We start from the raw sequence: 288358 nt of genomic DNA, 5'->3' as shown, positions 1-288358 counted from the left end.
TGCCTGTGTGGACCAACCTCCCTCGTCCTTCTCCGATTTTACCAGCATGATCCTCGATGCTGCCCAGCAAACCATTCCCGGGCCAGCGGCCATCCCGGCCGTTGCGCACTCAGATGGTGGTCCGAGGAAACTCGGCGCGCGGTCAAAGCCAGACGCAAAGCTTTGCGGGCTCTGAGGAAGCTCAGCCCAACCACCCTCTTAGGCCAGACGCCCTGGACTGTTACAAGGAGAAGCATCGACAGTGCAAGAAGCAGTGGGAAGACTTTGTCGACAGCATCAACCCCTCCCAATCAATCGCCGAACTGTGGAGACGGGTAAATGCTATAAGTGGTAAGTCGAGGGCGACGCCTATCCACCTCGACCAAGGCAACCAAACAATCTCTGAACCCGCACAAGTTGCCAACACCCTCGGGGAATACTTCGCCTCCCTGGTAGCCACAGCCCAGTACCCGGCAGACTTCCGAAGCACTATTTCCACGTACTGTCCTGCAGGTCATTCTTTCAATCGCGCCCCATGGAAATACAAAGTTTTTTTAGAATTTTATCTTACAACTAAGCCATTTTGAAAAGTCGCATACGGAACCAAGTGTCTTCCTGGAACTTCGGTGAAATCGATAGCGATTTTCACCCATGGTTTGTTAGGTAGATTTAGTTATGAGACTGGACCTGTATTTGTTATAGACACCAAAATACAGCCAGTGCAACTTTCGACGAATTGCTCTATCATGTGGTCCATGCCGCTTCACCAGTCTTTGGTTCTCAGGTGTGGTTCATGAGCTAGGCACAATACTCGATGTTGTATACTTATTCTTTGGTCTTCCATAACAACACCACCATTGATAGTTATGCTACTCACTGATGGCTTATATCTTGATAATGTTTTCGGCCAACGTATTGGATAATACGGCAGCCATTGGATGAGTTCTTGTAGGTCCATACCATTATTAGTTGATGTGATAATCTCTCTGTAGATAATGCTATTGGACAAGTATCGACTGCTATTATTTTGACAATTAATTGGAACCATCTTTTGAACTAAAATCCCTAGACCTACTGGACTTCAGTCAGCGATGACATACGTGTCGTCATCAGGATTATAGAAACCAAGAACTTCTTCTCTCAACAATATGATTTCGATTCAAACGCACGCTGATGCTTTGATTCCCAGTGAAATCTGGTTTTCTTTCCGAGTTAACAAGCTAAGAGGGTGAGTGATCATAGCCATGTCAGGAATATAGCGACGAATAAAATTCACTAGTCCAAGAAAGCTTCTAACTTCCTCTGTTGATTTAAGAGGCTGCACATTTCTTATTGCATCTAACTTTTTTCGCGAGACAGATATTTCTTCATCTGTGATATGATATCCTAGAAAATCTAGATTCGTCACTCCTGTTTCTACTGTGTTTGGATTAATCAGTATGTTTATACGTCGAAGTTGTTCGTATATTAACTTTGTTCTGTAGTGTAGTTCTGTTTCGTCTTTGGCTGGAATACGCATATCATCAATGAAAATGATGAGCGAAAATAGTTTCCATTACTTTTTGGAACAACTCAGGAGCAGCTGAGAGGCCAAACATCAATCTCTTATATCTCATTAATCCGATGGGAGAGATAAAGTTTGTAATACAGCGACATTTTTCACTCAGAACGACTTGGTTAAACGATGGCACACTGTACAATTCATCCTTAATTAAATAGCCTCGAAACAAATGTGTGTACTCTATCTAACCCCCATACTTAACTCAATTTTGGCTTCCCGTACGGATGTTCGAGGTTGGGTGAATTAAACTTACTATTGGGTAGTTTATTTCTTCCGTGCATAGTCTGGCAATTGATCAGTGCAAGATGACGTAGGTTGACAGTTCACAGAGCTTGTTTACAGGGACTTAGTCTCTGGAGCAGCTTTCGGAAAAACTGCTTTGCGATTGATTAAGAATATTGATGTCTTTCGTGATTGATTTATGGTAGAAATTGAAGCATATCACTAGAATATTCGGATCAAAATGATTTTGAGCGAAAATTACGGATTTTATTTCCGGCTCATCGGTTTCAATTCTAACACCCTGTAAACAAGCTCTGTGAACTGTCAAATAAGTGAGGTTAAGTCAAGATCTTGCATTGGTCTATGATGTTATGGAAGAAAGCTGTCTGTATTACATGATTTAACTGTCAGTTTAATCAGGGAGTTAGAAAGTGCTAGTTCTACTGCAGCTCTAGTGACAAACTTCCCGATTATCTAATCCATCGCGTATTTAGTTGAGAAATTATATAAATATAATTATTTTTATTTGTTCAAATGAAAAAGTAGTAAAACCAGATTGAAAAAATTTCACCAAATTTTTCCACTTGCGTAGAACTGATCACGCTCTATTCTTGTTGCGCCTGGGAATCTTGAATTCAAATGCGGCGCATTATGGCGAACATGCATCACGTATCAGCCGAAGTGAGTGGATGATCCTCTGCAATAGTTTCATTTTCCACTGAAAGTTTTGTAAAACTGCGTAAATATACTATACAAATTGGCTTTCGTTTTGAAATAGTTTTTGTGCATTAGCTAAAACGGGAGAAAACATGGCCTACTTACGAAATGTTTGAACTTTAAAAGCTGATATATGTTAAAACCTGCCTAACGCCACAATTTTCCCTAGCTACTGAACCATTTCCGGTAAAAGTAGCAAATATTAGCATTTTTTTATTAGTTTTGTTATTATTTATCTGGCATAAACGGGAGTTATAGGATTGAAGTTATTGCCGATCTCATTAGAACTCTATTATTGTTCGACAATTACTTGCGAGAACGATCGAATACCATTTCTATTACACTCGCGTTTGGACTATAGTTACGTCCTCCAGCCCATTTCGTCTATTTGAATCATTTGCTTGTGATCTTGTTCATCTAGTATTTTTTTTATCATCCAGTGCATCATTTGAAATGTTTGATTCGTATACGGTGAAACGGTTATTTGAATCTAAATATTTGAATAGCCTGAGACAAGTTTACAAAAAATTGTGAAGTGAAGTGAAAATCTACTTACATTAAAAAAAAAAGCAGAAAAGGAAGACAATTTCGACCGATATTCAATGTTCTCTACAACTAAAGCATGAATTAAAATCAGTGATGTACTCTTTATATAGAAAAATCCCTTTGATCTGAAAAATTATTGAATTAAATGTCAGTTAAAATGTTATGATTTTATTTGTAAACGAATTTTGTAACATATTGGTTCAGCTGAAAATTTATACTTCTTTTTACGCAAAGCTGGATTGTAAAAAATGATTTCGAAGAATTTCAGCTGAATCTTACCTAGCGGTAAGCAAAAATCGAAAAATCAGACTGATTAACCTGAACTTACCTCTGTTGTTGGTCACAGGTATATTTAGCTCATTGAAACTTTTAAAAAGACTTTCAATCAATTGACTTCGGCAACAGGTATGATCGCTATGGGTATATAGAACACGCATCATACCTGTAAATAATATTTAAAGCTTGTGATCGTCGAACGAAAAATCACAAATCATCGAAAATAACAAATCAAATCAGACGATATAGCAAGAGCAAATTGTAACCAGCAAAAAGTGACCAATAATCATGGGTAAACTGACACGTAACCTTCCACGCATTTCACCCATTCCGGAGAATAAGATCTGCTGCGAGTACCACTTCGAGAAGGCGCAATTTTTCTGCACCCATTGCCGCACATCCATTTGCGACTTTTGCGCAATGGATCAACATCTTGAGCATACGTTCCAGTCTTTGGAACAGGTGCAGATCAAACCAAACAACAAGAAAACGGCAATGTGTGATAAATCAGTGGAAGCTCGCGTACAGGATATTGAGAAGGAGTTAGCCAATTTGGATTTAGAAGCATTGACTAAGAATAAAAAGTAAAATGTGATAATTTTAATATAATAAAATCATTAAAAGTAAAATACAGTTGTTTCTCTATGAGAATATGTCGCAATCAATGTGGCTATCCCCCTAGGCCATGGTCAGTGGCATTTCCACCGTACAAGGATAAATAATGCAGCGTGTCCCTAACAACGGTTTCGCCGAAACAGGCAAACAAATCACGCCTCTGTAAGTGTTTTGTTGCCGTACGGTTGAAGAACCGTTTCTGCTTATTTTTCCGCACTAAAATTAGGAGTAAACTTCGTTATCGTTTTCAAGAGGTATGATCGTCGTGATCTTGATTAGCTTGATTTGGTTTGTCGTTGGTAGCGATGCGAAATACGTAGAAGGACACCTGAAAACGACATCGGTAAGTAATCTAGTTGCCTCCGCTGTGCAGACAGTCGTTTCTCCTTGGTAACGATGGAAAGAGCAATGGCCTACTTCTGTATTTCCGTAGGATTGGGCTTTCCTGGCAAGGTTTTGCTTCCTTTCGAATCACGGACGGTACCAGTACGAGATTGAGTATGAAAAGCGATATGGGGAGTTGAAACTGCTACTCTACTATGATGATAAAACGCAGTGGCCAGCAGTATACAAAACGGACAAGGCATTGGTAAGTAATTCGATCAATTTGTTAAGTAAATATCATACGCTGCACTGTGCATATTTCAATTGCAGACATGTTCCGAGAAACTTTCTGTACTGAGCGTTATTGATAATCAGATTGTTCCACTGACTCCGCGGAACCACGTGTATTCCGGCTGTACTCTGTTGACGCAGAACACCAAAGATAATAACGGAGTACCGAAAAGGAGCTCCCCCGATATTTTTGGAGGGCGGACTCCATCGAACGAGGAAGATACATTCACATATGATCAGTTCTTGAAACCGAGCACACCGGAAACAAGCGTGGACTTAAGCGAAGGGTTCGAATGGAACGTGACGGAGATGGATTTTTCCACCATTGAGAACAGCACGTTCGAACCGATGGTCGTGGCTCACAGTGTTGGGTACAACGATTTGGAGAACAGTACGGACTATCGTGTGTACGTGGAACAGCTTTTTGATAATACAGAGGAAAGTGCGAGAAATGTGACCCGGATCAGACGCGCTACCAAGTATGATTCGAAACTAATAGTGAGTTGCACAAATCACGGGACATTCACCAGTTCACGACAGAGGTATGGAACGTTGATATTCCTTACTGCGCGGATAATTGATTTTGATTATTTCAGGTGGTGGTACATTGCAATTTCGAATTGTGGAAGTAACAGAGGATTAGACGTATTCTACAGATTTAAAATGACAAATGGCGTTCCAGGAGACTTTTGGCATGAGCATTTTTCCGCTGACGAAATGTGTAAGTAGTATTGGGAATACATATCGAGATATTTCATTTTTTCCTACTGGACTTCAGCAGCAATAAGTCCAACGGCAGAAAGAAGCCTAATAGATATGATAGATAGGATATACACTTTATTTATATTGCTGAAGCTCGGTAAAAGAGCATTGGGCAATCACTTCAGCAAAAAATCCGTCTGCTGATTATCTCAAGTGTAATTAATTACTATGCAGCTCGATAACAGTTTTACTGTTCACTCGATATTTTCCAACCGATCGCTCAGCACATAACTTCTTCTTCTTCTTATTTGTATTACATCCCCTATTGGGACGTTGTCGCCTTGCTTCCTAGTGTTCACTCAGCACTTCCACAGTTATTAACCACGAAGATTCTAAGCCAAGTTACCATTTCTGCATTCGTATATCATGAGGCTAACACGATGATACTTTTATGCCCAAGGAAATCGAGACTATTTCCAAACCGATCATTAATAAACAAAAAAAAAACAAACCGAAAATTGCCTATACTGCCGCGATTCGCATAAGTGTCCCATGTCGATTTTTGACGATTTTGATTTTCTTCCAGAAATAAGCTTGAAATGCCCTCATCTTTAAGAATAATTAATAAAATAATTGGCTCTGTTCTAGAAATTTGAAAATCAAAATCCACTTGTGTTGTCCCATCTTGCAATTTATTCGCAAATTTTTCAGAAAAATTGCAGGTTTTATTAATTTATTAGATTTTTTTTGTACTTCTCCATGTAAAACGAGTTTGAAAAATTCAACGGCACATTTATCGGGTTGAAGAACTGCCATGGGACGCTTATGCGAATAGGGGCAGTATACCGGGAATTGAAACCAGCCACCCTCAGCATGGTCTTGCTTTATAGCCGCGCAGCTTACCGCTAGGCTAATGAGGGCCCTATAACTAAATGGCCTTTTTAAATTTTTCCATTTCAGAACTCATTTATCTTCTTCTTCTTCTTCTTCTTCTACATTCTAACTAGAACTTGGCCTGCTTTTCAACTTAGTATTCTATTAGCATTTCCTCAGTTATTAATTGAAAGTTCTTCTATGCCCGACATTGCATGATTTCGGATAAATTTTACACATCTATGAGAGCCTTGGAAAATGATCACAAAAAATGACAATTGTTGCAAGGCGTAATTGAATTGTTGACGTATATATATAAGCAAAATTTTTTGACGAATTATGCACGCTGCGTCCACGCAAGGTACCCAGCAACAAATGGAGTAATGCGCACGTAAATGTGTGCACGACTACATTTGATGCTAGGTACCCTCCATGAAAGCGGCGTGCACGTAGCTTGAAAAAACGTTACGTGGGCATCGGTCCTAAATATCAAAATTGACATTTACTGGAACGAAAGAGAAAGAGATTCGTCCGTGCAGTGCCCTACACAGGTTGCCGTTATGGAATGATAATCCTGGTTGCTGAGATTGAGAAATTGTTTTCAGAACAATCCTCACGGAATCCTTTTGAATTCGGATTTCGTGAGGATTGTTTACTCGTTTTAAAGCGTTTTCAAGGGCTCATTACGGAAGCAACGCACAACTGCCATTTCAATTATTCAGCATGCGTTAAATAATATAAATGACAGTTGTGCGTTGCTTACTCAATAGGAACTATGGAATTGAGTGGTGTGCCCTTGAAAACGCCAGTATTATTAAATTCGGATTCCATGAGAATTGTCCTTATCTTTAAAGTGTGTAGGTTCTTCTTATGAATATACTAGTTGACCCAGAATAGGTCGTCCTGCATAGTAGCCGCTACAACTTGATTGATCGCCTTTCAATTACCGCAATCCAGGGCAACTTTGATGAAAAATTGTGAAATTGGAGCAAGAAACAGAATAGTGAAATTGGAGCAAGATCGTGGGAGTCCGAGGTTGCTCAATCAAATGTTTCAAAACATCGGATCTTGGTGAAGGCGAGCTTCAACTCTGCGCAGTTACCAACGCAATACCATCTTGCTGTTGTGTATGCCGTCTGGAGATTCATTTCTTGTTCATCTGTCTGGTGTTAGATGTCGTGAGGAAGTATTTTGGAAGCATGTATTTTGCCGCGATTTCTCGAATTTCATGGGAATCAAAGGGAAGGACTTATCGTGGCCGATCGTCAAATGGCAGTTTTCTTCCCTGCTCTTTGAGCATACAGATACCACGCGACGACCCGCCTGCCTCAGCATGCACAGTCCATACTCAGTCTTCTGCATAACTTGAGGTGACAATAATGGGTAGTATCCGCTACGAAACCCATACCTTAGCATACGTGTAGACAACTCATTCCACTGCCGAAGCACATCATACGCTACCCCATCGGAAGTAGGGACACTCCCCATGAACCACAGCAAAAACAGCAAATAAACAGCAAATAAAGTCGCAAATAAAGCAGCAAATAAAGTCGCATTTGCGTCCATCAAAAATCTGAATCGCATTGTATATCAAACTTTGTCAGATTATTGTCAAAGGATGTTGTATTGAATGCATCGTATACGATAATTTTTACCGTAGTGAAAATCAATCGTAATTGTGAGTATGAGTAGTATGAGTATGATTCACCGCCCACGGTTGCTACTCCGTTATTGCTGGGCCAGCTGTGATTACACAAAGAACCAACAGATTAAATTTAGGAGTAACATCATCTTCAATGTGTTAGTACTGATGACCTAAAAATAAGCAATACCATCGCCGGCCGTGTCCGAATGCAGGTCAATTAAGGAATGAGTAGGTGAGTGTTAACATGATTCTCGCTGTGATAGAAGCCGACGAGTCATCTGCACTTCCACAAGAAATTACTGGGATATTGGATATATGGGGTAGGGATTGTGGCAGGGTTCGTTTTGGTAAACGGTATGCCGTGTATAGCGTGTAGTTTGATCAATTTAAAACAAAAACACAATCGAACGAACACTAAATATTTTAATTACCGACCGCACTAACAGAACATAATTTTCGATGACCGACCGATGGTTCTGCTTATTAAAGAAATAACCAGTGGACGCGAATTGAATCTTCACTTACTAATTATTGTCGGCGTAGCACCAAATTAAAATTTGGAAGTATGAACCGAACTTTCTTCCAAAGTTTTATCTGTCAAACTCTGAAAATCAATCGTAATTGTGTGGATAAAAACTCGTAACGACTTATACTCCTTGCAATATCTTATATGAGTGCGAATGAATATCTATGTGAATCGTAATACAATCGAAACCACTTCAGTCCAAACGGCTTGTTGAAGTTTCAAGCAGTTGTAAAGATATAAATTGTGTAGTTTATGTTGGACAAAAATCCAAATCAGTTCAAGATGTGCAGTATGGTGCAGTGGTAGAGTATCCGCCTGCAAATCCAAAGATCGCATGTTCGAGACTTGGTGCTGGTAAGATTTTTTTTTATTTTTCATATTTTTATGTATAATCGTAATACTGTTTTCATGATGTCGGAAAAAATCGTATAATAAAACTCGTATGTACCTATATCGCCTCCACTTTGGTACGTATATAGCCATTCTGTGTGTCATATACGAATGAGTTGGTTCTTATATAATAACCTATATCAAGAGATATAGGTACTAAAATGTTGACTGGGATGTGTACCACTATGGGTTTTTTTTACAAGGAGTAATGCTTTGTGCAGTGACCCAGCACGCGTGTCAAGCTACCACATGGCAGTGTGCCAGAGTGTAGGAATCCTCCAGCCTTGACTGGTCCTACCCAATAAAACCCCCTGGGACTGCCTTCCTTTCAGTATTAATTCTGGGGGATGGGAGTAAGCCGCATGTCCGAAACTGTGCAGGTAACACCTGAAGCATTCGTGGCCTGTTCAGAAGTAGATCTAGCTGAGATCGGCTAATTTATGTTGACACACTTGGGACTAGACGAGAGTAGTAGACGCGATCCCCTTAATCGAACTGTGTGAGAAGTGATGGGAGTAGATTTTCTGTATAGCATGATCCGCTGATGATGACCGAACATATTAGTAGGTCGAAACGTTCGGTAATTTGCTTAGTTTGATTAATGTTCACCGAAAAAAAGTCGATGAAAATAATTTCACATGATTAGAAGCGGTGATGATCTCTGTTAAACATTAATCGAACTATTCCTCTGCCATTCAGGTAGCGTTGCTGCTTTAATATTCCTTCGGATACACACCGGTGTCCTTGAGAATGTAGCAATCCTCGTCTTCCTTCATCACTAGTTTGGATTAACATGCCACCTTATTTCGCGAGGTGCGAAAGGCACATCAGCCTTTTAGTACTCTCTAGCTTTCAGAAGTTGCAGCTTGCGCTCAATGCCGACACCCAAATTGAATCTCCGTACCGCCACGCTTGATGGAACCAATCCTAGAGCTGTTTGCCATCATCCTAGACAGTGCCGCTATCGCCGTCGATGCGCGCTTGAAGGTGTAGTGGACATGGCTTTTTAAGCTGGGCTTATCGTCGAGCATCACCTCCAATAATCAGCTAAAAAAGCCATGTCCACACACAATTATTGTTTTTGGTGGGGATATCGCAGCTACTGACTCTAATTGACGCCTCCAGTTATTTCCGAAAATGTGAACACTAGCAGCGCATTTCAAAACGATTTGGTTGTAGTAACTCATACATGACTGAATTTGAGTATATGAGTAATAGAAACTTGTTTACAACATGTATTCTGCTCGAAAAATATGACTATGTTGCATTTTCACCGATCGCACCACAGAGGTCAAAATATATGGCTTCCAGTTTTTAAATGGTGCTCCACCAGATACCTAGCTTCGCCATACCTTACATCACTGGCGGAGCTAAGCTGGGGCACGATGGGGCACGTGACCCACCAAATCGAATATTTTCCCCGAAATTTGAATATATACACCAAAATATCTATGACAAAAACTGATTTTCCTAGAATTTCTCAGATAAATAGAATAAATTGAAAATTCTATTGGAAATTCTTTCGTAAATTCCTGCAAGAGTTCCATCGGAAATAGTTTTAGCTATTTCTTTAGAAATTTTCTTGCCATATCTTTCCAAAATCTTTAAGGTCTTGATTTGGAAATTTGTTTGAGAATTCATTCTGGAAATTCTTTAGGAATTCCTTCGATAATTTCTTTTGAAAATCCTTCCGAAATTCTTTCCATTCCGGGAATTCCCTCCAGGAATAATTTTGGAAATTACGCAATCAACTCCAAAATTCATCCGGATATTTCTTCGGAACTTCTTCTTGCTTTTAGTAAAATTATACAAAATTCCTTTCAAAATTGCTGCAGGAGTTATTCCGGAAATTTCGTTGGAAGGTTTTCTCCTGAAATTTATTAAAGATTGAAATAGAAAATTCGTTGAATTTTCGGAAGTGTGGTCAACGGAAATGTCAATGGAACTTCCAGATGAAATTGTTGACGGAAGTCTTAAAGTAATTTCTGAATAATTCCTAAAAGAATGTCTGGATGAATTTTGTTGGGAGCGGCACAACAGTGGACAACGATTAACAGTGGACCGGGAAGTGAATCGGAACGGACAAAAGAAAAGATTCAACCAGTCTCTTAGACTTCACACGAACGAATACAATTCTTATTTATTTACATTCGACAACATAAACATAACTTTCAATAATACAATAATCACAGTGCATCCATGATGATTCCAACAAATTTCAGATTTCCAAAAGAATTTCTAAATGAATATTCGAAAACCTTAAGGAATTTCATGTCCGAACACTGATTACACTGATACGTGCAACGCTGGAAGGCTCGAAATCAAGTATTCGGATTGCAGACGAAGTGTCAATTTCGTTTGTGACCTTAGACGGATTCATGCAGGGTGATGCACTTTCGAATTTATTGTTTAACATTGCACTCGAAGACGCTATTAGGAGATCTAGCGTACAGAGGCACGGCACTATCATCACACGGTCGCATATGCTACTGGGCTTTGCAAATGACATCGACCTTATTGGAATTGACCGCAGAGCAGTAGTGGAGGCTTTTGTCCCACTGAAGAGGGAGACAGCGAAGATAGGCTTAACCATTAACTCTATCAAGACAAAGTACATGGTGGCAGGTAGTTTAATGAAAAATAACTTAAATAAAGATTAAAACAAAATGGTAGCAGGTAGATGTAGGAGAATACCTTGTGGTGTTGGTGCAGAGGTGGTGCTTGATGGGGATGTGTTTGAAGCTGTTGAATATTTTGTTTACCTCGGAACGCTTGAGGTGTGACAATGACGTTTCCCGCGAAGTGAAATGACGTATTGTTGCTGGGAATAGGGCCTTTTACGGATTACGTAACCAGCTTAGGTCCGCAGCATGCAGACGGAAACGAAATTTGCTCTATTCAAAACTCGGATTTTACCAGTGGCCCTTTATGGGCATGAAGCATGGGCATTAAAAGAGGCGGACCGGAGAACTTTCAGGGCTTTCGAGCGAAAAGGCTGCGTACAATACTGGGAGGGAAACTAGAAAATGGTATGTGGCGCAGACGTATGAATCATGAGCTGTATCAAGTCTACAAAGGTAAGGAATTCCTAATTAAATTGCCGATTTTTTTATTAATTCTATTCCCAAGAGGAATTTTGAAGGAATTCTAAGAACTTCTTCCTAGAATTTTGGAAGTTATTTCTTTTCTGTTTGAGAAAATCCTGGAATAATTGCTGATGAAAATCATTAAAAAATGAAGGAGTTTCTTATTCTATTTTGCATTAATTGACAAAGGAACGGGCTTGGTGGTCATATGGCTACCGCTTCTGCCTTATACGCAGGAGGTCGTGGGTTCAATCCCAGGCCCGTTCCATTCCTCCTACTTTGTATCTTTTCATATATTTCTCATGTTCTAGCAATCGCTAGAACTGGAAATGGGCTTTCATACCGTTTCCATCTTCTATCCCTATACCTACAACTTGATTAGTTCTAGCAGGTAACTGTTAGAATTCGAAATGAGCAAAAAAAAAGCTCGTTTCGGCATCCAATTAGAATATACACCACCCTTTCATTACTATCACATTGGCAACCCGTTAACCAAGACGAACCTCTGCCATAAAACCTAACCCCCAGATTCCAATAAAATTCCGCAGGAACTCGTGGCGAGTGCAGAGGTGTTCTCGGCTTGCAGTGGGCAAGTTACCGCATAATCAATTCCTTTCCATCCCCGATAGACCGTGAGGACGTGGCCGGCACCGTTTTCGACCATTTAAAGATACCAGACCTCTCAGACTGTAGACATTGGGGATGGAGAGCATGCTTCCATCAATTGGTTCCCTGTGCAACTACGAAATGCACGGTCATCATGCTCATGCTCATGCTCATGCTTTTGCAGCAATTGACAAAGGAATTTATAAAGAGAAAAAAATGGAGGGTTTTCCTGAAACACTTTCATTGTGTATTCTCAAAGGAATTTCTGAAGATGTTTCCGTAGGAATTCCAAACGAACTACCAATGCAATTTAAAAATGTCTAAAAGAATTTCGGAAAAAATCTAAAAATAATTTGCAAAGGAATTCTTGAAGAAATCTCTAGAATTTTCAAAGAAGTTTCGCAAGGTATTTCCGAAAATAATTTGGACTTTTCAAGGATTTACTGAAAAAAAAATTCAGAAGGATTTCTGCTAAAACAATTTCCGAAGGTATTCCTAAATAATTCGCGTAGTTATTCCTGATGGAATTCCCGAAGGATTTTCCATAGGTATTCCCGAAGAATTTTCCAAAAGAATTTCCAAAGGAATTTCTAAAACAAATTCGTAAAGGAAATTCTAAACGGAATTTTAGCAAAAATATCTTTGGACATTCCTCGAGAGCTCTTTCGGAATGTATTGGGATTTATCCTGAAAATCCTCCGGAAATTGCATCGGAAAAAAATCAAGAAATTTCTTTGCTTATTCCACATAATATTTCTCCGAAAATTCAAAGAAGGAATAATGAAAAAAAATTCGAAAGATCCTTCTTTTAGGATTTTTTCAGTACCTACAACACCTACGGAAATTGTTTTAGGATTACCTTTGGAAATTCCTTTAGGAATTTCTTCGGAATATATTTTAAGAATTCTTCCAGTACTTTCTCAAGAAACTCCTTTGAAAATTTTAGGACAAAATTCTTGAAATTCCCTCGAAAGTTTCCTCATGAATTTCTTCAGAACGTCTTCCAGGATTTCCTTCAAGAATTCTTTTAGGAAGGGTGGCTGCACCGGTTTTAGCCAAGCCTCGTAGTTAGGCCAATTTTAAGCTTAAGGTCCTCCTCACGGAATCCAAGTTTCAAAGTGCTCGCGTTTTCAGGGCACACCACCCGACTCTGGAGGCGGCGCTCAACTGTCATTTAGCTCGATTTAGCATTGCTGCATCGCAGCATGCGTGAAAAAATAAAAATGACAGTTGTGCGTTGCTTCCGTATCGAGTGGTGTGCTCCGAAAACGCGAGCACTTTGAAACTTGATTCCGTGAGTAGTGACTTTAACTCCAAAATTGATTGTTCTAGGGTTATTTTTAGCTCCAACAAAAGATATACCCTTTAGTCTTCTACTCTATTGAAACTGAGCGGTTGTTTTTGGATAAAGGCTGTTTTCAGGGTTGGCCATACCAGTACACTTATCCTATTCGGTTATTCCTTCGGATTTATTTAGCAATTCTTACTGAAATTCCTTTAGACCTTCGGAGTTTCCATTTGAAGTTCCTTTGTAATTTCCTATGCGCATTTTTCAGGAATCTCACCAGAAATCCCTTTAGAATTTCTTTTAAGAATCCTTCGTGAATTTCACTTGGAAAGTATTTTGAGAATTTCTTCGAGAATTATTTCGAAATTCCTCAATTCCTCAATTCTTCAGGAAATTCTTTGAAATTTCCATTCGAAACTCCTCAAAAGTCCTTTCTTCTTCTTCTTCTTCTTCTTATTGGCATTACATCCCCACACTGGAACAGAGCCGCCTTGCAGCTTAATGCTCATTAAGCACTTCCACAATTATTAACTGCGAGGTTTCTAAGCCAAGTTACCATATTTGCATTGGTATATCATGAGGCTAACACGATGATACTTTTATGTCAGGGAAGTCGAGACAATTTCCAATCCGAAAATTGCCTAGACTGGCACAGGGAATCGAACCCAGCCACCCTCAGCTCGGTCTTGCTTTGTAGCTGCGCGTCTTACCGCACGGCTAAGGAGGGCCCTCAAAAATTCCTTTAGGATTTCCTATTTAATTCTTCCATAATTTTCCGAACTTTTTTTTCAACAAAATTTTCGGAATAATTCCTGCATGAATTTTGGAAGGAATTTCACTGGAATTTCTGGAGCAATTTCCAAAGACCAAAGGGAAGTTTTACGAAAGAATCCCAAATGAGCTACATATGGAATTTTATAAGGCTCCCGAAATAATTTTGGGAATGAAAAATGGAAGTTATTTCACAAAAGCACGTATTTTCAAAAACGTCGCTTCTCCTTTGAGCATAAAATTTGAATATCGTAGAAAAAGCCTTGCAGAATGCATATGGTTTGTTGGTTTTTCAAAGAACTTTGCTTTCTCTGCTCTGCAAGGCTTAATTTTGACTTCTTCCTTTGAGACTAAAGTTTAAATATTGCAGAATAGGCCTTGCAGAGTGCATATACTTTGTTGGATTTTATTCGACACGTACATTTGTTGTAAGAAACGGAATTTAATTCACAAGAAAATACGTACTTTTGTGAAATAAATCCCGTTTTTCACAACAAATGTACGTGCCAAATAAAATCCAACAATCAATATGCATTCTAAAAGGCTTTATCTATTGAATGCAAACTATATTTTCATAGTGAGGAGCAGAAATTCAGCTTTTGTGAATTAAAATCTGTTTATCTCAAACAGTGGACGTGTTACATAAAATCTGAATATGTATCTGAATTCAGCATAAAAAAAATCTATTGAGTACATTGAAAATGGTTGAAGGCAGCGAAAAAAAGCTCAATTTTGTTGGATAGTGTATCTGAAAAATCTTCCAAAAAATTTCCCGAATAGTTTCTGCAGGAATTTCGGGAGAAATTTCATACGGATTTACTAAAAGAATTTCCGAAGGATTTCCTGGAGGAAGTTTCTGCGGTATTTCCGAATTTTCAAAGGGATTTAAAAGAAATCTCCAAAGGAATTGCTAGGTTTTTCTTCGAAGTAATTTGCAGAGAATTTTCTAGAAAATCCTTAGACTAAACTCTGAAAAATTACTTGGAAGAGTGTCCAAAGATATTCTTGGACAAATTTAATTTCAGAAATGCCTTCAGGAATCCGTTGTCATTTCCGTTCTGATAGCAATTTGTTCATAAACTCTCAAAGACTTGTGGAAATTCGGAAGAAATTTCCGAGGGAATGGAAGTTCCGATGGTATCCAAAGGAAAACCTGACATATTTTTGAGAAAAATATATTAGCTCTTTTAGTGGAGTGTATTCAACCGTCTAAGACGAATTAAGTACTGTCCATTTAATTCCACCAGTTAATTTTCGTTATCTTTGCAGATACGTATTTCGACCACAACTGTGTGGTCGTCTTCAGTGTCTTGTACTTGACTCGACTTGAAGAAAACAATCGCAACTTACACTATTTATACTACGCTAGGTACCTAATCTAATCTTATTTGCCTACTTTATTTACCTATACAGTAAATTGCTTAGGTATATTATATTTTATTGCTTAGGTAGAAACTTGAAGAGCCAAGAGCTGCTATTTCCCTGATCCTTATTGAACAGCGCTGTTTGTACCTGTCGGTAGATTTCCAAACTCTCAGCTACATCGAGTTTCCATGGGGATATTTTTTGAATTGGATGTTTTTGAAAAAACATTCCAAAGAATTTCTAGAGACCTTTTCAATAAATTAGACGATTGCATTGCATTTTATAGACGATAAAATGCAATAAAAATTTCGTAATATTTGAAATTGCCTGACATTTTTTAAATTGATTTATCGCTTGACTGATTACGCCCCAATTGTAGTTCTTACTACTGACGCCAAATTATAAATGAACCAATTACGCCAAAAATGCTGGTGCCCCACCATTACCAGAGCTCTGGCGCCGCCAGTGCCTAACATCATGGAAGTCAGTTTTAAATTGTTTTTGACGTAGGACTTACGTCTTTCTTCACTATACTGGGTATCATCATTTTTGGAAATCGAGAGCGTTACGCTGGAAGGAAGATTTTGAACGGTACTAGCGCCTTTATCTTTCGATGGATTTTAAGATTTATATATCAATCGACTCGGACACTCTCCACCATTTTGCCTATTTCTTTGAAACTTAAGATTATTAACGATAAGATATTGAAAATTTAAATTCTTGTCGAAACCAGTAAAAATTTCAGATGTAACCAATCACGTGCATTCCTAACACGGTCATCAGAATGCGGTATGTCACGATCCTTCGAGTTTACCGGAAGATTTTCTTTGTGTATAAAAGAAGCAGTGCCTGCCGTATGCGAGTCATTGCAATTTGTGACAGCAGCGCGTACTGACGTGTTTTTGCTCGCGCATTTTTTCGTTTCGTTCGTTCGTTCGCTGTTAACCTACACAGCGACAGCATGCAGTTACCAGCGGTAAAACTGCCGGTGCGTCTGCGAATATGCATTCTATATGCATGCAATATGTCATTCTGTGCTTGATGCAGTGGTGTCGGTTGCGATGGATGCAATCGCCCATCGCATCGCTCGGAGTTCACGGCTAGAGGCCGATGATGGCTGAGGCAGCGAGGACAGCGGTGGTGGATGGAGAAGAAGAAAATTAGAGAGATTTGGTCTGGTCATCCACGAAAAGAGATTGGTTTCATAACCCACATGATCCCGGGATGGGTACGAGTCATGTCATATGACTGATCATATATTAAGTTGTGCTTGGTACTAATCGACACGTACATTAAAACATGGTTATACTATTACAGTTCTGATTCCCCAGCAAAAAAAATCAACTACACTGATGAAAGTTAAAAATTGATTAAAATAATTACTTTCATTTATTTGCAGAAGACATTAGCAAAAAAAGATGCACAATCAGCAATAGTGTTAATATCCATTTTAGATTAGAATATTATAGAAAATATTTTAAAAAAGTCCGCAAAAAATAATTTCCAGAAGAATATTTGAATAAACTTTATCTAATTCTTTGTTTTTCATTTTCTGAGAAATTGTATTATTAAATTTGACGTAGACTCGGAGTTTGGAATCAAAACATTAAATAATTTTTCGTTGATGTATTAGCAGTGCCTCCTCTGCTCCTTGACTTGTTTCTTATTGTTGTGATTTTTTTCAGCAGTAAGCACGCATGTTAGCAAAAAGAAGCAACGAAATTGGTGCTGTATTTCTTTGCTTGGAAAACGGGATAGTTCCCCCAAAATAGCACATTTTGCCCAAGTTTGAAAATTTTATAAATAGAATTTTTAAACTTCAAATACTATCATCAATAAGAAATCTATAAATGCCCTACATTTGCTTGAGTAAATAAGGGATTAAAAGTTAGAATCAAAGCAATTCTAAATATGTATTTAATTATTAGTTTTATTTCCAGAAGTTTTGAATAAACAAATTGCTTATAATTCTAGTCAGCATGGAAGTTGTCGTTTCCAATTTCAATACTATAATTAAACTCCATAGATCCAAAAGTTAGAAGTTAAATGTAAATACGTTACGTTTATACAAGTCCTACGTCTACTCGCGGTTATGTTGAAAACATTACCCATTGCTCGGTTTTTTTCTGTCGGTCATCTTACTCGGATTAGTTTTGATGTCTTGGATATGTTTGCCAAACATGTCCAAGATATCTAACTAATCCGAGTAACAGTTTGAGCGCAAATTATGAGTTCCACGGTTGGATTCACAAAAGCTGCTGACTAAACAGAGATTGCTATTCTCAATTCCCGAGCAGCATACGTGTAGTATAGTTACTTATACGACTGAATTCGGTTACATTTGAGTTGCAGCAAACAAATCGATCCGACTCCCTTCACTTCCCGATCCAATTGAAATGATTGGGGCAGTGATCGTCGAGGCCAATATATATATATATATATGCCTATCAGTTATGGACGATTCGAGGATCACACGGTTGACGCTTGGTTTGGAACCAGCCCGTACCACTGAAAGTGAGTGAAGAATCGTGTCGATTCTTTAACTGTTTGCCAAGTTTGGAAAATATCGAAGACGCTCGATGTGTGATGATACCGGATGATGCTTTTCTTGAGAAGCATTGTTCCTCCGTATAATACATACCTTTAACTGCGAATTTCAAATTTTCATCCTTTTTCGATTGCTAGCATCACGTTCCAAAGTGGCACGTTTAAAAATGCTTTAGCTATTTGACTATAATTATATGGTGAATTTCTAGTTACTCAGCAGTGATCTATCAATTCGAGCCCTTGTCTAATCTATTTTTCGAACTAGGGCAATAAGTTGTTGTTATGATTGTACGACCATTCCCCGAATGCAATTTCCTGAATGTAATTTCCCGAATGGAACAATTCCCCGGAAAAAGTACTTCCTGCAAACAAATCTTCGCAATCGACTGTATGCGTCCAAAAAGTGAAGCGTTCAAAGATACGTTCAAGAGTGTCTTAATGGACATTATCAGCCCAATATTCATTAATAGTATTGGATGTTCTTGATCCTCCAATATCTTCAAATGATTTCCGAGGAAGCTTTTTGGTTCTAAAATAGTTAAACAATGGATGTATTTTTAGTAGAATCGGCAAAAACGGCAAATGAATTGAAAGCATTCTGGTAAATATTTTAGCTATCTTTGAAATCAAACTTATGTCCTGTATATACCTTCTTAAGAAGTATAAGGCAATGGTGGATGTTAATCCTTTTAAACAAAAAAATAATGCGCTGGCCTGGAATGGGCCAATGGTGAATTTGATTCCTTCTGCATTTGAAAGAATGCATTTGCTCGCAATAATGTAATGGTAAATGTGTCTCTTCTGTAAGTGTTTGTTATGTTATGTGATGAGTGTTGCCGAGAAATACATGGAATTTTTGCGTTATGCGTGAATTGTTTGTGAATGGCAGGTAAAACTCGTCTCTATGTGTAGGTTTTCCATGTACAGTAGCGACTGCAGTATAGCAGGGCGTGATTAGCCTTCACCACCCTAGAAGACCGCAGCCAACCAATCACCATAGTCCTCCAACCCAACACCCTGTAACCGTTCGCAAATCGTCTGAGGGAATTATTAAACCTTGGTGGCTTTAGCGCCACTCTCGCGTACGAGAGACCACCAGTCTGTTGACTTGCCCGACTATTTTTGAGACAATTCCTCAGGGGAAATCCTCGAACGGTTGCTGGCTGAATTTACCAAAATCACCCGCTGAAACCTGGAAAACCACCCTAAAATCCTTTGCCCTGGTTATCCTCTTAATCACTTAAGCTCGCTCAACAATAAACGCTAAACAATAGAGGAATTGAAGTCTGAGGTGCAATCTACCAACGGAATAACGGAAACGTAAAAGAGAACAGCAGGTTCCCACGGAACTGCCGAAACAAAATCAATTGACTCTCAGAGCTTCAAATTCAACAAATTTATTATTCTACCACTTCATTCGGGTTGGACGGAATTTCTGTACTAGCTAGGGGGAAACTATTTCATGGCCATGATTACATAAGTTTCCACGTACCTGCGCAGGATTTTTGGTAGCGATGACGGGTTCCGGCGGGTGCCGAAGACGGAGGCTTTTCCGGCGGGGTGCCGAAAACGACGGTTCTTCCGGCGGTGTGCCGAAGACGAAGGTTCTTCCTTCTTCCTTCTTCCTTCGACCCACAGCAAAAGGACGGAACCCCAATTCGACTCCGCTGGTCGTCACACAATTCCAGCCCGTACAAAAAAGCGCCTACGCGCTGGAAGTCCAACGCGAATGGCGAACGTTAGTCGTGTGCAAAATTATAGTCATAAATTTAAATTACCTTTTTTTTGTCTCTATATCTACTCCGGCAAATGGAGAGAATCGCGAAAGTGTCAGACGCACTGACCGAAATAAGCAGCTATCTGGAAGACACCAAAAGATTTTGCTTCAAGCACTTCACTTTACACCACTGTTCTCAATTATTACCTTCTGCAAACTTTGAAGGAACACGTTTCACTTTTGTAGAAATACTTTAAATTGTTCGGAACTTGGAAACCGCGATACTTCTCTTCCTCTAGTGCGAGCGAAAATGAACGAGCTTAAGGATTTCTACCTTCAAGAAACCTTGAAGGACAATTGCTGGTTATGTACATAGATTCAAATGGCGATATCAATTTGGCGCCTTCCCAGGATCGAGCAAATGGTTGAAAAAGAGCTATCTAGTTTCAGGAGCCATTACTGCACTCACTGAAACAGTATACCACTTTGCTTAGCCGAGACGCAAACCCTCACCCGAGACAGTCAAATAGTCGGGCAAATACTGATAATATTATGGTCTCGCTTTGGACGGTGAATCGTCAAGCCGACCTAACGAATTCCCGTATGAAGGGGAGCTTGGCAGAAGGAAGGTCGTGTGATATGTGCCATCACAAATATTGCCCTCCGCTCGCTTTCAAATCGACTTCTATAAAAACATTTCATGCCTGCCGTATCCTAACGGAACTATCAATTCTATACTTTCGCCTCTAATTCTATCATGAACATGTACGTCCAAGTTTGGAAGATAATATTAGCATTTCCATATCATTGTAAATCGTTTAACTTCACGTAGAAGTAACACACACGAAATCATTAATTTAGTGTTACTTCACTTTATATTTTCAGATATTCCACCAATTCTTCTGGTCGAATCGATTTCCTACACCCTCCTTCTGCTGGCGGTGTTTCTATGTGCCATCGAGCTGAAGTCTCGCCACCTCTACCATTGCACCTACCGCCTGTTTGCCTTGAGTGTGCTTCTGCAGTGGTTCGGAGTGTTGCTGCTGAGTGTCACATGGGCCAAATATGCCGTATCCGGAATAGGACCGTTTACCAGCTTCGGCGGATTCTTCACCAGTGCCAGTGAAATCACGTTCCTATTGCTGCTACTCCTGATGGCCAAAGGGTATACGATTACGCGGGCCCGACTCAAGACCTGTGCCACCGTCAAAATTACGGTCTTCACCAATCTGTACGTGATTGTCTACATTTCTTTGTACATTTATCAGTCGGAGGTAAAGTTCGCATATTTGGTATCGCATGTAGGAAAAATGACTAAAAGTGTTAAATATGTTTTTACAGGCGTTTGATCCAGGAGAAGTCTTAAACCTGTACGAGTCACCAGCAGGATTCGGACTGGCCGGCCTACGGTGTGTGAGCTGGGGCTTTTTCATATACTCATGTGCTGCTACGATACGAAAATTCACCGAGAAAGCACCGTTTTACTACCCATTTACTTTGTTGGGATCAATGTGGATCATGAGTGGACCTATACTAACAGTTGTCGGGGTGAATGTTCTTGATCCCTGGGTTCGAGAGAGTGTCATGTTCGGAGCATTGTCATTAGTGGCGTACTGTGGCCACGCAGCATTCCTCTGGTTAACATGGCCTTCACGAGCTAACAAGAGCTTTCCTTACCACGTTCGAACCAATCATGTCGGAATCTCTGCGGCAGATGATGAAGTGAACTACCCGCGACATACATACGCACCGGCACCTCCGGATTCCGGCATTATTATTCCGTTGTCAAGGTAAAAGCTTATGCTTATGTTGTTTTCACATAAATAAATATATTCGTCTTATTGCAGTAATACGGCTACCCTGAATGGGATCTACGATCAATATCTGCGCGAAAGAGACATCTATCACAGTACTTCGACGCCTATCAGTTATGTGTCTTTTCCGGCGTCAACAAAATCGTTGAACAACAATCATCATCCCCTCCCAAACTCACACAATCATGCCCCACTCGCAAGAGCCACTCCCTTTGAGGACAATCAACGCAACATCTACAGTCCGCCTGGAAGTGCGCCGCAAAGTTTGGCCATCAGCAACGGAACGCATGGTAACGGCAATAATAATAATAATAACAACGACGCCGACGATACTAACAACAACAACTATGGCAACGAAGCGCTGGTCGATTCTGGGCATCCCTCGCTAGATATCTCAATCTCAACGAGTCCTCCCAAGCACGATGGTTCTGGGTCTATTCACAATATCGATAATAACGATGAGGGAGAGCGAAGACCCTCTTCGGAAATGGCCAGTGTGACACCGTCAGCCCCGCCAGCAGCCTTGGATTCGATGGACATCAACAGTCCCAGGACTGAACCGAAACCATTCAATCCGTTCATGGTGGGTGCTGCTGCGGCAGCCATGGCTGAGGAACGACGGCGGAACAAGATCATACTGCCGAGCTTGGATGGTCATCACCCGGATGGGGCGGTTCCGAAGCACCTGTTCGCTGCCAAACGCGAGGAGAGGACTAGTTAAGCTGAGATGAAACAAAAAAGAGACGATACAGTGATGTAGTATTACGTTTTGATTGTTTTTCTTGTGACACGTTTAACTCAGTTTGTTTCAGGTAACTTGCACGTTAATAATATTAAAATTAAATATCACGTCTATATCAATAATTTTTATGGTATAATTTATTCGAAAGAAATTCAACTACCCGCTTTTACAACTGTTGTGTGATATTTTGTTCCTAAATCGAACACAAAAATATGTTTATGTCTATTTTGGCGAGTATTTGTTTCAGAACATCATCATATTTCATGAGTACAGATCGGTATCATATTTACACGTAAATCTGAATTAATTTTTTATTAGCGATTTGTTCAATTTATCAGATCGCCGACCATGCGCCTCCACTGTTTCTAGATGTCAGTGGAACAGACATCTTTTTTTTCTGCAAAAATGAACGGAACGAAACGATTTAGCATGGATAACTCGAGCATGATGCTTTCCTGAATATCCTTGAATTTTTGCACGATAAATAAGAGTTGTTTGGACCTTTCAAATATTGATTCTAATTGATTTTTTATGAACATTCGCTTTCTGTCATGGTTCGCCATTAGTTTCATTTATTGATTCATTTAAAAAACTTATCGTAATCCGTTCTAATAATGATTCGTCTATAGCTTGGACTTATGCAGGTACTTGTCAAAACAACCAAAAGTAGGCAAGTCGCCTGATGGCATAATATTGGTTAGAGCTCCAATATATTCTGATGTACAATGAGAAATACGCTCAACCGCAGCATAATAAACCAAGGTTTGAGCCATATCTTCTTCTTCTTGGCAATACATCCCCCACTGGGACAATTGCCACCACGCTGCTTAGTGTTTGTTAGAATGAGTTTTTAGTGAATCTGGCAACAGTGAAATCGTGCGCCACTGAAACTGCTTCAGAAGTGTTTAGTTGTAAGTGAAATAGTGAGAAGATGTGAGGGAGATTTCTGGGCAGCTTGAATTGTAAACTAGAATGTAAGTTTGTTCGTATAACCATTCAGAATTGTAAACTAATTAGCAATAAATTATAGCTTTGAAGCTGTTCATCATGAAGACTGCTGTCAAGATGGTTTTATTCAAGCCAGAAACTCGCCCCAACATTCTTCAAAGATTCTAAAGCTCATCTTGAAACGATTCGCCATGGACGATATGAAAAGCAAGCTGCAACTGCTTGAAGAGCATCACAAGTCATGGCGAATAAAACAGCAAGAGGAAACGGCGAGAATCAAACAGGATTTCGAACGACGATTGGCGAAATTAAATGAGGATTATTTGGCATCGGTAAAGAAAATTGATTGTGATTTTAGTGCCAAAAAGTAAGCATTAATAAAGTGGTACAACGAAAAAGGTGGCTGCACACGGACGGAAAGCAAACAGTTTCTTGCAATCGGTAAAGTGATACCGCAGGATGTCATTAATAGCACAGCCGATTTAGAAGAAAACCTTTTCCAACATCACCATCCTGAACTTCAAACAACAGAAGAAATTCCAGCTTCTCGATGTATTACTGATGATGTCAAGCTTCTAGAGACCGTATTCCATCAGAACGCAAACGTTTCTACTGCAGCCGTAAAGTTTGCTGATGTATCTATTGTTTGCACCGGGATAAGTATGGTGCGAATGAATGAATCGACGCTATGGCAAAAAGTGTGTCGTAAACCAACTGTATACGAGACGGCGCGCGTTGGTAAAGAGTGCTCTGTGCACGGCAAGTGGTACGAAAATGATGCAGTGGGTGAATTAAAACTATGTCTGTTAAATTATGAGATTCAATATTTTGTGGAATCGAAAATCTTCGATCCGGGAGGTGTATGGTTTATTACTCCTGGAGCAAACATGATATTAACACATATTAGTTAGATGATGTAAATTTATTAGTCGTACAATTAATCAGCTCGTTACCAGTTTCACGGGAGGGAGAATGTTAGAATGAGTTTTTAGTGAATCTGGCAACAGTGAAATCGTGCGCCACTGAAACTGCTTCAGAAGTGTTTAGTTGTAAGTGAAAAGAAGTGAGGAAATTTTTTTGGGCAGCTTGAATTGTACACTAGAATGTAAGTTTGTTTGTATAACCATTCAGAATTTTAAACTAATTAGCAATAAATTATAGCTTTGAAGCTGTTCATCATGAAGACTGCTGTCAAGATGGTTTTATTCAAGCCAGAAACTCGCTCCAACAGTGTTTATTCTGCACTTCCACAGTTATTGATCGCGAGGTTTCTAAGCCAAGCAAGGATGTTAACGATCATTCAGTAATTTGCGTTCGATCATTTAGTAGTTTAACACATTCCAGAAGCTGAATTTCAAAATATGTTGTATGGTGGACTTCTAGTGCGAAGGTTTTTCTACAACTCTGCCTAATGGTTCGTTGTTTGAATTCCACTAGTAACAGAGTTATAGCTATAGTTTCAGTAACTTAGACTAAATGATAACAAAATTCCAATCATTTAGTTTGAGTTACTGCAACTAGCGCTCTAACTCCGTTATTAGTTGAATTCTAATAACGAACCATTAGGCAAAGTTGTAGAAAAACCTTCGCACTAGTCCACCATACAACATGATTTGAAATTCAGCTTCTGGAATGTGTTATTGACAAACTACTAAATGATCGAACGCAAATTACTGAATGATCGTTAACATCCTTGAAGCCAAGTTACCATTTTTGCATTCGTATATCATGAGGCTAGCACGATGATACTTTTATGCCCAGGGAAGTCGAGCAATTTCCAGACTGAAAATTGCCTAGACTGGCACCGGGAATCGAACCCAGCCACCCTCAGCATGGTCTTGCTTCATAGCCGCGCATCTTACCGCTAGGCTAAGAAGGAGCTCCAATGCAATTTTACTTACGTTGAACAAAGGCAGCATGAAAAGAAAAGCAGAAAATAAAAACACCTGCTCTTTTTTGGTTTATTTAATATGGTCAGGCGCTTTATAACTTCACGGAGCCGATATTTCATTCATGTTGTTACATAGTAAAACATAAAAAAACATTATTTTTTTCTTTTGCAAGAGGTTTTTCTTGGGAGATGATGATCCGTCGATCCAGATTTAGCGAATTGTGCCCGACGCTGGCACGCCACTAACTTCCGAGTTTGTTCCTCCATCGCAGCTAGGTGTATTCTGAATAGTACTTTTTGTGTTATTAATTGGCGTAGCACATCCATCCGAAAAGTGGAAACGCGTCCATCCGCATAAATTTGGTAGAGTTTTGACAATTTTTCCTCAGTTACAAAAGTGGATGGCTTCAAACCAAAATTAGTCTTTAAGTTGAGCACCAAAGGGTGTCAGGCCATTTGGCCGAATGCCGTCTGGCCGAATGCCGTTTGGCCGAACGCCATTTGGCCGAATGCTGTTTGGTCGAATGGGTCTTTTGGCCGAATGCCGTTTGGCCGAATAGCTAAAAAAATTAACCTCAAATTATGAGTAGCGAAGAGTGAGAAATGAAACGTGAGTAATAAGAAGTAAGATGGGAAAAGGGAGATGTGAAAAGTGTGAAGAGAAAAGTGAACGGAGAACTAAGAACAGAGAACTTCTTCCTTCTTCTTCCTCCTCTTTTCATCTCCTTCCTTTTCCTTCTTCCTTCTTCTTCCTTCTCCTTTTTCCTACTTCCTTCTTTATTTTTCCTTCTTCCTCCTTCTTCCTTCTCCTTCTTCATTCTTCCTTCTTTCTTTTTCCTTCTTCCTTGTCTCTTTTCCCTTCTTCCTTTTACATTCCCCTTTCTTTCTTCTTTCTTTTTTCTTCTTCTTTCTTATTCCTTCTTCCTTCCCCCTTCTTCCTTCTTCCTTCTTCTTCTATCTTCTTCCTTCATCCTTCTTCCTTCTTCCTTCTTACTTCTTCCTTCTTCATACTTCCTTCTTCTTTCTTCCTGCTTCCTTCTTCCTGCTTTCTTCTTCCTTCTTCCTGCTTCCTTATTGTTTCTTTCTTATTCTTTCTTCCTTCATTTTTGTTCATTCTTCTTTCTTCTTTCTTCCTTCTTCCTTCTTCCTTCTTCCTTCTTCCTTCTTCCTTCTTCGTTCTTCCTTCTACCTTCTTCCTTCTTCCTTCTTCCTTTTTCTTTCTTCCTTCTTGTTTCCTTTTTCTACTTCCTTCTTTCTTCTTCTTCCTTCCTTCTTCATTCTTCTTCTATCTTCTTCCTTCTTCTTTCTTTCTTCTACCTTCTTCTTCTATCTTCTTTTATCTCTTCCTTCTTCTTTCGTCCTTCTTCCTTCTTCCTTCTTCATTCTTCCCCTTCTTCATTCTTCCCCTTCTTCCTTCTTCCCTCTTCCTTCTTCCTTCTACCGTCTTCCTTCTTCCTTCTTCCTTCTTCCTTCTTCCTTCCTCCTTCTTCCTTCTTCCTTCTTCTTTCTTCCTTCTTCCTTCTTCCTTATACCTTCTTCCTTCTTCTTTCTTTATTCTTTCCTTCTTCTTCCTTCTTCTTCTATCTTCTTCCTTTTATTTTTCCTTCTTCCTTCTTCCTTCTACCTTCTTCCCCTTCTTCCTTCCTCCTTCCTTCCTCTTCCCTTCCCTCTTCCTTCTTCCTTCAACCTTCTTTCTTTCTTTTCCTTCTTGCTTCTTGCTTCTTCCTTCTTCCTTCTTCCTGCTTCCTTTCTCCTTCTTCCTTCTTCTTCTATCTTCTTCCTTCTTCCTTTTTCCTTCTTTCTTCTTCCTTGTTCCTTCCCCCTTCTTCCTGCTTACTTCTTCCTTCTTCTTCTATCTTCTTCCTTCATCCTTCCTCCTTCTTTCTTCCTACTTCTTCCTTCTTCCTTCTCCATTCTTCTTTCTTCCTTCTTCCTTCTTCCTTCTTCTTGTATCCTTTTTCTACTTCCTTTTTCCTTCTCCTCTTTCCTTCTTCCTTCTTCTTCTATTTTCTTCCTTTTCCTTCTTCCTTCTTATTTCTTCTTCCTTTCTTCTTCCTTCTTAGTTCTTTCTTCTACCTTTTCTTCTATCTTCTTTTATCTTCTTCCTTCTTCTTTCTTCCTAATTTATTCTTCTTTCTTCCTTCTTTCGTCTTCTTTTCTTCCTTCTTCTGTCTTCCTTCTTCCTTCTTTATTCTTCTTCTTCTTTCTTCCTTCTTACTTCTTCCTTCTCCTTTCTCCCTTCTTTCTTCTTCTTTCTTTATTCTTTCTTTTTCTTCCTTCTTCCTTCTTTTTCCTTTCTTCTCCTTCTTCCTTCTTCTTTCTTCCTTCTTCCTTCTTCCTTCTTACTTCGTCCTTCTTCCTTCTTCTTTCTTCCTTTTTCCTTCTTCCTTCTTCCCTCTCCTTCTTCCTTCTTCCTTCTACCTTCTTCCTTTTTCCTTCTTGCTGCTTCCTTCTTCATTTTTCCTTCTTCCTTTCTCCTTCTTCCTTCTTCCTTCTTCTTCTATATTCTTCCTTCTTACTTCTTCCTTCTTCCATCTTCCATCTTCCTTCTTCCTTCTTCCTTCTTCCTTCTTCTTCTTTCTTCCTTCTTTCTGCTTCCTTTTACTTCTTCCTTCTTCCCTCTTCCTACTTCATTCTTATTTCTTCTTTCTTCCTTCTTCCTTATTTCCTCTTTCTCCTTCCTTCTTATTTCTTTCTTCTTTCTCTTTCCTTCTTCTTCGATTATTCTTCATTCAGATAATTTCAACTATTCGGCCAAACGGCATTCGGCCATATGGCGTTCGGCCAAATGACCCTTTTGGCCAAATGGCATTCGGCCAAACGACATTCGGCCAAACGGCATTCGGCCAAATGACCCCAAACCGCACCAAAGAAATCTTACATTTTCGGCGGAAAAGGCGTATAAAAAATTACACAGGTTTATTTGGATTTAATAAGTTTTATTTCGTATTCAAAATACCTCGTAAATTTATTAGGTGCATCACTTTGCTATCAATTTGCTGGCTTCATCAATTGAGAGAAGCGGAACCTAATCGAAGCCAGAACGTAATGCTTAGGGTTCACAATAAATGATTAAATACGGAATAATTAAATCATTCATCCCTGATTGAGATAAAGTTTATGATTAACGATTGATTTATTTTCTGACAATAATTATATTCTTCTTCTATGGCTTTATATTTCAACTGGAACTTGACCAGCTTTCCTTAGGTACCTACCTACTATTCTAGGTATTTCATATTTTATATACGAGTATTTTATTATTAATTTTGAAAATGTGTTGAATAATATGCTTCTCCAGATATGAAATGTAACAATATGAATATCTTGGATGTACAGTTTTGAACAAAAAGTTAAATAATGTTTAGTTAAAGAATAGGTACTAATTTTGATTTGATTATTATTCATCATAAATATAATAGCCCTGTTTGTCTGTCCGGTGACTAGCCAACCAGACGCAGCACGCGGGGAAATTCTCACAAAAAAATAAATAAAATATTTGACACTTCAATAATTTTTTCCTATCAGATGCAGAAAACAAAACCAGTGACAACCTTAGACAACCAGACACAGCATTTGATGAAAAAATCACAGACAACAGACGTTGAAAATTTTGATTTTTTTTAATGCATGAATTAATGAACCGTTTATATTGAAAAAAAAAACACTTGCCACGGGCGCTACTGCGTCCACATTATGATCCGAGTATCCCAAAATTAAATATGTTTTCAGGGGATGTTGGAATGCGATTTTAGGCGAGCAATAAGAAACTTTCGATGCAGAATCAAGACCCATATTAGAGAAGGCAGTGCAAAACTGTACTCGCGGATGCACACCATGTTGGCTTTGGGGAGTTGATAGTATCTAACAGCGCTCAACTGCGACACATGAGGGCGCCGGTAGTGCGAAGTCGTACTCGCGGATGCACAACATGTTGGCTTTGGGGGAGTTGATAGTATCTAACAGCGCTCAACTGCGACACATGAGGGCGCCGGTAGTGCGAAGCCGTACTCGCGGATGCACAACATGTTGGCTTTGGGGAGTTGATAGTATCTAACAGCGCTCAACTGCGACACATGAGGGCGCCGGTAGTGCGAAGTCGTACTCGCGGATGCACAACATGTTGGCTTTGGGGAGTTGATAGTATCTAACAGCGCTCAACTGCGACACATGAGGGCGCCGGTAGTGCGAAGTCGTACTCGCGGATGCACAACATGTTGGCTTTGGGGAGTTGATAGTATCTAACAGCGCTCAACTGCGACACATGAGGGCGCCGGTAGTGCGAAGTCGTACTCGCGGATGCACAACATGTTGGCTTTGGGGAGTTGATAGTATCTAACAGCGCTCAACTGCGACACATGAGGGCGCCGGTAGTGCGAAGTCGTACTCGCGGATGCACAACATGTTGGCTTTGGGGAGTTGATAGTATCTAACAGCGCTCAACTGCGACACATGAGGGCGCCGGTAGTGCGAAGCCGTACTCGCGGATGCACAACATGTTGGCTTTGGGGGAGTTGATAGTATCTAACAGCGCTCAACTGCGACACATGAGGGCGCCGGTAGTGCGAAGTCGTACTCGCGGATGCACAACATGTTGGCTTTGGGGGAGTTGATAGTATCTAACAGCGCTCAACTGCGACACATGAGGGCGCCGGTAGTGCGAAGTCGTGCTCGCGGATGCACAACATGTTGGCTTGGGGGAGTTGATAGTATCTAACAGCGCTCAACTGCGACACATGAGGGCGCCGGTAGTGCGAAGTCGTACTCGCGGATGCACAACATGTTGGCTTTGGGGAGTTGATAGTATCTAACAGCGCTCATCTGCGACACATGAGGGCGCCGGTAGTGCGAAGTCGTCCTCGCGGATGCACAACATGTTGGCTTTGGGGAGTTGATAGTATCTAACAGCGCTCAACTGCGACACATGAGGGCGCCGGTAGTGCGAAGTCGTACTCGCGGATGCACAACATGTTGGCTTTGGGGAGTTGATAGTATCTAACAGCGCTCAACTGCGACACATGAGGGCGCCGGTAGTGCGAAGTCGTACTCGCGGATGCACAACATGTTGGCTTTGGGGAGTTGATAGTATCTAACAGCGCTCAACTGCGACACATGAGGGCGCCGGTAGGGCGAAGTCGTACTCGCGGACGCGCCACATGTTGGATTTGGGGAGTTGATAGTATCTAACAGCGCTCAACTGCGACACATGAGGGCGCCGGTAGTGCGAAGTCGTACTCGCGGATGCACAACATGTTGGCTTTGGGGAGTTGATAGTATCTAACAGCGCTCAACTGCGACACATGAGGGCGCCGGTAGTGCGAAGTCTTACTCGCGGATGCGGGGCAGCAGGGACAGCAGGAACAGCATGATGTCCAAGGGCTTGACGACCCCTCCCCAGCTGTCTGCGAGTCAGGGAGAACTGCCTAGGGCGTGGTGGGATTTAGCAGTGGGCTCTGCTAATATTTCTCCCTAAAAACCACAAGTGCCTGTATGCGGTCTCTATTAAAGCGATTGTGTGCCGCTTCAAAAGCACAAGCCCAGGGAGGAGTGCCATCTGGCATGTGGAGTGTCCCTACTTCGGTAGGGTAGTGCGTGAGCTGCTTCGGCAGGGAGTGAGTGATCTGTTTGTGCTGAGGCAGGAGTGTCATAGCGAGTCGCCGCCGCTATGGCAGCCTCGAAGCGCAGCAGAAGTCTGAGTATGGACTGCACATGCTAAGGTAAGTGTGTCGTGGCGTTGCGACCGCTATCGACACCTCGAGGCATGGCAGTGGAGTGTTAGAATACGTTGTGGAGTGTACCTACTTCGGTAGGGTAGCGTGTGAGCTGCTTCGGCAGGGAGTGAGTGATCTGGTTGTGCTGAGGCAGGAGTGTCATAGCGCGTCACCGCTATTGTCACCTCGAAGCGCAGCAGAAGTCTGAGTATGGACTGCACATGCTGAGGTAGGAGTCGAGGGACCTATCGACACCTCGAGGCATGGCAGTGGAGTGTTAGAGTGAGCACCCGAAAAAGGGTCACATGGAGCGAATGGTCTTTGGAGAAGCTGCTTCGGCGGCAGGGTAGCAGTGGGTTGTACCCACACACCTACAGTTGTGCACATGTGGTGCATGGGGAGTGTCCCTGCTTCGGCAGGGTAGCGTGTGGTCTGCTTCGGCAGTGGTGTGATTGATCTGCTCGTGCTGAGGCAGGAGTGTCGTAGCGCAATATCTGTAGGCCCAGGCAGTTACCGCTATTGACACCTCGAGGCATGGCAGCGGAGCGTCCGGGAGAGCATCCAAGTAAGACTCAAATGGAGTGAATGGTGTGCGAGCACCAAGTCAGTCTCGCGTGGGACGAGTGCCTGTGTGAGCGATAATGAGCGAGTACGCTTAGTACCGCCGTCCCCCAGAAGTAGTACTGCGAGGTAGTTCCTGGGGAAACGATGGTGGAGCCAAGGGAGTTTAGTCGGTATTACCGGTATGGTCGAGTTCGACACTCCAGTACACTTCCATGTGGTAGTTTGGCAACTACAATGCACGTGTACTGGGTTAGTGTGTAAATGCATTCTCCTTGTAAAAAAAAAAAAAAAAAAAACTCGCGGATGCACAACATGTTGGCTTTGGGGGAGTTGATAGTATCTAACAGCGCTCAACTGCGACACATGAGGGCGCCGGTAGTGCGAAGTCGTACTCGCGGATGCACAACATGTTGGCTTTGGGGGAGTTGATAGTATCTAACAGCGCTCAACTGCGACACATGAGGGCGCCGGTAGTGCGAAGTCGTACTCGCGGATGCACAACATGTTGGCTTTGGGGGAGTTGATAGTATCTAACAGCGCTCAACTGCGACACATGAGGGCGCCGGTAGTGCGAAGTCGTACTCGCGGATGCACAACATGTTGGCTTTGGGGGAGTTGATAGTATCTAACAGCGCTCAACTGCGACACATGAGGGCGCCGGTAGTGCGAAGCCGTACTCGCGGATGCACAACATGTTGGCTTTGGGGGAGTTGATAGTAACTAACAGCGCTCAACTGCGACACATGAGGGCGCCGGTAGTGCGAAGTCGTACTCGCGGATGCACAACATGTTGGCTTTGGGGGAGTTGATAGTATCTAACAGCGCTCAACTGCGACACATGAGGGCGCCGGTAGTGCGAAGTCGTACTCGCGGATGCACAACATGTTGGCTTTGGGGGAGTTGATAGTATCTAACGGCGCTCAACTGCGACACATGAGGGCGCCGGTAGTGCGAAGTCGTACTCGCGGATGCACAACATGTTGGCTTTGGGGAGTTGATAGTATCTAACAGCGCTCAACTGCGACACATGAGGGCGCCGGTAGTGCGAAGTCGTACTCGCGGATGCACAACATGTTGGCTTTGGGGGAGTTGATAGTATCTAACAGCGCTCAACTGCGACACATGAGGGCGCCGGTAGTGCGAAGTCGTACTCGCGGATGCACAACATGTTGGCTTTGGGGAGTTGATAGTATCTAACAGCGCTCAACTGCGACACATGAGGGCGCCGGTAGTGCGCAGCCCTCCTCGCGGATGCACAACATGTTGGCTTTGGGGGAGTTGATAGTATCTAACAGCGCTCAACTGCGACACATGAGGGCGCCGGTAGTGCGAAGTCGTACTCGCGGATGCACAACATGTTGGCTTTGGGGAGGTGATAGTATCTAACAGCGCTCAACTGCGACACATGGGGGCGCCGGTAGTGCGCAGTCGAACTCGCGGATGCACAACATGTTGGCTTTGGGGAGTTGATAGTATCTAACAGCGCTCAACTGCGACACATGAGGGCGCCGGTAGTGCGAAGTCGTACTCGCGGATGCACAACATGTTGGCTTTGGGGAGTTGATAGTATCTAACAGCGCTCAACTGCGACACATGAGGGCGCCGGTAGTGCGAAGTCGTACTCGCGGATGCACAACATGTTGGCTTTGAGGGAGTTGATAGTATCTAACAGCGCTCAACTGCGACACATGAGGGCGCCGGTAGTGCGAAGTCGTACTCGCGGATGCACAACATGTTGGCTTTGAGGGAGTTGATAGTATCTAACAGCGCTCAACTGCGACACATGAGGGCGCCGGTAGTGCGAAGCCGTACTCGCGGATGCACAACATGTTGGCTTTGGGGGAGTTGATAGTAACTAACAGCGCTCAACTGCGACACATGAGGGCGCCGGTAGTGCGAAGTCGTACTCGCGGATGCACAACATGTTGGCTTTGGGGGAGTTGATAGTATCTAACAGCGCTCAACTGCGACACATGAGGGCGCCGGTAGTGCGAAGCCGTACTCGCGGATGCACAACATGTTGGCTTTGGGGGAGTTGATAGTATCTAACAGCGCTCAACTGCGACACATGAGGGCGCCGGTAGTGCGAAGTCGTACTGGCGGATGCACAACATGTTGGCTTTGGGGGAGTTGATAGTATCTAACAGCGCTCAACTGCGACACATGAGGGCGCCGGTAGTGCGAAGTCGTACTCGCGGATGCACAACATGTTGGCTTTGGGGGAGTTGATAGTATCTAACAGCGCTCAACTGCGACACATGAGGGCGCCGGTAGTGCGAAGCCGTACTCGCGGATGCACAACATGTTGGCTTTGGGGGGGTGATAGTAACTAACAGCGCTCAACTGCGACACATGAGGGCGCCGGTAGTGCGAAGTCGTACTCGCGGATGCACAACATGTTGGCTTTGGGGAGTTGATAGTATCTAACAGCGCTCAACTGCGACACATGAGGGCGCCGGTAGTGCGAAGTCGTACTCGCGGATGCACAACATGTTGGCTTTGGGGGAGTTGATAGTATCTAACAGCGCTCAACTGCGACACATGAGGGCGCCGGTAGTGCGAAGTCGTACTCGCGGATGCACAACATGTTGGCTTTGGGGGAGTTGATAGTATCTAACAGCGCTCAACTGCGACACATGAGGGCGCCGGTAGTGCGAAGTCTTACTCGCGGATGCACAACATGTTGGCTTTGGGGGAGTTGATAGTATCTAACAGCGCTCAACTGCGACACGTGAGGGCGCCGGTAGTGCGAAGTCGTACTCGCGGATGCACAACATGTTGGCTTTGGGGGAGTTGATAGTAACTAACAGCGCTCAACTGCGACACGTGAGGGCGCCGGTAGTGCGAAGTCGTACTCGCGGATGCACAACATGTTGGCTTTGGGGAGTTGATAGTATCTAACAGCGCTCAACTGCGACACATGAGGGCGCCGGTAGTGCGAAGTCGTACTCGCGGATGGACAACATGTTGGGTTTGGGGGGGTTGATAGTATCCAACAGCGCTCAACTGCGACACATGAGGGCGCCGGTAGTGCGAAGCCGTACTCGCGGATGCACAACATGTTGGCTTTGGGGAGTTGATAGTAACTAACAGCGCTCAACTGCGACACATGAGGGCGCCGGTAGTGCGAAGTCGTACCGTAAAACCGATTGGTTTACTATTTTTGTACACACAGTTGATAGTAACTATCATACTGAGACCTATGTAGGCGAATCTGAGTTTCAATTAGCTAAAATAGACCAAAACAAATTTTGCTTTAGTAGAAAGCTTCTTAGTTGTCGACTAAGCGTGACTAATCAGGACGGCAGGGCTGTATGATCCGAGTATCCCAAAATTAAATATGTTTTCAGGGGATGTTGGAATGCGATTTTAGGTGAGCAATAAGAAACTTTCGATGCAGAATCAAGACCCATATTAGAGAAGGCAGTGCAAAACTGTACTCGCGGATGCACACCATGTTGGCTTTGGGGAGTTGATAGTATCTAACAGCGCTCAACTGCGACACATGAGGGCGCCGGTAGTGCGAAGTCGTACTCGCGGATGCACAACATGTTAGCTTTGGGGGAGTTGATAGTATCTAACAGCGCTCAACTGCGACACATGAGGGCGCCGGTAGTGCGAAGTCGTACTCGCGGATGCACAACATGTTGGCTTTGGGGGTGTTGATAGTATCTAACAGCGCTCAACTGCGACACATGAGGGCCCGGGTAGGCCGAGGTCTACCCCCCGGCCGCACACCATGTTGGCTTTGGGGGAGTTGATAGTATCTAACAGCGCTCAACTGCGACACATGAGGGCGCCGGTAGTGCGAAGCCGTACTCGCGGATGCACAACATGTTTTTGGGGAGTTGATAGTAACTAACAGCGCTCAACTGCGACACATGAGGGCGCCGGTAGTGCGAAGTCGAACTCGCGGATGCACAACATGTTGGCTTTGGGGGGTTGATAATATCCAACAGCGCTCAACCGCGACACATGAGGACGCCGGGGGTGCGGATTCTTACTCGCGGATGCACAACATGTTGGCTTTGGGGAGTTGATAGTATCTAACAGCGCTCAACTGCGACACATGAGGGCGCCGGTAGTGCGAAGTCGTACTCGCGGATGCACAACATGTTGGCTTTGGGGGAGTTGATAGTATCTAACAGCGCTCAACTGCGACACATGAGGGCGCCGGTAGTGCGAAGCCGTACTCGCGGATGCACAACATGTTGGCTTTGGGGAGTTGATAGTAACGAACAGCGCTCAACTGCGACACATGAGGGCGCCGGTAGTGCGAAGTCGTACTCGCGGATGCACAACATGTTGGCTTTGGGGAGTTGATAGTATCTAACAGCGCTCAACTGCGACACATGAGGGCGCCGGTAGTGCGAAGTCGTACTCGCGGATGCACAACATGTTGGCTTTGGGGGAGCTGATAGTAACTGACAGCGCTCAACTGCGACACATGAGGGCGCCGGTAGTGCGAAGTCATACTCGCGGATGCACAACATGTTGGCTTTGGGGGAGTTGATAGTATCTAACAGCGCTCAACTGCGACACATGAGGGCGCCGGTAGTGCGAAGTCGTACTCGCGGATGCACAACATGTTGGCTTTGGGGAGTTGATAGTATCTAACAGCGCTCAACTGCGACACATGAGGGCGCCGGTAGTGCGAAGTCGTACTCGCGGATGCACAACATGTTGGCTTTGGGGGAGTTGATAGTATCTAACAGCGCTCAACTGCGACACATGAGGGCGCCGGTAGTGCGAAGCCGTACTCGCGGATGCACAACATGTTGGCTTTGGGGGAGTTGATAGTAACTAACAGCGCTCAACTGCGACACATGAGGGCGCCGGTAGTGCGAAGTCGTACCGTAAAACCGATTGGTTTACTATTTTTGTACACACAGTTGATAGTAACTATCATACTGAGACCTATGTAGGCGAATCTGAGTTTCAATTAGCTAAAATAGACCAAAACAAATTTTTGCTTTAGTAGAAAGCTTCTTAGTTGTCGACTAAGCGTGACTAATCAGGACGGCAGGGCTGTATGATCCGAGTATCCCAAAATTAAATATGTTTTCAGGGGATGTTGGAATGCGATTTTAGGCGAGCAATAAGAAACTATCGATGCAGAATCACGACCCGTATTCGAGCAGGCAGTGCAAAGCTGTACTCGCGGATGCACACCAGGTTGGCTTTGGGGAGTTGATAGTATCTAACAGCGCTCAACTGCGACACATGAGGGCGCCGGTAGTGCGGGGACGTCCTCGCGGATGCACAACATGTTGGCTTTGGGGAGTTGATAGTATCTAACAGCGCTCAACTGCGACACATGAGGGCGCCGGTAGTGCGAAGTCGTACTCGCGGATGCACAACATGTTGGCTTTGGGGGAGTTGATAGTATCTAACAGCGCTCAACTGCGACACATGAGGGCGCCGGTAGTGCGAAGTCGTACTCGCGAATGCACAACAGGTTGGCTTTGGGGAGTTGATAGTATCTAACAGCGCTCAACTGCGACACATGAGGGCGCCGGTAGTGCGAAGTCGTACTCGCGGATGCACAACATGTTGGCTTTGGGGGAGTTGATAGTATCTAACAGCGCTCAACTGCGACACATGAGGGCGCCGGTAGTGCGAAGCCGTACTCGCGGATGCACAACATGTTGACTTTGGGGAGTTGATAGTAACTAACAGCGCTCAACTGCGACACATGAGGGCGCCGGTAGTGCGAAGTCGTACCGTAAAACCGATTGGTTTTACTATTTTGTACACACAGTTGATAGTAACTATCATACTGAGACCTATGTAGGCGAATCTGAGTTTCAATTAGCTAAAATAGACCAAAACAAATTTTTGCTTTAGTAGAAAGCTTCTTAGTTGTCGACTAAGCGTGACTAATCAGGACGGCAGGGCTGGTCACACAAATAAACTAGTTCCTTATATCTTATAAAATGAAAAGAAGACGAAGAATAATTTGTTCAAAAGGTATTTCAAACAATCTGTCTTGCTGTTTTGCTAAATGTTAATAAAATATAGAGAATGACGGCTTTGGCAGGTTTTGTTCTATTATTGGCAGGGGGTTTTTTTTTATGACTGATTTTGTTCAAATTTGGCCTAAACATACTTTGCATATCAAAGAATATTGTGACCAAATTTCATAAAATTCGGTCGACAAAAACCCCCCTGCCAATAATAGAACAAAACCTGCCAAAGCCGTCTGTTCTCTACTACAATAAATATCCAGCGCTTTTTTTGAATATAGAAATTATATCGTTAAATTAGGGACAATTTTAGAATCATGGCCAGAATTTATCACATTATGAACATATGAACATTGATATTTATTTACACTGTAACATTTGTCGTACCTCCAAGGATGTTATCGATCATTTAGTAGTTTGTCAATAACTCATTCCAAAAGCTGAATTTCGAAATGTGTTGTATGGTGGACTTCTAGTGCGAAGGTTTTTCTACAAATCTGCCTAATGGTTCGTTGTTTGAATACCACTAGTAACGGAGTTATAGCTATAGTTTCAGTAACTTAGACTAAATGATTACAAAATTCCAATCATTTAGTTTAAGCTACTGCAACTAGCGCTATAACTCCGTTATTAGTTGAATTCTAACAACGAACCATTGATCAGAGTTGTAGAAAAAACTTCGCACTAGAAGTACACCATACAACACATTTCGAAATTCAGCTTTTGGAATGAGTTATTGACAAACTACTAAATGATCGAACGCGAATTACTAAATGATCGATAACATCCTTGCCTCCATACAGGAAATTAGTTGACCACAATCCATTATAAGCCAGATTCAATCCCAGATTAAAATAAAATTATTTTGATAATAATTTAGTTAAAGCACCAGTCTAGCGTACTGTAGGGTCATGGGTTCGAGTCCCATCGAAGGGAAAGTGGTTACCTCCAATACATTCTCCAAATCAATATCTTCCACATAACATACATATTCACATATGAGTTTTCATAACATTGTAAATTAACGTCCAAGTCGGGTGGTTTAATCCCCGGAAATAGGCAATTAACTTTGATTGAACTTAATAATTATGATTAATTAATTAATTAAATAAGCGTTTTTGATATTTTGTTATTTGTTTGGCTCCATTTTACTTATTTTTTTCTTTTTCTTTTCTCCAGTTGTTTGAATAATATAAACATTGAAAATTAAGCTTTTTTTTACGACGGAAAGCATCTTATAATAACCAATCCAAATTTAAATTCTCAATTCGGTAAAATAGGAGCGGAACCATTTGGCAGCATCGCCTATTCCCGTCCGCAACGTTAATAACTCGACCGCGTTCCAACCGAATGGCTTGATTTTTGTACATCACTAGATGTCGACAGAAACTAACCATGTACTAAAAACAAGTAACTCGGTTGTAATGCGATCGTGTAATGAGCGTTGTGGACGGGAATAGGGTACTGCCCACATGGTTCTCTACCCTATTATTGTCTTATTTCCACACACACAATTTATTTTATAATGTTCGGTGATTCCAGCCGTACTTCCTGCAGCTGAACAGTAAGATAAATCCTTGGAAGATCGTCTAGGAAATTTGGTAACTGTTCCGTATATATAATAAAAATTTAAAATATCTTATAGGCTTTAATTTTCATTTAATTGTAGAGAACGTTCCAAAATAGGGTGAAATTCCATAAATAGTAAAATAATAATACCGGACTCAACGTGGACGCACTGGAATTTTTGCTGAGATGTATCAATTAAACTGCAAGAGCAGCAGCCAATAACAGCTACCGCAGATACGAATCCGACGAGAATCTTCACAGTCCCCAAAATAACAACAGTTGGGCATTGCGGCCACAGTTTCATGGAAGTTGAGGAGGATGTCTTACTGGATTATTGGACGCCCTGTTCAAACTGGAGCTATTGAAGAACTAAACTGGTGATCACATTCATTCATTTATTTAGTTAACATCTAAACAGATAACACTGAATCAACAATTTGACGCCACAATGCACGGTTCGAGGCCGCATCTCTCCATCCTCGGATACGCCCCACGCTCGCCAAGTCGTTTTGCACCTGGTCTGCCCATCTCGCTCGCTGCGCTCCACGCCGTCTCGTACCTGCCGGATCGGAAGCGAACACCATCTTTGAAGGGTTGCTGTCCGGCATTCTTGCAACATGTCCTGCCCATCGTACCCTTCCGGCTTTAGCTACCTTCTGGATACTGGGTTCGCCGTAGAGTTGGGCGAGCTCATGGTTCATTCTTCGCCGCCACACACCGTCTTCTTGCACACCGCCAAAGATGGTCCTAAGCACTCGTCTCTCGAATACTCCGAGTGCTTGCAAGTCCTCCTCGAGCATTGTCCATGTTTCATGTCCGTAGAGGACAACCGGTCTTATTAGCGTCTTGTACATGACACATTTGGTGCGGTGGCGAATCTTTTTCGACCGCAGTTTCTTCTGGAGCCCGTAGTAGGCCCGACTTCCACAGATGATGCGTCTTCGTATTTCACGACTAACGTTGTTGTCAGCCGTTAGCAAGGATCCGAGGTAGACGAATTCCTCGACCACCTCGAAGGTTTTTATTTTTTTTCCCTCTGTCATGCCGTGTGGGTCTGACTTGTGTGCCCACCCTTCTCATCCCATGTGGGTCTAACTTGTATGCCCACCCAAACCCTTGATTCACGCTCATACACTCCATGCTTGCTCACACGCTAACGCTCCTATGAGTCTGACTTGTGTGCTCACCTCTATCATGCCGTGCGGGTCTAACTTTTGTGCCCACCTTTATCATACCATGTGAGACTGCTCACCTCTTTCATTCAGTTCGCGCTGACACATACTTCTCTAGTCATTCGACCTAACACTCCCTCTGGCATCCCTTGTGGGACATTTCACTTAGGTTCCCACTTCTGACATACCATGTGAGTCTGACTCACCTCGCTCATGCCATATGAGACTAGCTCAACTCAACTCAACTCATTCCTTTCGTACCATGTGAGACTGACTTGGATGCTCACCCACACTCCTCTGCCACGCCGCGGGGTATCAGTAGTCGTAGGAACCAACATTCCTGCGCTACTCCCAGCGCGGCGTGTGCAGTCCATACATACCCCTATTCATTCACCCTCCTGCCATGCTTCGAGGTGACGATCTCGATTGTCACCCGCTGCGCCATTACCACTGCATGGGCAGACCATTCACACACTTCTCCGCGTTCGGCACTTTCGCTCTAACTAACCAATCACAAGTTAGTCATGCTTGTCGATTGTTGCTCGGCGCGCCAGATTCTCTGCAAGCTGCAGGCAATCTGAGTGGTTGCAGTCGAGACTGCGTTCCACTTCTCCACCGCTTGACACATCCTTTGGATAAGATTATCCGGAGTTGTGTCCCGGCCGCAAACGTCTAGCATTGCTCTTCTTTCGACGTCGAAACGAGGACATACGAACAGTATGTGCCCTGCAGTTTCGTCAACACCTGGGCAGTCAGGGCAGACGGGGACCTCCGCGTGTCCAAACCTGTGGTGGTACTGTCGGAAACAGCCATGGCCTGACAGGAATTGTGTCAGATGGAAGTGAACCTCCCCATAAGCCGGTGGGTCCACCTGCCTTTCGAGGAGTTATCCCAGTTATTATATTCGCGCTGTCATCTGGCAACCGAAGTCACCCTGGTACGCTCACGGGCTCCTCTGGTGCCACGTAGGTCAAAACACTCCTCGCCTTCCCGGATGACCAGCCCAACTGGCATCATACTCGCTATCACGCAGGATGCGTCGTGCGATACCGTGCGGTAGGCCGATATCACCCTGAGACACATCAAGCGGTAGGTGCTCTCCAGTTTCCGCAGATAACTGGTTACCTCCAGTGCTTTCGCCCAGGACGGGCCGCCGTACCTAAGAATAGATGCGGCAACGCCTGCCAGTAGGATGTAGGGAATAGAACAATAACTTTCAATTAGTTGCAATGTACTGTCCAAGACAATATTAGCTGAACCCAATCGTGTCATACATGTAGCACCTAGTAATTAAGTATTTCATATTTCAAAATGTGTGAGACAAATTATTAGAGTGTAAGCAAAACACATTGAATGTCCGTGAACGCGAGATGTTAAGATCCATTATGCGATTCGAGCGAAGAGCGAAGAGAGTAACCCTCTGGAGGACTTCAGTGAGTTTGAAGGTAGCCAGGGGTGACATTGTGCATCTCGAATCGAATCACTCGATTCGTAAGTTTTTGATTCGTTTCGAAAAAATTGCGGCATTATGTATTTCGTTCGACTTCATTCAGTCGCACTACAAGATTTCGAATGGTGCTGTACTAGTTCAATCGAGTATGTTCTGTCAAACGAAATGTAAACAGAGAGAATAAGAGATAGCTGTCTCCGTGTTTAGTATGCCGCCCGCTGGAGAGACAACCTTCAGCGCATGGCGAATGTGAGTAAACAGAGAGAACAAGAGTAATTTCATCTGCGTGTAGCATGTTGCCTGTTGGAAAGGCATCCTTCAGGGCATGAATTGGCAGTTAATTTATAAATAAGCAAGTTGTACTCAATGACTATAAAAAGCAATATTATTTATGTAGCAGTTGCAACCGATTTAAACATTATGCCGATACGACATGTTTCGTAAATTGAGATATTGTTATACGGCACAAATTATTAGTTTTATGTTAATTCGAGTTTATGCCACAGATCCAATTTTGAGCTAAATAATTTAAAGCTAAAGAAGTATTCGATAATAAATTAATTTGATGCTTCCTGTGTTAAATTTGAATGCACTTGGGTCATCTCATGCTGCGCGTTTTTTTATTTAACTCATCTATTTTTACGTATATTTTGGAATATATACGTATGTACGCAGATTTGCCTCATAGATTTTTCACGCGATTTATCGAAATCGTCAAGAAATACGTGAAAACCCGATTTTAGTTGAAGTCGTTTTTACGCGGATTTCGGGATAATTAGAGATTGCATATTGTCTGGAAACTATGAAAGTACACTGACAAAAATCCAATCATATCCATTATGTGTGGCACACATAAATTTTGACTATAGCATTTCCCACATAATGGCTATGTGAATTCGCATAGCATATATGTGGAAACTCACATAACCGTTATTAACTAATAACCTTTATGTGGATTCTCCTATAGCGGGTGGTTATTAACGCACACATACAATTTATTTGTAAATTTCTTCAGAGTTTGGTCAATAAAAATGTGTGAATTTTTATTGGTGTAGGTATTCTTATGACATTCTTTTCCTCAAGAGACAATAATAAAACATTTATTCTCCTCCCGTAGAGAAATAATAACAAATATAATTAAAAACTTCCAGCAAGAAATAACTCTCGAACAACATTCGAAAGCTATAAGGGTGACGAGTGTTTTTCATTCGACTTGAGTCGTTTTTCAGTGTGCTATCGAGTTTCCATAATGCCAAAACATCTCGTTATTCTTGTACCTCCTCGAGCATACTCGAACGATGAGTCGTTTTCGAGATCGAAGCGAAACCCGTAATGCCAAACATGTTCGACTCGATAGAATTACGTTCGAATCGAGATGCACAATGCCACCCCAGTTTTGTGACGAACGTTGTTGAGAACGGGTGTGATGGTGAAGTGACGAAAAAATTGAAAAAGAAAAAAAAAAAGTTGAAATTGATTTATTGTTTGTTTGTCAGTTTGATTTAATTACATTGTTAAAGAATCCCGACCTCGATTCCGACAATGGCATGGTCGGTAGTTGTTTTACGCTCCCTATTCAATTCGTATTTTGTAAGTAGTGCAAGTGATTGAGTGTGGCGGCCATTTCAATTCATTGGAATTGGACTGCTTAAGTAAGTTTTGATTTGTTTTTTTTTGTGTTTTGCGCTTTGAATGTGACCATAATGATGTTCAGAGTCGAGTGGTGACAGATAAGCGGTTGCGAGCGGTACAGGGGTGACACAGATTTTTGTCTAATAATGAACACATTACAGGGTTGTTTGAGAAAAATATTGTAATTAAATATTGTTTTTTTCTTTGCATAAATAATTATAAACCTGGACATATAAACCAGACATATATAACCTGGATATGAATGACAAAGTTGATTAGCTTGGAATTGAATTCAGTATTGATAATTGACACCTATAACAAAGTTGTTCGTAAAGTCGAAACAGTTGTATTGAAGATCTAATTGGTTTTGAAATCAGCCACTTGACGACGCAAGTGTATTGAATTACCATTTGGAAAAGATATCTCAGAATTTATGCGATTTTGAAAGTTGACGTTAATGACATAGTTGCTCGTAAGGTCGAAAACGTTGTATTGAAGATCTTTAGTTTTGATCTTTTATGCGATTTTGACGGTTGCCATCTATGACAAAGTTGTTCGTAAGGTCGAATTCGTTGTACTGAAGATCTTTTTGGTTTTGAAATCAGCCACTTGGCGGCGCTAGTGTATTTGGAAATACGATTTTGATAAGATATCTTGGATTTTTATGGGATTTTAAAGGTTGACACCTATGACAAAGTTGTTCGTAAGCTCGAATCCGTTGTACTGAAGACCTTTTTGGTTTTGAAATCAGCCACTTGGTGGCGCTATTGTCTAGAGAAATACTGTTTGGGTGAGATATCTCGGAATTTATGCGATTTTGACGGTTGACATCTATGACAAAGTTGTTCGTAAGGTCGAATTCGTTGTACTGAAGATCTTTTTGATTTTGACCTAAGCCACTTGGCGGCGCTAGTGTATTTGGAAATACAATTTGGATAAGATATCTTGGATTTTTATGGGATTTTAAAGGTTGACATCTATGTTGTTGTTCGTAAGGTCGAATCCGTTGTACTGTAGATCCTTTTGGTTTTGAAATCAGCCACTTGGTGGCGCTATTGTCTAGAGAAATACTATTTAGGTAGGATATCTCGGAATTTATGCGATTTTGACGGTTTGCATCTATGACAAAGTTGTTCGTAAGATCAAAAACGTTGTATTGAAAATCTTCTTGGTTTTTAAATCAGCCACTTGGTGGCGCTAGAGTAATTGGAATTACAATTTTGACAAGATATCTCGGATTTTTATGGGATTTTGATGGTTGACTTCTATAACAAAGTTGTTCGTAAGGTTGAAAGCGTTGTGCTGAAGATCTTTTTTTTGTTTTGAAATCAGCCACTTGGCAGCGCTAGAAGACTTTTGAGGTAAGCTCTCGGAATGAATCACATACAGTGGTTGGTTTCCTACCCACTGCTGCCAGCTTCAGGCGCTAACGTATATGTGGTAATAGCTAGAATAAGTTAACTACCTGAAATTGATTGGTTTTGCTAGCCACTTGATGACGGTAGTATGTGAGGAAATACTGTTTAGCTGAGATATTTCGGAATTTATGAGATTTTGGAAGCAGACTTCTATTACAAAATGTTTCATGAGGTCGAAAATGTTATATTGAAGATTAGTACGGATTCGAATTCAACCACTTGGTGGTGTCAGTGTGTATGGAAACACCACTTGGGTAGATATCTGGAATTTGTTTGAGATTTTGAAAGTTAACGTCAATAAAAAAAAGTAGATTGGAAGGTCCGGGTGGATCAATTGAGAGGAAATCTTTCCTCTGAGTGGGTTAGAGCCAATATTGTGGAAAATTTAAGAATAAAGCCAATCTTCGAGTGGGTTGGTGCGTCTCCGATGTCTTCTACATGAGAGCAAACGTTCGATCCGGGTGGATCAATTGAGAGCAAATCTTTCCTCTGAGTGGGTTAGAGCCAATATTGTGGAAAAGTTAAGAATAAATCCAATCTTCGAGTGGGTTGGTACGTCTCCGATGTCTTCTACATGCGAGTAGACGTTCGATCCGGGTGGATCAATTGAGAGGAAATCTTTCCTCTGAGTGGGTTAGAGCCAATATTGTGGAAAAGTTAAGAATAAATCCAATCTTCGTGTGGGTTGGTACGTTTCCAATGTCTTCTACATGCTAGTAGTCGTTCGATCCGGGTTTATCAGTTGAGGGAAAGTGTATCCTTGGAGTGGATTAAAGCCAATATGGTGAAAAAAATTAATAATAAATCCAATCTTCGTATGGGTTGGCACGTCTCCGAAAGGTTTTTACATGCTAGTAGACAAAAGATGCAGTGATGATTGTTGATACTTTTCTGATTCTGATGCAAGATTGATTTTCTAGAGCCTGGTAAGCTCTATCCATGATTGCATGACAAAGATCAGCAGATTTTTTGTGTATAGAGTAAGAACATCAAAAAAAGATGCAGTGATGATTGTTGATACTTTTCTGATTCTGATGCAAGATTGATTTTATAGAGCCTAGGAAGCTCTTTCCATGATTGCATGACAAAGGTCAGTGGATGTTTTGTGTATAGAGTTAGAACATGTAAACAAAAGATGCAGTGATGATCGTTGATACTTTTTTGATTTTGATGCAAGATTGCTCTTCTAGAGCCTGGTAAGCTCTATCCATGACAAAGATCAGCAGATTTTTTGTGTATAGAGTTAGAACATGTAAACAAAAGATGCAGTGATGATTGTTGATACTTTTCTGATTCTGATGCAAGATTGATTTTCTAGAGCCTGGGAAGCTCTATCCATGATTGCATGACAAAGGTCAGTTGATGTTTTGTATATAGAGTTAGAAAATGTAAACAAAAGATGCAGTGATGATTATTGATACTTTTCTGATTCTGATGCAAGATTGATTTTCTAGAGCCTGGGAAGCTCTATCCATGATTGCATGACAAAGGTCAGTTGATGTTTTGTATATAGAGTTAGAACATTAAAAAATGCAGTGATGATTGTTGATACTTTTCTGATTCTGATGCAAGATTGATTTTCTAGAGCCTAGGAAGCTCTTTCCATGATTGCATGACAAAGGTCAGTGGATGTTTTGTGTATAGAGTTAGAACATGTAAACAAAAGAATTTGTGTATAGAGTTAGAACATGTAAACAAAAGATGCAGTGATGATTGTTGATACTTTTCTGATTCTGATGCAAGATTGATTTTCTAGAGCCTGGGAAGCTCTATCCATGATTGCATGACAAAGGTCAGTTGATGCTTTGTATATAGAGTTAGAACATGTAAACAAAAGATGCAGTGATGATCGTTGATACTTTTTTGATTTTGATGCAAGATTTCTCTTCTAGAGCCTGGTAAGCTCTATCCATGATTGCATGACAATAATCAGCAGATTTTTTGTGTATAGAGTAAGAACATTTAAAAAAAAGATGCGGTGATGATTTTACAAACTTTTCTGATTCTGATGCAAGATTGATTTTCTAGAGCCTGGGAAGCTCTATCCATGATTGCATGATAAAGATCAGTGGATGTTTTGCGTATAGAGTTAGAACATGTAAACAAAAGATGCATTGATGATTGTTGATACTTTTCTGATTCTGATGCAAGATTGATTTTCTAGAGCCTGGTAAACTCTATCCATGATTGCATGACAAAATTCAGCAGATTTTTTGTGTATAGAGTTAGAACATGTAAACAAAAGATGCAGTGATGATTGTTGATATTTTTTTGATTTCGATGCAAGATTGATATTCTAGAGCCTGGTATGGCAAAGATTAGCAGTTGACTTGTGTAAAAAAGTTGGGACATGTATAGCGCATCAATGTGGCACAAAAAATAGATTTGGGCTGAATTTTATTATTTTTATTTCATTCCCTCAAATCAATAATGGTAAGTCTCGTTTCGAATAAGTATTGTTCAATATGATATTAACCATTTTTCTCTTTTCAGAACGTTATGTTATACCAGTCATATTGATCAGATAGATTTCAATATTATTATATTCCAATTTCTTGAGAGGTAGAATACCCTATTTTTCACTGTGTTAAAATTTTTTTCATTTGCTTTAATTCGAAATGTAGGAGTAGAGGAGGAGAAGGATGTAGGGAATAGAACAATAACTTTCAATTAGTTGCAATGTACTGTCCAAGACAATATTAGCTGAACCCAATCGTGTCATACATGTAGCACCTAGTAATTAAGTATTTCATATTTCAAAATGTGTGAGACAAATTATTAGAGTGTAAGCAAAACACATTGAATGTCCGTGAACGCGAGATGTTGAGATCCATTATGATCCATTATGCGATTCGAGCGAAGAGCGAAGAGAGTAACCCTCTGGAGGACTTCAGTGAGTTTGAAGGTAGCCAGTTTTGTGACGAACGTTGTTGAGAACGGGTGTGATGGTGAAGTGACGAAAAAAATTGAAAAAAAGAGAAAAAAAAAATAAACAAAAAAAAAGTTGAAATTGATTTATTGTTTGTTTGTCAGTTTGATTTAATTACATTGTTAAAGAATCCCGACCTCGATTCCGACACCTACGTCTACTGGCGCACACCTTGGAGCTGTTGGACATCATCCTCGATAATGCCGCCTCAGCAGTCGAAGCCCTTTCACGCATATTCGACATGGCTACCGAAGGTAAGCTTCTCGTCTATGATGACCCCAAGAATCTTCAGACTCCGCTTTGAAGTTATCGCGACGTCTCCCACATGAACAACTGTATGTTGTACCAACTTGCGGTTATTGACGATAACCACCTCCGTCTTCTGTTGAGCAAGCTCAAGGCCTCTCGCCCTCATCCAGTCCGCCACAGTGCTGATCGCGTGTTCTGCGGTTAGCTCTACTTCGGGATTGACTCCCCGTAGACCTCTAGGGTTATATCGTCAGCAAAGCCGATGATCTTCACACCAGGAGGGAACTTTAGCTTCAGAACCCCGTCATACATCAGGTTCCATAGTACCGGTCCCAGGATTGACCCTTGCGGGACTCCTGCGGTAATAGGAACATTTTCTGACCGGCATCGGTCTCGTATAGCAGCACACGGTTCTGGAAGTAGCTTTCCAAGATCCGGTACAGTCCACCGGCAGGCTAAGCCAGTGTAACGAGAGCGCGATGGCATCCCAGCTTGCGCTGTTGAATGCATTCTTCACGTCCAGTGTCACCAACGCACAGTATCGAATTCCTCGCCTTTTCCGTTGGATCGCTACCTCTGCAGTCTTGAGGACTGAATTGATAGCGTCCACCGTGGACTTACCCTTCCGAAAACCAAACTGGTTACTCGACAGGCCATCCGTACCCTCTGCGTACGGGGTGAGCCTGTTGAGGATGATCCTCTCGAGCAGTTTACCCGTCGTGTCGATCAGGCAAATTGGTCTGTACGCCGATGGGTCACCCGAGGCTTCGGCCTTCGGCAGCAGTACCAACTTCTGCCTTTTCCATCTCTCAGGAAACAACACTCATTCAGGCATCTCTGCATAGCTAGCCTGAACATGTTCGGGTTCGCTATGATCGCTGCCTTGAGTGCACTGTTTGGAACTCCATCGGGGCCTGGAGCTTTGTTCATCGCAAGGGTATTAGTCACTCCGAGTAACTTTTCGTTCGTCACCGGAGCTACCATTTCCGTCACACTCCCAGCGCCTTGCAGCGCAGGAGGCCAGGGACTTGTGGCTCGGGACGGGAAGAGTACTTCGATTATCCTCGCCAATTGGTCCGGTGACCGTTCGGGGGGTGAAGAACCCCCTTTGGTTTTAGCCATAACGATCCTATAGGCGTCACCCCACGGATTCGCATTGGCACCCTCGCACAGGTTGTCGAAGCACGCTCTCTTGCTGCTCTTGATGGCCTTGTTAAGGGCCAGTCTCGCAGCTTGAAACACTTCCCGGCGGACCGCTCTTTCCTCCTCGGTGCGGGCTCGTTGCGTTCTACGTCTAGCCTTGAGGCAGGCTGATCGTAGGGCTGCAATTTCGGCACTCCACCAATATACCGGGCGTCTGCCATTTCTTGGCAGGGCTTTCCTCGGCATAGTAGCGTCGCACGCGCGTGATAGGACAGCTACCAGCACATCCCCACTTAGACTGTCGGTGTTGGCCTCAAGTCCCAGGGCCGCGGTGAAAACTTCGCTGTCGAAGTGATTGGTCTTCCACCCACGGACCTGACAGGGATCACCCGCCCTCGGACGCTGCACACCATAGTTGATCTTGAAGCGAATTGCTAGGTGATCACTATGGGTGTAGCCCTCGTCTACCCTCCAGTCCAGGTCCGAGACCAGACTAGGGCTGACAAACGTTACACCACCTCGAAGGTATCCCCGTCTATCGTAACACTGCTTCCCAGGCGGGCCCTGTCGCGATCGGTTCCGCCCACAAGCATGTACTTTGTCTTTGACGCATTCACCACCAGTCCAACTTTTGTTGCTTCACGTTCAGGCGGGTGTACACTGTACAGTTCTCTACAGTTCTCAGCTCCAATACCATCCTTACCAGCTGCTTTATTGGTCTTTAGCTGTTGGATGGCATCCTCAACTTCCCTCTAGGTGGGGGCTGGTTTTCTTCCATCGTCCGCTGAACTGACGTAGTCATCTCCTCCGCTGCCTTGACTTGCACTGCCTGTACTCTCAGCGCCATTTAAATGTTCCTCGTAGTGCTGTTTCGACCTTTCGATCACCTCACGTTCGTCCGTCAAGATGCTCCCATCCTTATCTCTGCACATTTCGGCCCACGGCACAAAGCCTTTGCGGGATGCGTTGAGTTTCTGATAGAACTTGCGTGTTGCTTGAGAACGGCACAGCTGTTCCATCTCCTCGCATTCCGCTTCTTTCAGGCGGCGTTCCTTCTCCTGAAAAAGGCGGATCTGATGTCTCCTCTTCCGCTTCCGCTGATTTGGTGTAGTAGAAGCTAATAGAGTAAAGCACCTTGTGGTTTCTATCATTGCACTTCGATCTTTATCTGAGCACTTTACTTTTTCGTCTTTGTCTACCGGACCAACAAACTATGATTGATAATGTAATTCTTGGTTTCACTATCGCTGAATGAATCCAATGGATCATCTTCGGCATATGCTCCCCATTGCTTACCATAAATGTTCGTTCACTAATCCATAGTGCATTGTGTCTTCTTATTGATGACATGTTTTACATGCTTGCCCCAAGGTACAAGGAGAAAGCGAATAAACTTCCAGTTGCTAGGGAAGTCATTCATCATCCTATTGAGGACTTTGGTGATTCAGACAACCAGCATTTTGGACAACAAACAACAAAAAAACGGATAGAAGACATTTTGCGGACTCGCTGTAAATTGCGTTGCTCTATCAAGAAATGGAAAAATTAACGGAATCCTGGAAGGTGCCTCTGGTCGCTTATTACGCGTTTTGCGTTTGCTTGTTTTTTGCTATTGCACTAACAAAATATTGTGTTGACCCAACGAAAAAATCCACAAAAATCAAAGAAAAATCAGGTAATACTTAGAAAGTTTGGGGAGATTGAACCAAGAAATTAATGAAATCTACCCGCGTAAGAAGCGACCCCAGTGTTATAGAAAACCGGACAACCTCACATCGTCAAATAACGACGAACAGCGCGTCAGGCTATTAGTTACTACCCTTGAATGGTAATTTTCTTTCCTGTTACAAATAACAACCATCAATATTTTCATATTAATTGCAACAATGAAGCAATATTTAATACTTTATTTCATTCAATCAATCCTCAATTCAACTGTTGTTGTTCATTTTTTTTTTGTGATTTTTAGATACCTGTGTTGTTGGTTCTCTCATATTGTGTTGACTGTCAATCTATCTGTTTGTTGGTTTGTTTACTGCTTTCTACAAGATTTCTATCTGTTGTTGATTTGCTCCGGGTTGTTCCGCCTCGGACGACGGATTACTCTTATTATCTCTTATCTTTGTGTTGTGTTTCATCCATAGAGTTATAGGGTTTCGTGTTTTGTTTTCAATACAATTAAATATGAATTTGGGGATTTTTGCTCTTTTTTTTTGTTTTGGATTTTTCTCATTCACTTTCTTGCTAATGCATTGTGTGTGTGTGTTTTTATGTCAATTTCAATTGATTTTTTTTTTCATTCTCTTTATTCTCTTTTTCAATGTTATACAGCTATGATCCTAAACCTAGAAACATTCTCCTTACACATGTAGGGTGTTCTGTTTTTTTTATTACTGTTGCACATTTTTGACGATTTGTTTCTGTTTTCTTCGTGTATGTAGTTATTATCCATTTTGGTCACATTCACGCTGCTCATTCACATTTGCACGTCTGCATCTTCAGTAGAAGTATAAATTTGATCGAATCACACTTCATTCTGCACACGTCCTCTCACTCATGCAAGTTTTTCAAACTTAATTCATTTCTTGTATGCTTTGTTTTTTTTTTCTTTTAAAACATTGATTCTTATGTTTTACTTTTGATAAAGGATTTTTGCTTCATAAAATAATAATAGATGATACGAAAAAAAAACTAATTCTCAATTAAAATGGTTTTGCTTTAAATTAAAACTTGGTCTCGTGTGTGTATGTGTTTGTATTTGATTACCTTAACATTTTTGAATAGCTATTTACAAAAACAAAAGAAAACATAAAGGACACTTAATAAAGGATAATTAGTAAGAAAATAAGCAAATGTTTCAATAAATAAAAATCTGCACGTTTAATTAAAAAGAGAATAATAGTCTAATTACACTATGTACAGGTTTCCGTTTGATTTTTTATCCCAAAACGGCGACGTCGAGTCGTCGTTTGGCTTTTACATTTTTCTTTTACTTTCAATTAAAAGTAGTTTTCAAACATCTGCTTGCTTTTGCATCATCTGTGAAATTAGAATTAGAACGGACTGATAATTTCATGCTTCCTTTGTGTCTGTTTCGTTTTAAAGTACGGCTTTGATGCTTCTTCACTAAACACGCTAATCCCTCACTGCTTAAAAACAACTCACCGACCTCACTGTCGGTTCAATCAATCCAAATCATCTTTTGCTTAGTTTGGGGTTTTTTCTCTCTCAATCATGCATGCCACACCCGCCCCCTCAAATGGGACAGTGCGTGTGGTAAAAATTTGGAATTCCTTGTCACGACTATTTACAGCGCAAAACGAACTTGCAAACTCTCGCGTATCATCCCGTGCCCAGGTGAATGCAAATCTAAACTGTCTTCCTTTGCCTTACGTGTAGTGTTTGTTCACCCCTGCCTGGTAGGTTTTCCTCTGATAAATTCTTCGATTGGTACGTGTCGCGTTATTACTTGTCTGAGTTTTCTGATTGAGTTCAATCACGTTAGGTTCTAGTTATATGGTTGGAACATGTTCCAATGTGTATGTGTGTCAGTGTTTTCATTACTCGCTAAAAACGCAATGTCTTCCTGTTTGGCTTCTTTTTTGTTTTTCTACACACACACGCCTTACATATGTGCATTTCGCACAGCATTTCGGGAGTAACACCTTCGGGAGGGAATTGCTGATTGTTGATCCTGGCCAGCCAGCCGGCCAGCTCGTTTCTCCTCTGCAGCCCGCGCGCCACCAAGTGGAAGGAGGTAAAATAGAGATCCTCGTTTTTTTGTTTAGGTTTGCTTAGTAAAATATCAATGCTCTTCTTAGTAATTTGCACACGATTACTCCTCCCCCGGAGGGCGGGGCGCGCGAACCGAATTTCCGATTTATAAAACTCTAATCCGTACCGCTAGAAATAGTTACTACTCTTACTGTGTTAAACTTTGTACAGTTGTGTAAACTGATCTGCCTCTTTTACTGCTTGTGTTTTAGTAGTTCCCATTCGTCGATCACTTAGTAGTAGTAGTTGTTGCTGTTGTTGTTATGATGGTGGTGGGTGTGGCTTACGCTTCCAGTAGCACCTTGTGGATGGTGGCGGTTGAGGAGGTCGAGGACGAGGAGGTTGATTGGTGGCGGGCGGGGGAAGGTGAGGGAGATTTTTTCGATAGGTTGAGTGGGGCATCGGTGGTGCCGGAGGAAGCGGATCCGCCGGCAATGTCGACTTGAAGCTCGATTAGACGCGGGGAGGGAGAGGGTGCCGTCACCACGGACTGAGGGGAACCAATTGATCCGGTGGTTGTGCTGCTGGCTTGCTGGGCCACCGGTGGGGAGATCGACGTCGAATGTGGTGACTGGAAGTACCGAATGCTAGTGCTGCTGCTGGCGGTACTGGAAGTGGAGGAAGTGTCGGCACTTCCGGTGGAATTGAGCGATGGGGAAGGAGTTTGCTGGCGGGTGGTGGTGATGACGCTTGTCGGGCCATTCTGCCACCTGCTGCCAGCGCTGTTGGCTGAGAATGGACAGCCACTGCCGGAGGAGGATGAACTACTGCTACTACTGCTGCTGGAGGTTAGCGGCGAGACGGATGAGGATCGGGGACTGCACACCAGGAGGTTATTCCGGTAGGGACTTTGCGCTTCAGGGTGTTGCTGAGCTTGCTGCGACTCCCGCATGATGTAGTTGTGGATGATGTCGGAGCGTTTCATCTGTTCCGGAGTCATCGAGGGTTGCTCCATGAGGGATTTAGCCAGCACCGAATGGGTGCTGGATAGGGAAGACGACTGATGATGGCTTGCGGGAGGAGTCGCCGAATGGTGATGGTGATGATGGTGAAGGCTTTGGTGTGGCGACTGGTTCAGCGGTCGAGTTAAATGCATATGAAGTTGCGATTGAGGCTGCTGCGACGAAGATTGACCAGCTCCCATACTACTGCTGTGTGACGAAACCACCGACGATGAGGACGTGCTGGACGACGGTTTCGGCGAATGTGATGATGATGATGATAGAGTAATGGTTGAGGTCGATGAGCTGGGAGCAGGTTCAGCTTCACTTTCCCGCTGGCGCATTGCTCGGAACTTCTTATGCGGTTTGTATGCTTCGTCCATTAGGCTGTTGGTGTCGTACAGGGGAGGCGCCTGAAGAACTCGTTTGAGAACGGGCATGTTTTCCACCATGTGACGCTTGTCGTCCGATTGGTCCTCGAGGGAAGAACGTGGACTTGAGCAAGATGACGATCCACTGCTGACTGGTTTGTGGTCGTGTTTTTCGTTTCCTGATTCGATTCCGGAATCGGTGGGAGAGTCTAATTTCCGGTATCGGACGTGATGTGTTCCAACCGATCGGATAACCGGCGTAATGGTCAAACCGTTTTGCGCTAAATGGGCCGTGCCACCAATGATGTCGTCCTCTGCTGAAGAACCGCTGCTCGCTCGATGGCGGATAGGGCACTGACCTGACAGGGTAGCGGCCAACAGAGGCGCCGAAGCGCTCAACGACGAAGGGATGTGCGAGTAGTCCGAGGTTGTTTCGGCCGACTCTGTACTGGAAACTGAACTCATCGGACTCTTGGTCACATCTTCAACGTTATTGCCATCGCAGCTCCATGTGTTTGAGCTGGGACTTTTTGCGAGATCTTCTTCATTGCTCCACATATGCTGTCGTAACAGCTCTTTGTGTTCCGTCCGGAACACCACCAACTTCTCCGTATGTAACGTGCTGAGTGTACGCAAATCCGGTAGTGTCCGCAACAGTTCCTGCATGAATTCTGGCTTATCGGGCCGGTTTTGCGATACAATTGATTGCAGACAAGCCTTCAGCTTGGAGTACATGCGTTCAATTAACTCCACGTTCCGCAGTCCCGGTCGGTCGGGCGTGATCAAAACAATGGCACAGAACAGACCGATTTCCGCGTCCGTCAGATTCATCGAGTTCATGCGTTCGGCAAAGTTGAACGTCGAATCGACCAGGAAACGTGCGTTGGCACCGTTCTGAATCGTATCGCGGCGCATCACCTGCCCGTTCAGACAGATGATCGAATTAATCTGCGAATCGAACATGCAAATCAAACGCACAAACAGCGCATCGAACAGGCCGGCCTTCAGTAGCGTGAACTTGTCGTCTTGGGTCAGCATCTGGAAGCCGGGGATCATACCGGCGAAGTCAATCACGCCACGGATCACATGCGCGAAGCGTTGGCTAAACTCTTGTTCTGATTGTAGCTCCGGAGCCGGGTTCAGCGGACAAGCCTGTAAGCAAAACAAAACGTAGAAATATGTTATTATATCGTTTGACCACGAACAAAAAAACACGGAATCGCTCAGTAAATCGCCATACGACTCTTGGAAGAAAAACGATCGCGCACGCGAACAATCGCCTACGCAACAGCACACGCGGAAGCATTTACAACGCTTCCTCAACTGTACAAGCCCTCGACAGAAAGCCGCGACAGTTAATCTAGTACTACGCGAGCTTCTTTGTGCGTCGAACATTACATCACAAAGCAGCACTCCATCCATCCATCACCCCCGGGACGGAAATTGGCGAATGACGTCGGTGTCTGAGAACACGTTCTCTGTAGCCAGAGAAGAACACTCACGAACCCTTTGAACTTGCGAGCAAGGGGAAATGAGTGCTCGAGCGTTGCTCTTGCAGCTCTCGCCGCCCGCCCATCGGGCGGTGCGCTGCTGGCGGATGGGAATGGTTGGCGATTGGGGGAAAATGCTTCCTCGTCCTGACCTTGAAAAATTATTGATATGGGTAGGTACATGGCGCTGCTGTGTTCTCCGCTCCTTCCAACAGCATGTGTGTTTGTTTGTGTTTGTGTATGTGCGCGAGCACGGGGTGGAGGTATTTCATTTGCAAAACTATTTTCGGTCAAGCCAAGGCCATCAGCGACGTAGTCGTTGCCGTCGTTGTAGTCGTCGTCCTCGTCGCTGCCGGACCAGAAGTTGATGAAAAAAATCAGAATTAACCCCCTTCCTGGCATTCGGTTAGTACCAGAAGAGTGTTGGTCCTCCCAATGTGGTGACCAGATTTGCCTAATTAATTCGCTTGTTTTGTAGATTTTGTTTATTTACAAAAATTTGCATTAGGTGATTCTTGTGAAATAATTTTCAATCTGATCATAACATTTAAAAATGAATCATTTTCAATCTGGTTTGATTGCTCCACTGATAAGGTTAGGAAGCAATAAGTGGTTGATTTTTATTTTTAATTATTGAACCACATGAAGCCTTCAGTATGATACTCATGCGGTAGTGAGAAAAGGTCAAAGAACAAAAAAAAAGTTGTCACGCAAAACGTGCCCCGTGTTGTCTGGTCACTGTGTCCTCGGCTCTGACGTTCTCGAATATCGTTCGCTCGCAGTCGCCGAGCTTGAGCTTGACCTTTATCTGGAGGGTACGGAACCGTTGCTGCTGCTGCTGCCAGCAGGCGTTGTTGTGGCGAACCAGCCGAACGGGTCGTGAGGAAGCGAGACTTTTTCGTTTCTGTCAAGGCAATCTTTGTTGATGTTTCTGTGTGTGACAACGTTCATTAATTGTCAAACATAGAACGCGCGGGCAGGGTTCGGTCGGCGGGTTGCTGCGACTGAGCACCCGTTAGGCACCACCGCGTATCGACGAGTTTTCTTTTTTCGAGATTTTCATAATGCTAATCGCTCGATTCACCCCACTGGCACCGGTGATGGCGGCGATGGTGTGAGTGACCCGCCTCGTTCTGGTGCCGAGTCAGTTTGTGGTGGTGGCGATACCGATGGTAGTGTGGTAGATCGATATGACGTCGTCCTCGCACGTAGGCAGCGCGCTTGGTATCAGCAAGCGAGCAAAATATTCTTTTCTTCTTACTGCTGTTGCTGCGGTGTGGATGTTTGCTTTGCTCGCTCGCGCTCTAACATATCACGCCAAGGTCGACGAACTGAGTTCAAGGTTTCGGCAGCCAGCAGCAGCGGCGGCAGAAGCAGCTTGCCGTGCGCGTACTGGCGGTAGGGGCTTCTTATTATTTGCTCGAATTTGCTTGTTTTTTGGAGCTTGGCAAAATATGTATCTCCATTGGTGCGCGCTTCTTCCCCCCGAGAGGCGACTTCTTATAATTTATTTGGCCTTACCGTCTGCAATCAAGCGAAGCGAGAGACGGAGAAGCCAATAAACTGGAGACGAGCGAAATCATTACCTCTGCCATGCGGCGGATGATGAGTTTCGTGTGCATGGCTCGTTCTCGGAAGGACAATGAACCGGGCCGATTCTCATCCAGAGTTGATTGGAAACTGAACTTTCTGGGAGTTTATCGGTGGGCGAAATTGAATGGGCAGGAACAGGTTTTCAAAACATAACAAAGGAAACTATTCTTAGTTTTTGATATTTGTTCAGCATGTTTAGATGAATATTTTAAATTTGATTAGAATGGTCCAATAATTATAATTCTACTTCTTTTCGCACTTGTATTTGAACATATTTGAATTACGTCATCAGGCACAAACATCAAGTACTGAAGACGATTTTTCTGAGGATGTCTATTTATGCGTACCCGGAAGTAAATTCATTCTTTATGGACGATGCTAATTAATGAAAACACTTTGGGTTTTTGAAACTGATTACCATGTGTGATGAAAATAATAATCAGCAATGTTAAAAAAATGAAGAGGCGCACCCATGGGTTAATCACCTTCGGCATTGATGAACCCGAATGAGTTATTAAAAACAGCAAATTTATCATTTTTTTTTAACCTTACACTTCTATCGTTAGTGGTGATGATCGCAGACTTCCTTTTGATAAATGCCAGTTGCATGTAAAAAGCGTTCATAAATGATCCAGTGAATATAAACAACATTTTCGAGTGTCAAATAAAGGAATCTTGTAGACCAGTTGAGCTTAGTATGTTCCATACAATTGTCGGCGTTTTCTTACAAACATGGCGAATAGAAAGTATCTTCCACAACAAGAAAAGCACATTATTCAGGCTTGAAAAAAGAAAAACATGAGCATCAAGCAAATGAACTGCAGCCAGAAAAAATGGTACATAAACCATTTTTGTCAATTTTGAGTTTTTGAGTCAACTCCACGCTCCGGTAAATCGAGGCCTAATTCGATTTGAATGTTTCTCGAGAAACAATTCGACAAGTGTTGGTTAAAATCCTAACATTGCCGTCAAAAAAAGGATGCGAGTACCTTGTCTGAAACCGGAACAAAGGGTAGCTCGAATGGAATTTTCCAAATCTAACATGAACTGGGACTGGACTTGGTAATTTATTTAAAATCTGAAGGATTTGTGGTGATTCTAATTTGCGTGCATTATCGTGATACATAAACATTTTTATTTTCATGTGGGTTATTTTCAGCGATCGAAAATGTTTAATCTCGACGGGCCAGACAGATTTAATGCATATTGGCCTGACGAAAGGGTGAAATTCTTTTTTCAACGCGGCACTTTGGATGGAAGTTGTCTGGTGCTTTCTATTCCCGTGGAAAGATGGATTTGGCGTACACTTCCAGTAGTAGAGGCTTAAGTATTAGATTGCTAATGGCGCTTCATATCTTGTGGTCAGCATGTTTTGTTTAAGACGGAACTTTATGTGTCAGATATGAACGTTTCTCATCACAGTAGCCCAATTTTCATACTTGAGAACAAGCAAACCAAAACAATAAAAGTTGACATTCACGGTACCGTCCAACCCCTTTTGCAAAATCCGGGTTACTATGGTTGAATCATGTTAATCAAAAATGCTGTGTTGGACAACAGCTCCTTGAGAGTTTAAGGTCACTCCTGACGGAATCCAAGATTAAAAGTGCTCGCGTTTTCAGGGGCACACCACTCGGTCAGAGGCGGCGCACAACTGTCATTTTGCAGCATGCGTGAAATAATAAAATGACAGTTGTGCGTTACTTCGGTATCAGAGTGGTGTGCCCCGAAAACGCGAGCACTTTTAATCTTGGATTCCGTCAGAGTGACCTTAATATTTATGGTTCTACTTTTCCAGTAAAATGAACAGCAAGGGACTATATCAGAACCCTCCAAGTAAACCTTCTGCTAACCACAACGGTGGTTGATTCTAATTTGGTTGATCGGGAAGTCTATCTTAAATCTTTTTGACAAGCCAAAAAAACATTTATCGATACTGTTGACCACCCTGATATCAAATTTTAACATTTTCTTTATAATATTTTGTTATGTTTAATGAAATAAATGAATTTTAATTCAATTTGAAAGATATGTTTATAAATTTTTGGCATAATTCTTGCCTAAGTCTTGCATAATTCTAAGAAGTGTCTTATGACGCAGTGTATTTTGAAAAAAGAGGGCGGGCTCATTAATCTTTTTATCGGGCTTCATTATAATTCAGGGCTTGGGTCAATTGCAGTTTAAGAGAATTTACTTTTGGAAATAGATTTTCTTCATTATGCGTAAGTACCATTTTCTTTTTAATTCGGTCTCCTTACAGTACAGTCAGTCTACCACAGTCTACAATCCACTGCGATTGCAAAATAAAAACCGCTTTCCAATAGGTTTCGAAGAAACATTCGAATGAGAGAGGATATCGAGTTGTAGAGGGTTTACATCAATTTAAAAATGGAACATCGAGTTGCATAATATCGAATAAAAGTGGGTTCACTATACTGCAAATGAAACTCTTCTGAATGTGTTGGCTATTTCTCTTCAATTCTCATCCTTTATAAGGACATGGAATCAGCATGTACATAATTACTTATTAATATGCTTTTTTACTTTATAAATTTCCACATTGCTTAGGTATTAGTTTTCTAAGATTTTTTAAACGACTGTATGGCACTATTCTGATTTTTACAATCCCGAACGCCGTGATACAAAAGCCATTACTCCAAATTAGAGATATTGAAGATAATAGACAACCAACTGTCAATGGTTCTCAACCAGTACGGGTAAGTGGATCATACGATTCCCGAAAAGTTTTCTCCTAACCTGGGATTGGACCATGTGTAAGATGATGTTAGAGGTTTGGAAAAATTGTAACCCGGCAAACGGGACGAGCATCGCACCAGGAAAAAAAAAGTCAAAAATTGTGGTTGTGGAAGAAACTATTAAAGACCACCAAGAAGAGGAGAAAATTAGGATGCAACAAGGAATACCACAAAAGCAGATCCCCGAGATCGATGACGAATACATCCCAAGGACGTTTGGATTTCCCAACGGTTCGCAGCTGGTCAATGACATCAAGGTAGTTATGAAGTAAAAGACAAAGAAGCTAGAGATAAGCCAGCATATGGTTCTATTCGCTTCATTAGGATCTACCGATCGCACCCCGCCGAGAAAGAGCTCTCCCAACCTCAATAAATAATTTTATTTCAATTGTATTTGGCTCCGTAAAGTTTTAAGCAAACGTCTGAGCACTAATAAACAAATGATTATCAAAAAACATCTATTTAAATAATTTGATAGTTTTGATCTTAAAACAAGGCACAAATTGCTTTCATGAGTGCTTTTTATGCAAAAAGGATCAAAGAGTCCTCGTTATTTTGATTCGGTTGGCGGAGATATTTATTTATTTATTTTTTTTTAACTTTGTTAATGTGTTTTTTTTTGTTGGCGGAGATAGAAAACGGCGGTTTGCTGGCTGTATCATGACGAGAACGACCCTTTTCAATACAGTTGTAGCAGTTGCCAATGTTGAGAGATTGAATAACATTGTGTAGATGGGTTTCGGACGTCAAAAACATTTCAAAGAAGAAGTAGCATTTTCTATTCCTTGTAAAGGCAAATTTGTTTATAGCCTTTTTCCAGGAGACACAGTACTTTATATGCAGACACAATGGGGGAAAGCGTGTGGAGGAAAATCATCCACTCCACAACATTCTTATATGAAAACGCATGCACCAAAAGAATGAGCCATCAACTCATTCTCACTATTCCGTTCCAACGTGTTCTATGAAAGTAGGAGTTTTTTTTTTAAATCTTTTTCAGGGAGGCTTGCAACCCTGAATATGGTGTCGTTCAAAAGAAATAATTAGTCGCTTACCAAGGCGATTTCCAATAGATTTCCTTCCCAACTAACATACTATTCTTTTCTAGTGCGCTCATGGAGATGCAGAGGATTCCTCGGTCTCCTGTAGCAATGAGTGTCAAACTAATTTTCCTCCCCTTATCCTAATTGATTGTGATGACGTCACCGGCATCGTTTTGAATTAAGGAAACTCCGAAGCATGTACAGTCAGAATAGCTTTCTACTCCCGATAAAACTATTCAATTGGTGAGCAGTGCATTATTTGTTGTTTCTCAGCCAATCACGACTAGCAACTACGATGTGTACAGTCAATCAAGCTAAGATAAGGTAAGCACTGCAGTCATCTACCCAGTCGACTTATACCGGGGAAACACGGACTACGGAAGAAGAAATTATCAACCCTAACTCATTGTTTCGGGAATCGTTTGCTACGAAAGAAATATTATCTAGTCTGAACCCTTTTTCGAGGGAAATGCGAACATTAAAGAAGTTGTCTTCAACTTTTTCACACTATTTCGGAAAAATGCGTGCATTGAAAGAAGCATTCATTTACTCTGTCGTCTTATTTTACAAACAAAAACCGGGAACCGTAAAAAAGGAGTCATAAATTCTTGATTTTTATGGAATAGAAGCCATCCATTATGTCAACTTATATCAGGAAAACGCGTGAAAGAAGGAGTCATCTACTTTTTCACACTTCTCCGGGGAAACGATTGCTTTGCAAGAGGGAGTCATTTATTGTTTAGTCGAACCGTTTAAAATAAAGTTTTCTACTATTTTGCTTTATATCGGGAAAGCGTTCTTCAGAAAAAAGGAACCATCTACTTATTAAGTCTTATTCCAGGAAAATGCGTGCTTCGATGAAAGTTTTTATCAACTCTCTGGCCTTATTCAGGGTAAAAGCAAGAATCTCAGTACACAGTTCTTTTTGCACGTTTTTGTCGGTCCTTTTATGATCGAGTGACTTCAAAAACTCATCTATCAAATCTATGCAAGATGTTTCAAAAAAAAAAAATTTAAAAAATAAGAAAAATTAGGTGATATTTTATATACAAAAAAAACAATGTGAAAAGAGCGCCAAACGGAGAAAATGTAAAGCATATAAAAACAGGAATCTGTATACAATGCAGCTGAAAATATGTTCTCGAAAAAACAAGTAGGAATATTCTTTTGGTATCTTCAGTAAATGAAAGCTAAGAAATTACTTTTTCTTCAATGATTTAACACCGAGTATTTGAAGGCAAGAATTATTTACGGCACACGGGGGAGTTGTGGGAGGGGGGCATTTAAACATCGGCCAGAAAACTCTTTTATGAGACAGTTTTGATCAGTTTATCGGAACTTGATAATTAAGTTAGTGAATGGCTCCGCCTATTAATGTATTTCTATTTCCATGTTATGATCCCGAGCAGGAGTGACGACCTTCATAACAGAAATTGGTATGAACTAGCCTTGCATATGAGGTAAAATGCCCAAAAATAATACCAAAAATAAATATGCAAAATACTTTAGGCATTCTTGAGGTGAGCCAGGGTTGAAAGCCTACCAAATAAAGGCAATTCAATTCAATTACTTTAGGCATAACATGCTTAGGTATTTCAATACCAAACGAATAATAATTTTAAATACGTGTGGTATTGTTATAACAGAGCATGTTATGTCTGAAGTATTAATTTTTGGTATTTTAGGCTAAACTAGCAAGGCTAGTTCATAACAGAGTATGGTAACAATAACAAAATGAGGTATTATTGACTTAACTTCTCCTTCTCATTATTGGAGCAGACGCCAGCGAATGAGCTACCACTAGGTCTGTGTGAAAGGCATTGAAAAGCGCGACACAATTTTTTCACTCTGTTCTTACCGAGACAGGCAAAGCATTTTTCACGAATGTCACCTTCTAAAGACTTTTGGGGCTTTTCAAAACGCGTGTTTTGCTATAAGAATATCCTCTGTATCTTTTTCCATTGTCGAGTTATATCAATTTATTTGAAAAAATATGATTTTAGTGAAATTGGTAAAACATGAGATAAAAAAAATAACATATCTCCAATTTTTTGACATAATAAAGAATATTAATTTCTCTTTCAAATGCCGTGTGAACATATTTTTTTAGTCTGCCCTAATCGGAGATATCGACTTATGAAAAAAATGTAATTTTGACTGAAAAACAATTATAACTTTTGATCGGAAAAAGGTTTTGAGCATATTTACCCATCAGAAGTTGCATTTTTTTGAGCTCTAAAAGTCACCTGAAGACGACTTCTTCGAGAAATCTAAAACAAAAAAAGTAGATCAAAAATACTGTTTTTTTGTGGTACACCCTAATCCAATTAGGTAAAATTGCTCTAAATCAGCCTACTTAAAAGCTACAGAAAAAATTTTTTTTAGCAAAATTGATTGGAATAAGCTGCGCTACAACTTTATAGAACATAACATGTTAATATTCTGAGAAATAAAAAAAAATCTAATTTTATTTATATGATGGGCCACCCTATTTTTGGTAGAACCATGATGATGGCCTTACTATTTCGAACAATTTTGTAGAACAACAGTTTTTTCAAAAAAAATATAGTTTTGTCGTAAATGCTTTTTCCGCGTAAATCTGTATCCTGGACCATAGTGCATTGGCACATTTACAGTCGTGCCGCAAACCTAATCCGTTCCAGAAAAAAACATCTCCATCGGCATATTCGACAGATCCTCGAACCTGTTTCTTCAATTGTTTATAATTCTATTCCCAGATAAAATTTCTGATCATTTCAATGGTCATTCCTTATAATGTTGGGTAGAGAATTGAATCCTCGAAAAAAAAAAGACGCGATGAAATAGACCCAACTCTGATATCCAGTCGTTAAATAAGGCTCGCGGGCCGCTCTTTGGTGATTACTTGGAAAAGCAATGTCGAGGACAAACAACAGCCGCAGTATATCATGTTGGGCAGAGAATTGAATCCTCGAAAAAAAGACGCGATGAAATAGACCCAACTCTGATATCCAGTTGTTAAATATGGCTCGCGGGCCGCACTTTGGTGATCACTTGGATAAGCAATGTCGAGGGAAAACAATAGCCACAGTATATCCATCGCCATTTTGTTTGAAGTAGACCGAGAAAAAACAGCTTCATTCTTGCCGTGCTTTTTCTGGCTTCTTTTAATCTAATTCAAACTCGTCTTATTCAGGACTATCTAAAACTTACTTGATAAAAAAGTTTATTTAAATATAATTTCTAATCGGCTTTGCTTTACTCAAATTTGGACACGGAAAAATCCAAGCGGCTAAGTATTACGAAGTTCTGCCAACATCGATTCAGCATGAAATAATTAAACAAAAAAAATACTTCTATCATGTGAATGATTTTTTAGGACGAGGCTCATGGCGAGAAATTGTGGCAAAATTTGGTGTTTCCTCGCTTACGATAAATGAAAATTAGTTTCGAAATTCTGATACTTCCACATGTTCTCAAAATGGATAGCAGCTATGGACACTTAGTCATGTTGATTTTTTTTGTTGTTGTTATTAATAAACACTGAACAGCTAGTGAATTTTGTTTTACTTCCTAAAAGATTGGTAAAATTTTTCATTATTTGTAACGTGATCACTCGATGAAAAGGTTGTGCCAATGGACAGATTATTTAATACATTGGTTATGTTATGCGTGACAAATTATTTTTGCTTGATCGCTGTCGACAGGTCAAGACAAAATGTGAGCTGGATTCATGATTGATTTTGTCATTACAACAAAACAACTCTCAGTAAAAACTCAAATTCTCAAATCTCATCCACGATTCAAATCAAGCGCGAGGGAAACCACACCCGACTCATAGGCCAGAGAATCGTCCATGATTCGACTCGCGATTTGCATCACTGGGTGATTTTTGCGTGTTCTTCTTCGTTAAATTCATCGGAATAGCTTTCTTTGCTTGAAACAATGGATAACAAATCCATACGTAAACATAAAATACGCTTCGATTGGGTGTTGACACTTTTTGGAGCGAAATCATTTTTCAGCGAATGAGCGAAACGATGCGATTCTGCGTGAAAAACTCATGCGCGATGCTCTCCATGCAGAATCGCAATCGAGTCAGCTCGTGCATGAAGCTTCGGTGAGTTAGATTTGAGCATGATTCTACCAACACTGTTCTCAGAAGCTCCACCCATATGATGATTAATACCATTGTAAGCTGCTCCATCTTTGCTTTGACTAATGAAGCGAACGTAGTTTGTCGCAAATAGCCAATGTTTTGAATTTTAAACTCTGTCTTTTTGGTAAATGTTTGCGTTGTAGCCATCGTTTTTGGCAATACATTTTCATTAACCGACATGAAAAAACGATACTAATCCAGAAGATTCAAAAAATGTCCACCAATCTTTCGAAGATTTGAGAAGCTTCTTTTTCTTATTTTTCCCAACAAAATTTTAATAATAATGTTTTTATCCATGACAATATAATTGATTTTTATCCAAATTAGATAATTAAGAATTATTATCTCTACGTGGTTATGTCTCAAACGTTACCCATTGCTCTTTTTTTTGCTAAAATAACATGGCAAACAATCATTATTTCGTCTTGATCGTCATACCCACATTTTCATTTCCGAACAATTTTTAAATTGAACGTTGTGTAGATTATGTTTTTAAATGAAAAGGTTTTTTAATGGAATCGAAATTTTCATTGAAGTTGAATTTTTAGTTCGTAGCATTTTTCCTGTGGCACAAAGACGATGAGCCTTCAGATGGACACTGCGATATGAAGAAAATGTTATCTATCTTTTATAACGAACCTCTTTTCCTTTCTCTTAGAACAAATTTGCACAAAAATCGCCTCAAACACGTCAAACTGAGCAAACCGTCGATCAATTTTTTATTCATATAGGGGAAATTAAGGTTCAGCAGCTTTGTTCTATTATCGTCAGAGGAGTTTTTGTCGACCAAATGTTATGAAATTTGGGCACAATATTCTTTGATATGCAAAGAATGTTTAGGCCAAATTTGAGCATTATCCTCTAGTAACCAGTAACCATCAACTGATTTTCTCGTATTCGACAGAGGGCAAAATCGATTGGTCATTGCATTGAAAAGCTATGAAAAAATGTCTTATAAGATTCGTTTGAAAAGGCGATTGTAAAAGTTCTAAGTTGTGCATGACACTAAGGCGATATCAAACAATTGTGTCGAAAACGCCATCCTTACCGCTAGGGGATTTTTTTTAATTTGTGTAAAGGGGTTCCAATTGACCTTGGCAGCCAATACGCAAAAGGTAAGTTTGATTCTTGTTCCGGTTCAAGATCTTATCGGGTGACAATAATTATCGATACAAATATTTTATCGGTAGCTGTTTAACCTTGACTCGGAAGACAGATCGAATTCTGATTCTACGATCTGGAATCATTATCGTTCAAAGATATGATGTCATTTAATATGAACTTCAACAGTCAATTCACCTGGCCAGCTCATAAATTTGTTTAAATGAATATTAAACACCTTCCCATGTATCGTCGTAAGTAGCCGAAAACAAAATCATCCGAACGAGCAACTAATTGCGCGACGACATTCAATCAATCGACGACCGATCATGAACCCCCGAGTCTCACGACAACGCGCGCGCCCCAAGTTGACATTCAAAACCTGCCGTCCACGGCGACGTCACTCGATATATAAACCCAAACAATTACGATAGTCTGGCAGTCGACTGGCATTCACATATAGTTCCCCCCGGCGGCTAAAATGGGCGCGCATCTCGGTAGTGGTGCATGGTGTTTGTCGCTATTTAGCGGGGCTTTTGCGTAGCCAGCCTGCCAGCCGAGAGAACGGCGACGTGCTTTTAAATTAGCACCAGCGTAGCGGTGCGGTGATGGCGGCCAGACGTAGTCATTCAACATGCAACTCAAGGTCCTATAACCGTATATTCTAGCTCGCTAAGTTTATTTCCGCATTATCTGCCCCGTTGGCTGTGTACGGGAATGTGCTCCCGCTTGCGTTGTATTTGTGCCCTGTCCGTCCGTCAGTCAGTCGTTTGATTATGGTTATAAAACGGCACAAAACACTTGCGATCGACGCAAATCACAGCAAGCGGTGCACGTGGGGCCTTTTTATCGGAAACGTGTGTGTTTGCTAAGCAACCGAACGCACAAGGTAGGCCATGACGCCGACGTTCGAACGTTCGTTTGTTTATCGCTTCGGTACCCTTGCAGTTGCGAGTTTCGGCGATGCATTGCAGCGCTTCCGCACACTCGATGAAAACGCTGAGAACAGCATTCTGGGTCCAGCTAGAAGTTTTTTTTTTCCGATTCGCGTCTCTGTTGCTATACCCTACTCGTCTTCAAGGTCAATATCAACGACTACTACTGGATCGGCGCTGACGTTGTGTATTTATTACTACCACCGCTGTAGTCTTGTCGAAGCGTGAACTAATCCACTCGACTCAGCACGAGATACATATCAACTGTAGAGTGGTAGTGGCGTGTAGACGCGTTCTGATACAAGGAAACGGCGACGTCAGGCTGACCTTGAAGATAATTTTTCGCAAATGGCGGAAACGGTGCCCTTGATGGCACCCCGGAAATCAAATTCCAACATTCGAATTTTTTAGATCAGCACGGGGCGAATGAATCGATGACGATTTACTTGGCATTAGTATGGGTTCGCTAGGCGAGTAGAGGATTTTGTTTCAACTTACCAGAGTGGGCATCGAGTAGGAAGGGCAATCGCGAGCACGTTGCCGCATGGAAGTAACCTTTTCACGCGTGAATTCGCACGTGTCCATGTGCGCTCGCAGTACGGCAGCCAACAGACGTGGCTGGTCGTCCAACTCGGTGGCCAGTGCCCGCTGGTTCCCTCGGTTCTGCGTGCTTTGCTGCATAGCCGCCAGGATGCGGGCCTTCTCGCGCTTCGGAACCCGACCAAATCTGACCGCTGTGAAAGGAAAGAAAGATAAAAGAAAAACGTTTAAACTCCCATCATACCGTTCGAAAATTATGTCTAAGTAATGAAAACGGACCCAGACAGGAAGTGTCATCCTTGGTCACAATGACCTATTTCTGAGAAGCTGAAAAAGTATCAAATGTCGACCGTCCATAAAAACACGTTGACCTCATCTATGTCTGCCGGCAGCACCTGATCGCGGTGCCAGTGCCCTGACCGTCAACCACATGACTCATTCAAACTCATAAAACCGTCACTTTTAACAGCCCGCTGCTGCTCTGCACACAAAAAAGTTTCAGACGAGGAAGCCCCCAGCAGACACCAAGGCTCGTGGACTGAATAAAGTGGTGAAAGGGTTCACCCTGCTCACATTTTTTTGCCTTTGAGACTTTGGTTCGTCGGTTTTCGATCGGAAGCGTCCTCCAGAATAAATGCATCCGCGTACCAAAGCAAGCTGCGTGAACGTGAAGGATGTCGGCCGTACGACCTTTCATTGAGATCGAGCCGAGCGAATGAGAATATCGTGATCTGCTGATCAACACAAAAACGCACAACGAGGCCGCTTCCATGGCGGTCTTAATAACCTACTTAAGTCAGTCAGTTCCGTGTCAATCGCATCGAGCGAAAGCCCACCGAATGACCTACTAAACGGGGCGAGGTGCCGCGCAGCGACATTATAGGTTGAACGACCCCCATCGAATACGGACCTACAATAGCGTGAAGAGTCGCCCCGAAAAAATCGAAAGCGCACTCTGGTTTAATGACCTTCTCGGTGTTACTTTTCACTTTTTTTGCGTTGGACCCAGACGACGCGGACTTGGCTGGTGGAATTTTCGGCCACCTCGTTAGCTGCTGCACCAGGTGCAAACCTGCAGACGAATGGGTGGCGAGGGGGGTTCGAAATTCACTTTCTTTTATCGGAGACGGCGGCGCGAGCCCGCGTCTTTAATCGTGCGAAAGAGGGTGCAAGTGAAAAGTGAAAAGATACCAGCCCAAAATAAGCCAACCAACAACCAACCAGTCGGTATGGAAGACGGCGCAAGATGGGAGGCCGAAGAGACAGAGCGTGGAGGAAGGCCAAGATAAATAAAGGAAAAGTGTGTTACTTTCACACGGTGACGAAGGCGACGGACGCCGCGGTCGTGGCCGCTCAGCTGATGCGCAAGATGTCTCTCAACGCGCGGGGAGGCTCGTGAGAAAACGATCGATAGAAAGAAGAGGCACGATACGAATTCGGAACTCGAGGCACTGCACTGCGTAGCACGTTGACCGGAAGAGAAGGGGGTCATCGTCGTCGCGCGTTGGCTGCCCGGTCGGATTGATGCGAGTGAAATGGGGCTAGGTGATCGATAGAGAAATTACAAACAGCGTCGTGCCGCATACCTCGCAGCAAAGAGAAGACAGGAGAAAGGAGGAAAAGCGAAAACACAAACAGATTTGGCCTTTATTTTGACTGCGAGTTAGAAGGTCTTAATTGGGCCGTTGTTGCGCCAACAACAGCCGGGTGCGGTTCGGGTTTCAGCCGCTCGACTGTCTGACCGATCGATCAAGGTAGGCGCGCGGTACGGACGCAATGAACCGAAGGTGAGAGTGCCATGCTGCATGTTTCCTTGTTTCACTTTCATCTGCCTGTTGCACGTTTTTGGAATAGTAGGCTACACACGTGAAGCGCGTCAAAGTGAGCTGCGCACGCAAGTGGCACAAACGGAAGAAAGTAGGCAACGCAATCACGTGGATTTATGATTAGGACTTTTCGTTTTGCGGGGGTTAATGTTTGTGAAATTTGAACAAGTTGTGCCTGTGAGTTGCAGTTGGTAACTAGTGGGATTGCAATTTGTATTTTTTTACAATCTATTTGCCTTTCATAGCAAAGGATGTGTTTATAACTTTTTGAAACAAAGAATTTAATCCCACAACTTTGTCACAGGCTCAATAGGCTTCAGTACCTCATTCTTGGGCGAAATTCAATTAGGATTTTTCTTATAGAAAGATTGATCTTTACCAATGCATCAACATATCATGTATGCACATGCAAAGTGACAAAATAGAACCTGCGACAGATTTTTTTCCGGGGATAATAATAACAAAGATACAAAATGTTTTGAAATCAACAAAAAAGAAATAAAATATTTCTGGTAAAATTCTTCATATCATTGTTTTGCATTGTATCGTTTGCAAACTTTGGTTCTAGTTATCGTAGTTTCTGTAAATATCCGGAAATCTAACCTTGATTACGAACATTTCATCGTATTTCAGGAAATATTAGAGCACGGAAGGCAAAAGATTCTTACCATATTGTGTTCGTGTTATGATAAAGACTTGTTGTGAGGTGCGTTTCACGGATTAGGACATCTCTGTGTATGGCCTGTAGCCGTTGATGGTGGGGGTGCTTACTTGATTCAACCCAAATCATAAAGTGATAAACATTTGAACATGTGAATGTTCAAGCAATGTTCTGGTGACTCAGCCTGAAGTATCGTTGGCTTAGAATTTGATTCTCTTCAAAACTAATTTTCAAAAAATTAAATTATCAAGGAGAATCATTAAATCCTTTTTTCTGGATTAAAAATAAGACCAAATACCAACATTCCATGTCATTACTAATGGGTTTGAATAGTTGATCAACAATAAATTAATCATTCCATCACCCATCAGCTGCTGGAAAGCGCAATTCCAAAGTGAAAAGCAGCGATTTTTTTTGTCGGTCGCTTTCTCTGCGAGTGAGTGATGATGGCTCTCGATTTTGCTCTCTTTCGCTCGACTCGGTAAAAGCAGAGTGCGCTCCCCGTGCCGTGGGAGGTCGGTTTTCGGTGGGTGGCGCGGATGGTGTGGGCGTTTGGTAGAATCAAGGTCAAAGATCACAATTATTCGCACACTAACGAGAGGTCAAGTGCTGGGTCGATGGATTGGGGTTTGTATGGTTAAGGACGCCATTTGCCGCCCTCTCGCGCGCGTATGTAAGGTAAGGCAATTGGGGAAGAAACTGCTCGCATGTTCAGGTGATAACGATGATGGAGGGATGAAAGTAGTGGATGGAAAATTTCAACCTACGTGCATTGTGGTAGGAGACAACTCCCTTCAGGATACCCTTCAATATTGGTAGTTCTTCGCTCATGTTTTGTTCGTTCGTTTTAATTTGTAAGATTAGTTTGCTTCTAAATTGGAACTTTTTCTTTGGTACTGTTGTCACTGCTATTTCTTTGCTTTTCTTCTGTTATAAATATATCAAACTTGATAGGTACACCGTTTTCTATGAGAATTCTTCCTTAAAACGAACTAATGCACAAGCATAACAAGATTATGCCGTGTTTTTTGCGATCTTGTGCTTTTCATATTGTTTCACTTGGAAATTGATTTTCACCGCAGTCGTCATACACGTCAAATTGCGTTTCCAATTCCTAGCCATCCACTCTGCTGGAAACAGGCGGCAAACAGCGACGAAGGAGCGAGATTTATGCGGCACACTCTCTAGTCACAGTAACCCATGCCAGTCAGCCAACCAAGGCAACCAGCCAGCACACTTTCACTAGTCGCCGTGTGCGCTGCAGAAGCCTACTTGTTTTCACTGCTCTGCTTTTCCCTCTTGCGCCGCTCTCTCTTCGAGCACTGCTTGTATCTTTCTTTTTTTTTTTCACTACGTGGGTCGGCTTTTCCTAGCTTGTTTTCATTTGTAACTTCACTAATCACAGCATTTGCGCCTAAAGAGACACGCTTTTGCTTCCGCGTAGCTATTTATCGCACACACAGATTGCTTCTGGAGATTCGACAGCCTTATCTATTCGAGCAAATAGTTGGATATCCATACGCCACTGATTGAGATCAGATTAACACTCTTCCTCTAACGCCTAGAAACTCCCAACGCCGTGCACCTTTTTGGCTCCAAAATTTGTACCCTTGAAATTACGCTTCCTGATGTTTTTGACGGTGGAGAGATCGATCGATCGAGATCACGACACGCGATCACGTTTTCACAGCTTCGATAAACTTGCCAGGCGCGCACTACTATCCACCGGAGGAGTGACTGCTCAAATGCGACCACCGACATCAACGAACTAACTGTAAAGCTCTGCCTTACCTTACTGAACACCCAAAGAGCCCCCTTCGTCGGTCGATGCGCGATACTCGGCACTCGAACTCCCCGCTCACACTGCTGCTGCGAGGAAACATGGGCCACCCGCTCTCGAGTTCGATATACAACATGCGGAAAAGCCACAAGCAACAGCCATTATTGAAAAGCTCGCGCTCTGCCACCGACATGGCGGGAACTCACGTTATCCAAGGAAGACAATGTTGAAAAAGCCATTCAAAGAATCCGCTGACCCTGGAACCGAAGTCGCTCTGCCGCACCGTGTGGAGTCGATCAGGAAGAGTTTCTTTACGATTGGCACTTGGAGTTCTGGTCACTCACTCGCGCTGTGCTCTCAATCGGCGACGGCGCGCACACATTTTTGCGCATCTGGAGTCTACGCGGTTCGGTGAGAGTGTCGTTATAGTTGGCCTTGAACTTATCCGAATTGAATGTTACCAGCGGCAACCACCGCACCGCACCAGTGACTACACGTGTATATACCCACATGTATGCTTAGTGGCAGAGTGGTTTATTTTTACACTCGTACTCGCACCGGGGGCTCCTGGCCGTTCCCGATGGGGAAGTTTTTTCTTCGTCATGAGCAATATTCTTCTATTAGCAAACATGCCAAAAATTGCTGAACGAAAATTGACATTTTCGCTTGACATCGTTTGACCCCGCACAGGAAATTACGTCGTTGGCATTAATGCGATAAGCGTCATTCCTGCGCCCACGCGCTCTCATCATTATTTGCTTCGTGCTGTGGAATTCGAGCGAAATCGAATTACATTTCCTTCTAAATGGTCGTCATCCTGTTGGGATGGGTTGGGTTGGGTTCGGTGGGTGCAGTTAGTAGCGGCGATTGTTTGCGACAGCGAGCACGAAGACGAAGCGACGCAGACGGGAAGGGGAGTGTAAGTGGGATGGAGGTGAATAGAAAAAAAACGCTGTCCTTGACTCGTGATAACCTTGATTCACCCCCTATATTTATTTCATGTTTGCGCTTGCTTTGCTTTGCTCCGCTCTGTTATATACAAAAAGGCAAAGCAAAGCAAGCGAGAGACCAGCCCGCCGCCCGACGGTCGGTGTGGTTGCTTCGATGCGATGGTGGAAAAGTTCGCTCTCGCCGGGTCTCTCCCGAAAGCTTCTCGTGAGTGACTGGCAGCATACAAACGGCTGGGAAAATGAGCTGTCAGCATAGTCGAAGCTCGTTGTGAAGCTTCGAGCGGTGAGCTTTTCGCCTTATTCGCTTCGTCTGAAGCTTATTCAACGTTGTCGAGCAGCATCGCATGCAAAGGTCGCCCGTTCGGGCTCGAATGGTTGAACTTTTTTTTCTGTTCGAGAGCCACCCCCAACCCAACAAGCTGCCGGCGGGCGGTCGTTCAACGGCCTCACGCAGTTCGCTGCTAGAAGTAGAACGTTCCACTCCGCTGAACCTCTGGGTCGGTGCTCGACCCGGCAGTAAAGCGCACCAGCGAGGCACGGCGCAAAGTTCGATGACTCGATAGGGTGATGAAATAATGAGGTTACCATCGTTAGTGGGCTCGGTTATGGGTATGTTGGTGCGGATAAGATGGGGCTCTAATGATTTCCATTTCCATTTCGTGCGGAGAGGTTATTGACGTGAAACTACGGACATTAGTGCGGCGAGGCATTCGCACCAAAGGGGAAGCAATTAATTTCATTCGTTGCTCTGAAGTTCGTGCTTGAGAATGGTAGTTTTCAATATCATAACTTATATTATAAAGAATCGAAATGTTATCATGTTTTATATAAACCGTTAAAATAGAAGAATCCGCATCGCCTCGTAGCCCAGTGTACAATTATCTCATAAAAAATATCATGAAGACCTATATATATCGAAATAACTTAGTTTTCCAATTTTTATGAACGTAAAATATGCAAGGGACGTCAAAATAGAAGAAAACTCATAACCGAAACACACGCTTAATTTTGTGACCAAATAATCTCGGAAATCTTCTCAACAATCAACTAGTGCTAGCTACCAGTTGATTTCTCATATCGTGAATTACAAATGCGGCATGTAAACCGAAATAATTTTATTTCTTGAATTTGTTATCCAGATTTTATTAAATGTTTAAAAATAGTGTTTAGTCATTACATAAGAATCATAATTTATATGAATGTCTTCTTCTCAGAATTATTTCAAATGGATTTATAAATATTTCTTTGATTTTTTGCACATTGGGGAGTCCAACGGGGACTTCAAAAATTGACATCAGACGTATTACTGAGATGGGAGGCTTACGATTGTGTAACAGTACATATATTAGTTATCCAAAAAAGCGTGACAGAGGGAGAAGGGTCGAAAAATCTAAAAAAAGTAGTGGATGTCATATTTGAATCTTCTCCCTACATTAATAAAGATTTAAAAAAAAAATTTGAATCTTTGGGATTTTGTTGGGTCTCCAGTAGCCTTGCGAGAAAAGGCGTAGGATTGCCGATTCAGAGATGGCGAGTTCGATTTTCTGTCAGGTCTAGGATGTTTTTGGGTGGGAAACATTCTTGACTCCATAATAGAATACTAAGTCGTAAAGCAGGCCAAGTTCCAGTTGGAATGTAGAGCCATTGAAGAAGAAGATGAAGAAGGAGGATTCTTTTTATACAGACCCCATTTGATTTTGGCAACATAAATGTTTCGAATGTGTCGAACGGTATTCTCATAACTTATTGTGACACTAGAAACACTATGACGATTTTTAACGCAAATTTTTTAACGATTTTTTAAACTTTTTTTGTCGGTTTCGGGGTCTAACCAGTTTTTTTTAAGCATATTTTAAATCTAAGCGTTTTTCCTTAAAAAAAATTTCAAGCGATTTTTTCACGATTTTTTTTTAAGTCGTTTCACGGGTCTAACTAATTTTTTAGGCGGATTATTAGATTTACGCGGTTTATAAGCAGTTTCCAAAATGAATAAAACAAGATGTGTTGCCAAAATCGAATGGTTTGTTGCCAAAATCGATTGTTGTCAAAATAGAATGGCTTTGTTGGCAATATCGAAAGTTGACGAAATTGAAAGGACTCTGTAATACTTTTTATTGATAATACAGCAATATTGATATTAGAAAACCTCTTCAAAAGTCAGGGGACTGTAATCTAAAGTTATTTGGGAATATCGCCAACGAAACGTTACGTTTGATGACATTTTGGCGAAAGATTACGGCAGATTCGATGTTGACAACAAAGTTATTCGATTTTGCCAACATTCAATTTTGACAACAGAATCATTCGATTTTGGCAACATAATTATTTTCCCGGATTATAGATCGGATGTATGTTTTAATTATATTTATTTAATGGTTCCTCAGTCTTACAATTTTTACAACGAGTTTATTATTTACCCGACGTTTCGACACGAGGATTGTGTCTTTTCAAGGGGAACTAAAATATTTTCCCCTTGCCCCGAGTCGAAACGTCGGGTAAATAATAAACTCGTTGTATAAACGTAAGACTAAAATCGAAAATCGAATTTTTGTTTTTGATGCCAAATGACTTAAAAATGCATGAAACGTCGAAATCTGATGTCATTTAAAAAAAATTGAAAAAAAACGATTTTTTCTCTTAGAAATTTTTTGGCACTTTTTTGGGTCCTTTAGCATCAAAATAGAAAAAAAATTTCTCCTTGTCTTGTCTTGTCTTGTGAGAAAAAAATAAAGTTTTGATTAATTTTGAGCACCCCTAAATCATATCTGATTTAGCTCAAATTTTGCATAGGGGGATATTTTTGGCTACGAAAACGTTTGCGTATCGTCCGGTGTTAAAATTCGATGAAAAAATGTTCATCATCTGAAAAAAAAGTCCCAAAAATGTTCTAAGAGAAAAAATCGATTTTCTTCAAAAAAATAATTTTTTTTAAAGTGACATCAGATCTCGACGTTTCATGCATTTTTAAGTCATTTGGCATCAAAAACAAAAATTCGATTTTTGACTTTTCCTTTGGTTCCCCCTTGGGGAAATTTGCATGGGTAAAATTTTTAAAACTTTGATGAATTTTAGGCACCCCTAAATCATTTCCGATTGAGCTCAAATATTGCATGGGGTCATATTTTGGGGTAATGAAACTTGTGACCAATGTCGTTTTTTGAAAATTCGAAAATGTCATTTTCATTGGCACCCTAGTATTCAGTCTGTGCGACTTATGGTTGAAGACAGTGATCCTGGCTTTTAAATGACTTTTAAACTATGCATTCTAAGTCACGATGCTGCAATATCTCAGTTGTTGGATGCAATTCCAATAGAAAGCTCACTCTCGCAGCTGCTTGTTGCCTGATTCGAAAAACGGATTCAAATCGGTCAATTTCTCCCCGCTAATTCAATCTGTTCACGTTTTTTAAAGTCAATAACCTCCCTTACTCGATTGCCCTATCAATACTTGCATCAATACCATGTGAAAGAAAGTTTATCATTGTGAGTCCCATTCAATCAAACGAGCATAAAACTGAATCGCAATCTGCCAACCATCGATCCCGCGCGCCGCATGCATGTACCAAAGCATTCAACTCGTTTTTGACTCATTCGATGAGCATTGTCCGGTTACGACACCGCAGCTCCTCGCCACCTTGTGCACCATTTTTCCCATTGTGTGTGTGTTGTTTGTCCGATTGCGTCGCGTATGAATTCACAAAACCGAATGGCATCGAATCGAAAGTGAGAGTGCTAAACGCTGCGGTTCCGGTTCGGACCCCATCGCATCGCATCGCATCGACCAGCAAAAGTGGGCCATAAATTTCGCCTTCCCATCATCGGGCAAATACCTACCGCACAGTTACGCCCCGGCCCGGAGGCAAACGGGTAGCTCTTTTTCCCAATACTGTTTTGGAAAGTCTCCAAACTTGCAGCTCCGGTCCGTGTGTGAAGTGCACGACGGACGATCACGGCACTACTTGGTGGGGAGCAAAGTGAAATTGTGTCTATGACCTCAGTAGGCTGGGTGCTCGCTCGTTCGGCTGTAGCGCTCGCAGCCTGCTTTGCCACTTTCCATTTCACTATGAAATACAAATATCCCCTCTCGGCCGTCATCTCCGACAACCATCCAGCTCACGGCACGGCCCGACGGAATGCCACGTTAGCGGCGGGCTGTGATTTTTACATAAACGTCATCCACAAGAGTTCACTCACCCCGGGCCGGCTGAATCGTGCCCGTCTGGTGATTGGCTGATTGAAACTGGAAGGCACTATCGTTTCGAAACGAAACCGAAATTTCTTACTTTCACCATCGGCAGCAGCAGCAGCGCACCACACCGCACGATGCAATGCGACGCAACGATATAGCCAACAACGACGTGATCGGTCGGATTTAGGCGGTTTCTCCAGTTGGCTTTGAGTGATGCCGCCGCGCCGCGTTCCGGAATCATCCGAAACTGGAGCAATGAAAAGTGCGAGGAGCAACAATGGAGAAAAATTGTTGCGATTGCGCGCGTGTTTTCACTATCATCCGTTGTGGGAAAGCTACCTAATGAGTTATAGTTTGAGTGTTTCACTCGATTGACTTCGAATGACGGAAAGTCATGCCGAACTTTCAAATTTTGGTTTGGTCACGAGATGATTGGCGCTACTGATGATCAACATGGCCTAAAACAAAGTGATTCATTAGAAAATTCTAGTAATAAAGAGGGGAGTGTACATCATCAGATCATCAGTTTTATGTTTGTGATTTTAAATTGCACTAAGCACTAAATTTTGCAACAACAAAACAACCAGAACTGGAGTTTTATTATTTCAGTTCTAGGATAAGATGAAAGCGGGAATGTACGTGGAATGTATTTCGCTCTCTCAAGCAAGCACCACAGTAGCCAATGCCACTAGCAAAATATTAAAAAAAGGATTGTGACTGAGATGGGAATCGAACCCACAATCTGCAGCTCAATGCGATACAACTAACTGCATGACTCTAACTGCATGGCAAAGGAACTCACAATGCTTAGAGAAGTTTTGCCTTTTTTAGCCCAATAAAACGTTTTATTTCAGATGAAAACAAATTTTATGTATTTTATAAGGATTGTTTGCTTTCATTCTTTCGAACGCTCGCACATTCAACATCTTGAATTTAAAATAAACTTGAAAGTGCTACAATCTTTAAATATGTATCACAGGTCAATTTTTCGCAAAGTTCATCGTCCTAGAAAAAGTATCACATTATCAGAGCTCCTGCCGTGCCAAAAGGTCATTGCAACTGGTGAGATCCGGAACCGAAAATTATGGTGCCAAATGGAAATCCAATGGGATTTCCACCAAATCACCAACCCTCAACCTCCTCAACTATCATCATCACCATCATCGTTAATTCCATTACCACCTTCTGGTTCGATCCGAAACGATGATTGCACGGCTCTGATGATGAATCCATTTGAATTTTCCTCCTTCGGGTCGAGATAACACGGTGCTCCCCACATGCGGGTATCGCCCGCAAGTACAATAGAGCGCGCTCGTGCACACACACGCACGCACACACATACTGACTCGTTGACCTACAATTGGCAAGCTAGGTGAATAACCTTTGCTAGAGCGAACGGGTCCACCGGCAGGCAAAGTAGGCGCGCAACACCAGTAGCGAGCGCCCGAGAGCACACGCGCTCTCTGTCTCTCCGCAAGTGTCTCTACAGCTAGTCAGCTCGTTTGTGGCACTGACTGATCATAGAGGCAGAGGCAGGTAGGCGCGCACGGGAGGCACCCGAAAGAAATGAAAAGTGAAAACGACCGTCATCGATGGATGGTTGCGTTGCAAACGAGTCTGGGGGCCGAACGAGCCGTTGGGTGGAATCTGCGTCAGAGTCTGAGGAAGCGGGGAGTACCCTGGCAGAGTTCATTCACCTCACTTGGCAAGGGCCCTGGGCTCACGCTCTCTCTCGCTCATGGTGAGGTTTTATGCTTCTGCCCTTATGATTAACGACCTGGAAACTTTTTCCCACCGTTTTTCATGAAGCCAAATAACCATCTTATGAAGCCCAAAAGTTAAAAGCCATGAAGCGAATTGTACAATCACAAAAAACAAGTGAAATTGAATCCGATAACCAATCTAGTCAGCCAAGCCAAAAAGCTCTGACCATAAAGACAGACGTCACTTATCCAAGTAGCCATTGTTCTTTTCTGGATGCACTTTTTTTTTGTTTGTGGGTTACAAAAGAGCGATGAGCTACTTTTCGGTGCAACACAAAGGAACGTCACTCGAAACTGTCGTCCTCGATATTCGCCACCCGATATGCGAGTGTGCATGGATGGCGTCGTCTTCTTGCTGGTTATTGTTTTCGTTGTTTTTTTTTTGTGTGTGGCCATTCGGTTTCTTAACCTATAAAAAAATGGTACAAAGAAACGCAAACAGCACACCCATCGCAACAACTCGGACAACGATATGGGGAGCAGAAATGAGTACAACGACCGAAAGGGGGAGCCGCGCCATCCCAACCACAGCGACCAGTGCGAGCACATGTGTGTGCCCGTTTTTGAATTTTGAGGTCGTTTTCTGCCCAAAAATTAACCAATCGAACGTGCTGAAGCGTAAAGGCAACTAAATTTAGGTGTAGCCCTAATTTCATAAGAGCTCGACCCAGTACCGACGCCTGGAGATCTCACGCGCCCATTGCCAATCGCCGCTCACTGCGATGGAGATCGATCAGCATCTCGACAAGACGCTTGCTGCGTTGAGAAACGTTCACTCCGAAGGTAAAGCGAACCCATTAAAGCAGGCATCAACGGCCCCAAAAGAGGGGCTGTTGCAAATGTATAATCTTTTTTCATGAATTGTAAAACAAGTGAACGACCGTGCATGACCGAATTAAGAGTCAACGACATCGCAGCTCGCCTTCATTTTTTTTCCATACGCTCTTTCCGTACGAACGTATTCTTGCCAGCGCACTCATACCAGTCCAAAGCGAGAACAGTGACGTCTCGTTCTCACATTTGCAATTCAGAGCGCGCCTTCGCGATGCTTGCCGTCTCGCTCGGTCTTCGACCCGGAGAGTAGCTTTATGTAAGTTCAGCCGCCCGCTTGGAGGGTGTGAGTGCGGTTTTGTGCATGATACTTTCGAAAGTTTGTAGAAGACCATGCGCCCGCTTCGGTACAAATCGAACAAGCGTCCAAAGCGTGCATTAGGTTGGACGTTTAGGACATTTGATCAATCATCGTCAAAATCAGCAACTTCGCCACAGCGAAAACAAAATCGAACTGGTTGGAATTTAAACGCTGCTAACCGTGTCGACGACGGCTACGACAATTTGCGTTTTCATCACCGCTGCTGACTGAATGGCGAACAATGGCGCCCGATCGAGATCCATGCACACACATATATCATCGCATATCGTCGTTTTGAATGGGGCCTGTTCGGATTTGAACAGCAAAATGTGGTATACTAAACGTGAGCTTAGAAAACGAAAGTTTTCGTGACTGCACTGTTAGAGTACTTAATGGAATGATATAACGCTTAACGATGGTATGTAAAGTTTTGCATTTCAAGATGGATATCACCAAAACAATCTGGCTTTGATAGATAAACTAATAAATTACAGATACGAAAAAGATTTTTTCATAAGAAGATTGTAAAGCATTTGTTTTGTTTTTTGATAGGCACACCCAACCAACGGAGATTCTAATACAGTTTTGTATAAAAACCATGCAAAATTTTTTAGATATACAAATTTGGAGGACTTTATTCTCGCAGTTTTAGTATAAAAAGCTCACATTTCTCCTTGCAGAATTGTGTATGCCAAGATTTTATTTAAAAAATGTCTCATGCTCTTCTGGTTACTGTCACCATTTGATAAACCACCATCGATAGCGATAAGGATGTAAATTTCACTATGCATCGAAATTGGTGAAATTTTTAAACTCCGAGTGAACAATGTCATTGCACTCGGATGGTGCGAGAAATTTCAACATATGTATCGTAATGAAATAATAGTTACATGAATACCGCTGCTGATTATTTCCGGTTGGCAAAAAAATAACCATCGAATTTGCATACATCGCCTGTGTGCCAGTTTTCCTATACATATTCATCAGTTGAGCCACGCTCACAGTGGGATAGTGGGCATAGCAATCAAAAGGTGATTGACATTTCTCTCTCTCTTTTCTTTACTACTTCGCTGCGCACCATCCAAGCCGCGCGGTTACGAAACAAGAGAAAGTGAAATTTTAGTTTTCACACGCACCGCTTTTGAGCGAGTCGCGCTCTTCTTCGACTTTTTGCCATTCGCACCAACACCGCGGGCTTCTTTCATAATGGCAGCGGCGGCGCCACGCAGTGACATAGCCAGTGTCTGTATGTGTGTGCGTGCGACCGCCGAGCGAATGGCCACTTATTGGAAGTGTTGCGCCTCCTTAGCTCTCAACCCGCGGATTCGCATGATGCCAACTTGGACCGAAGCATGTTTGCTTCTAAAATCGAGCTCGAGGACGTAGCCGAGGCCTCAAGAAGGCCTCCAACGCCAATGAAAAGTCGGTAATAATGAAGAGGTAGTAATCGCGCGCGGAGTCGAGATAAAGAAGCGACACACATTTCGGGGACAATCGAAAAGTTTTTGTGTATATGCGTTGTCTGCCGCTTGCCCAATGCTGGTGCTGTGGCAGCAGACGGCATGCACGAGCCCGTCATACTAAGGCGACGGCGTCGTGTCGGTGCGAAAATTACCTTGAAATCGAATGAACACAGCAAATATCTATAGGCACCACGTTCCAAGGTAGATTTGGACAATAAATACATTTGAAGCCGTACGCTAGACATTGTTGCAGTGCACCGAGTGTGTCGTCCGATGAAGGAAAACATGTTGCAGCATTGAGCACAATTTGCTTAGATTGGCGATTGTGCAATTAGGTCATCTTTTAAAGGGAAAAAAGCAGTAGGAAATATTACAAATGTGGAATTTGCGCCTAATGATAAATGTATATAAGGATAAATTTTTGTACAGATCGCAATCAATTTTGTTTCCATGAACACCCACATCCTGATTTGAACATTATTTAATAGAAATTTTGAAATATTTTTGTCGTTTCTAATCAATGATTAAAATGTGATTTTTTTATATCAGCAAATTGTATTAGTCATATTGAACAATTGCAGAAATTATTTGCTTGTTTGCAATGTTGCATCTCAATTTATTTAATGAACTTAATCAGATGTCAAGTTATTTTCCTTGAATTAAATAATAAACAAACAAATTGCGTAATATTCCTAAACGAACGGAAGTGTTAACATTCATGAGACGTTTGCACGAAAGCTGCTCGCTGCCAAAAACCTTCGATAAAGATGCAATAAATTAAATGCTAAGAAGAACACAGCAACCGCCACCGCGAACGCAGTGTGTCAGGGCCTCGCTCGAAAAAGGAAAAAAAAAACAGAAAAAACGCCCTCTCTCGTCATTCCATAACCCCCGAAAAAACAGCGCACAAAACACCACCGAACCAAATCGCTGCGAACGAACCACCGAATGAGCGCACGCCACAAAGCGAGCGAATATTTTTCTGACCTAAATAGAGTTCAAAATGATTATGGCCTAGTTAGACGGTCAATGAACTTCGCTTTAGCCTCGACGTCGTCGTCGTCGTCGCTTGGCTCTGCTGTTGGTGATGGTGTGTCTCGCTGTATCACTTTCTATTGCGCATGCTCGCGGCTCGGGTCGGCAGCAGCGCGAAAAAGACGGCCGCATACGGCCGCCAGGGGGGTTGGAGCGGGACCGGGCATTGCTCAACACACAAAGCAAACGGCCGCCGCACAGTGCAATGTCGATGGATGAACGCTGGTTTTGGGGGGCAGGGGTTGGTGCGCTGCCGTGTCGTCGCGATTGAGCCATGGCATACTCTGATGAAGACGAGGAGCAGGGCTGCTGCTACTGTCGCGGACGATTGGCTCAAGGGGTAGACCCTGGGAGCGATAAAATAGCGGAATTTGCGTTCGACGGAGACAGAGGAGTGGGCCATGAAACTGTTGCGACAATATGCAAGGTTTTCGTGGCGGTTTGATAAATCCTTGGCTTAATGGGATTAATTTTCGCTTAACAGGAGCATTAGGATTTCAAGGACTTGCAAACGGTAACGCAAGACAGATTTTATCCAAACAAGTTTCTCAAAACATAACTAACATAAAGAATTGATCATCTCATACTTACCGTCGCGACTCATTCCTACGGCGATGCATTTTTTCAGCCTACAATACTGGCAGCGATTGCGGTTTATTCGGAGTATACTACACTGCTGGTTTTTAGTACAAGGGCGATACTGAATTTTCTGCTGGATCGACCGCCTGAAGAATCCCTGTGAATGAGCGAGAGAGAAGAACGAATTAATTCGAAGGTTGACAACCATCGCATCGGACCAAGCAGCCTACTATGAGTCGGTTGCCATGGTACGGAGCGAGAACTGACGAAACAAAATAAAAATAAAGAGAAGGTTGCTGAATGGGCAGACGTAGATATGGAGGTGAACGTACATGATCTTCGCATAAGTTCTCCTCGAACTGCTTGCAGAGATCATTGATCAGATAGTCAGAACAACAGTCGCTGCTACTGCCGTTGGTGCTGCAGCCATTGCTGCAGCAGCTGTCGTCGCTGGTGGGCTCCGGAGATGCTGACAGCGACGAGTGGTCGGAACTCTGCGAGGACTCACGACTCCGGCACGTTCCGGATTGCTGTTTGTGGGGCTGCTCGTTTAATATGGCACACTGACTGACGCCTTCCTCCTGCTGATGTTGCTGCTGTTGCTGAGGTTGATTCTGTTTTGCTTGTGGGGATGAATCCCGCTCGCAAGAACTAATCCACTCTTTGGCAATCGTGGTCTTCTTCCACGGACAGAAATCAATCTTCGGTGTCGTTTTTAGTTTTACCGTGGAAGGATCTTCTACCGTTTGACTGGAATTACTCGCTAACACACTGATTTTCGTTTCCTCCTTAGGAGCTACTACTACTACTACTTGGTTACTTTTACTATTATTACTACTGCTACTAGAACCACTGCCACCAGCACTTCCGCTGTAGGGGTTGACCAAATTTGAACTATTCAGAGGAGCGGATTCAAGAATTTTAACTAATGCACTATGAGCCTTCTTAAGGCTGTTGCTGCTGCTGCTGTTACTACTGCTACTGTTGCTCCTGACGGTGCTATCATTAGTATTCTTTAAACTACACTGACTGCTTGGAACTTTCAGACTTTTTTCAGTCTTGAGCGCCGCCGACGAGGATTTCTCGTTGCTGGCGGGCTCCTGCTGCACTGCACATCCCATTTTCCCGTATTCAGACTTGGACTCTTGAACTACAGCCGAATCGACTTCAAGTCTTTCAATTGTGAATCGCGCGTAATCTCGTTCTCCACTACCCAATTTATTGCACTTGCGATAACTTCTACGGCGCTCTATTTCCGCGCCATACTTTCCCGCCTGATTGATTCACACTTTTCGCACTTTTGGAGATCCTTGGAAGGATTCTAACTCTTTGAGGTATAACTCTGGGACGCGCTAACGATGCACCTTTCGACGACGACGGCGTTTCGGTGACGGCGACGACAACGAACTACGACGAGGGCACACGCTCTCTCGCTTCGATACGGACGATGCGATGCTCACATTCCAGAGTTTAATTTGCGAATGAAACTTGATGAAAACAACTCACACTCAAACCGCTGCCCTGCTCGCGCTGGCTCGCTAGCTCTGTGTGTAAGATGCGCGCTGGCTGGCCCCCGAGTAGTTTGTTTTCGAGTGTAGCAGTTCGTTGCGGTGTGTGCGTTCGTTTGGCATTGGCGAGTTGCTTTCTCGCTCTGCCCCACGGTAGGCGATGCCCTACCACCGTTATTTCTGTGCCTCTTGTTCGTTCGTAGCGCCGCCGTTTGGCCCCATCAGTGTCGCCCGGATCTGGCTCACCAATCAGCCAACCTACCAGCTGGGTGTGCAACCAGGCTACCAGCTCCAGCCCCGGGGCCCCTATCGACCCCGGCCACCGCACAACAGTCAGAGTCAAAGTGTCGCTGGCGGATTGGGGGGGTTCAGATGATGATGATCGAATGGGGGGTGGTCGAATGAGATTCACAAAGAATCACCAAGCGCCCCCATTTGAACTGTACGGATTGGATGTCAAACTACTCAATTTATTATTAATCAATGCATTACGAAAAATAACGAGCCATAAGGGATGCACGTTGGAACCCAGTTTTGAAACTGCATCATGGTTTCAGCCGCATAAATCTTCAAAAAATGGGCGACAGACAACATCAAAAACGAAACTTTTCATTCATGAAAAAATGAATTTTTAAATGGTCATGGCTAAGATGGTTATTAAGGCATCATTAGGCAATATAATGGAGCAGAATGAGGTGAAAATTAAAAAAGGTACTAAAAAACCGACACAAATTTTACAAAAAACCGATGTTTGAGCCATATTTGCAAAACTGATAAATCAATTTCAGTATTTAACGAGGCAAAAAAATGTTGATTTCCTGATTTAGTGATATATTGCCATGAAAAATCACATTTCTCTTGATCTATATTATGATATGTTAACATGGCTTTGAAGTCACTGGAGCAATAAATCTCTTTTTGAAAGTTGTCTTTTTTGACAGTGTTTCAAATGAGTACTGCAAAAAAGTGGCATCGATTGCTGTATGGGGCAGGTCTCCGTGATTTTGTATGGACAGATGACAGATGAACCTTCAGAAAAAATATTTAAGCTCTTTCAGTAGTTTGTCGATTCGACTTGTCGTAGTGGAATTAAATGGAAATTACGAAACTCGTCTTAGACAGTTGAAGATGAATCTTGTTTCAGCTATGTTAGTGCCGCCACAGCAACTGCAGTTATCCACAGTTTTACATAAACATTTAGTTAAGGAACATATCGAAAATACTTCAGATATTGTTTTTAATATTTGTGCTTCAAATTGTGAAAGTTATGAATTGAATTTCCTAAAAAAAATCACAGAAATGGTAAATGGAGACGCTTGGTACATGAAGAGCTAAAAAAAAGGTTCGTCGCTTGGCGACTGCTATTCTGCCGCCGTTGGTATGGAAGCGTAAATGGAAAATTGAATGCAGTGATAGAGTCGCGAGGGCTAGTTGTCGCCGTAACGGCGATTAATGTGCTTAGGTTTGGGGGAACTTCAAAAATCATATTCAACATTTTGGTGTTTCGTTTTCGAAAAAAGAACGCGAACCTAAAAATCATGTAAGGTTGATCTTCCGGAATGAAAGCCTGTAGGCTTGTCTTTTATTTTCTGTAATTTTTGCAGTCAAGGGCCAGCTTGCTCGTAAAAAGAAGCGAATCAATTGGTGCTTTATTCTTTCGTTCGATATTTGATAAATATTCGCTCGTATTTTTGATCGTGTGATTCAAAATTTGCCATCAAAATCCTTGCAACAAGATTCAAAAATCCTAAATAATTCAAAGAAAAATCACTTGGCATTTTGGGACCTCTTCCCCAAATAAAAAAAAGAACTTTTTAGCTTAGGGCTGTTTATGTCTTATGAAGGTTAAAAAAAATCCATAATTTACCTCCCTGCATTGGTTCATTAGCAAGAAAGTTTGAAAAAAAAAGCATTCGTTGTATGCGCCCCCCCTGAACGACACACCCTTCCGGAGAACACCCCTCCCGAATAAGAAAACCATTCCCAGAAGGTCGAATCCTTCATTCGACCATTGTGATCCGATCCCCCATTGACGACTGAAGGTTTTCTTCTACTGAACAGTGCCATGCCGTGCACGATTGGCTCTACCAGGCAGTCCGGCTAGTTTGCTTTTTAACAAAGCGCTGGCGCTGAGCAGAGCAAAGCAGAGCAGCAGAGTGTGGAGCAGCAGAAGCAAGACGCACAGTTCAACGACCTGTCATTGCCGTCGATGGTTGGCTGGTTGGTTGGTGAGCCTTTCCACTCTAAACACCACCCACCACCCACTTTGGCTCACCCAAGATTCTCCGCTCGCAGACTTGCCCTGATCATCGCACCTCGAACTCCAACTCGACGGTGACGGTAGTAACTTCAGGAGCCAGAGCGTACCGTATTGTTGCAAAATCCGGACCCAAAACATTTTGAAATACTTGCATTTCATGAGGATTTAATAATTAATTTCACTTCATTTGACTTCTTAAAATTTTATAATCAAATTACTTTAAATCGATGCTATCTGCAAATTGACCCTCCACGGTAGCTAAGGTTTTAATTTTTTGGTTACCCGCCACTCAGCTCTCCCAATCAACCCACCCACCCATGCCAGCGGCTCTCTGTTGCTGTTGCTGCTGCAGCTGCTCGGCATCGTACCTACCAAGATGCGAGAGCAGTGTGCCCACCAATACCACCGAACCAGGCGGTGGCGGCCATCACTTCAAAACGGAACGGGGTTGCACGTTTCGAAAAGGCAACAATCAGAAAGGCCTCTGTTCCGCGCGCGCTCTTTCGCTCGCCAGTGCGCCAAAGGTGCACTGCAGCTGTATGGGTTGCCCTCGGAATGTGGCGCTGTGTTGGTAGGTTTTTTCGTGACCCAATTTCTGGTCATCTACCCCGGTCGCTCGACGGCGAACCAGACCTGCTTTGCTCCACAACAGCAGCGGCAGGGGGAGGGCAGTGAGGGGGGCGCGCGGCAGCAAGGATTGGCCGGGGCCGGGTCGACTGCTGCTTGTTGTTCAGTGTGATTCAGCCGCGGTTATTGCTTTATTAGCGAACGTGGTCGTTAACGTCGGTGGGGCTGAAGGCAGCAGAGTGGCTAGAGCGTGTGAGCACTAAGCCGAACTAGGCGGCCATCAGCATCGTTCCGTCTAGCTCTGGCGGTGAGGTTGCTTAGTCGCGTCGCGGCGTGGCTCGAACTAAGTGCGCGCGCTAGTGGAAAGTGAGAGGAATTCACAATGCGAGCAGCTCCGACCGACCGACCGACCGACGGACAAATCTCGAAGGAGATCAAGCTGTGTGTGGCAATACGAGATGGAGACGAATGACGAAAAATCGCAATCGCATAGCATAGTGTGCTTGGGTTGGCTAGAATTCGGTCAATTCACGATTAGAAAATTTTAACTTTCTCGGCGTTTTTTTAATCAAATTTCATTCATAAAAAAATAATTTAAAAAAATGTAAAATGTTAAATTTTAATCGAAAATAATGTTGTAGTCCTCTGGAGACGTGGGACATTTGGTCTAACGACGTTTGGTCGAAAAGACACTACGCCGAATAGACATTAGGTCAAATGGACATTTGGTCCAATGGACTTTTAATCGAAAGCAGATTTTAGATTAAGAATCTTTGTACATTTGGTCAAGAAAGGACATTTGATCGAATGGTCATTTAGTCGAATAAGCTTGGTACATTTTCCGTCGAATAGATATTTAAAAGAAAGAAACTTAAGTTAGTAATAATTGAGTGTTTCAAAAAGTCATATACACCTGATTCTGTTTTACACGGATTTTTTTACACGACCGTGTAAAAAAATCCCGTAACAATTTTTGCAAAGTTGCTCCATTTTGCATGATTCGTCGAGAAATCATAATTTTTTGTACACGGATTTTCAAATTTTGCACTGAAAACTTTTTTACACGGAACGCATCCCCGTGTAAAAAAGAATCGGGAGTAATTAACGCTCCAATATTGATCAACGTATGATGTTTTAATAAAAAATAATAATAGGAAAACAACAATTATTCTCGACAGGATTTTGACTTTGGTAACCCCATCTAACTAACTATCGCCAATATACCAATCGATATCACCTGGTTAAAAATGTTTTTTTTTATCGAATTACACGTGATCGAAAAGCCATTACATAAAATAGATATTAGGTCGTATGTCCGAAATTACGTTTCCGTTATTTTATGAATATTAGGTGAAAGAAAGAGTATCCATGAAAAGAATAAAAAACCTATGCTGCACTTAACTTTTGATTATTCAACCAAATGTCCCTTCGACTAAACGCCCTTTTGTCGAAATGTCATTTGATCAAACGTTATTCGACTAAATGTCAATCAAATTCGGCGTATCTCTTTGTTAATTTGTAATTTTCTCTAAAAAAAATCATAGAAATCTTATTTTTACTAAGAGACAAACCAACAAATTTCTTCCAATTAATAGAGCCACGTTTCGTTTGGATACGAAAGATTTAATCAAAAATGCATTGACTAATTTCCGTTTCACTTAATTACTTATTACCGACCTATTAAGCTAAAAATCACTTCCAATACTCGGCCAAATTTTCATTCGACTGAATGTCCTTTTGACTCTCGGCGAAATGTCATTCGATGAACTGTCCCTACGGATGACCACCAATGTATTTCAGGAGAATCGACCAAAACCAGGTTCATCACCTAAAAAGTGCCCTTTGAGGTGGTTGAAGTCCCTTGAAAATTTCTTTCACAAATCTGGTGTAATACTAGGCATATCAGCACCGTAGGATTATCCCATGGAAAAGTCATTTGAGCATTATATTCCTGGTAACAGATGGAACAGGATTATAGAATAGGTTTAAAGTCGTACAGCCAAGCGACTGGCTAACGAATGGAGGCGCATGGTGCGGCAACATTGAATCTATTTTCACCAACCAATAAGAACAATAAAAACGACCATACAGTTGAGATTGTTATACGTATATATAAAGTTGTAATTTGGTATTACAATATTTTTAAATTTCTAAAGTTTGACATGTACTAGTTCTTTAATTAAACTTGGATTTGCACCGACGTTTAAAGTGAAACTTCTGCGCTTGGTGTACACCACGCAAGCGAGACCGCTTGGGTGATTCAGAACAATGCGTGTCCCGCATCTACTGCTTTATCTCGAGTAACACAGTTAATACTAATTTGGTTGAAGTAACTCACTTATGACCAGATTTAGTCGTACATAGCTGACAGATAAAAAATTTCTCCAAGTTGTTGTCAAAATATCCAAAAGACTATCGCTGAACTGCATCGTTCTGAGTAGATATCATTTTTGAAACTCATATCGACGTGTCAAACAGGCAAAGTGAGTCAAGTTTCTTTTTCATTGTAAATTGCTTTCGATGACCAGAGGAAAGTTGGCTGAATTCTGACAATTTTGGGGATTTTTCCTCACATCTAGCTGGAGTAATAATCTTCTTAGAGCAACACAGCAAGCATAATATACAGATCCCGACAAGGATACCAAAGGATTGGCTGGATGTCAACTCGCTCTGGTTTTCCGGCCTTCACATTACCATAACAAGTGAAGAACTGACATTCAAAGTCTAAACGCACTTTAATGAAAAGGTAACAACATATTTCGAATAGTTAAATAAAACTATTAAGAGATGAGAGATGAGTGATGCCTGGAATCCTATACGTGATTTCCGATATTTTTCATATCAGTAAAAATCAATTCATAGGATCTTGGCTCCTGGTAGTCCGTGTATTATATTGTGGAACAGTTGGTTAAAAACATCCCATTGTACTATTTCGAACAAATTTTTTGAGCCTCAGCTCTTTAGGGATTTCTTAGTGCTTTAGTTGAAGCATATTGAGCTCTTCTTGCTTTTAGGATATTCATCTATCATTTTTGAGAATTTCTATGTTTTCTATTAAAATTTCTACCTCTCACTATTCTAGTGTTTCATCAATTTGCTTAAAATTGTCTTCGACCATGAGTGCGGTTTGTTCTGAATGCTTCGCTGTTGCTATCTGTATTTATTCTTTTTCCCGTTTCATCTATCGATGCCCTTTTTCCGATATTTCAACAGCTTCGTGTTTTTCTATCTCGTCCTTCTGTTTTGTAGCTCCAGATTCAACTACTCTAGTAGAGGTATATTTTTTTCGATCGTTTTGCCGTTTGATTTTTGTTTGCGAACGTCCCAAATTATGGAAGATTCATTTAAAACTGACACAACTGTTTACACATTTGATTGGCGTAGTTCAAGAACACAGTTACAGATTTCATTCGATGTCCACCAACTTAGAACCCTTAATAAATGTATTCAGTGCACTCGAGGTTTTATACTCGAATTTGCGTGGTGCAGAAAGTTCGTTATCAGAGGAACTTGTACCACTCCACACTTTTTCTGGAATACTTTCATCTACAATTCATAAATATCTAAAAGCCTTGTGATTTTTCAGCATTATTTAAACACCTTCTATATAAAAGTGCCAAGGAAAAGAACATTCTCAAATTTCGAAAACATTGCCCACAAGTTTCATATATTTTTAAATTACCTCAAAACATCGGACATAATTTTAAGAAGTATCCAATCAATTAATGTTCGAAAGCCGAATTAGTTTTTCGATGTCAATTGACTAATGCAAGCAACGTCAAGAATTGATTTTATATTTGATTTTTTTTCTCATACTACTCCATGTTTTACCAAAACCAGTGAAAGTGCATGTTCAGCGCCTGTCACGTCCTTATAATCAATCATGTATGAGGAAGGTAATGTTTGCTATTTAGATACAACGTTCACCTCTGCGCCTCCACAAAAACCACATGAAGGAACATCTATTGAAGGGTAGGCATCGCTGGGTCTGATTTCAAAAATTGTGAAACAATTCGGTTCCACTTATGTTTGGCTATACCTCAAGTTCTTTCCTTTTTCTCCTACCCTAGTTTACTGGCCAAAATCGCATATTTGACCCATATGAATAGGAAATCCTGCAAAAATGGAGCTGATATGTGATCATAGGCAGTATAACGTTGACACTCACAGCCACTGCAAACTCAATATGCTCCATTTTTACTTTACTTGAAGAACATTCATGTCAATCGAGGTTCGAGCAGTTTGAAAATGGGTAAGACATAAGCAGTCCTGAAAGCTTAACGTCCACCCATACATAGATGTCGCTCTACACATTAAGGCACGGTGAATCAGGGCCGAAAGCACGGCGGATCAGCCAATAGAGTTTCACCATGTCAAACGTACCACATTCGATTTTGTATTTCCAATCACAATTGTCATAAAGGTCGGCCGATGATTCTGAGTATTCATCAATCCCCGTGCTGCAAAACATTAGTCACCTAACTCATGTAGACCAATGACGACCAATGGACCAGAACCATCAATCAAACTGCTAATCGCCGATTTTTCAGTTTAACTCACGCTGGCTACTGGGCAACATCAACTCAGTTGCCAGTGAGACTAGCCCTGGTTGAAGAAAGAAATTTCCCTTTAGCTTTAGTTTGTTTCACCTGGTTGAAAGGAACCGTCCAAACCTCGCCTTCCGAGTAACTTTAAATTAAACAGAAAAATAAAATACTCTAAGAGCTCTAAGAGCTCTAGTCACATACCTGAGAAGGTGTTTCTTCACTATTCATTCCTACTTCAGCTGAGCTCAATTTAGGCTCGTACCTGTTTCTGAAGAATATTCATTCAACGATTGTCAGATGTTCCCACCTATTGAGTAAGCAAGTTACAATTGCTCCCAATGTTTCCGCAATTGGAAATTCGAATACAAAGCTAAAAGCATGATCGTAGCTATTGTTTTTAGAATGGTTTAGATGAATCACTTCACATCATAGTGCTGAGCTTAAACAAAGCTTTAAAAAATCATTAAAAAACTGAATAAAAATAAACTTCACAAAATCCCCTTCTATATTTAACTACGGGTGATTTTTTTCATCATATTTTAATAATGTATTTTTTTAAAATACTGCTGTTGTCCATTTTTTTAAATGTTTTCACGGAAATCAGTAAAACTATTTTTGCACAAAACCTATCAATTTGGTCAACACAATCCAACACTCAGAAAAAAACATTTGAAACATGAGAAATTAATGAAAGTAAAATGTGATCTGTAAATTAAAATTAACTTTCTTAGTCTTGTTTATTAAAAATAATGAGTTCTGTTTTGCCCGACGTTTCGGCCTTTTATTTCGACTTTTTCAAGGGTGAAACTGTCTACCGTTTTATGTTCTCAAGTTTGCCGACTTCTTGTCGGACTTCTTGTAATCAATTTAAAGATTGAGTATGGACGATTAAGGACTTTGGAAACACTGCTATTTTACAAGACATGCACCACACAGATAGGCTATGAATAAATTTATGTTATTGTAAAGTATTTATGTTATTGTAGCACGAATCCTTTTACATTCGATTTCTTAAAACATGGTACGGTGGAAAGGGTATTCAAACCCAAACCCAAAAGGCTGTAACAGTTTTCAGAGTAACCTTACTTTTGTGTTTATAATTCGTGATTGTTCTAAAAAAAAGCTACAATGGGGTAGGTTTGTGTGGGCCGAGTTGTAAATTTAGGAAATGCCAATCGACACAAACTTTGACTGATTCTGCAATAAAAGCTGCATTAAAGGAAGACGAAAGCAATGTCAAAAGTTCACTAAAATCTTTAAAAATAATAAAAATTAATTAGATTGAGTTTTTTTTAACGTACATATTACAAAATTATGCCACTTTAAAATATTTTCCACTAATACATTTGATGTGTTTCACCTATCTAAATCTACCTACCTAAATCTGGCCAAAGTACCCCAGCCTTGTAGTTGATTTGCCAACTTTTCCCGCCGCAGATGTTTGTTCACAACCTTTTTTCTGATTTTTTCATCGATGAAAAAACCCACAACTGTGTGAAAGACAAAAGGTCGAAGGAACAAATGGTCGAAAAGGACAAAAGGTCGAAAAGACAAAACGTTGAACGGTACTAAGGTCGAAAAAGTCAAAATGGACAAAAGGTCGAAATAAACAAGAAACTAAAACGGAGAGAATCAACCTAGCATTATACAAATTTTATTCATTTCATAAATCAACAATCTTTGTTTAGTATTTCTAACAGAAGTATCGTTATATTCATAATATTATTTCATAGTAAGTACTCCTTCTTTGAAAATTTGCTCATTCTTCAACTTTGATTGATGTGATGAGTGTTTTACTTCTGATTGAAGTTAAATGCATTTCACAAACTTCTTTGGAATACACCCAACTTGTTATCAACTTGTTCTTGATTGACCTTTTGTCCTTTCGACGTTTTGTCTTTTCGAACCAAAAATGCTTAAAAAGCTTCCGGATTGTAATTGGAAAGCCTAACTCGTTAGTCTCTTGAATTTGAAGTAAGGAAGAATTAAATAAGGGGGTCAAACGCAAAGAGGTGTAAGTGACAAAAATATGGTTTTGAGGAAAGTGAGTGTGAAGCTTATTCAACTTATTTCTCATTAGTTTCTATAAAAAACAAAGAAAAACAACTAGCATTGAAAGCTGATAGAGCGCTTATTCAACCAAAAATATTCATTTTCAGCTAAAAAACTAGCATATTCAGCTTAAATTGTTGTTGGAAACGTTCAAACTATATGAACATATTGCCACAAAACTCTAAAAACAAAGAATATTTCGCTATAGTCAACAACCTTTTTGCTTCTAACCCCCCATGTATTAACCATATGTTGTATTCAGCAGATTTTTTAATGTATAGGGGCATTGACGAACATTTTCTTCCAAGAATTTTTGCAGTGGCAGGGGCGGGAGGATTTTAACCCAATCATAGGTTTTGATTGATTTGCGGTGGTGACAATAATAAAGTGATGAACTTATGTTTTTAAATTCACAATAAGGCCGATACAAGTAATGAAAAACTGTTTTGACTCCCCCCCTCGAATTTTCTGCCCAGAAATAATATTTTTAGGGGGCAACAAAATAAAATTTGGATATCTTTGAGGATTTTCAAAACATTCTTTAACGAGGAGTTTTTTTGATTTTTTTAATTTTAATATTTATTTTTTATTATCCCCCCCCCCTTGACCTTTCGGAGACCAGTAGGATAAAATGTTAATTAAATATTTTTAACGACCTAAAAGAGAAAAAATCGGATCTAAGATCTAAACCTAAGTTTCAATTAGGTACTCAATATATGGAAAAGCAATTCCCCCGAATCCTTGAAATTCAGATTTCGTCAAAATATTCGAAGCAAAAATTCTTCAAAATTAAAGTACGCCACACGCGTCTATCGGCATTTTTTCATAGTAATGCAAAAATTGTAGCAAACGAATAATATTTTATAAACATACAGCGCTACCATGAACTGAGAAAATGTATTCCGAGTTAAGCAAATTTTGTTGTTTTGTTCACTTTATAGTAGTGATTTTTTGAAATATTTTTGAGTCATCATTTTGTTAAGCAAAGAGCATTGTCATCAAAAATATTATGTAGGAGTTATTTAATTATTTCAAAATATAATATAAAAGAGAATGGAGCTCACATCCCACATGTTTTGATGTCTGTTTTATCTAAGTGTAGTCCACCTTAACCAAATGCCTGGGACTTGGCGTGTCCTTACTATCAGCGGGGATATAGGCGTGAAAACTGTTGATAAGATTAAGTAGAAGAAGTTGTGAAGAACTCACGCCCCCTTTAAAGTTGTGAAGTTGGAATTCGGATTAACTTTTATGAGATGCTTTCCATGGCATATGACAAAAATGTGTAAAATTTCATTGATTAAAACGTAAGAATAGGCATTTGATATTCAATTAAATGTTAAAAGCAAAAAATGAAATTCACCTAGATCAAACGTTGAGAATACATTACCAACGATTGAACAAAGAACATTGATATGGTATACATATGCAAAAATGGAGCTTAACTCAGAACTTGTGCTGTTCAAAAAGTTTGAAATAATCGATCTAAAAATTATTCTTGCTTTTGTTCAGGACATCGTAAGTGACGAGCTGATCATAATAGTAGTGTTGACAAACACAAAAAAATTTAAAAAAAAAGTGATTTTATATAAATTGAACAGTGATCGTAATGTTTGCTTAATTTAAAAAATTATATGAAACATTAGCGTATTTTACCTTTTTTCCAATTTTTGCCTTTCTCGTACAACAAAGTTGTACCGAAAGGCTATCATTTCACTCCAAAATCGAACAAAATCGAACGAGTCTCGGAGACCCATGGTCCGGCATAATAAAGTGCCCACTTGCCGTTTTCATACAAAATGGTCAACTTTGGAGCTCTAGATCTTGGGTTCCCGTGAACCGATTTGGCTGAAAATTTTACCAGAGCTCAGATATAACTTGAATTTTAACATATCTATGTTTCGAGCATATTGACTCACAGGGTTAAAAATTATTGCGGTAATACCAACGTGAATTAATTGGCAAAAAATTGTTTTTCAAATACCTCGAAAACTACATCTCTAAGTGTACAGGTATATATAGCAAACTTTTTTGTATTGGCAAAATACGCGTTTTTGCTGAATATGTCATCAGTCTACAACCTATAGAATTCAAGATATTTAAAAAATAAATTTTTGCCAAAAAATTCACTTTGGTAATACCGCAATAATTTTTTAACCTGTGAATCAATATGGTCGAAACTTAGATATGTTAAAATTCAAGTTATATCTGAGCTCTGGTAAAATTTTCAGCCAAATCGGTTCACGGGAACCCGAGATCTAGAGCTCCAAAGTTGACCATTTTGTATGAAAAACGGCAAGTGGGCACTTTATTATGCCGGCCAGTGTATACCAATCGACTCAGCTCGTCGAGCTGAACAAATGTCTGTCTGTCCGTGTGTATGTGTGTACACACACGAAAACAGAAAAACATTAGCCACTTTTTCATATAGTAATTCTTAACCGATTTTCTCGCAACAAGTTGCATTCGACAGTGGACAAACCCTTGTTGATCACTATTGAATTTGATAATGATCGACCATTGCGTTTAAAAGTTCTTAAGAAAATGGAATCAACCTTCATAAGCGCCATATAAGGTTGGTGTCTTGGCTAAATGCGAGAAAGGCAGTATCACCACTCGGTGAATTAAGTTGTTTTTTTTTGTAAATCGGTCAACCCCTTCGTGAGTTATAATTCCAAAACAAACTCATTTTTGTGTATAGAGATTTGTAGGTAATAAATTATTATTTGAGTAGACCTTCGTTCATGTTGAGAATTATGTTCGTTTTCTATGTCAAAATTGAATTCAAGCTTGAACTAACCGTTTGAAAAGTATAAATAACCCTGCCAATAGATCGGGATTAAAGGACTCTCCTGATCTATTAGCAGGGTTATTTATACTTTTCAAACGGTCATTTCAAGCTTGAATTTAATTTTGACATAGAAACAGAACATAATTCTCAACATAAACCAAGTTCTGCTCAAATATATAATAATTTATTACCTACAAATCTCTATACACAAAAATGAAATTGTTTATCCTTTGAGGCATTATAACTCATGAAGGGGTTGACCGATTTGCAAAATAGTGAGAAATATGTAAAATTCGGTAGTGTTTTATACTATTTTTTTAATTAATCAAAAATTACGATTATTGTTAAATTTTTACAAAACTAAATATGTTAATTTAAAAAAAAATAGTATGGGAAAATGTATAGAAAAACCCAAATTAGAACAATCAAATATTTTAACCATTTCGTTACCAACATCACCACTGTGTCTGTTTGCTGAATAACGATGAACCCTCGCAGTAAACTGGTCGAGTGCAGCAAGACAAGAGGGGGGCAAAACGAGACCTAATCATACCCCGTTATGCATGATGGCAACGCACTTACTAGCTAAAGTGCGAATCGACCGACATCGACACCGACGACGACAACGACTGGTAGCTACACACTGATGCTGATGATGATGGTGGTGTGGAACCACAAGCCGTTTGTGTGCAGGCGCTGCGCTGCTGCGATGGGATGTTGTGCATTGGAGCACTGGCGGAGCATTCGTTCGTCGCTCGGTGCTGCCTAGGATATACGTACTAAATTAGGCTGTGACGAATTGTCAACGAATTTATGAAAATGATGACGAGGAGACTCATGGCCCGAACATGTGTTCGGTGTTGAGTCATAGCGAAATAAATACCAAATTATAGGCAAATACTAGTAGTAACGTTAGCTGTCTTTCTGCATGGATTCAGTTCACTTGTGTCAAGTATGTACAGGACACAAAACGAAAAACAAGTTGAAACGACATCTCGAGAAAATGAGGAAATTTATTATCTTAACAGCAATTGTTACTTGGTTCGGATTGACAACACAAACCATATTATGACCATTTGGTGCCCGGTGAAGACAAGTCAAACAAATAGGCAAAGAGATCTCTCGTTCGTGATGACGAGCAATTTTTTGCTCTGCCTAATGACCATCGTTTTAGGAATTGGCTTAATTTAGAGTCCGTTCATTGTCCTCTGCCGGACGATTGCTGTTCGAGATGGGAATCGTAGATTAGTAGATGCAGATGAAAGGCATTAAATTAGACCACGGATGATTTCTTAAACATTAGTATATTTGAACTGATCGGGTAAGTGGCGAAATCGACATTTTTGAACAAAGTTCAAAACCAACGAAAGATTTACATAAAGAGATCGTCGCTTTAATTCGAAAATATATATTGAAAAAGAACATATTATGACAAATAATTCAAATGTGCTGTTTCCTTCTGATAACGATTTGTGACACATAAAATCCAAAATTAGGTATGTCATATACTGGAATGTTCACCTTATGAATAATATAAAGTAATGATAAGAAGCATACTTCTGCATCACATAGTTGCTCATGCGCAACAAAACAATTTTGTTGAATGGTTGAATCTCCGCGCAGTTTTTTGTCATTGAGCTCTTCAGAAAACGATGACGCAATCAATGTCCCGAAATTTCCAGGGCCTCCTATGGTGAGTCAATCACAAGTCCCACCATCTCTTCGTGCTGTTCGCTACACTCACAATATTGTGTTATGACTTACAGGAAAGCGGAAGTGGAATCGTCATTGATGTTGTAGCAAAATACTGAGGAAATTTTGTTGTTGTTGTTTTTAACAAATTTATAAAATTAATATAAATAGAAAACATATTTTGATATCGACATCAAGTTAAAATCATTTTGCTTTAAAATTTTGATCTCCGTGATTGATTACTTGTTTTGATTTCAGTTTGCTGTTTATTTCTAAATTATATGCTACTTATTTCTACTACTATTTATTTTTATGACTACTTATTTCGTTAACAAAAACCTACATCAGAATAAGTTTTCAATTTGCATCTCATCAGCAGAAGCAGTGTTCAGTTCAGAAGCATGTCAAAGTAAGGTTTTCCTGCTGTATATTTTGTTATTTTGACTACCAAATGAGTTATCAAAATTAGGCAATTTCACAACAACAAATTTAGTTATCAATTTGTTCTCAAGCTTTGCTCGGGTTAATACTTCATTCATTTCATTTCGGCTTAATACTTAATACTTAATACACTCATTTGAAATAAAACATGAAAAAAATACTGATCTAAAATAGTAATTATCATTCCTTGTTTATCATGCATGAAACTAAACTATTTTACTACTAATCCCGTTTTTAACACCGATGTTCTTTTTATACCCAGAATTTGAAAAACTTCAATCCCGAAATATACTTCCATACATTAAATAGATTTTAGTAAAAATTAGTGGTAAATTGTGGTTCTAATGTGGAGTGACTGACTGAATTCCTATTATTAATTGCATTGCATTGGCAGATGGCAGAAGCGCGGTATATTGGTGGAGTGCCGAGATTGCAGCCCTTCCATCAACTTGCCTCAAGGCTAGATGAAGGATGCAACGTGCCCGCACCGAGGAGGTAAGAGCGGACCACTGTGAAGTGTTTCAAGCTGCTAGCCCTTAACAAAAGCATTAAGAGTAATAAGAGAGCGGTGTCGACAACTTATGAGAAGTGCTCAGTGCGTCAGTACAGTCGTTGTAATGTCGAGCACTGTGACCGTTCAGAAAATAACTATTTTTACAAAAAAATCACCGCGAAAAAAAGCCCAAATTATGACCATACGAGACCCACAACGAAACATAAATTAGGGTGAAAACGATACACCAATTTTTATCTTAAAAAAGGCCACATCCAATGGCCGATAAATCGGGCAAAATAAAACGTTAACCGTATAATGGTTTTTAAGACTGAGATAGCCGCGATTCTTTCATGAAAGCTAGTCGTCTCCAATACCATCACTAAACACTTTTCTTTGTCTTAATCACTCAAATAAACACAAAAAACTGCCATCTTTCTGAAACTCAAACATTATATTTTTTATATCTGTAAACAATGCTATAAAAGGAGCATAGCTTTATTTTTTTGAAAAATAAAGTTTGTGACTCTGAAATGTGACTGTTATACCAATAAATATCAAGATGCGATTTTTTATTTATAAATTACTAGAACAAAGTCTATTATGTTATTCGTTTGTCTGCAACTGAAGGCAATATTAAGCTTTATCAAAAATTTCTATCATATTTGTGAGAACAAGAAATAAAATCGGAGTTTCAGAGCTGGTTCAGGATCAAAATTCTTTTCCCCTGAACTGGTACCTAACGCGTTCAGAACATTCAAAGTTCTTTGTTGGCATTACATTATCAACTCCGATGTTCCAGGCCCAGTTGTTTTTTTTTTTTTTTTTTTTTAAACTAATTTTATTTGCTAATTATCTAATACATGCATTCATCTCTTAGACTAGGTGTTCCGTGTTTTCTTAACACTATCATCCTTATTTGCTATGTTACGCTTTTAGTTATTATTAATACATTTCAATTGCCTCTGGCAGTTAGAATTTTTTCCTCTGGTTGAATTGAACCAATTGAACCATAGGAATTACAATGTTTTCAACTTAAACTAAACTTAACCTATTTTATACTAAGGGTACAAGGAGTTAATCGCTGCAATAGAAGATTGCAACGATTTTTGTCTAAAATTGGAAATTATTTTGTTGGACATTTGTTGCAATGTCTCAATATTAGAAATTCTATGAAGTTCATTGGTACTATACCACGGAGGCAACTTCAGAATCATTTTCAAAATTTTATTTTGAATCCTCTGGAGTGCCTTCTTTCTGGTATTGCAGCAACTAGCCCATATTGGCACAGCATACAACATGGCAGGTCTAAAAATTTGTTTGTAAATCAAAAGTTTGTTCTTAAGACAAAGTTTTGATTTTCTGTTTATAAGTGGATATAGGCACTTAATATATTTGTTACATTTGGCTTGAAGGCCTTTTTTGATCTAGCAGAAGTCCTAAATATTTAGCTTCGCTAGACCAATTAATTGGAACCCCATTCATAGTGACAATATGTCTGCTAGAAGGTTTCAAATAAGAAGCTCTCGGCTTATGTGGGAAAATTATAAAGCTGAGTTTTGGAAGCATTCAGGGAAATTTTCCATTTTGCAAGTAAGTGGAGAAAACATCCAAACTTTTTGCAATCTACTACAAATGACACGAAGGCTTCGCCCTTTGGCTGAAAGGCCCGTGTCATCTGCAAACAAAGATTTTTGACACCCTGGTGGTAAATCAGGTAAGTCAGAAGTAAAATGTTATACAATATGGGCCCCAGTATGCTGCCTTGGGGACACCAGCCCTTACAGGTAATCTATCAGATTTAGAATTCTGATAAATGATCTGATAAATAATTTTGGATCAGTTTAATGATGTACAGAGGAAAATTAAAATTCATCAATTTTACAATCAAACCTTCATGCCAAACACTGTCAAATGCTTTCTCTATATCAAGAAGAGCAACTCCAGTCGAATATCCTTCAGATTTGTTGAGCCGAATTAAGTTCGTAACTCTTAATAACTGATGAGTGGTTGAATGCCCATGGCGAAAACCAAATTGCTCATCAGCAAAAATAGAATTGTCATTAATATGAACCATCATTCTATTTAAAATAATCTTTTCAAACAGTTTGCTTATTGAAGAAAGCAAACTGATTGGGCGATAACTAGAAGCCTCAGCTGGATTTTTGTCCGGCTTCAAAATTGGAACAACTTTGGCGTTTTTCCATTTATCTGGAAAGTATGCCAATTGAAAACATTTGTTAAATAAATTAACCAAAAAGGATAAAGAGCTCTCAGGAAGTTTTTTTGATAAGTATGTAGAAAATACCATCACCCCCCGGGGCTTTCATATTTTAAATTTTTTAAGTAATAGATCTCACTTCATCCAAATTAGTTCCCAACGAAGGGTCAAAAACATTCTCTTGATTGAGAATGTCTTCGAAGCTCCGTGTAACCTGATCCTCAATTGGACTAGTGAGACCTAGACTAAAATTATGGGCACTCTCGAACTGCTGAGCAAGTTTTTGAGCCTTTTCGCCATTTGTTAATAATTGGGAAATTTTATTTCCCTCTTTAAGCGCTGGAATTGGCTTTTGAGGTTTTTAAGAATTTTTGTTAATTTCCAAAAGGGTTTCGAACTGGGATCCAACTTCGAGGCAATATTCTCAAAGTTGGTATTTCTCAGAATAGCGAAACGTTTTTAATTTCATTTGCAAATCTCGCCAAATAACTTTCAACGCGGGATCGCGAGTTCTTTGGTATTGCCTTCTTCTCACATTTTTAAGACGGATCAGTAGCTGAAGATCGTCGTCAATAATAATGGAGTTGAATTTAACTTCACATTTCGGAATTGCAATGCCTCTGGCTTCGACAATTAAATTTGTCAAAGATACGAGAGCATTATCAATATCACTTTTGGTATCGAGAGGAATATCAACATCAAAATTCCTATCGATATACGTTTTATATAAATCCCAATCAGCTCTATGATAATTAAAAGTAGAGCTGATTGGATTATAAATGGCTTCTTGTGAGATTTCAAATGTCACAGGAAGGTGATCTGAGTCAAAGTCAGCATGAGTTACCAATTGGCCACACAGCTGACTTGAATCCGTTAAAACTAAATCAATTGTAGAAGGATTTCGACTGGAAGAAAAACAAGTTGGTCCATTGGGATATTGAATAGTATAATATCCCGCAGAACAATCTTCAAATAAAATTTTACCATTGGAATTGCTTTGAGCATTATTCCATGAACGGTGTTTGGCATTGAAGTCACCAATTACGAAGAATTTTGATTTGTTGCGAGTCAGAATTTGAAGATCAGCTTTCAACAAATTCTTTTGCTGCCCATTGCATTGAAAAGGCAAGTAGGCTGCAATGAAGGAAAATTGTCCAAAATTTGTTTCAACAGAAACTCCCAAGGTTTCAAAAACTTTGGTTTCAAACGAAGAAAATAATTTATGTTTGATACGTCTATTAATGACAATGGCGACCCCACCACAGGCGCTGTCAAGACGATCATTTCTGTAGATAAAATAGTTTGGATCTCTTTTAATGGAGAGTCCTGGTTTTAAATACGTTTCAGTTATAATGGCAATATGCACATTTTGAACTGAAAGGAAGTTGAATAATTCATCTTCCTTACCCTTTAGAGAGCGGGCATTCCAATTTAGAACTTTCACACAATTATTTGGATCCATTGAAACGGAGTCCGATAACAATTTTTTGTGTGTACTTTATACCAACCTGAACAGCTTCAGGAATGGTATTTGCTTTGAACATTGCATCAATCATGTGATGCAATTGTTCAGTTAAAAATCAAAATCGGAAGCAGTCATGCTACCTGAATCGGCAACATGACCGTTATTTTCCGTTGGGACATGGGTATAAACCTCATTTTGAGAAGAGAAATTTTGTCTACCAGCAGCGATGTTTGCATACGTAGGTACATTCGAAAAATTGGAATTTACTGAAGTGCTTGCTACCCGTTGACGAGCGGCAAAATTTGTTTGTGAATTGTGGTGGGTATGAATTGCTCGACCGGTAACCGGCTTCGAAATTTGAGCGTTTGAAAAATTTCTACCCGTCGAATCTGGGATCCGATTGGAATTTCCCGTCATCAATTTTGCACGGGAATTCAAAACTTGAAGCGTGAAGTGCATTCCCAGAAATTGGATTTATGATTGCCCCCACAGTTTGCACATTTAAATTTATTGGAATCTTCTCTCACAGGACATACGTCCTTGGCGTGAGAGGTTCCACCACAAATCATGCATTTAGCATCCATGTGACAATGTTTGGTTCCATGAACCCACTTTTGGCACTCACGGCACTGAGTGGGGTTTTGGAAGTTTCCCCAGGCCTGCGGAAATGTTCCCATGTAACACGGACATGAGACATAATACAGGCCTTTTCCAAACTTTTCATATTATTTAGTTCACTTTTGTTAAAATGAACTAAATAAAATTCTTGAGAAATGCCCCTCTGGGAAGTTCCAGAATGGGATTTCTTTTCATCTTAATTACTTGGACTGGTGAAAATCCAAGTAATTGAGAAATTTCAATTTTAATCTCATCCAGTGATTTGATCACCGGGGAGCCCTTTCAAGACGACTTTGAACAATCGCTCCAGTTTTGTCGTCGTATGTGAAGAATTTATGGCGCTTCTCAGTTAAATAGTGAAGAAGACGTTTGCGATCGTCAAAGGATCCCGGCAAAACGCGGCAGTCACCCTTCCTAGCAATCTGAAATGAAACCTTGATCCCCTGAAGGTTACTCAAAATCTCATTCCGGAAGCCAGAAAACTCGGCAACAGATACCACAATTGGCGGAATCCTTTGCTTTTTCGCATGAATCGAATCACCTGGGCTAGAGGTAGATTCGATTTGCTCAATTTCATCATTAATCAAATCGAACTGATTGCTCAGTTCGATTGAAGAAGAATTATTTCCGATATTAGAGTTAGAAGGAATATCTGAATTCTCCAGCTTCCTTCTATTTTTCCGCGCTTGGGCAGGACGGTCTTGAAACCTTGTTTCTTTGAAGGAAGTGGAGAATTCAGAGACTCCCCTTCCTCTTGTTTTATTAATGCTCATGGCTGAGCGTGGAGACGTGACCTTCTAAGAGGTTTTTCCCAGAACGGTGTCCCTGCAGGATTACCACCGCTTGTCGGAATTTTACTTCCGCAAACGGGTCCAACGCAAAACGAAGGCACGGGTCCTTGCAAAGATCGTAACGGGATCAGTGGGTACAAATAGCGCTAAGAAGCACCGTTGAAATTAAAATAGCTTCAGGTAGTATTAAAAACTTCCTTCCGCAAAGAGAGAAAGAACCGCACAGCACGATGCGGTCTGAGGCCCAGTTGTTATTTTTGGTTCAATCAAAGCTGATTGCCTATTCCACCCGACTTGGACATTAATTTACAATTTTCTGAAAACTCATATGTGAATATGAATGATGGAACAGATGCCCTATTTGATATATTACAAAAAGTGCAAAAATCCAAGATTTCCAACAATGGGTTTTCTCTGGCGCTAATCAATTTAAAAATGATCACAACAACAAATTTTAAAAATATTTATTTTCTTTAACATTGTATAATTCCTCCAAGAGACGCAAGAACCTTATTGAAATCCATGTTTCCATTAAAAAACCTAATTGTTCCAAGATTCTAGGTTTCATCCATACATAGATTGGTTTGAAGGTCATAAGAACAGATAACTCTGCAGCTAGTTTTGCGCCTTAAAACGCTGGATTGAAAATCAAGAACGACGTGACTTTTTAATGAAAAAGGGCAAAGGGACAGCCACTGAAAGGTTTCAACATGACCAATTAAAAGGTATAGCCTTTCAGGTTCAAAAAGTGCGGCTGTCGAGCCAACTACGAATGAAAATACGTCTTTTAGCTCAATATTGCGAATGTTTACATTTGGCAGATACAAAATTTCATAACTTCAATAACATTTTCGCATTATTCAACGAAGTGCGAAATCCCTTGAGCATTAATTTTGCTAAAACTAATTGAGAATAGTTATTATCAACTCATATTTGAACGTGGTTTACTCTCAATTATTTGTTTGTTGACTAAATAAAAAAAACCAATTCTGTGGGGCGCCTTAAAAGACGCAAAAACTACAGGCAGTGGGACTTCTGCTCTGAATGCTGCAAACGTTCTCAATACTCGCTTTTACTTGTTTCTTCCGTCATAAAACGATTACTAACACTAAGACGATTCCACAACCCACCTAATATTTACAAACGAATTTCGCTTTCAACTGTTTTTTTTAATGTTTTAACATTTTAAGTAGTGTTTTGTAATAAAAAAATAAAAAAAGTAAATCAAGTATGAACCATAAAACATGTAATGCACAAAAGATGTAAAATTTTATTAAATTAACACACTTTTCAACCACCTCAATAAATTTGTATGCAAATTATTTAATTTAAATGGGTTCAACCAAAGCGCCATAGTGAGGCCATTGAATCCAAGTCAAAATAAGAAGCAAACAACAGGTGCGATTTTGTTAACTTTAATATGGATCAGCGTAGGAAGATCATTTTAAAATGCTTATTATGAATACTAGAAGAAGACTAGACAAAAGGTAATTGAAATCTAATTTATGTACGATGCCAATAAAAAAATCAGGATAGATGCAATGACGATTTTTTTTTTCTTAAACCAAGAGGATATTAGCATTTTCTTTTTAATTAAAGACCAGAATTGTCCATAAACAAATTAGCAGAAAATAATAACAAAATTTTCCACAATAAGGGTTGCTGACGTTTAATCATCTTTCTCTTTCAAGCGCACGGCGAAGAATAGAGTTTGTTTTCATCGGGAAACGTTTCCGATGAAAACAAATCTATCTTTCCTTTGCGCTTGAAAGAGAAAGATGATTAAACGCCAGCAACCTCTATTAACAGATAAAAGTGAGGTTAAACGAAGGATCATCAATCGATAAATTGATGATTGACGCGTTCTATGCACTATTTCTTGTGTTTAGAGTGGAAGAAAATGTTTGATAACGAAAAACCTGCTTCGATTCTTACAATTGAAGTAGAGAATAAGTTATAAATTATAAGAGAATAAATTTTGATTCCAGCTTTGAAATTTTTCGAAACCTAACATTACTTTTATTTGGCAATTGAAAAAAAGAAATTTTTCAATAATAACAAAAATTTATTAAAATAGAAAGATTTTTGAAAAATAATGAACGCTTTGAAAGACAAGTTCATCAATGCGAACAATGCCCAGTTTTATTACTTTTACATATTTTTCCACTTTTGCGGTGAAAGAATATAATTCTCTAGACAATTTTGCTATTATATTGTTAATTGAAAGTTTTTCGTTCAACATTGCTATATTTTCTTGATATTTGGATTTTTTTTTGTATTTATAGATTTTTGTTTTGACTCCATACTGATTACTTTATAACCAGGGCCGAATTTAGCCGGAAGGGGGCCCCGGGGCCGACAGCTTGTGGGGGCCCCAAAATGTACAAAAAAAAGTTGGTACGGCCCTGCTTATAACCAATTTCTTATTTTCTTCACAAATATTCCTAATTTTCCGGAGGGCGTTTTGATTTAAATTTTTGTGTTAAATAGGAAAACTCCCTTCTTTAATTAGAGATTTCCAAAATCCAAACAAAGTAGAAGGAATGTTCAATTTATAAAAAAGTATTTTTATATTAAAAATATTCATTTTCACACTAAAAAACTACATAAGAAATCTACATCACGAAGCATAAAACCACAAAAGAGTACAAATTTATAGCTTTTTCATATTTTGTAGATTAAATTTCAACATTTTTTTATTCATTTTTACTTAAACACTCTTATTTTTAAATGGATTTTTTTTATTTGTACAAGATTTACAATTTTTTATTTATAAGTTTTGAATTGTTTATAATTTTCTTGTTTATTTGGAAAAAAAAAGATTTTTAAATTAAAATTTTAAAAATATTTTTTTCTGGCGGAAAATACCCAGCTTTGCCCGGGTGTTGCAAATGTCACAATGATATTATTTGCAGCACCGCTCTCTAGATCAATAACCGTGCGTTTGTTTTGTTTTTCTCAACAGCTGACCCAAAATTGTATTTTAATGATTTTTTATATGTCCCCGTTAAATTCACCTACTTTTTGTATATACAAACCTTGCGAATCCCAAAACGCATCGATTCGGGAAAAAATCTTGCAAATCGATCAACCCGTTCGAGAGTTAAATCGTCAGGAAGTAAATTTCAACTTATTTTTATTATATAGAAGATATGCAAATTTTTAATTACTTTCAATTTCTTCAATGGCAGTTTTCAATACAAAATTTCTTATTTCATGATTTAGGGGAGGGGTCGTTTGGCCAGAACACATTCGGCCGAATGCCACTAGGCCGAACAAACCATTAGGTCGAAACCAATCTGGCCGAAAGTCATTTGGCCGAACGGGTCTACAGCCGAATAGGTTATTTGGCCGAAAAAGTAATTTTTCCGAGACTCAAATAAAAACTTCTCCTAAAAAAAATGAAATTTTCCATAAAAAATAGGAAATTGAGACGCACCAGCCTTGGGCTGAAAGTCTCCTTAATAAAGATATTAAAAAAAATAGAAAATTGCGAATACCGAAATCAGGGTGTGAGCAATAAATAAATATAAAATTTACACACATAATGCAAAATTTCCATAAACAATTAAGATTATAAATAACAAATATTTTTTTTTCAACAAGAAATTAAAAACTTTCAATAAAAATATCAATAAAGAGAAATAAAAAAAGCCATAAAGAAATATATAAAATCAATAAAACTGAGCAGAGGTGAGCCAGCATAGGGATGCAAGCCTCTTTAAAAAAGAAATAAAAAAAACTGAGCATTTTACCCTTCTTTAAAAGTGTTTAAAGTTCATGGAGAATTTTACCAACTTTATTGCTTTTTGTGTTTTTAAGGAGATTTTCTTTTTTTTTCTTGCTCTTTGTTGATTATTTGTGGAAAATCTTCAATTTTTTATGGAAAAAACTATAATTTTGGTAAAAATTTGGTAATTGTTTATTGCTAATATTATTATTTTTATTGATATTTTGTATTTTTTTATTTCTTTATGGAATATTCTTCTTTTAGAATTGCAATTTTTACTTTTAAAAGTGCTAATTTATATTTGTTTTGTAAAAAACTCTCAATTGTTTATGTAGTTTGTGTTGAACTTAACCCTGAATTATAAAAACACATTAGTAAAGTTAAAAAAAAATGTTTATTTAAAATTTGCTTTTTGTGTATTATTATAAATATAACATTTATTATTTAATACTCAAATCCTGATTTCTTTATTGCCAATATCCTAATTTTTAATTCTTCATGGAAGTTTTATTTTGCTGCCATTTTGCCGAATACATTATTTGACCGAGCAAGTCATTCGGCCGAATATGTCATTTGGTCAAATAGGTCATGACATATTCGGCAGCGAAAGTGAGAAATGAGAAATTAGAATTGATGAGTGAGAGAAGAGGTGTCTTCCTTCTTACTTCACTCTTCCTACTTTTCACAGTGAGAAGTGGTAAATGAGAAATGAAATCACTTCTCCTTGCTCTTTTCTCATTTTCGTTTCTCACTGTGAAAAATGAGTAGTGCGAAGTGAGAAGTGAGATGTGATTAGTGAAAAGTAAGAAGAGAGAAAGGAGGAGTCAGAAATGAGACGTCTCACTTCTCACGTCCCACTATTCTTTTCTTACTTTTCACATCTCACTGTGAAAAATAAGAAGTGTGAAGTGAGAAGTTAGACGTCTCACTAATCATTTCTCACTTCTCACTTTTCATTTCGCTCTCTTCATTTGTCACAGTAAGAAGTGAAAAATGAGACGTCTCACTTCTCACTCCTAATTTCCAACTTCTCGCTTCTCACTGTGAAAAGTGGGAAAAGCAAAGTAAGAAAGGAAACGCCTTTCTTCTTACTCATAATTTCTAACTTCTCATTTCTCACTTTTCGTAGTGAGAAGTGACAAATGATGATTGAGAAGTGACGTCAAATTACCTATTAAGCCAAATGACGTATTCAGCTGTATCACCGTTTCGGCCAAATGAATTCCGGCATTATGGACTGTTCGGCCCAATGGTATATTCGGCCAAACGGCCTTTCCTCGCGCTTGCTTCGGCAAAACATACTTTTGCATATAAACAATAAAGACGGATCCATAAAAAAATGAAAAACGATCCATAAATCTGAACCACATCTGAATGTTCCTTAAAATGCTACCATAAATCCATAAAATAATTCAGGAGATTCCATAAATAATAATTTTTTGATCCATAACTAAGCTAAAATTTAGCAATTAATAGGGAAATATGTTCCATTAACATGGTCAAGAAAAACAATACAATTCTTATTATTTTCCCCTAAACATGACAAATGATCCATAGATCTTTGGAAAATGATCCACAAAAAACTATATTTTGATCCATAAAACTTCAAATTTGTGCATTTTTTATCGCGATGATGATCCATAATTTCAGTAATATGATCCATAATTTTAGTCATATGATCCATAATTCTGGCCATTTGATCCATAACTTTGTTCAAATGATCCATAGTTTTGGTGATATGATCCATAAACTTTGATAAATGATCCATAGATTTTATAAAATGTGTGGATCAATTAATATAGTTTCATTGGCCTTCTTTCCAAGCATTATGGATCACATTATCAAAATTATGGATCATATGACCAAAATTATGGATCATATTACTAAAATTATGGATCATCAACACGATAAAAAATGCGCAAATTTGAAATTTTATGGATCAAAATATAGTTTTTATGGATCATAAAAATATTCTTTATGGAATCTCCCAAACTATTTTATGGATTTATGGTAGCGTTTTATGAAACATTCAGATGTTATTTATGGATCGTTTTTCTTTTTTTAATGGATCGTTTTTGCACATTGAACGGTGCAAAGTAAGGGCTGCCGCTTGCTTCTGTCTGTACAGTGTACACTGCTAGAAACTGTATAACGAAAGACAACTTCAGTGAGTTTCGTCATAATTTTGAACTTTTTTATCAAAAATTATTCGGTAACAGTTTGTGTACAGTATTCACTTAATACAGACAAAATCAAATGTTGCTAAAATCGAATGGTTTTTGTTGTTTCATGATACTTCACATTTCTTCAGTTATCGTGGCAGTAGACACAATGTGACACATTTTTACGCGGATTTTTAAATCAAGGTTTTTTTCCGGCAAAGACGTGGTTTTTTTCAGTGATGAACTTAATAATAATTTTAAAAATAACTTTCATGAGGATTTAAAAAAAAAAAGATTTTTTTTTCGAGGATAATGGAATTTATGAGGCTTAGAAACAAATTAATTTTTTTTTTAAATAATTGTTTTGCCAAAATCGAATGGTTTCGTTGCCAAAATTTAGAGTTGCCAAAATCGAATGGTCTATATTGTAAATAACACGTACTTCACACCATGCGTCTCCATTACAATCTGCAATATTATAGATTATAGGAAGCCTAAGGATACCGTTTATACACTTAAACGTTTTTCTGCGATTCTATTAGTGTTTCACAGCTCCTTATTTTTCAATTTTATTTGTTTTGACTACAAATTTATGTAGCAGAACAATCCAAAAAGGGGGGAAAACAGTCCAATTTATGTGAAGAACAAATTTTGCGTAAATTTCGAAAGTTTCGGAACATTTTTTTTAATTTAAAAAAATGCATTTTCACACTTTTTCTTGAGTTTTGGATTACTTTATTTTGATGTCAATAGAAACAAAAATGGAATTGAAAAAAAATTCTTCTAGGCATAGATTTTTATAATAGCAGCTCTGTAGGAGAATACTTTCTCATTTGATAGTGATGATTCAAAATTGGCTTTATGTTTTATAATCCTTGAAACATAATCAACACATAACTGATTGAAAGCGTCACACGAACGATCCACCTATGACTTAGTCAGTCGCATCACACATGTCATATACATCGTTTAACCAGCAGAGCCTCACCTCCTTCAATTCGAAATCGTCACTCGATTCGACCCCCGCCACAACTATCCGATCAACCAGCAGCGCTAACTTGGCTCGCGTATTATTTCACTGTGGAGCATTATGCAACGAAGCCTTCACTTCGCGATGCCGCCGTCCTCGCTCTGCCCTGCCCTCAGCCCCCCCCCTCGCACCGAACTGCACTGAGAGGTGGCTTTCTCCAACATCGCGTCTTCGCGCGCGCGGGCTGCTGAACTGCTTTCAAGTTTCCACCGAGCGGGCTCTTGCCGCTGGCGCTGGTAGGTGGCAGGCAGGTAATGTCGGCAGAGGACAGCGACCGCGTCAGCGAATAGTGGGGCCTTTCTGTTTGTGTTTCAACAATCCGAGTTCATTAACCCGAGCATCGCGCAGTTTGCTGTTTTATGACGATGAGGAGGACGTGTTTGTTGTTCGCATTCATTGCCTGGGCTTTCTTCGCTTCCTCGCCCGATGACGGTTGGTCACTATGTTTCGTAATCGCTTTCACGACGACGACGACGACGATCGGCGCGCGGGAAAGGTAGGGGCCATAAAATTCGTGTTATTTCCTTCCAGTTGGGGTTTCCAGGATTCCATCGTAACGAGAATGCAAATGCCTGCCTACCTGGGTCTGAATCATCGGAATCAGGTGATGCATGGCAGCCCGTGAGGGGACGGCCCTAATTTTCGATGAAGTTTCCAGAACGTTCCCGATGATGACCCAATTTGGTGCAGAGAAGAGCAAAGCAGAAGTCAAAAACAGACGAGGCCTCGATTTGTTTTGGAGTTCTCTCTGCTGAAACATATATCGTTTTATAACTATTTCAAAACAAACCTCTTGAGCAAAGAAAGGTGAAAACCTGTGTTAGAAGAAGGGGGGCGCGGCGGAGGGGTGGCAGAGGGAAGTCCGATGCCCAGGTTGTTGTTCAACAACCTTTTTCTCTCTCTTGTCTTTGCTTCTTCTGCTGCCATTGGACGGTTGGCAGTTCAACGACCCCAACCGCTGCTGTTGCAGCGGGCGACGAGATAGAATGTGTGAAACAGCCAGCAATCCGCGCGCTAACCAGGAAATCACCATGACGTCATGGGTTCGGGTTTGCTTTGGATTCGCGCTACGCTCTTCTCTGCTCCTCCTCAGATCGGTGCAACAACCACACATGCAACCGGGGGACGGTGGGGAGAGGGGGAGCGGTCCACCCACCGCCTCTTCTGGTCGTTTCTATGGTCGATGTACGACAGTCGGTAACAGCCAGCCGGTGGTGTGTTGTACGGTCGTCAAAGTCGTGTAAAATCTGTGGTCAGGACCCAGAAGATGATGATGGCGACGACGACGCCGACGAGACAGCAATCGGCAAAGGGGGCAACGACCAGCAAATCAGCCAACAAGCCACGGACGCATCGAGGTGTGTTCCTCTCCCCAGACGAAAACATAAGGGTTTTTTTTTATGAAGCGAGCTTCTTCTGCATGCATATGCGTGCCGGGAAAGGTGGAAGGAAATTCCGCCAATTGAATGGGGTTTGAACTTTGAAACGGTTCTTCTCGCCACGCAGGAGAAAGAATGAGGTCAATTTGGCAGCGAAGGGACATTTCTTACGATTTTATTGAATAATTTCGAAAGATTCGGGATTGAACAAAAAAAGTATTTGGTTCGATCTTTTCCAAACATTGGTAAAAGAAAATTAAAAATACAATATTTTGATCATTTTTTCAAGTAACTTCAAGTGAAGCAAACAAATTACGGAAACTGTAAAGTGGATTACGGCCTGTCAACAAATATTCAAGACATCGAATGCAGACACTCGATAAATAATAAGAGTAGAAAGAAATTACAAAAAAAAACCTGAACAATCCACCTAGCGGTGATGGCGCCTTTCTCGTGCAGATAAAAAATAGTATTTTGGCCATAACTTCCGAAGACATAGTCCGATTTAACCTATTTCCAATAGGAAACAATGGGTCAGAATTCTGCGTCGAATTCAACTTGTTGCGAGCAAATTGTTTTGAGATATGAAAATTAGTGCTATTTTTTAGCCGATTATTCATTTTTCTTACGATTTTATTGAATAATTTCGAACGATTCGGTATTGAATAAAGAAAAGTATTTTATTTGATCTCATCAATCATCGTTAAGAGAAAATCAAAAATATAATATTTGGCGTATTTTTCAAGCAAACAAATAACGGAAATTGTAAAGTAAAGATTATGGCCCGTCCACAAATATTCAAGACATCGAAAGCAACTTGGCTTGGAAACCTCGCAGCTAATAACTGTGGAAGTGCTTAATTAACATTGAGCTGCGAGGCGGCTCTGTCCCAGTGTGGGGATGTAATGCCAATAAGAAGAAGAAAAAGAAGAATAAATTTGCAAAAAAAAACTTGATTAATCCTCCTACCGGTGATGGTGCCTTTCTCATGCATATAAAAAATAGTATTTTGGACAAAAATTCTGAGCCCATAGTCCGATCTGGCCAACTTTTAATAGGAAACAATGGGACAGAATTCAAATTGGTTGGAAATAAGTGCCTTAAAATGAGTGACATTTTTTTACTCAATTTTTTTTATTTAAAAAATGTTTTTTTGCCATAACTACCGAGCCCATCGACCGATTTGGCCAATTTTTCAATAAAAAACGATGGGACAGGATTCGGTGTCGAATGCAAATTGTTGCAAGTAAATCGGTTAAGGATAAGTTCCTGAAAAATTAGAGCCACTTTTGCTACATTTTGTTGGGTCAGTGCGCACAGACACACATACATACAGACATCACCTCGATTCGTCGAACTGAGTCGATCGGTATTTAACACTATGGTTATCCGAGCCTTCTATAACAGGTTAGTTTTTGGAGCGATAATATAGCCTTTTCGTTACTTAGTACAGTAAAACCTCCATGAGTCGATGTTGAAGGGACCGTCGACTCATGAAAATATCGAGATGTGGAATCGAAAATCCTTGGGAAGCTGTTTGAAGGGACCATCACAGTAACCCAGAAAATATTTTTTAATATGGCATAATTTGTTTCCATGAGTCGATATCGAGTCATAGAACATCGACTCATGGAGGTTTGACTGTATACGAGAAAATAAAAAATAGGAAGAAATAAAATTCTGATAAATGAATTGAAAATGTCGCAGCAAAATTCAATTAAATGAAAAAATATAGAAATGTTATCAAATAAATAAGCAGTGGACTAAAATAAAAACTCTCCCTTCAAAATTAGAAATTTTCCATAAAAAAATAGGAAATTGCCAATAAAGAAATCAGGTTATGAGCAATAAATTAATATAAAATTTCCACCAAAAAAAATCTACAAACAATTAAGAATTTTCCACAAAACAAAAATTAATTAGCACTTTGAAAAGCAAAAAATACAATTATAAAAGAAGAATTTTCCTTAAAAAAATCAAAATTATCCACGGCAAAAAATACAATGATATCAATAGTAGCAAAAAACAATTACAAAATATCCCACAATAAATTAAAACTTTCCCACGAAAAAATCAATTAAGAGCAATAAAAAAATACGAAAGTTTCATACAGCAATATTTAAAAAAAACATTTTTTTCATAGATGACCCTTTCTTTAAAAGCGTTCAAAGTTCATGGAAAACTTTATGAATTTTATTCTTTTTTTGTATTTTTTATGGAAATTTTCTTATATTTAATGACTCTTTTTTGATTACTTTGTGGAATTTTTTAAAATTTTCATGAAAAAAAAAAGATTTATTTTGTGGGAAATTTTGTTATTGTTCATATTGATTTCATTATGAAAAATTCTTATTTTTATACTTTTAAAAGTGCTAATTTATGTTTGTTTTGTGAAAAATTCCTAATTGTTTGTGTAAATTTTGCATTATTTGTGGAAATTTTATATTTATTTATTGCTCATACACTGATTTCTTTATTGGCAATTTAGCATTTTTTATATGGAAAATTTATGATGCTTCATGGAAATTTTACTTTGCTGCCTTAACAGTGAGCCTTCTTATCATATATTAAAAGGACAATCGAGTAAGAGAGGAAATTGAGTAGAAAAACCATTTGTTTAAAATTAGTATTGAAAGCGATCAAAGCAGCCAGAATTTTAATGACATGACATGACATGACAAAAAAATGACATCTCAAAGCGATAATTTAATTTTCCTTTGAATTTTTTTTAAGATTTCGTTTCCATTCCGATTGCTCTATTGGCAAATTCAGATTTTTTTGAACAAAATTTTTATTTTTAATGGGGTGTTTTAATTTTAGTTTCACTCAGATTTAAATTTCTATTTATCTCTGGAATAGCCAATTTCCAAAAATTAAAAAAAAATGGATCAAACAACTTTAAAAAAGCTTTTAAAAAATACCTACTAAAATTCTAATAAAACACTAAGTTGAAAAGCAGGTTCCAGTTGAATTGTAAACCACTGAAGAAGAAGAAGGGTCAAAAAGTCTTAGATAGAAAAAAATCTCTTTCGCAAATTTGTTAATTTTTTTTTTACTAATTTCATGCAATAAATTCTTTTTGAATTTGATATGATTCAATAATTTTTTGCAAAGAATTGTTTTGACAGCTTCAGAAAGAATGTAAAAAACCGGACACCATGCTTTTTGAGTCAAAGTTATTCGATTCGAGGCGTCCTGTTCCAAAGCTTGCATATAAGATCACAGCAGGCAACGAGTTCGAATAGTTGCGTTTGAATTAATTGTCACGTTTTGCTTCTTTTCCGTATGAGCAACGCCCGGTAGAAAAAAAATCTGAGGCTGGGGCCACGCAAACTGAGGAGAATAAATTTCGATGGAGGGTATCGAGTTAGAGATGGAAAATTTAGAAATAATCATGAAGAAACTGATCAAAGTAGCCCGGACTTTTATCAAGTCAGCGAAAAACATCGAGCAAGGTAAAAGTTGCCTTTCCTTTCGCCCTATCTGTACCTGCATTACTAATATGGTTTTTATGCGATGACATGGTAGGAATATTCCTGAAAAATTTGCACTATATGAAAACTTCAGTTTTTCCCTAATCAAGCTGTGGATTTATAAAAATTATTAACTATTCAGAGGACCAGTACATACTGTTCCATTTAATTTACTGTTTAATGAAGCTTACAATAGATTGATGAATCTTACTTCAATTAAGTGTAGTCAATCTTACCATCAGTAATGTGAAGTCTGTTAATAGATTTTAATTTTCAAAATACTGTGGGAACAAATCAAGCAGCATTTATTTAAATTACCTTGAAATCCAATTTGTTAACCAGATAAAAGTAACCCATAAACAACCTTTCACCGCGAATTATTTATCCCCCACCGAAATCCACCCACATAAATTACAACATCAGCACTTTGCTATCTCGCACGTTTGCGTCACCCCCATCCTGTTTATCAGCGCGGACCGCACACGCACACCCAGCCCGATGAGTGAGCACTTCTAAGAACGAACCGCAAAAACGAGAATCTGGGTCAACTCCGTCACTTCCATGCCCTCGCTGTCATCCCTCCATTCAGCTCGCTCAGTTCACTGTTCCAGGCCCAGGTGCTGCTTGTCCCGATTACACACCCTCCCTTCCCACACAGCTCCCCTGCCTCACACTCTCTAACCAAAACAACAGACACACAGAGTTCAAAGACCCGGAACATTGGAATATCGTCGTCGTCATCATCGCCATCATCATCACCGTCGTCGTCGTCACGTTCATCATTCGCCAGTGAGCTGACTTCGCCTGTCCCCTTCGCCCGCACTGACTGCCAGTGTCGTCGTTGCTGTCGTGGTGACGACAACGAGGAACGATCTCACCATCAGCATCAATGATGATGATCATCGCCGTCGTGTGTGCTGCAACTACCTTCCTACAACAATGACGATTGTGATTTCTGGGTGAATGTTCGAAAGAGCGTGGAGGGGTGGGTGGAATACGCAAGCGAGCGCAGCAAGGGAGAAAGAGAAAGAGAGATGGCCGCATCAGAGTTCAGTGACACATGCGCAGCTCCAACCCGACTGGTGTGATGGCACGGCACACAGTAGGCGATGATAATAAAATTGTACCAAATGGCCCACTACACGATTGCCGCGTTTTATTTTGCCTGATTGTTGTTTGACACGCTGCTGCTGCTGCTGTTCGCACTGACTGATGGCGCGCACTACTCCCCTCGTCGTCTGGGGAATGATGTGAAAGTTGGACGGGGGTGGCGCAGTGTCCGCACAGCGGGAAAACATATTTTCTGCATCGTTCAATGGAGACGCGTGGTAGTTTACGAATCATATTAAATATTAAAATATTCAAACTTGTTGACATAGGTTTAGGCATCTGCATCAAATTTGTCGAAAAAAATCTTGTCGAATGACTCATATTCGAATAACCTTCCAAGCTTTGACTGACTTCTATCGGGAGCCTCGCCACTGTGTGCCGTGGGGATGCCTCGAATGAGCAAAAAGTGATCTCCGCAACTGGGCACTACTACTGTTGGGGCAGGAAGCAAAAGACGGGGTGGATGGTTGTAACCTGAACGAGCTTTGCTGCGAAGTGAGGGGCAGCATCGCGATGGGTAAGAGTTTTGTTGTGTTTTTATTTTCTTCTTTCACAACGTTCGCGCTCCCTGGTTCGCGTTCTACCTCGGCAGATCTTTGTGCAGCTCGAGTAGCGAGGCGCACGTTTACGAAAATAAGGAACTGGTGTCAGAATCGAGAAAAGTCATTGCTCTCTCTTGACTTTCATGCGAAAAGTACGCGGGAAAATGCGGGGTGGGCTGGGGTGGTAAGAATGTGCGTAGCAAGCGGACAGGCATTTAGGTAAAACGAGATCTCGTTCGTCTTTACTTTTTCGGGGGCATCCCAGCAACCCAGAAGAGGAGTAACACGAGAAAAACAAGGGAACCAGGTTTCAACCTATAATTGTTTGTTTCACCTATTTTTGTGTGGCTTATTTTTGGGCAAAACATTCCAACAAATTATGAGCGCAATCATTTTGTACAACCGAACCGCGATGATTGACGATTGGGAGGAAGAAGCTGTGGTCTACATTCACGGGGACGGGGACGCGATAATCTTGTGGGATAACGACTGGTTTGATTGTGATTGAGTCATATCATCATCCATGAAAAACAGAAACGCAAAATTAGGTTACTGCGATGGATGGTTGTTGAACTTTCCGTTCGACTGAAAATCAGCGCAGCACGCTTGGTTGTCTGTCGATGTTCTTTGTGTTGCGATGGCAACGTGTTGGGTTTATGCAAGTGAGTCACGGCGGCGGAGCGCCTAATGTGTGATACGACGCCGCCGAGGTGATTGAACTCTGCTGGATGGCCGTCTTGTTGTACGTTTTGCTTTGTTTGTTTACAAATTCGGAGAATCACCGCGAATTGATACGAAAATTAAAGAGAGAATGTTTGCGGTTTTGTCATCCCTAGAAAAATAAAATGTGTTAACTCGTTCTTCCGTCTAAACGTTGATCTTTGCAATTTATGATGCAAATAAATTGCGCGTTTGAAAAAAAAACACGGAATACAGTTAGAAGCAACCGTAAATAAAAGTTCTTAAATAGATGTTCGTATATAAACTATTCGGGTATTTAAAAATGTTAAACAAATCATTTTCAAACAATTTTTAAGGCTTCATATTACAAATTTTCTTCACTATTTGTATTAAAATAATAGAAATTATTTGAAATGTGCGTCATTTTCAACCGTTTGTTTAAAAAACTGCATATTAAACATTTTTGGTTAAAAATTAGATTTTTATATAGTCTGAACCCTCGTCCAAAAATACGTATTCTGGCAAAAATATTTGTTCAGGGATGTGTTAATTTTTTTTTATCTTTGATGGATTACTGCTTATTGTTTTCGCACATTTTTTTTAGATCTTTATTAAAGTGTTTTTTTAATCTACAGATTAGGTTCAACACCGATTATTTTCATACTGAAAGTGCCGCAGGGTGTTGAGTTTTGCCAAAAACTATTGATATGTATTGAAGAAATAGAAAGATTCGGTGCCAATTTGTTCTAAAACAGTATTTTTGTTGTTTTCTCGAAATTGTGTAAAATGGATGTATGCAGTTTCTTAAACAATTTGATTTTAGTTAGAGTAAAACAACAAGTCAACTAGGCAAATGACCCAACCGATTTAAAAAAAAAATCCATTTGACCATTGATAATAATAGTTAATAGAGCTATCTTTAAATTCAAAATATTTTGATATTATTGGTAATTCGTGTTTTCATGGTGCTTCTTAGTCAACAAAATGTATTTTTTATTATGGACATAACGTGAAGGCGCGTGAAACTCCATCGGTTGGTGTTGCAAAAGCAATTTGCTTTGCAAAATAGTTAGATGTTTCATCCGAATGTGCCTGTTTTTCAAACGCTTGTGTGCCTGAATTACGAAATGTAAGACTGCTGTATGGCCATCTAAAGCAGAACCACAGCAAATGTGTGGAATGCTGGAAAGTGGCTTGACCCCAAGGAGCTTTAATGTTCCTTATGTCGAACACATTCAAATTAGTTCCACAGTCAGGATAAGGACTGCGGCAGCCATTTTTTTGTTCTGGCGTAATTATTCTGATTAATTATTTTAGAGCGTCTTAGGGGAAATGCTACAATGGAAGAATATTAGTCTTTTAACCTTGTAATTGTCCTGTCAAAAATTTACTTAAGTTTATATTCACTGTGAGGAAGTTAAAAAAAATCCTCAGATGCTTGTAACTTGTAACTCACAATCAAGGCTGTTAACGATCATTCAGTAATTTGCGTTCGATCATTTAGTAGTTTGTCAATAACACATTCCAGAAGCTGAATTTCAAAATATGTTGTATGGTGGACTTCTAGTGCGAAGGTTTTTCTACAACTTTGCCTAATGGTTCGTTATTAGAATTCAACTAATAACGGAGTTAGAGCGCTAGTTGCAGTAACTTAAACTAAACGATTGGAATTTTGTTATCGTTTAGTCTAAGTAACTGAAACTAAAGCTATAACTCCGTTACTAGTGGAATTCAAACAACAAACCATTAGGCAGAGTTGCAGAAAAACCTTCGCCCTAGAAGTCCACCATACAACATATTTTGAAATTCAGCTTCTGGAATGTGTTATTGGCAAACTACTAAATGATCGAACGCAAATTACTGAATGATCGTTAACATCCTTGCTCACAATTGATGTTAGTAAAATCATTTGAAGCCGTTGACAGGACTTGTATGTCAGTCAGTATAGAATTCGCATGCTATTTAGTACAGAAACTGCGAATAAATTCCCCACTCTATCAGCCCGTCAGGAGATAGGAGTTGACACATATTCCTTGTCGCCAGCGGCGGCCCCTCGCGACTTGCGTTTCGAAATCACCCGCAAAGTTCAACTCAGGGCAAAGGCCCCGTTTATGAAGTTCTAAAGCACCACATTCCACCGATGTGTGTGCGTCATGTCGCCTATTTTTACTACGCGACTGCCCTGCACTGTGAGGCGGGCATTATGAAACCCATGTTTCATGTTAGAGCGCTATGTGTCAGTTTCACCCATTTCGGTTTATTTATGTGTCGTTGATATGAATTCATTGCTAACCGAGTGACACAACAGTTACAAGTCAATAGCCTCCGAGAGTGACTGGTCTGGCCTGGCCTGGCCAGATCAGGGCAAGCCAGTTCCCTCCCTGTCACACACGCATCGATTCTGTGGCTCGTTACCATGTGTGCACTTCTCTCGCTCATTCTGCGGCCCACTCCGAGGTTAATAGCCCTCTAAACCGAGCCAGCTGACAGCGATCTCTAACCAGCATTATCCACGTGACACACGGAGCACAGATTTCCAAATGACCCACCCACCACCGTTACCCTTCGAAGTGCCAACGACTTCACAGTTCTAGAAAAATCATACACATATCTGTACTATAACCTAGTATAACCCCCTCCCTCCCCCGTCCTCACCGCACCCCATCACGCCGTTGCATCTCTCCCACCCCGCCCACCAAAACAAAGTGCAGCGTTCCACTGAGCGATGGCTTGCATTGCTTGCGAAACCTCATTGAAGGTTCATTGCACCTTCGAACTAGTTATAATACACTCATAGTTGAGTGTGCGACCGAGATGGAGAATGCCCCCCAATCGCCCGGCACTGGTGTTGGTGATATTGGGCATCCACATCGGCTGATGGTGGTGTTGGGGCAGCGAAACTACGTTTGTCCCGCTCGCCCCCACTAAGCGATGTGGAGTGACGCACAAACCAGCGTACGTTCAACTGAATATTTATTTCTGTTTTTGTATGCAACTGTAGCATTGACACATTAACAGCTCATAGACCTTTGGGTTAACCACCGCGGTCGTGGGTTCGGATTTTGCGATATTTGATCGAAGGGAAATTAAAGGGAAATTAGAATTTGCTGATGACGAGTTTATGTGGAAGTGGTGGTCGGAATGAATCATAGGGAATCAATCGGTGTAAATTAATTATTAAGCTAATCATTGTTGTCGAGTAAATTAGTCGTAATCCGTTTAAAGTGAATTGTTCTCAAAGTAACAAAGCAAATTTGTTTATTCTATGATTTTAACTTATAGATTTTTAAATTACAAGACAATTGACTGTTAACGGAATAATTTGAAATAATGTTTGATCACACGTTTGATCAATAGGGCCATTCGTGATGTCGATTAAGAATTACTAAAATATTCTCCCTAACTCTATTCCCTAGTAACGCCAACGATTAATCTACAAATGAGTTCGTTTATTCACATCAGTAACCTATATGCAAGGTTGATGACCTAAATAGCTCGTTTGGTGCTGGCTCACTTTGTGCGCTCTCGTCTCTCACACCCCCTCAGTCGATTATCCACCACCACCACATCACCACCACAGCCACAGCTCGGAAACCAGAATTGTAGAACATTCCCAGCTACTACTGAACCGCACCCCGCGCACCTTGCGCCTCCATCAGCGTCATCGTCACCGTCGAGCTTTAAATTATGACCTCCTGCGATCGAGCGCGCGGTTTGTCTTCCACGTCTCGCTCACTCCCTCGCGCTTGTATCGCGCGAACCGCACCGAAACGCGTACAAGGCTAGCTGCGATTGTAAAAGTAAACCCCGTGCCGTGTGCCGCGAAGTGAATGGCTGCCTCATGACACACTCCTGCGCTACCCGTTCGTAGCAGCACCAATACTCGAAAGCTCGGTTCGCCGTCTCGCTCTCGCACGCCAGTTGCCAAAAGTGTGCCGGTATGTGTGCAACGTGACTCTCGTGCTTTTTTTTCTCAGCAGTATGGTGCAAACGTCGTCTTTTGGTCCACACAGAGCGATGCAGCTGCACGTTCTCGATTGCAACGGGCGCGGGGCGCGCCCTCAACGTTGCCCATCGACGACGGTGCATGCAATTTGATTCTGCATATGGTGCCATGCATGCATGCGTGCGTGTGGCTGTGAACGGGCACACACTTTTGATCATCATCGCTCGTCGACCGACGGCGATGATCACGCTGCTGCTGTTGCTGTGGTCGCCGCTCAGTGACGACGAGGATTATTTTCAGCGGCCTGTGCTGGCCATACCAGGCAGGGTGATAAGCGCGCGAATGCGAAAATTAATACCCGCACTAGACGAGAGGGTTGCCGATATGGTGGGCGGCGGTTAGCAGCGATAGACGCGCAGCAGCATAGGGCATTGCACTTGACGGCTTCGGATGAACTGATTCTTTGTGAAATCGGACAGCAAATTGAATGTGAATTCGCATTGAAGTGAGGATGGAAATGAAGATACAATAGCTTATATGGATGATTGTGCAAAATTGAATCAACTTGCGAAATTTGAGACATGAAGATGAAATTATTAGAAAAGTTATTATCGGCCAAATTAATTGTATTAAAGAGAATTGAAAAAATCTGTAATATATGATTTTTATACATATGCTTAATAAATGCACTCCTTTCAATAGAGAAGTTGTAATGCAGAATCATAAAGAAGCTGTATTCGTTGCAGAAAAAAAGAGAAAGGTTTTCATAGGAAATATTCATGCTAATCGAAAGAAAATCATTCACAGTAAACCTTCGACATAACGAGAGATAATATCGTATTGAACAGACATATTTTTTAAATTTGGAAGTTAAGGTCATTTTTAAATTTGGAGAAATTGAAACAATTCTCGGGTACTTATTCAAAAGGACGTATGTGATTTTGTAAACAAAGATTCAAACGTCGATTTGTCCAATCTGATGACACTCCCACGCAAACCAACACCACCAACAGGTAGCCGAAGCCTCCCCCTATCTGTCTATGGTGATGGTTTACGTGGGAGGGCTATCGGGCCGGACAAATCGACGTTCGAATCTTTGTTTACAAAATTTGTTTGTTTTGGAACCAGCAATCGTATAAGGCGTAACAGATACCATGCTTCTCCATCACTATAAAAAGTAATAATAATGTAGAACAACAACGTAGAACACTTTTAAGAAGAGGACATATGCCTTAGGCAACCAATTGTTTACGATATTTCTTTCAGAACGATGTAAAAAAAAGCTACTTTTTAGGCCGAAACAATAATTACAAGAACACCAAACCGGACAGGCAAATCTAATGTCAATCTACGGAATGAAAAAAAAAATTGGTATAATAAAAATAAAACCGTCTCATTCGATGTATATCTGTTGATTGAGGACGATTATTCTCCACAACTTCCATAGTTTGGTAGCAAATATATTTAGTTCTGGCCATACAGAGGATTGATTAATACCTGAAAGGGTTTCAAGGACGTTTTTTTTTTTTAGAAATTTCATCATATGATCCGTTAAGCACAATCTCTATATTTCATTTTTTTTTTTTAAATTTACCATTCATCACTCCCCCTTTTCTCCCAAGGAAAGTTCTTCTGAATTAAAGAAGAGAGATTGTTCCGAATTTCCGAGAGGATATTCTTCCGAACTTGCGATCTTTCGGGATGAATTTCTTCCGAATTTCCGAAATGAAATTCCTCCGAATTTCCGAAGGGAAATTCCTCAGAATTTTCGAAAGGGAAATTCCGCAGAATTTCTGAAGGGAAATTCTTCCAAATTTCCGAAGGGAAATTCTTCCGAATTTCCGCAGGGAAATTCTTGTGAATTTCGGAAGGCAGAATTCTTCCGAATTTCCGAAGGGAGAATTCTTCCGAATTACCGGAGGAAATTCTTCCGAATTTCCGAAGGAATTCTTCCGATTTCGAAGGAAATTCTACTGAATTTCGAAGGAAAATTCTTCTGAATTTCGAAGGAAATTCTTCCGAATTTCCGAAGGGAGAATTCTTCCGAATTTCCGAAGGGGAATTCTTCCGAATTTCCGAAGGGAGAATTCTTCCGAATTTCCGAAGGGAGAATTCTTCCGAATTCTGAAGGAAATTCTTCCGAATTTCCGAAGGACATTCTTCCGAATTTCCGAAGAGAGATTCTTCCGGTTTTCCGAAGGAAACTCTTCCGATTTTCGGAGGGAAATTCTTCCGAATTTCCGGAGGGAAATTCTTCCGAATTTCCGGAGGGAAATTCTTCCGAATTCCGGAGGAAATTCTTCCGAATTTCGGAGGAAATTCTTCCGAATTCCGGAGGAAATTCTTCCGAATTCCGGAGGAAATTCTTCCGAATTCCGGAGGAAATTCTTCCGAATTTCGGAGGAAATTCTTCCGAATTACGAAGGAAATTCTTCCGAATTCCGGAGGAAATTCTTCCGAATCCCGGAGGAAATTCTCCCGAATTTCCGGAGGAAATTCTGAATTTCCGGAGGAATTCTTCCGATTTCCGGAGGAAATTCTTCCGAATTCGGAGGAAATTCTTCCGAATTTCTGGAGAGAACTTCTACCGAATTTCCGGAGGGAAATTCTTCCGAATTGCCGGAGGGAAATTCTTCCGAATTTCCGGAGGGATATTCTTCCGAATTTCCAAGGGAAATTCTTCCAAACTTCCGGAAGGAAATTCTTCCGAATTTTCGAAGGAAACTTCTCCCGATTTTCTGAAGATAATTTTCCGAATTTCCGAAGGAAATTCTTCCGAATTTCCAAAGGGAAATTCTTCCGAAATTCCGTGGAGAAATTCTTCCGAATTCGAAGGAAATTCTTCCGAATTTCGAAGGAAATTCTTCCGATTTCGAAGGGAAATTCTTCCGATTTCGAAGGAAATTCTTCCGAATTTCGAAGGAAATTCTTCCGAATTCGAAGGGAAATTCTTCGAATTTCCGAAGGAAATTCTTCCGAATTTCGAAGGAAATTCTTCCGAATTTCGAAGGAAATTCTTCCGAATTTCCGAAGGAAATTCTTCCGAATTTTCGAAGGAAATTCTTCCGAATTTTCGAAGGAAATTCTTTCGAATTTCCGAAGGAAATTCTTCGAATTTACGAAGGAAATTCTTTCGAATTTCGAAGGAAATTCTTTCGAATTTCCGAAGGAAATTCTTCCTAATTTCGAAGGAAAATTCTACCGAATTTCAAAGGGAAATTCTTTCGAATTTCGAAGGAAATTCTTTCGAATTTCGAAGGAAATTTTTCGAGTTTCCGCACGGAAATTTTTCGAATTTTCGAAAGGAAATTTTTTCAAATTTCCGAAGGGAAATTCTTCCGATTTCGAAGGAAATTCTTCCGAATTTCCGAAGGTAAATTCTTCCGAATTTCGAAGGAAATTCATCCGAATTTCGAAGGAAATTCTTCGAATTCGAAGGAAATTCTTCCGAATTTCCGAAGGAAATTCTTCCGATTTCGAAGGGAAATTCTTCCGAATTTCGAAGGAAATTCTTCCGAATTTCGAAGGAAATTCTTCCGAATTTGAAGGAAATTCTTCCGAATTCGGAAGGAAATTCTTCCGAATTTCCGAAGGAAATTCTTCGAATTTCCGCAGGAAAACCTTCCTAATTCCAAAGGAAATTCTTCCCAATTTCGAAGGAAATTCTTCCCAATTTCGAAGGAAATTCTTCCCAATTTCCGAAGGAAAATGCTACGAATTTCCGAAGGAAAATTCTTACGAATCTCCGAAGGAAAATTCTACCGAATTTCCGAAGGAAATTCTTCCGATTTCCGATGGGAAATTCTTCCGAATTTCCGAAGGAAGTTCTCCCGAATTTCGAAGGGAAATTCTTGCGAATTTCCGAAGAGAAGTTTTTTCGAATTTCCGAAGGAAAATTTTTCGAATTTCCGAAGGAAATTCTTTCGAATTTCGAAGGAAATTCTTTCAATTTCGAAGGAAATTCTTTCAATTCCGAAGGAAATTCTTTCAATTTCGAAGGAAATTCTTTCAAATTTCGAAGGAAATTCTTTCGATTTTCGAAGGAAATTCTTTCAATTTCGAAGGGAATTTCTTCCGAATTTCCGAAGGAAAATCTTTCGAATTTCGAAGGAAATTCTTCCGAATTTCCGAAGGAAATTTTTCCGAATTCTCGAAGGGAATTTCTTCCGAATTTCCGAAGGAAATTCTTCCGAATTCGAAGGAAATTCTTCCGATTTTCCGAAAGGAAATTCTTCCGAATTTCCGAAGGAAAATCTTCCGAATTTCGAAGGAAATTTTTCCGAATTTCCGAAGGAAATTTTCCGAATTTCGAAGGGAAATTTTCCGAATTTCGAAGGAAATTCTTCCGAATTTCCGAAGGAAATTTTTCGAATTTCGAAGGAATTTTTTCGAAATTCGAAGGATTTTTTTGAATTTCGAAGGAAAATTCTTTCTTATTTCGAAGGAAATTCTTTCGAATTTCGAAGGAAAATTCTTCCTATTTCCGAAGGGAAATTTTTCGAATTTCGAAGCGAAATTCTTTCGAATTTCCGAAGGAAATTCTTCGAATTTCCGAAGGAAATTCTTTCGAATTTACGAAGGAAATTCTTTCGAATTTCCGAAGGAAATTCTTTCGAATTTTCGAAGGAAATTCTTTCGAATTTCCGAAATTCTATCGAATTTCCGAAATTCTTTCGAATTTCGAAGGAAATTCTTCCGAATTTCGAAGGAAATTCTTTCGAATTTCGAAGGAAATTCTTTCGAATTTCGAAGGAAATTCTTTCGAATTTCGAAGGAAATTCTTTCGAATTTCCGAAGGGAAATTCTTTCGAATTTCGAAGGAAATTCTTTCGAATTTCGAAGGAAATTCTTTCGAATTTACGAAGGAAATTCTTTCGAATTTCGAAAGAAATTCTTTCAATTTCGAAGGAAATTCTTTCAATTTCGAAGGAAATTCTTTCGAATTTCGAAGGAAATTCTTTCGAATTTCGAAGGAAATTCTTTCGAATTTCCGAAGGAAATTCTTCGAATTTCGAAGGAAATTCTTTCAATTTCGAAGGAAAATCTTTCGAATTTCCGAAGCGAAATTCTTTCGAATTTCCGAAGGGAAATTCTTTCAAATGTCCGAAGGGAAATTCCTTCGAATTTCTAAAGGAAAATTCTTTCGAATTTCTGAAGGGAAATTCTTTCGAATTTCCGAAGGGAAATTCTTTCAATTTCGAAGGAAATTCTTTCAATTTCGAAGGAAATTCTTTCGAATTTCCGAAGGCAAACTCTTTTGAATTTCCGAAGGAAATTCTTTCGAATTTTCGAAGGAAATTCTTTCGAATTTTCGAAGGAAATTCTTTCGAATTTCGAAGGAAATTCTTTCGAATTCCGAAGGAAATTATTTTGAATTTCGAAGGAAATTCTTTCAATTTCGAAGGAAATTCTTCGAATTTCGAAGGAAATTCTTTCAATTTCGGAGGGAAATTCTTCCGAATTCCGGAAGGAAATTCTTTCGAATTTCCGAGGGAAATTCTTTCGAATTTCCGAGGGAAATTCTTTCGAATTTCCGAGGGAAATTCTTTCGAATTTCCGAGGGAAATTCTTTCGAATTTCCGAGGGAAATTCTTTCGAATTTCCGAGGGAAATTCTTTCGAATTTCCGAGGGAAATTCTTCCGAATTCCCGAGGGAAATTCTTCTGAATTTCGAAGGAAATTTTCGAATTTCCGAATGGAAATTCTTCCGAATTCGAAGGAAATTCTTTCGAATATCCGAAGGAAATTCTTTCGAATTTCCGAAGGAAATTCTTCGAATTTCCGAAGGAAATTCTTTCAATTTCGAAGGAAATTCTTTGAATTTCCGAAGGAAATTCTTTGAATTTCGAAGGAAATTCTTTCGAATTTCGAAGGAAATTCTTCGAATTTCCAAAGGGATTTTTTTGAATTTCAAAGGAAATTCTTTCGAATTTCCGAAGGAAATTCTTTCAATTTCCGAAGGAAATTCTTTCAATTTCGAAGGAAATTCTTTCGAATTTCGAAGGAAATTCTTTCGAATTTCCGCAGGAAATTCCTTCAATTTCGAAGGAAATTCTTTCGAATTTCCGAAGGAAAATTCTTTCGAATTTCCGAAAGGGAAATTCCTTCGAGTTTCGGAAAGGGAAATTCCATCGAATTTTCGAAAAGGAAATTCCTTCAAATTTCCGAAGGGAAATTCCTTCGAATTTCCGAAAGGATAATTCCTTCGAATTTCCGAAGGAAATTCTTTCGAACTTCGAAGGAAATTCTTTTCAAATTCCGAAGGAAATTCTTTGAATTTCCGAAGGAAATTCTTCCGAATTTCCGAAGGAAATTCTTCCGAATTTCGAAGGAAATTCTTCCGAATTTCGAAGGAAATTCTTTCGAATTTCAAAGGAAATTCTTCCAAATTCCGCGATTCCTCCGCAGGAAATTCTTTCAATTTCCGAAGAGTAATTCTTTCGAATTTTCCAAGGGAAATTCCTTCAAATTTCCGAAGGGAAATTTTTCTGAATTTCCGAAGGAAAATTCTTTTGAATTTTCTAAGGAATTTTTTCGAATTCCAAAGGAAATTCTTTTCAAATTCCGAAGGAAATTCTTTCGAATTTCCGAAGGAAATTCTTATGTATATCCGAAGGAAATTCTTTCAAATTTCCGAAGGAAAGCCTTTCAACTTTCCGAAGGAAATTTTTTCGAATTTCCGAAGGAAATTATTTTGAATTTCCTAGGGAAATTCGTTCGATTTCCGAAGGAAATTCTTTCAATTTCGAAGGGAAATTCTTTCGAATTTCCGAAGGGAAATTCTTTCGAATTTCCGAAGGGAACTTCTTTCGAATTTCCGAAGGGAAATTTTTTCGAATTTCCGAAGGGAAATTCTTCCGAATTTCCGAAGGGAAATTCTTCCAAATTCCGCGATTCCCTTCACATTGTAATATTCCAAAACATTGTAAATTAATAACCATGTCGGGTGGTCAATACCCGAAATATAGACAATTTACTTTGATTGAACTGAATTAGAAATAAATAATTGCAAAATTTTCACAAAACAATTATTTAAGCAGCAAGAAATAAAAATAAAATAACAATCGAACAATGAAGAGTAATAGAAAAGGATAATTTTCGGAAAAAGAAGCATTCAAATCGATTATTATGTCCAGGGCAAAAACTTTTAAAGAAGGAGTCATCTTGAAAAAGATTTTTTTGCTTTTTATTTTTATTCGTTGTGGACATTTTAATATTTTTGCGGATGATTTAGCAATTAGGCACTGCTAATTTTGATTTATTCAATGAAATTGTGTAGCTTTTGCAATTGAAAATTTTGATTTGATACCGAAAATTCTTTTTTATATTGTTCATATAATAAAATCGGATCAAAAACGTGAAAAATCGGGGGTAGACTTAACTGAGAAACCTCAAGATCTGTATCGTCTTGGTTTTTAGAAAATTATCTCAAGCCTACGCAAAATATCCATTATTTAGAAAAAAAAAATATATCTATGCATTGCTTTTCATAGTTTCATAAATAGATTTAAAAAAAACTACTTTAATAAAGTGATAAACAATAAATATTGCTCTTATCCTAATATCTTTAGATGCAGAGGTGAGCCAGCCAAGGGCTGAAAACCTCTTAAATAAAGACGATAATAATATCTTTATTAGGAATTTCTTGCTTTTTATGAAAAATGTTTAAGGAAAATGTTGCAGAAATTTTGTATGGAAGGATGTCTTTATCTTAGTCGTCCACTTATGAACAGAGTGTAATACAATCAGAAATTTTTGGTGAAGTCCACTTTCTTTCACTTCTCAGCTCACTTCCAGACACATTCATAGTCGGCTCTGGACTGTCAATATTTGGTTGAATATTAGTCATTAAATATTTTTGCATATTCTACGAATTGATAAATTATTTGAAATCTGAACACGTTTTAATCGAATAATGTAATTTATCGCATAGAACTGAACCCGATTTTCATCCGCGAGGCACATTCAACGGTAAACGTTTTATAAACAATGATAAATATGTTTTTTTCTGCACATAGTAAGTACACTCAGTGACAGTCGAATAAATGAGTTGGTGGAGCAGTCATCTGACTATGTCATTCTATGTTTTGAATAATCATGCGATGTTTGTCAAATTTCGAACTGAAGTAGCTTCATGAAGATGAATATTTTAAGCTCTGCTTATGAATAATTACTGTGAACAGAACGTGGAGCAGCATGGTATAATGTGGTTGTTGAAAAATGTATCCCAAGTTACTAAACCCATTTCAAATTCAATTTTAAATATTTGGTTTTTGTGCTCTTAGAAAGCTCAAATGAAAAACGTATTCCACTGATCATTGTTGCCCGTTTCCATAATCATGGTCGCCTTAAGTAATAGCTATCCTTTAACGAATACCTTCCCTTGAACCAATCTAATTTACTGAGCCAACATTTTTCTTCAAACAAATTTGTTCAGCACGATTTTTATATTCAACGTTGCCTCACACAGTTACTTTACCTAATTACTTGGTTAACCTTCAGCTTCATGGTCCGCTGTCCAATCGGTCTTTCTAACTCGAAAAAAAAGCCGCCTAGAATTATTACCCAACATTCTCGAACCCCGTCTCGACGAACCAGCACCGAACAAGCAGCAGTGACCGTCACACCGTTCTATGCTTTGGCCAAACGTTCCATAAAGTGCCTCGTTCTGTGGCGGTATGTTTTCCAAGCATAGTTCAATGCCTCACAGCATAGGTTATTCACTCGCAGCGTGGTGCTCAGCGGCGCTGCTGCGATGAAACTTGATTTAACGTTGGACTAGTGAAAGAGAGAGGGGTTATTTGCCAAAAAGCTTTAATTTACCCAAATGATTATTTTCCGGAAAAAGTGAAATATTGGGCAAAACTATTGATTTTCAAGCAAGTGAGCATTCACTGCCTCTGGAAAATAACCCGCTCCGGAATATGCGCAAAACTGGCAATCAACGAGTTCGCAACCGAGCGGGGAACCGCAACAAAGCCAAAAGTGGAGAAACTCAAAGGCCGATAAACTTCATTGATCGGTCATTGACTGAGAGTCGTTTGGTACGATCGTACTTACGCCGTTCGCCATCCGAACGAGCGAGCGCGCAGGCAGTTGGCTGGCGCTGAGAAAACAAGTTTCCATCATGGTGAACCCCTCCGCGCACCGACCAACCAACCGGCCAGGCAAGGTTTCTATTCCGATCCGCGGGTATGAAGGTATGTCGCCTGCCGCGCAATGTTGCCCGTTTCAGTCGCTACATAACCGTTGCGCGGCGCGGTATGCTGATGCCGGGACGCAATCATACATTTTTATTTATTTGCGTTCCATTTGCTATTCGCTAAGATTGTGACAAATTATTTATAGCCTGAACATTCGTCAAAAACGCATTCTTGCATAATTAACTGCAGGCGGCCAACTCGGTTGCATAGCAACTGAGACGCAGCCTACTGTTATTATGGTTCCCTCAAGCATGAGTCCTGCACGTGTGCGTAATTTTCCATCTCTTTGGACTCCATTTTGCTACCATCATCACGCCGAGCTGGGTTAGTGGCCTACCTAATATTTAGTTCTAGCGAGCAACCGCGGAACCAGTTCTCGATCATTAGATCAACCTCAATTTACCCCCGGCTGGTTCGCCAGCACGGCGCTGCGAGGCTATGCTTTCAGGTTTCTAGTCGGGTGGCGATGGCATTGGAAAGTACACTGACCTGGTCCGAGTTCTTAGCATATGAACGTAGGCAGGACGCGTAGAGCGGCGAGTGCCGGACTCGGTGTCAAGAACTGCCAATGCTCTTTCTCGTTTGTGTCTTCAATGATCTAGCGCTAGCGCCTGGGTGGGTAGCAACGGCACAACCTACCAGAAATAGGAGCCGATCCTTATGTGTTCAATGGCTTGGCGCGAATACCGCAAAGACGGTGGTGGAGCGCAAGTTGGCAACCGCTGAATGAGTGTGCGTCGCGTTGAACGTTGCATGGACGGCGGATTCAGCACCGTCGAGTGTCCTTGAAAACGCATTGCCAATCGAATGGTTTTTTCCACTCTTTATTGGTTTCAGTTAGAGTGTGAATATGCAGCAATATTAGTGAAACTGTCATTTTAAATTGACTTAAGACAAGAAATAAAAGAACATTTATTTAAAGTATTTTCCAAGAATATTTGATAAATTTTCTGCATATGTTCGTTGCTAGCAAGTGTCTAGTTATGAATATAATAAATTCTGATATCTGTGAGTGTGATATGAGAAACAAAGAACCAATTTTTTCATAATTCATCATAAATAGAATTATCAGTTTTCGGGTAATTTTAATAAGAGAAATAATAATTGGAATAGAAGAAACTCATTTTTCAGAATCTAATCTAAGACATTGCAATAAATAAATCCTTCAAAAGTGTCGCAGTTTTCTTGACAATTTGAACAGAACAAAATCTTTCAAAGCTGCCTTTTACCTATTGCAGAAATTTAGGCAATTGTTCAATTAATTTTATGATGTGCCATGTCACAGCAATTGTCATTGAGTTCAAATTAGTTAGTTTTGGATATAAAAAAAACTAAATGGTTTACGTAATTCAATGTTTGTCAAAATGTTAATCAAAACATATATTCCATCATGCAATCTCGAACTCAACGCAGTAGGCCACCAAATTTCCCTCCATAGAAAGTTCCCCACTTTTCTTCGGTCAAAAACCTTTGCCTTTTTCCATTGCCCACTTCGTTCGGAGCTGGCAGTCCTACATAATCTAAAAAAATCCAAGAAGGCCTCTAAGCCTCGACGAACGGCGAAAAAATAGAAAAGACTACACCGCATCGTCGTCTTCGGCGGTAGCAGTGGCAAGTTCATCGCCTGCCCATGGCTCTAAACACTGAACGAGCGCGCGGTCGGTCACTAACCTACGTGCAGAAGTCAATAAACTGTGATTAAACAAAGTAGGAGAAACTACTACTCGCATTCACATTCAACCGCACATCCCCGCGCGCCCCATCCGTCGCCGTCGCGCTCGTTCAACATTAATAGCCCAACGCGCGCGCTTCAACATGCATAACCTCGATTCTTTTCACGATACGGCGAATGCCGTCAGAACTTTGTTAACAGTAAACAAATCAAAGTGTTGAAAAGCTCCGTTCGCTTTTAAGGCCAGTTTCAAAACAACAACACGCCAACCATCACCAGTCAACGAATGTGATTCATTCAAGGGTATTTCCATCCGTTCACCCCAACCGACATCGTTAGTCGGTCGTTCGCCGCCCGTCGTCGTCCCAACTGCATCGACGAGCGAAGTAGGCGCAGCGTACTCACGTTGAACGATACGCACCAACGCAGCAAGCGGTGGACGGCAGTGGCCGCGGCCGAGGCAGCGCAACTGTGCTACAGCGTTCTTTGCCCTCGCGAGTCTATTCCACATAGTCATCATCGACACATTTTCTACAACACACTCAGCTTCTCACACAGTACAAGCGACGCGACGTGTCATCAGACAACGGGCAACGCAAACCATCCATCCATCCATCCGTCCATCCGAGCCGTGCAAGGAAGAAGGGGGCCATCAGTCGGTCAATGTGCCCGTTCTTTTTTCTGCCTTGTTTCCTCGCCAGGTCCCCGCCACTTCTGACACGATGATATGCATGTCTCGTCACCCCACACGTCCATATCCGCGAGCAACCTTCCGCGTTCTGCTTGGGAAGCTAGCGGTTTGAACCGCTGCTGCACTGCCAGGTCAAAAACCCCCGTGTGACCCCGAGTCATGTCGTCAGCCGAGGGGTCATTCGATTGATCGGTCTTCACCCCTCTGCAAAATAATGGGCTATTGGCATTTCGGTTCACTTACCTTGCAGCCTTCGCAGGAATGCACACCGTAGTGGAAACCGGAAGCTTTGTCGCCACATACGCGGCACAGTACGGTGGTTCCGTCGAATTCTGTGAATGAGAGGGGAGAAAATAAGGGAATGGTTAGTGAAAAAATGTAGAATTTGGTGAGCATTTGTGCAATTCTATTCTAGCAAGTTGACAACACATACAAAAGTTTGGTGCAACACAGCGGGGAGATAGGCATCCTGAAAATTTAATAGACGTCCGTGTCATGGAGGCACTGAATTTCTGCACACTTTGGTCTGTTTTTAAACACATGAGTGACAAAAATTGTAAAAAGACGCAAAAGAAACGCTGTCGTGACTAAGATTGGGGAACTTGATCATGTTTATTTTAATCAAAAGTTGCTATAATATGTACGAATCACAAGAAAAATCAAATTTTTAATGTGACAGTTTCTATACAAAATTAAATCTGGGTTTTAGAATTTCGCTCACGTTTGAACGAAAACTTAGAGACTCTGTAATGTTTTTTTTTTTTTTGATAGATACAACAGTTACAATAATCAAAAATAACGATTTCAAATCTTTACTTTCAATGATTGGCACCATACTGAAAAGTCCAAGACTATAAAAATACTGTTTCTTTAAAATGCAAGGTCAAATAACTTGAATGCATTATTTTATTCATTTTTGTTTCATGACGATTCTAATTAGCACCAAAACTGCTAACTGAGAAAAAACACCATTTATCAGATGGTGAAAATAATTAAAAATGCTAATCGCAATTGATCAAACACGGAAAAGACATGATGATTTAAGGTTTTTAGTTCACATGTGTATTGGTTGAATAGTGACTTATTACAAAATCTTCATTGATTAACCACAGCGGAGACGAGGCCAGCCTAGGGCTGAAATTCTCCTTAATGAAGATAATAAAAAAAGATTAACCTCATTCCACCATACATCAGCCAGGAGCCTTCCAATTGTTTCGTATTATAGTTTCGTATTATAGAGCTTATACAACAACCGTTCCTGGTGATAAAATTTGTTTTTTTTTCCTATGAATCATAATAACTAAACACTTCCAGGAAACTACTTGAAACATTCGTAGTTGTTGCTTTGAAAAATTAAAATCAGATTTAAAGTTCCAAAGTATTTTATTTTAATCTGTATTTTATTTTAATCTGTAAATGTTTTTATTTTGAAATTCTTATTTACATGAATATGAAAAGAAGAAGAAGAAATGATATACAATGAAAATTTGATGTACTAGCAGACCCGACGAATTTTGTCTCGCTTGAATTTTTTTTTACATTCGCAATTTAATTAAAAGAAGCCTCTAACTACCATACAAATATTTAATTTTATCTCGAAAAACCTTCATATATCAAATTTGGTTCCGCTTGCTTGAATAGTACTCGGATTATGCAGACATTTCTGAGTCCATCTTTCCAGATGGGCAGGGGTCAAACCATCTCAGAACGATTTCTTTTCTTCAAATACCTTCACATGCAAAATTTCGTTCCGGGCCCCAAAACCTCGGTATACTAATTTTAACTCCGATTGGGTCAGCAATATCCGAGTCTATAAGGGTCAAATGTTTTATGTTTAAATTTTAACCCGTTCTTGTTAGCCAAACTTCATGATCATATTTGTTCTGGATATCTGGAACAGTGGTTATTTATTTTAAAAGGTCGTAAACTAAGGTCAGTCAACTCAAGTCATATACATTTGGTGGACCTTGAATACCTATTTTTGTATATTTTTAAAGCCAGTATGTAATTTATTCCGATCATCATCCAATTCAACATTCACATTGAAAACAAAACCAACATCACTAAACAATGCATCAAACATTGCACCGAGCAACGAGCAGTCATTACCGCACTGCACTGATGCAATTGTTCATGCATTTGGTTTCACTGCAAGTTAATCCTGAAAGTGAAAACGATCGTCGATCGAGGAGGATCATCCATCCAAACGCAATCAGCAGCACTAGCTAGCGGTCATTCACTCGCGCACGGCAGCAGCGATCGGCTCGAGCGTGCGCGCCCGCGCCAGAGAGAGAGAGACATACAATAGGCACCCGATTTAAACTCCATACCCAAGTCAGTGAAAGTAAAAACAAAATCGAAAAGAAAGTAGTGAAATTTCAACCAAGCAACGAAGCCGATGATCGATTCCTAGTGATGACTTTTGTTTTTATTCAATTCTTTGGCCGTTTTTCTTCGATCTTTGCTGTTGACCTATCGCTTGTCTAATGCTACCTGCTGCCGCCGACGAAGACGAGAATCTGCTTTTCTACTTTCTTCTCGCATCCCGATTCACACACACACACACGAACACGGCCCAGCTTTGTTGTTTTTCCTTATATAATCATCATCCCATTCTGTTTTCCTCCGACTTTCTTCGGGTTATACAACGTTATATAACCCGGGAGCCCATCGCCGATAAACAACTTTCTCCCGTTTCGGAGATTCTTTCTCGCGTCTGGGTCCTCCGTGCACTGCCACACCACCACACCATATCTGGGTGGGAACGAGCGGCGCACGAGACGATCAGTCGCTCGCTCAATGCTGCTGCCAGCGGCGCTAATTGAGTGATAAATCATGGCTAGCTTCGATACTCCGCCGCGGGCCGGCGGCTCTGCTTCGCGCTCATTAGGCATCGGCATCATCATCGGCCGAACTGGATTTGCTGAAGGCTTGCTTTCAATCCGCACGCTTGACCAATTTCTTTCTTCTTCAATGGAGGAGATTTTTCACTCATTATGCATTGTGCGCGGCTTTATATATTATCGTTATTGTTATTATTATTATTATTATTTCATTGGGTGTGTTGAAAACAATTCGAAAGAAAGTGATTCGATTTCCCGGCCTGCAGCAGCGGCGAGATCTAATTAGGCTACTAGTGTTTGCGATATGGGGGTTGCTGATTGATGTGAACGGATCCGTTTTCAGACGATTTTCTAAAATTATCATCGGACACTATCACTTTATCATCATTTATAAGAGCACGGAATCGAAGCTTTTAATTGATTGGATTGATGTGCGCATTAGGAGATGAACGAGATGTTTGGAAAGCAATTTTCTGTTCAATTTTAATAGCTCTTCTTTTCTTCTTTTATTTAAAATTACATTCTCCACCCGAGACTTCGCCGCCTTCTTGCTGCCAAATGTTAATCAAGTACTTTCAATACATACCATTTATGCGCTTGTATATCATGCAGCGAGAAAGAATTCTCCACCCAGAGCAGCTGAGAAAACCTCTCAGACTGGATATAGATTCGATCTCAGTCTATGACATTTTCTAAGGCTAAATGGAGTGCAATATTTGCTAAGCTAGTCCTTGGATAGTCTTAGCTTCTTAACATGGATTATTCATAAATTAATGTCGCAAAACAGAAGAGAAAAATAAACGATATTTTTTCCCCAAAATGTTAGACATTTGATTCGAAGTGATGCGAAATAATTGATCGACATAACATGGGTTTGGGCGCACATAACTTTGAGCTGACAAAAATTCTAAAATTGTGTTCTAAACTTGTATATTATTATCTCACAATAACTTCTTTTAGAGACGAAAAATTCCATGAAGTGATACTAAACGCATCATCAGCTGAATGTAATTCGAGATTTGTAACAAAGATTTCTTGGAAAGCTGTTCGAAGGATAATATAGAACAGATGTGTTTCACGCTAACTCATTCACAATACCACTGGTATTTTTTATAAAAATAATTTGTGATTTTTGTTTAGAAAAATAATACTCTTCATCCATTAACTTTGGTGAGCGTAGAGCACTGTTCTATAACCATGTGGGACGAAGGATCACGTCCATCGTTAAGATGGGAGAGTCAAATTGAGACCGTCGTAAAAATTGGTCTGGAGAAATGACTAATAAATCAGTGTGATGATGAATTGGAAAAAAACAGACAAACTGTATGGACAACACTCTTCATGAGATCAACATATATTTTTGGTAAAAAGTAATTATATGTATTTTTCGTAATTTGTCGTTTTTGTCTCTGGAATGGTGTCCAAAGTATATTGAATTCTTATGCTATCTTCAGTTTCTTGTGAAGTTGTTCAAGATTTTTTTATATCAGACATCATAAAAATATTATTCAATCAAAGCCAGATCAAGACTAGAGTTCCGATAAAATAACAAAAGGATTATTGTGGATGATCAGTTTATTTGAAAGTTCTGCAATTATGGAGGATACCTGTGCTGTAGATGTAAGTCAACTTGTTGTAGAAATCTGTACAAAAAAAATGTCTAATCCGTTTTGATAAAAATATTATGTTGAGCTTTTTAGTGGAATGTCTTCACTTGTCATAAGACGAGTTTGTACAATCCCATTTAATTCCACCGCTTAATTGTACCTTGACAGATACGTATTTCGACCTCAACAGTAAGGTCGAAATACGTATCTGTCAAGGTATAATTAAGTGGTGGAATTAAATGGGATTGTACAAACTCGTCTTATGACAAGTGATGTCTAATCCGTTTGTTTTGGTTCTGTGATAACTGCATTTTTATCAAGTTATGATATGATCATTTCTTTGACTTTTAATGTTTGAATTCATTGCTTTATAGAACATTATGATCTACTGAGAGCAAACTATACTCCTTGCAACCATCAACCATCACATCTTATCCCTGCCAATTTGTAACTTGTAACTTGTTGACTAAGCGATTTTTTACTTGTCACTAGTAGTGGAATTAAATGGAATTGTACAAACTCGCCTTATAACAAGTAAATACATTCCACCAAAAGCGAAACATGATTTTTTTCAACAAAACACATGCATTAAAAAGGTGTCCAAAATGCACCAGTTGAATAAAATTGCGTTTTTCTGGAGAGCAAATAATTTTGAAAATCTCGCCTTAAAAAAAATCTCATTGAAATTAAAAATCAAGCGATATCCAGAGAAAAGTATTTCTAATAGTGTAAATCTGAAAGTTGAATAAAATATGGCCATTGGCTGGAAGTACAATACTGGACATTCGATTGAGATCACCGCGAAATGGAGACGTAGCTTAGGGAGTTGATATGAAACAATGCTCCCTTGGAAGATGTTGCAGCTAGACAGAAAAGTTTTTTAAGGGTCTGAATCATATTCTGTCTGTAACGCAATTGAATACAGATCTGTATTCATGCAGATGAAGCAACTACGCAATTTCGCAGAAAATGCGATCAAATCTAAATAAATTACAATCCAATAATGTTATGGATAAATTCGACATAAAAGAAGGAAGAAAGTTTTTCTAGCTTTGCAATTTTTATTTTCTCTTCAAAATGCCGAGTTTTAAAGTACTTTTTTTGCTGATTGGTAGTGGTGCCATTAGGAACGGGGTCACTGGAGCTGTAGAAGAGCTAACTCCTGCATATAATCTCATGGTAATGACAGTTAGTATTCTCACCTCATGCACCAGATAACAAACACAACAAGCTTAAAATTTTAGAAAATGTCGGCAATGTAGATAACATTCACATTTCAGAAAAAAAAGTGATGCTACTCTGCTGCCAGAAAGCTCATGAAGGCAAATGCATCTGTACTGTAAGCTACCAATCAATAGAAAACAACGTTACCTACCAGCTGTCATAGTCTCAAGATTGTTTTGCGTATGAACGATTGAACAGTCCGTGGATGCTTCTGGAGACGCTTGGTACATGACAGATACGATAAACATGATGGAATACCAATAAAATAAGGCATCAATTACCATCGAGTTGTGGGAGCTACAAGACCATTTCCTCTAGCCGAATCAGTTCCTGAATCAGTACTCTAAAACTGTATAGGTATTAAACGTTAACCCACAAACTCTTAATTAAACATTAAGTCCGTTCATTTGCCGTGATCAACATTAATATTACTGAGGTTCGTTTTTCAACACAAATCAAAATTTAAGTAAGCACTGTTTTTTTTCTGATTTCGTTTGAATAGCTGGCACTATTAGTATCTACTTTTCAGAAAATCATTAAGCTATTTTAATCTACCTTTCGTTTCGAATAAACGGTGAGACCAAATCTTTTACTTTTTGTCTTTTGTATTTTTACATTTACGCACATTTTTCGCAATACAACCGGTGAAGAATTATAAAAACTGTGTGGCTGCGGAAGGATTCGATTCCAAAACATAATAAAATCCCGTAATGATGGCATTATGGCAATCATCCTAGTCACATCACCACGATCTGTGAACTTAGAAAAATTATTGTCATCAAACTATTGTAATAACGTAAGCAATCCTATCTATTAACATTTGGTGTTGATTTGTCACAATTCTGTCTTTATTATTAACCCATTTTGATGATAATTAATATTTCACATAAGCACAATTGGTTTGAAAAACACATGGCCAAACTTTATATGCTATTCAATTCAAGAGATCAGTGAATTGAAATAGAAGTTTAAAAAAAGAATAAACTAACAATGACGTGACAATTGGGGCTATGTAGCATTTTTACATATTTTTTGTTAAAAAAAGTGAAATATTTCCTATTATCAGCTCAATATGGATCCTATGGAATAGAATTGTGCCAAATGACAAACAGATTATCAATACTTGAGCAGGGTAGGGTTCAAAGAAGGTATTCATCTTCTTTGAACCCTACCCCGCTGGAAATACTGTTTTTATATTCGGCAATTGAACAGCAAATATTGGGAAAAATATATTAAGCTCGTTTAGTGGAATGTATTAAACCGTCTAAAGCGAATTAAGTACTGTCCATTTAATTCCACCAGTTAATTTTCGTTATCTTTGCAGATACGTATTTCGACCACAACTGTGGTCGTCTTCGGTGTCTTGTACTTGACTCGACTTGATCGGTAAGGACACTGAAGGCGACCACACAGGTGTGGTCGAGATACGGATCTGCAAAGATAACGAAAATTAACTGGTGGAATTAAATGGACAGTACTTAATTCGCTTTAGACGAGCAAATATTGTTTTAAATTTGTTTTATCTTATGGAAATAACGATGTTTAGCCCATAAGTTTAAATACAAAGGCAAATGTTACAATCCATTGCTTTTAAAATATCGCTAAAAGTCTTCCAAAATACCTAAAATGTTTGCATTGAATCTTTATCTTGATCAAACGAAAAATTGGATTTTGCTTAAGCTAATCTGGAAAACTTTGTGAATATAAAGGTGAATATAAGAATGCACACCCACAATTAGAGCATCAAAATATGTTACAGTCTAAAAGTGTACGTTCAAATGAGTTTTCATTTTGAGCTTTTGTCGACAATTGGTGCTCCATTTAGTCTAGTTGTTTGATTAATATATCTGATAATGATTTAGTGAGATTTCCAATGGTCAGTTTAAATACAAATGGTTACTTTATGAAGCAGCGTATTTTTGTACAAAGATGTAATGAGAGTCGAAAAACTTTTCTCGAGTAATTATCGATGATTTGTGGATGGTCCCCTAAGCTAATGTTAACTTTTCTTCCTCCTTCACAAATGTGAATTTTGGCATTTTAAAGTTTGGTAACAATTGAGCTGTTCATAACAATAAAAGTAAATCATTCATGTAAAAAGTGTTACGAGGGGTAAGAGTCTAAAATCGTATTTTTTTGGGCAAACATCCCAATTACTATTTAATAATGTTTTGCAATCCTTTAATTTTTATTGGTGCTCAACGATTTCCATTTCATCTAGCTTAATAACCTTAATAAGAATTGAACGAAAATTCTACTCAAGTTAAATCCATAAGTCAATGGAGTTTTTGTTAGTCACCTATAATTTTAAATTGATTACTGGGAATAATCATTCATCGGATTGCATTTCCTACGGATAAACGATCCTCCGGATCTGTAGGACTCGTTTGCTGATGATCATTTTCAGGAAGCATACATACACTACCCAAATTCTGTGGTCCTGAACTGTCTTTCTTCTTCTTCTTCATTGGCATTACATCCCCACTGGGACATTGCCGCCTCGCAGCTTAGTGTTCAATTAGCACTTCCACAGTTATTAACTGCGAGGTTTCTAAGCCAAGTTACCATTTCTGCATTCGTATATCATGAGGCTAACACGATGATACTTTTATGCCCAAGGAAGTCGAGACAATTTCCTATCCAAAAAATGTCTAGGCCGGCCACCCTCAGCATGGTCTTGCTTTGTAGCCGCGCGTCTTACCGCACGGCTAAGGAGGGCCCTTCGAACTGTCTCTAGATCCGTGACTATTCCTGTAGTTTTTTTAATGACAATCAGTGGGTTTTTTCATAATTTGGGTCATTTGGCATAAACTTTAACCAGGTCGGTTGAAAAAACATTATTCACCTGTCATAAGACGAGAAACTGAAGACGGCCTTACACATGAGGTCAAAATACGTATCAGTAAATGGAATAGTACTAATTTCGTCTTATGACAAATGAATCTCAGGTGCCTAGTGACCAGGGTTGTTAATCGGTAATTTATTGTTATCGCCAATAAAGTTAAATGCATTCAACGTTATCGGTTACTCTGATAAAGATGAATCAACTCAATAATCATCGGGGTTCGATAATTTAACGTTAATTTAACGGAAGTTAACTCGATAATTTTGCGGTAATGTGGTAACTAGATGACGCTTATAAAGTTTGTGTACAATTTTGACAGAAATCGAGTATTGTATAAATTGACTTTTTACGAAAATTTTGTCAATACTGAGCCTGATTGCAGCAGGTTTCCAGATACGATTTTGATGAAAACGGGACTCTCTAGAAATAATGCTCAGTGCCCGACACTCTACGGAACGAAAAGTGTGAACTGTTCTGTAATGATTTGATGTTCGTTTTAGCATTGCATAAGTGTTCCACGAATAGGGAGCAAGTTGTATACAATAACGTAGATATTTGTGCTAACCAGACAGACCTTCTCTCAGATGGAGACACATCGTCATATCCTTCTACTGACGGAAGACGTATAATGACTTTTCGTTGGCAATCTTTTTGGATAAGCAAAAACATGCAACTGGAATCGGAACACCTCGAGGGATTGAGACTGGGTTTTAAGTGCTAAAGATTATTACAGTGACTTGTATAGTATTTCATCTCAGGCATAGAGCACCAGTACCAAGCGAAAATACTCTCGGTGATGAATTGGTCACTCATTCCGCACGACTCGGTTAGTCTTGTCTATGATTCATAAAATAATCAAATTTATGTTATATGTAAGTACATGTAGATGCTCCAGATCTCCAAAATTGCAGTACATATATATATATATATTACAGTTAACTCGATAATTATCGATAAATCAACGAATACTCGATAACGATAACGATAAATCAACGCTCACTTTATCGTCAACGAAGCATCATCGTACAATTTTTATCGTTATCGAAGTTGCGTTAAATTATGATTTCTGCCTCATAAGGTCATGGGTTCAGTCCAAGGCCTACAAACAATAAATTGACTCTCTACATCTTGATGTTGTATATCTCGATATCTCTCCCTATGTCGATGATTTCCTTAGTCTCTTCAATCTACATACATTTGGGGTTTCTACATTTCGATCACTTCCCTATCTCGATATCTCTCTATCTCGATGTGTTCTGATCTTATTTTGTTCTATAGCCAGTGATGAACCTAATTTTAAAATTTTAAAATAACTTAATTATGTAAAGGAAAAAAAGAAAATCATATTTTGTTCAGGATTCACTCTCCCTTTGTCGATATGTTCAAATTTTTAGGCTAGACCATCTTTGGACAATAACAAACACATCAACAACAGGAAATGATATTTGTTATGTTGTCGCAACGAGCTTCTTTGATCTAGTACCCATTTCAATTTTCCTTCCATTCCTCGATGTCCCCTTCGCTCGATGGTCCCTTCAATATCGAGAGGTGGAGAGGCGACTGTAATAGTACCCTTTTTTCTCAACTGTCTGTAAGAACGAAATCAGCAATGATTCGAATTGTTTGGGGCTGTCATTTTGAACAAGTATCTGAAACATTCATTTTCCCACCATCTGTTCTAGATTAATTTTTATTACAGTTGAGTTGCAAAATATTAAAACTGTTATAACGCTCAGTTTTATTTTCTGCGAATTTGAACCACGAATAAATCACGAGATTCAAATATTTTTCAATTGTTGGATGCGTCATTTACTGTCAGATTAATCAACTTTGCAATTACGGCGCCTTTTTAGCAGCAATATAATTATTTCATTGAATTAAAAAATCAAACATGAAATGAACTCTGCTGAGGAAACCAGCGAGTTTGTTCTATTTTGCGTGAGGTTCAAGTGTCGACTTTTTTCTTGCTGTTCGCTCCTTTTTGCAGACAGACGCTGTGATTTGATTTTATACAAAATACATAAACATATCAAAAGGTATCAAACTCTATATATTTCCACAAAATTCGAACGTCCTTTTCATTACCTGTACAGCAAGATCATAGTTAAATGCTAAACAGCCTCGATAATGCATCTGCGATTGATTTGTTGTGTATTCTACTGTTAATTACACAATTTTCTATATACCTTTTACATAAATGTAAAATTATAATGCAGTAGTCAACCTTCTCAAATGTTCGTCCAGATTTAATGGATTGTTTACATGACCATAAGATCGGTCTCTCTGTGTACATGAAAAGTGATGCCGTTTTAGCAGCACTACATTATCAACACTTGAATTATGAAAAAATACCCTGCGTTGCTTACGCATGCTTGTGTTTTCACAGTTCTAGCTCACATATAATATTTAGTGTCAATATATAGCATGAGAAGCCACATTTTCATAGATTATTTCTTGATGTTTGCTTACATATTCGAGAAAACAAACATAACATATAGAACAAATAAACACGCAACACTGAACGATGATTTTCGTGTACAACTGATTCTATTTTTACATGAATTTTTTACTCGGCCGTGTAAAAATTCCCATACAAAATTTTTGCAAAGTTGCTCTATTTTGCATGATTCGTCGAGAAATCATGAAACTTTTTTACACGGATTTTCAAATTTTGAACTGAAAACTTTTTTACACGGAACGCATCCCTCGTGTAAAAAAAAGAATCGGTGTATCTGCAAAGTATAAGAAAGCGTTAGAGTAAATCGACGATTTCCCCAACAGGAAAAATAGTTTTCAACTTTGTAATATTTTCAGCAAAAAAAAATATTACGGAATTCATCCAAATGAAGAATCCCACGTATGTATTGAAGTCTTCACTATATGTTGATGTAGCTTTGAAACAAGAATACTTCTCCGATTCAGCTTGAGAATTCATTTTCTCCTCGGTGGGCGGAATTTTTCCTAGGGGTGGTACAAGCAAGTGGCTGGTTTTCTTGTCAATGACTGAATGACGGTAATTTGAGCCTTAAGATTGAAACTAGAATAGTGTTCGAAAACTTGCAATGAAACTCAATCATTAATGTTTTGACTCTAAGTTCTTGGCCGGAGCCGTGATTGATCTACATCTGGTCGGGGATCTGCCTAACCGCACCAAGTGGGCTTTTGACTGACTTGTGATTCTATTGTTTGGAAATCATTTCATATCAATTCATACTTGCATTTGTTGTAGGATATCCTCAACCTTTATTATGGGGTTGAGGGTCATTTGAAAGCTGTGTGCACTTCGAAAATTGGTGGATTTTTTGTACTTAGCCTTATCCGATTGAGTTGCAACAGGTTGCATTCAACGCCATTGAAAATTGGCCCAATCGGCCATAGGGTTCCGGAGTTATTGAAAAAAACCTTAATTCATCCCCAGTTGTGATGATGCTTTTCTCAATTAAATATGTTGAATTCGAACTAGTGTTGTAAATGCAGTACTTATTGCCTACATTTCGGCGGTTAAAAGATTTGGTGTAATTCTAACGCTGCTTAAAAATTACTCAATTATGAAAGTAATTGTTTGCGCCACGGCTAAACTCTAGGAACTTTTTTTTAAATAAGCGTAACTGTATTTGACATTGAAAATTGAAACGACTAATACTCTCTATGTAATATATTTCGTTCAACTGATGTTACTACCAGATATATTGCAATCTATTCTTTCCGTTTAATACATTAGTTAACCAAAATAGTTTGAATTAAGAGCACAATCGCCATTCCAAAAATAAAGGTCAAAATCAATTAGGCCCATTTTGAAAAACAAAACAATAGTTTCGAATTAGGAAATTTGCTGCGTCTAATGAAACTAGTTGCACTAGAATCGGTCAATTCCTTCTATATGAAATGCGTTTAACAAAAGTCGATTGGTGTATAACACTATGGGTCTCCGACCCTCTTATCAAAATTTGACATTTGGAATAAAATTATAGTCGTCAGATACAAATTTGTTGTACCTACGAGAAAGGCAAAACATTGTTTTTCCCTTGGAAAAAAAATCAAAGCCGTATTTTTTTTTTTTCTGTGCAAGCATCAAATCGTTTCGCAACAAACATATTTTGTTCCCTTGCAGGATTTTCTATCTTACGGTAACATTGTCGACCGGTTTCCACAAAAGCTTCTGTCATAGTCGTTTTCCGACACGCTTGAAACTGCGCGTGCTAAGTAAAATTTCAACCAAATTATTTAAAAATTTAGAAGGATGTTTCTTTATGCACTAATTAATCTGATTTTTATTTTTAGAGAGTTTAAAACGGTTATTATATCAGCGCATACCATTGTTTAACCTATGCAAAAATGTTTAACTTTTGTAAATATCTTATGCTTATTTCTCAACATGCAAGATTTGCCGAAATTTATTTGGTATTCAATCTGTATTTGTAAGTAAGTAAATAAGTAAGTAAGTAAATTGTAGGTTTTATGATTCACTACAAGAGTTTTTGAATCCTATAATAAATCCTACAATAAAACCCTAGTCGAGATTGTTGCTTCTTTCTCGCTTACACCAAAACCTCTTGAAGAGCAGTATCTGCCTAGTTGGCCCACCCTTGAAATGGATTTGAAAAGTAAATGTAAGACAGATTTCAAGATCAGAATATGACAACACATGCACATAGACTCGGCATTGAAAAACTTTCGAAATCTATTTGAGTTGGTATAGTAAGTAAGTTGGTAAAATTGCGAAATTCTCTAGACATTGGTTTATTAAAACAATCACATGGAAAAATAAAATACGTTCAGTCTCAGCAAAATAAATAAAAGTGTATTATCCACAAAACCAAAAAATGCCATAATCAAATATGCGAATGAATTATTAAAACAAAGTATATGCATGGTGACTCGTGATACATTTGTGCAAATTATTTTGCTTCGATGGAATCAACTTTAAAATCATAATAATTAGATATGACATTCATGAAAATCGACTGGCTGTTATAAATGCCGGTTGACCATTCAACTTATATGATGACCATAATTAGAAGAAATTTGACAGTTCAATAAAAAAAACAAAGGGAAACAAAGGAGATGTTATGGAAAAAAATGAAGCACTCTGCTATTTGTCGTTTGTGTCGGAAACAAAAAAAGCACATTGCCCGATTGCCGTGTCACCGTTAATGCAAAAGTTAAACGTTTTAGATGACTGAGGCGGGTCTACGCACCGTTTTATTTCCTCTATGTTAAGACTTCATCCAATTTGTCACCTCGCGATTTTGGAAGTGAAAATTTTGATATTGTAGCTGTGAATGTGTCAGCATGTACATTGTAAGTAAGCGCGCAGATGCAATAGATTCCATGTAGCAATCGTAAATGCCATTTAATCTCAGGTTAAGCCAATTAGTTTGAAGGTAATTTACAGAAGCCTTTCGTAGTAAAAAATAAAACAAACATCAAAAAGCTTTAATTTTCCAGATGGGTTTCATCAAGAAATGGACTAACTGAAGGACATGAATATTGCCGCGATAATACCACAATAAATAACTTCAAATGCCAAAGAGTTGTGGGAATGTTTCTTGGTTTGCCATCTCTCTTGATGCTGACAAAAATTTTCGGATTTTTTGTCATTATTATCTATGACAAAAACATTGTCGTTGTCATTGCTTCTCGTTTGTCGCTTGTTTTTCATGCGCATCCCAGAAAATTTGATTCCCTGGTCCCGATTAGAATAATACGGATATTTGCATCAAGCACAGGGAATCAATAATCGAGCAACGCCTAACAATATACCATTTGTCGTCAACAGAGTTTGTTACTGACAAGCACACCTCGCAACAAGCCTTTATCAGAACCCAAACACAATATGACAAGAATCATTTGCCTTGCATACTCTGATATTTCCGCGAGTACGATGCTAATTTTGTAATCTTAGTTAGATTCTCGAATATTTCCATAAAAGCAGAAACTATGATAGCTTGAAACCGACATTTGCTGTAGAGATAATGCAAAATAACGGGATGAAAAGTCAGCAACAAAATTGTCTTCTTTTTTGTTGCTGACAAAAAAAATTGGATCTTTGTCATTATTATCTCCGACAAAAACAAAGCTTTGTCGTTGGTTCTTTTTTGTCACTTGTTTTGCAAGCGGATCCAAGAAAAATTGATTCCCTGATCAAGCAGCATTCTTCATTTTCCAGAATAAATGTAGACAATCACCGTGCGTCTCCACAAGTTACGACTTTGATTTTTGCAATATGCAAATATTATAAACTTGGCTCAGCATTTTGAAAAACTTGGATAGGATATTGTAAATTTGGTTCAAAAAAGAACAAACAAAACATTGAAAAAACATTGAAACTCAACTAATGGTTTAATAATTTTGTAAGAGTGTAAAGTCAAACTCTGAAAGGCAACAACATTGAAAAAGAAACACAACTCGCCATAGTCTGCCGTAATCTCAAAAAAGTGACGTATACGCCAAATCACAGCATACAAGTTTTCCATTTTTTTCTGTTAAAGAGTTCCATGAGTACTGCTCGTTAACATCATTTTTGGAAAATGGCATATTCGCCAATTTTTCAGATTACGGCAGTAATGACTTGCGTTGATCCACCAGTACCAAGTGGACGGCTAGGCCGAGGAATGCAAAAATCATATCCTTTTATGTAAGAGTGTTCCAGGTCGGATCCGCTACGAATTCTTCGGCAGTGTTGGCAGAATCATACTCAAATATCAATCATCGAGGCCTCATGCGCGAGCTAACTTGCTTGCGATTCTGCAGCTAGATCATCACGTTCGAGTTTTCTACGTCGAAGAAACAGCAAAATCCAATCGAAGCCTATTGTTTGTTTACGTATGAATTTGTTATCCATTGTTTTAAGCAAAGAACGTAAATTCGATGAACTCAACGAAGAAAAACACGTAGAAATCATGCAATGATGCAAATCTCGAGTCGATTTGAATCGTGGATAAGATTTGAGAATTTGAGTTTATCTCAACACTGATTCTCGGTAGTAATGGGAATTCGACTGACTGCGACTAATCATTAGAAATCATCTCATCAAACAGGTGACCACTAGCTTCAGATCAGGACTTGAGAGCATTATTGAATATTCATGGACATAACAATAAAGATTAAGAGATAATTAAATTTGAACTGATGGCTCACGCTTTGTTCGGCAGAAATGCAGAATAAACACGAAGAAACACGCTTTTCCAATCTTGTCTCTACAGAATCGATTTAACTGTTTCTCGATTTCAAAAAAACATTTATTTTAAGAGAAATAAAGGGAGGTTTTGTTTTTATTATTGTTACCAAGTTTAATTAAAATTTGATGAATTTGGGTTTTTGTATTTGTCTTCTCATTGCTTAATAGAACAGACTTAATCGAGTACAATTCATACATTTTCTCAGACACAAATTAATACGAGAGTAACGGGCACAAACTGATTGTGCCAATCCTTCTGACTCAATAATCCTTCAATACTCAGCGTACAAAATCCTGTCGTGTATTCTGTTTAACAGACTGAGATCGCTTGAGAAGCCCTTTTTGCCTACCAGTCAGGTAGTCGCGAGGATCGATCTACGACGGATCAGATGTTTAGCTCGGCTATTGAAAGTTTGGTCCTATTTAAAGAATAATGTAAAATATTCTATATCTATGTGCGCTCGTATAGCAGTGTAGGTGTCAAAAAGATTTTCTGCGAAAGGTTTTTCTCGCTGTACATCTGCTTGCTGCCGATTCATCTATGCAAGAAGTAAATTGTTTTATAGACTTCTGTAGCGCTGCCATCAGCCTCGACTTGTTTGACACATGACGTACATGAACGACAAGGTTTCCAAAATTGATTAATCCAAAAGGCTGTTAATTTCTAAGCGCACCAAATTTAGACCAATGCATCTTTATTGGTACAGCACGCACGATCAATCAACAAGACAGCACTCCTCACGATATCGAGCAAAAGTACAAAAATTTAAACTACGCAAAACTTTTACTTTCACTCGATCATCCATTCCTTACCGTTCGCAGAACCGAACGAATTCCGTGATTGAGTGCACTTAGGTACGCATCTACCATCGTGCACGCGCTTACTTGCGCAGAGAAAATCGATCAGAGAAAAGCGAAAACTGCCCCACAGCCCCAGCGCAAAAAAAAGTGAAATTCATCCATTCCGGCGAATCAAATTTCGGTATCACTAGGTTAGAGGCGCTAACACTTCACGCCACGGTTGAGCTATCGCGCCCCCCGATTGAAGTTCGTTGCCCCTGAAGTTCTCCGATCCGACTCCTTCCACACCACCGCTCTAGTAGCTGATTTAGGTAAACGACCCTTTCCCAAGGTTTGAAACCACTTAAGAAGCACATAAATATCTTGAATAGGCACGACGATTTTCATATCGACGTAGAGCAATCAACTTAATCGAGCATCAGCAATTCGACGAAAATTTTCCTTTCACTTGGCATCACCACTAGCCCAAATAGCGAGCATTGCTCTTTGCTTTCCACGCCATCGTAGGTGTCATTACCCTCTCGTGGTTCCCTCTTTTTCGCAGCGCGGTTCGCACTTTTCCCATCAGAAGCGCCAACTGCGATCGTCGTCGGCTGCTTTATCCAATTTCCAATAGAGCATTAGATGGCGAAGCAGCATGCCACGAAAAAGCAATATAATAGAAGTAGACGCCCAAATGAAAGTGAAAAGTAAAAGTTTTTTTTCATCATTCACCATGTCGTTCAGACTTTCCGAAATGTTTTGTATACATTGCGGTCCCCAGGCCAAACTACTGCGCTGCTGCTAGGGCAGTTAAGCCAACAACGAGAGCCCACTGTGTGGCGGCCGTTTATGTTGGCTTTCTTTTCTGGCTCGATGTTTTTGTATTCATTAATTCATCCGTCGGTCGGCTGGCTGGCTGGCTGGCTGTCGACGAGGTCTTTGACATTACAATGAGGTTCCCCCCAAAGCGATCCGGTATTCCGGTACCGGTGCCGGTACGCCATTGGACACTGACTGCACCACGATCGCGGATGGGAGATATCGAAAATCGAACCGCGTGTCAAACCGGATCAACTGGATTCGTGACGACGCTGCTGGCCATCCATGTCATAAACTCCCAATGCGGCTGGGTGCGGATGAAACCGAAAGTTGCTCGCTTGATGACGGGTTGTTCGAATGGTCATGTGAGATAATTGCACTGTTTAGTTTGGAGGACAATAAAACATAACAATTTTAAAAGGTAAAGGGTGCTGGACCAAATCTTGTGTCAAATCAAGACGATTTGATATGCGAAAATCAAAATCTTCCTGTAGTAAGATTTTGATGAAAGTCATTATAAGGCCGATACAAATATTTAAAAAAAACAGTTATGTCCCCCCCCTTCGGATTTTTCTTCCCAAAAATAATATTTTGAGGGAGCAACAAAATAAAATTCGGGTAGTTTTGAGGATTTTCAAAATATTTTTTAACAAATCCGAGGAGTTTTTTGATTTTTCTTCATTTTTATATTTATTTTTTATATTCCCCCCTTGACCTTTCGGTTACCATTAGGACATAATTTTAATTAAATATTTGTAACGGCCTAATCATTACCTTCAAAATTTAGAAACTTTCTTGGGTGCAATTTTTAAATCTGGCAGCATAAATGACAACTTTAGCATGACATATATAGCATCCGATTTCAACTTATCAGATTAGAATTTGTTCAATAATTACAAAATGCGTAACACAAACTCGATAAAACCAGTAAACTAAATTGCTTATGGGTTTACTTAGCATATTATCTTCATTTATTCTTTAATTTCATCACTACATACTAATTTAAAGTTCATATTTTGTAAACAAGTTTCGAGCAATAAAAGTATTGCAAGCTTACAGGATTTCAAGGTAATGGAAAAAAGAAAATTAGATCTTTAAAATTTACTGGTCTGGCCTTATGAATATTCCTCCTATTGTAGGCATATCTTCAAAAAGTCATATATTTAGTGAATCATTCGTATAATTTGCTAAATTCCGTTCTAAAAAGTGTCGGGTGCATTTATACTAACTGTTTATTAGATTGCTTGACAAAATATTAAATATAACGATTATTAGACTATTTAGTGGAATAGTGCTGCTCAGTGAGTTCAAATCTCTCTTGCAATCGTCTTAACCATTCATTTGGCATTGAAATCGTTCCACCAGAAATGAAAAATGAAAGTGATTCATTTATTTATTTCCTTCGCAGCACACTTCCAACACGTTTCTAATTCTCTTCGACCTTTTCCCTTCGAATTTCCCCCTACACAAACCTCCCAACAAGTTCGTTGCCCCCGCTAGGTCAGAAACATTCAGGTTTTCATCTTCTCCCTTGTGTATCGTCATCGTCGTCGTCGTCGTCGCCGCCGTTTTCCCTAAACAGCATCGTGTTCGGTACATTAAGCCATACCCGCTTTCAGGCCACTGAACCCTCCGCGGCGGATGGTGGTGATGGGACAAATTCTTCCAAGAGATAAACAACGCAACAAACGCCGGTTTTCCTAACCTCTATCTCCAGTTTCCACACGCTGTCTACCGTCGTAGGAGGCTGTGCGGCACAGTCACGAGTGGGCCCTGAGACAGCAGCAGCCGTTGTTGGTTGGTTGCCAAGGGTGACGATAATCGAGGAAAAGTCCAAGCATGCTACGAAGAAGGAGACAACTACGACAACGACGGCGACGACAAGGAGGAAAACGAGAGTGAGAGTGTAACGCCAAACAATGAAGAGAAAAGAAGAAAAAAAGTTCATTGACTTGCAACATTTTCACTATGCATTCGTAGTGAAGGTGGGAGAGGTGCAAGCGGCATAAAACTTGAATCGTTGTACGATTAAAAACGTCGGTCACGGCGAGAAAAAGTTACGGGGAGCGATATTAGATGCACCAGGCCGAGTCTATTGAACTGTGAGTAGGGCTCGCTTACCGAAAGGTGGTGGGGCGATGGGAAATAGTGCCGCATTTGTAAACGTCAGGGCAGGGGAGTGTGACGAGTTGTAGAGCCGAGAAATCGACACAAAAGGTGAAGGATCGGAGCACCGATTCGGGGCTCGTGAAAGTTTCGCGCTGCGAAGTTCATTGGCCGTTTTGCTGCATCTTACGCGGTGCGTGTGAAATAAGTTCACTTTCTCCGCTAGGGTAATTGCTTTTATGATTTTGGAGACAAAGTGTGAGCTTTTTGTAAATTATAGGAGTAGGAACTTGCCTCGATTTTGCAGATTTGTCAAATTGGTAGAAAATAATGAATTTCAATTTTTTATTGAGAGTTTATCAAATGGACACTGGACTCGCTTTTTACGCGGTTGGATTTAATCAATTTTTGTTTCAACATCAATTTCAACTAATTTTTGAGGACATTTGTGGATTTTGTGTGGCATCAACTCAATGTTTATTGAGTCCAAAGGCCAAAATCAACCAAAAACAAACCGCGTAAAAGTGACTAACAAGTGAGATCTCGGTTGAAAGTCGCCAAAATTAAGTTATTCTTTTGCCGAACATTTGTCCATGTTTTACCGAAATTCGAAAGCTTTCCTAGAATCGTAGTTGTTAGATTCTTTAAATGATAATTTTAAATATTTGGCTTCTAAGTAGTTTACAAAAACCATTTCTGATAATGCCAATGGTTGTTGTGTGGCAGTGAAACAGCACTTGCTGTTGACTATATAAAGCAAATATTCAATAGCTTCAAAACCATCGAAGTAGGCCTAATGCAAACCACAACTGACAGCCACATTATTAGCAATCAAAGCAATCGGGAAATGTATCGCCAGTCACATGTAGTGAACCATCAATGACATAAAGTGTTTCAAGAGGCTCCCGCTTGCCTACGGTTAGAATAAATTCCACAGTTGTGAACAAACAAAAAGATGCCATGAATTTTAAAACCGCCTGTAACTCAATTATAACGAAGCTCAAAACCCCCAATAGCAGTACGTAACAACAAGAATAGATATAAACAACTAGGAGTGGTAATGGCCATCTTAGAGTAAGGAAGCGAAGGGAGATTGTGAGTGATTATTTTGTGTTAGTTATGTTTTTTTTAACAATATACATGTATGACAATATTTTGAGTCCGCAGAAGATGGTCGAAGGCCAGTGAATCAACCGAAACGTCCGGACAATCTGACAAACATTTGTTTTATTTCTCGCCGAAAATCAATCGATTATCAACCGAAACATGAACTATTTCTATACATATGAGAACTGTTCCATTTTCATTCTCATTCCGGGTAAAAGCCGTGATATTGATAACAAAACATGATATTAACTTGTTTGAAAAAAGAGTAAAAATAACAAGCGAAACTAACAAAAATTTGCACCGAAATATCATTAAAATATCAGATTTTGCTATTAACCAGAACAAACTAATGGTTCAAGATAAGTTAATAAGTTCTTGTTAATGGCAAAAGCTGATATGTTTATGATATTTCGGTGCAATTTTTGTTATTTTCGATTGTTATTTCAAACAAGTTATTGTCATGTTTTTTTTTATCAATATCACGTTTTACTGTTAATGAACAATTTTCGTCTACCCGGGATTGAATCATATTCGCCTTTGTTCGAAAGAATGGAGCTAAGCATAAGTTATTACATTACTTACGGGTACTTATTCAAAAGGACGTATGTGATTTTGTAAACAAAGATTCAAATGTCAATTTGTCCAATCTGATGGCGCTCCCACGCAAACCAAAACCACCAACAGGTAGCCGAAGGCTTCCCCTACCTGTCCGTGGTGGTGGTTTGCATGTGAGTGCTATCAGATGGGACAAATCGACGTTTGAACCTTTGTTTACAAAATCACATACGTCCTTTTGAAAAAGTACCCGAGAAATATAAGCAAAATATTATATTGCATTTTATTTTTATGTTTTGCCCTTCTCTTACTCCAAGGTGTAGCGAAAAGGCAACGATCTCTTCAACAATGATTTTTCGATATAAGGCCCGGATTACCTTAGTGTTATATGCCAATCGACTCAGCTCGACGATTTGAGTTGATGTCTGTATGTGTGTGTGTGTGTGTATGTATGAGTGCAAAATAAAACTCATTCATCTTCTAGGCACTTATTTTGAACCGATAAGATTACATTGCTAGTATACGGGTACGGGAAATCTTGTACCATTATTTCCTACTAAAAAATGGCCCGATTGGACTATGGAATCAAAATTTATGACCGAATTGTTTTTTTATAACGCACTAAAATGGCACTATTACCGAAAGGTGGATTATTTAGATTTTTTGATAGAATGAAGATGGGAGCTTTAGAAACGACGAGAAAACTTCCTTTTATTAGTCTTATAATCCCATAGTTCTAAAATTTCCATAAGTTTTAACTAAACAACTTGTGATTGCTAATTATCAGCATTGTTTTTTCAATCAACACTGCTAAGCAAGCATTAGGCTCCAACAAGGACTTCTTAGAGTTTTGACCTGTGTCTGCTTGCCTTCTCTTTTATTTTTACCTATGGATGACTTTGCAGTGATGCAACATTTATACCACAACCGATCACACTCACGCTGATGGCCCAAGTTCACAAAACGCAGCTGTTCCCTAACTGTTCAAGCTGAACTCAAATTAATTCTATTTTGCCAAAAAATCAGCCCCCGTCAAGGACCATTCGATTGTTCGAATCGTGTCTGCTAATCTGCTTCCGCTTGCCTTGATACCTACTTATCTATATGGAAGCTTGGCAGATGACTTGCCAAAGTCCCTGAATATGAATTGCGCGCGGCCTTCGGCTAGTTCAGCGCCCCGGTGCGGTGCCAGTTCAAATTTTAGCAAACACCCACCGCTACGAAGCAAGGTCAGCCGCGTCAATCATCCTCAAATTGATACGCTCTTGGAGATTTGTTATCACCCGAACCGGCGGTGCAGCGGTTTTCTGCCCGAAACTGATAATTAAAACGTTTAGGCTACTGGCTCGCGCTAGTCAGGAAGAACATTGCACACACAAATGAGGTGAACGCCTCGCGAATGCCAAGGTAGGATTTTGCGTTGGGAACAATAAACTCGCGCTCGCTAGCTCACTCACCGCAGAGCTTGAACCCGGCGGTACGGCAGCAGCGCGTCAACGGCCCATTTCAAGTTCAGCGTATGCACTTGAAACCTGCCTGTTTACAATATGTCACAAACAACAGTTTTATTCGCTCTCTGTCTCTCTATGCTCGCGCACGTTCGCATATGCGAGATAATCTCGCGCACTCCCGCTCTCTTTTGCGTTCTCTTCTCGTTCGTTCGCTTGCTCGCATAACTACAGCAGCGACGTCGGCGGCAATTAACTCTTCCGGCTATCCCTGAACCCATCTTCAGATGCTTGTATTCTGAGATACTGCCACAAGAAACCATGGCCGGCCAACGGTGATCGGTTCTTGGTCGGTCGTTCTTTGCGAGTTTTACCACGCGGGGAATGACCTCACTCTCACTCGCAAACGGCCTCCGCTCAGTATATCTCACCAAGGTAACGAGCGGCTATAGTGCTCCATAGCGAGGCCAATAAGTGCGTGTACGGAAAAAGCAGACATTTAGGCGTTTTTCTTACTATGCTCTCCTCTTTGTTTGAGCATTGGAAGATGCTTTTCGGATCGAGGGAGTCGTATCGCAGCGAAATAAGGAAGGGAAATCAAGGGCGTTCTCTGTCCCGCTTTTTCGCCGAGCATAAAAATGCAAACCCGACGAGGGGGAGAGCGAATCACCATCGCTTATGTTTTGAATGCATGCATTCTTTCTGAATGCACCCGGTTCTCGGGAAGAAACATCGAGAAGGGTCGCCAAAGAAGCAAGAACCATTGAAATTAGCTTCATCGCACGACTACCATTATAACTCAATTGAACCCGGAAAGTTCAAGTTCAACGAGCGTTGACTGGGAAAAATGAAACACAGATATCAGGAAACGATATCCAGTGCAATCAAGATCTATCAAGAATCATAAATTACCATTCATAAATTAGTGGGAATCGAATCATAGTAGACTTTGAAAATCTTAGCAGGCCATGCACCGAAGCAAACGATTTCAAAGAGCAACAGTAGGCTGATGGGACTCGTACAGGAGGTTGACTCGTTCGCTTGTTCACTGCAAGCGAATGAGCGAACACAGCACAGCCCGGAGAGTGGATGGATAGATGGATGGAATTGGAAGAGAAAGGTCAACGACTCACGACTACGAGGGCATTGGCTTAGCTCGCTCACTCGTTACTGCTACTGCTCGCGAATGAATGGAAGGGCAATGCACTGGTGACCGTGTACCAACTTGATGTTGCTTCGACTTCTGCAGAGCAGTTTTTGAGAGTTGATGAGGTGAAATTTTTCCGTGGATTTTCTCCGATCTTCCCTCCCCGCTTCCGCAATAATTCCCAGCTTGTAAGCTATGCAATCTTGATGTTGGGGTCATGATTCATGTTGTGTCTTATTAGATCGTATTTTGGTGGCATCGTCTAATTGCTCGACGACGGAGAGCGAAAGTTGGAACTTTCTAATCGGTATAAAAATGGCAATAATGATGATTGAAAGGATATAAATAGTTTTACCTATGTTGAGGTCCGGTTCGCCTTTAGAACTGCTTGCGACGCTGTTATCCATAATGACTTGTGGTTTCACACTGACAGGAGCAGCCTGATGGTGAATTGGAACTGGAGAAGGAGCGGGAAGCATATGATGCTGCCCACTAGGAGAAGATGGAGCCGCATGGGAGTACCGGACACAATCTTCGGTCTTTTGGACCAACAACACTGGCCCCTTGGAGAACTGAAGATGATGAGCCAGTTGCGGCTGCTGCTGCTGAAGATGGTGACCATGTAGATAATCCCCAGGCAGCATCGGTTTATGCGGAGGAGAATTCTCCAATACAATATTTTTCATACTATTGATAATTTTAGGGTGATTGGTATACGTTGATTGCACTACTGTAAACTCCTTGGGAGGCCGAACCTCTTCAATACGACCAACCGTGGTACTGTTCGGGATACACGGCTCTCCCGTTGTCGCCCGGTAGCTGATGACCGGTGTTTGCGACTGAGAACACTTTGGCACCTGTACCACATTCATCGTATTTTCCTTAATTACCGAGTTTTGATAAGAGATGTCTGACAACATTTTTCTTCTCTTCCGGTTTCACAATTTCATATCACATATATATTTTATTCTTCTGTTGACAAATATTTCCCCGTGTATTTCACCCCCAAACTTGGTTTTCCTTGGTTTTCAAATCCTCACAAAATTTTAAGAATATTTCCTCTTCTTGGTAACCATTAATCCACAGCTGGTTGATTTCCGCAACACAAACAAAACACCTTATTATTATTACTATTCACATTGATCCTACGACAACTTGCACACGGCGCGCGCCACCGAAACAACCCGCGACCACCAAAAACATCGACCGCCAATATTCGAGCGATATCGTCAAATAAAACCACACGCCAAAACGTGGACGGACCGCGGCTCGAAACGCGCAAACCAACCGAACGAGTCGCAAGCAGACAGGCAACAAAACCCAGAGAGCTGCGAGAGACCGTCGACGACGAGGCACGTTGCTTTTTTCAGCCCAAGACCAACGAAAGGAAAATTGGTACTGGTCGAGCCTACGTCTAAGCGGTAGCGTAAAACATCAACAGCCAGCAGTCGGCACACCGCGGCGCGCACATCACAAATTGAAGGTCATGTGGAGGGGGCTGCTGCTGCTGTGCCGTGGCCCGTGTGCTCCTGAATGGACGAAATGAGTGTAAATAAACACCCAAAAATCGAGAGCCAAGGTGGGAGAGACAGAGCCGATTCTCGCGCACTCTGCTGTCAGCCGTCGTCGTCGCGCTCTCTTTCACATGCATTGCATGCGGCGAGCATCGCTGAAAGGAAAAACTATGGCAACTCGATACACTTGAATTTTCCTCCCATAGCAGGCGCTGCTGGCTGCTGATGGTTTCTGGCGAGAGCGAGCGCAAGTCGTTTTCGTTTTTCAAAGAACCGTGTTAAGCATTTTCCTCTCCTTTGGTGGATTGTCGTAGGTGTATGCGGTATTACAATCGTTTATCGTTAAATGACGTACCCTTTGGACTTAGTAAATAAGTAAATCCTTTCATTTTCTTCAATACGTCCAACAGCGTCGCCAGGGAAGATCAAGGTTGTTGGAGCAGGTGTTAATTCGGTACGGAAGTTACGGAAGATTGTGATCCACCCTAATACAATGGTGAATAAATATTATAATATTTGACACTTGGAAACCCACATATCGCATACCCTTAATATATCGATTCAACTACTCGGGTTGTTTTAAACTTGATTAAAAAGACGATCGTTCTTGCTCTTCTCGTGTGTTCTCGAAACCGAGCGCGAGTTCTAGCTCTCTTCTGCCGCTCCATCGCATCGCAAGAACGCATTCTTTGCGGACGACGACGACGATCGTCACACCGCAGGTTCTTCTTTGGCTGCTGCTGCTGCAGCAGTCAGAAGAAACTTTCTCACACACCAGCATGAGTTGGCCCGGAGTTTCGTGACATGTTTGCATAAATAAACTAAACTTGTTATGAAATAATGTACTATGGACGATGCGATGTCAAGAGGTGGTGCAGAGCAAGAATACGATCATCGGCTAAATCGAGCTGAGAACGAAACGACCGTTGTCGGTGGGACGCTGAGTCGCGTCGCACGGTGCAGACCAGTTCTACTTGTTTCGCAAACCTATCCTGGCAGCAAGGTCAGTAACAATCGCAATACAGTTCTAATGGATCGGTTTTTCATGTATATGATAGAATGAATAAAAAAAGTTAAGTTGCTGTATACGGAGGATGGCGATCTTTGTAGTTAGGCAATATTGGTCAATTTGTGTGAAAACTATATGCAGAAAAATGGATAGTAGGTAGCATAAGTCTACGAATAATAAAGCAGATAAGACTGTATTGAATTGACAAACCTTGCAGTTTATTTATATGCCATCACTGTTTTCTTATAAATATGTTTTTAGATTTTTACATTTTTTCCAAAAGGATCCTTAAAATCAATGTTTATTTAATAAATTTGAAACGCATAAAAATACCACATACCCTGTCGAATGCTACTTGTGGGAACGAATCGGACTGATATCGCAATTGGAATGATATTCATTTTTCGGACTAAGTTGTTTTAATACAGTTTTGACCCAAAATCATCGTCGTATTTATGCCTTAACTATAGAAATGTGCTTCTTTTTATTGCTTTCTTGAATTATATGTCAAATTACTACTCTTTCACATACAGGAGAATTTTTTTAGTTTTAGAAATTCTTGATTGTTAATTTTGATTTATTTATAGAAATTCTGTATTTTTGTCAATGGAAAATTTTGATTCCTAATGGAAAACTGCTCTTCTATATTTTCAATTTATGGTTTTTGGAAAAGCGTCCCATGTTTGTGGAAAATTTTTAGAGAAATTTTATTATTATTCGTTGCTTCTAACTGACCTATGTGCCGGTCATATCATCGGTGGCGGTGGCGTTACGGTGGTGCGCCGTTGACTTTTATTGGCGGCAGCGACGTGGACCGGCGTGGATGAAAAAATTATTTAAACGCGGATTATTCTCTGATGAATCTTACTCTATCAATAAATCCTGCTTTACTTTTCGTGAATTAGATTTCAAAATTCGTTTTACTTTTCAATATACCGAAATTTCAAAAAAATCGAACTACTATTATTTGAATTACATATACAATTGGGCAATAGTTGAGTGGCTGCATATCTAGTTTGTTTAAATATTTTGTAGTCCAACTTCGTTCACTTGCTGTGAACCCTAAATCTTGGAAGGATGTATACGATGGAATCCACTAATAGCAGCCATCATGGACAGCTAATGCCTCAATAGGTGATCAACATAACTGAAAATGAGCACTGGCTGAGTAAGACTGGGGCACGATGACTAACTCAATTGAATATTCTTTTGACAATTGGTTATATATGCCTAAAAAAGTTCTTGGTGAAGTTCTTGAAGGAATTCCTGAAGGAAACCAGGATTTGTTTTATTAAATTCCTAAAAGCATTTCTTCAACTTCATTAAGAATTTCATCGTAAAATCCTATGAGATTTGTTGCAGAAATTCATACTGGTATTCTTTCTGAAATGCATTCAGGTTCTCTTTGGGAAATTCCTCTAGTAAAACCATACAATATTCCTACAGAAAATCATTCGAAAATTTATTAAGGAATAAAATAGTTTCCGATGCAATTCCTAAAAGAATTTCCGAATAAATTTCTTCTCGAGAAAATTCCGGAATTAATGTCGGAAAGAGTTTATGAAGGCATTTCCGGCAAAATTTGTGAAGAAATTTCTAGAATAACTTGGGGAACCATAGGAATCCCAAAGAAAAATCAGAAGGAACCTTTTAAGGAAATTTTGAAGAAATCCCTACAGACATTTTCAAAGTAGTTCCGAATAGAATTTTCAAATGCATCCCAGAAGCAATTTTCGAAGGAATTTTCGTAGGAATTTCCGAAGAAATTTCTAAAGGAATTTTGAATGAATTTCTGTAGAACTTCCAGAAAAAAATCAAAAGTAATGGAGAATGTTGTTAAGTAATTACTGAGGAAGATTTCCAAGAATTTCTTAATAAAGTTACTAAAGAACCGAAGGAATTTCTAAAGGAAATTCGATAGAATTCCTAAAGGATTTTACGGAGCAATTGCTAAATGAATTTCTTTAAAATTTCCAAAGGAATAACCTTCTTAGAATTCCTACGTTGAATTTTTGGAGGAATATCTTGAGGAATTTCAAAATATATTTAAATCCAAATGAATTCTTGGTAAAACTAAGGCTGTCGGAAGTTTCTTCGAGAGTTTCTTTGAAAATTCCTTCAAGAATTTTTTCGAATATCCCTCCAGAAACTTGTTTAGGAATTCTTAAGAAATATCCCAGTATTTTGCAAGGAATTCCAAAAGAGTTCTTAGCGGAATTTCTGAAGAAATTTTCGAAGAATACCAAAATAAATTTCTGAAGGAATACGTAGAAGAAATACCGAACTAATTCCTGAAACTCCAAAGAATACCCGAAAGAATTTACGAAAGGATTTTTAGAGGAAGAGTGTATTTTTTTTCCTGTTCGGGTGTGCCACTGCGACTATTGTAGCGTTACCCGTATCCTTAGTGTTTGAGTGCAGGTTAAATTACTCCATTACTATTGAGTAGCAATGCAGTATACAGTTTCGATACAGTTCTTGTTTTGTTTTCTCAAGAGGATAATGACAAGGTCTCGCTGTTTAGACCCTTCACAGAGACCAATCCCATTGAAGGCGCGCCCCTTGTCAACAGGAAATCAATCCTTTCTCGAGGGAACAGAACAGTAATACTGTTATTTGTCCATGCATCGGAGCCCTAGCCACATCCTTGTCTTGCTTCTGGAATTATCACCAGTAAAACTCCTAAAACCAGGGATTTAGCTCTGTCTACAAGACCATTTCAGACAAGAGAATTTGTTCAGTAATAAGAACTTCCGTGTGTTCCTCTCACTACCATTGTTCACCAGTTCAAGAAGAGTTAGTACGTATTTAAACCACTAACTCGATTTTTCCAGCAGTCAGTTCAGCCTAGGGACGGGTACCGAGGTTTTTTTGACTAATTGCTTGAAAAGTTGTTTCCGCTGCATACAGTTTAGCCTCAAACAAGAGGAATTCGAGTCTTTCTGTCTGCAAGGCAACATTAATTGTGTTTTATTTCTGAGACTGCTGTTGGTAGCGGGGACTAAATACGATGAATCCTTAATTACCACAACTTATTTCCCTAGCTAGGAAAATGGATTAAGCCTAGGGCTCTGTTTGGTAGATCTTACACCGCAACACACTACGTCAAAGTGATCTACCGTGTTACGGGAAAGTGTATAACTCCCTGAGGCATTTTCCCAGGGAATTCCTGGACGAAATTCCAAAGCAAATTCCTTTGAGAATTCCTCCGATTCATCAAAAATACCTTTATAAATTTGCTAATGGGTTCATCTGGAAACTCCTTTCAGGAATTCTTTTAAGAAGTTTTTTAGAAATACCTTGAAAAACTAAATAATTTTTCTAAAAACTAAGCAGCGAGGCGACAACATCCCAATTCTAGGTTACAAATGGCTGTAAATGAGAAAAGCGTTCACAGTAGGGATTTAGACATTTATTTTGGTTTGCGAAATAAGTCAACTCTCCTAAAAGCACAAATCTAAAAACAAAGGAAAGTTATTGATAAAGTGGCGTGGCTGATTTTAATACATGAAATCAAGATTAATGCATCCAGCGGTGATGATGTCTTTCTCGATCATTGTAAAATGTATCGAGAAAAGATCAAAAGTCTTGAAATAATTTATAATAGGCAACAAGCGATTGAAAGCATTAGTTGTTTTAGTATTATTCATGGGTAGAAAATTCTGTACAAAAATTCAAAATACAAAAATTGGGATGTGCACAAAGGCATTATTATTACTTTTATTACCTTTTAGAAACTAAAAGTGTTTAAACGTATGTACATATAAGGAATGTTTTTCGACAAATTATATCAAATTCGGTCTTCTTTAACATCATCGGATGAAGTAAAAGTAAATAATTAGATTACTATCCCTAAAACGACATATGCTCATTCTCGATGTAATTCATTCGTTTGAGTATAAATCGTACTACGTACAAACTTGTTAAAAACCCTATTATGAGCACATATGAAAAGCTTCTGGTACATATAAAAGTAGGTTAAGCCAGAATCTAACCGGGCGACTAGAGGATCAGAAGCTACATTTTTACGCAAAAAGACGTGAAAAGTCTTGAAAAAATCCCGCGGTTTCCATTAATCCATTAACCCTGCAAATCGGCAACAATTGCAACAATTCGACGGGGAATCTGGTCCCATTGTGTTAAAAATTGGACTGATCGGACTCTGGACTCGAAATTTTGGGCCAATATACTATTTTTTATTTAAAATAAACAAACCTTTTATAGGAGGCCCGGAGACACATTTTATTCGAAAAATACATTTAAAAAATTGCTAGGACTCTTAGTCTTAACCTATTTACTCACAACAAGTTGTATATGACGCAACAAATTGCATTCGACAGGGGACAAACCTTAGTTGATCATTATTGAATATAATCACGATCGGTCGTTGCGTTCAAAAGTTATGAAGAATATGGTGTGTTGAACCATATAAGCTTGGTTGGTTGATTCGCTATACAGCGTTTGTAGGAGCCGTAATGTAGGTCATTATTTATGATGTCTTACAATTATACAATTAATATTACAATTCTTTATCGTTACATTCCCAAGAAAACCCAATAAACTGCTCCTCAGAATGTACTATTTCCCGTATTTGTTTTTTTTTAATCTTGATCCAACATATATAACAAAAATCTTAAAACACACTTTGACTGTCAAACAGCAATTTATATTACTTATGTGAAATTCTTTTAAACCACTCACCCACTTGAGTCTTGGCTAATCCGATCTATCTGAGATATCAGACGATTTCTCGCTTAACTTTTCAAAGGTCCTAAGTAACATTTTTCAAGAATTAATCAACGCAATCAACAGAACAACATGAAAGCTTTAGATTGCAATACTCAGATTAATTCATGAAAAAATGTTACTTAAGTCGTTTTGAAAAGTTAAGCGAGATTTGGAAGAAAAAAATAAGCGAAGGATTAATGATCGCTCGTGATCGATCGGGGACACCCATCAATGTACATTAGGCGTACACGGTCTATAGCTATATGCTTATAACTGACAAGTCCTGATTTTAAATTAATTTTTAATTTAATTTTCAATTTTTAATTTTTTAATTTTTAATCAATCCATCTGAAATAATAAAAACATATATTATTAGACACAAATAAAATTTTGAAGAGTTATAAGAATTCATTCTCAAACCAAACACTAATTTGTTTGACATGAAAAACATTCGACAGGCTTCCAAGGCAACTAGGACTCCGTTATAAATCTGTACACAGCATGTGTCAAAATGATAATGCCATAGTTGATCCGTGGCTATAAAAAAAGCTGGTTAGCAGCTCATATGGGCGAAAATATTGTTCGGAAAAATTGGTCGTTTTGCAGAAAGGGCTAATTGGCCGAACGGTCATACAACCGAAAATATCATTTGCTGAACGATTCAATTAAATGGCCCTTTCTGCCAAACGACCACATCAGAACAAACTGATCTATTCTGCCAAACGACTTTTTTGGCTAAACGACATTTTCGGACAAATGAAATTTTCGATGAGAAATGTGTCCGCCTAATGGCTTGTTCGGCAAAACAACTTTCGGTCAAACGGCCCTTCCTGTTGTTTTGGTCGAAAGTCATTCGGCGGAAGCCATTTGTTCGAGTGCCACTTGGCTAAATAAGATGTTAATCTGAAAGTCATTGAGCCGAATTCAATTTGGCTGAAATGAACGATTATTAGGTCGAAAATGTTATTTGGATATACGGTCGAAAGGTACATACGGCCTAAGTAGCCTAAAATCGTTTGCCCTAAAGGTCATTTAACCGAAAATGTCGATAGGCCAAATAAGCCGTTCGGCTAAACAGGTCATTTGGTCGAAAATGCCGTTCGGTCAAAATGGCCGAATGAGACTAACGACCATTTCGGCCACACGGAATTTTCAACCGAACAGCTTTCTTAGCCAAATAACCTTTTTAACCGATATTCGGCGTTTAACCATTTCTGAAAAATGACATTTTCAGACAAAAAAACTTTCGGCCAGCTGGACTAATGATTTGTTCGATTAAATTATGTGTTTGGCCAAACAACTTTCTGTCGTTTGATTTCAATGAAAAAATATTTGAGTATCAACAGAAATCCTTAGGAGTTTCCTCGAAAATTCTTCGGAAAATCCAAAGGAAATTCTTTGGAGTTTTTACAAGAAGTTGTATGAAATTGTGCTCTTTAACAGAAAAATGGAAATCTCGTAGGTTGTAATTTGGCACATACGTCACTTTTGCAGATTACAGCAGTCTACACGTGAGGTCAATTGTCATATATAGACTCATCAGAATATTATTTGCAAGAAACCTTGACGAAGAAGCTGTCGCAAGATACGTTTTAGTCTGCAAACGGGAATGTCAGTAAGGATATAAGTTCTCCAGAGGCACTCTGCGAGGCTTCGGAATAGTCAATAAGGTATTTACAAAATCCGCAGAAGCTTATTAGTAAGAAACCATGAAGAATAAGTTGTCGCATGATACTTTTTAGGTTTGCAAACCGATAAAGGTTTGGAAGAATGTCTTTGTACTTTACAGACTCAGTAGAAGTTTTTTTTTCGTAAGAAATCATGATTGAGCTGTCGCATGACACATTTTGGACTGCAAACAGAAATGTTTCCTCCTACAGGTTCTTGGGAGAATCCCAAGACGTCACAGGTTTATTCGCCAGAAGCCGTGAAGAATGCGCTATCGTATGTTCTGTTTTGTTCGAAAACGGAAATATTTCCTCCTACAGGTTCCCTCGGGGTACAACGTAGGGTTTGTTTGTGATAAATCATGAAGAATGAGCTGTCGCATGACAAGTTTTGAGCTAAGAATGATAATGTCCTCTCCTACTACTTCCCCGGAAAATCTGGAAGCATCCTAGCGACGCTCATAAACTCTGAAAAATCACTAGTAGAATCGTGTTAAGTGTAGCTTTGTTATAAGGTAAAGGTTGAGATGAGTTCCGCATAAAACAAAAATTACCGTCAAAATACCCCAAACGCCAAATCGTAGGTACCCCAACGAAATCTGGAACATATTCGGAATCATCCGGAAATCATGAGATAGTTGATTTCTTTTACTTTCATTGCATAAATACCGCACATATAACACCATTGCACCCTAAGAACAGTAGATACAAATAAAAACTAATTCACATGGATAATGAAGAAACATAACAGCTGTCCATTGGAACCTGTTGATCGAAAATTGATACGTCAAATCACCCAATTATATATCCCACAAAAATATACTGATTAAAAAGGGTAAAAACATAGTTTTTGGTCGAAACTGCCAAAATTCCAGGTAGAGGTTTAAGTCAATGGACGTGCGACAATGGACGTGGACAATGGACGAGATTTGAAATGGAAATTGGATCACCGGTTACAATTATCACTGAGACGTTTTTCAGCAGAGATTTTGGAGAATTTGTGTAACATCTCTTCCGTGAAAAGATGGTATTTTATCTCGAAAGGTGCTTCTGATGTCGTTGGTGGTTGTCAAGTAGTTAGTCGAAAAATTAATTCATTTGTGCGTTGATTGTCGAGTAAATGTCAATCCGTTTTTGTGAGACAAATAATACCCAATGCCTGTTGTGGAAGCTTATGTTGCCGCATTTTAAGGCGGAAAGTTTTTTTTAAAACTGATAGTAAATCCGGCGTACAATCAGCTGGATCTGGAGGAATCAGTCATGATTGCATTAGCATTAGAAATAAAGTTATGAAGAAAAACCATTTCTAGTGAAACACTCATCCCTTAGTTAACAGTAATATTCCTGACTGATTTAGAATGATTCTTTGTTTCTAGGTGGCATGGATTATTGGCATTGAATCCCCCACAAATTAAGGCACTTCCACAGTTATTAACTGTGAGGTTTCTAAATCAAGTTGCCATTTTTGCATTCGTATATCGTGAGGCTAACACGATGATACTTTTATGCCCAGGAAAATCGAGAGAATTTGCAATCCAAAAATTACCTAAAGCGGACCGGGAATCGAACCCAGTCACCCTTCCTGAGTAGCACACTTGTGACATATCAGTCACTGTGACTCATATGCGACCAAATCTGGTCACATTGGAGTTGCTGCAACCGAATCTTTATGAACTGTGTTACTAGGGTTAGCATGGTATTGCTTTGTAGTTGAGACACATGTACACCAGAATCGGAATCCAAAACTAAGGCCGTTACAAATATTTAATTAACATTTTGTCCTACTGGTCTCCGTAAAGTTTAGGGGAAGGGGGTGGTGGCTAAAAAATAAATATTAAAATGAAAAATCAAGAAACATCTCGGATTTGTTAAAGAAAGTTTTGAAAACCCTCAAAATTATCCGGATTTTATTTTGTTACCCCTTAAAATATTATTTTTGGCAAAAAAATCCGAGGGGGAGACAAAATAGTTTTCAAATATTTGTAAAGGCCTTATTGAATAAAATGCACAAATTTAGTACAATATTTGACAATTCCCTTAACTTTTCAAAAGGATCTAAGTAACATTAAAAATTTACTTATGTCCTTTTGAAAAGTTAAGCAAGATTCTAACTGCTCCATTCGACCATTTAAAAACGATCTTTGATCAAAATGAAATCACAAAGATTATAGCTGAAATTTTCTATTCATAATTATCCAAACTACTAAGCTTTCAATTTCGAACTACACTTTAACTGACACTCCACACAGTCGATGCTCCGCAAAGTGTCAGCAACCTCTTATCCGAGCTCACAATTTCTCGAAATGTGAACGTACGTAAATCGGCCTGGTCGGTCTCTTGGTCGCTCGGTCCCAGGAGACATTGACTTTTCTCCGGCTTTAAGCCGCAAAGTCCATCCATCCGTCCGCAAGCAGGGCCTACTACAACCTAACCACGGCTCGATCTTTCTTTCGCTGTTCCTTTCTCGTTCCAACACCGATAAACGCTTTCCACCATTATTCTTCCTCCATACGTTCGACATTCATCGTGTTCCATCATGAGCATCGTGTCGTCACCGTAAAATTTCTGATATCGCCACATTCCCATGCAAAGCAGAAAACAGATTTCCCAAAAAAAAAGCCATGAAAATCACCTGCGAATTTCGAGAAAGAGTTTGCCTCACCACAACTCTCACACGCGAACGGAAAGCATATAGTTTCTTCCGACGCTATCACCCATCGCCATCGCCGTCATCGTCGCAGAGCAACCAAAGTGCATTCGCCGCAGTAAATATGTTGCCGGGGAAATGGTTCATGAACAAAAAGCCGATTTTGCGGCCCGCGTATCTCTGCCTACTCCACTACAAGCGTGGTGCGGTGCATTGTGCGGCGATGCACGGAGCACTCAGTGGAAAGAAAACAAGGCGAGAAGCGCAGCAAGAGCAAAAGTAAATAAACTGTGGTACATTAACCCATCGACCGAGCAGTCAGTCAGAGCCGTCGACGAGCCAACGACGAGCTCATCGCATTTCTACTTGCAGGGAAGGGGGTCTAAAATGTTTTTGGTTTACGGCGGAAACTACATAGCCTATGCAGTATGTTGATTCTTAGTTTGCTTTCTTCGAATTTTAATAGAAAATTATTAAAAACCTTGTTTTGTATGCTTCTAATATACTTTTCGGGAGTACTAAAAAAGAATACAGAACAAGACTATGTATAAGAACCAAGAAATGTATTGTTAAACTCCGTAACGCTTCACGGCAAATGAGCCTTCCAAATAAATGAAAGATTGAAAAAAAACAGAATAAAATACATAGGCAGTATCGTCTAACATGAAAGTTTTGTTGTCCACGCCGTGATTCTATCGCCTGATTAGCTGCAGACAGTGTTCCATTAACGCTTCCATACCAACGGCAACAGAATCGCAGTTGCCAAGCGATAGAATCGCGTCGCGTGTGTTTGGGGGAACCTTTATACTGCGACCCAACGATAGAATTGCGACGACTAGCAGTCGCAGTCGCGGCAGTGAAATCGCTTAGGTCTGGGGAGCCTTAAGTCAGTTGTACAATATCGCTGTATAATGGAGAAGCATGGTTCTTTATCTGTTTACTTAATTTCCTTCTATATTGCGGTTTCTGTATATGCATCCGGCAGTTCCAAATAGCACAATCTATCTTCAAGATTTTATTATACAGGTAGAAGATCTACCATTTCCTTCCTTTCCAGAAAAACTATCAAAAGTTTATATTGAAAAAAGAAAAGGTTTAGTAGCGCATATTCGATCACGCTCTCCTATGGCTTGGAATCACCACTAACACAACATCAATCCAACTCAATTCACTGCAACTGCAGGTTAATAACACTCGAAACAACAATGGTGTAATGATGGGTGTACCACGACGGACATTCACAATAAATTCCACTCTCCCAATATACGAAAGTGTAGCGGACGCATACAAACGAAAGGGGTTTGATTATTTTCATAGCCCAATGGACGACGGCAACGACGATGCTGAGGATCGCATCGCTTTTACATTTTCCACCCAACATCGGTGGAGGAGATGCACCGCAAAACGCGAGATAAGGAAAAGTGAAGAGCAAGTAGAAGTGCTGCTGGTAAAAAATCATAATTAAGTCTAACTCAATAAATTAAATCAAAAGCAGGATTCTGTAGGAAATAAAACATCCAATAATTAGTATCTTGAACAAATGAATAATTAATAAATAAAAAATCGATATTTAATAGGTTTTTTAAAGAAAATTTTCAATTAACTATCGTTATTTGGTAATATTCAATCCATGCATTTAACTTTTAAACTAGGCGATCAGTAGTAGTACTAGTCGCCAATATTGGTTTATCTCAAAATTTGTTTACTCATTAACATGCTGAGGCCAACATTTTCATTCCGCTCTGTCAAAAAATGCAAGTCGTTATTCACGCGTTCTACAGAGGCTCTGCAAATAGTGCCATTACAACCGAATTGTTGTCCGACATTCTGGCTACATGTCCGGCCCGACTTTGGGACAGTTCGTTGAATGACATTTCGTCGAATGACGTTTAGTCGAATTCACTCGAAAGTACTTTTGGTCGAAGGGCCATGGAAATTTAGTCAAATGGACATTTAGTCGAGTGGACATTTGGTCGAATGGACATTAAGTCGAAAGGACAATTAGTCGAATGGAAATTCAGTCGAGTGTTGAAAGTGTTTAGTCGGTAATAGGTAATCAGTTAAATAGATAATTCGTCAATAAATTTTTGATTAAATTTGAATAAATAATCCACAAGATACATTGATAAACTGATTAGAGGAATTTATTGGACGTGAGGAAGTTCAATCAGCAGCGGAAGAAACGAATACGGATGCCAATGAGGATTTTTCACCTGATCTAACAGAAACTTCTGGAGACCCTGATGGATTATATAAAAATTTAAAACCTACCTACATCTATTTGAAAGATGTTGCGAGTGTTGCTTGGGCAGCCTACCGTCCGACCTAGCGGGTCGCAAACCGTTCGCCATAGCGGGAGACTTTACCGCTTAGGCAGAGGAGTGGGCAGCCGCTGCACCGATCACAGGAGTTAAGCGTTACTTAAGGCGCTTGCGAAGTTCGGCGCACTGCTAGTCAATGATGACGTTCTGGCACTAGACGTGGACTGCAGGGTAGACGAGGGCTACACCCATCATTCAGCAATTCGCTTTAAGATCAATTATGGTGTGCAGCATCCAAGGGCAGGGGATCTCTGTCAGAACCCGTGGGTGGAAGACCAATCACTTCGATAGCGAAGTTTTCACCGCGGTCCTAAGGCTGGCAGCCAACACTGACAGCCCAAGCGGGGATGTGCTGGTAGCTGTCCAGGCTTAGCCTGCCTGTGGGCCTGTACCGGATTTTGGAAAGCTATTTCCAGAACGGGGAAGGGTCATTTGGCGGAAAGCCATTTGGCCGAATGCCACTAGGCCGAAAGTTGTTTGGCCGAATATACCATTTGGCCGAACAGACCATTAGGCCGAAAGTCATTTGGCAGAATGGGTCATTTGGCCGAAAGGGTCGTTTGGCCGAAAGGTTCATCAGGCCGAAAGTCATTTGGCCGAATGGGTCGTTTGGCCGAAAAGGTCATTAGGCCGAATGGGTCGTTTGGCCGAATGGGTCATTTGGCCGAATCGGTCGTTTGGCCGAAAGGGTCGTTTGGCCGAATGGGTCGTTTGGCCGAATGGGTCGTTTGGCCGAATGGGTCGTTTGGCCGAATGGGTCGTTTGGACGAATGTGTCATTTGGCTGAATGGGTCGTTTGGCCGAAAGGGTCGTTTGGCCAAAAGGGTCATTTAGCCGAAAGGGACGTTTGGCCGAAAGGGTCGTTTGGCCAAAAGGGTCATTTGGCCGAAAGGGTCATTTAGCCGAATGGGTCATTTGGCCGAAATTTCTCTTCACACTGTAAAAAGTGAGAAGCGCGAAATGAGTAGTGAGACGTAGCACTACCAACTTCGCAGACGTCTTACTTCTCACTCCTCACTTATCACTTCTCGCTGTCAAAAGTGAGAAACACAAAGTGAGTAGTGAGACGTCTAACTATTACGTCGCGCTTTTCACTTTTAACAGTGAGAAGAGAAAAATGAAGAAAGAGAAGTAAGACGTCTTACTTCCCACTTCTTTTTTCTCATTTCTCACTTCTCATTGTGAAAAGTGAGTAGTGAGACGTCTCGCTTCTCGCTTTTCACAGTGAGAAGTGTGAAATAAGGAGTGATAAGTGAATCGTTTCACTACCCACTTCGCACTACTCTCTTTTTACAGTAAGAAGTGATAAATTAGGAGTGAGATGCGAGACTTCTCACTTCTCACTCCTCATTTATCACTTCTCGCTGTAAAAATTAGAAGCGCATAGTGAGTAGTGAAACGTCTCACTAATCACATTTGCAGCATGGAGTTATAAATGAGGAGTGAGAAGTGGAACGTTTCACTTATCACTTCTCGATGTAAAAAGTGGGTAGTAAGACGTCTCTCTCCCCACTTAGCACTACTCACTTTTTACATCGAGAGACGTCTCACTTCTAACTCCCCATTTATCACTTCACGCTGTTAAAAGTGAGAAGCGCAAAGTGAGTAGTGAGACATCTCACTACTCATTTCGCGCTTCTCACTTTTTACAGTGAGAAAAGATAAATGAAGAGTGAGAAGTTAGACGTCTCTCTTTTCATTGCTAATTCTCACTTTTCAAATGAACTATTCAGCTAAATGTCCTATTCGGCCAAATGACCCTTTCGGCCGAACGACCCTTTCGACCAAATTACCCTTTCGGCCGAATGACCCTTTTGGCCAAATGATCCTTTCGGCTAAGTGATCCTTTCGGCCAAACGACCCTTTCGGCCAAATGACCCTTTCGGCCAAATGATCATTTCTGCTAAGTGATCCTTTCGGCCAAACGACCCTTCCGGTCAAACGACCCTTTTGGCCAAATGACCCTTTCGGCCTAATGACCTTTTCAGCCAAACGACTCTTTCAGCCAAACGGGCGTGATCTCTCATGTTTCGGACAGCAGAACGACCGCGCGGTCGGCCGAATTATTGTGTTCTGCATTGCGTGGCCGGTAATAAAATTAATCAGTTCAGTGCGTGATCTCTCATGTTTCGGACAGCAGAACCATCGCGTGGTCGGCCGAACTATTGTGTTCTGCATTGCGCGGCCGGTAATAAAATTAATCAGTTCAGTGCGTGATCTCTCATGTTTCGAACAGCAGATCGATCGCGCGGTCGGCCGAATTATTGTGTTCTGCATTGCGCGGCCGGTAATAAAATTAATCAGTTCAGTGCGTGATCTCTCATGTTTCATGCGTGGTCGGACGAATTATTGTGTTCTGCATTGCGCGGCCGGTGATAAAATTAATAAGTTCAGTGCGTGATCCCTCTTGTTTCGAAGCGTGCTTGGTAGTCATATGGCTACTGCTTCTGCCTCATACGCAGAAGGTCGTGGGTTCAATCCCAGGTCCGTTCCATTCTCCTACTTTGTACCTTTCTCTTTATTTCTCATGTTCTAGCATTCGCTAGAGCTGGAAATGGATTGCCATACCGTTTCCATTACTATTCCTATACCTTCAACTTGAGTATTCTAGCAGTAATCTGCTAGAATTGGAAATGATCTACAGAGCTCGTTTCCTACATCCAACTAGAAATTCCATCAGTTACCTCCTATCTATCACATTGGCAGCTCGTTAACCAAAACGGACCTCTGCCTCTCCAACCTAACCCAGAAACTCCAATAAATTCCGCATGAACTCGTGGCAAGTGCAGAGGTATATTCGGCTTGCAGTGGGCGAGTGATTGCATCATCATTTCCTCCCCCTTCCCAACATTGACTTGCATTCTGACGTGGCAGGCGCCAGTATGACCTAACAAATGAGATCACCAGTACTTGTACATTGAAGATGTGTGCTAGTCCCAAGCAAACATCTGTTGGTTCCCTGTGCAAGAACAGCTGATCTGGTCATAATGGAGTAGCAACTACGAGCAGTCAATCAAGCTCAAGCTCAAGCAAACGACCGTTTCGGTCAAATGACCCTTTCGGCCTAATGACCCTTTCGACCGAACGACCCTTTTGGCCAAATGACCCTTTCGGCCAAATGACCCTTTCGACCAAACGACCATTTCGGTCAAACGACCATTTCTGCCAAACGACCCTTTTGGCCAAATGACTTTCGGCCTAATGGTCTGTTCGGCCTAGTGGCATTCGGCCAAATGGCTTTCGGCCGAATGGGTTTCGGTCAGATGACCCCTCTTCTTCCAGAACCGTGTACTATTATACGAGTCCGATGTCGGTCAGAGAAGCGTACCTATTACCGCAGTAGTTCCGAAAGGTTCAATACTGGGCCAGGTATTATGTAATCTTATGTACGACGGGGCTCTGAAACTAAAGTTCCCTCCTGGTGTCAAGATTGTAGGTTTCGCCGACGACTCAACCTTGGAGGTCTACGAGGAGTCAATTCCTGAGGTAGATCTGGCCACAGCACAGTGGCGGATTGGATGAGCGCTAGAGCTACAGGACTGGAGCTCGATCAACATGAAGCCCTCTGTACACCTCCCGTGAACATGAACATGAACAAGAGGTGGAAAAGAGCGATAATTTCACAGTGAACATCATCGTCGTGGAAAATCAAATCTAGTTGGAAGTGTTGAATTATTGCCCACGAATGCAGGCAGCAAGCAAGTGTGCAATAGTAAACGAAGAAAATAAAAATGAAACATATTGTCGCATATATGTATATGAATTATTTGAGTGGGTAATCTAAGGAACGATGTTGATCAAGTTGTTTAATTTTAATCATCTCTTCGTTTAAATGTTCGGGAATTTTGTTATGAAAAGTTAGTAGGTACATATACTTAATAATTTCTGAATGGCAAATTCTCAACTGTGCTACCAAATGTATAGGGAAGAATGTTCCCAAACCGACCCCCTTTATGGCAGAGGCCATGAAATTGCGAAAAAGGTTTTTTTTTGCCAAGTTTCGTAGTCTATATTGTAGCGGGGACATTATTCTGCATTTCTGATGCCTCATTGTGGGTGCAGATGTGGAAAGTTGGGAGATACAGAGGGTAAAATGAAAGTATACGTTTTCGGCATTCTCAAAAATGGTGGTCCGAAACCGACCCCCCATGTTCCGAAACCAACCCCCCTACCTGTAGTCCAGAACTGACCTATATTTCGCACACAAATAGTTTGAGTAACGACAAACGAGTGTCGTCGACAGTGCCATCTGCCAGTAACACCGGAGAATCGGTACACTCCCCCCCACAATTTTGGAACACTTTTTACCAAAAAGTAATAATTTCACAATCACATTCACAATTTTTAATGGAAAATGACTGTTTCAAATGCTTAAAAAGCTTTAAATTTGATTTATTTGAGAAAAATTAAATTGATCAGTGTTCCATAATTGTGACCACGACAAAATTTTCCCACAGTTATGGAACAGTTTAGTATTTCCTGTATAAGTCGCTTCTTAATCATTTTTTGTGTCGACATCCACGCTCAGAGGCAATAAATATAGGTTAGTGTTACATTGCAGCAATCACATTGGCGGGGGCAGCAGGGACTATGTCCAAGAGCTTGACGACCCGTCCCTAGCTGTCTGCGAGCCAGGGATAACTGCCTAGGATGTGGTGTGGTTTGGCAGTGGGCTCTGCTAAATCTCTCCCAAAAAACCGTAAGCAGTCTCTATCAAAGCGACTGTGTGCCGCTTCAAAAGCACAAGCCCAGGGAGTGCCATTGGCACATCAGGATCGATGCCAGTAAGATCCTGATTATGGCATACTGGCTGCATGTTACTGGACTATGTTTTGAATATTGTAATACTGTGAAGCGAGGGCTGGTAGTCTGGAACAGAGCGTTAATGAATAAAGCTTCCAATGAATGATTAAATTTGTTATGATTAAATCATTCAACTCTATGATTAAAGATTATGATTAATGATTTATTCATTTTTGACAATGATTAATGATTATGATTAACGATTAAAGTCATTTTTGACAATGATTAACGATTATGACTAATGAATAAAACATTTGGAGTATGATTAACGATTACCGATCGTGATTAAATGTTGACACAATATGTGTATGATTAATGATTAACGATCGATATGATTAATGATTAATGATTATGAATAATCGAATTGAATGATTTGCATAGTGATCAATAATCAAGTAACCTTTCTTCCAAATTGGGTTATTAAAAGGTATAAAAATTATATGATTATGATTAAAGATTAATGAATAAAAGCGATGTATGCAATGATTACAGTTAAAGAGTAATGAACAAACTTAAAACAATTATGAATATGATTAGTACTTAATGATTAAATCGTATTTTTTGTGTGATTATGATTAATGAATAATGATTAAATAACCCATTATTCATTAATCATGATTAAATTTATGATTAATCACTAACATTCTATTAGTAAGGCCGGGTGGCATCAACCTGAAACGGTGAATGGGCTAATGGTCAGGCTGCCTTCCGTCCCATAAAACCTTTGCGGGCATTGTAGCACGCGGTATAATACTGTCACCCAGTTGTCAAACTGCGTGGGGTAGGCTCAGGTGCTCCTTCCTGACTAGCGCTGATCTGGCTTTGAACACGCAAGTGTCAACCCTCGCATGGCCTCCCTGCCGCAAGGTAAGCATAGATAACCATGGGATCAATAAGGGGACTACACCAGCAGGATTCGACAGCAGCAGCAAGGGGGACCCAACAGCAATGATCTCTTCCAACAAACAAAAAGAAATGGACGGTGGAGCAGTCTCTAGCGATAAGGAGGACCCTTTTGCTAGACAAAGTGGCCTTAATCGGTCACCCCAAAGGTTGCCGGGGGGAGGCGATGGTGAAGGTCGTGGTGTGTCAGAAGAGGTGCCGGTCGACGTAAAAATGGACGGCCCTACTCTGACCAAGGTCAGAAACTCGGTGATGACCAACCACGAGGACAGCGGAGGCCATACAATGGAGGTGATTACGGACGTATCGGACGTAATCATGCCCTTTCTGGATAACCGCGTCAAATATAGCAAGGATCTGAAACAGGCCGTACTGACCCTCTGCGCTCTAGTCGTGGAGGCGAAGTCGGAGTGGAAGACCCTGCTGGAGGCCAGTAAGAAGGCGGAGCACAAGATCCGCCTTCTTACTGAAGAAAAGGATTTGGCGGTGAGCCAGGCGGTGAAGACCTCGAAGGAGGCCGAATCGAGGATTCGCCTCCTTACAGAGGGGAAGCAGCTGGCGGAGAGCCAGACTGCAGAGCTTCAAAGGCGGATGGCCATCAGCGGAGCAACTCCTAAGCTAAGTAAGGTCACGCAGGAGGCGGACCTGAAAGTAGCTAAAAAAGACGCGGTACCTCTTACTAGGAAAGATACGGTTACTCGTCGGGAGAAGGCCGAGAGGGCCCGAGTGGAGAGGACCGAGAGGAAAACGGTACCTCCACCAAAGAGGATACCAGAGGATCGCCGGGAGGAGGACCTGCCGTGGACGGAGGTCGTGAACCCAAAAAAAGGCGAAACGGAGTCGTCAGCAGGTCGCAAGAAGTGCGACAGAAAGGAGCGTAGCAGGACATTGTTAAGAAGGGTAGAGCCCGTGAGAAAAAGGGTGCGCCTTCCAATGGCAGTGGCAAGCGTAAAGACAGAGGTGAAGCGATTATCGTCAAGACTGACGATAAAAGCTACGCCGATGTCTTAAAGACTATGAGAAGCAACGAGAAGCTCTCTAGTCTAGGAGGAGATGTCAACTGCATCCGAAGGACGCGGAAAGGCGAGATGATTCTCGTCTTGAAGCGGGATGCTGCTCAGAAAAGTTCTGAGTACAAAAAGTTGACGGAGGAGGTCCTGGGTGATGGGGTTCAAGTAAGAGCCAGAGACCTGGTTGACGCTCTGAGAGATCAGTGCAATGTCGAGTTCCAGGAATCTGCGGTTCGGTTACGCAAATGCTACGCGGGAATGCAGGTTGCCTCATTCCAAGTACCTCAGGCTGAGGCTAAAAAGGTAAAGGATAGGGCTAAACTGAAAGTGGGTTGGTCGGTATGTCCGCTAAGTATAAGCCGCTGCTTCAGGTGTCTTGGCAACGGTCATAAGTCCTATGACTGTAAAGGACCTGATCGCAGTAAGCTATGCCGTAGGTGTGGGGCTGAAGGCCACCAATATCGCACCTGTCAGGCTGCACCAAGGTATCTGATCTGTCCCCCGGGTACAGACAACAAACACCTTACCGGTGGTCAGGCCTGTCCGGCCTCTAGAAGGATCCAGACACGCAAGTAACACAGCAAAACCTGAACCACTGCAAGGCGGCTCAACTGCTGCTACAACAGTCGGTTACCGAGTGTAAAGCTGATGTAGCCTTGCTGTCCGATCCATACCGCATCCTTGCTGGAAACGGCAGTTGGATTGCGGATAAGTCTCAGATGGTCTCAGAATATTGTTAGAAAAGCTTACAAAATTGGGAAATGCTAATATCATCTTCCAAACTTGGACGTACATGTTCATGATAGCATTAGAGGCGAAAGTATAGAATTGATAGTTCCGTTAGGATACGGCAGGCATGAAGAATGTTTTTATAGAAGTCGATTTGAAAGCGAGCGGAGGGCAATATTTGTGATGGCACATATCGCACGACCTTCCTTCTGCCAAGCTCCGTAATTTAGCTTACAAAATTGTTAGATTGTTATATAGTTATAAGAATATTGTTAAAATAAGTTATATTGTTATAAGATTCTTACAATTTCGCATATGCCTAGTTCTTATACAGGTTTTGGTAGATTCTTATACAGAATTGTTAGAAAATCTAACATCCGCCGGTTGGGTGTAGAGGTCATACCCTGCTAGAGTCGCTAGCGGTATTGAACGTACTCCTGCTGAATGAAGGCCAAGTGCCAACGTTCAGGGAACCGAGCGGTGATTCATGCATCGTGGGATGGACGGTGGAACCAGAATGGGAGGTTCATGAGGGGCATACCTCCAGCGATCATCAGGAAATTCATTGTATGATCCGGTATACCCTCGTCGCAACCACAAGGCGGATCGGCAAGACCGATCTAGGATGGCGCACCTCGCAGTTCAACCCAGAACTCTTGGAGGAATCACTACGATGGGAGAGGCGAACAACGGGATTAAGTAGCGATGAGTTAATCTATGTACTAACTCGAGCATGCAATGTGACGATGCCTAGGAGGACCAAACCTCCCGGAAATCGGCAACCTGCGTACTGGTGAACTGACACAATTGCAGACCTTCGTAGAACTTGTTTTTGAGCAAAGAGAAGGCTGCGACGTGCCAGAACAGACGCTGAAAAGGTCGGGAGACGCCGGGTGTTCCAGACAGCGAGCAGAGCTCTGAACTACGAGATCAAATGTAGTAAGAGATGTTGGCCAAAATAATCGAAGGGTTGTTTCCGAGGTATGAATCATCGGACTGGCTCGCTACCTCGTACCGTACGAGTCAGTCGACGTGATACCGCTAGTGACTAACGAAGAGATTATCGTAGCTGCAAGGAAGCTTAAGCTCAATAAGGCACCAGGCCCGGTTAATATTCCAAACCTGGTCCTTAGACACGCTATTCTTGCTGATCCAGATATGTTCAGGAGCTGCCTCCATAGATGCATGGACGAAGGAGACTTCCCAGATCGATGGAAATGGCAGAAATTGGTGCTATTACCGAAGCCCGACAAACAGCCAAGGGGACCCTTCGGCATTCAGACCAAGTTGCCTACTCGACACAGCTGGAAAGCTGTTAGAGAGGGTCATCCTGAATAGATTGTCGGCTAATACAGAGTGTGCTGGTGGCCTTTCTAGCAACCAGTATGGTTTCCGTAAGGGCCGTTCTACACAGACTGATTCCGGAAATGTCCAACTGGGTCGATAGAAAACATGGTCAGGTCAACTTCCACCTAACACAGGTGTTGTCTGAACATCCCAAGTAGCACACGCAACATCTCCCTAAAAGCACCTTGTTTCTATTTAGTTTCATTGAAGGCATTGGAAAACATCAAAGCACGCAAAAGTTGCATCAAAATGTCAAAAACGTTCGAATTGTGATCAATGTTTCATTAAGGTCACTCCTGACAGAAACCAAGTTTCAAAGTGCTCGCGTTTTCGGGGGCACACCACTCGATACGGAGGCGGCGGACAACTGTCATTTTTGTTGATTCAGCTTTGCTGCGTCGCAGCATGCGTGAAAAAATAAAAATGACAGTTGTGCGTTGCTTCCGTATCGAGTGGTGTGCCCCTGAAAACGCGAGCACTTTGAAACTTGGATTCTGTCAGGAGTGACCTTAAAATTGCAATACAGTACGTGTTTGACATTTGGAAACAAACAAACAAAGAATACTGCACTACTGCACAGGACGTGGCCGGCATCGTTATTGGTCTTGAATTAAAGAAACTCCGAAGCATGTACAGTGAGAAAAGCTTTCTAGTCCCGAGAAAACTATTCAATTGGTGAGCTGTGCATTATTTGCATTATTAACTACGACGGGTATAGTCAATCAAGCTAAGCTAAGAGGGCAATCTGAATACATCGTTATTTATTTTTTATTTCTTCCCTTCACAATTAGTAATCAGAAAAATATTTTTGTAAGAATTTTGTGCCTTCAAAATAAAAGCAATTCGAAACAGCTCGTAAGTTGTTGTCTAATCACGACCCACAACGACTGCTTACTTGCGAAGCCAGCCAGTTTTTTTATTTTCATACTTTATTTATATTCCCTTCACACAATTAGTTTATGTCTAATTTGAGAGTTCTCGAAATTGAAAAAAACGTGTTTAGGTAAGATTAATTAAGCTGTTACAAATATTTAATAAAAATTATGTCCTACATTTTTTTAAATATTTGTGTTAGCCTTATAAAAACCCATAATAAAACCTCTCATCTGGCAACAGCGCTCAACGTGGAAAGCGAAACATAAAAAATCCATTTTCACTGCACCCTGCCATGCAGTGCGCTGCACATAAGTAGCAACACCAACTTATTAAGTACCACTGGCGATGGTTGCGGCCGATGTCCCCGTGAAAGCATTGGCGTGCGCCTCGCAATGGAAAGCACCAATACTCCAAAAGGGAAAACCCCACCGAGCTCCAAACAACAACAATCCAACGACTTGCAATGTGTGTTGGTTGGTGTTTCGACGGAACCCGGTCGTGATAGGGCTATGACCTTGGTTCATTTTATATCGCTCGGTTTTTGGCCCAACCAGAGTCAAGGTTTCACAGCAATTCAGTACAAAGCCCCCTTCGATCGCGCCTGTTGCCTCTCGTAACGCTGCGCCTACTTCGGTACCCCAATTTATTTACATTCTGATCGCTGAGAATCGGCTTGCTACGTTCTTCATTTCTGTGTAACATAACAAAAAACCCTCGCTCGCTGTGGTAGTTCTACACTTTGTTATTATTCCCCCTTTTCCCGGCTCGTTTCAACAATTATCCGCCTTACTTCGCGTACGTATGATGGCGACGGTGCGCTGCTTTCCCAGGCCAAGTGTTCTGGTTTGTTCTACCTACATTAAATTGCTATTTATTGTATTTCTTTCGCTTACTTCTCAACCTTATTAATTCATATTCAGCGAATCTTAACCAACCGAATGGAGCGCGTTAGCCTACATACACAGTGGAACAAATCGACCGTTCTGACCGAATGGTTGTTTGCCAAGTTTTTTTTTGTGCGCGATCTGACGTATTCTTCGTTTTTGGGTTTTCCTGCTTCTGTGGTGCGAATCGTGCTGCGTAATAACGCTTCCGCGAAATTGGATAGTTCTGGGTTGCTCACATTTTTGGCACAACACAAACAGGTGTTGGTGAAGGTGAATTGATCGATTTGATTTTATAATCATTCAGATGAGCAACAGAATCAATCTGTTCTGAGGACGCGAAATGATTTCTTCCTCTTTATCTAGAAAAGATCACATCAACGTGCCAAATTCGTGTTTTTCTTCCTGATTTTTTTTTCATCGAAATCCTTGAATTCAAATTAACGTTCGCAAAAAATAAGTTGCTCATCGAACATAGGGGAATTCGGAGCAGATCGCATCTAATTTGAGTTCAGGTTGAAAAAAAAAAATAACTTTTCGGTTGACTTGAATAGCTTAGATGACTGGAGATGACATTGTAATTGAGATTGGATTGAACTAAATATTATAGCTATTATTGAATGTGATAGAATTAATTACTGTTACCAAGACATATTAGGATCCTGCGAGTGTTGTATTAGATTAGGGACGAGCGTGCAAAATATTCTTTATGAACATGTTGTGAGTTAGGTAATCACTTTAATCATGAAACTGAAAGTGAACTTCTCATTATCATGTCAAATAGATTCGGTTCCGTTGATAGAAAGCTTCATCAGTAGACTTAAATGGTTCAATAACTTCAAGAAATTTCCATGGGAAAATTTTCCTCTCTCGTCTGCTCGTTTTATACGGATCTCCCCTACCGCTTCCCACAACCTTGCCGATGATGCCATGGCGACACATCATCCTGACCCAAACAATAGCCTGCTGCTGGTGCTGCGAATTATTTGAACGACCATGAACGCGAGTTTCGTTCTAATGCGCGAATTTTCGTTCTCCTCTATTCATCCTCTTTTGCTCAACATGCCAACACAGTTGAGATACGATTTGTGTATTTGCAATTAAGCTGTGCTGCCATCGGCACGCCGCCGTGTTCGCGACCATCATCATCAACAACTATGTGTCTGATGACGAGTTCAAGCACCGCGTAAGAGAACACACATCGTCAAGCTTGTCCCTGAAATCGGACAAACCCTCGTCATCAGTTGCTGCCGGACAACGGATACACAGAAAATTGCGGAAGTAAATCTATGCTAAACATCCCATATGAGAATGTGAGTGCGCATGGCAATACAGTGAACTTTCCTTCACTCGATATTCTACAACTGGATGGTTACTCCACGCTCCCTCCAGCTCGATGTTCCCTTCAATATCGGTCAATGAAGAGTTTACTGTACTTGGTATTAAAATCCACATTGGCTCGTGATCATGTGTCGTCACCGTTCGTCGACGTCGAGAGCCGTTAATGAGTATGGGAGCAAAACATCGACGTCGACGACCACCACCACGTGGGTGAGTGGCTCCGACTTGTTCAACCAGCAGCGCATCACCAACGGTAAAGCTCGCAAGTTCCTTGGGATTCGCTCAGCGACCTTACAGCGTTTATTGATCTGGCCCGTAGCTGTCAATAACCGCTCTCGCATCGTCGGTGCTGTCTCCGCTGCTTATAATAATCCAGCGAGAAGCGATCGAACGTTGAATGAGTTGTGCGCTCTTCGCGATTTGTGGCGATGATGTGCTGAATTATTCCCGGCTCTGCGTCTACACATCCATCTACGGAAATTCCGTGAATACAATTACGGCTGTGTGTGTCTCTCCTTATCTAAGTTTCTTTTCCCTTTGTTGTGTATATTTTATTTGCGGCTGATTGGGTGAGACTGTTTTGACATAATCTCGCGGAGGTATCGGGCACATGGCAGGTAATGACACCATTGAAGGTCGCTGTCGCAATAAACAAGTCACATCGCGAAAAAAAGGAAAGTGTGGGTGTGTTACCTTGAGATAAATTCTAATCTGCAGTCACACAGCTGACGTGCGAGTGAGCGAACTGTAAGGTTCAAGGTGGCTTGCTATCGAAAAACCGCTTCTTGTGTGGGGTCTATTTATGGATGATACGGTGCCATAAGGAATTATCCATGGATATGTTCTGTATGATAATTTGTTAATCCTTCGTATCCGTCTTTTTTATGACATGTTAATTATAGGAAAATTCTCAAAAATTTTACAGTTCGGAGAATCAACAGATCTAACAACATTTCATAATCACCTATATGCGCACCTTTTCATAGAATAATTGACCTGTATTTTTTACTTTGCAATTGGGACATGATTGGTAGGAATGTCGGAATGAGTCACTCAACGTCATCCAGGGCAAAATATTTAACTGAGTTCAACTTATTGCTCAGTACTACATTTCAAATTGCTATCAGTAATATCAGCCTACTATAATTTGGTTCTTTGGCAGCCTTTATCTCATCGTTTTAATACTTCAATGAGTAGCTTATGTTAGATACAGACAAACGAACATTTTCGAAAAAAATATCTAGTGTTATTCGAATCAAATGCGAATAGCATGTAAAAATAAAGATTAATAAAGTGAACAGAAATAATGGAGGCCGTTTATTGTCTGATAAAATTGTCGATGGTGTCATTCTCCTTGCATCATCTTGATTTTGCGGTGGCCACCGTTTGAAAAAAAAAAACTGGATCCTCATTTGGACAGTTATTTTTCTTATATTCTACGCCTCTGTTATGTATGTGTTATCAATTGTCTTTTAATTATAAATAAATCGGCGCCCTTGAGCTTCTGAACTTTTGTAGATACTAATTTAATTATTTCATCTGTTTATTATTTTTCTGTGTATTTTTGGATCTGACGGAAGACTGCAATTCTGTTGACTCAGGTTGCTAATAATTTAAATTCAGGCTTCGTGGTTTTTATTTCGATGGAATAAAGTTAATCAATTTTCGGGTCGAAGTTGAATGTTTTCCGTAGTTTGTGCTGAAAAGCATCTTTCACTCACCACCAGGCTTGTCATTGGTCACCGTCCATAGTCATAGTCAAGCAATAAAGATCAACGTTTGACTTTCAGTATTATTCAATTACAATAGGCTCGTTTAATTACAAAACCACGTTGTCAGCACAGGAACGCAATTTTATTGTCTCTGGTTTAGTTACGTCGCAAGCCATATGGGGTATGAGCCAGTACTGCAAAAGGTCATTATCTAATAAGACAGAGAGCGAAGCGCTTTTTTCTATCTCAAGCGACCAAATAAAGAATCGTGGGTTCTTTGATCAATTTCGTATGGGAAGCAGCATGGATGGATGTTGTGCTTTATTTTAAAATTAAACTTTCTAAATTTTCTTAATGAATATATACAAAGAATAGTGACTAGTCGATAAATTAAGTATATTCCTTTAATATTCCTTGGAAAAGTTAATAAACATAAAAATAAAGCAAATATTGCACAATTTCATCCCTTGTCACGGAATAAATATTTTTTGTGATTTTGTAGCATGTCATCATGGTCGCGACCATCAAACTAACAACAATCAAAGTCACTGAAGGCTAAGGAATGAAAGCACTTGTTATTGTTATCTGTGGTTCCTTGGTCCCGATGTTATGGCTTATGGGTGGGAGTTATGGTTACTAACGTTGCGTTTGATTACGACGATCAATAGGAGAAACAACTAAGCATGCCAAACATGCTTACCACTTGTTTTCCAGATAGAACGATAGTCTTGCCTACTTGATGAAATTATGTTTTTCGTTTCATCATTTTATGCATCTCTCATTTTTCCAAAAAAAAAAAAATCGATGCGCAATTTTCATTTTCCGCAATAGGATTCGAACCTAGTACATTAACAAAAAATAGCATTTGGATGCGCGCACTCCAGTCATGCCACAACAAATGTTCAGAAATCGCCAATGGTTTTGTTATAAATATCAATTAAATATCAATGACGAACAAAATTGACTTCATTATCATTTAAATCTTTTAATCTAGAGGTTTTTTTGCCGTGTAAATTTGCCAACAAGAGTAGTCTTCGTGGTACAAAAATCCCAACCCTAATAAGCAGCAAGCTTATTGGGGTTAGAATTTTGGTAACATTAACACTACTCTTTCCTATAAAAATAAAAAAATATACATGCAAATTTCGAACAACTTTTTGTGGACACTTCAAAAAATTAAATATGGAAATTCCGAAGATTTTCCTTCGAATTTTGTGAAGAGTATATCGAGGAAATTATGGAGAATTTCCCGTTGAAATCAATGTTTGAAGCGGAAAGGCCGTTCTGCAGTTAGCAATATGGCCGAAGGCCACAAGCTGTGCGACCTAATGGGGCTGGATTAATATCAAAGAGACGCGTGTCAAAATTGGAACAGCGCCACTTTAGTTTGGCCGAACACGTCGTTTGACCAAAGCTCATCTGCCCGAGAGTTTATTTGCCGGAAATGTCACTTGGCCGAAATTGACGGCGTAAAATATAGTTCAGTTCAGCCGAACAGTTCATTTAGGAAGATCCATTAAGTACGTCACGCAAAAAAATTACGATTTTCCCCCCTTCGTCACACATTTTGTAAGAAACATTTTGATTTTTTATATGAATCGTCAGGCTGCTGGGAACTCCCATCCCCTCTCAGAGCGTGACATCTTTGTGGCTGAAACAGTCGTTTGACCTAATAGGTTATTGACCAAAAATGCCGTTTTGTCTATTTTGTCGTTTGACAAAAAAGACCAATTGGTTGGAATAGACGTACAGCCAAAATTTTCGTTCGGCCAAACTGGCCATGTTGCCGAAAAATTTGTTTGGCGGAATAGATTTGGCTGAAATAATCGTTTGGCAAAAAGAACATTTTCGGCCAATTCTAGAGTGCCTTAAAACTAGGTCGTATGTGCAAAAGACAATCTCTCTTTGCTGTCATTATATTTTGATTATTACAAAACTATACTAAAGTTTATTTTGGACTTCTCGGTATACAACTGTGCATTGTTTAGGCATGGAGTGAAAATGTAGCAAAAAAGGCAGTACTATCCTATTTAATAGCGAAAAAGAACGTGAACAAAGAGAGACTCTCTTCTACAAATTCGACCCATTATCCTACTTTTCAGCCAAATTACCAGTTCGGCCATATGTCTCTTTCGGTCATATGTCGCTTTCGGTAAAATTACATTATCGTAAAATTATTTCACTCATCCAAACGTTTAATTCGGCTAGATGACTTTCGGTCAGATGACATTTGGTCAAACATACTATTAGGCCGTAACCCATCTGACCGAAAATATCACTTGTACGTACGTTTCAAAATGTCGTTGGGCCAAACTGGTAATCTGACCGAAAAAGTCGTCAAATAGGTATTTGGCCAAAATGGTTGTTTTCGACGAACATGTCATTTGGCTAAACGGTTCGACATTTTCGGTTTATTAGCCGTTAAGCAAATCACATTTTCGGCCAAATGACATTGTCTGCTAAATGGCCTTTTCTGCCAAACTACTATTTCGGCCAAATTACCAGTTCAGCCGTATCTTTGATCCTTTCCATTGTATGTCGCTTTCGACCAAATTACAATCTCGGCCATACCGTTTTCGACCTGATAACCGATTCGCCAAATGGAATTCAGCTAGATGACTTTCGGCTTCTTGTGTTTTCGCCTTTCTCGAACAACAAAGTTGTACCGAAAGGCCATATAGGATTACTCCAAAAATGAACTTTTGATAGAAGGCCCAAAGACCCGTAATGTTATATATCAATCGACCCAACTCGGCGAACTGTAGGTGACGTCTGTATTTGTGTGTCTATGTGTGTATGTGTACACATTTTGTAAACACACTTTTTGGAACCCGGCATTACCCGATATACTCGCAACAAGTTTCATTCGTCATTGTTTGCTATAGAAAATTGGTCCGATCTGACATTGGATTTCGGAATTATTTAAAAATCATTGTTTTTCCCAAAAGTACTATTCCATTTAATTCTGCCACGTTTCGTAATCCACTTAATATACGTATTTCGGCTTTAAATGTAAAGCCTTCTTTAGTATCTCGTATAATTCGAGTTAGTACGAGACACTAAAATCGGCCTTGCGATTAAGGTCGAAATACGTATCTACAAAGATTACAGAACGTGATGGAATAGTATCAAACTCATGACAGGTCCCACGAATATATTTTTTATAAATTTCCTCCAAATCATTTTAAAAGTTTCTACGAAAGAACTTTGGAGTTCTCACGAAAATTATTTAGAATTTTATTGATTTTATTCTTAGGAATGTCTGGGAAATCTTCAAAAATTCCTCGGTAAAACAATCGGAATTTCCTCTCGAAAATCTTTGAAATTTTCTGAGAAATTTCCTCGGGAAATTCTCCGGAATATTTTTTAGGGATTCTTTAGTTTTTTTTCCGGAAAACTCTTCGAAATTTCTTTGGAAAAATTTGGAAAATATCTCAGGAATTGCTTTGGCATTTCCTCGTGTAACTCATCAGATTTCTCTGGGGAAAATATTTGGGTTTTTTCTTGAGAAACTATTGGGAATTTCTTTTAAAAAAATTTCGAAACTTCTTCGATAAATTCTTCAGAAACTCTTCGGAATTTCTTTGTGAAAATCTTTGGCAAACTTTTTGAAATGTCTTTGGAAAACTCCTTAGCATTTTCTCGGAAATTATCTAGGGAAAATATTTAGCATTTTCTTCGATAAACCTTCGTTGTTTCTTTGGGAAACATAACGAAATTTTTAAAGCTTCGCGACTTCTTGGATTTTTTTTCGGAAAACTCTCTGAAATGTCTTTAGAAATTTCTTCATTATTTCATCGAGAAACGCTTCTGAATTCCCTCAAGAAAATCTTTGTAATTTATTTGGAAAACTTTTCGAGTTGTATTTGAAAAACCCTTCAAATTTCATCGCTTCCGAATTTTCTTGGTACAATCTTGGGAGACCTCCTTAAAATTTCTTAGGTAATCGTTTCCATATTTTCTCGGTAAAATATTCAAAATTTCTTCTAAAATTTTTTCGGAATTTCCTGTGGAAAGTCTTCGGGATTTTTTCGGAAAATTTTCTGAAAATTCTTCGAACACTCTCAAACTTTTTGGAATTGGTTTGAGAACCATATCCCAATTTTTCTGAAATTTTGCTCTTTAATCTTCGGAATTTCGTAGGGAAATTCTGCATCTGCATCGGCACGATATGTCGGTGGTGGCGAACACCAAGAACTGTCAGCGATGGTGCACACCTCTCATAGTCTTGTTTTGATTTTATTGCAGATAGAGTGATAAGAAACATCCAATATAACTTAAATATTCAGATACTATATTTAGTTTTATTGAATTATTTAAGAAAAGTTTTCTCAAATTTAACCAAACACTTTTGTTTAATATAAGAACTATTGCATGGAACAACAGCTTTCTTGTTGGTAACATAATGCAAATGACTTGCTGTCCGCTTTGCAGCTTGCCGATGATTGTGATAAACAGCATCCTTTTTCACAGCGTTCACAAATATCGATGATGTGCCATTTCACTATGTGAAAATTCGAAGTTATTTGCAACTTAATAGCAATCCAAATGTTTCAAAACTTACCATTTGCGCTCTTTAAACCATAAATAATTCCATATGTAATCCATGTAAAACAGATTGATTAACACACAGCTGAGAAACTGTTTGGCTACTTGGTCGATTTCATCAGAACTTCCCAAAACTTGAAATATTGTAACCGAAGGAGAGTTAAAGGCATTTGAATTTCTCAGAGAGCTGCTCCGAAAAACGTCAAATAAATGTCGAGTTCTCCTTTTCACTTATTTAAGTGCTTGGTTATGACTAGAAACCTTAATGAACCCCAACATATACCAAACGCCAAAATAATTTGATTTTGGGGAAGCCCATATGGCATAATACCATCCAGTATAATGCCGTTTGGCATAAAGGCATTTGGTATAAAGACATAACGACCATTTGGCATAATGTGTTGGGTACTTCGAGACCATTTGGCATAATCGTTGAAAAAATATATCAACTACAGTGGGCCGTTTGGCATAATGCCCACAACAAGTATGTATTTATCCCGAATGAGGTACAGAGTAGATGACCCCTTCTTCAAAAGTACGCAAATAGATGGACCCTTCTTTAAAAATTTGTATTTGCCCGGAAAAAGTTGAAGGGTAGGGACACGGCAGGTACGCTTTTCTGTAAAACTCATACGTACCAAATCGTAGGCTCAGGAGAAACGTTCTGCTATAGTGGAGTTCTAGCAAATGTACGTTGCTTTCGTTGGTTTTAGCCCCTACGACGATGGACGGAAATACCTGCCGAGACCATAGATAATTTATTTTCTACGCGTACGATCGGAATAAGACAAATGAGCAGGTGATTCTGTCTTTTAAAGCACACAATTTCTTCTTATAACGCGAAAGAACGCACGCATTTGCTTGTAAGAATTTTAATGAATAGATTGTTCCTTTATTCGAAGCACGCATTCAACCGTAAAATGGTTAGAGTGTACGACTACTTTAAAAAAAAATCACATTTGACAGGAATATTTCAATATTTATGTGTTTTTTAATTCAGTTGGGAATAAGGCAAATTAGTAAATTATTTCTCTATTTAAATCATGAATTTATCCGAATTTAGGCGAAAAAGTATATTACTCCTTTAAATTGCCCATGTGCCCAGAATAATGGTAGAATAATAGAAGAATAGAATAAGCACAGAGCACATATGAAAGGATAAATGTCATCGCATATGATGTTATTCAATATTACAATCGTATATAAGCACTTATAAAGAAGGTTAAAATATTATTACAATCTTATATAGTATGATAGTATGAAATATTTACGATTCTTTTAGAACAAGTCAAAAATAAATATAAACAATATCAGTTTAATCGGATTAGATCGCAAATATCCATTATTAAGACGCGCGCTGCTATGCAAATCTCGCTTAACTTTTCAAAAGGACCTAAGTAACATTTTTTTCATGAATTAATTTGAATAGTGCAATCAACAGACCAATATGAAAGCTTTTGAAGCATATATTGATGAGCGTTGTACGTATTTTCTTCTGCACATATATTACTTCTGCGCATTTATCGAAGCTCATTGAATCATACCGATATAATTTATTTATTTTCACTTGCTTTATTCCTTCGATATGCTTCAATACCAATTATGATATTGCGCTGCTTATTGATTACCACTCCCTGTCAATTCCAATAGTATTAATAACAACCACAATTCAACTAAATAAAAATATCTCAGAGGTAAACTCGGTGAAATAAAACATCACTGTTGTTGACATTTCAATATCGTAAATATGTGCCCAGAATAATTTGAAATGCAGCGTAATCGTTGTTAGGCAGGAACATTATCGGGATAATCATATGCATCTCACATATATGATTCAACTCACATTTTTACAAGCAAAAACAAAGCACTCAAATCGTATAAATGTAGTGTGTATCGTAATTTGTAATGTCGAAGATATTTTCAATACTGAACTTTTATCTACATTATGATTGTCAAAATTATGCTGCTTTTTCTACTTTATTAATGTGTTTTTTAATTGTGCTACTTTTCAAGGGTTGCTGAGTAGCACCAAGGATAGAGTATCGGCCTTTGGACCCAAAGGTCAAATGTTCAAGACACGGTTGATTTTTTTTTTGTGTTCACAATTTATTGAATCGTATTAATGTTTTCAAAACTATTAATGCAGTAAGGAATGCTCGTTTTGTTGTATTCGTTTTTAAAGTACTAGAAATTTGAACAAAAAATAAGATTACGCGAATAAAAAAACAGATTTTTCCCAGTACCCATGCACTTTTAGATCCCTTTGGGTAAAATAAATCCAACTCCTAATCGGATCGATCGATGCTCGTAACCACTATTGAACCTATTCGGATCGAGAAAAATCTAACAATAGAGTGAGTGGTTCTGAGTCAGACTTCTGATGATGGTTGGCCAAGCTAAATAATTGCCAAAATCGCATTATGAAAAACCTACTTGAAAGTGGGTTGATTGGAGGCCAGAATCGCCATCGGGCCTATTCGGATCAAGAAAATTCAATTCTGGAGTAAGTCTATGGATGGTTTGGAGATACCACTGGGTAAATTCAGATCTGGAGCAGGTAAAAAACACTTTATTTTAAAAAGAATTAAAAAGATTAAAAGAAAAAAGATTATTAAGAAAAAAAAACAAGAGCAGGTTGGTAGATGTTCGGAATCATTATCGGATCTATAGTCGGATAAAAAAAATGTAAATCTGACATGGCTTGGTCGGTGGTTTGAAGGAACTAATAGACTTAGTTGGGTCAATACAAACCAAATCTAGACTAGAGTGAATTAATCGATGGTCCAGGTCTAATCACTATCGGTTAATTTTTAGATGAAATCATCATCGGATCTTTTCGGATTAAAATACATCCAGTTCTAGATTGGGCCTGTTGGTGGTTTGAAGGTACACATAGTTGAGTAAATAAAATCCTACTCTGAACGAAAAAAAAACTCTCAATTTGATTAATATTATTTAAAAGAAGGAACATCCGCAATTAACATTGCTCACACAAACTCTGAAGCTCTCAGTATACTGTTTGCCATGATGAGAAATCAGAAAATGGAATGTATTCAACCGTCTAAGACGAATTAAGTATTGTCCTTTTAATTCCACCAGTTAATTTTCGTTATCTTTGCAGATACGTATTTCGACCACAACTGTGTGGTCGTCTTCAGTGTCTCGTACTTGACTCGTGGAATTAAATGGACAGTACTTAATTCGTCTTAGACGGTTGATGATGAGAAATGTTTGTCAAGTCAGTCTGAAATCCATGTCGATTTCTAATCAGTCTGTTAGATGTCCGGATAAACTTGTCAATATGACAAACAGTGGACGGCGGGCTTAACGCCCAAGACCGCCTTCAGACTGGGTACCTACTTTGATTATTTTTTGTAATTTTCAATTGTTTAGGTTTCGAAAAATTTCTGATGACGATCAATAATATGAAAAACAGATGAATAGACTTAGGACACTCCTCACGGAATCCAAATTTGAAAGCACTCTCGTTTTCAAGGGCACACCATTCGATACAGAAGTAACGCACAACTGTCATATTTAATTATTTTACGCATGCTGCGACGCAGCAAAACTGAAACACTAAAAATGACAGTTGTGCGTTGCTTCCGTGTTGAGTGGTGTGCCCTTGAAAACGCGAGTGCTTTCAAATTTGGATAACGTGAAGAGTGCCTTATAAAATTATTTCATTGGATAAAAAATCCGAAAAATAAAATTCAAAAAAATCAAAATGTGAAATTGATGAAATCACGAATTAAAAATTTTAATTGCCCAAAACGTGTACAGATCGATTTTAGAAAGCAAAATAGTGATTTTGAGTGAAAATAAAACAAAATTTGTAGAGCGTTAAAGACATTTTTCTCCAATTATTGCCCTACTAACAATTTCAATAAAGCAAATATTAATCCTGCCATGTAGTTGCCGATGTAATTCAATGTTATTCGGAATAAGTATCGCTAGTCAAGCTGAAAACCGGAATGAGGGACTATCGAAGTTGGGTTTTTCTCGAAAATCCATACGTTCAACCTAACTAACTTCCTTTAAACCCGAATAGCAGACAAAAAGTAACACCAAAAAGTAAACATCCATATAACACTTTGATTTGGAAATAAAGAAATATCCTTTGTTGGCTCTAGATTACTCAGCACATCCTTATCATAGACCTATAGACCTTTGGATTACTCCAAAGTCGGTTTGGTTATTACATATTCCTAGGTAATAAAATTTTTCTATTTCTTTTAGACATTTGGCATAATTGTGAATCAGCATCGTCAAAAGTGAAGGTCACTTAGCATATCTGACATATGGCATTATTTTTTTGTATTCACTAAATAAGTTGCTTGTGGTGTGGAAAAAAACAGATTGGTTAAAATAACATCGGTCGATAACAATATTATGGAGACATAATCATTTCGTAGAAAGAATACATTAGTCGAGTATAAAGTAATGATAACTAACGAGTATAAAGCAATGATAAGCAATGATCAATAATTATTGTTTTTTCTTCAAATAAACGTAGCTCTCGAGATGCGCTTGCCTAGGTTAAGGCAATGGTGGATGTGATTCCTTCTTTCAAAGTAATGGGGGATGCGATCTCTTTTAAAAAACTAGGTCTTCGCCTGGATTAGGGCAATGTTTGTCCGGCACCAATCAACGGAAAATGAAATTCTTGTCGGATTCAGAAGCTACATAAAAACAACTCACTTATCACCTAAACAATGGTTTTCTTACCTGTGAGTCCCAACCTGCGACCGCGATTTTTGCTGGATCACAAAAAAAATATCTTAATTCATGGTTTAGTCTAAATAAGACTCATGCTAACTTTGAAGATCGTCTCCGGTCATACAAAAGTTGAGTTAAACCAGACAGTTACTTCCAAATGCTTACTATTCCCGTTCCCAGTGGCAAGATTCTGTTTTGGATCGATGCCTTCGTTTTTTTTTTCTGTCTTCTTAGCATTACATCCTCCCTGGGCCATTGCCACCTTACTGCATAGTGGTTCACAGGTAACTTAGAGGTTTTAAAGAGAAGCCGAGAATATATCCTGAACCGTACCGGGAATTGAACCCAGTCACCTTCCACGTGGTCTTGTTTTAAAATCACGTATCTCACCCTGTACTAAGGAAGGCCTTATGACGCTATCGTATTTAATGTATGATAAAGATAATTTCTATATCCAGACGCCTTGATCTTAGACAAATAAACAGCTAATTTCCTAAACGTCTTGGGTCTGACGTATCATTATTCACAACATCGTAACTATATCTTTGCAAGAGATAAAACAACCATCTATCAGATATGCGTAGACAGGAATAACGCTTAATTTGAACTCCGTCAGACACTTTTTTGTAAAGTTGAGTTCATCACCGAACAAAATGGTAATAAAAAAGTGGAATTCAAAAATTGTATTTAATGTTTAAGAAATCATACACCATTATGCATAGTAGGAAATTAGGACAGAAATCATTCATCATTATGAAAAATAGGAAATTAGGACAACTACAGGACAAGATATGTACAAGTAGATAAGGACTGCAGTTCACAGGATTCACCAATCTGATGCAAAATGTGGATCCTTCGATAACAGCGTGGAAAATTCCGTGCGGCTGTGGATCAAGAGTACTGCACTGGCTGGTCTTGGTAAGATAATACCAAAAAAAAATCTTATTCTGGTATATCTGCAAAAAACTGCATCAAGCATTCTGAAACATACGATCCGAGAAAATCATTAGCATTGTCAAAGTTTGATCATACAGTAAATCAAATCCTAACCGAGAAAGTGAGGCGATATTACCACCAACGTTAACAACACCAAATCAATGGGCGTGAACAAGAAACTTCTTTCCAAATTGGCAGACGCGGAATTGAGATTCTATTTTTATTCACTGGAAGAACTTGGGTGAAGATACCAATCACACCGTATTAATCATGGCCGGAGCCCAGACGCTTAATATCATAATGCATATACCTACACCATAAATATTCATTCACAAACTTATGTATTTAAATAATTATCTGTATCTGCGAGATGGATCAACTAGGTCCGAGCTCTTGTCAAACAAAGGGAAAAATTATCTGTATCCAAATCTGTATCGAATCTTTTCTAAGATTAGGATTTAAATAATTAAAGCCCAACCGTAATTAAAGATGTTTAGGCTATCACAATTCCCTCTCTACAGTATTATCGAAAGGATACTATTTCCAATCGGAGAAACTGTAATTTTAAATGATTAGAAAACTATTATGAGCTTTTTAGGAGAATGTAATGCCTTCACTCGCCATAAGACGAATTAGTTTAATTCCACCCAATCGATGATTGTTAGATTTACTTACAATTCTGTATGAGAACTTACTAAAACCTGTACAAGAACTGGGCATATGCGAAAATTCTAGATTCATAAACAAATTACACGAGACCTTACGATTTTGCAAGCATACAATACAATATTTGTTTGTGAGATTCCATTGTTTGTATAAGAACAATTTCGCATGCCAGGTTCATATACAGGCTTTTACAAAATTATTAGAAAATCTTATAGTCGTTGGTTGGGTGTCCCATTTAATTCGCCACTTGATTGTAACTTTTAAGATATGATTTTCGTACTCAATAGTAGGTTGAATGGGGTAGTACTAACTCGTCGTTTGACCAGTGTAATTGTAAATTTTATAATGCAAGAATTTTGAGAATTTAAATGTTGCCTTCAATGTCTATCCAAATATTTATTCTTGAATTATTAGACCATCATTCCTCCAAGCAATTTATATATAGAACACATTCTTTCATACCTGGCGATGTCAGCGATCACTTTTCAAACATCGCTCCCAAACAACTTCAAAAAAGATATATTCAACAATCACCCACCCGTGCTACTGAATGATATTCCGCGAGTCATTTACCTCTTGTTTACCCAGCTCAACCCGCCCACCTTCAAGCACCTTCATCGACTTCCTGCTTTTGCCCGAAAATATCGCGAGCTGAACGAATATTTATTACGCAAAAGCACCATCCACAAGCCATCAACAGAAAATCGCGTAATACCCAGTCCATCTTCCCCGTGCCACCCCGCACTATGCGAAACATTTACACATACCCATGCGAGATACTCAAAAATTTGCGTGTCTTTGAAAAATTCTCCTGCAAAAAAGGCATCGACCAAGACAAATCCAATCATCGAGTACCTACAGTAGAACATTGAGCGTTCCTCAACTCAATACATTATTGAGCAGCAAAACATCACTCCTTACGGCCAGAATCGCCCCCGTCGGACAATTTCCTCAGCTCGCATTTTCCATCCACCTTATGGAAGTGAGCGGCGAAACTCAGCAACCCAGCGACGGACGACATCGGCGACGACGACGACGGCGATTACTGCGATCAGAACACTCTCCGTACTCCGTACTTAGCCTTTGAGTCGTAGTAGCGAGCGGTCGTCGTCGTCGTCGTCATCGTCGTCGGTGTGAGTTAGTTCGTTCGCTTGCTCGTGCTGCCACGCTTACTTGGGTTGGACGGAAAGAAGGACGTTGGGGAGCAGCAGTGGCGGTCTGAGGAAGTCAATGACCGACTAACCTTGAATTTATATAAAGGCAGCCCCAACGCGTTAGCTCTGTGTGTGCGCGCGGAACGCGATTCCTATCATCCTCCTCATCGGGCCACGCGAATCATCCAGGGAGTGGGAGTTCACGGGAGGCTGGCGGAAGGTGCGCAAAAAAAATGAAGAAAAACAACGCAGTACATACGTGACGCACGGGAGCGGAAAGGGTTTTGGGGATAATTATGACTATTTTTCGGAGATCTATATATGGGAGGAAGAGGCTCATTCTGTGTACATGATATGAGCAGTATATATACCGAATCCTCGTCAGCAATTAGATTATGGCTATTAAATAATGGCGGGATGCATATGATATTTACCACCCGAAATGTGGGTTTACTTTTTCGGCTCTCCGTGGGCCGAAGGGGGGAAATAGGTCACTAGAGAAGACGTTCTCTTGTGCATTATTGAATTTTTGGGTAACGCTGGAGAAGTTGGTGAGCGACCAGGAAATGTCGGAACGAAATGCGTGCGTTCTCATGACACACTGAGGCGGCGAAAAGTGTGCGTGCGGGCGTTCGGGTAATCGATAATTGCTGAATGGTTTTCCATGACGGTGAATGTTCAGCAGGAAGGCGGTCTTTGTTTACTATCTCCTTCTATAGTAATTAAATTGTTTATATGTTGCTAGCTAAGAATATTTCTCTCATTCGGTATTGAGACTGGCAATGAGAGATCAACTATTGCATCACTTTGCACAACGTCCGTATGGAAAAGTATTCGAGAATTGATCTTGGTAGCTCTACTTGACTATGAGTGCGAAGTGGTGTTCGCACGTGACAGAAAGCGTAGTGGGTTGTAATGGTTTGGGAGTGCGGGAGGTGGTGCAAAGCAAGATTAAATGGCCTGCTGATAAATAATATGCTTGGAAGGGAGACCTTGATAATGGATGGGTCGTTGTTCGATGTGGTTTAGATGGTAATACAATAATAAGAAAATATATACAAATTTTATTCCTTATGTGATGTAGAAGGTCAAGGCTAATTACCAAATTGGTTTTCCAAAAATATCTGGAAAATTATGACTTTCCTCTAATTAGTTTTGTTTGCAGTCTTAGAAACGATGCTTCGTAGATTACAAAATCAATACTTAACTCCAGCGCAATATAATCTACGGTATGAAGTGGAGTTGATTCGATGTGTTAAAATATTTCTTTATTTATTTATATTTTCATGCATGTAGATTTATTAAATATTGTCTAACAATAATAGCTTTTAATAAAAGTGTTTCTTTCATTGAATCAGTATCATGCAGCCTTCCAAAAAGCAGCGACAAGATTCACGGTCTTAAAGCCAAGAATGACCAATTGTAAATAAGACGGCAATGATAAGGACGGTTGAAGCGCTGCAAGTGGTCATTTGGCTTCCAGAAGAATCTTCAAATCATCGTTGAATACGCGAAATATGAGAAATATCGGCTTTGTCTTTTCCAAAAATTCTCCAAAAGTGATTTCCGAATGAATTCCTAAAGAAATTTCTCAGTTTCTCAAAAAAACTACTGAAATGAAATTCTTAAATAAATTCCCGAAACAACTTAAAAGAGCGTTTGAAGTAATTTCTCAAAGGTTTTCCGGAGGAATTCTTGAAGGAAATTGTAGAAGAATCCTAAACAAATTTTGAAAGGAAGAAATTCTTAAAGTAATTTCCAAAGGATTCTCTAAAGGAATTTCTGAAAGAATTTTTGGAACAATTTCTTTATGTGTTTTCTAAACGAATTGCGGAAAGAATTCATGGATGAAGTTTGGAAGAAATTCCAATCCACATCAATTTCCGGAGGATTTTTCGAAGAAATGTCTGCAGAGGGAAGTTGCTGAAATTCTTCCAGGAGTTTCTTTGAAAATTTCATTGAATTTCGTACTAGAATTTTGGGATTTTAACAAAAGACTTAGTAAGGTCGATACAAATATTTAAAATAATTATGTCTCCCCTCGGTTTTTTGCCCAAAAAATATTTTGAGGGGGCAATTTTGAGGATTTTCAAAACATTCTTTGACAAATCCGAGGAGTTTTATTGATTTTTTCCATTTTAATATTTAGTTTTATTTCCCCCCTTGGCCTTTCGGAGACCAGTAGAACATAATTTAAATTAAATACTTATAACGTCCTAATTTCAAGACGATAAAATGCAAATGAAATTACAATTTATTTCAAACTGCCTGAAAACGAACTGATTAATCCCATACAGTTCTTACAGTTGACTTCAAATTATCAATGTGGTGTCAAATGCTTCACTAGTAGTATTAGGTCCATTGTGATTGCTAAATCATGACAAATATAGAGAACTAGTCGACCCGGCAGACATTTTCCTGCATAGTTGGCGAAAATTCGCGTTGTGAGCTGCCTATGCGAAATTTCCATACAAATCTTGACTTTAGTTCAATCAAAGGTTATTGCCTATTTCCGAGGATTAAGCCACCCGACTTGGACGTTAATTTACAATGTTATGAAAACTCATATGTGAATATGTACGTTATGTGGAAGATATTGATTTGGAAAATGTATTGAGGTAACCACTTTCCCTACGAGGGGACTCGAACCCAAGACCCTTGACTTTAGTTTTTCACGGTTTCCTTAACCAAGCTTGTGATTTTTGCATAAGGAAATGTCATATAAATCCGTTGGAAACTATAACGGACATATCTGCTGATGAAATGAAGAAAATCCATCCAGCCGTTTTCGAGTTATACCTGTTATGCGGATACGAATACAGACCATTTCATTTTTATTAATATACAAGGTAGAAGACACAAAGCTCTACCGACTCCGTCAACGCGAAAAAAAAAGCGAAGGCAAAAGGCTCCGCGGAGTCTATTGCTCTTACTTTATAGATCCAATCACCGCTCAGTCGTTCTAAACACTTTTCTGCTTCAAGAGAGCCACTCGCTCCTCCCCGTGGACCCAGTCAACACAAAATCGTATATGATGCAACATAAGATGCTACAGTGGAGGTGATATACAATGATCGTTCTCTAACTGGGGCGTTTTGACAAGCGTCAATGTTGTTTACTTTTTGCATTGAACAAAGGAACGTCAACGCGTTTTGACATCACATTCTGACGTTTAGCTGCTTTTTAATTGAGTTTCGCCCCAATTAGCGAGCCCCCAACTAAAAAGCGCTTACTTAACTTATGGATCCTGTACACCTCCGGTGGTGCAAAGAGCCGACTTAAAAGATCTCCATCCAGAGCGTTGCCCAGCTATCGCTTTAACCTGTTGCCAGGTTAGATTTTGTTCGACTTCATTGATTTCTTGATTAAGAGTTCGTCTCCAAGAGTCTCTGGGTCTGCCTCTGCTACAATGTCCCGCTGGGTTCCAGTCTACTGCTTGTTTACAGATTTCGTTTCCGCCCCTACGTAGAGGGGAATTTCTGTTGCTCTCGGCCTCTGGACGATGGAGCTCTCGTTGTTTGAGATCCAGTTGTGAGGCCACCAGGCCCGAATTATATACCGCAGGCATCTGTTGATGGACACCTGCACTCTCGCTAACTGCAAGTCGAGCACTTCTGTATATGAACGCCCATATACAGATGTGCTCGACTTGCGGTTAGCGACAGTGCAGCCGTTGAGTGTTCTCCACTGATACACATCATGTTTCGCTAGCGTATAACAGCACAGATTTTACGTTAGAGTTGAAAATTCGTATTTTGTTGCGTTCACTTATCTGTCTGTTTTTCCAGATATTTCTGAAACTCGCAAAGGCAGCCCTTGCTTTCTTGATCCGTGCGCCTATGTCCATCTTGGTACCGCCGTCTGACGCCATTTGGCTACCAAAATATTGGAAGCTTTCAACATACTCCACCGGCTAATGTGAAACTGGAAGGGATCACCGTGTTTACATCCAACGATTTGGTTTTGTTGAGGTTGATTACTAAGCCTGCCGAAGAGGGGCGCTCGGTAAGGTCGTTGAGCTTACTCTGCATATCCGAGCGCCGTTGAGCGAGGAGTGCAACATCATCCGCCAATTCGAAGTCTTTTAGGTGCTCCATGGTTATAGGCTGCCATAACAGCCCGCGGTTTGGTTCACGGTCAATCGCACCTACCAGAATTACGTCGATTACGATGAGGAACAGTAACGTTGATAGAATACATCCTTGCCTCACACCAGCTACGACCCGGATAGGGTCGGACAGGACCCCATTGTGCAGCACTCTACACGAGAAGGCCTCGAACTGTGCCCCGATGAGGCCGATGATTTTCTCACACCACATATTCTCGTGATTGAGACGGTCGAAAGCTTTTTTGTAGTCAATGAATACCAAGTTAAGGGACTCTTGGAATTCGTTGACCTGCTCCAGAAAGATACGGAGCGTAACAATATCGTCCACACAGGATCTTCCGGCACGGAGAGTCGCATCGATCTTCTTCTGAATCCGGCCTACGATAACTTTGCATAGCACTTTTACGAAATAAACGATGCAGTAGTTGAGCGGATGTCATGGGGTCAGCTTTGAGCATCTCGGCTGATATGCTATCGAGTTCTGGGCTTTATTCGATTTCATGCTTTGGATGGCTGTTTGAATCTCTAGCAGTGATGGAGCTTCGGTGTTGATACGGGTTATACGTCGGATCCTAGGCAGATCCTGCCGAGTTGTTCGAAGTGTTCGAACCAGCGTTTCAGTTGGTCAGTTGGGTCGGTCAATAACTGATCATTCGCCCCGCTTAAGCGTCGTGAGATAGGTTTGATTCCAGCGCCCCAACTAGAAAATGAACTTTATTTTTAATTTAAAAATCACTTTAATAAAGATTTGTGAGGTGCATACCAGTCTTATTACCTCAGTTTCCTTACCCTTGTTGATACAACACAATGTCATCTTCATTCTGTTGGTATCACTGACTGTCGCAAGTCGATCGCGAGCAAGCTGAGGAAAACCATGTCGCCGGCCGGCATCGCCCGACCCGGCATCAGCCAGCAGTCAGTGGGAGCAAGCGACGCGTCCAGAGCAGTCATACCAATTTGGAGCGTAAATAGCGAATTGTTACGCTAGCATATTTACATTGGCGATCCTGCCAGTTTGTTTTTTGAGTAAGTTGAGGTAAAAAATGTAGGAATGAAAATATTTGTAAGTGTAATTTGAGTGTGAGCAAAAAAAACTGGTTCTATTCTATGCGAGTCAAAAGCGGAATTGGGTAAGATCTGAGAGGTAAGATGCTTGTGGAATAGGAAAAGAGTGAAAACCCGAATATGAAAAAAAATCATTTTGAATGGTAAGGAAACCCATTCGGGAGGTAAGGAAAACCTTCTAATCGGTAATGAAAACCGATGGGTAAAAACAGTTCGAATGGTAGTGAAAACCATTCGGAAGGTAATGCTCTTCATCGGTAATGAAAACCGATGAGAAAAATCATTTGAATGGTAATGAAAACCATTCGGGAGGTAAAGAAAATCTCCTCATCGGTAATGAAAACCGATGGAAAAGAAACATTTCAAATGGTAATGAAAACCATTTGGGAGGTAATGAAAACCTCTTCATCGGTAATGAAAACCGATGAAAAAATCATTTTGAATGGTAAGGAAACCCATTCGGGAGGTAAGGAAAACCTTCTAATCGGTAATGAAAACCGATGGGTAAAAACAGTTCGAATGGTAGTGAAAACCATTCGGAAGGTAAGGAAAACCTTTCAGGAGGTAATAAAAACCTCCTCATCGGTATTGAAAACCAAATCGAGTCAAGTACGAGACACTGAAGACGACCTCACAGTTGAGGTCGAAACACGTATCTGTAAAGATAACTAATCTTAGTGGAATTAAACGGAAAGTATTAAACTCGTTTTAGACGGTTGAATGAAAACCTATTAAAAAAGGAAACATTTAGAACTGTCGTGAAAACCATACATGCGGCATTAACTACTGACTCAGTTATTGTGTATCCGGAATAAATTTATACCGCTTTTTATACCGAAGTTGGATTTTTCTCCAGATGCAGGCAACTTTCCCAACTTCGGAAGTAGTGCGCTGGATTCGCCTAAAGATGCGCTAAACAACGCATCAATTAGTTTGACAAATAAAACTTCGGAAGAAAGTTCGGTTCGGAAGTCCCGACTTCCGAATTCTAACTTGGTGCTACGCCGACAATATAGAATCTTAAGTAGACGGAAAAAACATTTGTATGGCAATGAAAACTAATCTGGAAATGAAGAAGGCCTCCTGATCGGTAATGAAAACCGGAGGAAAAAAACATTTAGTATGGTAATAAAAACCATTTGGGAAATATAGAAAACCTTTTGATCGGTAAAGACAAACTATATGGATGGCACACTGCTATGCTTCTGGTCCCAGCATAAAATACACGATGTTATTTTGCTGTAGGCGTAAATTTCTGAGACTACTATTACCAAAAATTCAGTTTATTTCACACTGTACCAACAATGTGGTATTGATAGATGGTTTGAGGATTGGGAATCAAACATATTTTTTGCCATGAAATACGTAGCACAGAAAATTAGACCCGGAACACCCCAGAGATGTGTTGGTTTTAGTGTTTTTAGTGAGAACCATTCAAAGGAAATCCTCTCGATCGGTGATGAAAATCAATGAATAATTTTTATATACATGCAAAAACAAAATGACGGGCAATGAGTGCTTTTTTTTTTGTTCTCCGCCAATTTTTTGACTACGGCAGTGCCAACACCAAGCGAAAATAATCTCTTAAAGTATGGTATTGTGTAGCTGAAGCCACTTTTATTAAATGGTAGGAAGAACTATTTTGTTGGTTATGGAAACCCAAGGGACTGAAAAGAAACACAAAAAGGCTCGATAAAACTTAGCTAATTGCAAATTTGTGTCTGGAAATGTTAATTGCCGATAATTAGCACTTACTACATACAAGCCAATCGCCCAAAATAAGCAGATGAATTAGGGTATACCTGGGTGGGGTATACCATACAGAAAGCGGGTACCAAAAATGATGTTGAGTGGAATGACATTGTACCGCGGATGACAGGCGTTTCACCCTCCTGTGGAAACCATTTACATAGTTCATTCAGCTCCAAATTGTTAAGTCCGTGGTGCGTTGAAGCTTCAGATATAACACGATAACATAACACGAAAGCTTGCATTTAAATGGCTGATAGTAGAAATACTAGATTAAGAAGTAGGTAGAGACGACATCTTGTTTCCAATCGAAACGTCAAAAGCGGTTGCAATCCGGATTGTTGACACTTGTAACTTAAGCAAAAGAAGCACGCTAACCTGAACCTACCCTGGATTACATCAAAGTGACCCAGATTCAGCAAAACCGTGGTTACTCTAGTTTGGTTTCGGGTATCCTAACTCAAATCTGGGTAACAGTACCAGCGAAAAAATCTGGGTAACCGGTACCCAGCTCTTTTCGCTTCAGAATATTGTTATTGCATAAAAAAATGTTTAAAAAAATACAGTTTCCCGCAATGTATGTCATTTTCCGGCTGTGCTGACAATGCTCCGCCAAGATAAATTTAACCATTCCTACTATAGATAGTGGAATATATAGATGAGCGAAGATAAATCCTCTGTCTCCAAACGAACTGTCAAACGTGTCTCCAAACGAGCATGACGTCACGATTTCAATGGAAACGTTAAGGGCTGTGACTTCATACGCTTGTGTGCTCGGGCAATAATATCGATTTGTCCATGCTTTCGCTCATCTATAGATTCTACTATCTATAATTCCTACCTTATATTTGCTGCATTTAACGAAAAAAGTTACAACATTTTCTCCGGCTGCAACGTCGGCGCCATGTTGCTATATCCGAAAATATTTAAGTCCTCAGTTACCCAGATTACGGGTCCGTCGGAATCATATCCATTTTGTTGACATAACCAGATTTTAACAACTGCTAATATCATAAAAATCCGGGTACAAATGACCCAGCGACTGAGTTATTTCGGTTTAGCGTGAGTAAACTTAAAGTTCGACAGCTTTCACTTTGCTGTTCTCTGGTTATAGGGTTGCTAGCAGATAATTGCCAAAGAATTTTATACATTAGTGAGGTTAGGTTAGGTTGGTTAGGTTAGGTTAGTTTTAGAATGAGGTTGCCAATCAATTAATGAAATGTGTCCGTACTTGTGATGTTCAGCCAGACATCTAGAAATTGGCGAAACATTGGCATTAGATGCCTGACTGTCTTGTAAAGGGATGATGCTCGGACAAAGAATGCTCTGAAACCTTCAAGTTCAACACATCGCATGGGCAGGCGAATGTCTTTAAATAAGAACAGCAATGAACAACTACGAAAATAAAATATCGGATTCGTTGATTGAAAGATAACTAATGGGTTGTCCTTAGAAACGCAAAAAGGTCCTAAATAAGCATTTACTCATCCTAATATTTAATTATTCAATGTTTGCACGCCGCGGGAATTTTTTTTTTTAGACGTATGATATTAATATTATGTCAACAAATTGAACCGCGGATATTTTTTTATAGAGGAGAAGGAGAATGTGAGGTGCATACCAGTCTTATTACCTCAGTTTCCTTACCCTTGTTGATACAACACAATATTCTGTTGGTATCACTGACTGTCGCAAGTCGATCGCCAGCAAGCTGAGGAAAACCATGTCGCCGGCCAGGGGGCGCAAGCGACGCGTCCAGAGCAGTCATACCAATTTGGAGCGTAAATAGCGAATCGTTACGCTTAGGATATTTACAAGATTCAAAAAAACTAGAAGAAAAACCCAATTACATAACGTTTACTGTACGCACATATCGTATGAAGAAGTATGTATACCGCCTCCACTTTTGCATCTTATGTGACATTACATACGATCTTGTATTGACATAGGCAGAGAAGGCATTGCCTTTACTGGAACTGACGAGCTCCCTTAGGCGTTTGAAGAAAGTTGAAAGCGGGACGCAAACAGGACACACTCCATATTCCTCGAAAAAAACACAAGCATTAGAAGGTTGCAAGATCGGCACACACATTAATCTGGAGCGGATTTTTGTCCCGTCCCTGGTGATTCTTTGCATCGGGTGAAGCTTGAGACACCCAATTTTCCGACGAACGACGTTGGAATCAAACCTACTTTTTCAAACCCCTTAGCGAATCGTCGTACGCTAAGTACCATAGAGCATTTCTTCGCCGTCAGCTTTAGTCTTTGTTCCTCTTCCGGCGAAAGGGGCTTCGAATGCAATTAAAAATGATGTCCTACATAAAGCTCACAATGGGTTAAGTGGTCAAATAAGGTGTGCGTGCGTGCGTACAAACTAACCCCCACTGGCTGGCAGTGATGTTATGGAAGAAAGCTGTCTGTTTAACATAATTTTACAGTCAGATTTAGTCCGGTAGTTAGAAAGTGTTAGCACTACTGCAGCTCCTGTGACCCATTTCAGACTGCCTGGTATTTCATGACCACAGGTCACTTTTGCTTACAATAAGCCCGCCTGTTTATTCTACCATTATCGATCGGATCAATCTATTTGAATTGATATATAACCAATTAATACCGCAATAGCACCACTGTAACATGTAACTCGTAAAACACTTTGAAGAACGTAGCACATCAAGCTGAAACATTTAAAATAAAAAAAAAATGTGTTTGAGGAAAATTAAACTGTGACAGTTTGAAACTCGTTCGTCCGCGAGCACAGCCTACTATTGTAGAAATTTGCTTCTATCTTCTTCTTCTTTTTTTATTCCTTTATTTATTTGGTTAGGCACTCTGTGTTACTTAACCGCTACTGTGCCGTGATCTACTGTGGTATTATGCTGCCAGAATCCACACAGAATCTATTTTTAGATTTTTCATTATTCATTGTTGTTGTCGTTTCTGGTCCATCTCATCGTGAGTCCATTGTGTCCATTTGTCCGTGTCGTGAATTCAATGATCGTTGCGCATTGTTCGGTTACCATTTATTCGGGTACGTTGGAGGAATGCCTCCGAGAAGAACAATTTGTCAGTCGTCATCAGGCAGTCGTAACGGCAAGGGCGCTCCCCAATACGCCACCGTATAAGGCTGCGCATCCGGCAACTGACGAGGGTTTGGTGGAGGGCCTGGGAATCGAACCCATGACCATTCGCTTGTATGTCGAACGTGTAGCCAACTACGCTACGGGACCCCCCTGCTCTTATTCTTCTATCTATATATCTATCTATCTATATATCTTCTTATATATAAAAATGAAATGGTCTGTGTTCGTATCCGCATAACTCGGAAACGGCTGGATGGATTTTTTCATTTCTTCAGCAGAAACATTCGTTATCGTTTCCGACGGGTTTATATGATATTTCCTTATGCGAAAATCACGGGTAAGATGGAGTAAATCGTGAAAAACTAAAATTAAGAATCGTATGAAAATTTCGCATGGGAAGTTCACAACGCGCGGTTTCGTTTACTATGCAGGACAACGTCTGCCGGGTCGACTAGTCCTGTATATAAAATTTAAAATGAAATGGTCTGTGTTCGTATCCGCATAACTCGAAAACGGCTGGATGAATTTTCTTCATTTCTTCAACAGATAAGTTCGTTACCGTTTCCGACGGGTTTATATGATATTTCCCCATGCGAAAATTACGAGTAAAATTAAGTAAATCGTGAAAAACTAAAACTAAGATTCGTATGGATAATTAGCATAGGCAGTTCACAACGTGCATTTTCGCCTACTATGCAGGACAATGTCTGCCGGGTCGACTAGTCTTTTCATATAAGCTATCTAACATGACTCATTTTCTGAATTTTAGAGCTCGTCACTATTCTTAATCAAGACCTTATTGACATTGACGATACGAACTTGGCGAATATAAGATGGAAATGGAGTTAAATGTAATCGCATAGCAAAACTAATGCGCCTATATCTTTGTACTCCGAAGACCCCTCTAAAGCATCAAAGTAACCATCGCCATCATTGTTCTAATTCTCGAGATCAAAACAACAAATCCACACCCGCCGTCACCACCTTTCACCACAGACAGGTCCCAGGCACCCAAAGTGCGCACAATTTCTAGATTTTGTTTTGTTCTGACGTTCCTCCACGACTGCTGCCCTGCCGACCGTGTTGTATTTTTCCAGAATCCAGAACATAAAACATCAAATGCAAAACAACCCGTCGATCCGGGAAAATTGCGCTCAACCACATTTTTATTTCTTTCCCCTTCGAGTCTCTGCGCCGTAGTTTCTCTTTCCACCACCGTCTCGCTCGTCTCGCGTTTCATCGTCGCGTTGCGCGCTTCCTCTTGAACTTGACTTCGAACGCGGCGACGACGGTCGGTGGCGCGCCCGGCTTGTTGGCACTGGAATTGTGGGGCTCTTTCTGTTTCGTTTCTGTTGCTTCGCAGCCCGTTCCATGTATGGAACGGCGCTGGATGGTGGTCGTTGGGTAGGGTATTCTACACTTCGCAGGTCATAAACCCCAACTGGCGATCACGATCGGAGCTCCGGCAAACGGTGTGGTGTGGGCACCCAATAATATTGAAACCTGAAGTTGCTCGTTCTGCGGCGTAGTCCTCCGCTTCGAAAGTGGCCACAGAACGTTGACTTTTGTGAGTTCCTTCTTCTGGTGTGTTTTGTTTGTTTGTTGTCCGATGAAGAACGAAACAATGTAAGTCGTGCCTTAACAGAGAATGATATCAAAATACTCACTCAAGCAGGTCCGTGTCAATATGAATGAATGATTTGAATTTCTGTCACCATATATAGTCTACAGAAGGTAAACTGTTTCAACATCGTGAATCAATTATTTTTATATTTCATGATTAGTAAAACCATCCTACATTAACATTCTATTTTAATTGTGATAAGCATAATTTAGCCAAAGATATAAAATACAAGAAAATGTACTGCAAATTGATAAATTTTGACTAATTTATTCTGGACCAACATTTGAATAAGGCAAAACAGCCAAAAATTCTCTTGCAATTTTCTCTCTTCAGGGATTCCTTCGAAAATTCCTCCAAGGTTGCCGTCCGAAATTCCTCCAGATGCTGATTATGAACTTCCCACAGAAATGCTATCACGATTTTTTTGAAGATCCTCAAAGAATTACTTCGGAAAATCCTTTTAAACATTGCCTGTACGATTTTCTTTGGGGTTCTTCAAGGGTCTCATCGAAAATTTCTCCAGATGTTGCTACCAACTTTCTTCAAAAAGTTACTCAGAAGATCCTCCAAAAATACCTTCAAAAATTCTTCCAAGAATTCCTTCCAAAATTCCATAATTTCTAGACCAACATTTGAAAAGGGCGTAACAGCCAAAATTAATTCCTTCTGATTATTTGTCCTCATATAAAGCTTTATACATAGACGAAGAATCAGAAGGAATAAATTTTGGCTGTTACGCCCTTTTCAAATGTTGGTCTAGATTTATCTTTATTCAGGTGTTTTTTTTTTTCAAAATTAAGTTCAACACCCGTTCTCATATTTCATCAGATGTTGCTTTTTAACTTGTCTCAAGAATTACCGCGTAAATTCCTCCTGGAATTCTCCCGAAAGTTCCACAAGGAGTTACATCGGAAATTCCGTCTAATAGGGCATAAGGCTCAAACCTTGGCCTATTATGCTGTGGTTGAGAACATTTATCAATTTAAATATTTATATATTGAAGATCTAACCGTAATTATGCCATCAAATGGCTTTCTCACTTTTGGTTATTACACCAAGTATTCAAAAACAACAATAATGGTTAAAAATCTATTATTTAATCTATCAAATGTTTCGTGCAAAATGGACTTTATTAAAGATTCCTACGGGATTTTTCGATTCCTTCAATATGTCCCACTGGTCTACAAAAAAGTCAAGAGAGGTGAAGAGGGTGGGTTTATAATCAAAAATAAATATTAAAATTAGATAACAATATTTTGAGAATCCTTAAAATTATCTTTTTTTGGTTGTGGGTGGGTTTCTAATCAAAAATAAATATTAAAATTAGATAACAATATTTTGAGAATCCTTAAAATTATCTTTTTTTGTTTGTTGATCCCTCCAAATATAATTTTTCCCGGAAATTCGTTTGCTAATTGTTCCAGAAGTTCTTTTGAAAATTCCTATTGGAAATCCGTCGAAAATTTCTCAACAAACTCTTTGGAAAATTCCATCATGGTTTCCATCTTAATTTTTTTCAGAAATTTCTTTGGAAATTCCTCCAGGTATACCTTAGAACATTATTCCAGAAATTCCTACGGAAATTCTTTGAAGGAATTCGTTAGGATATCTCTGAAATAAATTCCTCCAGGAGGATATTTGTTCGGGAAATCTATTGAAATTTCCTCCTGAGGAATAAAAAACAGAACTGTGGAAGGAATATTCATCAAATTTCGCCAGGAATTCCATCGGAAATTCTTCAACAAATTTATTATGATATTCACGAATAAATTACTCCAAGAGTACCTACAGAAATTCATCAAAATCTTCTTCCAGAGGAATTTTCAAAGATTTTTTTGAAGAAATTTCAGGATTTTTCTTACATATCGAAAAAGGTTCGCCAAGGGCGTAGGGAGTCGGCTTCATTTTGAACGCGGGCAAGTGCATTAGCCGTGAAACACCGTACCAACAACCGACGCACCAGGTTAAGTATAGGCCAAGTAACCATAGACAGTCGCCTGATATGTGATTTGGAGCTAACCGCTTCTGCTCGAAGGGGCCTCGTCACCGTGCTTTCCCCAGTCGTAAATAGCTACGTCCGGCTGGCTTTCAGTCTCCTCCCCTCCACACCAGCAGAAGCAGCTTTTTTCGATGCCGAAATCACCCCATTCCGGCATAGGGTCCTCACGGCCATAGTCTGCAAGGCCGCCTTCTTCGACATTGTGACCTCAGGAGAGCATAGGATCTCTCTCCAGCCGAGGCGTCGGTTTTGAAGTTTCCAGACCCGACCTAACAAATTCCGAGTGCTTGGCCAACCAATGCGAAGTTTTCCAAAAGCAAGTTGTGATCTCCAGACTCCAGACCGGGCACACCAGGGTCTCCCACAACTTCAGCGGAGGCCCATTTCGATCCCACTGCGAGATCTGTAACGGTATCCCGGCCAGCATCATAGACGCACTTGCTGACGACGGCTGCAATGGCAGTTCTCATCTGCTTCCTGAAGGACGCAGGTTTATATTTTGAAATCTAGTTCTCTTCTTGGGCTCCCCGAACACTCTGCTTCCGGGATAAGACCCTTTTGCCATAGGCGAACGGGCGGAGTAAGGATCATAGATAAATTCTGTTCGAGCAAACCAGGCTCCTTCCGACCTTCGGATTTCTGAATTCGTCTATTTTAACTGGCGATCTGAACCTTTCATAAGTGAAAGGTCGATTGATCTTAAAGCATCTTCTGTGGGAATCAAAATTAATGGCTGGTAAATTGTAAAACTGACAACAGACGAGAACTAAACCCAGTCCTTTAGACGCGGATGACTTATCACCGGAGAACAGTGCACAACCAGGAAAGCAGCGGAAAACATAACCTTCAGTGGAGCAGTAGGAAAAAAATTTCTGGTGCCACGCCTTCTAGACCACCAGAACAGCTTACGCAGCCACAACGTTCCAATCTCAGTCTAAGACTTCATTATCACAACATGACCGACGTCGTTTTTTTTTCGGAGAAGAAAGTATTGTCAAATTATGGAGCAGAATGGCCGATTACCGAACGATCGAAGAGAAGGTTTGAGGAGAATACCGGGGAGAAACTTCCTCACGTAGCTGAATTCCCCCTTCCGCTGAGGAGCGGTTGGGCATCAAAAGAGCTCCCAATTGATTGGACGGTTAAAAATAACTTCAAAGTTGGAGAGGAAGCAGCAAAGCCAAAGTGCTATAGGGGAAGGTGGGTAGACTTGATCAGCGGAGAGACTTGATCACCCCCTGTTTTATCGAGAACTGAAGTAGTTTTGTTCTAGCGTATTTTTTAGTATAGATCCTCTAGACAAATGACCTTTATGTGGTGAGTTATTTTTTGGATTGACAACCTTATTTATTCTGCAGGACGGTTTGTATGTTTTGACCTTCCTAAAGATTTTTTTACTGGCCACGCAAAATTTGAATAACTTTTCATAACAATGACCTAATGCTTTCGTTTTTTCACAGCACAAATCCATAAATGTGCTTAATGATTTGTACTTATGAAAATGTCAAAATTCCATCAAAGTTTTAGGATATTTGGATTTGAAGTTATTGCCTCAATATGGGGACATTTGATCCCCTATTAGTCACCCATACCAAAATTTGGCGAAAAAATTCAAAAAAATATTAACCCGTTCTCAGGCTTCTAATTTTGTGTAGATTTGACAGATTTGATGAAGAGTTGGCAGGAAAAATTATTTATTGCGTAGATATCATAGAAAGGGGATCAAGTCTCCCCAAATTTTAAAATTGCATGTGCTGTCGAATTCAATAACAAAAACCGTTCATATATACGTACAGCAATTCGAAAATATATAAATATAAATATTTTTTTATATTCAAAATATATAAATATTTTGAAGGAAAAATATTTCAAAAATCTGAGGGCACCTTTCTATTTTATCAAAGCAAGTTCTTGGAGAGGGATCAATTTCCCCCGAATATTTTAAAAGTAGATTTTTGACAGCACTCTAAAAAATCGATTGTGTATCAATAACAACAATAGTTTAAGGACTGTCATACATCAGTAAAGTTGAATACTATATTCCTTAGAGAGTCTGTGTGGAAATCGCGTATGTTTATTTATTTTTGGCCGTGATATATCCGAAATCAGAAAAGGGGATCAAGTCTACCCAGTTTCCTCTACAGAGAACTGGAGCAAAGGAAATACGCGGGTTTCAAATATGCAATGAGAAAACAGAACTGTGCAATAAAAATCCTATTCGACTAAATGCTGATGTCATATTAGAAATTTGGAGACAGTACTCGTCGATAGCAAATCCTTCCGCACGCGATGGCATATGAGCAAGTCAAACCACCTTCCTTTTGCCAGTGGAGATATATCAGCTTCCACACTGATATTCTTCCCTCCCCCTTCATACGGGAGCTTGGCAGAAGGAAGGTCGTGCGATATGTGCCATCACAAATATTGCCCTCCGCTCGCTTGAAAATCGACTTCTATAAAAACATTCTTCATGCCTGCCGTATCCTAACGGAACTATCAATTCTATACTTTCGCCTCTAATGCTATCATGAACATGTACGTCCAAGTTTGGAAGATGATATTAGCATTTCCATATCATTTCAAATATTTATTAACGGATGGCTCAGTGAATGTAAAGGAGCAAGTCGGATATAGTATCTGGGACGGAAGTTGCGGGAAAAGCAATAGTTTGCCAAAGGGTTGCACCATCTTTTCTGCAGAAACGAAAGCATTGTATATCGCACTTCAAGCCATCAACACTGGAGAAAAAGCGGTAATCTTCTCAGACTCCGCCAGTTGCATATCATCCATAGAATCTAAACTCACCAAACACCCAAGGATTAGAACAACACAAATGGAAATTGAGAAAAAGCAAGTCAGGATCTGTTGGATTCCGGGACACTCGGGTATACCTGGCAATGAAAAGGCGGACACACTGGCTAATATGGGAAGAATGGTTGAAACGACTGAGATTGAGCTTCCTGCAGAAGATCGCATCTCATGGAGCAGGAAAGTTTTGAATGACGTTTGGGAAAATGGCTGGTACAAGGAGCGTGATGTACGTCTGAGGAGGGTTAAACCCTCGTCAGCTGCATGGCCAGACCGGAAATCCAGACTAGAGCAAGTGCTCTTAACACGTTTGCGAATATGCCATACTAAGGCCACCCATGAATGGATGCTAAAGAAAGGAGAGAGTCCCAAATGTCAATTTTGTGGAACAGCACTATCTGTCGGGCACATGCACATTGAATGTCAGGCATACGAGAACATCAGAAGACAGTTACAGATGGAGGGCCAAGTTCTGCCAAGTTCTTTGCTACGAAGTTGAAGTTGAAGTTGACAAACCTATGGAACCGAATCTGAATAAAATAATATGAAAGGATGGGAACAGTGAAAAAAATAGGGATGGGAACAGTGCCAGGAATACGAGAACATCAGGAGACAGTTACAGATGGAGTAACACCTGCCAAGTTGTGTGCTACAAAAAGGGATGGGAAAAGTGAAAAAAAAATTTAAAAAAAAAATTAAAAAATAAGAAACGTTGGGATGGGAACAGTGTTAAAAAAGGGAAGTGATAATAAATAATGGGATGGGAACAGTGCTAAAAATATACAAATGGAAACAATGATTGAAGAAGAGGAACAGTGAAATATATAAGAAATATAAGAAAGATAAGAAATCATTGAAAGAAAGAATTTGATCAATTAAATTCAAGAGGTGACCCGAGCAGTATGTGTGCTGCTAGGGGAATGACTACAACCGTAGTAGTTAATACCTCTATAAAAACATGAAAAAGAAGAAGATGTCGTTTTTTTGTGTTTTGTGTAGCTCTTTTATCCATCCAATTTTTTCTTATAACATTAAGCCATTTTAAAGTGTTACTTTTAAGTTTCAAGTCAATCGTCGAAGCCCTTGTTTGGCTCGCAAGGCGGCCCCTCCGGCTAGCCTTCCTTTCACTAGCCATTGTTGCTCTGATGAGCAACAAAGCTAACCTATGATGAGTCTATGCGGCACTTAGATGAGACAGTTGAAAATCGATGGTCAACTGAGACGAAAAGACAAAACAAGGAAATAGAAGATCGCTATAGCCAGGGTGTTTCTATGAAAAAATGTTATTTTTAAAAAACAGTGCCTCTTGAACACATATCACACGATAGTATATAATATCCTGTTTCTTGTTATGGGCAAACTAGAATGTTCTATCCGGAGAGGTAGAACAGTGTTTAATTTTTCGGTATTTTTATTTTAACTTCATAGAATGGATGATTACTGATTTTTTGAAACCCCGACAGCGTTTCAGGGTGCGATTAAAAAGGAGTTCAATAAAGAGAGTTTGAGTGGTGTAGCTGTGGATAGATCACAATTCTGCGAGTTGGTGTTTCTTCCTCTACGTTTCTGAGATGCCTGCATTAAGAATAATTTACTGATTATGGATCGACTGTACGTTTTAATTTAATTTATTGAACGGCTACTCAGTCTTCCACTTATTACAACGAGTTTTTATTTACCCGACGTTTCGTGTCGAAACGTCGGGTAAATAAAAACTCGTTGTAATAAGTGCAAGAGTGAGTAGCCGTTCAATAAATTAAATTAAGAATAATGTTATTGTAGATCGAATGGATCACAACTCTGAGTGTCCCATCACTAATTCTGCGTGGTGGGACAGCCTGCATAATTCTCCCAGAAAATTCCGAAGGTAGAAGATTCCGATTGATACCTCACAACATCGCATTGAAACTCCAGAGAATTTTTCGAAAAAACACCAACGATTTTTATAAAGTCCCTTGAAAATTCGATACGGTCTGCGTAAAAACAAAAAATAACTTTAAGTGTATTCCGAAAGATTTCCTGTTCCCGCAATCCAAAGAATTTCTGATATTTTCACCTTCAATAGGCTCGTAAGCCTCCTTTTAAGAGGCTCGTAACCCTCTTTTCAAGTGGCTTGGAAGCTTATTCAAAAGGCGTGGTAGCCTAGATTCAATAGGCTCGGAACTATGTATTCAAGAGGCTTATTAGCATTCTTCCAAGATTCTGAGGAGCCTTTTAAGTGGATCGAAAGCTGCCTTTCAAGTAGTTTCTGCAGCCTCCCTACAAGATGCTCGGAAGGCTCCCTTCGAGAGAAAGATGCTCGGAAAGCTCCCTCCCTACTTTCAAGAGGCTCTGAAGCTTTCCTTTGAGATACTCGGAAGACTCACTTTAAGAGGATTGGTTCCTTTGAGAGGCTCGAAAGAATCTCTTCAAGAGGCACGCAAGCCTCGTTTCAAAAGGCTTGAAAGCCTCCTTTCAAGAGGCTCGGAAGCTTCCATTTAAAAGGCACAAAATTCTTCTTCCAAGAGGCATGGAAGTGTACTTTCAAGATACTCAGAAGCCTCCTTTTGGGTGGCTCGAAAGCCGCTTCGATAAGGCTATGAAGCCTCCCTTCAAGAAGATCGGAAGCTTCCCTTGACGTCCCTCGGAATTCTTCTCTCAAGAGGCTTTGAAGCATACATTCAAAATGCTTACAAGCCTCCTTTTAAGCGGCTCGAAAGCCTCATTTCAAGAGGCTCTGAAGCCTCTCTTTAAGGGCTCGAAAGCCGCCTTTCAAGAGGCTCGTAAGCTTCCCTTGAAGAGGCACGAAATTCTTCCTCCAAGAGGCTTGGAAGCGTACTTTCAAGATGCTCAGAGGCCTCCTTCTAAGTGGCTCGAAAGCCGTTGTCAAGAGGCTCTGAAGCCTGCCTTCAGGATGCTCGGAAGCTTCTCTTCAAGAGGATCGAAAGCCTCCTCTCAAGAGGCTCTGGAGCCTTCTTTCCAGGGCCCGAAAGCCACCTTTCAAGCCGCTCGGAAGCCTCCATTCAAGAAGTTGGGAAGCTTCCCTTGAAGAGGCTGAGAATTCTTCTTTCAAGGGGCTTGGAAGCATACTTTCAAAAAGCTCAAAAGCCTCCTTTCAAGAGGCTCTGAAGCTTCCCTTCAAGATGCTCGAAAGCCTCTCTATTATAGGCTTGGAAGCCTTCCTTCAAGAGACTCGGAAACCACCAATAGTTAAAAAAGGCCTGTAGATACCCGAGCAGAAGAAATTGGCTCAATAATACTTAATTCTATTATTGATACCATACTCTGTTATGAACTAGCCCTGCATAAGAGGTTAAATAAAAGGAATAATACCAAAAACTAATATGTACAATACTTAAGCCATAACAAACTCAGTTATTAAATTGAATTTCAATACCAAATGCATAACTAATTATTATTCGTTTGGTATTGAAATACCTAAGCATGGTATGCCTCATGTATTCTGCATATAAATTTTTGGTATTATTTTTTGGTATTTTACCTCTTATGCAAGGCAAAATCATTCCAATTTCTGTTATCGAGGTCGTCGCTACTGCTCGGGTAAGCTTGATGTATAAATTTTAATTCAATTGTTTTTTCACGGTATAATTTGCATCATACCAACTTAACTCATTCAGCCAACTTAAAGGAGAGCTATACATCCCGTCTGTTTTCAGGTTCTTTTTTTATATTTCTACGCTTATTTTTATTTACAGGTTGCTTAATGCAGAAGTTCGAAGGGGTACCTCTCAGGAAAAAGGTTGAGAACCGCTGTCTTAGACGGTTCCAAAATGTCTGTGAAAAAATCGGTTAGCCGAAAGCTCAATTTATCCAAACGGTCGTTTGGCAGAATGGCTCAATTGGCCGAAAATGCCGTTTGACCGAAATTGTCATTTAGCAGAAAAGACCATTCGGCCGAAATGAACATTCGATCGAGAGTGTCGTTCGGTTAAAATGGTTATTTAGCCAGAAAAAGTCACTTCGCCGTTCAGGTCATTTGGCAGAAAATGCCACTTTTTTGGCCAAATTATCAGTTCGGTTAAATGTCCTTTTTGGCTATATGTCGCTTTCGGCCAAATGGCATTTTCGATCTAATAACCGTGTCGGACATAAGAACCAATTTGGCCAAATGGAATTCGGTCGAATGACTTTTGACTTGACGCACCATTAGGCCAAGTGGTATTCGAGCAAATGGCTTTCCGCTGAGGGGCTGTCCATAAACCACGTAGACTATCAAGGAGGAGGGGTTCAAAAAAGGCTACGTTTCCCTATGAAGGGGGAGGAGGGTTATACTAAGCGTCTATGTAGACTTTTTATTTTTCAAAAACAATCATTACCCGGATAATTGTTCCAGAAAACTCTACTAAACTTCGGCTAAAGTAACCTGAGTAAAGTAAAAATTTAATCAACTTCTTAAAAGTCTGAATTTCATCGTAAAATTATCCTGGATGCCCCAATTTTTTTTTTTTATATTTAGTACGAAAATTCAATAAAGTTCCCACGGAACAATCATTGGAAATTGAACAAGATTTTTTTTAATCTCTACCGGAATTTCAATTTTCAATGGATTTTTCAATTTCAAAAACTTTCTTAGAAACTCCTTTGTAGTCTTGTGTGTATGTGTGTATGTCATCCTCTATCCCTCACCCAGCTGGGAGTGTTGAATAAGTAGAACTGCGAATAATTTGATCAAATCTCATGCTCTGTGATGGTGCCCTTTTGTTATGAAGACTAGTACTAGAAAAAGGAAACACTTCTGAAGCAAGGAGGTGTCTTCAGAATGTGCAGGGAATGGGGATGTACCAGATGTTCACAACAGGTGCAGCAAAACATTGCAAGGACGCCCTTATTCACACTAACTACTCAGGGAGTAGAAGGCCGAGAAGAGCCACCGCTGCTTTCTAAAGCGTGAACCGGATACCTGGGACTCCCACAATATCCGCGGCAATAGCAGCAAACGATGCCCTGTGCGTATTTAGTTTTTAATTTTGCATAATTGACATGAAATAGAGAATAACTGGAACATGCTCACCAATTGATTTCCTCTGTTTGCGTCTCTTATTTCCCTGCCATCTTCCCTTCCTCTACCATCGCATCGGTTTGAGGCAGCAGTGCTCGACTTCAGTGTGATCCCGGTAAAGTAAAAAATCGACAGATACTCCAGTTCAGCACCGGGACGATGAAACACATGTGATGTTCGGGATTTCTTCCTGGTGTCTGGTAGATGAATGTCACGATTGCTGCAAACTTCGGCAGTACTTCCCTGAGCCATATCTATGGTGGTCCAATGTTTTTCAGCGTTCCTCTTTTTCTTGACAATCTTCCGAAACTATTATGCCGTCCTACTTTCCATGCTTTGACTGAGAACAGTTTGATGCAGGAATAACATTTGGAAGCTCACTCGAAAACGCGTTTGAAAAAAATCTGTAGAATTTTTTTCATAGGAAAAAAAAAACATCAGCCGCAAAAAAAAACGTCAACTTGCGATCGTTGACTACTGCGATCCGAAACTTCCTTTGTAGTCTTCATAGAAAATTATCTGAAATTTTTACGAGATATTTATCAAAATATCCACAGGAAATTCTTAAGAATTGAAACTTAAAATTAGTGGAAATTAGCATGAGAATTTTTTTAAATTTTCTGTGAGGAAATGTTATTATATTCCACGGAATATATTTCAGAATGTTTGCTAAAATTCTTAAATTATTCAACTCGGGAAATTATTTTTAAAGTTTACATAAGTTTACTCGGAGGAAATTATATGGATTTCAACTGATAATTCTTAAGAATTTCTACGGAAAATTCTCTATTTTTTTACGGAAAGTTTTCCAAAACTTCAACGGGATGTTGTATGGAATTTTCAAGGATTTGAATAGCTTCTTTTATTACCAAAGCTTCAAATTAAAATGCAAAAATATTAGTATTACTAGCTCTAAAAATTTCTATTATTCCAGTATATGCAATAGGATTTGAAATCCTTATTGTTATGCACTTTTGCGATGAAGAAAACAATCATTTTTTTATGTAAAAGAACAAAATGCAAACCAACAAAATTGATATAATTTTGTTCTTGTTTCTTGCTCGAGTGATGAAGGATGAAGATCACGACTTTACGGCGTAGTCGACGAACGACATGGCGGAAAATCAAGTAGGCAGCTGCTTTTCTGTGCCGTGGGCACATAAATCGGGAATGGAGTAATAACCTCCAAAACACCATCATCCATCCGTCCAGAGAGTCAAGTAAACAAGGCAGCTTCGAAAAAATGGAATGCCTCAATTGAATGGAAGATCGTGCTCGATATGATGATGCCACAATTCTGGGGAAAAATTGCAGTAGCGTACATATTGTACCTAGCTATTTTTCAGTTTTTCCTCTCCCATTGTTATATTTCCACAACTTTCGGATCAGCTTTCGCATTATCTCAATCGGGTTCATCAAAATCGAAGCGAAAAGTATTTTGACGCTCCATCGCAGAAAAAAGTGAAACCGCTCGGTAACTTTCACCCACTGTGCCATAACAACATCGAAGCAATCGTGGATTGCTGGATGCCGGATGGAAGGAGAGGGCTCTGCCCGTGAGAGCGCGCGCAGAAATGTAAACGAACTCCGCTGAGTCAAACGAGCTAGTTCAGGGTCATCGCGATGGATGGATGGATCGGTGACGCCGTGCCGTGGGGAAACGAATGCCGCGCAGTTAGGGCTACCGTCTTTTGGTATACAAGATAACGTATTGATCCCGATTAACGGAAATTTCTAATTCCGCGCAAAGTGTATACGCTAGATGTGATTGGAACTTACCTTCAACACAAAAAAAAAAAGATATTCATACAAATATATGCGATGCGAAGATTGATGAAACATAATCCATATTATTATGTATGCATGGTAACCCTATGTGAAGAAAAGGCAGTGCCATTAGTTCGCGGTGTCGTTTCGTAGTCGGTCCCACTGTTTGGTTCTTGATGTTTTGTATGCATTCATCGTACCCCAATAGCAAACGAGGGACAAACTACAGAGCCTGTGGGAATCCAACAAATGGGAAGCTTACCAGCAACGATGTTATAACTCGTTAGCATAGTTGGGACATTCCCGGATGGAGCCGGTGGAGCCATCTGAAAGAAAGTAGCATAACAACATAAAACCCGACCCACCGGTTGAAATGGACCTGCGCAAGATGGCGACAGTGTTGCCAATCGGACCACCGAGTCCATTCAACCTTTGTGGTTCTGCACTCCAAGGGAGAGAACCACTATTTGTGCCACGATAGGAATGAACCTTCAACGAAACGCAACCTCTGTTCCTTCGATGAGCTTTCCACGCACACAGCGAGAGCAGCGCTTTTCCATGCCCACGGCTGAGAGTGAGTTTGCCTCCAATGGAAATTCCTCCTGCCTGGCCGTAATATAAAACTATGTGCTTCGTAACCGATAAATAAAGCAATTTGGATGAAAGGCGAACGAAACGCGCAAAGAAATTGGAGTAGAAAAAAGAAAAAAACGAAAGCAGTCTTTAAGTGCACGCGGCTTCTGTGTATCGTTGTTTCGATTTTACACCTTCATTTTCATTTATTATCGATGCATTTTTACATTTATTTATATGTGTATACGAATTTTGAAGAAAGTTCGACTGTCGGCCATTGGGTTGCTGGCGCGTTACTGTTTTAATTCGAACACTTTCCTATGAAAGAAAAGTGAAGCCCATGTGTTTTCATTGCTTTATTTACATTTTGCGGTGAACGTAAGTAGCAACAATGCACACGAGTCGCCATTCTCACTTTTCAAAGAGCATGACATGTGAAAACTGGTAAATATTGATACTTGTGACACGAACTTTGAAACACGGTTTCGAGTATTGCCCTAATTCGGCAAAACGGGGTGTTGACGCTGAATGATAATAGCATGATGTTTCCATCGTATACACGCTACTATACACGCTGTATATCACCATTATATCCAAAGTTGAAGAATATTTTACGTACACCGTTTTTCATACTGATATACATGATCAAAATCTAAATTCTAATATTTCGTCGGGGTTCAGCGAAACCGCACCAAGCGGCTTTTTGACTGACTTGTGATATCCTGTTCGTAGGATGATAACCGAAAGTAATTCATATCAATTTAAAGATACATAGTATTTCCTGTTCTATCTTTTTTTTTTGCTTCATCCTTGAAAATAATTAAGTAAAAGACAGTGAAAACGATGGCATAAATCTCCCAAATTAAGGGAAACGTGCCCCTGAGCCGACGTTCAGATACGTGTATCAGTTATTAACCGGAAAGGGCTCTCCGGATACTAGTCAAACAGTTGATTACGGAATCGTTGATTATGGAGGAAATCGCTTGATCGCTGATCACTTGAATCTGAATAATTTTGAACCATTGAATATGAGAATAATTCATTTCCGAATGAATTTGAATTTGAGAATTAATTCTTCATCATTTCCCATAGCGACATTATTGATTTCGGCGCCCCCTGATGCCTGACGCCCTTAGCGGGGGCCAACCTGGCCAACCACAGGCTGCACACATGTCCTCTTTTCAGCTTGCAAGAGTTGGGTTTTAAATAACTTCGACGTATTTGATGTTCTATATTATCGTTCTACATGCGGAGTAAAAATTGCAGTGGACGAAAACCTATATATGCTCATTGTTGTATTCCTGCCCATGGCTGGAAGTATTAAAAAAATCCTTTTATATGAAACTTTGTGATATGATATTTGGGAGGTCTTTAGAAGATCCAAACTTTCCCAGGAGGCAACAAACTTATCAATTGCGACATAGAATCGAGGTGAAAGTTTTGTATGAAAAGCAAGAATTGCAAACATTATATAAATACAGATGATACTCACATAGAGTATTTGTTCCATTATTAATAACATGCTCCAAAAACGCCGCCAATTTCAGATTTAGCAAAATGAGCTATTAGAAAAAGTTTTAAATTCCTTTAAGGGCTACATGTTTAAATAAAAACACAATTAAAAATTGCCGGGGTTCGGCCAAGTCACAACGATTTTTTTAATCTTTATTTTCGTGATTTGTTTAAATAATTTTTGTATGTTCATCACGTCAAGTCGCACCCAGCGCCAACAAAAAGCTACCCATTTTCTGTTTTCGTTTAACAGATTTAGTTGATCGTGAATCCCTCAGCTCCATAGCTGAGGATATCCTACAACAAATGTATGTATCACCCAACCAGCGGATGGCAGATTTTAATACAGTTCTGCTTAAGAACCTTACAGAAACTGTATAACAATTGGGCATATACAATTTCGGAATATTAGTATTATTTTAATACAATATCTATATAAAAAGCTTACAGAATTGTATATGCCCAGATTTTATACAATAATTGTGAGATTTGTTTTTTGGGTGTATGAATTGATATGAAATGTGTCAGTTTTTAATGCTCTCGTGCATGCTTACTGATGAAAAAAAAAATGAGAAACAACGCAATTTGCATTTCAATTCTTTGATTTTTATTGATATTGATATGGGTAATGAATTCAAAGAGTAGTAACCCAATTTCTCGGGTACTTATTCAAAAGGACGTATTGTAGACAAAGATTCAAACGTGGATTTGTGCAATCTGATGGCACTCCAACGCAAACTAACACCATCAACAGGTAATTTTCGTCGTTGTTTTTAATACCGTTTTGACTCAGATTCCGAACATGACTCCTCAAGTAACCGTAAGCATTAATTTAAGGCTTTAAATCAGCATTAAAGGTGCTTCAAAGCTTTATAACAGCCCTGAAAATGCAATGAAGTTCTCATCTAGCATTATATCTGCATGGCTAATGTTGCAAGATCAAACGTTTATTGACATTAAATTAGCATTACATTAGCATTATATGCGTAATAAAAGCAGTGTTTAATGCAATCAAATATTTTGGTAGAAAACCGGTTGGAATTTCTGTATGTAGTAGTGAGAACTTCCTCGGGTGAATGTGTCACAACCACTACTACAATTTCTATCGATAAAAAAGGTTTAAATATGCCTTTCAGCAGAAAAATATGACATCGCATCCGTGGCCGAAAGAGCAAGGAAGGACAACTTTGAGAGAGCCGTGTCATGCTTCCAGGTTCGAGACCCATATGAGGACATTCTACGACGAAAAATTAGCAAAACACAATATCATCGGTCTAACTTGCTAAGTAATACCTATTTATAAATAACTTAAATCACCAACAAATAATGGTGGCAAAATATTTTTTTGTTTTACTTCAATTCCTCTTATTCGTGGTGATTCGGAAGTCATTCATTGCAGCTGATCAGCTGCCCGCAAAAGCTTTTCAAAAGTGCGCGAAAAATTCGCTCGAAATAATGAGCGAAACAATCTGACGTTTCTCTCTTAACCCTATATTAACATCACTAATGCAGCAATTGAGCTTTCGTCTGAGTATTATAGTAGCATGCTAAACGTTATTATTAAATTATTAAAATCTTTATTAAAGAGGTTTTTAGCCCAAGGCTAGTTCACCTCCGAATGCTAAACGTCTTTTCCGACATTATATCAGCATTGTATCTGCACTCAAAGCTGATAAACATTAAACGGGTAGCATTACGTGCAGTTATATAGCTGAATTAAAGCAGCATTATAATGCTTACGGTTACTTGGGGCATATTCCGAATAATTACGTTCAAATGACCATTTTGGTTTTATTCGTATAATTTTCTCCATACGATCTTGAATGCGTTGATAATCTTGATTCTCAGTGCGGAAAACCGATGAACATTTCAATTAGGGTGGTCTAACCGGTAGTACCGAAACCGGTAATACCGGTATTACCGGCCAATTTTGGGTACCGAAAAAAACGGTATTAGAGACGGAAAATACCGGTATTTTCGGTATTGATAGTTTTGCTGTCAGTATAAAAAATCTGACTTTTTCTTCAATGAACATTGTTGATATCGTCCAGAATTTTCTCGCATTAATGTATGAAATTTTGAAAACGGTACGAGAAGTAGTTTTTCTCTTCCGTAGATCACCTATGAAAAACGATTTTCTGCAAAAATATGTCCGTCCTGAATTCGGAAAAGAATTTGAATTAGTGGCTGATGCCAAGGCACGCTGAAATAATTCATGACTCGAACATATTCAAGCTGTTGTGGAACTACTGCTCTGTAAGTTTTGCACTCTATATGAAGCCGACGTGGCGTTCCAATTTACGTTGGAACTATTATCAAATCAAGCCACAGATATTTCCGCCACTATTTCGATGCTTTAATAGAATGAATCCAAGAGAGACGATCCAAATACGCCGATCTTTTTGCTTTTTTGAATAATTCTGCCGTGAAGCAATTAATCAGAAACGATTTTGGCATTTTCTTCAAGGCATCGAGAGCTACTTTGATCAGTGACGGGAAATGTCATATCGATGTCATTGGACTAAATTGCTAATAACTTTTCTCACAAGTCATTTACAATTATGTTTTCCATATAAACATGTAGCCCTTAAAGGACCCGAAAACTTTTTCTATCAGGTAATTTCTCTAAATGCGATATTGACGGCGTGGGAGCCGAATTAGTGTCAAATGACATTAATGTCATGATATTCCGTGACATTTTTAAATCTCGCTCTCATGGCTCACACTTTGTATTTAGAACAATGATCGGTTCGACAAAGTTTTAGGACCCTTTAAGTACTACTTGTTAATAAAAAATCCGAACTGTAAATGACTTTTGGAAAAAGTTATTACGAAATTAGTAATAGCAATGCCATGACATTTTTGACATTTCCATCACTGACTTTGATTAACCATGCGTATGGGATCTTGAAGCGTCTAATCATTCCTGATGCGATCGTCGAAACTGAGACAACGATCATACCTGACGATCGATACGAAGAAGATGTCTCTATGAATATTTTTCTGGTTTTAGAACAACTTGTGAAGAGACTGTAGCAAAACAAAACACTTGCGTTGCTGGTGGCTCATACGTTGACGCGGGATCCTTGCATACAATCCGTAAGGAATTCTCCTATTATGAATCGGAAGGGATTACGGGCAAGTATTTAACACTGATTTTCGAAGGTCTTGGAACCATTCGTCCTACTCCGGTTGAACCAGAGATGGCATTTTCAGTAGTTAGCAACATTGCTAACAAAATCCAATACAGATTGGGAGATGAGTCGCTCAGTATGTAATGTCTACTTAAGTTTCGCTTTGCCCAGCCCAACAAGCAATGATTTTAACTTTTGAAGTTTGTCAACAAATAATGTTTTTCATCCAGAAGTCCAAATCAAACGTTTTTCTTTTACTACCTGAAATTTTCACAAAAAACCGGTATTATACCGGTATTACCGGTATTGACAAAAATGGCCAATACCGACCACCCTAATTTCAATACCAAATTTTCAAAACGACTTATCCGACTTAGATTCAAACAAAAGATTCAAAAGCACTCCCACGCTAATCGATTCCATCAACAGGTAGCTGAAGCCTTCACCTACGTGTTGATGGTGTTGGTTTGCGTGGGAGTGCTATCCGATTCGTCAAATCGTATAGTCATTTTGAAAATTTGGTATTGATTATAGTTTAAGAGCGCTAAAACTCCAGTGTTCGGAATATGAGTCACGTTCGGGATTTTAGTGAAAACGGTACATTGAATAAAAGCTGATGCATCATTGTAATGTACAACTGTTATATCAGCATACTATTTTTTTTGCTGACGACTTATTGGAAGTTGAGAAATATGCGTTTGATTTTCTTCAATACCATGCAGTTACGTCAAATAGACGTAACTCCAAAACGGGCCCTACGTTTTTTGTCAAATTTCATCCAGAGATGCAGTATAGACCCGCATGCAGCTCCAGGTATTAATTTTGATGGATGTTTTGCTAATAACGGTCAGGGGAGCACCGTTGGCGCGATTCTATAATATTCTCCACCTCCAGAAGGCTGTTTCGAAGAACTTTGTCAGTTGTTGTTCTCGGGAGCACCAATCTCTCCCAACTACCACACATGTGCGGACTACTCAGTGGATGGAATGTCCACTTCGAATGCGTAATGATGAACCCGTACAATACTTGATTTCGATCAAGAGAATGTGCGCTTGAATCAGGTCACGAATTGCAGTTCATTTCATGAAGGTTCCTCGAGAGCACATAAATTTTCGCAGAGCCATGATACACGAGCTTAAGGTAAGAGAGTGCACAATTCCACGTGGCCACCAGGCATGCCATTAATACGCCCCATCTCTCGATTCTCCTATCCACAAAGACTTGGATTGGACCAAAATAGTCGATTCCAGCCTAAGATAACGGACAAGAATAAGTTGCAAGATGAGCTAGCAGAAGATCATCAATTACGGGTGGCTCGTAGGTTTTCACAATATTGGCACTACTTCATCCTTTGTTGCATACACCTCGTAACTTCGGGATCCGTTACACCTGACGTAGTTCGTTGACAATCGTTTCATGGTTGAGGTGGTGATAGCGTTCGTGGATGAACCGTATGATGAGCGTGGTTATCGGATACTTCCTTAGCAGAATAATGGTGAGGACAGCGTGTGGATCAATAAACTGACAACAAGCCGCTCGCCCTTGCATGTCAAACATTACAAGGTCATCGAGAAAGGGTGAGAATTTGTATGAAGAGCTACTTCTGGGAATTCTTGCATCCAGAATCCATACGCATCCAGCCTAACTTCCCAAGCAGCACAAGTCAATTAAAAATGGTTGCAACAGCTTGATTGTGACCAAATCTGGTCACATATGAGTTGCAGTAACCTACGTGGAACATGTGTGCTGCTAGGGTTGCCGGTTGATGTATCGTTCTGCTTCAATCAGCTCCGCTTGTTGGAGGATTTCAGCAAATGGTGATCTCTGCAGCAATATTGCTCGCAGGTTTCTCGTGAATCGGAATACATAAGCAGTTATCCGGAGAAGCTTACGCCAATTGTCATATTTGAGGAAATTGAGAATGGGTTCACGAGCAGTATGGACGTTGGCATGATCAGCCGGTTGAACTGGACAGCCACTCTTCTGCTGCCACATGAATTGTTGTATCGCCTGTTTTTCGCACATAAACAGCAGAGAACGTCCCTTGAATCGATCGAGGAGCATGTTTTTTGCACAGGTACACGACGGGTTACTTCTAGTCGTGGAATTGAGAAGTATTTTAGCGGCGCGACTAGGGTTTTAGGGGTAATGAACACATACTTTACAGAGTGGTTCTCTTCAAATCGAAGATATGCGACTGCTACGTAACCTTGCATCGTGCTACTGAGCTTCGTTAGTCACGATCGACATCGAGGTATCTGACGGTAGCATCGAGGAATAAAAACTGTCTCAACTTCATGCGGGTACAAGCCAAATTTTCCATTTCTTCAGTAGCTGATCGCCTATCGGTTCGTTCAAACCAATTATTGAACGTCAAATTTCTTAGAGCAGAACCTTTAAGAACATCAGTACATGCGCCAGTAAGTCGCATGGGTCGTAGGCTACCATCTAATCCAGAGGTTCCCAAACTTTTGGATATGCGACCCACCTAGCAGAATCACATATTGCTTGCGACCCACCAGGTACCAAATGTATTGATTTTGTGAAATTAGATAAAAATGAGTTCGCGTTAGATTTGACAAATCATAATAAATTGCTTTTTACCCCATCATTGTATTTGTCCAAATTTCGTCAATTTTTTTTTAATTGGATGTGGATTGGATTTGAATTGAATTTGGGTTGGATTTGGATTGGATTTGAAATTTATTCATATTGGATTTGAATTGAATTTCGAATTGATTAGGATTTGATTTGAATTAGATTTGGATTGGATTTGAATTAGATTTGGATTGGAATTTAAATTGATTTGGATTTGATTTAGATTGGAATCGAATTGGATTAGGATTGATTTTGGATTGAGTTAGGGGCTTAGATTTGGATTGCATAGGACTTCTTTCTACTTGCCCGAATATCGTATAACAAAAAAAGGCCGTTGACCTCGTCAGGTTTGTTGTTCTTTAATCATCCAATCATACCTTAGATCCTAATTTAAAATATGGATTAGATTTGTGGGACAAGATAGTAACAAAATTATGAATTAAGATTTGTCTTTCGCGACCCACCACTGAACAACCCACGACCCCCCTGGGGGTCGCGACCCACAGTTTGGGAACCTCTGATCTAATCCATAGATCTTCTTACCACATGCCAAGAACTTTTCCAGTCGTTAAACCATGCTCAGATACTTTTGTGGTGTGCTCTGCTCGTGGAGTAAAGAACCTTTATATCGTCCTCGTACGTTCCTTTGCATATCGGCGCCACCGCTTCCGGATGTTGGTCTTTAAACCGAGCTGCGTTCAGGTTCTTGGCGCACCGTAAACTGCTCAATAATATCTAGTTCTGTTATTGATAGCTAACACAAATGATAGCAAAACCAAAACAAGACCAATTCAATCCAGCGATTGTTCAACTCTACAATCCGATACTGTTGCAAATTCGAGGATTCTCAGACGTGTTCTGTATTGGCCAAAACCAATCATTCCTGAGCGCCTAAGACATCGAAGTTGAAAAATCATTGTAATTCAATAAACTTTCAGATAATACAGCAACTCAAATTCAAAGCAATTCATCAAACATACTTTCACTCGGCCTATCATTACGTCACAAAAACAACGCAATAAATCCGGCGATCAAGCACTAGTTCAAAATGGACGAAAACACAACCCATCAATCCAGCGTTCTTCTAGAACGTCTTTGACTTCACCCTCAAATAAATAAATAAATATAAACCTGAACTAAAATGTATTCTGGAGGATGGTGTCTCAATTTTGAAAGAAGTTTGTATCCCAAAAATGCTCAAAGGGCTTCTCCTTTCAATGGTGTTTCTCTTTTCTGTTAACTTTAAGGGTCTGAACCATGTTACAGAGTCTGTGCCTGTGGCATGCCAAATTCCACTTGCTAGTTCTCTGTTCAATTTCATTAGTCCACGAAGAAGCAATACAGATTAGGAAATGATGATCAAATCGGGATCCGTAAAAATGATTCGGGGTTTTGATATTCTTTATTGAACCGTTCCAAAGATGTTCAAAGATCTGGCTCATTTAATTAAAAGAGGCAGATTAAATCCATTCCACCACCAACGATAATGCTTTGCGACTTGTGCTGATCGATGGACGGCATTTCTCGGACGTCATAGATGTAAGGTCTTTTAGAGGACCAAAATCTAACTTCGATCATTACCTTGTAGTAGCAAAAAAAAATCGGACGTGGCTATCCTGTGTTACAAATTCATGAAATATCAGAACGATGCGTTTCAATATACAACGCTTGTCAGCTGATGGGGTTGCTCAACGAAACCGCCAGATGCTGGAACAGATAATAGCAAATGCCAACGGATCAGGAGGTGTCAACAGATTGTGGGAGAATGCACATGAAACTGTGGCTACAACAGCGCAGGAAGTATAAAGCAAAACACAGCAGCGTCATCGAAATGGATGGCTTGATGAGGATTACCAGCGAGTGACCGACAAGAAACATGCTGAAACATCGGATGCTATTGGCTGGTGCAATAGAGAACCGTATAGTGTAGCAAGGGTAGTGAAGAACCGAATCTACCGAAAAAGAAAACACTGTGTGGCAACGCTGATCTCTGTTTAAATCAATTAAAATATTAGTCTCAGGGATTCTTCAAAAGAAAAATTCTTCGGAAAATTCATTGGAGCTACAGAATTCACTAAATTCTTCAAAACTTTCTCGAGAAATTCATCAATATTTTCTAAGTTAATTCTTCAGAGTTTTCTCAGGATATTCTTCGGGAGACTCTTTGGAATTTTCTCGGGAAAGTTTTCGAAGTTCCACGTCATTTAGTTAGCATATTTCGCGGAACTTCTTTTGATTTTCCATGAAAATTTTCACGGGTTATTTCTTTTAATTTCCACGCCAAATTCTTCAGAACTTCCAACATATATTGATTGAAATTTCGGCGGGACATTTTTCAAAATTTCCGCGTTAGATTTTTTGGAATCACATAGAATTTATCAACATTTCTACAGAAATTATTTAAAATTGAAATTTTCTGGCTGTGGCAGATTATGTGAATTGAACATTTCTAGCATGTTGGGGTTTTATGGCGTTATATCGGTCCACGGGTTACTAATAAAACAACCGTTTTAGTCAAAGCCGACGTTTCGAATTTTTTTTCATTCATCCTCAGGGAAAAACTGAACAGTTATCTTTAGGTCAAAGTAAGTTATCTTATGGTTAGGTAAAGATAACTGTTCAGTTTTGCCCTGAAGATGAATGTATAAACATCCGAAACGTCGGCTTTGACTAAAACGGTTGTTTTATTAGTAGCCCGTGGACCGATATAACACCATGAAACCCAAAAATCGCAAACGACGGTCGTAAATTCATCAATATTTTTAGCATGTGACAGACTTTTCCTGTGAAGTGAAGTGCTGCGGCGAATTGGGCTTCTACGGTTTACCGATGCCGATAGCTTAGGTCCCGCAACATGCAGACGGAAAAAATTGCTCTGTATTTTCCACCATTCCATCAGTAGCCGTTAACGGACATAAAGCGTAGACGTTCAAAGAGGTGGTCCGAAAAAATTTCGGATTTTTTGAGCTTACAATACTGGATTGGAAACTATAAAATGTGTGTCGCAGACGCATGAATCGCGAGCTGTGTCAAGTGTACAGAGGAGAAAATGTCCCGAGCAACACACATGTTGTAAATCAGTTGATGATACTCATATATGAACAAATTTGGTCATATATGAGTTATTGCAACCAAATCAACGTGAATTGTGCTGCTAGGGGTGTTCAATGTTATAAAATACAGTAAACTATAGTGGATTAGTAATTTAATACGAATGTCGAAAAAAGAGATTCAGGTCGACGATTTCGTGGAAGTTCACTAACACGTTGGCAACACACAGTTGCATCAGACCAGAGGATCCTAATCGTTTGCGGAAACCGGTGAAACATCGGCTAGGACCAACGATTGTTTGCATTTCGTTACGAGATGAACCGGTCTAGGGCCGAAAATCTCGATAATAATAAAAATAATGCTTTACGTAACTGCAATACTTTAGCTTATACTTTGTACTTTGCTTTACAAAAATGGAAGAAAACTAAGTTCAGTAGAAGCTTCAACAATACTTGACAGCAGTAAAAAAAATGTGTTGGTTCTATCACACCAAAATCAACGTTTTCAAGCATTTTGCTCCAGATATGCTAAATCAATTTCCCATATATCAAATCACTCATTAGTTTCCTGCAAAGCGAGAGTTCCCCCGGCTCTCAACTAATGATTCAATCGCCCTGTCCCGCTGCCGTCGCTGGTTGGTGTCTGTGTCACAAGGTCAGACACGATATTTGAAGCACAAAACAATGCAACAAAACGCGATCAGCACCAACAACTACCGTTCGTTCGCTGTTGGTTGGTGTGGTACATAAATAACCAGTTCGGATTGTTGTTGTCAGTCAACCAAGAGTAAGGTAGGTAAATCAAACAACGTCGCATTCGTCGGTATGACGAATACTGTGCGCCGCCATTTGACGTTGGTTAGCTGCCGCACAGAATCATTTCCGCATGGCTCAACCAACTGAACTCGCCAGAGCGCTACGCTGTGCTGCAGCAATGACTGCGTTGCGACCATAGTTGTTCTGAATCTGAAGAGAAACGTCGGGCGGATATTCAAAGACAATTTGATATGAATTATTCTGCTTCGAGAAAATAACCGGTTGATTTAAAAAAAATTAAGGTATTTTCAAAATTTTCGTAAAATATACAAAATTGTTTTTTCTTATTACACGTCAACACCACATTAGCAAATGAATGGGTTTCCTTTAACTCTGAAATTGTTCTGCACGAAATCTAAACTAAATTGAAACCAAAATTTAGTTCCCTAAAGCACATTGATTAACTATAAACTTTTACTTTTCTTTGCAAAAAATAAAAACTCAAGAGTGCAGCCCAATCGGGTTGTACACAAAGGACACTTAGGCCTACGTAGCTGTACATAATGTATATTATTTGTACAATTCTATTTTTGCTGATGAGCAATTTGGTTTTCGCCATGGGCATTCAACCACTCATCAGTTATTAGGAGTTACGAACTTAATTCGGCTCAACAGATCTGAAGGACATTCGACTGGAGTTGCTCTTCTTGATATAGAGAAAGCATTTGACAGTGTTTGGCATGAAGGTTTGATTGTAAAATTGATGAATTTTAATTTTCCTCTGTACATTATTAAACTGATCCAAAATTATTTATCAGATCGCTCACTGCAGGTAAACTATCAGAATTCTAAATCTGATAGATTACATGTAAGGGGTGGTGCCCCCCAGCGCGGCATACTGGGCCCCATGTTGTATAACTTTTTTAATTCGGACTTACCTGATTTCCAACCGGGGGGTCAAAATTCTTTGTTTGCAGATGACACAGGTCTCTCAGCCAAAGGGCGTAGCCTTCGTGTCATTTGTAGTAAATTACAAAAAGTTTGGATATTTTCTCCACTTACTTGCAAAATGGAAAATTTCCTGAATGCTTCCAAAACTCAGCTTATAATTTTCCCACATAAGCCGAGAGCTTCTTATTTGAAACCTTCTAGCAGACATATTGTCACTATGAATGGGGTTCAATTAATTGGTCTAGCGAAGCTAAATATTTAGGACTTCTGCTAGATCAAAAATTAACTTTAAAATCACTTTGATGGCCTTCAAGCCAAATGTAACAAATATATTAAGTGTCTATATCCACTTATAAACAGAAAATCAAAACTTTGTCTTAAGAACAAATTTTTGATTTACAAACAAATTTTACGATCAGCCATGTTGTATGCTGTGCCAATATGGATTAGTTGCTGCAATACCAGAAAGAAGGCTCTTCAGAGGATTCAAAATAAAATTCTGAAAATGATTCTGAAGTTGCCTCCGTGGTATAGTACCAATGAACTTCATAGAATTTCTAATATTGAGACATTGCAACAAATGTCCAACAAAATAATTTCCAATTTTAGACAAAAATCTTCTATTGCAACGATTAGCTCCTTGTACCCATAGTATAAAATAGGTTAAGTTTAGTTTAAGTTGAAAACATTGTGATTCCTTCATGGTACAATTCAACCAGAGGAAAAATTCTAACTGCCAGAGGCAATTGAAATGTATTAATAATAACTAAAAATATGACATAGCAAACAAGGAGGATAGTGTTGAGAAAACACGGAACACCTAGTCTAAGAGATGAATGCATGTATTAGATAATTAGCAAATAAAATTAGTTTAAAAAAATGTATATTATTTGTAATTTTACTTTGTGTGTATTTAGAATATTTATATTAACGTATTTGCACATAATTACACGCGGCGCTCCCTTTAGGAAACGACGCACCGCACTTTTTGCTGCCAGTGTACTCGATTCTTATGGGGAGATAACATTGCGGCGTTTCCTAAGATGCGGTTGTTCCTTTCGACTCTGGAACGCCGCGTGGAATTTTGTGCAAATACGCTTTTGGAAACATTACAACAGCCACGCGTTGTATCGTATTGACAGCACCCTACAATACTTTTTTTTTGCTGCTTACAGATTGACACGATGAGGTGTTAATATATAATCACACCCTGATGGTAATTTACTCAAACCCCACATGTCCCTTCTCATCTTACTAAAAAAGGCAAAAAAAAAATCCTCTAACATAAGAGGCAAAGATTTTTTTCGCGACTATATGCGCGATTTTATTTGGTCGGGGTTCAGTCAAATCCCACCAAGCGCCAATGGAAAATTATCTTTTTTAATGCACAATTTTTCGTGTAGCAAATTCAATTGATCACAAATCGTATCGGATATACTTCTATTGATTATATTGAGGATGCTCAACAACAAATGTACGAATAAATTGATATGAATTACTTTCAGTTTTTATTCTACGAAGAAAATATCAAAAGTCAGCCAAAAAGGCGCTTGGTGTGGTTTCGCTTTGAAAACTTAACTCCAAAAGAAAATGGTTTAAGCATCGTGGTTTTCAATTGCAGAACAACGATATGGAAGTCAATAGATGGTATCGTTTAAATGTTAAACTAAATTGGTACCTAGTGTTATGAAACATTATAGATTGCAGCAATAGTCTAAATATCTTATTTCGTCCATTTAATCCAACTATTGGGCTCGTGTATAGTAACACCATCAAGCTGACCTTCAACATATCAATGTTGAACATTCAAACAATTGCTTAGAAAATGACATTTATCTAAAATTTTGTCGATATATCATACTTAAATGAGATATCATACTAAAATTTTAGACTAGTACTTTTAGCTAATTATTTTCTTTTAACTTCGGATTCTGATCCAACGAGGGATTTCACTATGGATACTAAACTAAGACAGTGAATCTCAGAATAAACTGGTAGTCTCATGTACACTAAAGCCGCCAAGTGTATAAATTTCAAACTACATTTATTTTATCCAAAATCGAAATCTTCCAGACACGCTTTGATTTTGCAAACCACAATCCATTTTAGAGCGGTCTTTTAGACGCACTTTTAGCAATACCTTGCCTTATGATTTTTTGTTTTAAACCATCAAATATTTTGTTCTTCGCACATTAACCACCAGGATCCAAAAAAATAACCTGACAGGATGGCCGAAATGTGTGCCCTCCAAATGGCCGTAGTGAAATGCGATGTTAGCAGCTCTTCGTGGGTCCGTGTGTACGCCACGGAGATCTGACAAGAAGAGGCCGAGTCATGGCTTGCTGCTCACCGATTGACACGCCGAGATCATAAGACGAGTTTGTACAATCCCCTTGAATTCCACCACTTAATTGTATCTTGACAGATACGTATTTCGACCTCAACAGTAAGGCCGTCTTCAGTGTCTCGTACTTGACTCGACACGAGAGACACTGAAGACGGCCTTACTGTTGAGGTTGAAATACGTAACTGTCAAGATACAATTAAGTGGTGGAATTCAAGGGGATTGTACAAACTCGTCTTATGACAAGTGAAGACATTCCACTAAAAAGCTCAAAATAATTTTCTTAACAAATTTTCGATAGTAAGTTATTGTAAATTAATATTTAAATACATTGTATATGGAGTGTTGACTCATCCTTGGTCGAATAGTCCAAGAAAACAGGAAATCCATAGAGAAACGGCCAAGATATCAACGATCAAAGTCTATCATATTTTTTGTGACGGTATTCCATATTTTGCAATCGCAAAGTGTTTCCTGGTATTCAGCTTTCCACGCTTTCCGGACTCACTAGTGCATAATATTTAAGCAACAAAACGTAATACCACCACCGGTGGAAAACTCTTTCGAATGATATTTTTTCTTCGCTGTCGGTTCTAATTCGGCGATTGATTGAATGGGTTTCTGAAATTCGTATAAGGAATTTTCCCGAAAACTGCTTTTCCATACTATTTAAATTATGTCCATTTCTCATAAGGGAAGATCCATGAAGTACGTCACGCAAAAAATGGTGATTTTCGAAAAAAAAAAAAAATAGTATGAAGTAAAAACGAACCCGACGCCGTAATAACGATGATAGGGCGTTAATGTTGCCATTGATCGCCCTCTTATTTGAGTTGAAATCAATTTGATCAAGAAGGGTACCGTTAGTTAGAGTTTTGGACCAGTCGAGGTTCATTTTAAGGTGAATCGCGTTGTAATCCAATTTCAAAACTACATAGCGCTTTCACGGGCACATAACTCTAAAAGCAAACGACAGACAACAGCAAAAAGCAGTTTTTCATGTTTGCTCACTTGCACTATACACAAAAATAGGTTTCAGATCTGCTACTCGCCTATAAATTGACATTTGCGCAAGGAAAAACGCGAGGTGAGGGCTGGACGGCCATTGTGGTAGTCATTTTTTAACTGTTTCGTGATTGTCCTTAAATCATCTTTTAGACCATAGCCTTTTACCGGAGCCCAGTTGTCTTCCAAGCTCTCCTTCACCTCTAGTCACTGTATCTAGAACCAGTGTTGTGCTGAATCATAATCAGACGATAATGATTGCAATCAGTGTTGTAAATTTTTTTTTTTTTTTTTTTAATTTCTTTATTATAGTGATTTTTTCGATGGAGTTAGAAGTTCAATTTGCAATTTTCATGTGAAAACTTTTCACGTGAAAACAGTAGGCGAGTTGTCGCCGGCGACAACTTCTCAAATAGTGTACTCAAACGATAATAAGCACAGAATTTTCATTCAAACATTAATCTTTACTATGATCAGCTAATTGTCAACAGTCCCGTTATATCTTCCATTTGGCGTTATGGTTTCATGGTAGTAAGGAAAAAGTGTTCAAAATGTAACGGTAAGTGCTTCAAATCAAGATACGATTTTCAAACGATTCTTAATCGCTGGCGAGTTTTTATCATCTGATAATTTAAAAGTAAGATCGCGGGTGAGTTTGATCATCCTCGATTTTTTGAAAATTTGATTTCTAGAACTGAAGCAATATTGCTCTCAGCTTGTTATTCGCATGTGGCCCTACTCATCACTCGGCTACAATGTGCTTTATCTGATCGAAATTGTAAACCAAATGAAATTTCTTTTGATTTTTCGAAAAAGATTCGAAATTTTCGATTTTCCAATGTTTTACCAATAATGTAGTTGAAGGGTAATGTGGTTTAATGGTCATCCCTGAGACATCGAGACAAGCTTGGACTGTCTTAGACGTAGATGACTCAAACGAAAAAATGAAGTAAAAATTAGCAAATTCAAAAAGAATAATAATCGTAAGTTTTCAGTTCCATAATAAATAATTTTATGATCCAAAACTAAGCTAAAATTTAGCAGTTAAAAATAAAATATGTTACTTTAGACATGGTCAAGAAAAACAAAAAAAAATTTTGTTATTGTCCCATGAACGTGACGTGTCCCATGACAAGTGATCCATAAATCTTTGGAAAATTATCGCTTAAAACTATATTTTGATCCATAAAAGTTCAAATTTGCGCAATTTTTAACGTGATGATGATCCATAACTTTGGTCATAAGATCAATAATTTTGTCAATTAGATCCAAAATTTTGTTCAAATTATCCAAAAATTTGGACATATTATCCATAGATTTAAAAAAAAATTATGGATCAATTAATACAGTTTAATTAGCCTTCTTTCTGAGCGTTATGGATCATGTCACCCAAACTATGGATCATTATCACAAAAATTGCACAAATTCGAGGTTCTATGGATCAAAATATAGATTAAAAACTATCATTTTTTAAAGATTTATGGATCATTTATCATACGTTCATGGGAAAATAGCAATAATTTTATTGTTTTTCTTGACCATGTGTAAAGTAACATATTTTATTTTTAATTGCTAAATTTAAGCGTAGTTATGGATCTTAAAATTATTCTTTATGGATAGTCCCGAACTATTTTATGCACCCAACCAGAAATTGCAACATTTTATTGCAATCTCTCATTAGTTTCGTGTACAGTTTGCCATAATTTGCGACATAAGCACAGATTGTATTAAGTAAACGGCAGGCCCTTGCATTAGGTTTCCGGTCACGAGAAAATAAGAACTGGTTATGTGTTAGTGTCTACATTGAATCTAATTTTACACTCCCCCATCGTGGAGTGAAATGCAGCTAAACTCAGCAACCTTACACAAACATCGGTCAAAGACGGGTATTGAACCCGGACCCTCCGCACTTAGCACATCTAGACTGCCGCGCTAACCATCTGGACTATTTACCAGATGAGGAACGACGCGACCAAAGGCAATCATAATCCACGTTTCATACTATGCAGATGTGACAAGTAACAAGTAAGGGTAACAGGGATAGCAATGAGTGATATGAGTGGAATAAGCACCATGTATATTTGTTTCCTTTTCCGTCATGAAGCTAAATGGAATCGGGAAGATTGTGTGGGGCAAAGTTATATTGCTGTACACGATTCATATACTTGTTCCAGGAGGATCCATCGAGAGCCGTTTGGATGTATTGATCGAAACAAAATAAACCGACTTAATGCAATGAGCTAGTAAACAATTATGACATTCTCTGATCGGTTTTCATGTGAGATTTGATACAAAATCCTTAATACAAAGGATGTCACACAGAATTGTTTTGGGTGTGGATTTTAGTAGCGTTTTATGGAATGTTATTTACGGATCATTATTCATTTTTTCTGGATCATTATTGCACATTTAATGGTGCAAAGTAAGGGCTCCCGATAAAAAATACAGACGTAGTCCCACGCAAAAAAAATAGTTCTTTATCCTCAACTCTGGTTAGACATCTCTACGTAGTGTGTTACGGAGTAGCTTAACCTGGGTTTAATCATAGTCACATTGATAACTCTAAGCGAATCATTCGCTACCACACTTCCTACCACAATTCGTCGTATTTATAAGGTTGAAGCCCTTTCTCAAGTAAGTACGACATCTACAGATTCTTCTCTTAATTACGGTGAAAAGTAGTGGGTTTAGAGCGCTTGTTTGAGTTCCGTGAGGATAAACGCAGTATATACCCAATTTTCTTTTCTTTTTACTTCAAGGAAAGAAAACAGAGAAATATATTGTGAGAAAACTTTAAATCTTTCAAAAAAGAAAACGGCATCTCGAAAAAGATTGTTAATTGTAGACTAACCGTTACCCATTACTTCAGGTGATTATACAAGCAATCCAGTGGTGAATTCCAAATTTCAAAATATTTGTCTACTTCCTTTTCCAAAAGCCCTAGTCTAACGTAATATTTTGTGAACAGTGCTGAAATTGTAGTCGATTGTTCAGCCTAAGTAAGCAAATGTTTAACCATTATTTCACCTTTACACGCGTTATGGTTCTCTCAGCTCGTGCTCTAAAAAAAAAAACAGGTGGCTTCAAATATGGCCGATTTGTGGCTCTGCTGAAATCTTAAGAAACGAAGTTAAGAAAACCACAATCTCTATCATTGCTTATTAATCAGTAACTAGATGAAGAAGAAAGAAAATGGCAAAACATACTTTTGCATGTAAACGATAATGAATGATCCATAACAAAAATAAGAATTACTATGTCTAAAACTTGATTATGCATATGTACAACATGTGATAGATTTAGTTCGGAAAAGGTATTGGAGGGTAACCGCCCCTTCGGTGGGGTTTGATCCCACGACCCCAGTTATTATATTAGAATTATAAAACGATCCGTAAACAACACCTGATTATTTAGTAAACGCTACAATAAATTCATAGAATAGTTCGGGTATCCCCATAAAGAATAAATTTAAGATTCATAACTACGCTAAGATTTAGGAAAATTTGTTCCAATAGACATGACTAAAAAAAGTAATAACATTCCTGCTATTTTTCCATGAATGTATGAGAAAAAATCCACAAATTTATATATTTTGGTCCACAAAATTTCAATTTGCGCAGTTTTTAATGTTATCATTATCCATAACCAGTTGAACGACCCCGACCTTGCTCGTGGTTGTATTATTTTGCATTCTAACTGTCAATTGTTGAGTTCATTTCAGCGCCGCATTCTACCTAGATAATTTTTTGTGCGATCGCATTAGGTTTTCTCCCAACTCGCCCTAATATTGTATTTTGACAATTATTAAAACTTTCCAATCAAATTTGCAATTTTTCGTAGGTATATAAACACAGCTGATCTTAAGACGAATCGATTAGTGAGAAAATCTTCCGAATCGGTCCATCCGTTTGTGAGTTATATTGCCTCAAAAGAAATGCCAATTCATTTTTATATGTAAAGATATCAGTAATATGATCCATGATTTTAGAAATTCAGACAATCAGAACTACATGCTATGCTTAATTACAGCCTGTGGCTAGAACTTCCACCGGCCAGTAGTCGAGAGAATGGTAACGAAGAGAGGTGACAAATAAACAGACAAACAACCGCCAGTTTTGTTAATAAACCGCTGCTGTTGGCTGACATCAGAAACCAGCAGCAGCACCATCACCAGTCAGTGGCTGCGGCGACGACGACGTCTGCCTGACGCTGAAAAAAAAGATCCTCGACTCATATGCCGGCACACACAACATGTACCTACGTATAGACTGAGAAGCGTGTTCTTTTTTGTCAATTGACCGCGTTGAAGGTCGCAAACGGGAACCCTGTTTTGGTCACTTGTCACGGGCTGCTACCCAAATTGGGTTTCGGTTTGCGCTTTGCGGTTCGGCTGTGTTGCATATGTGCGACTGCGATGTAGCTGTAGGACGTAAGGTCAGACGGTGTGCTGCACGTTCTTCGGAGGTGAGTTTTACAAGTTTACTCATGGTACATGAATCTGGTTTATAAAATAAATAGTTAGAGCCGCTATGAATGCATCATAGAAGTGTGTACCGGTCCTAAAACCGTCGGTGGCTGTGTTTGTCGTTATTTTGCCGGGCGGCGGCGTAAATAGATGTATCAACTTATTTAATGCGTTTGTGTTCCTAGGATTTTTTTCCCGGAAAATTCTTCTGTTTGGCTGTCCACGGAAGATTATATTTTCACATGAATTCTCGCGCTTAGAATCAGTAACTGAATTGATCGATTTCTCTTCGTCGCAATTTTCTTTTTATCAATGTAGCGAATTGCGGTAGTTTCCAAAAAAAAGTTTAGTGTGATAAAGGATGATTGTCTCTTGCATCAGACGCAACAATCATGGATATAGCTATTGAAACAGCTGAGTTATTAACGAAACATAAAATCGATGAACAGAAATCGATCAATACAGTTATGTCCCTATTCGTCGGAGTTTCTACGAGAGATTCGTGGGAATTTTTACTAGAATACTTTGCAATTTGTTTGGAAAATTACTCGAAATTTCCAGAAACTGCTTAGATAAGTGAACGCACCAAAATACGAATTTTCAACTCTAACGTGAAATCTGTGCTGTTATACGCTAGCGAAACATGGTGTGTATCAGTGGAGAACACTCAACGGCTGCAGATGTTCATCAACAGATGCCTGTGGTATATAATTCGGGCCTGGTGGCCTCACAACTGGATCTCAAACAACGAGCTCCATCGTCGTTGTCACCAGAGGCCGATAGCAACAGAAATTCGGGATCGGAAGTGGGGCTGGGTCGGCCACACTCTACGTAGGGGCGGAAACGAAATCTGTAAACAAGCATTAGACTGGAACCCAGAGGGACATTGCAGCAGAGACAGACCCAAAGGCTGATGGCGGTACAGTATCGCCTCAATAAAGAAATAAAAAAAGTCGGCCGAAATCTAACCTGGCAACAGATTAAAGCGATAGCTGGGCAACGCTCAGGATGGAGATCTTTCAAGTCAGCCCTTTGCACCACCGGAGGATCCATAAGTAAAGTGCTTAGGAATTTGTTCGGAATTTTCCCGGGAGAATTTTTGAAATTTCTACGAAAAGTATTTCTTAAAGTCCAGGAAACATTTCAGAATTTTCTCGGGAAATTTTCGAAGATTCGTAGGGGAAGTCTTCAAATTTTTCACAATAAATTCTTTGTAATTTCCTCGGAAAGTACTATGTAATTGTTACGGGAACTTCTTTGATATTCCGTTCTCCAGTGGAATTTCAGAGATCCACCTCCGCTGTATTAGTAACACTTGACAATTTTCGAGTCCTACTTACGGTAAGTGGTGGCAAAGTTGTGATTTTGAGATTTTGATTCCTAAAGACAATCGTCCTATCAGGGTCGGTTCCAAATATAGGCAAATCTTGCTGACCTCGCCCATCTATGATTGTTGCGAAGTTGGTCAGCTGCCAGTTTTTCGAGAAGCTGAAAGTAGATGGAAGACTGGGCTTTCGGCAGTTGCGTTGCGCTCTGGATACTGGGTTACAAGGTTCAGGGTTCAAGTAATGGGTACAAGAAAGGGCACAGATTCGATTGTGCTAGCTATCGAGGTATAAAAAAAGGTACTCTCTCAAACTATGTCTAGAAGACTCCACTCCTCGAGTACCTACCACAAGTCAGACAAAAATGGTTGCAGCAATTGTAATTAAATCTGGTGCTGGTAGGGTCATTTGCGGAGACCTTTGTCGGCGAATACAAAAGCGCGCTACGAGAAGGACGATGAACAATGAACCAGTTGTAAACTCTGCGATAAAATCTTAATAAATTCCAGGAATACAAGTTGCGAACTGATCATCTATTTGTGTAGTTGATAACGGGGCCCAACTTAGTGAAACGGAACGAACTGTGGCAGATAATGCTAGAATATGGCTTTCCGGCAAGGCTGATTAGGCTGATTCGATCAGGGCTGGATGGGTCTAAATCTACCATCAGAATACATATTTGGTGGGACATCCGATTCCTTCGTGACGTTATATGGATTGATGCAGTGAGAAGCGTTCTCTAATCTGCTGTGCGACATAGCTCTAGAACATCGGTTCTCAACCTGGGGTACATGTTCCCCTGGGGGCACCTTCGCTGGTCCCAGGGGGTACTTCGGACCAAAATGCATAATGGCGGATGTATAACAATAAAATCTCATTGATAAAGTTTTGATAATTGTTTCATTGTTGATTCCAAAACTTTTTTGTACATAATAATCATGGCGAACAGTAAATCAAATGGTAGGCTAACCAGCATACTGTATGACAAAACGTCAAAAGAACAAATTGACGAAGAATCTAAATTTTGAATTCTTTTTATTTGTAATCTATCTGAGACAAAGTTGAATGATATGTTAAGAATATGCTTCTGCACAAGATTCTAGAATCTAAAGGTTCGGAAGCTCCCATTTGCGAGACGTAAAAGAGTAGCTCCTTTGTAATAGACTTGGAAGCTCTCATTAAAGCGGCTCATAAGCCTTCTTTCAAACAGGCAAGAAAGCTCCTTTCAAAAGGATTGAAATTTTTATTTCGAGAGCCTCGAAAGCCTCTTTTCGAGAGCCTCGAAAGCTTACTTTCGAGAGTCTCGGAAGTCTACTTTTAAGAGGCTCGGAAGCCTCTCTTCATGATACGATCCTCATCCTTTCAAGAAACTCGGAAGAACCCGGAAGCTTCCTTTCAAAAGCCTGCAAAGACTCCGCTCTAGAGCTTCGATAGCCTTCTTTTGAGAGCATCGGAAGTCTTCTTTAAAGAGGCTCGGAAGCTACCTTTCAAAAGACTTGGAAACCTCCTCTTAGGAGGGTCTGAGACCTCCAAGTGGTTCGGAAGCCTCTTTACAAGCGGTTCGGAAGCCACCTTTCAAGAAGCTCAGAGACCTCCTTCCAAACGGATCAGAAATCTCCTTTTAGGAAGCTCGGAAGCCTCATCTCATTCTTTCAAGAGGCTTGAAGCTTCCTTTTCAAACTTAATATTTCAAGTATTTTTTCACGTAATAACAAAAATTAGAAACAACTTTTTGGATAGAAACCATGAATATGGCCATGAATGGCTCTCCACATATATTCCGTTAGTTTTCCGTTTTTCATATACCGTCGTGCGCGGCTTCTTTTGACTCCGGGGCTACTTTGGATTTAGAACTTACTAAAAAAAACTAAACGAAAAAATATTGATAGTGGTTCGAATCTACGATTGGATTAAATTTATTGAACGGCTGCTCAGTCTTAAAATTTAACAACGAGGTTATTATCTACCCGACGGGAATCCTGTCTTTTTCAAGGGGAAATGTGTTTTAATAAAAAAAAAATAAATTTGATACAGAAAGTTGTCATCAGAAATTGTCATTGAACAAATCAGGGTATTGGCAATAAATAAATATAAAATTTCCACATATACACTGGATTTTGTTTTTACGCGATTTACATTTTCTTAATTTTCCACTCATCCTAAATGTTTAATGCATATTAATTATTATGTGATTTTTCTTCGATTTATTCTGGATTTTTTGAAACATGTTGCGAAGAGTTTGGTGGTAAATTGAAGTCACACGATCAAAAATACGAGCGAAAAAAAATCGCGTAAAAACAGAATCCTGTGTACTTGAAAATTCTCATGAACAATTGAGAATTATCCAAAAACAAAAATAAATTAGCACTTTTAAAAGCAAAAATTATAACAACAATTTGTACGTAGAAATGTTAATAAATAAATCAAGAAAAGAAGTAAACAAAAAATAAAATATTTTTTCCATTTATTTTTTTAAATAAACCGCAAAATAATCAATAAAGAGCAATAGAAAAAATAAGAAAATTTCTATAAAAAAAAATATAAGCTACACTGGGGGAAGTGGAAAAAGGGGGTAAGTGTAAAAATCGACTCGAAAAATTTCAATTTTACCGACTATACAGTTTTTACCACACCATAACATTGTGCAAAAATATACTTTAATGTTCACACTAATACCATGTTAAAATCTGTGTTATGCATACACTAACACAGTTAACGCTGGAGCTGTCATTTTAGGTTTCGCGAGAAGTTAATTTTATTCAAACTTCTATTCAAAACTTCTTTCAAACAGGCAAGAAAGCTCCTTTCAAAAGGATTGAAATTTTTATTTCGAGAGCCTCGAAAGCCTCTTTTCGAGAGCCTCGAAAGCTTACTCGAGAGTCTCGAAGTCTACTTTTAAGAGGCTTGGAAGCTTCTCTTCATGATACGATCCTCATCCTTTCAAGAAACTCGGAAGAACCTGGAAGCTTCCTTTCAAAAGCCTGCAAAGACTCCGCTCTAGAGCTTCGATAGCCTTCTTTGAGAGCATCGGAAGTCTTCTTTAAAGAGGCTCGGAAGCTACCTTTCAAAAGACTTGAAACCTCCTCTTAGGAGGGTCTGAGACCTCCAAGTGGTTCGGAAGCCTCTTTACAAGCGGTTCGGAAGCCACCTTTCAAGAAGCTCAGAGACCTCCTTCCAAACGGATCAGAAATCTCCTTTTAGGAAGCTCGGAAGCCTCATCTCATTCTTTCAAGAGGCTTGAAGCTTCCTTTTCAAACTTAATATTTCAAGTATTTTTTCACGTAATAACAAAAATTAGAAACAACTTTTTGGATAGAAACCATGAATGGCTCTCCACATATATTCCGTTAGTTTTCCGTTTTTCATATACCGTCGTGCGCGGCTTCTTTTGACTCCGGGGCTACTTTGGATTTAGAACTTACTAAAAAAAACTAAACGAAAAAATATTGATAGTGGTTCGAATCTACGATTGGATTAAATTTATTGAACGGCTGCTCAGTCTTAAAATTTAACAACGAGGTTATTATCTACCCGACGGGAATCCTGTCTTTTTCAAGGGGAAATGTGTTTTAATAAAAAAAAAATAAATTTGATACAGAAAGTTGTCATCAGAAATTGTCATTGAACAAATCAGGGTATTGGCAATAAATAAATATAAAATTTCCACAAATAATTCAAAATTCTCATGAACAATTGAGAATTATCCAAAAAACAAAAATAAATTAGCACTTTTAAAAGCAAAAATTATAACAACAATTTGTACGTAGAAATGTTAATAAATAAATCAAGAAAAGAAGTAAACAAAAAATAAAATATTTTTTCCATTTATTTTTTTAAATAAACCGCAAAATAATCAATAAAGAGCAATAGAAAAAATAAGAAAATTTCTATAAAAAAAAATATAAGCTACACTGGGGGAAGTGGAAAAAGGGGGTAAGTGTAAAAATCGACTCGAAAAATTTCAATTTTACCGACTATACAGTTTTTACCACACCATAACATTGTGCAAAAATATACTTTAATGTTCACACTAATACCATGTTAAAATCTGTGTTATGCATACACTAACACAGTTAACGCTGGAGCTGTCATTTTAGGTTTCGCGAGAAGTTAATTTTATTATAAGATAATTCATAAAATTAATTCTTACTTGCATAAATTGTTCCTTTTTCTTGTCATTTTGCACCACAGGTGACTATTTTAATACATTTAAACTAATCACATTCAGTTTGTAGTGGTTTGTACGATGAAAGCAAATAATTTAAAGATTTTACGCTTACCCCTGATATCGAACACTGCGGGGGAAGTGGATAATGTTCTGGTCACGCAAATTTTTCATTCCCTCCATGGTTTATTTCGATAACGATGAATCTTAATATGTTCCGTTTTTGTTATCATTGTGATTTCAGTGGTGATTGGACTAATATACATAAGAAAACACATGATTAATGCACCTATCGGTGTTGACGCCTTTCACATGTTTTACATATGAAAAAATGTATGAGAAAGATAAAAATAGCACTGATAGGTAAATATATTCCATAATACATATTCCTTTATATTCATAACAAGTTTCGCCGTTGAATGCAATTTTTGGCGAACAAATCGGTTAAGGGCAAAAGCATGAAATTAGGTGATTATTTTGTACGTGTAATGTGCACACACATACATACATCTCAATTATTTAAACTGAGTCGATAAGTTTATAACACTGTAAGTCTCATTCTTCCTCAAAAAAGTTCATCTTTGGGGCAAACATACAGATTTTACGTACACTTAGTGTTCGAGAAGGCACAACCACTCCTCCTCCCCTAGCTATTACAAGAATTCCTTGGGGACCTTTCCCTTTAATCTAACGAAATTATTCAACAAAAGATACTCAGAGCAATTACCGCCTTGATTTTAATCATATATCTCTACTGATCACAATTGAAGGTCAAGATAACTTTAATTTTCCACTTATTCCATTTCACTGGGTTAAGTGGAAAAATAGCTCCTAAATTTCAAATCTATTTATATAAATTTCAAACGACTAAAATGGTATGAATTACCGCACAGTTGATGCAAAATGGACTGTTTTTGAGAAAAATGATTGAATGCATTTAGATCATTTAAACTGCTTTACCAATAAGCTGAACATGAACTATTGATTTTTTCTTTTCCACTTCTCCCAGTGTACCTTAAAAAGCAATAATATTGATAAAACATTCCTTGAACTTCAAACGCTTTTAAAGAGCTGAGTCATCTATGGGAAAATGCTCAGTTTTATTGCTTTTTTAGATTTCTTTATTGAAATGTTCATATTTTTTATTGTTCTTTACTGATTTTATCGTGGAAAGTTTTTAAGTTTTTATGTTTTGGCTAAAGCATTTGTAACTGTTCTACGCTTGCGGTCGCGTGTATTCAAACGACTAATGAAGGTGGAAGACCTACACTTGATTACAATTAACCTTCCGGGACTCGCACCGTTGTAAAAAATACAACACCTTCGAAAAAAGCACGCTTGTTATTCACAAGAGCGGTGGGACTACGTGAGTGATCCAGGACCATGCGAGTCCCGGAAGATTAATTGCATATTATTCGGCAACTCGGCCGTACCAAAATCATTTTTGTATTAAATATCTTGGCTGTGCATATGCACAGCACATGTTTCGAAATGGACTGATTAATATGAAATTTGCGAAAAAGAATCCATGTGCCTTGGAGGTTCTTCTTCAATTTTTTTAGAACTTTATTGATACTATTTATGTCCATGTATTTAAAAGGTTCCTTGGTTTGTCAATGAAGAGCTGACCCCAGATTCAAAACTCACGAAAATGAAGAATGGATAAATAATACTTATCTTAACGGAAATGCTAATATCATCTTCCAAACTTGGACGTACATGTTCATGATAGAATTAGAGGCGAAAGTATAGAATTGATAGTTCCGTTAGGATACGGCAGGCATGAAGAATGTTTTTATAGAAGTCGATTTGAAAGCGAGCGGAGGGCAATATTTGTGATGGCACATATCACACGACCTTCCTTCTGCCAAGCTCCCGTATGAAGTGGGAGGGAAGAATATCAGTGTGGAATCTGATATATCTCCACTGGCAAAAGGAAGGTGGTTTGACTTGCTCATAAGCCATCGCGTGCGGAACGATGGAATCCATTCCCAGTTCTAGCAATTGCTAGAACATGAGAAATATAGAGGAAGATACAAAGTAGGAGGATGGAACGGACCTGGGATTGAACCCACGACCTCCTGCGTATGAGGCAGAAGCAGTAGCCATATGACTACCAAGCCCGCTTTCTTTAAGAAAAAGCCACCCGGTATCCAAAAATAAATTCAATCGAGTTTTTCATTGCACATCACTTAATCCGGATCGAGCGGGCTTGGTAGTCATATGGCTACTGCTTCTGCCTCATACGCAGGAGGTCGTGGGTTCAATCCCAGGTCCGTTCCATTCTCCTACTCTGTATCTTTCTCTTTATTTCTCATGTTCTAGCAATCGCTAGAACTGGAAATGGACTTCCATACCGTTTCCATTACTATTCCTATACCTTCAACTTGAGTATTCTATCAGTAATGATAGAATTGGAAATACTAAAGAGCTCGTTTCCTACATCCAATTAGAAATTCCATCAGTTACATTCTCCTATCTATCACATTAGCAGCGTTATCGTTAACCAAGGCGGACCTCTGCCTCTCTAACCTAACCCAAAAATTCCAACAAATTCCGCATGAACTCGTGGCAAGTGCAGAGGTATATTCGGCTTGCAGTGGGCGAGTGATTGCATCATCATTTTCTCCCCCTTCCCTACATTATTGACTTGCATTCTGACGTGGCAGGCGCCAGTATGACATAACAAATGAGATCACCAGTACTTGTACATTGAAGATGTGTGCTAGTCCCAAGCAAACATCTGTTGGTTCCCTGTGCAAGAACAGCAGATCTGGTCATAATGGAGTAACAACTACGAGCAGTCAATAAAGCTCAAGCTCAAGCACATCACTTAATCCGGATCTAATGACCAAATAGCACAACTTCACGCAAAATTTACTTGATCGAGATTATTTTCCAATGAAACATGTGTGTGGATGTTAGACAAAACTAAATACTCATTCCCTCGGTTTGCATTGTACAAACAATGTGTGGGGAAGAGTTAGTTCGGAGATTGAACTAAAAGAGCGCGGCTATGTGCCTGGTGTAGGGAATTTTGGCTCATCAGTACTAAACATAGAGTAGAGGTAAAAATATAGATCAGGTTTCGCGTGGCATATACAAAGGCATTTTCCTTAAAGAAAGTCCACCAATCACGTAACGTAAAATTTGGCTCTTTCATCACCCCTCCCCCTATCTTACACTATTTGTATGAATCCTCTAAAAATTATATGGATCGTCACACATCTCGCAACCCCTCCCAGCTTAACGTTGCGTAATTTATGAATGTTTCTTTTGATTAAATGAAATTATCATTTAGATCAATCTGTGTTTTTGTACTATGTTTAGGTGTACAACAAGTCCTAATACAATTTCATTATTTCGCTTCAGTGCTTTGTTCGCTAAGTCCTTTCTAACACCGAATTGCTTCAACTTATCCTAAAAACTTGTGATAATTTCCAATTATGTCCCTTTTTTCTTAGTTGTGGATTTTTACGCTTTGGAAGAAGTCTTATTTCGGCCGGAAATACGGGTTTGACATCATAACTTGAAGATTCATATGCGTACTCTTGCCCCACCGGTTCCTGCGTACTTTTACCCCACAGTCCCAAAAATTATTCAAGTAATGGTTTTGACTTCTTGGAAAACCAACCGGATTGGTGTTCTTTACCATAAAGTACTCTATACAATAGGTTATCGAAATGGTATAATGTTCACCTGATTGAACGTATATATGGTAATGAAATACTAGTTGCGGAAACCCAATGACCAAAAAGCTATCTAACTCCATATCTCCCTTGTTGTTTATTCAAATCGTTTACAATTACACATGATAATAGCCAGAATACCTGCCAAACTGATGCAGTGTTTCTAGTTTATCTCTTTTTATTACTTCAAAAAATCGAAAACGTACTCTTACCCCACGCGCACTCTTGCCCCACTCTACTCTATGCGGTATTTCGAAAAATTTCGTTACAGGGCATTCGAAACGAAATTACGCGGAATTTCGTGTAATTTGAGCGTGGCGAAATCTGATTTCATCATTTCGTTTCGTTTCGTAAAATTACAAAAATTTCGCTAGAAAAAACTGGCTTCTAACGAAATTTAGCAGAATTCCGCTGAATTTCGAAACAAATTTAAACTTAAGCCATACTTTATATTATCAAAATTTTAGTTGCACAGCAGGACATAATCATAAGGTTGTTTTCAAAGCCTTCAGTGTATTGTTAGAAATATCTAATAGAAAACAAAAAGCATCTTCAACTATCCTATCCTATTTTTTTACATAAGTGACCCGACTCAATATGTAAATAGAGTGTAAATGTAATCAGACGTGAATCCGATCAGTATAACTTGGTCAAAGAGGCAAAACCGTGGCGTGGATTCGTAGTCGTCCTTGTGAAGTCGTTTTTGAGCGCCTCTTTCTTATTAAAGGCCGATTTCTTCACCTTCGCTTACGCCTCAAACCAAGTTTTTACTGCATGGAAAAGCACGTTCAAACAACAGTTAGAATCTTACCTAAAAGTGAAAACAAAAAGTTCAGAGGATTGAAGATACTTCACACAACAGTCAATATTCGGTGAATCATCGAAATATCCTACATACAGTCCCCAAAATTTTAATTTACATTATTTGACTATTATTTGACTATTTGCACAATGTGAGTGCAAAATCGATCATGTTGCTGCTGGTCATGGGATTGCAGATAGTCCGGAGAATGTGAACTTGTTTCACAATTAATAATTAGTCGCTTAGGTGGCTTCACATAAATTACCTTTTCAACTAACCAGCGATTCCTTTCCTGTGACACTCATGGAGATGCAGAACATTCATATAACAATGAGTGTCAAGCTAATTTTTTTTTTCTCCTAATTCTAAATTGACTGTAAGGACGTGACCGACATCGTTATTGGTCATGAATTGGAAACTCCGAAGCAACAATGAGATTTTTTTTTTATTTATCCCAAGAAGATTATTCAATTTGTGAACTGTGCACATTTGCTTTTTCTTTGCCAATCATGATGAGCAACTCCGATGTGCACAGTTAATCAAGCTAAGCTATTCTTTGACTATTTAAACAATATGTAAGGAACATTGCAGACGTAGAGTCGTGGGCATTTCTAGATCTTCGCATGGAAATTGCAAAAAAAAAATCCAGAACGGGTTGAAGGATCATTAAAATTGCTGAAGGTTCTTTACTCACGTTTTTTTTAACTCATACTGACCATAACAACTGTTATCTTACACTTAATTAAAGTCGGTTGATGATGAAAATTTGACATCAATTTTTGCATGTCTGATATGCACAAATACAAAAGATCAGTTCGTCGAGCTGATTGTTTATAAAACTATGGGCCTCCGAGCCTCCTATCAAAAGTTTGAATATGAAAGCAAATGATAGCTTTTTGGTACAACTTTTTGTATGAGATTTCTTCATACCTTCGTGCCGTAGAAACTTTTCGATCACATTTGCGAAATACAATCTGAAATACATATCTTTGTGCATTTTAGAAAAGTACACAGCATTGAGTACAGGAATTCATGCTATTCTCCATTCTTTATCTGTGTATACGCCTGACAGATGTGGATAAATGTTTTAGTTAGTTAGAGTTGGCTCAATACCATAAAACCGCTGATGACGACAAAATGAATCACATAATCTTAATAATTCTTAAGTGAAGTAAGACTTTTAACAGAATTTAAGTCCGTACACGAAAAATCCCATAATTCATATTTTTTTATATACTTATTGCTATAAAACCGAACTGATAAATAATTCATCAGATTCGGAAGCACACACTCCACGATTAATTCGTTTGAAAGCGGCACAAATTCTGGGGTATTGTCTTATTGCCAATAGTTTATATACGGGAATACGACGATTTATCTTAGTCTGCTTCTTCTGTTGTTATAACTCTAAGACGGTTATTTGATTCGTAAGACAGTTATTTGGCTTCGAAAAAGTAAAATCAGAATTGAAAACGTAATGTAGTAAAACCAATTCAATAAAATAAAAAATTCCGCTCAAAAAATAAATAAAATTTCGTTTCGTAAAATTTAGAATTGAATGCACCTTGATTCCGTATCGTTTTAAAGTCTTGAAAGAAAATTTTTATTTCATTTCGTTCTGTTTCGAATCAACAGGCATTTTAAATTTTCTTTCGTTTCGTTTCATTTCAGTGTGTTGTCGCATACCCTTAATCAGTACCCGCTTAGCTGTGGAGGACGATGGAGGTCCTTCGTAGCTTTGTAGGGAAAGCACCTGCCTAACATACTGGGGTCATGGGTTCAAACCGTACCGAAAGAAGTGGTTACTCTCCAATACATTTTTAGATCTAAATCTTTCACATAAGGATCGATACCGTAAAGAGACGGAGAAACTTTACCGCGCTAATAACGCACGCAAGTTCTATGATAAGCTAAACTAAACCTGAACGGCGATATGGCAGACATCGATGGCGGTATGGTGATGAGCCTAGGAGCACGCGCGCACGACATATGTTTTTCTGCTCAGGATCTCCACCAAATCCAGGAGGAGATCGGTCGGCTGAAAAATAACAAAGCTCCTGGGGTTGACCAAGTACCAGAAGAGCTGTTCAAACACGGTGATGAGGCACTGGCTAGAGCGGTGTACTTGATAATTACCAAGGTTTGTGAGGATAAGATTGTTCCGCCGGAGTGAATGGAATGGTTTCATGTGATCCATCTGCAAAAAGAACGATAAGCTGGATTGCAGCAACTACCGCGCAATCACATTGCTGAACGCTGCCTATAAGGTACTCTCTAAAATTGTATACCGTTGACTAGTTTCCAGAGAATATCTGATAAAGTAATGGATTGACTGTTATCTCCATATTTTAGGGGGCTTTCTTGACATGCTGCCCTTATTTCGAGTTCAAACATGATTTTACTTCTGTTATCCTAAATACTCTTTATACTGATCATTGTAATTTTCTTAGTGCTGAAAAATGATAGTTCCATTACTTTTTCCCGTACTTACAGAATTGGTTTTAGAGATAATGACTAGACAAATTTAGATATTTTATAAGGAACTAAAAAAAATTTCGATTCCGAGACACAATAACGCAAAATGGAATTAAATGATGGAACGAATTGATTTAAAGAAACTGTGATGTAACGCCAAATAACAAAATGCATGTTTTTTCTGTTAAAGAGTTCTATGAGTAGTACTCGTTAGCGCCATCTTTGGAAAATGGCGTATACGTCTCATTTTCTGATAACGGCAGAAAAGACATTGCCTAAGAAGACGTGCATTACCAGAAAACCAAGAAAATTTTCCATGTGTAATCAAAATATCGTCCCTAAACTGAATGTTGTTTCGTATCCTTATAAACATATAAACAACCATCCACCTCCATCGGATATGCCCAAATCAGTATTCTTGTTTTGCTACCCTCCATCTGACGCATTAGCATAAAAATATCCAAATATTCCATAGAACACTCACCTAAGTCAGGCATCGAACTGGAAGGCTCCTCGTGTACGCTCTTCATCTTGGCCATCATGCCGCCACTACCGTTGCCACCCATACTTCCGCTTCCAACACCCGGTGGGGGTGGCGGCGGTGGTGGCTGCATTGAGGTCACGTGGTGCTGTTGCTGCTGCTGATGTTGTTGATGCGGATGGTGATGGTGTTGTTGCTGCTGAACGACCATCAGCGTTGCCGGAGGTGGAGGAAGATGCTGTTTACTGCTAGAAACCGCGGAATGCGGAGGAGCATCAATTATGATGGTGTTGGTAGTGGCAGGATGGTGGAGAGGTGGCGGATGCCGACTTGGGGGATTGCCGGCCTCGCCTCCGCCACTAACGGCGTTGGTTATGATTAGGCCATTCGAATTGTGGGTAGGAGATAGTACGGGACGATGGGACGGTTGGTGGAGATGCTGAGATGGAGACGCATGGTTGTGATGAAGGTCATAAAAACGTCCATCCCGAATAACGTGCACTTCCTGCGCCTGGATGGGCGCCACACTGTCACATGGCTTATTCGAAGACTTTGCAATTATTTGAATCCTAGCTCTATCCTGTCCAGCAGGTTGATGGTGGCCATTAGAAATCACCATGGAAGATGACGTAGAAACCGACTGGAGAGCCGCAATTTCAAGCTTAACATTTTCTTTACTTTCGCCACTGCGTGGTGAATACATAATTCGCTGGTTGTCACCGATTACGAATGTCCTTATTTCCAACGAGTCCTTCTCGTCCTGAGCCAGTTTGTTCAAGCACTGCATTTTTCTGGATAATTTTAATTAGTATATAGCACACTTACACTAGCTCTGACCGAGCGACATACTAATCTACATTCTCTTTTCTCTTCTTTCACTGCCATGAACTTGACGGCATTATTGATAAATTAGAATCATTTCATAAACATAAGGAGCTGAACTTGGCCTTCGTTTCGGTTCGACAAAAATAATTCAACATTCAAATACATGTAACAGTTTTTTTTTTCTTCTTTCTCTCACCTCACTCACCACCACATCACAGCAGGCACGGATAAATCGAATATTTCCCCCAAACTTTGTGTGCTTTTGTTATTTTTTCGCTCCCCTTCCTACACACTGGCTCTAATGTGCGAACGGAGCGCGCGAGTTCAAGGTCAATATTTTCGGAAACTCAAAATAAGATCTGTCGCCGTTGCCAGTGTGTTCAGCGAAACATACACATCGACGCGCTGTTGACTCGGTAATCACGCATTAAACACAAAAATAAAACCAGCATATAAACACAGTGAACCAGCGAGCCTACTGGGTTGGGGGGAGCACGTACATGCAGAACGGAACCCAAAGCAACCGTATATATGTCACTGACACTGAGCGAGAGAGGGAAACACTCACGAATCGAAAACAACAACAACGCCCTTCGCTCCTTTGCGTCGCCCAGCACTCACTTACACACCCTCAAGAGTGGGGTGGTATCACCGAACGGACGTTTTACAGCCAAAGGTAATAACTGTGGCACTGGGTACTTCTTATCCCTTCACATTACAACGCACTCGGACCACTCGGTTACTGCCGTTGTCGCGGTCGAACGCACTCACAGCATGCCATGAACCTTGCTGCGAAGGGTTCTCACGCTATCGAGTTCGCGTGCTGGTTGCTATGACGTTGGTCCTTGGACATATCCTTCGTAGTTCGATTCAAGGCCTTCTGCGCGCTCACTGCCAACACATTCCAACTGCGTCCTTCGCCTTGATCATACCCTTTCCCAACTTTCGTCTGCCGCGCCGTAAACTATTTCACGTTCAATGTCAATTTCAAGAATTTTCTTTCTGACTAATAGCTATTTTACAGACCACCAATGTTATTTCGGTCGTTCTTCTACACTCATGCCGCACAGTTTTGTCCATACAGTTGTATGTTATTAATATTAATCCCCAAAAAACTGTCGAAACGACCAATCTTCGATGTGACCATTTGACGTTTACGAGTTTAACACAGTCGCGTCAATATCCGTACATGTGCCAGCACTACTATTTGTGTTATTATTTTCCGATTCAGCGGGGAATCCGCGCCGATTCTGTTTTGTTCTGCTGCTGCCGTTTCGAGTACGAGCCAAAAATCGCGAATTCGCGTTCCTCTGCTCCGCTGTTGCTGCTGCTGCTAGTTTGCTGCCACTCGCTGCCACTCAGTACGAAATTCTAAAAAAAGACACGGGAAATAATTTTCATGGTCAACATTTCACCTTGAATAAGTTTATTACTTTTATGATTGAATTCGCGAGCCGTGAGAGGCTTTTGCACATGTATAAAGCGGTATCTGCGATACGGGCGAGCTTACACAAGCGAACACTGGCAGAACGGTCGTACGTTGCATGGCCTGCTGCTGTTGATACCATCAGCAGTTCCGTGCTACTACGGGAACGTCTCCCAGAGCCTGCTCCGTTTGCTGTCTCTGAAGTGCGGCGAGCAGATGAGTGTTATACTAAACAGACGGGCGATGATGACGACGGCGACAGTCAGGGCTGAAGCTGCTCAGCGATGATAATTTCGGGTGATCGCAAACAGGTGTGATAAACTGAAGTGGTTTGCGTGCAGTTTGATTTTTTGGGTATGACACACGGTATTTACTTTCAAGGTCGCTTATTAATTTACGGATTTTGTTTTGCGTATTTGATAATCGAAGAACGGAATTGCACAGATTTGTTCTATAGGCAGTTTAAAATAGATCTGCTCGCCATGGTCCAAAATCAGAAGCATGTTTCGAAAAACAAACTGCATCTTTTTATATGCAGGAGCATAAGGAAATGTCATCCTCCCAGCCTCTAAGTCTTTGCGTATTTAGTATATAACCTTACTCATAAATTAATCATTCTATTTATCATTTCTCTCGAACCATCTACAATCAAACCTCCAAGCAAAAAACCAGAAAATATTTGTTTCAATATGAAATAATTTACGTCCATGTTAAGCTCGTTTAGTGGAATGTATTAAACCGTCTAAGACGAATTAAGTACTGTCCATTTAATTCCACCAGTTAATTTTCGTTATCTTTGCAGATACGTATTTCGACCACAACTGTGTGTAGTACAAGACACAAGTACAAGACACTGAAGACGACCACACAGTTGTGGTCGAAATACGTATCTGCAAAGATAACGAAAATTAACTGGTGGAATTAAATGGACAGTACTTAATTCGTCTTAGATTTGTTTACGTCCATGACTCGATATCGAGTCATACAACATCGACTCATGGAGGTTTGACTGTACTGTTTATATTGCATGTGCTGCCTATGATTACACACTCGTAACAATCGACAAAAGTAGGCAATGTAGAAATAAAGCAATAAAGTTTATGATGTGTATTGGTATGAAAGTCCCATTTATTTTCTTTAAAAAAAATACAAACATTCTTCTTCCCGAAGAAACATTCGGTAGCAACATTTACATTATTTATTATTTTAACGCAAATCAATTGTATTAATTTTTGTTGAAGACAGATTTTTCCAGTGTTACTGTTGTTAAGTTGCAAAACAACTTTGTGAGTTTTTTTTTAGGAATTTTCAAGAACAAGCCTTTTGATTTCACCTAGTCAGCTGAAATAACTAACAATTTGAAAACGATTCATAAGCTTTAATCATGTGGTTTTCTCATCCAATTTGCAGCTGAAGGGAAAAATCCGTTCACAAAATCTATTTGAGTTGGCAAGATTCAACTTTGGGAGTTAGTAAGCAGAATAATTTTATCCGTACTACCTTTGATGCGCTGAAAGGATTAAAATTTGCCTTTCTTTCAAAAAAATTGACAGAAGACGAAATGCCCAGTGAACAAGGTGAATCGATCAGGTTGAGGACCCTTTGTAGACTGCTTGATTAGCTTCGTGCACTTATGAACCGAACATAATGAAGGCAACTATACGTAAGTTGGAAGGACCCCTTACTGTGAAAAAAAAAACAAATGCATTTCCAAATGATTTTTAAGAAGCGATGATAAACGACCATGTGTCTCCATGCATTTTTCCCGGTCAGAAAGCTCCATTTCACATTGCGTTATTTAAATGTTATTGTTATGATCACTACTTTCTCAATCACTCACTCAAAAGGTCGAAAGACAAAAGGTTGAAAGATGGAACAAATGGTCGAAAAGGACATAAGGTCGAAAGGGACAAAAGGTTGAAAGGACAAAACGTCGAATAGGGCAAAAGGTCGAAAGGACAAACCGTCGAACGGTACAAAGAATCGAAAGGGACGAAAGGACGACAGGACTAATTGTCGAAATGGACCAGAAGCTAAAAAGGAGAGAATTGCTCAAATTGATATTGTTTCATAGTAATTAGTCCATCTTTGGAAGTTGCCCATTCTTCAACTTTGATTGATGAAATAATTGTAAAATTTTGCTTGAAGTTAAATACATTTCTGACCCTTTCAGTCATTTGTTTCAACTTTTGGTCCTTACAATATTTTGTTCCTTTCGTCCTTTTGTCCCTTCGACCTTTTATCAATCGACCTTTTGTCATAGATTCCCTAAATCACCATATGAAGATCGAAGTCTCAGTCTACTAATTCTGCTACAGTGATCCCCATCATCCCCTTCTAATTCATCAATGGCTCTTCATTCCAACTGGAGCCTGCTTTTCAACTTGTTCTATTAGCATTTCCACCGTGTTTAATTGAAAGCTTTTCTATTTTCGCCAATTCCATGAATATATGTATCTTTTATGGCAAGTACAATGGAAACCAAGATGGAAACACTTTTTTCCACCCGAAAACATCCCAGGCCGGATCGAGAATCGAACTTTCTGGCCTTAACCGGTTAACCGATTCAATACGGATATACAATCCAAGACGGAAATCAGCTGTCAAAAATCAAATCTTGCTTTCTCCAGCAAAAATGTTAAAAATTAACTGTTCCATCCAGGAGAAATATTGCACAGGTCAAGTTACGGGAACTAAGATGATCTAGAGCATCCAAACTATTCTTGAGTTTTTTAAGTAATTTTTGGGTTCTTAGGAATCAACATCATACTTTACCAAATTCTTGTTGAATAATTGAAATTGAAATGCCTAATGATAAAATAATGCGCCTGCCCAGCGGTATAACAGATCTCTTTCAATATCTATAATACCCCAAACAGTCCTCACTATTTTTATTAGTTCTTAATATTTGAAGATGCTCAATGTCCTTACTAGTTTTATGAGTTGGAATAGCTTCAAGGTACCTCGTACCATTACAGACACACCACAGAATATTCTTATCTCTATATTCTAATCTCTATTCTATTCTATATCTCCGACACTCCAAACGGTCCTTGAGTACAGATCTATTTTTATGAGTTGGAATAGCTCCACGGGACTTCATTACACAATTTTAGACACATTACAGAATTCATTCTAAATGTACGACACTCCAAACTATCATTGAGTACAAATCTTAATATTCAAATCGATCAACATGAAGATTTTCGATGTCTCAACTATTTTTATGAGTTTTAATAGCTCCAAGGTACCTCGTCACACTATTATAGACACATTACAGAATTCGTTGATTTTCTACGACAATTCAAACTGTCTTTGAGCTCAAATCCTAATATTCAAATCAATCAACAAGAAGATCTTTGATGTCCCCACTATTGCCATGAGTTGGAATAGCTCCACTGTACCTCGTAACACCATTACAGACACACTACATACTTCGCTCGACATCTACGACACTCCAAATTATCCTTTAGTACAGATATTAATATTCAAATCGACCAACATGAAGATCTTCGATGTCCCTACTAGTTAGAATAGCTCATGTATGGTATCGTAGATATTCTGGGAATGTTATGATTTGTATATACTGGTGTAATGATGTCTCATGGGGCTTCTTGAACTAACGTACAAGCTCAGAAAACTATGGATTACTCTGTTGATCTAGTAGACCTTCAATATCTGAATTCAAGAATGCTTAGAAGTACCGTAGATATTCTGGGAATGTTATAATTTGCATATACTGGTGTAATGATGTCCCATAGGGTTTTTGCAACTGATACATAAGCTAAGTAGCCGTTGAATTAATCTGTTGGTCTCATAGACCCGCAAGATCTGAATTCAAGAATGGTTTGAAGTATCGTAAATATTCTGGGGAAATTGCATTTTGTATATACTGGTGTAATGATGTCCCAACTAACACAAAAGCTTGGAAATCTATGAATCACTCTGTTGGGCTTGTACACTTCCAATATCTGAACTCAAGAATTGTTAGGAGTATCGTAGATATTCTGGGTATGTTGAATTATGTATATACTGGTGTAATGATGTCCCATGGGTTTGCTACAACTAACACACAAGCTCAGGACCCTATGAATCACTCTGTTGGTGTTGTAGACCTTCAATATCTGAACTCAATAATGGTTTGGAGTACCATAGCTATTCTGGGGATGTAGATTTTTTTAAATACCGGTGTAATGTTGTACCATGGGGTTCCTACAACTAACACACAAGCTCAGGAGCCTATCAATCACTCTGTTGGTCTTGAAGACCTCTAAGATCTGAACTCAAGAATAGTTTGGAGTACCATTGATGTTCTGGTAACCCTGCATTCTTATAAAAATAGTTTAATTATGGCTCAAGTATCATCGCCAACTTCATATTAGAATTGAGGCCCCGTAAAACGCTTTGTTGTTTATTTATATAATCAAGATCTGAACTTACGGATGGTTTGGAAGCTCTAGAAGATCTCAAAACAATTATTTCCCCCCATATTTCTACTTTTTCATGGTTTGCATCCGTTTTTGAAGCAGTATGTCCAAAATTTATGTTGAAATGCGACGAAAAAACGTATTGAATCGGTAAACCGGCTACATCAGAATATACCATTGATCAGCTCCACTAGATGACGCCACAATAAAAGTGATTTTTTTTTTTATGACGATCTTCGATCATCGTACTTCGATTACTGAGCTACGCCATTTCGAGCCTAGTTTCTGAACGACCATGATAAATGACTGGAACTTGTCTACTGTAAAACCTCTTTTTAAGCTTCCTCATTTTACGCTCCGAATTCAAAATTTTTACATGAGCTAAGTATTTCGGATGTTCATTAATTTATTATTTATCAGACTAAGCCCGGAGTGGCCTGTGCTGCACATAAAAGTCTTCTCCATTCAGCTCGGTCCATAGCTGCACTTCGCCAGCCACGCAGTCTGCGGAGGGTCCGCAAATCGTCCTCCCCCTGGTCGATCCACCTTGCCCGCTGTGCACCTCGCCTTCTTGTTCCCGTCGGAACGTTGTCGAGAACCATTTTCACCGGATTATTGTCCGACATTCTGGCTAAGTGTCCGGCTCACCACAGTTTTCTGATTTTCGCGGTGGATGGTTCTCCCAACAGCTGTTGCAACTCGTGGATTTCGGATGTTCAAGGAACAACATTTATGCTTGCACGCAAAGTGGTATTACCTGTTGTCATTGGCTATAGAGGTCTACGAACGCCATAGAGTCATGGTCTGTGGATCAACCTCCGCTGTGGAGGCAGTTATTAGGCAGTTAAACAAGTTGTGTGACCTCTACTTGCTATTCGTTTACATTCAAAGCAGTTCTTGTTGTTATCGTGGGTTCCAGGTAGTCTACGAACTCCATAGAGTCAAGGTCGGTGCATCATCCTTCTTAATGGAGGCAGTTGTTTGACCCCTTCTTGGTTTATGTTTGTATTTTAAATAGTTCTTTTTGTTGTCGTGGTCTCCGTAATGGAGGCAGTTAATAAACATTAAACATTTGAAATGGGCGCATTACATTCTACGTACCATAAAGGGCATAATATAAGTCTGCAACGCACCCACAGTGTACGTGACCTTGGTATAACTCTGGATTCCAGTTTGTCCTTTAAACAGCATTATGTAGATATCAAAGCTAAAGCCAACAGACAACTTGGTTTCATTTTTAAAATTTCCGACGAGTTTCGCGATCCTCTTTGCCTCAGGGATCTATACTTCTCGCTTATTAGGTCAATATTAGAATTCGGCTCGGTAATCTGGTGTCCGTACCACTCTGTCTGGATCAATAGGTTAGAGGCCGTTCAAAGAAGATTCGCCTTACGTAATCTTCCATAGAACGACCTGAACGACCTGACTACGCCCGAAGTGGACACTCCGGTTAAGAAACAAATTCCAGCTAGAAGGTTGATCGTACAATTACGGAATGCACGACCCTATACGAGTTCTACGCACTGTTCGATTCCAACGGCATCTTGTCCACCATGTTCCGGAGCAGAATTTGAAGAGAATTATTGATCTGATTCCGTAATAATCATCGTCCATAATAAGTTTTCATTGTTAGTAGCAGAGCGTAAAATATTCGAAAATTTTTGGTGAAGTTCACCTCCCTTCACTTGTCAGCTCACTTCAGACGCATTCATAGTCGGCTCTGGACTGTCAATATTCGATTGAATATTAGTCATTGGATATTTATGCACATTCTACAAATTGATAAATTATCTAAAATCTAAACACGATTTAAATGAGTGAAGTTATTTATCACATAGAACTGAATCCGATTTGCATCCGTGAGGCACTTTCAATGGTAAACATCAATATAAACAATGCTAATTATGTTTTTTCTGCACATAGTAAGCACACTCAGTGACAGTTGAATGAATGAGTTCGTGGAGTAGTCGTCTGACTATTTCATTCTATGTTTTGAATAATCATGCGATGTTTGTCAAAATTCGGACTGAAGTTGCTTCATGAAGATGAATATTTTAGGCTCTGGTTAGTAGAATGCTATATGTCAAGTTCTTATAAGAAAAGATATGTTTTTACGTCAATTTGAGCATGGCCAGCAATGTCAACTTAAACTGACTTTTTCCCTTATCAAAAGATAAAAAGAATCATTAAGACTCAAGCCAGATGAAAATGTCTCAATAAATAAATAAATACACTCGATTCTGTTTTACACGGATTTTTTTACACGGCCGTGTAAAAAATTATATACAAAATTTTGCGAAGTTGCTCCATTTTGCATGATTTGTCGAGAAATCATAAAACTTTTTTACACGGATTTTCAAATTTTAAACTGAAAACTTTTTTACACGGAACGCATCCCCGTGTAAAAAAAGAATCGGTGTAAATAAATAACTTTTCAAACAGGCCAGAAGATCTTTGGTTACGTGTGTAGATCTTAAGGCCTTTTCCAGGGTTTTCTTGGATGACCATGATCATGTGCAATAGTTGCATTCTATCCTATGTATCACAAAACACTGGTCCAAGGCCTAGGATGTCTTCAAAAACCTTAAATACTTGAAAATGATGATGAACGTCTTACTGTATGTCATCATGGATATGCACCACTTATGACTTCTTGGCGCACCAAAACATCTTAAGACCTCAGCACTCAAACAATTGGACGACCATGATAACGAAAAAATTTGGACGACCCTAATACCAAATTTGGTAAAGACACATCTTAAGACTAGAATTAAGATAAATAGGTATCAAACTTTGCTTACCGCCAACGGGGTCACAATGGGTCTGGGAGTGAGAATGGGTCATCGCTCTCAGCGGCAGCCTGGAGGTCGTAGAGCAAAATCGTTCAAAACGTCTCTTATATTTTAGTCTTTTTGCCTTCAGATACATTCAATACATTCTACAAGCATTCTAAGTAGTTGGAACAGTGACCCATTCTCACCCCCATTTCACCCATTGTCAGCCCCGACGACGGTACCTAAAAGATAGCAAACTTTTCTTACGCTAACAATTGCAAATAACGCTCCCTCTTTTAACGCCCAAAATCCGAAATAACTTGCTTAGTGCAAAATTCATCTGAACGTGCTTAGTGCATGATTTGCAAGAACGACAAACATCCCACGTCGGGCAGGAAATGCCAGGTTCACACGAAAGTGGTCGAAATCCATCACATCCGGGTCGAGCAGGGCATTCTCTACGCCTTAGCTCAAAAAGAACTAGAACCTCATACCTGCCCAAGCCAAGTTTGCGACCTTGAAGAAAGCCATCGAAGGACTGCAGAATGAAATCAAGCGGAAAGAAAAAGAAATGAAGAATCTCGGCAAAGAAGCATCGGAAACCGACTGTAAACTGTCAAAAAATGGCACAATCGATAAGGAAACAGTCGACCACAGTGAACATCAAGTGAACTTGGGCATCAAAGACCAGATCATCAGTAAATTGCGAAACGTGTTGAAGCCCACAGACCCACAGAAAAAAAAACAAACAAACACGAACCAAGTCGACCAGCAAACAAAAATAACGATCCGCGACACACAAGCGAGAACAACATCTACGTAATATTCAGTGAGTGTAACCCGCTAAAGAATATGAAAACGATTACCCTAATGCAGGCACCATTCAAAAGTAGTCATGGACTTCAGCAACGGCGACGATGTCACCACCTCCCGGCCGAAATCAAAGCGTGGTGTTGATTGTAAAGGAAAAAAGTTAGTAACTAACAAGCTCAGTTTATCTTTCTTTATTTACATATGCTAATGTATTCCCTGTTAAAGAAGCCTCCCCACTATTAGGACCGGAGTTTGCTTCATCAGCACTCTTCAATATGATCCACAAACTCAGATTCTTCACCGAACTTCTTTTTTTGGCCCATTGTTTCTCCCTTCTATGCCTGTTGTGGGCTCTAGACCACCAAACCCTTGCAGCCGATCTTCCTCCTTTGATTCTCAACCTCAACTCCGTTGAATGAACCACCGGAAGTATTGTCCTCCAGTGGAAGCCAAGCGAGTTCTACAACAACTACAGTGACTTGGAGTTTCTGTTAAATAGGACGAATGTTGTAGTTATCGCGCTGCAGGAGATCCAATGCGCCACTCAAGCTGTCACAGATCGTTCGTTACGCGCTGAATATCTGACAGCATTTCTGACGGTACACCTTTCACCCTGATCGTCGTTTTTGCTGATTTTCCGGTAATCTAATCTTCGGAATAAACTCCAGAGACTACTCAAAGTTCTGCCGATGCCGGCGTTGATTCTCGGTGACATCAACGGCTATCACCAGGCCTGGGGATTTTTTTAAAAATAAAGCTTTAAATAAAAAAAAGCCGCATCGAGCAATCTCAAAGGAATCATAATGTTCAGCGTAGCCACCGATCCTGAACGATGACTCAATCACATTCCACAGGGGAATCAGCGATCGGTGTCACGTTAGTCTCGCTAGTCTAGTTAGTGGGTTGGCTCTTCTGATCTAAGGATGGTTTGGGACCGACCCGACCGATCCAGCGCTGCGCTGGTTGCAGACGCCCTAGCTGACCACTTCCAACTACAGTCGTCCTACCGGCTATATCCGGAACACTTCAGGAAAAAGCAGTCGGACCCGACAACACAGCTATCAGTGTTCCAGATTTCTTCTGACAGTAACGAGGATTACAACCAACCATTCTCGCTGGAAGAGCTGGAGTTCACCTGCGGAAGGGAGAAGGTGGGAGAGGCCCCAAAACGCCCACGAGGTAGAAACGCCCATGAAAATCGTTACAGTTAAGGTTTAGCAGCGATCTACTACCGTGTGGGACCGAAATCCGTACAGAACCGAAATCCGTCCACCTTATGGGTTATCAATAAATAAAAGGGGATTGAAGGTAAATAATTTAGAAATAATTTATCTTATCCTGTTCAGATACTTGACAGTTAGCTTTTAGGGCAGAGAAATTGAAAGTAGGCTTTGGAATTAAAACAACAAACATCAAAAACATATCGCCACCTACCAAACGTGGACTTTCTGCCGCCATTTTGTTTGTTGGAAGAGCATAATAGCACCAAAGGCAACTATGTTTTAATTGCTAATTACGAATCATTACATACGATAAGCGTAATACAAATCGAAGGGATCGCTTCTTAAGGTGCGTATTGAACTATTTACAATCAGAAAAATATATTAAGCTTTTTTAGTGGAATGTATTAAACCGTCTAAGACGAATTAAGTACTGTCCATTTAATTCCACCAGTTAATTTTCGTTATCTTTGCAGATACGTATTTCGACCACAACTGTGTGGTCGTCTTCAGTGTCTCGACTTAAGTCGAGTCAAGTACAAGACACTGAAGACGACCACACAGTTGTGGTCGAAATACGTATCTGCAAAGATAACGATAATTAACTGGTGGAATTAAATGGACAGTACTTAATTCGTCTTAGACGGTCTGTTTACAATGGTAGTTAAGCCAATCAGTCTGATTCAAATTAAATATTTAGTTGAAAAATAGCTGTACGGATTTTGATCCTTTGTGTAAATGTGCAACACTTCAAAAGTAGAAGCCTTCATGCTCCTGTGGCCATGATAAACGCTTCATTTGCATTCGATTTCTATTTTCTAGTGACTTTTTCATATACTAAGGTGCTTAAGTGTACGGATTTTGATGCCCCACGGTATTCAGCACCAGCAGTCAATGCTTGACTAGGGCAAATTGCCCCTCCTTCCCCTAACCATTAGCACTATATTATATGGATATGCTGGTCAGCATATCGATTTAGAATCCTTAAACCTAGACTCACAACCGCATCTAGATACCTGGAGTTTTGGAACAAATAAATCACTGGAAGCCTACTTCAGTTTATCAAGAACTTCCTTTATAATCGCTGTTTTGAGTTTCTGCTTGAGAACTGAAAACTCAAAACAGTGAAGAAGGAAACCGAGATTTTCCAAGGTCAATTGTTGTTACTCCGATGGAGAATGTTTTCGTTACGCTACCCTGTTTTCAAATCTTTATTTAGATGTTTTTTTATCTTTAAATTATGTTCAACGCCAGATGTTACGCTTCCCAAAGATCCGGGTTTACGCGGATGACATCCTCCTAATCGCGACTGGGAAACATTCCCAAATTCACGATGTGGCCAGATGGGCCAAGTCAACCGACTACCGAATGTCGGCAGAAAAATGAATCAAACCATCGACGACTCCGTTAGCCGTTAGTCCACTACCATCAATTGTACCGTGATACCCACAAGAAATCCTGGGTATTACAATCGACAGGCGGCTGATTTTCCGTGACCAGCTTAATCGGATCCGGAGCGATTGTTCGACATGCTCAAACCCATCTACCGACAAAGGACCAGAATCGACTACCGCACAAGGCAGCGAGTCATCAATGCCATCATCAACAGCCGCCTACTCTGCAGGTTAGCACTAACAAGCAAGAACCTTCCGGACGTCCTCACAACAGACCATTCCGGCACGAAGCCACCACTGTCCTCTGCAGCAAATCAAATATTTATATGTAGAGAACTACGGGCAGCGATAGAGACTGCAGCTTACGCGACCGAGTGAACAATGCACTCGGTGATCTGTGCCAAAAACGCCTTCCCAGGATTGCCGGCCTCCGTCACTTAGAACCGAGAAGCTGGCGGAGGAGCGGTCCTAAAACGGATTTCTTCCTAGAAGATAAATCGTATCCGGGCCCAAGCTCAGACCCTATCAACGGCCAAATCTCAAACAAAATACCCGGACTCTTAAATCCTTTTCACGAACGGGTCAAAAGCCAACACAGGTAGGCTGAAAGTGTGTCACAGTGTTTCTAGCGTCACAAAAAGTGAAGCAATGTGGATGTATCATGAGAAAACAAAAACCATTCGATTTTGGCAGCATAAATGTTTTGAACGTGTTGCCAAAATCGAATGGGGTCTGTATCTCTAAAAGCAAAAATTAGTGTACATATTTTGAGTTTATTCATTAATCATCAATTTTAATCATTGCATACATCGCTTTTATTCATTAATATTTAATCATAATCATATAATTTTTATAGCTTTTAATAACCCTATTTGGAATAAAGGTTACTTGCTTTTTGATCACTATGCAAATTATTCAATTTGATTATTCATAATCATTAATCATTAATCATACACATATTGTGTCAACATTTATTCATGATTGGTAATCGTTAATCACACTCCAAACGTTTTATTCATTAATCATAATCGTTAATCATTGTCAAAAATTAATTTAATCTTTAATCATAATCATTATTCATTGTCAAAAACGAATAAATCATTATTCATAATATTTAATCATAAAGTTGAATGATTTAATCATAACAATTTTAATCATTCACTGGAAGCTTTATTCATTAACGCTCTGACAAACCATGACACAATTAAAATATTGACGCTGAGGCATCCTAAAACTTGAATTTTCATTGATTGTCCTCTCGTAGGATCAAGATTGCTAGCCTAATCAGTGCCCTATGGATTGAAATACGTGATAAAAGTTGAAATGGTTAATTCAAAGCGATTATTCGGAATATGAGTCAAAATAATATCTTAGAACCAGCTATCAGTTATCGGTCATGTTTGACCACTTAAGAAAAGCGTTACCGCAAATGGATATAACTTGGCTCCAGAGTGATTGATTTGGCCCCAGAATATGGTTTTGCATACAAAATTATAGAAAAAGCTTCAATTAAGAGTGGTTGTAACTACGTAAAAAAAAATGAAAAAGAAATCAATCTTTTGAAAAGCTAACTTTTGCATACTAGCTTCAAGTAATTAATAACGATATGACCCGAGGATTGCCCTTCGCCCCTCATTTCCAAGTGGTCAAAGCCGGCTGCAAAACGAGGATTAACCCTAATAAATCTTTATCAAGACTGCATAGGACCGAATCTGGTGTCTTCCCATTCCGCTATCGTGCGCAGAAGGCTATTTGCCGAAAAGCCACCGCATACGCTTCCGCCATATCCGGAAACCACAAGATACCTCTCCTTGTTAAAGGGAATCGGATCCTGCAAACGATGACCGGGGCCAATCTCCTCACATTGGCAAGGGTCCACTGGCATGAACCAAGGAGCTGGCAATCCCCAACAGCTAACATAAATAAACCGCTCCATTGCGAAGCGCTTTAAAAGATGGGACAACAAGGAAGCCCGACTTTAGAAATCACGAGCACCGCTATACTTATGGTTTCCTTTCAAGAGAAGTGGTCGGCTATGGCGTTACTGGGAACAACTTGACGGTGTCGGACAGGCTTCCTGAACAATGTAACAGCTTCTCGGTGGAAACCGCAGCTATGTTTATTTCCGCAACCACTTCTCCGACAAACCGGTACTAGTCCTGACGGATTCCGCCAGTGCCATCGCTGTGGTACAAAACGGTCACCGGAACATCCAGACATCCAGGCCATTCTCGCTTGCGAACAACAGTCGACAACCTTCCCGGGCCACTGTAGACACTCTTACTGGAGTCAATCATCAAGGGAAGCGTTTCACGACATTGGTTTCCCGCCTTTTTCGCTGCGAACTTATTTTTCAACTTGAATTTTAACTTAAGTTTGTGAAAATCAGCAAATAATTTGCCGAAAATCAGTTAACAGACATCATTTTTGTCGGGATATCAGTTTTTATTTTGCTGGGCAAACGGCTGCTGTGCGGATTTCTGCCGAGCTGCAGAAATATAAACTGAGTGTGTATGTTTTACTTGTGGATGGTCCCCAAGATGGATCTGAGGGTTGCTGCTTTCAGCCACCTCCCCTGCCAGTTGCTCCCTTAGCACTGGCGATATAATGACAGGTGAAGAACTTAAGGCATTTCAAAACTCACAAAAAGAAAGAATGAAATTATTATTATTATATGCAACATCGCTTAACTACGGTAACGTTGGTATTTTAGACTTTTGACTGTATTTTCTATAATTTGTTTCGTAAATATGGTCATAAATATGAGTATGAAAGAGGTTAAAAAGACACATGATTCCTATTTACTTAAAGAAAGCTTAGCAGAAAAACACGCAAAATATACCGAGACAACCACACACCGCATAAGAATGCACGAATAAAATCGTTTACCGATCAAAATTTTTTCAAAATCGCATTATGGTGCGAGGCTCATCAGTTTATTTATAAAGTTTCCCGCACAGTATGCTATTTTACGAGTTTAGTCCAGTTTTATGTGTTGACATCGCATATTCCTGCAAACAAACTCAAATGAAATCAGATTATCTGTCAAACAGAGTTTGTTATCACAAACTACATCGCAATGTATAACAAAGAAACTCGCATAAAAATCGTGCACATCGCATACAATACCGTGCAACGTCGGATAAGAAATTCACATATATCGCCTCCACTTTTGTACGTAAAGAATGTTTTCGCGACTGGTATGCGATGTAAATTGTGTGCATAGGCATCGCATAACAAAAAATCAATTCTATCATGCATGCATTCTGGTTGTCTGGGTATCCAAAAGTCCAAAATATTTTCAGATGTTCAAAATACATCATTTTCCCTACATCCCTTTATTTGAATTCTTAAAATTTCGTATCGGTCGTCACATCTTTCAAAGCTGCTTTTCATACAAACGCGGGACATGAAATTTAATTAAATATTTAATTGGATAATACTTTTTTTGTAACGTAGTTACAATCGCTCTCAATTGCAGTTTATTTGACCGTTTTAAATGCAAAGGTTTTGTCTTGTTAAACAAGGCTCAGCACAGTTTGCTTAAATTTCAATTTCGAAATATTGCTAACTACTGGTTTCATAAAGTAGATCGGTTCTACTTTAAGATTATTTGATTGTAAATATGTTGTTAAACAAAATCAATAAAAATTAATAATGTTGCCAATGGATTGCCGTAACCGTCTCAAGTTACCATTCGCGGAATAATTAACTTTGCAGTCTATCTGCCCCATAATCAGAACAAATACATTTTTGTTCGCAGAAAATACTATCGGTTCATAATTGTTTCTGGAACAATTTGAAATGTGTTTCATGATATGAGAATGGTACGCATGTATGTATGTGTGTATATTTGCGCAAACTGTTTTGAACATATTCTGGTTCGTAGGTTTTGCTGTTCAGTAGCTTACGAACAAACTTTTGCATTTGTTGAAAACATACCAAATTTAAGATCATTTCTAATATCAGCAAAGAGTACCAATCTAATCAACAACTACAGCCCTGACTGTGAGTTCTCCGTCCCATTTAAAACAAAAGCCACCGTTCTTGTCACTTGATTTACTCTTCGCTCTTTTAGCAACCAGTCCACACTCATCTGTTTCCCGGTATCGTCACACAACTCGATGTTTTATGCAAAATAACAATATAAATTAAATCTAGAATTCACCTCACCTCAACAAGTTTGGCGTGCGCCGAAGAGAAACAATCAAAGCTCAGTTGCAATATTCCGGTCACCCACTGGCAGCGCGGCTTATCCTCAACAAGGCTCGTTGTTTACACTAATTGACGTAGGCGTACGCGTGGATTAGACTTCGTTGAGTCACACTTGTCCCATTAGCATTTCAAGCTGTTTTGCTTTTCACCATCCCGCTCCCGCCGTCCATTCAATATTCCAGAGGAAGTCTTGGTCTTTTGTTCAGATCGATTCAGTCCACAACGCCCAACACACAGCTCTTGATAACACACAGTCCGTAAAAGTCCAAGGACACACAACCTGTCACAGTCTTCTATCCCATCGCTGAATATCCAGGAAGCGATTCATTGCACAACTATATGCCTCGTTGCTCATATTTGGAATCGATTCATAGCGGTCCTTAGATATATCCAAGTAGTCCTTGAACTCGTATGAAACCTAGTAATCCATGCTTGCGTTGAAGGGAAACCTTGGATGCTCCTATGGGAAAATTGTTCGTTCATAACAAATCAATCGCAGCAAACCGAAACCGATTGTAACAGACAAGGTGCACCGAAAGTACACGAACCGAACTGTTGTTTTCTGCGTTACAAGTGGATTCTTAACAGGGAAGAACGCGACCGGAGCTCGCGAGGCTAACCAAAGTATCAACCAATTCACCCAAAAGATTTCCCTTTACTGTCGCTTTCATTGGGAATGAATAGGTGATGTACCACCACACAGTCTGACCGACCTAACAAACATTCCGGTTTCCCGGCACTTGCAGAGACTGCGACGACGGCAAAACATGCAGAGAGAACCCAATCTCGACCCGCCGCGAGTCCAGAGTTCTCTCGCTCTCATTCTCTTCGTCGTCGTCGTCGTCGTTGTTGGTCGCGGTCCTGTCTGCATGTACATAAGAACGCCACCTCCTGCTGCCCGACTGCTCCAGAGCGAATGGGTGGCAAAAAGGGGGATCTGCGGGAACACCAACACCGCTCCAGAGTGCTCGTACAACTATGTCTACCATCCAAACTATAACCTCCAGAACACATCGATCGGCCGGCCGGCAGCGACGGCGGTGGCGACGGCAACCGACCGGTACAAGGCATAGTCTGGCCGTAGAGTGGGAACTCACCGGGAGTGGGTTTTTACTTTTCTTCCAGCGAGAAAGCGAAAGGGAGGGACACGCTTGCTTTGTTTTGATTGCACTCGCTGACTGCTGCATAGCGACTAGCCTACTATTACTGACCTACAGTAGTTGTGTTTTGATATTAGTTAGTCAGATTAGATGTTTACCTTCTTACAGTTGGTCAGTATTACTATGCGAACTTAAGTAGATGGGAGATGTTTACAAATATTTGAACATTAGGATGGTTTTCACTTTCGATTGTTCTGGTATTCGGTCTACGGAGCAATGCTGACGAATATTTGCGGATACGTGGTATGTATTGCGCAGTTCTTTCAATTAGGTAACCTTCAGCTTTGGAAGCTTAGCAGCTTCTAAATTAGATTGAATTTATTGCCAAAACAATGCAGGCACGTTACGTCAGGTACTACCCGGTTACTACTTCGTTTAAAGAGAACCTATGTACATACTGTCGACAATGTTAGCGAATAATTAGCCAGTCATTATATGTATTGTTAATCTTAGTAATGAAGATCATTATTTACAGTCAAACCTCCATGAGTCGATTATGAAATCCTGAAAATAGCGAGATGTGGAATATAAAAGCCTTGGAAAGCTGTTTGAAGGGACCATCATAATAACCAAGAAAATATTTTTTTATATGAAATAATTTGCCTCCATGAGTCGATATCGAGTTATAGAACATCGACTCGTGGAGGTTTGACTGTAATTTCAATTCAAGTGTGGCGAGTATTACGTCGACTTCATATTCTGTCAAAAGCGTATGTTTATTTTTAGAAAAGTAGCCCGAATATTATTTCTTCGGGGAAAAACTATGATAATATATTTAAAAATATTAACCCGAGCAGGAGCGGAGACCTCTATAACAGAAATTGGTTTAAACTAGTCTTGCATACGAGGTAATATACCAAAAATAATACCAAAAACTTATAAGAGGAATACCTGAGGGACAACATGCTTAGGGTTTTCAAAACCAAACGAATAATAATTGGTTATGCATTTGGGATTGGAATTCAATTTAATAACTGAGTATGTTATGGCTTAAGTATTGTGCATATTAATTTTGGTATTATTTCTTTTGTATTTTACCTCTTATGCAGGGCTAATTCATAACAGAGTATGGTATCAATAAAAGAATTAGGTATTATTGAGCCAATCTCTCCTGCTCGGGAAATAAAGGTTTTTTCCTGTGATTCGTGATTGTGAATAGTGTTGAACTTAATCTAGAATTAAAAACACACGATAATAAATTTACAATGTTATGAAAACTCATATGTGAATATGTACAATATGTGGAAGATATTGATTTGAAAGACGTATTCGAAGTAACCCCTTTCCCTTCGATGGAAATCGAACCTACGACCCTACTGCAGGTTCGTTTGTTCGAGTACCATCGAAGGAAAGTGGTTACCTTTATTTATTATTATCAGACTAAGGCCGGAGTGGCCTGTGCTGCACATTAAAGACTTCTCCGTTCAGATCGGTACCTGGCTGCACTTCGCCAACCACGCAGTCTGCGGAGGGTCCGCAAATCGTCCTCAACCTGATCGATCCACCTTGCCCGCTGTGCACCTTGCCTTCTTGTTCCCGTCGGATCATTGTCGAGGACCATTTTCACCGGGTTATTGCCCGACATTGTGACTACGCACCCGCCCCACCGCAGTCTCTAGGTTTTCGCGGTGTGAACGATGGATCGTTCTCCCAACAGCTGATGCAACTCGTGGTTCATTCGCCTCCTCCACGTACCGTCCGCCACCTGCACCCCACCATAGATGGTACGCAACATTTTCCTTTCGAAAACTCCCAGTGCGAGCTGGTCCTCCACGAGAGTCGCCCAGGCCTCGTGTCCGTAGAGAACTACCGGTCTTTTCAGCGTTTTGTAGATAGTCAGTTTGGTACGGCGGCGAACTCTATTCGATCGTCTTGCGGAGTCTCTCTCTCTCTCTCTCTCTCTCTCTCTCTCTCTCTCTCTCTCTCTCTCTCTCTCTCTCTCTCTCTCTCTCTCTCTCTCTCTCTCTCTCTCTCTCTCTCTCTCTCTCTCTCTCTCTCTCTCTCTCTCTCTCTCTCTCTCTCTCTCTCTCTCTCTCTCTCTCTCTCTCTCTCTCTCTCTCTCTCTCTCTCTCTCTCTCTCTCTCTCTCTCTCTCTCTCTCTCTCTCTCTCTCTCTCTCTCTCTCTCTCTCTCTCTCTCTCTCTCTCTCTCTCTCTCTCTCTCTCTCTCTCTCTCTCTCTCTCTCTCTCTCTCTCTCTCTCTCTCTCTCTCTCTCTCTCTCTCTCTCTCTCTCTCTCTCTCTCTCTCTCTCTCTCTCTCTCTCTCTCTCTCTCTCTCTCTCTCTCTCTCTCTCTCTCTCTCTCTCTCTCTCTCTATCTCTCTCTCTCTCTCTCTCTCTCTCTCTCTCTCTCTCTCTCTCTCTCTCTCTCTCTCTCTCTCTCTCTCTCTCTCTCTCTCTCTCTCTCTCTCTCTCTCTCTCTCTCTCTCTCTCTCTCTCACTCTCTCTCTCTCTCTCTCTCTCTCTCTCTCTCTCTCTCTCTCTCTCTCTCTCTCTCTCTCTCTCTCTCTTTCTTTCTTTCTTTCTTTCTTTCTCTCTTCCTCTCTCACTCTCTTTCTCTCTCTCTCTCTCTCTCTCTCTCTCTCTCTCTCTCTCTCTCTCTCTCTCCCTCTCTTTTCTCTCTATTGGTCAGATGTCTATTGCGAAGAACAACTCCTGCTGTCTCATATTCCTCACTCGCCTTCTTACATTTTGAGGGCTTTATTTTCGTTTTCCGTGATCACAGATTTCACATGTCCAGATTTTGATTTACACGTTACATAACATGCAATTCTATCGTGTCGAACATGTTCAGCATCGATTTCGAAAACAACTTCTCGTTCCAGTATGCGACTCCAGTCGAATGAAAAACGAATGTTATTCGTTAGTATACCTACTTTTATAGTTTCCTGACAAAATGCAATCTCTAATTATCCCGAAATCCGCGTAAAACCGAAAAAAAACCGCGTAAAAAATCTGAAAATCTGTATAAAAACGTGTACCTATATTCCAAAATCTACGCAAAAATAGTTGAGTTAAATAAAACAAACGCGCAAGAGATGACTCAAGTGCATTTAACTAAAACACAAAGAAAAGTCAACTTATAAATTGTGTCGTAACAATATCTCAATTTACAAAACATATCGTATCGGCATAATATGGTAATCGGTTGCAACTGCTCAATAAATAATATTGCTTTTTATAGTCGTTGAGCACAATTTATTTGTTTATAAATTAACTGCAAATTCAGGCTCTGAAGGATGCCTTTCCGACGTTTCCAACAGGCAGCATGTCACACGCAGATGAAATGACTCTTATTCTCTCAGTTTACTCACATTCGCCATGCGCTGAAGTTTGACTCTCCACCGGGCGGCATACTAAACACGGAGAGAGCTATCTCTTATTATCTCTGTTTACATTGCGTTTGACAGAACATACTCGATTGAGCTAGTACAGCACCATTCGAAATCTTGTACTACGACTGAATGAAGTCGAACGAAATACATAATGCCGCATTTTTTTCGAAACGAATGATTCGATTCGAGATGCGCAATGCCACCCCTGGTTTGCCACGGCAGCACTAGCGTCGATTGAACATAAGGCGGATCCAACGGGCGTTTCGCGGCTGTGGCCGTGGCTGTGGCTACCGTCTGACGTACTTCAACAAACACTCAACGATCACCAACCACGAGATTCAGACCACCGTTTGCCTCCTGCAGCCAAGCGAGCTGGTCAAGCACGTCTCGGAGGGTACCAAGTGACCGAAAACGACGGCGTAGCTCTACTCAAAACTACAGTGACTATAATAACAGTGTCGTCAAGTGTCAGAATTGGAACAGAATCGTCTGTCAGTTCCATACAAATGCGCGTTCCAAACGAGCAGGAGACCTGTCAAACGTGGCACATGACGTTACTCTTCTTATAGGACTCTACTCAAAACTACCCTTCACAGCTACTGACGCCAACGTCAGCCTCTCGATGGTTTACCATCAGTCAACGGGTCCTGGTAATAGGGTTATGGGTTAGGTATAAAATTGGCTACTGGGGTTTGATTGCTGATTTCGGCCTCAGTTCATTTCCAGCAATCCATTTTTCCCCTGTCATAAGACGAGTTTATACAATCCCATTTAATTCCACCACTTAATTGTATCTTGACAGATACGTATTTCGACCTCAACAGTAAGGCCGTCTTCAGTGTCTCGTACACCAACTCAACCAAGTAGGATGAGTATTTAGTATTGTCCGGCTCCTACACACTTGCTTCATCAGCAACGGCCTACTTCATTGAGCGCCGTTGCTGATGAAGCAAGTGTGTAGGAGCCGGACAATACTAAATACTCATCCTACTTGGTTGACATGTGTACAAAAATACATTTGAGAGAGTTAGTTCTGAAAATGTATTGCGAGAGATCGGCTGGTACCTGGTGCTGGGAATTTGGTTTCATCAGTACCCGCTAAGCTGTGGTGGACGACGGAGGTCCTTCGTAGCTTAGTAGGGAAAGCACCTGTCATGCGAACTGGGGTCGTGGGATCAAACCCCACCGAAGGGCGGTTAGCCTCCAATACCTTTTCCGAACTAAATCTATCACATGTTGTACATATGCATAATCAAGTTTCAGACATAGTAATTATTTCGAATAGTCAACATGGATTCATGAGGAAGCGCTCGACCACAACTAACCTGATGTGTTATGTGTCCACGCTTTCAAGAGAAATGTAAAGGAGAAAGCAAATCGATTCGGTGTACATTGACTTTGCGAAAGCATTCGATACCGTACCTCACATCCTAGTTGTCGAAAAATTGAAGCAAATAGGCTTATCGAACTGGATTGCGGAATGGATTTCTTCGTATCTTTCCGATCAACATTCAACATTTTGTGAATGACCTGTGCGGTATGCTGTCGTCTTCTAAGCTTTCATTCGCCGATGATTTGAAGTTTTTGCGTCATAGAATCCCCTGATGACTGCATTGCTCTACAAGGAGATATTAACAACATGATGATCTGGTGCAACGATAATGGCATGTGTGTTAACAACAATAAGTGCAAGTAGTGCAAGATCATATCGTTCAGTCGCTCCAATAACCCAGTGTGGTAGGTATGAGTTGGAGAGAAAGTAATTTGAAAAAAAAGTACAAGATGGATTATGTCAAAATTTGAGTTACATTTGTTTTACGTGTAATTGATAAGGTGGCACTATTCGCCCTCGGGCGAAAAGCTCCGAAGATTGAACGAACGAGTTTTGTTCGGTGGGATGCGGAAGTAAAAGAGCAATGATCTTTCTGCTTTGGACGAACTTCGACAGCGACGGACGCACCAACGTATGGTGGGTTTCAGCTGGCGAAAGATTCGGCCTGTATAAGTTTAAGTTACCACAACCAGTACATCATCAATACATTTTAGGAACGGAAATATTGCAACGAGTATCTTCTATTTTCTTTTCACATTGCGTCTTCCTTTCGAACAGCAACCAAACGAAGGCCCGAACATTGCGGAGAAAATTTCGCTTGAGTATTCCTGCTGTCATCGTTGCGACGGCCCTCGCGTCCGTTCTCGGTGAAATCTTTATTGAACTGAGGATTAGAGCCCATACACACTCCGCCAGAATTACCGACTTCGGTAATTCCTTTACCGAATTCTCAACAGCTGAACAGTCGGTAATGGTTTCGGTAAACGATAAAATTTCCGAGTGATCTGTAAATTGCCTGAGACGAACGATTTGTCAATTTTACTGAGCGATCAGCAAATATTACCGAAAAAAGTCTTTTTCTGCATATGTAATTACCGAAGAACTGTAATTAAGAAACCATGAATAATTGCCGTAACCACTGTAATTTGAAAAAAAAACAATCTTTTCCGAATGAGAGTTCTTTGTTGCCGAAAAAAATCGCACATTGTTTTTGTTTTAATGTTTATGTGGAATAATGATAAAAATAAATACAGGTTTTACATGCAGTTTTCTCGTTTTCATAGATTTAAAATTCGTGCACAGCCAAGCCCAGCGGTAAGCTGCGATTCCACAGGAAAATAGTTTATCCTTCGTTCCGAGTCCATTGTCGAGGGATAATTAACTGAAAAGGTGTTGGTTTGATATCAGTGGCATCTGCATGAAAGTCGAAATAAAGGAAGTAATTATAACAATTGAATCGATTTAGCATCTGATTATTACTTACTTAATCCTTGCATGAATTTTGCAGCATAATCGATCAGTAATTTCACCATTTTTATATTTTTTCACGCCTACACAAAAATTCGCCTGAGTTGCACTGAGCTGAACGATAAATAAGGCGTGACTGATGACGTTCACTGCCGCGCTGGGGTGAGCTTCTAATTTACCGAAATGTCAGCTAAATAAATCACAGACTTCGGTAAATTGGCTGTTTAACAAAAAAATCATTAACCATTTCACAGAATTCGGTGAACCGTTGTGAAATTACTGAAATTCGGTAATTTTCAACACAGCTCACAGTAAACAGATGGGAAGTCACCGAAAAATCGTTAATTTGTGATTAGTGAATAGCTGGCCATGGCTTTGACTCATTCCTTCGCGGGTAACCAATGCAGTTGCACATTCCATAAAGCTTAGTATGCAGTTCTAAAGGAAAGTGCTCAAGGAAAACTCGATATAATTACCGAAGTAATTTAGACAACTGATGAACAAAGTGAAAAAAGTAGGCGATAAAACTTTTGTTGTGCTCACTCATTCGCACGGTATGCCGTGCTCATTCGGCAATTTGGCAAAATATCATCAAACAGGTAAAAATTGGAAACAATAAATTTAAGTAAAGTTACTTCTACAACTCCATCAAATGCTTCTCTAGGTTTAAATTTTTCAGAAACTGTGCTGAATATGACGAGCACGTTGCTTTAAATGTGGCCTAATCCATCGAATATTCGGAGTTGCTGCTGCATCGCAAAGTATACGAATCTTGAACTGCTTCATTGGGTTCGTGACCACACCTAAAAGTTAATACTATATATTCGACGTGGATCAACTTCTGCTAGCTCTTGACTGGTTGCCGTATGGATGTATCGCTACACTCTTTCCAATGATTATCGCTCTGCATTCTTCGTCATTCCAGGCGCTGAAATTCAAATCAGTCGCACTTTCATGAAATGTCGGTCTCTAACCACTGGCCAATCCGTAGTTTTCCTCGAAATCCGTTTGCATCTATTAACCTCTACGGACACTTGTTTGTCGACCTGGCGACAAGTCTTGACGGATTCAGGAACTGTCCATCGCAATCGTAACACTAGCGCTATCTTTATTTTAATTTCATTATCAACGTGATTATTTATAATTTTCAGATCTTCATTAGTTGTAGAGGACAAGACTAACGAGGCGCTTGGCCGAGAAGGAAAGCCTAAAACGTAGCTTTTCTCAGATTCTATCTAGTAATCTTCCATGGACAATACATATTTCAAAATCACGATGTTATACAAATTAGAATCAACATCATCAAGAACAAAGATGACCAAACTCAAATTTAGACACATTTAAATAGTATGGTTCTTGAAGTGTAATGTTGGACTAAAGATAAGATTAATTCTTCTGATGAGATCCAGCCGTTCTATTGTCGATTATGGTCGAAAGTAATGCAGATTGTATGCGCTGCTCTCCGGATATGATATATGAGAAATGAGGCAAAGTCCTAGTATTTGCCACTATTGGTTGTTTGGAATGTCCATCGCAAAGATTGACGCCTTATCGTTCCCAATGAGAATATGCCGTATTGCATTTAAAAAAAATCGTCCACCTGAAGGCCTCTCAAGTATGGAAACGCCTGCACAGCCGATGTCGTCTTGATTTGCCTCTTCCATTCCTATAATTTTCAATAGACGTGAGTTTTATGAGTCTCGAATTTTTCATGCGTAAGCCGAGCCTTTCTAACTGTTAGACACTGACGCAACCACACCACTTGCCCTACTTCTAGATAGATTCGCCGGTACTATCGCAGATGGTTTCTGGCAGTTCGGCAGTGAATGTCCGGTCGCGATCCCATGTACTGTCATTGACGCCTATGAACCTGAAATGCCATCATGAGCCACGGTTGCAGTAACTAGCAAACCGTTCATTATCGACCTCTTTACAGGCCAGGTAGTGGGGATCGGGTACTCTATATAGCAATTGAATTTCCCCCTCAGATCCTCCTTGAGAGTTCCTCCGTTATTTCCCGCAGGAATATCTCCAAAAATTGCTTCAGGAATTTCTCATGAAACTCCACAAACAAAAATTGGAAATGCCAGCATAGTATCGTATACCAATTCCCTCAGAAATTCATCCGAAGATTTCCCTATTTACCCAGAATTTTCTCCAGAGCTTCACCCAAGAGTTTAGAGTTAATTGAGGTACCCACTATGTTTTGCTGTTAATGAGTATAAGCGTAACTCATAATGAATAATGGACCTGAAAACTAACGTGATATAAGGCTTTCCATAAAGTGGGTTGAAACTTTTATTATTTCGTGAAACTTTGCAATTCAAATCAAGTTTATACATCAAGCATCCTACAGGACTTTTATGACTATTGGACGCCTCTGAGCCTCTTGAAGGGAGCTTTTGAATCTCGTGAATGTGGGTATAACTGTAGCTGTATATCTTCTCGGTTCAGGGTCATTTGGCCGAATAAAGTTTGGTCGAATGTCTTTTGGCCGAACGGGTTTTTTGGCAGAACGCCATTCGGCCAAATGCCGTTTGACCAAAAAGTTGAAATCTTCTTCTGCTTATTATTGGCATTACATCCCCACACTGGGACAGAGCCTCCTCGCAGCTTAGTCTTCATCAAGCACTTTCACAGTTATTAACTGCGAGGTTTCTAAGCCAGGTTACCATTTTTGCATTCGTATATCATGAGGCTAACACGATGATACTTTTATGCCCAGGGAAGTCGAGACAATTTCCAATCCGAAAATTACCTAGACCGGCACCGGGAATCGAACCCAGCCACCCTCAGCATGGTCTTGCTTTGTAGCCACGCGTCTTACCGCACGGCTAAGGAGGGCCCCACAAAAAGTTGAAATACGTTTCTTTATAAAGTGTGTGAAATGAGAAGTTGTAGCGAGTAATGCGTCGTTAGTAGTCTTTGTAGTAGGGAGCAAGAAGTGAGAAGTGACAAATAAGAAATGAGAAGTATGAAGTTAAGGAAGAAGAAAGAAGGAAGAATGGAAAAGGAACACAGAAGAAGGAAGCAGGAAGAAGGAAGAAAGAAGAAGGAAGAAAGAAGCAGAATGTAAGAAGGAGAAATCAAAAGAAGGAAGATGGCAAAAAATGCAGAAGGCATAAGGAAAAAAATGAGGAATGAAGAAGAAAGAAGGAAAAATAAGGAAGGAAGAAGGAAGAAAGAATAAGGACGAAGGAAAGAAAAAAGAAGGAAGAAAGAAGAAGAAAGAAGAAAAAGAAAGATACAGGATGAAGGAGAAAAGGAAGAAGGAAGAAAAAAGAAGATGGAAGAAAGAAGAAGGAAGAAAGAAGAAAGAGTAAGAAGGAAGAAGGAAAAATGAAGAAGCAAGAATGCAAAAGGAAGAATGAAGAAGAAAGAAGGAAGTAGACTTGTGTGCCGACTGAAAATTTTATCATTTTCAGCCAGCGGCGTCACGCCGTTGGTAATCGTCAGCGGCGGTGCGGCGGTGTGGGTCGTCGTGAGCTTATTTAAACCAATAGAAATTTTCCGAAACGCTTCCACAAATTCCTCCGTAAATAACACCAGGAAGTGCTCTGAAGGCTGTTCCATTATTCGGAAAGTTCCTTCATAGTACCTCCGAATGTTCCTCCAAGAATTCCTGCGGAAATTTCTCCAAGAAATCTTCCGTTAGTTTAGCCAGGAATTACTCCAGCAGATCCTCCAGGAATTCCTCCGGAAGTTCCTCCAGGAATTCCTCCGGAAGTTCCTCCAGGAATTCCTCCGGAAGTTCCTCCAGGAATTCCTCCGGAAGTTCCTCCAGGAATTCCTCCGGAAGTTCCTCCAGGAATTCCTCCGGAAGTTCCTCCAGGAATTCCTCCGGAAGCTCCTCCAGGAATTCCTCCGGAAGCTCCTCCAGGAATTCCTCCGGAAGCTCCTCCAGGAATTCCTCCGGAAGCTCCTCCAGGAATTCCTCCGGAAGCTCCTCCAAGAATTCCTCCGGAAGCTCCTCCTTCCTTCTTTCTTCTTCCATCTTCCTTCTTCCATCTTCCTTCCTTCCTTCTTCCTTCATTCTTCTTCCTTCATCCTTCATCCTTCTTCCTTCTTCCTTATTCATTCTTCCTTCTTCCTTCTTCCTTCTTCCTTCTTCCTTCTTCCTTCTTCCTTCTTCCTTCTTCCTTCTTCCTTCTTCCTTCTTCCTTCTTCCTTCTTCTTTCTTCCTTCTTCCTTCTTCCTTCTTTCTTCTTCCTTCTTCCTTCTTCCTTCTTCCTTCTTCTTTCTTCCTTCTTCATTCTTCATTCTTCCTTCTACCTTCCTCCTTCCTCCTTCTTTCTCTTCCTTCTTCCTTCTTCCTTCTTCCTTCTTTCTTCTTCCTTCTTCCTTCTTTCTTCTTCTTTCTTTTTCTTTCTTCCCTTTTCCTTCTTCCCTCTTCTATCTTTTCCTTCTAACTTCTTTCATCTTTATTCTTCCTACTTCTTTTGTTTTTCTTTTTTCCTTCTTGATTCTTTCTTCTTCCTTGATTCTTTCTTATTCTATGGTTCTTTCTTCTTTCTCTTTCCTTCTTTATCGTTTATTCTTCATTCGGAGAATTTCAACTATTCGGCCAAACGGCATTCGGCCAGATGGCGTTCGGCCAAATGACCCTTTCGTCCAAATGGCATTCGGCCAAACGACATTCGGCCAAACGGCATTCGGCCAAACGGCATTCGGCCAAATGACCCTAAACCTTCCAGAGAAATTCCTAAAGGGACTTCCAGATGAATTCTTGATGGAACTTCCAGAAGAATTTCCTGAGGAATTACTGGGGGAATTTCCAGAGGAATTCCTGGATGAGCTTCCGGAGGAGTTCCTGGAGGAATTTCTGGAGAAATTTCAAGAGGAACTTCGGATTTCTGGGGGGACTTCCAAAGAAATTTCTGGAGTAACTTCCAGAAGAGTTTCCCGAGAAACTTCCAGACGAACTTCCCCAGGAACTTCCAGAGGAACTTCTGGAGGAATTCCTGAATAAACTTCTGGAAGAATTCCTGGAGGAACTTTCGGAGGAATTTCCGGAGGAATTATTAGAGGAACGATCAGAGGAATTCTTCGAGGAACTTCCTTAGGAACTTCTGGAAGGCTTGTGTAAGAACTTCCGGAGGAACTTGCAGAGGAATTTCTAGAGAAACCTTCGTGGCAATTCCTGGAGAAACTTCCGGAAGCATTTCATAAGAAACTCTTGGAGGAACTCCTTGAGGAACTTCAGGAGGAATTCGTGGAAGAACTTCCGGATAAATTCCTGGAAGAATTCCTGGAGAAACTTTCGGAGCAATTCCTGGATAAACTTCCGGAGGAATTCCTGGAGGAATTTTTGGAGGAACTTAGGAAGGAATTTCTAGAGGAACTTCGGGAAGAATTTCTGCAAGAATTTCCGGAGGAACTCCTGGAGGAATTTCCAGAAGAATTCCTGGAGGATTTTCCAGAAGAATTCCTGGAGGAACTTCCAGATAAATTCCTGAAGGGACTTCCAGAGGAATTCCTGGAGTAGCTTCCTGAGGAATTCCTGGTGGAATTTCCAGAGGAATTCCTGGATGAGCTTCCGGAGGAGTTCTTGGAGGAATTTCTGGAGGAATTTTTGGAGGAATTTCAGGAGGAACCTCGGGAGGAATTTCTGGAGGAACTTTTTGGGAGAATTCTTGGAGCAGCTTCTGAAAGAATTCCTGGAGGAACATCCAGAGGAATTCATAAAGAAACTATTACAAGAATTCCTGGAGAAATTTCTGGAGAAACTTCTAGAGGAATTCCCGAAGGAACCTTTAGAGGATTTCTTTAAGGAACGTCCAGAGGAATTCCTGGAGGATTTTCCAGAGGAATTCCTGGCGAATTTCCAGAGAAATTCCTGGAGGAGTTTCCAGAGAAATTCCTGAAGGAACTTTCAGAGGAATTCCTGAAGAAACTTCCAGAGGAATTCTTGGAAGAATTTCCAGAAAAAGTTTTGGAGGAACTTCTAAAGGAATTCGTGAAGGATCTTCCAGAGGAATTCCTTGAGAAACTTCAGAGGAATTCCTGGAGGGACTTCCAGAGGAATTCCTGGAGGAATTCCAAAGGAATTTCTGGAGGAACTTCCAGAGGAGTTTCCCGAGAAACTTCCCGAGGAACTTCCAGAGGATCTTCTGGAGGAATTCTTGGAGGAACTTTCGGGGGAACTTCCGGAGGAACTTCTGGAGGAGATTCCGGAAGAACTTCCGGAGGAACTCTCGAAGGAATTGTTTTAAGAGCTTTCGAAGAAATTCAGGATAATTTCTGAACCATGAAATCAGTTAACGCCACTGAAGGTCATTAACGGCGTGACGGCTGAAAATGATCTATCACCCCGCCGCCGATAAAATTTCAATCGGCGCACAGGTCAATTCTTTGAAAATTCCTTCATGAATTCTCCTAGAAATTCGTAAAGAAATTCCTCTGGAAATTCATCCGGTTTTGCCTCCAGACATTTTTTAAAGTACATTTCTATGAGAACTCTTTCGAAAAACTCTCATAAAATCCCTCCGGATATTTGTTTTAAGAATTCCCACTCAAAGTTCAAAAATTCTCTCAGAATATACTGCCAGAAGTCCTTTGAAAATTTCTCAAGGTATTTCCTCCAAAAATTTCTTCAAAAATTCACATAGAAAATCTTCTGGATTTATTCTGGGAAATGTCTAAAGGAATTTTCCGAAGCATCTTTAAAAAAAATATCCCTGGATTTTTTGCAGAAATTCTCCCATTTCTTCTTCCCAGAACTTCTCCAAAAAATCGTCCAGGAATGCTCTCAACACCTTCAGGAATTTCCACTTAAATTACTTAAAGAAACACTCTGCAAATACCCTCGGATAATTTTCCACAAATTATTTCGAACATTCATTTTGGAATTCTCCAGAAATTTCTCAAGGTTTTCTCCAGAAACTATTCCAGCAAATTGCTTTTTCAGGAGAAATGCACGATGGATTTTTTTGATAATCTGAAGGAGTTACTGAAAGATTTCATGAAGCAATTCCTATAGATGATATATTGCATCAATATTCCACATCGTAGCGCTGCAGGAGGTGCGTACCATCAACCAGAGCTGTGAAAAAACGCACTAGCTGGGAATAGCTTTTATAGCGATGGATGATATGCAGAGATACATACACTTCGCAAGCACTGTTGATGATAAAAAGCAAAGATCAAATGCTAGTACGGCAGCTGCTTCAGGTACGTTATTATAATTATTTTGGGATATTCTGTTGGATACTTCTGCGCCCAACGGCTGCTGGCAAACAAGAACGGCCTTCCAATAGCTTGGCCACTCGCAGCACCTTTTTCCAGCATTGTCTTATTTATTGCTGCACACCCGGAAAGACAGTATACCTACAAAAAAAAGCGAATGAAAAAAATCAAAAGCAATATGAAAAAAAACTGGAAAACAAACGTCACTTTACTTGCGGAATAATGCATCCGTGCATTATTCCGCAAGAGAAGATGTCAGTCTGTGTTTTTTTGACTGCCACGCGCCTGCTATTGCAGAATTATTCATTTTCCTTGTCAGCTCCGTACTGTAAAAGGAATTTTAGCAGCGGAATCATTCCTTGACCACTACTTGCCCTATCTATTTACACAGTACTTAAGAAGTCCATACCACCCTTAAGAAAGCACACAAGCGACCAACGGATAGCGGAATTAGGCCGCACAAGTTGCACGGTTTTGATGTCTGTGTTGCGATGCACATACTGGATTGGTTGAGTTACTGATTTCGATCCATTGTTTTCAATAGTTGGGCAAAATCTAAAACAGTTCTATCGTAGCCAAACGATTTGTCTACCTTCTCCGTGGAAAACAGGCCTTTGACGCCAATAAACAATCAGCGTCCGTTCACCTCAGTTTGTTGAAACCATAACCAAATACATATTCTTTGTATATCGTCAGCTTGATCCTTATCTATCCTTGCTGAGTATTTTAATGACTTAAAAATTTAGCTTTAACCCAAATTATCTCGTTAGTGTGACTTAAGGCCAATATCTTCTCCTTTGCTTAGGTGTTAAATTAAGTTTTAGCATGTGTAAGCACTTTTGAAGAATTAAGTGAAGAAGTTTACTACTAACGTTTAATTCTTCTCCTCATAGAGCTGAAGGTTTAAGCGTATGGGTATGCACTGCTTGAAACGTAAGCAAAGTGGAGAAATTAGTCCCTAAACTGTATACTGCGAATAAAAATAAGCGGACGATTAAATATTTTAATGCGCTGACAATATGCAGGAGTGTAATGAAATTTGTCTTCCATCTACTCAAAAACGAAACTCAAATAATTTGTAATGTGTGTGTCCCAGCAATCAACACAGCATTACTCACAAAAAAGCAGTGGCTTGACAAACGATTAAGTATTGCATGTATCTTCATATTTAACTTCAACCAGCACAATTTTTTTTGTCTTTGTTAAGGAGACTTTCAGCCCTAGGCTGAGTTAGCACAAATTTATCTAGAACTGACGCAAAGGACATCATTATGGCCTTCATAATCTACAATTTAATCGTATACATCAAGACTGCTAGGTGGTTTCATCCCCCGAACACTTTTTGAATCAGCCAGTAGTTGAGGAAAACTGCGACCCCCCTCCATACGAAATGTCCTCGTTCTTCCCGTTGCACCATATCGCTCGACGCCTTGCCACCATATTCCTCCCATCAGCGCCAACCATTCCAACTTCCACTGGCCTTCCGAATTCCCCGACCTTCCACACACTACCTTGAATTCGGAGTGCGCCGCAAAATTTCAATATCACGGCTGCAGCTCTCTGGTGGCAATGATTATATGCGCTGTGGGTCGTTACCGGCGTCGCGCCGCCGTCGCCACCGGTTGCAACCTTCAACGCTGCCATCGCATGTCCTGCCGGCATATCGCAAAACAGTCAACCATGGGAGGGAGAGCACCAACACGAAGGCAGAGCACTTAGGGTTTCCATTCGGGAGCATTGGGTTCTCTCCCGGATCCGAACCGCTCCCGGTTGCTGTATGTCAAGGATACACTTGGCTCTCCGATTTCCGCGTTGTTGAAGGTCCTTGTTCATTCTCTCTCTTTCTCTGGTTCATTGTCTCCCGATTATGAACAGATTCTGGAGCGGCAACGATCCCAAGCACTAAACTGCTGAGCACCTTACGACTACTTTTTGCCAAGTTCCTTGCACTTCCGTTCCTATGTACTGTAGGGTTTTGCTTCATACCATCCGGCAAACAGCCTTCGAACCAGGACGATATTTTAAGCCGAAACCCATTCACGGCAAACTCCCAACAATGTGAGTTTTTACTTCTGGCATTGTCCTCCACCCAGTATCCAAATGATGGGTCGCATAATTACGAAAAGTGAACCACCTCGCCACTCCGGGAGTTTTCAACATCGCGGCGCGCTGGGCTGTTAGCACCCAGAATCAGGAACCGGTCAGCAGGGTTGATGGCGGCTGCGTGGAGTGGTGACTTCGCGCCGCGTTGCTTTTCCTGTACATGTACGTACATACTCGTGTGGCGACGCCGGACCGCGTTGGTCTATTTAGGTCTGAAGCATTATTGGGGAGTAGAACGATCGTTTCTGAATAATTTAGACTTATTTTTCCTGGATTCTGGTTTCTGCTGTGGGCGACGCGGCAGACGGATAGCTTCCGGTGTCTGTGGAAGGGGGGCACTTTTGACGGGGTGCTTGCTATTAAGAACGTCGCGGATAGGGTTTGTAAATCGATGTTTTCCAATTCCAATGTTTTCCAAGCACGTGTGAATATGAGAGGAGAAAGTTGACATTGTGAAGACCGATATTGTAATCTACGTATTAGAGTTAATCAGTTTTGAAAAATTTGGTCGTCGAACGTATTTTGGGTAGTTTGTTCGTCTTCAATTTGTTTAGATGCATAGTTTTTATTCAAATTGTTATTAATTCGTTTATTGGTCGCCTTGTGTGTTTC

The 288358-nt window shown here is 39.9% G+C and overlaps 2 protein-coding genes across 8 annotated transcripts; one reads left to right on the top strand and one right to left on the bottom strand.

Annotated features, from left to right (window-relative positions):
- The first annotated feature begins 2425 nt into the window (after nt 1-2425).
- LOC134224469 (transmembrane protein 145-like) lies at nt 2426-22708 on the top strand. 2 transcript variants are annotated; one of them, XM_062703826.1, is made up of 8 exons: nt 2426-2443; nt 4171-4259; nt 4350-4505; nt 4571-5073; nt 5128-5252; nt 20933-21321; nt 21389-21837; nt 21895-22708. In XM_062703826.1, the coding sequence occupies exons 2-8, from the start codon at nt 4173-4175 to the stop codon at nt 22580-22582; spliced, it is 2397 nt and encodes a 798-aa protein (XP_062559810.1). In that variant the 5' UTR covers nt 2426-2443; nt 4171-4172; the 3' UTR covers nt 22583-22708. The 2 variants fall into 2 exon arrangements, with proteins under 2 accessions (XP_062559810.1, XP_062559809.1); XM_062703825.1 differs by lacking the exon at nt 2426-2443 and adding an exon at nt 3526-4078.
- A 28403-nt stretch (nt 22709-51111) lies between these two features.
- On the bottom strand, nt 51112-271800 carry LOC134227501 (ecdysone-inducible protein E75-like). Of its 6 annotated transcripts, none has more exons than XM_062709040.1 (7): nt 271125-271800; nt 255094-256268; nt 254076-254863; nt 134614-134702; nt 83318-83462; nt 67886-68121; nt 51112-55483 (listed from the first exon to the last, which is right to left on the bottom strand). In XM_062709040.1, the coding sequence occupies exons 3-7, from the start codon at nt 254857-254859 to the stop codon at nt 53303-53305; spliced, it is 3435 nt and encodes a 1144-aa protein (XP_062565024.1). In that variant the 5' UTR covers nt 254860-254863; nt 255094-256268; nt 271125-271800; the 3' UTR covers nt 51112-53302. The 6 variants fall into 6 exon arrangements, with proteins under 6 accessions (XP_062565024.1, XP_062565025.1, XP_062565026.1 ...); XM_062709041.1 differs by having other exon boundaries at nt 255924-256268; XM_062709042.1 differs by having other exon boundaries at nt 256087-256268.
- Between the last annotated feature and the right edge of the window lie 16558 nt (nt 271801-288358).

This window comes from Armigeres subalbatus, chromosome 3 (genome assembly GCF_024139115.2).
Source record: "Armigeres subalbatus isolate Guangzhou_Male chromosome 3, GZ_Asu_2, whole genome shotgun sequence".
NCBI lineage: Eukaryota > Metazoa > Arthropoda > Insecta > Diptera > Culicidae > Armigeres > Armigeres subalbatus.
This window is presented reverse-complemented; position numbering and strand designations above follow the sequence as displayed.

Bases quoted from the DNA above. Each gene is read 5' to 3' on its own strand.
- LOC134224469 (XM_062703826.1), top strand. From the start codon at position 4,173: ATGATCGTCGTGATCTTGATTAGCTTGATTTGGTTTGTCGTTGGTAGC. The intron at 4,260-4,349 runs GTAAGTAATCTA...GTATTTCCGTAG, and splicing joins GACACCTGAAAACGACATCG to GATTGGGCTTTCCTGGCAAG. The intron at 21,838-21,894 runs GTAAAAGCTTAT...GTCTTATTGCAG, and splicing joins ATTATTATTCCGTTGTCAAG to TAATACGGCTACCCTGAATG.
- LOC134227501 (XM_062709040.1), bottom strand. From the start codon at position 254,859: ATGCAGTGCTTGAACAAACTGGCTCAGGACGAGAAGGACTCGTTGGAA. The intron at 68,122-83,317 runs GTAAGTATGAGA...TTCCTTTCACAG, and splicing joins CGTAGGAATGAGTCGCGACG to CGGTCAGATTTGGTCGGGTT. The intron at 55,484-67,885 runs GTAAGTTGAAAC...TTTTGCTTACAG, and splicing joins CCTACTCGATGCCCACTCTG to GCTTGTCCGCTGAACCCGGC.